The sequence below is a fragment of the Ictidomys tridecemlineatus genome, chromosome 5 (genome assembly GCF_052094955.1).
Source record: "Ictidomys tridecemlineatus isolate mIctTri1 chromosome 5, mIctTri1.hap1, whole genome shotgun sequence".
Lineage (NCBI taxonomy): Eukaryota > Metazoa > Chordata > Mammalia > Rodentia > Sciuridae > Ictidomys > Ictidomys tridecemlineatus.
In genome coordinates, this window is record NC_135481.1 from 122,602,779 (window position 1) to 122,886,647 (window position 283,869).

Below are 283,869 nucleotides of genomic sequence, written 5' to 3' on the forward strand. Positions count from 1 at the left end.
CCAGGCAGCTCGCCATCCCAGGGCCAAGGGCTGCACCTGGATCTGTGCCTTGAGATTCTTTGCACCTTTTGTGTGCATGGGGTGGGGTACTTGGGTGGAAACCCAGGGCCTCACACATGCCAGGCAAGGGTTCTATCACTGAGCTACATCCCCAGCTCTTTATTTTATTTTATTTTTTTATTTTGGGGTGTGGCTACTGAACTCAGGGGCACTTGACCACTGAGCCACATCCCCAGCCCTATTTTGTATTTTATTTAGAGACAGGGCCTCACTTAGTTCCCCACTGTTGCTGAGGATGGCTTTGAACTCAGGATCCTCCTACCTCAGCCTCCAGAGCTGCTGGGATTACAGGCATGGGCCGCACACCTGGCTATTTTTTTTTTTAAGAGAGAGAGAATAGAGAGAATTTTTTTTAATATTTATGTTTCAGTTTTCGGTGGACACAACATCTTTATTTTTTTATTTTTATGTGGTGCTGAGGATCGAACCCAGTGCCAGGCGAGCGCTTTACCGCTTGAGCCACATCTCCAGCCCCAAGCTATTTTTAATTTTATTTTTAGATAGAGTCTCACTAAGTTGCTGATGCTGACCTCAAATTTGTGATTTTCCTACCTAAGCCTCCCAAGTAGCTGTGATCACAAGTATGTGCCACCACACCTGGCACCCTTCACCTGCTAAGGTGACCCTGTCCCCATGACTAGACCCTGTCTGGAAGACCAGACCTTGGGAGGCTCATCCCAAGGTTCTGTCCCAATGATCCCCAAATCCTCTCCCTTGGGTCTCTATCCTGCCTCTTGCCACCCTGATCCCCTGGCCTGCTGCTGTGAGAGGAGCTGTGGACATAGTGACCAGTCCTTCCCAAATCCCTGCTGTTCACCGGGGGCAGCACCCTGGGGGCTCTGCCAGCTTCAGTATGTCCCTGCCCTGGGTTCTTCCAGGCCCTCCAGTGTGCTGGCCTGGCTCTTGGCCTTTGCATGGCAGCTACCCCAACTAGAAGGCCTCCCACCCTGCTGGCCTCTGTAGAGGGTCTGCCCCAGGAGGGGCCTTCTCTGACTCCTCTGGGCAGGTGGCCCCTTTGGAAGTCTGTGGCCCATTGCAAGGCACACCTTATCCTCTCCTCTGCACAGCACTTGCTGCACCTCCCTGTGTGGTCAGGACCATGCCTGCCTTGTGTCCAGGTCTGAGGCTGCCATTCCTGCTGGCCCCTGATATCTCCACAGTCTGTGGGGGTTTGCTGAATGAATGCAGGAGGCCTCTGGTGGTCACCCAGCTCCTGCCCCATCTCACAGCACTTCCTGTGTGCAGGCATGGGTTCATTCAACAGGTATTTGTTGAGTCAGGTGCTAGGGGTGCAGACAGAAACAAAGCAGTTTCATGTCCTCAGGGTCATGAGGTGACCTAGTCAGCAAAGCCCCACACTCCACCCCAGCTGCATCCTCAGCTTCAGTTAATGACTGGCTGAAGCGACTAGCTGAAGCCGAGGATGCAGTGGGGTGGAGTGCAGGGCTCTGCTATCTGAGGCCAGCTGCAGTGGCTTGCTTGGCCTCTGGGCTGTTACTCTGAAGCCCCAACACAGGAGCTGCCCCTTTCAGGGTGTGTCGGCCAGGACTAAGCACCAGCTGTGCCACTTTTCACCCTCCATTGGTGACCAGAGTGTCTGGATGCAGCAGTCATGAGAGTGGCCTCAGGGACCTTTGCTTGCCCTTCATACCAGCCTCTACCCAGTGAGCGAGAGCATGAGGCCCTCACAGTGCAGCCTGCAGAACTGGGGAAAGGCCATGCAAGGAGCAGTGGGGCAGGTGCCTCCCTGTCCTTGCTTTTAGCTGGCCCCAATTGGCCTCTGCCACTTGCCATCTAGACCACGGACACCTTGCTGGGCACTTCCCTACCTCGGGCTTGTCTGGAAAGAAGACGTGACAGAGAAGGTCATAGTGTGCATCCCAGGGCTCCTTCCCTTCTCAACTGGCCTGACCCCCCTGACCTTGCCTAGCCCCAGAGTCAGCTCCAGCTCTGCTGGCCTCTTTCCCCAGCACAGCCTCTGTGGGAACAGGGTTGACTGGAGCCTCCATCCTGCCAGACACAGGCCTCCTTAGCTCCTGCTCCCTCTGGAGACTTCCTGACCCCTCCTTGGTCCTGGTGGCTTGCACCTACCTGCATCTGCCTCGCCCCAGACCTATCTCCCCCTCCAGCTCAGCAGTGGCCTCCAGTGTGTCCCACCCACTTGTCCATCAAGCTCAACTGAGCAGGGTGTGGGTGCCCATGTGGCAGCAGCATGGAGTGAACCTGGCCTACCTCCAGCTGTGTTCCATGGGGAAGGAGATGGGAAGGCAGCCCTGAGCCAGGGCATGAAGCTCACACAGGGAATGGCAGGCCCAGGCCAGTTCTGCAGAAACAGAGCAAGGGGACCCGTGGGCTGGTGTCCTGCACTCCTGGAGGAGAGGATGGGCAGCTGGTGTCTCCAGCACCTAGAAAACTGACTACTCATTCAGCAGCCCTTGTGCACTGCCCCCACCTCCAGACAGGTGCGCTGGGTCCTACCAGCTACAAGGGGTGGAGGAACCAACAGGGGGTGGCAAAGAAGACAGCCCAGCCCCTTGTCCTCCTGTCTGGCCACAGTGAGACAAAGGCCTCTCTGTCTCACCCTGGCCACCTGGAGCCTCAGTAAGCACAGCTCTGAGGTGGTTCTAGAGTGGGCGCAGACAGCATGGTGGGGTATGCCAGATGCCCTGGAGACGCAGGGCTTCTCTGACAGGCACATGCTCACTGGGTGGGGGAAATGATGGAGGTGGATTTGGGAGCAGGGAGTCAGTCGAGCACATGGCAGGTACAGAGTGTGTAAACTTTTCATGAACTTAGTTATGAAAATGTCTTCTTTTCCTAAATTAAATAGAGATGGTTCCTTCTCTCACCAGGCTGGCTGGGAAAGTCAGCACCTAGGTGTTGCCAAAAGCTCGATCCTTGTCCCTGATGCAAATCCAATAATGAAGACATGGTTTTGAGAAAAAGGAAAAAAGTTTATTGCTTTATTAGTAAAGGAAAAACACAGGGGACTCCTGTCTCACAGGCTGCAATTCTGCCCATCAGCAGGAACAAGGGGTTTTAACAGATGTTTCATTCCATGTGCTCAGTCTGGAGTTGTGATTCGCTTGTTAATTTGGGAGAGTCATTTCAGAAATCTTTTGGTGCCATCCCCATAGTCAGTTCCTATGGTGGGTGTGTGTTCAGGGACAGATAGCTCTGCCTAGGATGGGAAAGAAAGGCAATATGTCTTTGGAAGAGAAGGAAACATGTCCACTTTAAAATAAGTTGCAGTGGCGGGGTGGGGGTGTGGCTCAAGCGATAGCGCGCTGGCTTAGCATGCGTGCGGCCCGGATTCAATCCTCAGCACCACATACAAACAAAGATATTGTGTCCGCCAAAAACTAAAAAATAAATATTAAAATTCTCTTTCTTTCTTTATTTTTTTTTTTAAAGAGAGAGTGAGAGATGGGGGGGGACAGAGAGAGAGAGAATTTTAACATTTATTTATTTTTTTCTTAGTTCTTGGCGGACACAACATCTTCGTTTGTATGTGGTGCTGAGGATCGAAGCCGGGCCGCACGCATGCTAAGCCAGCGCGCTATCACTTGAGCCACATCCCCAGCCCAAATTCTCTCTTTCTTTTAAAAAAAAAAAGTTGCAGTGGCAGAGGAGCAAGGGCTACCTTCAAAGCACAAGGTCACACTGCCACATAGGGATGGGCGGTCTCTGACTGTTATCACTGTCAAGCCACTGGACTCCTGAGACAGACACACTCCCTCCCTCCCTCCAGGCCTAGGGGGACACTGGTTTGTCTGACCCACAGAGCCACTACAGCCCCTCTGTCCAGTTCTCAGTCTGGAGTCCTCAGGCTGACACCAAAAGAGGAGACAGGCAGACCCTAGGCCTTCTAGGAGGAAAGTCCAGTGGCAGAGACAGTGTGAGGCCTGGTGGGCTCTGAGGGAAGGAGAAGGGCAGCAGTGGGTTCCAGAGGGTGGGGCCTGGGGGAGGGCACATGTCTGAGGCCACATCCTCATGCAGTAGGTGCTCAGCTTGCTGCTGGCTCTCTGCTCAGTCTGGGTTCTCAGGAGCCTGTCCACAGAGCTCACACCTTTCTCCCTCCCACTTGCAGGAGGGTTCTGGGTAAGTCATGTGCTCGCCCCTCCCAGTGGAAGCTCCACATCTGTGACTGCCACCTCCAGCCTCCCCCAAGGCAGCGCAGTAGGCGGCTGAGCTCAGCTCTCTGCAGTTGTGGGTGGAGTCGGGACTCCTGAGGACAAGAGCCCATCCACCTGGAGTGTCACACCAGGGCCAGGTGTCAGCCCCAGGCCTGTGGGACCAGCAGTGGGAGCAGTCCTTTGGGGGTTGGGGCTCCCGTGTCACCTGAAGCTGGCACCTGCAGCAAGGCTCAAGGGTTGGAGTGTCCCCTGCTGATCTGGCTGCTATCATTTGGGAGCAGTGGGTGGGGAGTGGGATGAGGCCAGTTGGGGGCGTTGTTGATGCTCTTTGGTCCCAAGGGCAGTGTGGCCCCTTCACTCCCTGGGCTAAACCCACTGATGGCTTCCCTGTCCTCACAGCTGGAGTTCAGCCCACTCTGTTCCCAGGCTCTCAAACCTATTCCTCACACCATCTTCCCTCCCTCCCCCCAGCCCAGTGAGGAACCTGCTTTCTGTCCTTCTGATCTCTGGGCCTGGCCTTCCCCCTGCCCTGGCAGCTCTTGGTGCTGGCTCCCCCTTCCTGGTCCCCAAGCACCCATACCACACAGCACTCTGATAGCAGCCTTACTGTACCACCCCTGCTGCCCCTGCTGGGTTGGGCCCTTGGTCACTGCCACAGCCGCCCCAGAGGCAGGAGGTGCCCTTATCAACACCGGGTGGTCACCTCAGGGATGTGTGTGAATTTCGTCTTGACTGCACTGCAATGGACTTGGGGACACCCTTCTGCAAGGAGTAGCCCTGCACTTTGCACAGTGGCCCACCGTCTGCCAGGAACCTCTCAGACTTCTCAATCAGATGTGGCCTGTGTGGTGGCCCTATGTGGGCATCGTTCGCTCCGTCCCTGCTACAGTGGGTGCGAGTGCTGGCTGTGCTCCCTCTGTGCCCGGCACCTGATGGGCAGACAGAAGGCATTTGTTTGAATGAGTGGAGTTGCCCCAAACTCGGCTGTGCTCCTGCGCTCTGCATTGTCATCTGCGCCACGTCCTGTGCTGGGAAGCGTCTGAGTCCAGCAGAGAAAAGGCTCTCTGCATCCTGAGAGCAAAGGCCCTGACTGGAGACTAGGCAAAGCTGTCGGAACACTGCAGATTCTTATTGTCATTATTGTTCTGGGGATTGAACCCAGGGGTGTTCTACCACAGAATCACATCTCCAGCCTTTTTTACTTTTGAGACAAGGTCTCACTAAGTTGCTTAGGGCCTCATTCAGCTGCCAAGGCTGGCCTTGAACTTGTGATCCTACCACTTCAGTGAGATTTTGCTGGCAGGGTGGCGCCTATCTGTAATCCCAGCAACTCTGGAGTCTGAGGCAGGAGGATCCCAAATCCAAGGTATGCCTCAGCAATTTACTGAGGCCCTCAGCAATTTAGCAAGAACCTGTCTCAAAAACAAACCAAAATGACAACTAAAGGATTGGAAATGGGACTTGGTGGTGAAGCGCCCCTGGGTTTAACCCCCAGAAACCACAAAAAGAGTTCAGATTTCCACCCATTTACTTGGCAATATCTTCTAAGTGCCTGTCACGTGCCAGGAGTGGAGGACACCATTTCTAAATGCAGTTCATCCACAGCCATGTGACTGCCCATTCCTGCAGGCCCTGAGGCTACAGGGCCTAGAGGTGAGCTTCTTGCCTTGAAAGGTAGAGAAAGGTGAAGCTCACAGAACACCTGGCCAAGGATGGGTGGGGGCCTGGGGAAAAGCAGTGGGACCCAGGCTATGAACAGGAAGGCAGCGGTGACCCTCCCCTCCGCTCACGCTTAGGACCACCAAGTTCCATGTCCTGAGACCGCCCCCCCCCCCCCCCCCAGGATTCAGAAGGAAAACCAGCAACATTCATTTGTAAAGAGGCTTCAGGAAACTACCAAGGAACTCACAGGATTTTTGCTTTTGGTCCCCCACTGCCCCCATACTGGGGTGCTCTGCCATTGAACTATATCCCCAGCCTTTTTATTTTTTTGAGACAGGGTCTTGCTAAGTTGCCCAGGCTGATCATAACTTGTGCTCCTTCTGCTTCAGCCTTCTGAGTTGCTAGGATTATAGGCAGTGCCTGATCTCATGGGAGTTTTCATATGCCTGACATCCAGGTTGTACCCCAAGCCAATGAAATCACCTCTCTGGGCGGGGGGTGTACCAAGCCTCCCTCAGCTGCTGCGTTAGCCTCTCCATAGCCGGGAGACCTCAGGCAGGCAGTCCCTAGGAACAACTGACCTCCTGTGTCTTGGAATAACCCAGGAACAGAGACAAGACCAGAAAGGCTCTGAGAACTCATGTCTGACACTTCACCAGACCTGGAAGACACTCAATGGACAAGAGCTTGAAAAGAGGTGTCTGACCACAACACAGGGATAAATATGGCTTCAGAGGCATCCTGACCACAAGGGAGACCTCAAGCCTACACCCAGGGGGCCTGGATTCAGGCCCACCAGGACCCCTCCTAGGCCATCCCCAACCAGCCTGTGGGAGCACTGATTTCTTGGAATTTTACCCACTCCCTTCTGTAACACCCAGAGCAGCCAGCTCCAAAGGACACTGCCATTTCTGTGGGGTATGACTCATGCTGTGGGAATCTCAGCACACTAGGCATAGCAGGTGCTATGACAGGAACCTGCCCTGCTCCACTCACCTGCATGGCACTTACCAGGAATTCCAACCCCCTACTGGGGATTGAACCCAGGGGTTCTAATCACTGGGCCCAACCCTTTTTATTTCATTTAGAGACAGGGCCTTGCTGAGTTGCTCAGGGCCACATTAGATTGCTAAGGCTGGCCTTGAATTCAAGATCCCCCTCCTGCCTCAGCCTCTACAGCTGCTTGCCACCACACAGGGGTGATGTGTGTGTGTGTGGGGGGGCAACATTCTTTTGTGCAACTTGCTTTTTAGTTTTGGTCTCTTAGCAATTGCAGGGACAGACAGGCTGCCTCTGTTGTCTGGACAAGGAGGAAGATTGAGGCAAGGAGACAGAGGCACTGGCAGGAAAATGCTGGATACAGGATGTTCACACTCTCAAGTGAAGGCCCCTGGGAATCAGGCCACCACACAGAGGCACCTGAAAGGTCCTCAGTTCAGGCATGCAGGCACCAGAGTCCAACACTTCCACTTGGGTTGATGTAAGTGCCTTTAAAAGCACAGCTTAAGGGCTGGGGATGTGGCTCAAGCGGTAGCGCGCTCGCCTGGCATGCGTGCGACCCGGGTTCGATCCTCAGCACCACATACCAACAAAGATGTTGTGTCCGCCGAGAACTAAAAAATAAATATTAAAAATTCTCTCTCTCTCTCTCTCTCTCCTCTCTCACTCTCTCTTTAAAAAAAAAAAAAAAAAAAAAAAAGCACAGCTTAAGACTCTTCTTAGGGAGAGGATCTTTCCAGAACCACACTACAGAGATGCTTTCTTCAAATACAGTTCACATTGTGCTAAGAATTTGGGCAGTGTTAGGGAACGGGGAGCAGAGTATGAACCACACCGGCCATACACACACTTCCTGGGCTGTTGAGGTGGGCACCCAGGGACTCTCACCTCTGCCCAGCAGTGCCACCAACTATATGAAAGAACCTACTACCCCCATGCCTCACCCACCCAGGCATTAGAATTCCTCCCCCAGGAGCAACAGAGGTGACATATACAAGGACACGAGGCCAACAGAGAACAGAACACACCTTGGACTCGCATCCTTTTTCCATCACCAAGAGAAGCTAAGAGATTTGTTTTATTTCAGTAATAATTAAGGGAATACTAATTTGTCTATGTCAAGATAATACTGAACTATTTTAGATATACCAATACAACAGTCATACACAGTAACAGGGGCAAGACAGGAACCAGTACACGGGGAGACACACCTGTATACACATCAAAACCATAGGCAAACGTTTCTCCAATTATTAAGAGAAGAATATCCAATAGACAAAAAGCTGCAAAACTGTTAAAAAATTTTTCATGTACAGAAGCCTAGACCTTCAAAAACCAGGTAGAAATCTGCAAAATAAAATGAGAAAAAGCGATTGAATTCCACTATAGCAAATATATAGGCATTTTAGCAAAATAAAGCATTAAACTGCACTTAGTAGACTCATTCATTACATTTATTGTAGTAACTGCTTTGTCATAGGGTTGACTTGAATCTATCTGGTCAAAGATAATCTGAAAGCAAAGCTCACTGAGTTGGGTAAAGAAAGCAAACATTCCCAGCCGTTTTTTGCATGAACATGGATGACACTGTTTAATGCAGACCCAAGGCCACACATTTTGGGAGAGTAAATTTTACTGGTAGTACAGAGTCTCTTCATGAAAGATCATAAAAATACAATACAATGTGATGAGTCCAAATTAAAAATGACATGGAGCAGCCCACATCAACACACATGCTCCTAAGAGGGACGAGAGAAGCTGTCTGGCATCTGCTAGGGCTTGTTATAGAAGATAATTGGGTATAAGGAACTAGAACAGAGTGAAACAAAACAAAACCATGCCCGACCATCACACAAGGTCAAATGATCATCTCCATGACCAAAAGAACCCACATGAAACCCTCAGCCAACCCAGGGAGGTGGTCAGCATCCTGTGCTCAGGCAGACTCCAACCTCAGTGGCAGGAAACATCTCTGCACCTTACAGAACACATCCAAGGGATGGGGAATCTGCTTTCATGGGACCCTTCTAAAGGCTGGCATTTTGACTCTTTAAAATAAAATTAAAAATTAAGCAGAACCTAGTGAAGGATATGCCTGAAGTGATTATAGTATAACCTTGGTTTCCCAGTGGGTATAATCTAAAAACTCAAGATTTAAGAGCATTCCAAAATTATAATACAGAAGAGCAATCCTAAAACAACTTGGCCTAAATGAGAATTCCAATGGCTTGCACTGAGAGCCTGCTGCTGCCTGGAGCTGGCCTGCTGTGGGTGGGGCTCACAGCCTGAAGACCCCCACTGCCCTTTGACCCCAGGCTCCAATGCTTCTAGAACACTTCCAGTAGGAAAGGTAAAGGGAGGGTTTCTAATGAGTCAAAGTGAAGATGACTGTTATGCTTCCATCACCTTCAAGGTATTCAAGGTCATTCCTTTTATCTGTCACACTTTAGCTATTTAAAGTGATAATTTCCCTACACAGTTACCCCATAGGGTTCAAGATGTGCCCTCACAGGATCATCTAGTGAAAGAAAAAGTGGTCTGTCAGTTATGGCTGGGACCCACATTGTCAAGTACTGCAGAATTTGGGGGGAATTATTTTGCTCACATTAGCAAGTGACTGTAAAACTGGATCCTCAGAAAGTATTTATGGAAATATATATTCCATTTGGCAAAAGAAAAAAACTTCATGCCTGACAGATTCTAATGGTTCTTTCAGGCAACAGAGAAATTCCCACACCAGTAACATGAGCTAAGGAGTCCAGCAGGTACCAGGGCAGCTGTTAAGTCCCACCAGGCGCAGGTGGCACTGAGTGTGCTCGTAGCAGCAGTTAACTTCCTCTGACTAGCTACACACACTGGTCCCACTGGGCTACTGAGTTTCTGCTCTGATGTTCCAAGATGACTGGGTGTTTACCAGATCTGTCTGCTTTACAGCCTCAACCAACAGAAGAAATCTCTCATGTTCTACAGTCAGATGCTTCTGCTCAGTTTCAGTGTAACCTGATGTTGGTAAACTACTCCAGTTTCATTCTCTACAGGTGCGGGGAGTTGCCTTTTATTTAAAGGCCCACTAGTTTTATTTGTATGTTCCCCTCCTTTCTAATCACTAAGGAAAATTTTAAGTTCAGATCTTACAAACAGAATGACTTGAAGGCCATATGATGCTTTGTCCCTTCTCTGGTGCAGCCTCCAAAGGTTTTTTGGCTTTCATAATTTCCTTGTGCTACACACAAAAATAAGACCCATTCCCTCTAAAATACAGAGTACGGAGGAAAGCAGAGACACTGTTCTTTCAACAAAAATGTTCGTGAAAGGACAGACAATCCAAATAAAAAACCCCACTCCATTAAACTGGGTAGGACCAATCGTGTATTAAAAAACAAAAACAAAACAAAACAACAACAACAACAACAAAAAACCCCTTTGGTTCATTTAGTATAATAAAAATTATTGTTGTACTGCTTTTGTCCTAGGACTTTACTCCCACTTAACGAATTCCCCCTTCTCATAATTTCCCTAGTATTATGTAAGGTTGCATCTATTCCTAGATTGTGAAATTTCTGCATTTTATGCTTGTACCACCCACCTAAAAACTCACAAATGCTGCCTCTATTTCATGTTCTGAGTGAAAACACACAAAACAAAATAAACACAAAAAACACAAACCAAACAAAACACACCACATCGTTTGGATAATGATCCAAATGGAAAAGTTAATGTGCTGTAATGACATTTGTTTTGCAACATCAAGAGCAGCAAAGATACTGAATATAATTTGCTTAAATCATAAATACTGAGATTGAGATATGCACGTATAAATCACATGTAGGCTCCATGAACTGAAAGCTCTCTATAAATACATAGAAGTCTATATAAAGTGCAAAACCAGCAAGATCAATGTGAGATCTCAGGAATTTTAGTACTCCCACTCATCAGATTTCAGGTCGAGATAGCTGAGGATGTTCTGGGCGAGCTTCACAGCTTGTTTCCTGGCAGCCTTACACTTCTCTTCTCCCTGCGGGTCCACAGCATCCAGGGCCAGCAACTGCTTGGTCAGCAGCTCCTCCAGCCTGATGTAGTTCTTATCGGATCGATTTCCATCAAAGGAGAGGACTTCCCCCTGGATCTCCGACAGGTTTCCAAGAACATTCCAGACCGCCTTATGTGATGGGTGCTCCTCACAAGCAAATAGCTTCCTTTTTTCAAGGGCTTCCTTTAGGTCAACATACGTAATCAGAGTTTGCACTTCAATCACCGCTCTTCTCCTGGCTTCCCGGATGCAGGGATTTTTTTCAAGACTCACCTCATCCAGCTGTCCAATCAAACCCTGCAGTTCTGTCTTGGAGCTCAGGTACAATTCAGGAGGACTCTGAGGTTGGAGAAGTTCATTTTTTATTTCTCTCATCCTCTTGAGGACCTTTTCTATTTTCAAAATGGAATGGTTCTGACCCAGGTCAAATGCATACGTAGTATCAGCTTCCTCTTCTAAATCCAAATACTTCAATAATTTGTTGATATCTTCGACTACCTCCCTCCGATAATTTCTGATTTCTGTACGCCCACACACATCTAAAGCATCCAGATCAGCAATCAAGCCTGAGAGCACACATGATAAGTGCCTGCAAGTCTCAGTACTGTCCACTCCCATCAGAAGTGCAATCAGAGTGCCTCTGGCCTTGTTCACTTCGCACATTACAGAGTTGATTTTGGCGACAGAAGGATGTGCATCCTCAGAAAGCGGCAGGGAAGGCTGCTTTTTCATGCAGTCTTCAATAATTTCTTGCACAGCACAGATTTTGGTTAGAGTATGATACCTTGCTTTCCGTAAAGAGATCTTCCCTCCAGTTTTAACATGTGTCAGCCTCAGAATGATATCCTGGAGGCCTTCCTCAAATTCATCAGTCACACAGTTGCCTCCGCTGTAAAAAGGCACGATCTTCTCTTTTACAAGGGCTTGGGCTTCCTTAAAGATGTTCTGTATTTCGATCCGGTGTGGGTGGTTTGCATTCTGCTCCAACTCTTTGAGAAGGCGTTCTGTCTCCTGTGCTGCCCTCTTCCTAGCCTGCTGAATGTCTCCTTTTCCTTCTGTATCCACAGAATCTATTTCAAAGAGTTGTTTTGTTAGAATCCTCTCCAGTTTCTTATAATTCTTGTCATCTGACAGACCACTGAAGCCGATTACTTGCTGTTCTATGCTTTTTACTTCCTTTTGGATTTCCTGAAGCCTAATAATAGAAGGATGTTGGTTTCCCATATCCATACTTTTGTTGTGTTCAGTTTCACAAGCACTAAAAGATAATAAGAAAAATAACATTATAGCACAAAGTCTCTGCAAAATGAAAATCATATTAATTCATTCCACAATTCTCATTTTTAAAGGACACACTTAAGGTGCCTGGTGTGGTGGCTCTTGCCTGTAAATTAAAAAAGGTCTTGTCACTACGATCCAATAGACACTCAAGTACAGAAGGGGAAATGACTTACCAAGTCCCTATCCTGAAAATACCTGGTGTGGTTTTGTTTTGGTACCAGGGATTGAACCCAGGGGTCCTTAACCACTGAGTCACCTCCTCAGTCTTTTTTTGTATTTTATTTAGAGACAGGGTCTCCTTAAGTTGCTAAGGCTGGCCTTGAGTTTGTTATCGGCAGGACATGATTTAAAGAACAGCAGTTACTCAGAGTCCAGTCTGAGCTGGGGCTCTGGGTCTGTGAATTTCGAGTTTCTTCAACCATAGAGGCTGCATTCGGACTTCATAAACTCAGATGTTGCCTTAGGACCAGCACAAAGTCTTCAGATCATAAGCTGTTTTGGGAATCGGCCGGGGCCTCCAAACCCCACAGAACCCACCCCGCCAGCCTGCAAACGTTTCGGGAGTCACCGGGCAGGAGCAGGCCCAGCCCTGCGCCCTTCCGCGAGTCCCTCCGCACGCCTTCCGCGTGTCCAGCCCTCCCTTGGGCTCCTCACGCACCTCCCGCAGAGTGCCGGGCTGCACGGAGGGGCGGCCACGCCGAGCGCAAGTCGCGGGCTCCCGGGCGGCCCTCCGGGCCGCGGCCACGCTCCTCCACCCGGCACTGCGTGCTACCGCCACTCGCCGCCCATCAAAAATCCGCAAAGGCCAGGCGCATCTACCCCGCTCTTGGTTTCGGCCAAACGACTCACTCGAGGAGGACGGGGAACCGAAGCCCGGCCCGGGGGCGCCGGGCCCGGGCAGCCCCCCCGCCCGTCCCCGCCGCGCTTTACCCCGAGGTCTGGGCGGCGGCGGTCTTGGCTGCCGCGGCGGGCGGCGAGGTGGCAGACGGCCCTTCACGGGGAGCGGCGCCGGAGCGCGGCCCCCAGCTGCATCCCCTCGCCCCTCCCGGCTAGGTCTGACCCGGGCGGCCGGTGAAGGGGCCGGCGGCGGCAGCTACTGGCCGCGGCGGCCGCTCCCCGCGTCTCGGCCGGGCCCGCCGCCCGCTGCCTGACCTCACAATAGGCACAGCGCGGGAGGCCCGCGCGCCGCCGTACGGCGCTCACCTGTGCCGCCGGCGCCATCGCGCTCCGTCGCCTCCACTTCCGCAGCGCCGCCGGGGCCCGCCCCTCCCCCGGCCGAGCAGCACTCAGCCCGAGGAAAGCCCGTGGCACCGCCCTTCAAGCTGCACCACCCTCGCAGCCGGTCTGTCCGCTGGGCGTGCGCATAGTCGGCCGCGCAGCTCCCTACCTAGAGCTCGGCTGACCTGCCGTAAGGCAGCCCCGCGCGCCGTCGCGACTCTGTCGTGCGGCGCGGGAGCCGGCAGGCACGCACCATGGCGGCCGCGCGACGCGCCGTGAGGGCCTTGGGCCCCCCTCTCTGCCGCGCTTTTGCGGGCCACGGCTGGCGGCTTGCCCCGGATCGCGGCGCCGAGCGCGGGGACGTGGCGCCGAGCCGGGTAAGCGGGGCGGGAGCGCGAACGGCGCCGCCCGAGGGAGCCCGCGTGGCCCCGGGCCTGAACCCGCAGCGTTTGTGAGGAGCGCCCCTTAGCGGGAGCCGGCCTGCAGGAGCCCGGTGCGCAGCGAACTAGGCCGGGCTCCTGCAGCTCGGTCACCCGCGACCCGGGAGGCCGGAAGGCGTGGCCAAACAGTAACTAAGGAAGAACAAAAAGCAATTTAAGGGTTGCAAAACGTGTCCGCCTGGTAAATGGGCGGGCTCTTAGCACGCCTTGAAGTTCCGCCCCGTCTGCAGTGGAACCTCGATCGCCAGGGCCACGCACCCCGGCCCTGCCCGGGCCTCTGGCTCCGTTCCCCCCACCGCGTCCAAAGTCGGCCGTCCTCAGGAGGCAGAACCCACCCACCCCTGCGCCGTGGCGCGGCCGGGTGCCCCAGCAGCCGGAGCGCGCGCTGGGAGCGCGCAGTGGATTCAGCCAAGAACCTGCCCAAGGTGAAGGTTTCCCTGGCGTCTGTGGTGAACCAGTGCTGGAAAAAACAGCACCCGGGCCAGCACTTGGCGCCCCGTAATCCCAGGAGTTCCGGAGGCCGCGGCAGGAGGACCATTTCCAGGCCACCCTTGCAATTTAGCGAGGCCCTGTCTCAAAATGAAAAATGTTTAAAAGGGCTGGGTGTGTAGCGCAGTGGTAAAGCGCCCCCGGGTTCATTCCCCAGTTTAAACAAATAGAAAGAGAAGAGCACCCTAACGAGGATTTCTGCATGATCAGAATGCCCCTTTTAAAGTAAAATAGGTCTTACCAGGGTCTGGTTCTCTGGTAGTCGGATGTGCTGCTCACCTGTTGGACTGCCTGTTCTGTGGAAGGTGAGGGATCACGATGACGCTGGCTGGGGGGCGTCTGGCTGAGTCAGAACTTGCCTGGTTCTACGGTGAAGACTGGAGCCTTGTTTATTTAGGATCTAAATGCTCCATTATGTTGGACGACACTTAAGGGAACAGTTTTTGCCTCAGGGCAGTTTGTATTTCCTCTGTTTGTTACCAGCTTTGTTGCTTCCTGAGTAATTAAATTTCTGCATTGCAGAGAGATTGTTGTCTTAGATACTTTGAGTATAAGTATCAAATCTTGAAAGTAACAGGTTGCAAACCTCGTTTTCTTTATCTAAGTAGATCTTATGTTTTAATCCCTATGTCTAGCTTACTCTGCATGGTTTTTAATTCTTTGCCCTCCACTGCAGTAAAGGAGACCGACTTTCAGTTCCTACATAATTTACTCCCATCTCTGATCTCTGGACACCAGTTTCTTTCTTTCTTTCTTTCTTTTTTTTAGAGAGAGAGAGAGAGAATTTTTAATATTTATTTTTCAGTTTTTCGGTGGACACAACATCTTTGTTTGTATGTGGTGCTGAGGATTCAACCGCTGGCCGCACGCATGCCAGGCGAGCGCATGCATGCCGGGAGAGCGCGCTATGGCTTGAGCCACATCCCCAGCCCCCAGTTTCTTTTTTTGATAGTAGGGATTGAACCCAGGGGTACTTAAACACCAAGCCACATCCCCTGCCCTTCTTAGATTTTGAGACAGGATCTCTAGAAGTTGCTTAGAGCCCTAGAGCCTAAGGCCTCTCTAATTTGCTGAGGCTGGCTTTGAACTTGTGATCCCGCTGCCTCAGCTTGTCGAACAAATGGGATTACAAGTGTATGCCACTGTGCCTGCCTTAGGTACCAGTTTAAAAAGACTATAGATCTTAAGGATTAGGCACCACTCTTCCTTTTTTTTTTTTTTTTTTTTTTTTTTAGAGTGAGAGAGGAGAGAGAGAGAGAGAGAGAATTTTTAATATTTATTTTTTAGTTCTCGGTGGACACAACATCTTTGTTGGTATGTGGTGCTGAGGATCGAACCTGGGCCTCATGCATGCCACGCGAGGGCGCTACCGCTTGAGCCACATCCCCAGCCCACCACTCTTCCTTTCAAACCCAACTTAAAAAACAGCTCTTAAATAAAGTGTTCTTTATTTACTCCGTGCCTGCTTATACTTTTATCCATGTAGTATCTATGTAGTAGTTCTTAAACTTGTCTGCACATTAAAATTAATCTGGAAGACTTTAAGAAGTACTCAGGGCTGCTGGGCAGGTGGTGCAAGCCTGCCATCCCAGAGACTCAGGAGGCTGAGGCAGGAGGATTGCATGTTCAAAGTCAAGTGCCCCTGGGTTTAATTTCCAGTACCCAAAAGTAAGTACTTAGGCCTGGGGAGGTGGCTTGGTATTAGAGCGCTTTCCTGGCATGCTTGAGGCTCTGAGTTCCAACTCTAGTACTAAAAAAAAAAAAGATACTGTAGTATTGGGGGCTTGATATGATGGCACACACCTGTGATCAGAGCCACTAGGCTGAAGGATCACAACTTCAAGGCCCTCTGGGCAACTTAATGAAATCCTGTCTTAAAATTTTAAAAAAGAATGAGTATGTGGCACATTGGTAGAGCATTCTAGTATTGGGGGGGGGGAAGTACTAGGGCCCACTCCCAGAAGATTCCGAGATGATTGTTCTGGAGTGTGGCCTGCTTATCAGCGTTCTTGAGGATGAGTCTTTTCAGTGATGCAAGTTTGAGCACCACTGGTTTCATTATGTGCATCAACTGCTTATAGTTCTGGGTTTTTTTTTTTTTTTCTGGGTTTTTTTTTAGACATTTTTTTTAGTTGTAGATGGGCACAATACCTTTATTTCATTTTTATGTGGTGCTGAGGATGGAACCTAGTGCCTCACACATGCCAGGAGAGTGCTCTACCACTGAGCGATAGCCACAGCCTAATATTCGACTGAGTGTTTTCATGCTCTGTTTTAAGTTAATATCCACAATTTTATGAAGTAGGTGTTTTTATCATCCTCATTTTATAGATGTGGAAATTCAGGCTCAATAAAGCAGATTGATGTCTTCAGGCCATAGGCCTGTGTGTAGAGAATGTGTGTATCCTATATGAGGAGGGTAATTTAAAATGTTCTTCTAGTAATTTTTGGTTGAAAATGAACAAAGAAATAGTCTTTTAGCATGGGGAGGCAGTATTTATAAACAACAGTAATGGAACCACAGTCTCACAAATTTGCTCATGTTTTCATTAAGGAGAATGTTTTTCAAACCCCTACATGCCAATTCAGAATAAGCATCATAGGAAGGAAATGGAACTCAGGATAAACTACTACAGAAATGGATTTTTTGTGTGTGTGTGTATGTGTGTGTGTATGTGAGGTGCTGGTGATTGAACCCAGGGCCTTGTGCATGAGAGGCAAGCACTTTGTCAACTTAGCTATATCCTCAGCTCCCTACAGGTATGGATATTCTGATGTTTAAAGACTTTTTTAGTAATAGAGAAAATAAAAGTGGAGTAGGACTTTAAGAAGCATGTAGTTCATAACTAAACTTCCCTCTTTGCCGTTTTCTGGCACCTTCTTTATTGTCATGTAAGCCAGGGTTCTTGCTGGTCCTGAGTCAATTCTTCCTCTCTCTGGAAACTCACTACCTCCTGCTCCGTATTTTTATTATTTTTTAAAATTAAGAGATAGAGTCTGACTATGTTGCCCAGGCTGGTCTCGAACTCCTGGGCTCAAGTGATTTTCCCATCTCAGAATCCTGAGTAGCTGGGAATACAGGTGCATACTACCATGTCTATTGATGTTTTATGGTACTGGAAATTGAACCTCATGAAGCAAACCCTGTACCACTGAGCTGCATTCTCAGCCCTATTGTTTGTTTTTAGTTGTAGTTGAACACACCAGTTTAACATCAGAAAGTTTTATTTATTTATTTTTATGTGGTGCTAAGGATTCAACCCAGGGCCTCGAAATGCTAGGCAAGTGCCCTACCTACCGTGGAACCACAACCAGCCCTTTTGTTTTATAGAAGAAGAAATTGAGGCTCAGAGGAGTAAAGTGACTTGTCTGGTATCACACAGCAGTATAAGCATCATAAAAAGTACTCTTAATCAACCTCCCAATAAATAGATTAAGCAAAGAGAGATGATATTTTTTTGGGGGAAGGGGTACCATGGATTGAATCAAAGGGCACTCAACCACTGAGCCACATCCCCAGCCCTATTTTGTATTTTATTTACAGGCAGGACTAAAACATAGGTTTTCACACTCCTGATCCAGTGTTCTGATGGGATCAAATATTATTTCTTCATTCATTGAATTAATTATATTGTATACCCTTTATTTTTGTTCATGGGGAGGAATACATTGATTTATTACAGCATTTTGTTTTTGTTGTTGTTGTTGTTTAACTTTTGGGACATTGAAGATATGTTAAAACACATAAATAGGGCTGCCCAGCTGTAGAGCACTTGCCTAGTATGTGTGAGGCTCTGGGTTCCATCCCCAGCACCTTCAAGAGCAGGTGATTTTCTGATGTTAAACTGGTATTTCCCTCCAGGATAAACCCTACTTGGGTCTGATAGATCCTCCTTTTTATGTATTTCTGGGTTTGGTTTGCTGATTTGTCTACCATCTGTAATTCATAAGTGACACTGCCTTTACTTTTCCTTTCTGGTGTGTCCCCCAACTTTTGCTATCAAATTCACTGTTAGCTTCAAAATGAGCTGCAGCCTGTGCTTTCTTCCTGTCCCAGGAGTTGTTCACTAAGGTTTCAGCTCTTCTGTGACTTGTGAAACCTTCTGGAGCCCTTTGGGCTTGAGCTTTTATAAGAATGGGCCATTTTTAGCCTCTTGATTTTGGATGGCGGTTTAGAATTACTAAACTGGCGAAGGTGAAGCTTTGCACACTGACTTAAGAAGTCTGAGGAAGGGGATTGGGGTTTTGGCTAAGTGGCAGAGTGCTTGCCTAGCATGTGTGAGGCACTGGGTTCAATTCTCAGCACCACATACAAATAAATAAAGGTTCATCAACAAAATATTTTTTAAAAAAATCTGTAGAAAACCACATCTGTAGTCTTTGGCTAAAACTTCATAGGAGACACTTGTCCAATGGTAACTGGTGTTTCCTGCACAAGTTGTTCTTGAGGTTCAGGGGTATAGTCGAAAAATAAATGCATGGTATCTCACAATTGGCTGTGCAGGCAGGACTGTCATCCTGCTGCCCCCCCCCCCCCCGCCCATAGATGGCAGGAGGGAAAAGCAGGCTGGCACACACTAAAGATATCTGAGCCTTTGTTGTGGTGCCAGGTACTACAACTCTGAGGATGCATTGGGAGCTCACTATGTCTGCAACTGAGACTGGGCCTCTAGCCTTGACCCCGCCCTGAGAAGAGTGGGATTTGGGCAAGCCCATAGGAATTGATGGAATGAAGTCATTGAACAGCTCTGGGGAGTGGGCCTTTAACTAGGACTTGGATCCAGAGCGGGTGGGAAAGAGACTGTTGAGTAGGTCCTTAAAGGTAATAAAAACAGTGAACTGAGTATCACCAGAGAGGACATGCTCCTGTTGTATAGGGTCATTGCCATGAAGAAGGGAGGTGTTCCTCTGGCCTAGGTGGCTTTCCTTTGCAATTATGAATTGCTAAATTTGGTTTGCTGATTTTTTTGCTGGAATAGGGAACTGAGGACCATCACCCCCACTGAGGGAAAAGCTTTGAGTTTCTGTCTCAGAGGAGTCTGGAATGATAGGGAGACATAAAGGAAGAAGAAGGTAATATGATTTTAATTCAGGAGTTCCACATGCTTTTCCAGACCTGTTTCTCCCAAGTTCCTGAGAAATCTGTAAATTTACCTGTGTACTGTTAATCAACCTTCCAATAAATAGATTAAGCAAAAAGAGATGACATGTTTTTGGGGAAGGGGTACCATGGATTGAATCAAAGGGCACTCAACCACTGAGCCACATCCTCAGCCCTATTTTGTATTTTATTTAGAGACAGGGTCTCACTGAAGGCTTAGCAGCCTTGCTTTTGCTGAGGCTGGCTTTGAACTTGTGATCCTTCTCCCTCAGCCTCCCTAGCTGCTGGGATTACAGGTGTGCATCACAGTGCCCGGTAAGAGATGATAGTTTAAGAAATCGTAATTTAGGGAGTTTTCCAGTGTTATCTACTCATCAGATAGTGAAGACCACATCAGCTTAAGGATCCTGAGAATGACCATAAACCATTGTGAGATCATGGACTTAGATCATCCCTATGTGCCATTCCATACTGTACCCCCCACCCCAACCAAGTTTCACGTAAAAGAAAATCTGGTAACCCTCAAAATGCGCCTCTCACTCCCTAGATGGCCTACAAGAATATGCTTTCTCTAAACTTCCCTCTTTGCTGTTTTCTGGCACCTTCTTTATTGTCATGTAAGCCAGGGTACCTGCTGGTCCTGAGTCATTTCTTCCTCTCTGAAAACTCACTACCTCCTGCTCCGAACCCTGGCTGGTAGAGGGAGAGATCCCTGGGTGGGAGTGCTCCTTGGTGGAGAGCCAGGCTGGGGCACAGAGGTGGGTCTGGGGAAGCCCATACCCAGTGTGTGTGGGTGGGAGGGCAATGTCCTGGGGTTGTCCAGCCCAGCAGGTCACTGGTAAAAAATCAAAATGATTCCAACATGGGCTGGGGTTGTGGCTAAGCCGGAGAGTGCTTACCTAGCATATGCAAGGCCCTGAGTTCAATCCTCAGCACCACATAAAAATAAATAAAATAAAGGTATTGTGTCCAACTACAACTAAAAAATAAATATTTTTTAAAAAAATGATTCCAACAACTGAAAGCTTAGTTTCCCTTCCCTCCCAGGGATGAAGTTCAGCCTGACAGGCGAGGACATGTAGGTTCCGCCTCCCCCAAAGGAGCAGGACTGCAAGGCTGCCTGTCCCTGAAGTGTCAGGTTCTAGCATGCCTCCCAGGGGCCCACCCACAGGGAGCCTGTCCTGCCCATGCACAGCCCTCCTGCCCAAGTTCCAAGACCAGGCATTGTGGCTTATACTGTGCGAGGTGTAAATTACAGTCATTATCTTTGCTACCAGGGAGTCAGCCTTTTACAAAAGCCTCTTGCCTCCCTAATAGCAGCTGCCTGGTGAACAAAGAGATGTACTTATTTATGGGGAAAAATGGAGAAAGAGCCTGCCATGCTTGAAGTCAAAATCTCTCAAAGTAAAATGGAAAAAAATGGAGACTGACTGGAAAAGTAAGAAGCAGTAGACAGATGTGACAAAACACTGCTTGCTTTGTTACTGCAGGCAGCCTGGAAAGGCCCTTCCTGGCAGGAGGAGGAGGAGAGGGAAGTAGTGGGAAGATGGGGGAACAGTCCTCTGTAGCGCCTGTTGAGGGAGGGCACTTGGTGACAGCACAGAGTGGGGCGCTGGCTTGCCTGTCTCTGCCAGTATCTACATACTATAGCTGCAGAGGCTTTGGGGAAGTCCAGAAGCCTTTTTTTAAAATATATTTTTTGATTCCAGAAACTTTTTTTTTTTTTTTTTTGCAATGCTGGGGATCAAACCCATTGAGCTGCATCCCAGTTTCAAAATTAATGAAGTAGTTTGTGGAAGTCAACTGACTACATGGAATTTATACAAAAGATGTCATGTTTTGTTATCATTTGTAAATTGTGTGCTATACATTATTTTTTTTTTAAAGAGAGAGTGAGAGAGGGGGGAGAGAGAGAGAGAGAGAATTTTTTTAATATTTATTTTTTAGTTCTCGGCGGACACAACATCTTTGTTGGTATGTGGTGCTGAGGATCGAACCCGGGCCGCACGCATGCCAGGCGAGCGCGCTACTGCTTGAGCCACATCCCCCGCCCCTGTACATTGTTATATGAAGAAAAGTTGTATAACATCATATATGCACCATGTACAACATTTCCTACCGCCTCGCTGCCAGAGGGGATCTTCATCATGGGCCACCAATGTCCCCATGATTTCTCTCTGTTCCTGTCCCTGTAGCTCCCATACCATCACCACCTGCCCATAGAGAATGGCTCATGCTCAGAGCCACAGCACACCTAGAGACCTCTCATCTGCCTACAGGGTTCTTCAGAGTGTAAGCTTCATGACTGCTCTGCAAATGCTGGTTAAATTTGATAGAACATTCCTGTTTGTAATAACAATTGACACAACATCAAAAACTCATCACTATATCGTATTCATGGTGATTGGGTTTTTCTTTTGCTTTTTTAAAAACAATCATAAAAGGTTTAACATGAAATCATACAAATAAAGCTTGTATAAACAAATGCCCATTGAGTCATAAAAGCAAAGGACAAAGTAAAAACAAAACTAATTGGTGGTGACATGCAATTGGACATACGTTGTGTCTTATACGTTAAATAGTTGTCTTAGATCAACAGAAGACCAATCTTTGGTGTGGTCCTCCAGGATGGATTTCTCCAGCATCCTCCTTTAGTAGGACTGGGAATTCTTGACAATTGCCAATCCTCAAGATTCCTTCAAGTGCTGGCTGACCACTAAGGTCTGCATATCCCATCCATGGTGCCTGCAGTTACACCCAGTTTCATCCTGTCTGCCACAGCCACTGTATTTCTGGGCACTGTGGAGTTTCTACATCCTTCATCCTATGATTACTAAACCCTTGGTCCTAGTGTGGCCCTGGATTGGGCCACCAGCTACGGCACCGCTTCTCCCTCTTTGTTTTTTTTTTTTTTTGGTGCTGGCGATTGAACCCAGAGCGTTGTGCATGTGAGGCAAGCACTCTACTAACTGAGCTATATCCCCAGCTGTCCCTCTTTGTTCTTGATGCCACCTGTGTACTTCTTTTTTTAATATTTTTTTAAATTGTAGATAGACACAGTATCTTTATTTTATTTATTTTTATGTGGTGCTGAGGATGGAACCCAATGCCTCATGCATGCAAGGCAACTCTACTAATGAGCTACAACCCCAGCCTACAACCCCAGCCCCTGTGTACCTCTTTTATGTGCAACTTAATTTCACAGTTCCCACAACCAGTTTGATATCTGCTTTCACACATTTTCTTTTCTGGTCTTCATCTGTAAATGTGTCAAAGCAAAATCCTCTTTTCCATTTGTTCTTGTATACACAGGAAGTTCAATGTTTTCAGTCTCTCCAAAGGCTCCAAAATATTCTTTTTGTTCTTCAGAAGTATCTGGATCCACAAAAGCCTGCTAGGGCGTTTGTTTCCTTTTAAAGCTTTGTCCTTTTGAGGACTATCAATTTGCTCTCCAGATTTTAATTCCAAGACCTTATCAACATTAGCATTTTTGAAAAGGACAAATCCAAATCCTCGTCCAGTGACTGCATCTGTTTTAATCGTGCACTACAACTTCCCCATATAGAGAGACATAGTCAGATCCTTCTTGCTTGTGTCCCAGCTGGAGCCTCCAATATTTTACTCTTCAATCCTCTTATGCGGGCTAGTATTATTCTGGCCCCCTCTGTGAATTCCTTTCTGTGGGTAAACTCTTTTCAGCTTCTCCAAGGTGTCCTTGCTGTGGGCACGGGGATCCGTCGGCAGAGGGCGCTGTGTGCACGGGGAGCTGTCAGTAGGGTGAGCTGTCGGTATGGTCCGCTGTTGGGGTGCGGGTGGGGCTGTGTCCTCCCGGGCATTGTTAGTCCCAGCAATAGAATATGGTGCCGTAGCTGGGTTGAAAATATAATTGTTTTGTTTGTTACTGAGGAATGAACCCAGGGGTGGTCTGCCACTGAGCCATACCCCCAGCCCTTTTTATTTTGAGGTAAGGTCTTGCTATATCATCCAGGCTGGCCTTGAACTTGATATTCTCTTACCTCATCCTTAGGAGGCACTGGGGTTACAGGTGCATACCATGCCCAGCTAAATTTTCCCATTTAAAAAATTTACTTTATAGATGGGCACAGTGGCACATGCCTGTATTCCCAGTGACTGGTGAGGCTGAGGCAGGAGGATCTCAAGTTCAAGACTCAGCAACCTAGAGGAGGCCCTAAACAACTTAGTGATACCCTGTCTCAAATACAAATAGGGCTGGGATGTGGTTCAGTGTTTAAGCCCCTCTGGGTTTAAACCCAAGTACCCACTCCTCAACTTTTTTTTTAACTTTATTGAGGTCTGATTATATATACTAAAATGAATACACTCATTTTTAGTGTATGGTTCACTGACTTTTGAATAAGGTTTTGATTTATTCAGTTATCTTCACAGAAAATTCCTAATGTTGTACAAGTGGAATCACACAATGTGTGTCTGTTGTGCAGTACATCCCTGTTGTATGCCCCAGTGGGTCACTCTTGTTGCTGAGTGGAGTTTAGTTGTTCATGGAGGAAGGGCTCGGAGTACTCTGTTGGAGGTGGAAGTCACATTGTTGGAGACCAGTGGCATGCATTTGTGTCAAGATGCAGAAGGCTGGGCTGGGGATGTGGCTCAAGCGGTAGCGCGCTCGCCTGGCATGCGTGTGGCCCGGGTTCGATCCTCAGCACCACATACAAACAAAGATGTTGTGTCCGCCAAAAACTAAAAAATAAATATTTAAAAAATTCTCTCTCTTTAAAAAAAAAAAAAAAGATGCAGAAGGTTGTTATCACCCACACTCCTTGTTGCCCCTCCTCTCCTGCCACCAGCACCTGTCTGTTCCAAAACAACATCAACAGGATGGTAGAGTGGCTTCTTCGGTTAGTATGCTGTGTTTGTTTGCGATTCATCCTGTGGCATGTTGAGTGGTGGCTCCTGTGTGGACCCACTGTACTGGCTTTTCTCTTCACTAGGGGAAGGGTGTTTATGCTGTTTCCAGATTCTGGTTGTTATAAACACAGCCTCTTCCAACAGTTGCATGAAGGTTTTGTATGAACATGTGTGTATCCATTCCTTGAGTGAACACCTGGAAGCAGAGTATGGGGTTGCATGCTATGTATGTCTGTCTTTGTGCTGGCCTTGTTTCGGAAGGGGTTGTCATTTTGTGTACCGAATAGCATGGGATGGGAGCTGAATTGTTTCTAGTCCTTGATGATACTGGTATCACAGTTGTTTTGTTTTAACTATTCTGATAGATACAGGGTATGGCATTTTGGTTTTGGTTTGTATTTCCTTAATGAGTAATGATATTGAGCTTATTTCTTTTTTTGAGAGAGAGAGAATTTTTAATATTTATTTTTTAGTTTTCGGTGGACACAACATCTTTGTTTGTAGGTGGTGCTGAGGATCGAACCCGGGCCGCATGCATGCCAGGCAAGCACGCTGCGGCTTGAGCCACATCCCCAGCCCTGAGCTTATTTTTATGTGTTTGTCACTTCCATATCTTCTTTGGTGAAATAATTGTTCAAAAAAAACTTTTTTTTTCCAATACTAGGGATTGGATCCTCTGAGCTATAGCATAGCCCCCACCCTTTTTATTTTGAGAGAGGGTCTCACTCAGTTGCCCAGGCTGGCCTCAAATTTGTGATGCTCCTGCCTCACCTCCTGAGTAGCTGGAATTATAGGTGTGTACCACCAAGCCCACCTTTACTCAAATATTTTGCCCACTTTAAAGTTGGGTTCTTTTTTTTCTTTTTTTTTAATATTCTTTTTTTGTAGTTGGACACAATGCCTTTATTTTATTTACTTATTTTTATGTGGTGCTGAGGATCAAACCGAGTGCTCTGTCACAACTCCAGCCCGGGTTCTTTTTTTCTTACTGAGTTTTGAGAGATATTTAGGTATTCTGGGGACAATCCCTATTTCAGATGTGCATGTGTTTTCATCCAGTTTATGGCTTATCTTCTCATTTTCTACACAGTGTTTTTAGAAATGCAAAATATCATTTAAAAAATTTGTAGTTGTAGATGGACACAATAATATTATTTATTTATCTATATGTGGTACTGAGGCCTGAACCCAATGCCTCACACATGCTATGCGAGCACTCTACTACTGAGCTACAACCCCAACCCCAGAGAAACAAATGTCTTAATATAATGAAGTCCAATTTTTGTTTTTTGGATTGTGTTTTTGGTATATCTAAGAAGTCTTTGCCTAATCTAAGATTGCAAAATTTTTTCCTATGATTTCTTTTAGAAGCTCTTATAATTTTAGATTTTACATCTAAGTCTATGAGTTAACTTTTTTCTTTCTTTTTTTTTATATATTTTTTAAATATTTACTTAGTTGTAGATGAACACACAGTGGTGCTGAGGATTGAACTTAGTGCCTCATACATGCGAGACAAGAACTTTACCACTGAGCTACAGTCTCAGTCCTCTTTCTTTTTTTGTGGTACTGGAGACTGAACTTGGAAGTATTCTGTCTCTGAGCTACATCCCTAGTCATTTTTAAATTATATTTTGAGACAGGGTCTTATTAAGTTGCTGAGGCTGACCTTGAACTTGTAGTCCTACTGCTTTAGTCGCCCAAATTGCTGAGATTATAGGTGTGCACCACCATGCCTGGGACTTGAGTTAATTTTTGTATATGGGGCAAGGTACAGGTTGAATAAGATTCTTCTCCTCCCTTCCCTCCCATTCCTCCACTTCTCTCTCTTCCTTTTTTGCACCGGAAGCAGAATTATTCCAGCACCATATGTTGAACATGGTGTAATGATGTTATTATTCATTTTAGTTATTTAAATTCCATCAGGTTGATCACGCACGTCCATAGTCTAAACTATTCCAGAGGCTGAGGCAGGAAGATCTCAATTTCAAGGCCAGCCTAGACAAGTTATAAAGTCTCAAAATAAAAAATAAAAAGGACTGGGGATGTAGCTCAGTGGTAAAGCACCCCTGGGTTCAATTCTTAGTATGTAAATAAATAAATAAAATTGGAAATTCTCTGGGCCTACTGTGGTTTTAAAACAAGAAAACCAGGGAGGGAGTTTAGTAAATATGGGTTGCTGATTTCATCATGTCTGGGGCTTGTCTGATTTTGTGTAATGCCATGCATTCTTTCAAGGTGTCAAGATTCTGCCCTCCAAGAAAATCTTGCCATGACTGGATAGGACCCCCAGATAAATATTCAAACCTTCGACCTGTTCACTTTTACGTCCCTGAAAACGAATCACCGTTGGAACAAAAGCTTAGAGAATTAAGACAAGAAACGCAGGAATGGAATCAGCAATTCTGGGCAAACCAGAATTTGACTTTTAGTAAGGTAAGTACAGCCACTGGAGGGTGCTGATTCTTTCATGTCTGTTTAGTGTGTCTTAGTCCTGCCCCCTCCCATTTACTGTGTGTGTGTGTGTGTGTGTGTGTGTGTGTGTGTATAGACCTTTTTATTTTAAATTTTACTTTTTACAATGCTGGGGGTCAAATCCAGGCCTCATACACACTAGGTGATACTCCACCCTGGGTAGACCTTTTAACTTGTAGGTGTACATGAGAAGCACTGGCCATTCATAGATCACAGATCTCAAGATTTTGAGGAAGGAAAGTGAGCAGTAAAGCCAGAATCAGAAGTACCTGTCTTACCTGTGTGTTCATGTTTATGAAAATTTAGTGTCTGTGACATATTATCATTATTCCTGATATTTCTTTTTTTTCTTTTTGCAGTACTAGGGATTGAATCCAGGGGTGCTCTACCTCTGAGCCACATCTCTAGCCCTTTTTATTTTATTTTATTTTATTTTTTGAGACAGGGTCTCCCTAAGTTGCTGAGACTGGACTTGAACTTATCATCTTCCTGCCTCAGCCTCTGAAGTAACTGGGATTATAAGTGTAGGCCACCACACCCAATGAGATTTCAAAATTCTTAACTGCTTACTCAGAAGTAAACTATATGAGAAAGAAGTATAAATATTCTAATTGAGAAGGAAAACATCTGAACTTCGTTTATCCATTTGGATGGACGAAGTCAAATGGAATCTATTCATCATGTTCTTTGGATTTATAAACAAGCTGCTTCCCAGAGTTTATTGAACATCTAGTTTTAAAATCCTGTTTCAAGCATGAAACTTTCAACCAAATTCAGGTGGTTTAAAACAGGCTTGAGGTGAGCCATTCTCAGCAAACCCACGTCAGACTGCTTCAGAATGTGCTGTGGCCTGAGAGAAGTGGAGACGGATGGCATTCTGATGGTGTCTTCTTTTAGGAAAAGGAGGAGTTCATTCATTCAAGACTGAAGGCCAAAGGCTTGGGCCTGTGCCCTGGATCAGGTCAGTACATCCGTGCTTCTGGCTGATGTGGTGGTGGTATGAGCTGGTGGAAAGCTGGGTGTGGAGGGCAGCCGGAGAATCCATGTTAAGCCTCCTACCCACCTCTGCAGCCTCAGGGTCATCTCCTCCCTTCTGTTGCCCCCCAGGGCTTCTTTCCCTTTGTTGCCTCTTACCACTGGGAGTTCCCTTCCAGACCATTGCTCCCTCTTCTCTCTTGGAGTACTGTGGGGCCCTCTCAGGGGACTTCCAGCCTGAGTTCCCAGGGCCTCTGCAACCCCCTCCCAACTCCAGCTCCTCCTCCTAGATTCTTGAGTCAGTTCATAAGTGGGAAAGCGAAAGGAAGAGAAGCTGTTCCTTGCCCTTCCTCTGGTTTCCAGGTTCACCTTTGGAGCATTTCTCAACATTTTTTGCTGCTTTCTGCCCTTGAAACATTGCTGAAGTTCAGGTCCTTGTTAATTCTTTGCCTGTTGGAGTAATTTCCTAGTTTTTTTGCCCAACGTCCAAGCTTTAAATCAGAGGCAAGGACACTTTTTCTGTAAAGACTAGACAGTGAATAGTTTACCTTTTGTGGGCTCTATGGGATATCCGCCGGAAATATTCCATGCTGCTGTTGAATGAAGTACTGTGTCCCAGTAAAACTTTATTCACACACACACACACACACACACACACACACACACACACAGTGTATGGGAGTGGACAGGACTAAGACACCCAGAATTTAGCCTGTAAGTGTTTCCCTTTAAGTCCATTTTATGCACCACAAGCAGACTTTCCACCCAATACAGGTATGACAGTTGCCTCCCAGCTTACGTTTCTGGTTTCTCTTCACCACAGCATGACAGCCCCATTTCTCTGAAGGAACCTGCCTAGCATGGCACCCTGTCCCTGCCTCTCTTACCTGTTTCCTGGCCTGTTGCCCCTAACCAGGCATTTTTTTGTGCCAGATTACCTCTGTTCCCTTTATCTACCAATACTGCCATTTTCTTTTTGGCCAAAAAGTCTAGTGCTCAAAATAAGCTTTGACATTTTCTCTAGGTTTTGATATCAGGCCTTAATAACATTTCGTACTGTTTTTTAAGTAGATGTCTACCATCAAGACATTATGCTCTTGTCAGGCCCAGTGGCAAATACCTGTAATCCCAGAGGCTTGGGAGGCTGAAGCATAAGGATTGTGAGTTCAAAGTCAGCCTTAGCAACTTAGCGAGGACTTAAACAATTTAGCGAGACCCTGTCACTAAAATATATATAGAAAAGGGCCGGGAGCCAGGTACGGTGGCCACACCTGCAATCTCAGAGGCTCGGGAGGCTGAGGCAGGAGGATCATGAGTTCAAAGTGAGACACTAAGCAACTCATTGAGAACCTGTCTCTAAATAAAATACAAAATAGGGCTGGCATGTGGTTTAGTGGTTGAGTGCCCCTGAGTTCAATCCCCAGTACCAAGGGGGGAAAAAGAGAGAGAGAGAGAAAGACATTATTCTCATGGAAAATCCAGAACCATTGACCCCAAAAGCCAAGTCTGTCCTTGGGCTGAAGTATCATTGCCTTCTTGTTTATTCCTAGTCGGGCCAGGATTCATGCAGAAGAATGTGCTGGGGGAGGCGGGGGCAACCTTTCTGTCTCTCTCTTTTGGGCAATGCTGGGGATTGAACCCAGGTCTCCTCCATGCCTGCTGGGCAGGGTCTCCATCACTGAACTGCACCTCAGCCCAGCATGAGAAACCTGGCTTCCACCTCACCTATCTTAGGTATACTGACAGGCCAGATCTGGGAGGGCAGCAGCAGGAAAGGGTACTGTGCCCTGTCAATAACACAAGAATGGCAGCTCAGACTTAATGGGGATCCTGGCTCTGCAGGCACTGTGCTAAGTCCTTGCATGTATCATCCACAAAGACCAAATGAAGGAGGTGCTGATGATTTTACCATTTTACAGTTGAGGAGCCTGAAGCTTACTGATGGCAGAATCCCCACCCTAGATCCCACAGTGAGGAGGTAGAACCTAGATTCTGCCTGAAGGAGTCAGGTATCCAGGGCCTGCTAGGTTTCAGCAGCCCTCAATTCATCTTCTTCTTTGTGTATTTGGTGTGTGTGTCGGGGTGGGGGTGGGGGGCGGCGGTGGTCTGTATCAGGTGGTAGCAAGCTGGCTCCTGCTGCAGAAGTGGGTTGGGAACTAGCTACTCTCCTAGCAGATGGGAGAGGTTGTTTTCAGTCTTATTAATAGCACAGCATCCTATTGATGTTCTGCTAAATGTTGAAAGGCTGGCCTTAAGTGAGATTTTAAAATTAATTTGGTAACAAAACAACAGCATGTATTAGGGAGAGGGAGCAGAGGGAGCATGAACCAAGGCATCCATTTTGGCAGCTGTTCAGTTGTGGGGAGGGAAGCTGCTTGTCAGAGGACAGGAAGTCCCAGCGAGAGGGGTGGGTTGAGTACATTCAGCAACCCATTGGACATCATGGTGATTGCAATTAGTAGTGTACTGTTCCTAAAGGGTGTTGAGAGTAGATGTAGTATTATTACCACAAAAACAACAGCTCTTTAGGGTGGTGTGTGTCAGCTAGTCATTCTGAAATGTATAATTAAAAGCATAATGTTGATGAACTGAGGGTGCAGCTGTGTTGAAGAGCACCAAAAAAAAAAAAAAAAAAAAAAACCAGAAGAGAGGGGGCCTGCTTGGCTCACGTTCTGCAGGTTCTAGCTCCAGATTGGGTGGACCTGTTGCTTCGGGCCTCTGTTTGTATGGTAGTGGCTGGAGCATGTGGCAGAGCACACTGCTCATTTCACGCCCAGGAAACAGGAATGAGAGGAAGTGGCCCTCAGTCCCCTCTGAGAGCATGCCTCTGTGACCCAATGACCTCCCATGGGCCCCACTTCCTAAAGGTTTCTCTGCCTCCTCTTGTGACACTCTGAGGACCATGTCTTCAACACATGGCCTTTGGGGACATTCTAGAGCCAAACTGTAGCAACATGGGAAGTGAAAACATCCTGTGTCCTTAGGACTCCTGTGATGTCTCCCGTGATGTTGCAGGAGGCTCAGCACCTAGGAGCTGGTGGAGCAGAGCCTCTGCCATGGCCTGTCTTTAGTGGAATCAGCAATGCTTGGATTCCTTCCTTTTTCCTTTTCATTTTTAAACTTTTGTCTCCTACTCTTTTACCCTTCTGTAAACTGGCTTCCCATGCCTCCCCCCACCCCGGTTTGTCCTCCCCACAGTCAGTGAAGCCAGCCTGAGGCTGGCCTTTCCCCAGGCAGACTTCCAGCTGCTGAGCCCTGTTAGCCAGGCAGAGGCGGGCTTGTGTTGAATGAGCCGGGCTGCTGCCATGGAAACGCAGGATGGAGGCAGCCTGGGGGGCTGGGCAGACAAAGGGGTCAGTGTCCAGACATGTACAGTTAGCCATGAACAGTAAATGGGTGAGCACTGGTGGCAGAGATGACACGGCCCATTTGGACTTTTGAAAAAGCTGCACCAAGTTTTTGTTAGTAACAAAGTGATTGTGAGGAGAAAAAGCTGTCAGACTCCAAACTTTGTAGTGTATCTGAAACAACAAGGCATGGTTTTGTGTTTTCTGCATTCACAGGATGGTTTTCCTGCTGAGAGATTGTGCTGGTGGAGTGAGCTTGATGGTTGGTGCAGCATGAAGTTCACATGAGGGTCTAGCTGCACATGTCACACACATACCAGAAAGTAGGAGAGTAAAGGCCAGAACTGTCTCGCCAACATCTGTCTCACTGTGGGGAATATGCAAGTTTAGCGGGGTGTCCCTTGCAGAATTATCTTTAATTGCAAAGGGCAGAAAGTGTCTCTGAATCCAAAAATATGGGATAGATAGGGCTTGGGTGGCCCATTCACTCACTGCATGTTTACTGGATGACTAGCCATGGGGGAAACTCTTGGTCTTCTCCAGGTATAGAAAGCAAAATACGTTGACTTCCATTCTGTTGTCCCTAAATTAAATGTCACTGTAAGGTGGGCAGCACAGTGGGTGAGAGGGTTCCTTCTTGTTTTTTTTATCACTTATGTACTTGTTCTTCAGGAGCTGGGTTCCCTATTAGCTGGTGTCTGAAGCACCCGGTCGGCGCCCCATCAGTGGTGATAGGATGGATTGCTTCCCCTTCCCCACTCCTACTTATGTTTAGTAACAAGCTGCAGTGCTGGCAGCTGTGGAGATGAGCCACTTGCAAAGATTCCTGGTACCCCTGCTTTCTACAGAGCATCTGCCTAGGGGTGTTGGCACTGAGGTGCCCGCAGGCCTATCCTGAGAGCCCCTTGGGAGTCCTTGGGCATGGCAGTGCTGCTTAGTCTGCGTTCAGTGTCCCTCCTGCCTCGATGACCAGTGCCAGGTCTCAGAGCTGCCTGTGAGGGTGTGCTTTTATGACCACATGCTGGAGATGAGGGAACAGGCACAGGAAGTCATCGTTCAAGGCCACACAGCTAGTTGGGGACAGAGACTGGCTCCGTCTATCCAGTGGAACAGTTCCACTGCTGCTGCTGGGAGGAGCTGCTTTTCCCACCTCTTCAGTTCCTCACGTGGCCATGGAAGGCTAAGAGAGGCCTCAGAAGCTGACTTGGGGGCCACAATTCATTGTCTCTCTTTTACTCTCTCTCTTTTGGTAATGAGGATTGAATCCAGGGGCACTTAACCACTGAGCCACATTCCAGCTCTTTTTTATTTTCCATTTTGAGATAAGGTCTTGCTAAATTGCTTAGGGTTTTGCTAAGTTGCTGAGGCTGGCCTCAAACTTGTGATCCTTGTGAGCTGCTGGGATTACAGGCATGTGCTACTACTGCACCCAACTATTGGGAGGCACATACCTCTAAGGACCATGAAGGCCACCTCCCTCAAAGCTGCTGCTGCTGCTTGCCCTCATCTACCCTGTGCCTACCTCTGGACTCCGCTCTGGTACTCTTCAGCCTGGCACCACTGTCCTTCATTCAGAGCGCCTCCTTGCACCTCCACCTGCCCTCCTGCCTGGCCTGGTCCTTGGCCTGGAGTGACACCCTCTACCCTGCAGGGCCCTGTTCATCTTTCATACAAGCCCACAAGTCATCTTTCCTGCAAGCCTTTGTCACCTCTTGCCCCTCAATTAACTACTTGCTCCCATCTTTGCTCAAGTAGCTTCCATCCTCCTAGTCAGTCATGGTCCTTGAGTCCCAGCATGGTCCTCCTCACTGGGGACAGGTTGGAGGGGGCAGAGCTGTGGACATGCCAGTGGGGCAGGAGGGAAGTCTGCAGACAGAGGGTACTGGGACACTGCACTGCCAGGTGTGTAGATCCGAGAAAACTAGCAGGAAAGTAGGGAGGAAGTAAGAGGAGAGGGTGCTGAGCAGGAGGGCAGCAGGGGAAGACAGGGTAATAGGAAGACTGGCCAGGAGAGGACTTGTGAATAAACTGCCTTGTGTGCATTGCATAGTAGGTAACTGCTGAGCCGTGACCAGAATCTGACACTCACCTTGCTCAGTGTCAGCAGTAGTGCATGGGACGCCGTGGCCGTTGCCTGCATTGTGCAATTGAGTAAACAGAGGCACAGATAGGAAGTCGCCTGCACTGCCTAGTGAGTGGCAGAGCCGAGGCTGGATACAGCAGTGCTGCGGAGCTGAGCCACCATCTGCACCAGCCACACACACTACTGCTTGGGCCTGGCGGGTGCCAGAGCAGTGTGGCTCCTGGCCTCTGTTGTGAGGGGACAGTGTGCTTGTTTCTGTCTTGGAACATGCACTTGGTCAGCTCCCGGCTGACTGACCTGAGCATCCCAGTGGGCTGTGGCCTCAGCATAGCCATGCTGCCAGGCCATGGCTCTGCTGGAGGTGGATGGCAGGGGATTAAAGCATAACACCCCTACAGGGTGGGAGCAGCAGGCCTGGCTGCTTCTCTGCCCCAGCCCTGAGTGTAGTGCCCAGGCTCTTACAGGAGATGGTAGTTCTTGTTCAGGACTTGGGCCTGGAAGCCAGGGTGCACTCTCTCACCCTTTCCCCACCACACAATCTCATTCTCTCACCCACCACACAATCTCATTCTCTCACCCACCACTGCTGGTGCAGGAGCCTGGGCCTGAGCTGCTCTGCAGATTTCCGCCAGGGCCTTCTTGGAACTCATGAATGGGTGATTCCGAGAGTGGCACCACCCAACCATGGGGATGGGCTGTGTCTGTCCCTGCACCAGCCCCCTGCCCAGCACCCTCACTCAGTGTTCTGAGCCCACTGAGCAGGCAGGCTCCTGCCTTCCCCGGGCTGGGAGGCTCCTCACTGCCCCGTCACAGCTCCTTGGTGAAGGTCTATGCACACTGGCCCAGCATGGCAAGGCAGGCACGTGCCATGGCCTGCATGGGGTGTGGAGTCTCCTGTAATTAGTAGGTCCGATGATACAGCATCTAACTTTTTGGCCCTTAGTCTTTTTTTCCTTTCTGAGTTATAATCCACATACCTTAAAATTGACCCTTTGAGAGTGTGTAATTCTGGGTTTTTAGGGTTCACAGATCATCCGCACATCACTGTCTAATCCCAGGACATTTTCATCTGCAAAGAGAGAAACCTCTACCTGTTAACAGTCAGTTTCAGTTCCCTCCAGACCCCGAAGGCACCAGTCTGCTGTCTGTTTCTGGAGTTACCTGTTCTGCACATGGCAGATGATGGATCATGCAGCGTGTATCTGCCTGCTGCCTCCACCTGGGCTTACCCTGCGTCCAGCTCTTCCATGTCACAGCATGCTTACCCTGCGTCCAGCTCATCCATGTTACAGTGCTTCCGAGACCCTTCCTTATGACCAAATGCTGTTCCATGCTATGGATGGAGTGCGTTTTCTCTGTCCTCAGTTGAAGGATGTTTGTTGTTCCTTCTTTGATTATGACTCATGCAGCTGTGAGCAGATGTGTGCTGTGTAGTATACCTACAGGTGAACTACTGGATCCACAGGTCTCTTCCTCCTGACACCAAGTTCATGGTATTGGTATTGTTTTGTTGTTGTTGTTTTGGTTGTTTCTTTTTCTTTCTTTCTTTCTTTCTTTCTTTTTTTTTTTTTTTTTTTTTGCCTTATAGGGGATGGAACCTGGGGCCTCCATACTAGATAAGTACCCTATCATTGAGCCACACTCCACACCCCAGCCCTTTTATTTTATTTTGATAAAGGATCTCACTGATCCCAGATTGATCTTAAACTTGTGATCCTCCTGCCTCAGCCTCACCAGTAGCTGAGATTACAGGCGTGCCCAGCTACATGGTTATATTTTTCAACCCTATTTGTCCAGTTCTCCATACCAACTGGGTGTCTAGCAATTCAATTCAATTCTGATACATTCTTTCTGGAGTTGCTGTCAAATCCCACAGGTTAAAGGGCTCAGTCCCCAAGACTGCTCCCACTTCAAAGGCCAGTCCCACCTCCCAGACTTGTGACTGATAAGCTATAAGTCAGGGTCTCCCTGACCCCCTTTGAAGGCTTTGTAATTTGCTGGAACAGAATTTTTAGAAGTGACTTACTTACTGCTACTGGTTTATTACAAAGAATACCAATCAGGAAAAGCTAGAAGAGAGACACTTGGGGGCTAGGTATGGGGCACAGACTACCATGCCTCTTCCTCATGCCACCTCCCAGCACCTGAAGAGTGTGCCAGCCTGGAAGCCCTCTGAACCCCAAGGTGTAGGGGCTTCCTGGAGATTTCATTAGGCAGGCATGGTGGATTAAATCATTGGGCATCTGTGATCAGCTCCATCTCCAGTCCTGCCCTGCCCTGGAGATTGAATTAGACTTCTAATCAAGGCTTGGTCTTTTTTTTTTTTTTCCTTAATTAGTTATACATGATGGTAGAATGCATCATCATACATAAATGGAATAAAACTTCTCATTCTTCTGATTATACATGATGTGTACATGTAATGTGGAATTATTATATTTTTAAGAGAGAGAGAGAGAGAACTTTTTAATATTTATTTTTTAGTTTTTGGCAGACACAACATCTTTCTTTGTATGTGGTGCTGAGGATCGAACCCGGGCCTCACGCATGCCAGGCAAGCGCGCTACCACTTGAGCCACATCCCCAGCCCCTGTAATGTGGAATTAAACCAGTCGAAAAATCATATATGCACGGGCTGGGGATGTGGCTCTAGCGGTAGCGCACTCGCCTGGCATGCGTGCGGCCTGGGTTCGATCCTCAGCACCACATTCCAACAAAGATGTTGTGTCCGCCGAGAACTAAAAAATAAATATTAAAAATTCTCTCTCTGTCTCTCACTCTCTCTCCTCTCTCACTCTCTCTTTAAAAAAAAATCATATATGCACATAGGGTAATAAATTTCATTCTACTAACCTTCCTACCTCCACACCCACTCCCCTCCCTTCACTCCCCTTTGTCTAATCTAAAGTACTTCTATTCTTCCCTAGCCCCTTCCCCTTATTGTGAATTAGCATCTGCATTTCAGAGATAACATTCGGCCTTTGGTTCTTTGCAATTGACTTATTTCACTTAGCCTGATATTCTCCAGCTCCATTCATTTACCAACAAACATGAAAATTTCATTCTTCTTAAAGGTTGGGTAATTTTCTGTTGTGTATATATACCATATTTTCTTTATCCACTCATCTGTTGAAGGGCATCTAGTTTGGTTCCATAGTTTAGGTATTGTGAGTTGAGCTGCTATAAACATTGATGTGGCTGCATCACTGTAGTATGCTGATTTTAAGTCCTTTGGATATAAACCACAGGACTGGGTCAAATAGTGGTTTTATTCCAAGTTTTCTGAAGAATTTTCACACTGTTTTCCACAATAGTTGCAGTCCCCTCAACAGTGTATGAGTGAACCTTTTTCCCCACATCCTCACCAAGACTTGGTACCCAGGCTCCATCCTAAAGTTGTCCAGGAGCCCACCAAGAGTTATCTCATCTGAGCAAAAGAAGCCACAGTTTGACCAAGATTGCGTTATTATGCATGCTTCTTGCCCCACTTCAGCTCTCCCTTAGTTTAAACCTAGAGCTTCTTGTCAGGGCCACAAAAGGCAGGGCTGTGGACCAGGGTCCCTTGCCTTCCAGTGTAGCTATACTGATTCAAATTTCTTTCCTGCCTTCACCATCACTCCTGTTTTCAGTTGGCATCTTGGTTTTCTTTCTTACCATTCTTTTTAACATTTATTTTTTAGTTTTCGGCGGACACAACATCTTTGTTTGTATGTAGTGCTGAGGATCGAACCCGGTTCCCAGTGCCAGGCGAGCACGCTACTGCTTGAGCCACATCCCCAGCCCAGTTTTCTTTCTTTCTTTCTTTCTTTCTTTCTTTCTTTTTCTTTTTCTTTCTTTCTTTCTTTTTCTTTCTTTTTCTTTCTTTCTTTCTTTCTTTCTTTCTTTCTTTCTTTCTTTCTTTTTTTTGTGTGTGTGTGTGGTGGTGCTGGGGATTGAACCCAGGGCCTTGTGTGTACAAGACAAGCACTCTACCAACTGAGCTACATCCTCGGCCCCAGTAGAGTGTATTTTGACATAGTATACATACATGGAGTATTACTTATTCCAATTTGGATCCCATTCTTGTGGTTGTACACGATGAGCAGTTTCACTGGTCGTGTATTCATATATGAGCAAAGCAAAGTTATGACTGATTCATTCTACTGTCTTTCCTATTTCCATCTCCCTTCCTTCCTTTCATTTCTCTTTGACTAATCTGGTGAACTTCTATTCTTCCCTCCCAACCCCCTCTTGTTGTGTGTTAGCATCTGCATATCGGAGAGAACCTTCAGCCTTTGGTTTTTTGGGATGGACTTATTTCACTTAGCATGATAGTCTCTAGCTTCATTCATGTCTGTCTTTGTGTGTGGTACTGGGGGTTGAACCCAGTGTGGTGTGCATGCTAGACAAGTGTTCTTACTCTCTGAACTGCCAAACTACATCCATAGTAATTTTTAAATTTTTACTTTTTGGTGGTACTGGAGATGGAAGCTAGGGGCACACTACCCCTGAGCCACATCTCCCAGCCTTTTTTGTTTTTAATTATTATCATGAGACAAGGTCTCACTAAGTTGCCCACTTTGGCCTTGAATTTGCAATCCTCCTGTTTCAGCTTCCTGAGTAGCAGGGATTACAGGTGTGACCTATTAAGTCTGGTTTTAAGTCTATTATTTTTGATGTTATAGTGAGTGGAGTTGTTTTCTTAATTTTATTTCAGATTATTCATTGCAGTCAGGTGAGTGGCATATGTCTATAATTCCAGCTACTCAGGAGGCTGAGGCAAGAGGATCACAGGTGAAGCCAGCCTGGGCAACTTAGTGAGACACTATGTTTAAGTGAAGTTTAAAAAAGGCTGGGAATGTAGCTCAGTGGTAGAATGCTTGCCTAGTGTGTGTGAGGCCTGGGTTTAATCCCAAATGCTACAAAAAACAAACAAAAGGAAATCAACACCAGATTGTTTATTGCTAGCTAGTGTGTAGAAATAAAATTGATATTTGTGTGTTGATCTTGTATCCTGTAAGCTTGCTGAATTTGTTTATTAGCTCTAATAGGTTTTTTGGATATCTCTTGTCCTGAAGTCTTTTTTTTTTTTTTTTTTTTGGGTGCTAGAGATTGAAGATAGGGGAACTTCCACTGAGCTATATCCCCAGCCTTTTTATTTTTTATTTTGAGGCAGAGTCTTATAAGTTGCTTAGGTCTTTGCTAAGTTGTTAAGGCTGGCTTTGAACTTGCGATCTTCCTGCCTCAGCCTTCCGAGTGACTGGTATTATAGGCAAGCACCACTGTGCCTGACTTGTCCTGAAGTCTTTTTTTTTTTTTTAATATTTATTTCTTACTTTTCAGTGGACATAACATCTTTGTTTGTATGTGGTGCTGAGGATCGAACCTGGGCCGCACGCATGCTAGGCGAGCGCGCTACTGCTTGAGCCACATCCCCAGCCCTGTCCTGAAGTCTTAATGTTGAATTTTACTTTCAGGTCAAAAAGCAACCTTGAATGCAGAAGAAATGGCTGACTTTTATAAGGAATTTTTAAGTAAAAATTTTCAGAAGCACATGTATTATAATAGGTAAGTATTTCTTTCCTTCCTAAAAGTTGGATTGGGCAAAATTATTTTCTGACCTGAATTTAGCAGTTTTGAGATTTATATCAGAGGTAGAAGTGCATGATTTTGTCCACTTCACTTGCACTTTAAAATAAAATGGCCAGTCACGGATTATTGGCATGATGCCATGGCAGTTCTTGTTCCCAGTCCTTGGACACTAGTTCATTGTGCTTCCTCGAGAAGCCTGTGCAGGGTAGGAAGGGTGCAGGCTGAGTGCAGACATTGACTAGCTGGAAGCAAGGAGGCTGTCAGCTTCCCAAAGGTGATGGCTGACAAGATGTCAGGCAGACGCATACCTTTGCATTCCAGATGACTGGTCGAAGCTTACAGGTCACCTCAGTATGGCCACACTACCAAGTCGTTAGTCTGGAAATTGATAAACAGAAGGAAAGATTCCAAAGAATGCCCCACTTTTCTGCCTTTCCTGCACCAGCAGTGTATCATGGTGACCACACAAAGCAGCACTGCCTCTGTAGGAGAAAGACAACCAGTACAGAGAAATGACTTAGCAAGTTCCCATTTTCCTAATGAAGTAACAGACCTACGCAACAGTTTCCCTGGCAGCCAACACCCCTGGCTAGAAGACTGGTGGGGATGGAATAATTAAGGGTCAGGATGACACACCTGCAGCCCCAGCACACACACCATGGAGCAGGGCAGCCTCTGTGACAGGACGGAAGCACAGACAATGCCCTGTGTAGGGTTCTTACAGAAGATGGAGTTACAATGTGGTTGGGCCTTCAAACAAAATGCTGGTTTGCAAGGAAATACTAAAGGGGCAACGTAGAAGACAGTGTTTGAGGTGAAGCTCGAAGATGCCCAACACTGAGGATTCTGCAAGCCAGTGAGTCAGGCTCTTCAACAAGTAGCCAGGAAAACAACAAAAAAAGGGGCTAGGGTGGTAGAGCATTCCAGCATACTCAAGGGCCTTAGTGTCATCTCTGGCACCAAAAAAGAGGCAGGGACAGGGGGCAGCTATTGTAGACTAAAAGAAGCTTCATGCAATGTCTAGGCTTGTTTGGGCCCTGATTGACACACAGCAGCTGTAAAGAAATGTTTGGATGAAAGAGAGATTTGGGCAGATGGAGGAGGTTGGGCAGGGACTATATATAGTTATGGATCATCTTAGATGCAGTGATGGTATGGTGATTATGTTTTTTTTAAAAATATTTTAGTGAGTTATAGATAACATGTAAAACAGGGACACAGTCATATCAATGTTTATAGCAGCATAATTCACAATAGCTAAATAGCTAATAATAACCAACCTAGATGCCCTTCAATAGATGAATGGTTAGGGAAACTGTGATATATATATACACAATGGAACATTACTCAGCATTAAGAGAATAAAATCATGGCATTTGCAGATGATGAAGTTGGAGAATATAAAGCTAAGAAAAGCAAGCCAATCTCAAAAAAACCAAAGGCCAAATATTTTCTTTGATATGAGGAAGCAGTCACATAATAGTGATTGGGAGGGATCATGGGAGGAATGGAAGAACTTTAGATAGGGCAAAGGGAAGGAGGGGAAAGGAGGGGACAAAGGGGTAGGAATGATGGTGGAATGAGTGAGATATCATTACCCTAAGGACATGTATAAGACACAAATACTTTGTATACATCAGTGACTTGAAAAATTGTGCTCTATGTGTGTAATATAAAGTGAATTGCAATTCTGCCATCATATATTACAAATCAGAATAAATTTTAAAAAAAGGAAAAAAAATACATGTACATTTAGAGAGGCTAAACACGCATACACCCCCCACACCCACACACACCCACACAAACCCCAAAAACCACAACAACAATCAGGTAGGGAGATTACAGAATGTCAAGACATGAGAATGTGTAACAATCTAATATGATCTCAACAGTTAATCCTAAGGACATTAAACAGAAAGAAGGAAACTGAGAAAACAAAGTAAATAAAGACAAAACAGTATATTAATAAATATCAAATCAAAATACTGACATGTATACCAAGATGGAATTAAAAAAAAAGATAACAGGGCTGGGGATGTGGCTCAAGCGGTAGCGCGCTCGCCTGGCATGCATGCGGCCCGGGTTCGATCCTCAGCACCACACACAAAGATGTTGTGTCCACCGAAAACTAAAAATAAATAAATATTAAAAAAAAAAAAAGATAACATGTAAAATACCAGTATATCCAGGTGAAATGATAGATTGGTAGTTTAGATTTGCTTTAAAATATAACAGTGACAGGGGCTGGGGCTGGGGCTCAGTGGTAGTGCATGTGCCTGGTATGTGTGAGGCACTGGGTTCAATTCTCAGCACCACATATTAAAAATAAATAAATAAAGATCTATCAGCAACTAAAAAAGTATTTTAAAAAATTTTAAAAGGGCTGGGGATGTGGCTCAAGCGGTAGCGCGCTTGCCTGGCATGCGTGCGGCCTGGGTTTGATCCTCAGCATCACATACAAACAAAGATGTTGTGTCCGCCAAAAACTAAAAAATAAATATTAAAATTCTCTCTCTCTTTAAAAAAAAAAAAAGGCTTTGTTTAAAAAAAAAAAATAAAACAGTGACAGAGTCAGATGGGCAAGTGAGGGATGACCAAGAGGACACTGATGATAGTTGAAGCTGAATGAGCTCCTGAAAGTAGCCTTGATCAAAGATTAGTCCTGAAACATCTGGGTCCTGCTCCTAAGACTGTGGAGCGTCTCTCTGTGCTGGTTAAGCTTTTAGCCGAGTGAGTGTGTGGGCCAAGAGCCTGTCTGCACCAGACCTGCTCCCCACGGGCTTGATGTGGATGGCACAGGGCACCCTTCCCACCCATACATCAGGCAGGTGTCTGCACTAGTGACAGGGGAGTCTGGCTTTTCCTGAACCCCAGACCTTGGTCCTCATGGAACTCCGGTTTTGCCTTCCCCGAGCCATTTGTCTTAGGCACTGCTCCTCACTGCAGCCTCACATCAGCAGGTGGAAACAGATGTCCTCGGTCAGGGAGTGTGGAGGTGGCTCACCTCTTGTGGCTGCCTTAGCACCCTGGGTTGTTCTCCTTCCTTCACACAGAGGTCCTGAAATCACTTGTGTTAACTCTGAAATACAAGCTGCACAGACATGTGTCGTCTTTGCGGCATCCCCAGCTTGACCCAAGCTTTTGTTGTGCACCTGCCCTCACTTGAGCTCTCCATGCTCCTCCCATGTATAGGCTTCTGTCAGCTTCTGTCCAGTAACTGGCAGGCAGTGCAGACTCCCCCAGCACAGTATGAACTATTTCCTTAGAATCAGCTTACGCAGAAGCACAGGTCCCCCACAAGAGGAGCACATGGAACATCACGATGTCAGGCTCGCCAGGAGTTAGCTTTTCACACTGCAGTGCTTCTGCTGTGTGCTGTCATGTAAATAAGAGCCACATCAAGACTGACCCACGTTTCCTGCAGAGCCTGCTGGCTGTGGCTCTTTGGTCCTCTTGCATCCCTCCTCAGTTATCTCTCCAAGAAGGCCACTAGACAGAGGGCAGGCTCTTAGGAGTCCTTTAGCAAGACCAGAGGATGGGGGCAGATGCTTCACCTGCACCTGTCCTGATGGGAGGGCAGGAAAGATGCCTTCTGTGGAGATACAGCTTGGGGCAGGGGAAGACCTGGGGAGGAGGGCAGAGCAAAATTCACCTCTGCTGGAGCTGCTTGCTTGTCAGGCCCCATCCCTGGGGCTCATCCTGGATGCCTCCTGTTTCCCTGCAGAGACTGGTACAAGCGTAATTTTGTCATCACCTTCTTCATGGGGAAGGTGGCCCTGGAGAGGATTTGGAACAGGCTGAGATGGAAACAAGAGAAGAGGAGCAGTTAGGAACCCATCCTGATGCTGGCCCACCAGAGCCTGGGTTCCACTTACGATAGCCCTGGGCCTCCGTCTCCTGGCAGGACCACCTGCTCCCTCCTGACCTTGGTCCCAAGCTGGCTTGTCATCACAGACGCATTGTTAAATAAAGCCTAGCACAGCATGTCTGTTTTCTGAGTCTTGAATTTCACCAATTTAGGATAGAACAGTGTACAAATGTTAATAAAACTCATTTGAAAAAAGTGACTCAGTGATGGGAATATATTTGGAAGCTGGTGGCTGCCAAGTGAAGTGTCCACTGGCTGCAGTGTTACTACCTAAAACCTGTGAGTTAGTAGCGCATCATTGAGTGTGCAGGGCCTAGGCCCTGTCTATAGCATGGTTATCTTGAGCAGGTGAGGCAATCTCTGTCCAAGAGACTAGCGATGACAGAGAAATGCCCTCAAGCTCTCCTGCCCTGTCTTAGGGAGGTAGGACCTCAGCTTCCATCCTCATAGTCTGGTGAGGAGAATTGCTGGGTACCTGTAAGGGTAGAGGGGGACACAGTGTTTGTTGTGACTGTGGGACTCTTGGATGACGTATGTTAAGGTTTGGGTCTGGAGTGACCCCCAGCTGATGGTGCTGTTGAGAGAAGGTAGGTCACTGGAGGTGTGCTCTTCAAGGGGCTCTTGGGGCCCACCCCTTCCTCTCTGCTACCTGGCCAGCATAGGGTAAGCAGCTTTGCTCCACCACGTGCTCCTTGCCCTGATGCTTTGCCTGACCACAGGTAAAGGAAATAGAGCCCAGCCGGCCATGGATGAAGCCTTGAAGCCAAAATAAACCTTCCTTCCTCAGGTGGTTCCTGTTGTCACAGCAATAGGAAGCTGGCTAGCACACTCCTGGGGAGTGCTTCTGCTGAGGGTCCTCTCAGACCCTGAGTGGTCTTCCTGGTGCAAAGACAGTATAGTCATGAGCAAATGGGCTGTGCCCTTCAGCTCAGCTGGTGGCTGGAGGCTGGTGGCCAGGGAAAATGTTCATATGGTGCAAGGACTGTTGTAACATAGCTTATCTCATCGCCAGCTCGCCTCCCTAAGGTCCTCAGGGATTGTGGGTCTTTCTTCCTGGGGTTTCCAGAAAGAAAGTTCAAAGAGCTCTGGTCAGAGGTGGGCAGGGAGTGTCAGGACTAGAGTTCTCTGGGGTTTGAACCAAGGCTTGGTGGCTGCTGGGCAAGCACTGTACCACTGAGTTACACTCCCAACATGAATTGCCCGTCCTCACAGTGAGCAAAGCCCCAAAATAGTGTCAATCCCAGGGACCACCTGCAGAGACACTGGCTTCCAGCCAATGGGTGACTGGTGGGTAGAGCCAGTCCCCATCTAGTAGCAGTGGCTGCAAGCACAGAGTGGGAAGCAGAGCTGTGGGCCAAGCAGAACTCTCACTTGTGCCCTCTGGAGCCCCTCAGATCTCAGGCCAAGAGTGCTGTATTCAAGGGTGGCTCACAAGTGAGCCAGAGACAAGCACAGCTGTATGAAGACAAAGCTGAATTGCTAAGTGCCTCGTTAAGTTGCTGAGGCTAGCATTGAACTTGCATTTTTCTTGCCTCAGCCTCCTGAGCCACAGGGATTAGAGGTGTGTGCCACCGCACCCAGCTCAGAAGTATCCATTCTGTACAGACCCTGTGCATCTCCTGCACTTGTCATCTGACATGAGTCATGTGGTAAATTGGGGTCCAGCATTGGCAGAATAGTTCCGGCTGAAGACCTGCGAGTAGTAGTTGAGTGGTGTTCTGTCTTTGGTGCCAAGAGGTTCGACTTGATTCTTGGTGTTCAGTGTGCTGCTGGATTTTAAGTGCTGTATGCAGAGTGTCAAGAAATGCTTCACTGTGCTACCTTTTTGGATTCTTCAACCTTTTTTATTATTTATTTATTTTTTTATGGTACTTCAGATAGAAGCCAGGGCCTTGGGCTTGCTGGGCTGGTGCAGAACCACCAAGCTGCCCCCAGCCCTTCAGTGGGATTTTATCGTCACTTTACATGTTTGCGCTTGAGATCATGAGGACAAAATTTAACCAGTAATTTACCGTGGCAGTGCTTTTTAAAAAATAAAAAGTACAGTCTTTTTTTTTTTTTTTTTTCTGTCAGTACTGGGGATTGAACCCAGGGTTTGATGCTACTAGGCAAACACTGTACCACTGAGATATATTCCCAACCTGGACTTTTAAACATTTAAGATTAAATGGCACACCTGTAATCCCAGCAGCTCAGGAGGCTGAGGCAGGAGGATCACAAATTAAAAGCCAGCTTCAGCAACAGTGAGGCACTAAGCAACTCAATGAGACCCTGTCTCTAAAGTAAAAGTCCAAAATAGGACTGGGGATGTGGCTCAGTGATTGAGTGCCCCTGAGTTCAATTCCCAGTACAAAAAAAAAAAAAAAAAGAATAAAAGAAAAGAAAAGAAAGAAAGAAAGAAAAAGGATTAAATGAAGACAGGGGGATAGTAGAGTGGTTGGTGGTGTTTGCCTGTACACATAAGACCCTGGGTTTAATCCCTAGTACCAAAAAAAAAAAAAAAAAAAAAGTTAATGACTTCAGGTCATAAATAAATGTAGCTAAATTGTAGTTGAGGTTACTTTGATTCTAAAATTTTTACTCTTTTATTTATTTATTTATTTTTTGGTTAAGATTATTTGTCCACAGCCAGAATAGTTCAAATAAAGTGTTTCTGAGAATTTTTTCACTTTGGTACTGGGGATTGAACCCAGAGGCTCTTCACCACTGAGCCATATATCCCTAGCCCTTTTTATTTATTTAAAAAATATTTTTATTTATTTACTTATTATTTATTTTTTAAAAAATATTTTTAGGGGCCAGAGATGTGGCTCAAGCAGTAGTGCATGTGTGGGGCACTGGGTTTGATCCTCAGCACCACATAAAAATAAAATAAAGATGTTGTATCCACCAAAAACTAAACAAATAAATATTGAAAAAATTATCTCTCTCTCTCTTCATGGACTTTTTAATTTATTTTTATGCACTGCTGAGAATCAAACCCAGTGCCTTACACATGCTAGGCAAGTGCTCTACCACTGAGCTACAACCCCAGCCCTTTATTTTTTATTTTGAGACAGGGTCTCGCTAAGTCACATAGGGCCTCACTAAATTGCTAAAGGCTGGCTTTGAACTTGTGATTCTCCTACCTCAGCCTCCTAGGTTGCTCTGTGAGCTTTTAAAAATATCTACAAAATAAAGGCTATCTCAGTAATGTATTTTATACTGACTTTTCCACAAAATGTTTGCTTGATAAAATATTTTTTTGATATTTATTTATTTTTAAAAATTTTATTTATTGTTGGTTGTTCAAAACATTACATAGTTCTTGATATATCATATTTCACACTTTGATTCAAGTGGGTATGAACTCCCATTTTTACCCCGTATACAGATTGCAGAATCACATCAGTTACACTTCCATTGATTTACATATTGCCATACTCGTGTCTGTTGTATTCTGCTGCCTTTCCTATCCTCTACTATCCCCCCTCCCCTCCCCTCCCCTCCCCTCCCCTCTTCTCTCTCTACATTTTTTGATATTTAGACTATGACTAAAAATGTCTTAAAATGTGGGGCTGAGGCTGTGACTCAGTGGCAGAGCACTTGCAAGTGTGAGGCACTGGGTTCGATCCTTAGCATCGCATAAAAATAAATAAATAAATAAAGGCATGCTGCCTACAACTACCAAAAAAAAAAAAAAGAAAATTAAAAAGGTCTTAAAATTGGCTCTTTGCCCCCTTCTGTGTTGGGTGCTGTCTGTGGACAGTGTCATTCATTTATAGTGTGGCCCTCCGAAGCACCAAGGTCAATAGCAGTAGGGCGTGTGGTCTCTGACTGCAAGTCTCCCCCTTGTCCTGATGCTGGGGCTGGAGCCAGTCTGCCCCAGGCCTTGGTATTAACAATGCCCAGTGGAGATAAGACTTCCTGCTTCCTGCTTCTGGCAGCAGGGATCCTGCTCAGAACACCCCCAATGTTTTTCCCTTAGGCCTGGTAAGATTCCTTTTTATACCTATATTTATTTTACACCTATATTTTATTTCTAAGTAATTGCTTTTTCACATATATCTTCTGAATTTGTGCTGGAATGCCTGGATTTCTCTTCAGAGACTTTTTTTATTTTTTATTTTTTTAGAGAGAGAGAGAGAGAGAGAGAATTTTAATATTTATTATTTTTTTTTTTAGCTTTCGGCAGACACAACGTTTTTGTTTGTATGTGGTACTGAGGATGGAACCCAGGCGGCATGCATGCCAGGCAAGTGCGCTACCGCTTGAGCCACATCCCCAGCCCTCTTCAGAGACTTTTCATGGTGAGATTCCATGTTTTCTGAGGGTCATTATGTCTACCTTCAACTTTGAACAGCTGGGCTGTCTGGCTGCATAGACCTGCTCTTGACTGCCACTCTGGCATCTCCCAGGATCCATCCAGGCTCCAGCATTGAAGAGATAGGAGAGGGAACATCTAGAAGCTTGTCCCTTGATCCAGCAAGCACCCAGCCCTGTTCTGTGCTGGGTGAGGCTCTGCACCACATCAGTTTATTGCTGCTCCCTGACACACTCAGACCAACAGAGTCTTGGTCGAAAGAAGAGTGTGATGATGGGGAAACTGTGTGGGGGTGGGGGTTGGAGTACATGGGAGCTCTCTATCTTCCGCTCAGTCTTGCTGGGAGCTGAAAACTTCTCTAAAACAGAAAGTTTGTTTAAGAAACAAAACCAGTCATGCTCACTGCCAAGCAATTCCTCCACCAGGACTACCCTGCCCGGCACCCCTACTTTCAGCCTCCCCTCCCTGCACAGACCTCCCTTGATCCCGTCCTGCACAGCAGAACCCTTCTTCCCTGTTGCCCTCTCCCTGTCCACTAACTTTCAGAGGATGAGCTGCTGCCACTGCTGCTGCAGTCCCTATGCCACACAGCTGGTTCCCATTCTCTTCAGGGACTGTCCTCTCCCTACTCCACCCACTGCCATCTGGGTCGTCTCTTCTTGTCCTTTTCTTTCTGCTATTGCTAATTACAAATGAAGAAATCTGGACTTTTCCCCTAATGTTTTTTTTTTTTTTAAGAGAGAGTGAGAGAGGGGGAGAGAGAGAGAGAGAATTTTTAATATTTATTTTTTAGTTATCGTTGGAGCCACATCCCCAGCCCTCCCTAATGGTTTTAACAAGTGTTTCACAAGTGCCAGGTCCCATACTCAACACCATGCTACATAACACTATGGAGGGTGCAGCTGAGGCTCATAGCAGGTCACAGCCAGGAGGGCCTGGCCTAAACTACCCCTGTCAGCCACCAACCTTATCAAGAGCCAGATGGCAGCAGTTCCTGTCTCCATCCCTGCTGGACCATTAGCCACTTGTGCCTTCCCTCCTCCTGCCCCAAATTGGGACCTGTTCTGCCTCCAAGTCACACTTGGGGGTGAAGTAACCTGTAAAGGAGTCACCAGTTACCTCCAGGGCCAGCTCCTGCACCTTTCCAGCTGCTGAAATCAGCCCCAGTGCCATACTTAAGCTGTATAGGGCAGTCCTGGGGTTTTTGGTGCCCAGATGACCCCTTTTCCTGGAGGTTCTCTGTTCCCCGCTCAGGACCCTGCAGTCTGCCTCCTGTGCAAAGTCCTCCTCAGGACCTTGGGCAGCTCAACTGGCCCTACAACTAGGAGAACCCCAGTGGACATCAGGACCAGCACCTTGAAGGCAGGATCCAGCTGGCTGGAGGTGTCTGCTGAAGCCTCCAGAGGCCTGGAGGGTGCCTGGAGGGTGCCTGGAGGAGTGGCCAAAGCTCCTAGTCCAGAGCGGCAGCCTAACCCTTGGAGAGAGCAGAGGAGAGCAGGTGCTGTGCCCAGCACACCTTGCTGGGAGGTGGGGTGCATCCCTCTTAGGAATCCCTTCCTGACCCTCCTGGGAGGTGTCCCTTCCTCTGAGCCTCCCTTCCTGCCCTCACTGCAGAAAGGCCAAATGAAGACAGCGTCTTTTGGGCAGAGAAACATCACTCTAGCCATCCTCAGCAGCGTGAGGCATGCGCACACTGGTGCAGCCATTGCTGCCCTTTGCAGAACTCTCTCATCTTCCCCAAAGGAAACTCTTCCCATTGAATCTGGACTCCCATCCCCCATCCCCTAGTGCCCCACTCTACCTCCTACCTCTATGAATGTGACTGCTGTGGGGACCTCACCTAAGTGGAATCCTACAGGACTTGTCTCTGTGACTGGCTGACGTCATGCAGCACAGCGTCTTCAAGGCCACTCTGTTGTAGCCAGGGAATATGTGTTTGCAGCCAGCCACTACACAGAAGAGTGGTAGGTCCTCACAGCAGGGTGTGCCTGAAGGCTCTATCAGAATGTGCTTACCCAGCAGGTGCTCAGCAGCACTGATGCCTGCCCCACCTGTCACTGCCCTGGGAATCCAGCTGTGCACTTGACCACCTGGCTCTCAAAGGCCCCTCCCTTCTGGCCCTTTGCCCACCCACTGGATGGCACCCTCCTCATAGGGCAGACACTGCTCACCAGGCTGCCAGGAAAGTCATCTCTTCGCTTTTATACTGTTGAAAATGAATTGATCCATCTCCCAGAAATGTTCCAGCTGCTTCCAGCTGCATTCTGAGCCACTTGCTATTGATCGTCATAATTGTTTCCACTTTGTCCTGAGTCAACCCATTGGTGGAAAAGTACAGGGGGAGGAGGGTGAGTTGGGGGAAGGAGGTGAATGGCTGGCCAGAGCAGCTTCCATCCCTGGTTGACTGCACTACTGCCCCAAGCCCCAACTCATCCCCAAGGACAAGTTTGTCATTGAGTGAGGCCCAAGGCTTGGTGCTGGTGGAAAGCCACAGTGGTAGGCAAAGAGCCCCAGAGAGGATTGAAGGTTCCTTTGCTTTTGCCCCCAGCCCTAGCCATATCTAGCAGAGCAGCACAGCGGCCCAGGCCCTGCTGGCTGTGAAAGACAGGCAGCAGCTTGGGAATAGTACTGGGCCAACAAACATCTGATTTTAAAAAGCAGTGTCCAGAATGGAGTTGGAAGCTCCTCAAGCGTGGCCTCGTGGTCAGGAAATCCAGCAGCCCTGGCCTGGCTTGGTGTCCCAGGTGGAAGAGGAATGTGGCACGCTACCTGCAAAGACCCAGCCCCATTTGGGAAGATGAAAGAGTTCTCTGGTGATGATTTGAGAGTTGCACAAAAGTATGACTGTACATAATGTCACCAACTGCCCAATTAAAGTGGCCAAAGTGAAGTGAAAATGTTATGTTATTTTGCCACAATTAAATTTTTATTAATTAATTTTGGTACTGGGGATTAAACCCAGGGCACTTAACCACTGAGCCGTATCCCCAGATCTTTTTATTTTTTTATTTTGAGACAGGGTCTCATTAAGTTGCTTAGGGCCTCATTAAGTTGCTGAGGCTGGCCTTGAACTTGTGATCCTCTTGCCTCAGCCTACCAAGCTGCTGAGATTACACGCATGTGCCATTACACCTGGATTGATATTTGTTTTTATTTTTGGTGCTAGGGATGGAACTCAGGGCCTTGTGCATGCAAGACACACACACTACACTGAGCTACACTCCCAGTCTAATTTTGGGAGTATAATACTTATAAAATTAAAATTTCTAATACTTATAAAATTTTCTGATGAACGATATATGTGGGTATGCATATCCATATGATTATATGTACATATATGCATATTAAAGTTAATGACACCTGCTTTTTTTCTTTATTGTTTTTCTTTCTTGCTGTGTGTGATACTGGGGATGGAACCCAGGACTTTGCAGGTTAGGCAAGCACTCTAACACTGAGCCACATCCCCCAATCCCTTTTTAAAATTTTTTCAATTTTGAGTCAGTTGCTTAGGCTGGTCTCAAACTTGCCATCCTCCTGCCTCAGCTTCCCAAGTCCGAGTGGCTGGGATTAGGGGTGTGTGCCATAGTGCCTATCTTGTTTTTTTTTTTTTTTTAATTGTGGCTTTCAGGAAATTTCCAGTGACACTAGGGTTCACAGTGTGACTTCCTTAGGCAGTGCTGCTGTAGTGATAGGCCGAGAGCATTCCAGCTTGCAGAGAGCCCTCACAGAGGCCAGGACTTGCTGACAGATAAGCTTGTTTCACTGAGGGCTGATGGTCAAGCTGGGCCTCAGTGGGAAAGTTCATTGGTCTGTTAGATATTCAGGTCAAGGAGCATTTTCTGCCCAGGGCACCTGCCAGCACAAGAGGTGGCCCATGGCCCCAAAAAGCATCTGCCAGGACAAGCTGAAAACAATTGTCTTCCTCCTCCTTCTCCTTGAAGAGGCTTTGTGCTCACATGTATAGAAACAGCTCATGACACCTTATAAATACATACAATTTTTACGTTGCTATATATCAACTGAAAATTAATTTAATGCAAGTCAGTGGTAAAGTGCCTCTGGGTTCAATCCTCAGTACCAAATAAAAAATAAATAGATTTAATTAAAAGCAAAAAAAGAACAGGCCCTGGGATGGAGCTACACTGAGAACAGATCAGCAGTCGACCCTCAGGAGATGTACTTGCCTCCTCCATCTAGGAGGACTGTGGCCTCCCGACCAGCTTGCCTGTGGAGAGGCCTCTGACCGCTGAGAGGGCCTCCAAAACTTGCATCCACATCTTATCCCTCTCCTGAGTGTAACCTCACTTGGAATCAGGTCCTTGTGGGTGTCAAGGATCTCAGGAGGTCACCCAGGATTTAGGGAAGCCCTACATCCAAAGGACAGTGTCCTTGAAGAGGAGGAGAAATTTTACACATGGAGACACAAAAAAGAAGAGCATGTTGCCACAAAGACGGAGACCAGAGAGGTGTGTCTGCAGACCAAGCAGCATCAAGGGCCATGAGGAGCCTCCAGGAGCAAGACAGGGGTATGGAACAGGATCCCTGAGCCTCCAGAGAACCAGCCTGTCCACTGGTTGATGCTGGGCCTTTGCCTCCAGAACTGTGAGGATGGATTCCTGTTGTTCTTGGCTCCCAGGTCATGGTAATTTGTCACGACAGCCACAGGACCACACTTCCAGAATCAGAGCTGAGGAGGGGACCAGCAGGACTCCACAGCATTTGAAAGAGACCTGGCTGATGTGTGGTCCTGGGAAAGGAGAGGAGCTTCCTGTGTGCCAGGGACTTGGCCTCCTGCGCAGCAGCTTCTAGAGTATTGATTGAGGATGCTGCCAAGGCATGGCTAATGGTCTCCCTGAGGAGCCAGCTCCCAAAGTGTGCCACATTAAATGCTTCAGACTTACTTCCTGCAGCCTACAGTGGGTCCGATGGCCAGACTGGAGTCAAGCCCCTGCCACCAGTTCTCCCCACTCTGATAGCCTCAGTTTCTCCATCTGTACAAGGAAGGTGCTCTCTGCCCTGGGTGGTATTCATGAGAAATAGGAGAAATGGTGTTCTGGACCTGCAGTGGGGGACATAAGCCATACCTGGTTAATGAAGTTCTGTAGATAAGGAAGTCATGGGGACTGGATGCAATGGACCTCCCCTGAACCCAGTGGCTCACCACCAGGTCTCCCTCTGAAGCCTAGTGTGTCCTCTTCAGTATCTTCCAGCTTATCCCACAGTAGAGCCACCTCCTTTGCTTGGTTTCTTGCTCAGTGTCTGCTATATTCTCCCAGGCCCAGGCCCCATCAGGATCTGTCCTGCAGGCCTAAGCAGATGGCGCCATTAGGGCTTATTCACAGAACTTGACTGCAACCCACCCCCTGTGGGTGGGGACTGGTTCTGTCCCCGCTGTGGATGCTAGCATTCCCTCTGTGTGGTAGCTGCAGCTGCATGCGCTGCTGCTGAGCCTCAGCCCCACTGTGGCCAGTGTCCCATCCCAACCTCTGGCTTTTGATGCTGCCAGAGGCCTGTGGTCCCTGCTGGGCCCACTTGTGAGTCCAGCAGGAAGAGATGCATGGCTCTCTTCTGCCAACATGGCTGTTAATCCACCAGTTTACACTCACCCCAGAGCTTATCCCAGGAAGCTCTGCTAGAAGCCTGACTGGGTAAGCTGGACCATCCTAAGAGCTGACTGCCTGAGGGCAGGGGTGCTGCCTAGGGAACAGGACTCCTGGACTCAGAGATAGAGGCAGCCCTGCTGCATTTCCTGTTTCCATCCTGCACAGCCTGTCCCCAAGGTGGGTCCTCCTAGGCCTAAGACCGACTGTAGAGATGGCTCTAGGGTGGCCTGTGACCTGAGGACCAAGGGAAGCCTGGGAAATTTCTTTTTTCTTTTGTTTATTTTTTGGGGGGGGGCATACCAGGGATTGAACTCAGGGGTCCTTGATCACTGAGCCACATTCCCCAGCCCTATTTTGTATTTGATTTAGAGATAGGGTCTCACTGAGTTGCTTAGTGCCTCGCTGTTGCTGAGGCTAGCTTTGAACTTGTGATCCTCCTGCCTCAGCCTCCTGAGCCACTGGGATTACAGCGAATTTCTTTCTTTTTTTTCTTTCTTTCTTTTATTTTTTTTTTAATTACTTTAAAAAGTTTTCCTTGGTGCTGGCAATGCTCCCCCGCTGAGCTACAAACAGCCCCTGAAGTTCCAGTGTTTAAAGCCTGGTCCCCAGGGTGATGCTGTAGGGAGGTGGTGGAGTCTTTGAGAGGTGGTTGGGGGCATGCCTTTAAAGGGGATTGTGAGGGCTAGGGTTGTGGCTCAGTGATAGAGCACACACCTAGCACGGGTGAGGCACTGGGTTCGGTCCTCAACATCACATAAAGATAAATAAATAAAGGTATTATGTCCATCTACAACTAAAAAAAATTTTAAAAGGTGAGATTGTGGAACCCTAATCTCTTCCTCTCTTTTTTGCTTCCTGATTATGAGGTGAGTGGCTTTGCTGTGCCATGTGCTACTGCCATGATGTACCACTACAGGCCCCCAAAACTGGGTCCGCCAATCATGGACTGAAACCTGCAAAATTGTGAGCCAAAATAAACCTCCTTTCTTTTAAGTTGTCATCTCAAGCATTTAGTTATAGTGATGAGAAGATGGCTGACAGAGGAAGAGGATTTGGGAACCAACCAGGGATGTCAGGTGGGTGAGGAAGCTCCTGGGCCTGCCTGGTGACAGCAGCAGGCTGAAGGGACAGATACCCACCTCTCTTGGAGATGTAGCACCTAGGGGAGTAGAGAAGAGGGCAGGAGGAGAGGAATGGGGTAACTGGGGAACTGTGCTGGCCACCCTATGCTCTGCCCTGACCCCTGCTGTGTTTCTTTAGGGCTGAGCTGTGTCCCCCCAAATCTATTTATTGAAATCCTATCTCGGGGCTGGAGTTGTGGCTTGGTGGTAGAGCACTTGCCTAGCATGTGTGAGGCCCTGGGTTCAATTCTCAGCACCACATATAAATAAATGAATAAAATAAAGGTCCATCAATATCTAAAAAAAAAAATAAAAAAAAAAAGAAATCCTATCTCCATGACTCAGAACATGATCATACTTGGAACAGTTACACTACAGATGAAATTGATTGAGATGAGGTCATACTGGAGGAGGGGGGCTTCTCATCTGCAGGCTCTGAACTGTGGTGGAAATGTCCCATTGCTTGGTAGGGTTTCCAATACACAGATGAATGTTTTCTCAAAACTCTTCAGATCACTGTGCATGTGTCAAAACCTACAGAATTCACAATACAATGTGCAGTACAGAGTGAGCCTCAGGTCAACTCTGGAGCTTGGTTAATGTATCAGTATGGATCTATTTCAATGTTAACAAATACACTACACTAGTAGTGTGATAATGGGAAGGGGAAGTATGGGGGAACTCTTTGTACTTTTTGCTCAAATTTTCTGAGAAAGTATGAATGGCTCTATGGCTGGGATTGGTATAGTTTAGTGATAGAGTCCTTGCCTAGCACATGCAAGGCCTTGGGTTTAATTCCCAGCATCACAAAAAATAAAAAACAATAAAATGACTTTAAAAAAGAAACTAACCGAGTGTGACAGCACACACCTGTAATCCCAGCCATATGGGAAGCTTTAGCAGGAGGATTGTCAGTTTGAGGCCAACTTGAGAAATGCAGCAAGATCCTTTCTCAAAATTAAAGGACTGGGATGTAGCTCAATGATAGAGCACTTGCCTAGCATTCATGAGGCCTGGGTTCCATTCCAAATGCTGAAAGAAGAAAGAAAGAAAAAAAAAAAAGCTCTTCAGTTTCTGAAATAAAGGCACATATAATGTAAAACAAAATTCTTTGAATGGCATCCTTAAGGTGTGGGTATTCCATCATATGTAAATGTTCTCTGAAATTACAAATATTGAACTTAAGGATATGAATTGCTGAAGAAATTAGAGGTGAAGTGTACTGATGTTTGTTTGCAAATTAATTTGAAATTCACATGTAAAGGAAGAGCTGATGGACACAGATAGGAAGAGAGACCCTTGATAAGCAAATAGGGCAAAATGGTAGACTCTCCGTGATAAGTAAGTGGGGGTTTGCTGCACACATTTCAACGCTTCTGTCCATGTGTATTATGGTAACATGTCACAGAGAATGCTGATGCAGAATCTCAGTTCCCAGAACCTGGGCCCAGCACCAGCTCCAGTGTTTGTCTATTATGGTGTTTGTCAAGCCATGTTGGAACTGTTGGGATCACCTTGACGCCTGACTCTCTCCCAGCTTTTAGCAGGGCCCTTTCTAGATACCCACATATAGTGGTCAAGTTTCCATGCCAGAGGAACACAAGGCTCAGCACTTCCCAAGCACATCTCATGATTCAGAAGTGAAGTAGGATAAATATTCTCCTGGCCACTTGAAGGGTGAGCCTTCCAGCACCCAGCTCAGGTCCAGAGACATATTTGGGTTCAGTAAGTGTGAGGTGACTCTACAAATGTGCATGCAGCCAGGACCACCTTTGTGTGGCAGAGAAGTCCTTCTTGTCCACCTTTAGCATCTGTCCTCATTTATAGACCTCTGTGCTCAGGGTACTGTATGTGGCTGGGCATGTACCCTCTTTTTTTTTTTTTTTTTTGATACTGGGAACTGAATCCAGGGTACATAACCACTGAGTTACAATCCCAGTCCTTTTTATTTTTTATTTTGAGACAGGATCTTGCTAAGTTGCTTAAGGCCTCAGTTGCTGAGGCTGGCTTTGAACTCATGATCCTCCTGCCTCAGCCTCCCAAGCTGCTGGGATTACAGGTGTGTGCCACTGCACCTGGTTTGCGCAGCCATCCTTTTTGTTTTTTTCTTCCTCTTTTCTTTGCATATAGTCATATCATGACTAAGATACATCCCAGCCCTGGGCAGCGGCCCTCTTGAGGCTGAGGTTTCCTCCTCCAGGTGTACAGTCTGTCCAGCATGTGAGTGTGCATTCAAGGCATGACTGCAGGGACCTGGGCTCTAGTACACTGAAGAACCCAGCTGCCACCAACCTGGGCTTCAAAATATGGAGGAATGGCCATGGTGGCCTGCCAGTGTCTGGAGAACCTCAGGCCCCATTCCCTCAGAAGACCTGGGCTCTCCATCGGGACCCAGGCCTCAACCCCCAGCCTTCCAGAGGAACAGGTTGGGGCAGGGACAGTGAGGGCTGGTGGGAGCCCCTTCCTCATCCATGTGCTGCTACTGATTTTTGCTTTGTTCTGAAGGAAGCCGTCCCTGGAGCTTTGTATTGGGCAACTCTAGCTCTGTGAAGAAAAAAAATGTGGAAACCACACAAGTTCCATTTTTAGAATTGAAGCCTGAGACCAGAAAGGGTGTGACCTGCTGGCAGCAAGGCAGGACTGAGCCCAGATTAGTCAAGGTCCGGATGCCAAGCCGGCACACCCTGTGATTCGTCCTCATCCCCAAGCCTCCTGCTAGGCCAGGAGGGGCCATGGAAGGGGAAGGTGGAGAAACAGGCAGGACAGAGGTGGCAGTGCCCACCACACAGACTGCCTTTGTCAAATGGGAGAGTAATTTCAAGGGAGCAAGGGGAGAGCTTGCTTCTCTCTCTCTGTCTGCTGGAGGAACCCTTACTCCTGCTTTGTGGGGTGGGTGCAGGGCCAGGGTCCCTTGCTGCTTCCTTAGGGCACAGCCTTTTCTGCAACCCTCCAGTCATTTGCTTGCCCCAGAGATGATCAGAGGTACCAGCATCTGCATAAATAAGGGTTTAGGCTTCATCCTGGTAACCCCCAGTTTTTGTCCTCAGGGCCCTGTTCCTCTAGGCTTACTGGGAGGGGCAGATTAATGGGTTTGCTGCCTTGCAGTAGCCCTGCTGAGCTCCCACTGGACACCAACTTCTTGGCCCTTCGGGTACTTGCATGGGAAGCATGGAGGGTTTTGTCTTCATTCTGAAATGTGGATGCCTCCAGAGGACAACAAGCAAATGCTGGAACTTGCAGGCCCCTGCAGCATCTGTAATATGGGGACAGTGGGCCGTGCATTGTGGCACATGCCTGCAATCCTAGTGGTTTGGGAGGCTGAGGCAGGAGGGTCACGAGTTCAAAGCTAGCCTCAACAACAGTGAGGCACTAAGCAAATCAGTGAGATACTGTTTCTAAACCAAATACAAAATAGGGCTGGGGATGTGGCTCAGTAGTCCAGTGCCCGCAAGTTCAATCCCCAGTGCCAAAAAAAAAAAAAAAACCCAAACCCCAAAAAACAAAAAATGGGGACAGTGGTGTGATGCCCTGCTGAGTTGCTGTGAGGGTCAAAGCACAGGTAGGTGGTTCAGTGAGTGGGGTGCTCCTCATCTCAGAGAGGGACCCCAGTTGAGGTTGAGTTGGAAACTCATGCGCTTCAGCCCCCTGCTGGGCAGACATCCTGAGAGGCTCCATTAGAACTGCTGGATATTCAGGAGAGTAGAGCAGAATGTCCATGTCTTTTGGTCCTAGACAGTACTTGGGGAGGGAAGGGGGGACTTCAGACATTAATGGCTCCAAGGACTGGCAGGAACTCTTGAGGACCACCGCAGAGCTCAGGGACTCAAAAGGATCTTTCATGTCTATTTCATCAGAGGAGGCTGGGCCAGGCAAAGAAGACCTGGAGAAGGGACTGTCTGATCTTCCCGTCTTACATTTGCCTTCATAGCCTCTGTGTAGTCTGTGGCAGGAGCTGGGCAGGGCTTGGGGTTGATGAGGACACAGGTGCTTCCTGTTCTACTGCCTGTAGGCTGAAGGGGAGGCGGTCCTGTAAACTGACCACAGTACACTTCAGGGGAAGGGACAGGTAGGAACTCAGAGGAAGGATTGTTCAGGCTGGCATGGGCAGGGAAGGCTTCTTGAAAGAAGTGACTCTTGGCTGAGTCCTAGAGTACCTGGGGGAACATTCTAGACAGAGAGGACATCACCGTAGGGGTGACATGTTGGGGAAGGGCAGGGTGAACTCAGGGACAGGTGAGGGTGTCCAGGGGACAGGGGAACAGAAGTTGGCAGCATTAGCTTTTGTGGGCCCTGTAGACCAAGCTAAGGAGTTTGGACTTGGTGCTGAGAGCAGCATGGCAGGACTGGTGTATGTGTTGGATGACTTGGCCTCTTCTTCTTCCCCAACACTCCAGGCTCTTCCTGCCCAAAGACGTGCTGGAGTGCTCTATGCCGGCCTTGTGGGGGCTTCTTTCTATCCTCTGGGTCTCAGATCTCAGAAAGGTCAGATATTTCCCTGTCTTTACCACCTGTCTCTCCCCACTAGAACTGAACTCCTATAGAGCAGGGATTTTATCTGCCTGGTTCATCGGTGCATCCTGTTCTACTTCCCAGAAGGACCACAGAAAATGAACAGACACTGGTTGAGGGGACAGAGGAACAAGAAAAATAAAATGGTGGCAATGGGGATAGAAGGAAACAAATGTCAAAGAGATAGAGTCTTGGCTACCCATACAGAGTGCAATCAGAGAGAAGACATGTCATCAAGGGATCTTGCTGGGGTGACAGGAAGCAAGGGACCCAGAGGCCCAGAAAAATAAAGAGCTCCTATTCAGCTGGCTCTTCTCTTTCCAGGGGAACTTGGCCATGAACCGGTGGATGCTTTGCAGGTGCCATTTATGGCGACTATTGTGCATTGTCCAACCGGCCCTATGGCAATGGTTGAGGAGCAGGTGACATCTAACCTGCAGCTTATCTGGAATCACTGAGGGCAATGTGGAGAGGGTTTGATACTGGCTCTATCTATGCCTTTCCCTCCTCCGATCCGAGCTTCTCTGCTACCCATAGGAGCTCCCACTCTTGTTCGCCCATCTTTGCATTTATAAAACAGACCAAAGTAATGGGGCTCCCTGGGAAAACCCAGGAGCCTCTGTCTCCTTATTGCTGCAGGCGTAACTGCAGGATGACCAGGGCTGCAGGAGCTGCTGGTACTATCTAGGAGGGCAGCAGTTCCCACGGTGGGGCGGGGGCTGGAACCTGCACCCCTCCGGGTGAAAAGCGCCTGGAAGGTTTTCCAGCCCCGGCAGGCAAGCAGAGCCTTGCAGCTGACTCAGCCCTCCAGCCGGCTGCTGAGTCAGGCCTGCAGCTGGGGTGCCTGCGGCAGTGGGAGCGCAGGGGCTTCCTGGCCAGCGGGCACGCCCTGCAGGCCGGGCGGAGGCCGAGCGCTCGGCCAGGCCCCGAGCCTCCTCCCTTCCCTTAGGAGGCGCGGACCGAGTGCCGGGTGACCACGGGAGCTCGACCCCTAGCGTCTCGTGGCCCCGGGCGGGGTCCCGCGGAAGACCGGCGTCGTTGCGGACTCGCAGGCTTGGCTCCCCAGCAGGAGCCCAGCGCGCTGCCCCGCGCAACCCGCCGCGACCAGCCGCCGCCCAGCCCCGAACGCGCCTCAGTTTCCCGGGCCGCGCCCCGCCCGGCGGCGCGAGGGCGGGTGACGTCACGGCGCGCGGCATTGTGGGCGGGCGGCGCCGGGACGCCATTTTCGGCGGCGGAGCGGGCGCTGGGAGTGTACGGGGTGCGCGGGCCGGCGGCCGGGGATGCAGCGGGGCGGCCGCGGAGGCGCTCCTCGCTGGTGACCGCGGCGCCGCTTCTCGGGCGGCCGCTCCCAGCCGACAGCGCGAGCGAGCGCGGCCCTCCGAACGGACGGTGAGTGCGCGGCACGGACACGGGCCCGGCCCTGCCCACCGCGGCCCTGGAGGCCTGCTCCCGTCCCTTCCTCACCGCGTCCCTCCGGCCTCGGTCTCGTGACCTCGTCACCCGCGCCCCTCCAGGCTCGGGTACCTGTCCCCTTCTCGTCCGCGCCCCTCCGGCCTCAGGTCCCGTCACCTCGTCACCCGCGCCCTTCCAGGCTCGGGTCTATGTCCCCTCCTCGTCCGCGCCCCTCCGGCCTTGGGTCCCTGTCTCCTCCTCCTCCGCGTCCTTCCTGCCGCAGGTTCCAGTTGCCTCCTCGTCCGCACCCTTCTGGGCGCGGGTCCCTGTCCCCTCTCCGCCCGCGTCGGTGCAGGCTCGGGTGCCTGTCCATCTTCATTTTCTCCGGTCAAGGCTCGGTTTCTGCCTGACCCCTCCCCATTCGCGTGCCTCAGGTCCCTCTCCCCTCTCCATCCGAGTTCCTCGGGACTGGGGTTCCCGGCGGGCGCTGCCGCGACAGCTGTGGGCCAGGAGCCGCGCGGCTGGGCTGCTGCCGCCCGGGGAGGCGGCGAGGGGCGGCGGGCGGCTTTGTCCATGGTTCCCTTCCTGCCGTCCCCGCCTTTCCGCGGCACCGCCCTGGGCGACACTGTCATCCGCGCTGTCAGGCGGGCCTTTTCTTTCACTGACCGGGTTCAGAACGTCCCGGGCCATCGTGGCCTCTGAATGTGCAGCAGCCCCAGTCCTGGAGTGCTTTTCTGTGTCGCACGTGGCGTTCCCTTTTCCTTAAAACATTAAAGCATTAAAAAAATAAAATTAACGTGTAATGGAGTGGTTGGTTTTATAACAAGGGTTTTAGACCATTCCAGGTCTATTGTGTTAGAATTATTTCAGCCTGCTATTTTATTTAAGTGTGTTAATAATATGCATATTAAGTGACAACAAGGAGCACCTGCGAAAATGGTATCTTTAAAAAGTGTGAGAACAAAGTACTTGAGATATACCGTTTAAAACTACTGTGTAAAAGGCTGGTTGCATCTTTAATTCTTTTTGTTAAATTCCAAGGCTGTTTGTTTGTTTGTTTTTCCCCTGGCAGCATGACTAAGCCTTTGATCAGAATCAACTCTGAATACATTGTAATAGGTCAGTGAAGAACCCATTAGGAAATTGGTACGACCTTAAGTCTTCTTAATCATATTACAGCTAAGGATTTGCTTCTTTGGTGGACTGATTGTAAGCTTCAGTTATGGTGGGACATTTGACTCATTGCTGTTTCTTAAACATTTGTAAGGGTAAAGTGGCACTAAATATTTAAAATTTCACATTATATGTGTGAAGACAGGCACTCTGCAAACCATCAAAGAATGCAGCATCATCTTGCAGTTGAGCCTGGCAGCCCTGTGATGGTCCCCATTGGTGTGAGACTAGGCAGTAGCTTCACTGCAGCTCCTGTTACTCTCCTGTCTTGGCAGTGTCTCCTGAAAGCACAGTGCATGAGAAGAGTATAAAGGATGGGGATTTTCTTTAGCAAGGAGGGAGGAAACTTTCCTGGGGAGAGGGACATAGTATCCTAAGTATTTCACAATTAGCACTTACTTTAGTTATCTAAATGTTTTCATTTTTTTTAAAATGGATAGCATGACTTTATTTGTTTCATTTTATGTGGTGCTCAGGATGGAACTCAGGACCTCACACACTCTAGGCAAGTGCCCTACCACTGAGCTGCTGCCCCAGCCCCATGTTTTTATTTTTAAAAAGATACATTCTTAAGCATGTTCATCATGTTGCAAAAAAGTGTATAACTTTCTAAAAGGTATAAAGAATTTTGAAATGTGAAGGTTTAAACAGAAAATGAGAAATAGAAATTTGAAAGTTGAGTTAATGTAGGATTAATTTTCCCCCCCTGATACTGGGGATTGAACCCAGGGACACTCTGCCACTGAGTTATACCCCCAATTTTTTTAAAAAAGAATTTTAAAATTTCAAGGCAGGGTCTTTAGCAAGCTAGCTTTCTTTCTTCTCTCTCTCTTTCTCTGTATCACTGGGGATTGACCCATTGAACACTCTACTGCTGAGCTGTAACCCCAGTATTCCTCTTTTTTTTTTTTTAATATGTTTTTAAATTTTAGTTGTAAATGGATCTTTTTTTTTTTTTTTTTTTTTTTTTTAAATACAGTGCTGGTGCTGAGGATCGAACCCAGGGCCTCACACAGGCAAGTGTGCTACCACTAAGCCACAACTCCAGCCCCAGTATTTCTCTTTTTTTCAAAAAATTTATTTCTAGACTGGGAATCACTACTAAGTTGCCAAGACTTGAACTTGCGGTCTGGAGCTGATAGGGTTATAGGTGTGGTACCATTCTTGGCTAGGAGCTCAAATACTCCTGCCTCAGCCTTCTAAGTCACTGAGATTACAGGAGTGGGCCATTACACGTAGCTAAGATTAGTTCTTAGTAGATGAGTGAAATATCAGAAACCAAGATTTTATGTTACAAAGATAGGATTATTAAAAGCCTGAGCAATAGGACCTGGTGAATTTAAAAAATTTTTTTATTTAAATTTTTTTTTCTCTTAGTTGTAGTTGGACACAATACCTTTATTTTATTTATTAAAAATTGTTTTGTTTTTTTGTAGTTGTAGATGGACAGCACACTTTTATTTTATTTGTTTATTTTTATATGGTGCTGAGGATCGAACACGTTCTAGGCAAGCGCTCTGCCACTGAGCTACAGCCCCAGCCCTTATTTATTTATTTTTATGTGGTGCTGAGGATCAAACCCAGCGCCTTGCACATGCTAGGCGAGTGCTCTACCACTGAACCATAACCTCAGCGCCCCCTGGTAAGTTTTTGATAGGTTACAGGGAAGGCATGGCTTTAAATGACTTGAGAATGCCCTGAATGTCAGGCACTGCTAAGTGGCCAGAGATTTGGAGAAGAAAGCTGACAGTCAATCTGGCAGGGCAGAGCCATAGAGGTTAGAGACAATTGATAGGCAGCTATTCCTCAGAGACACTAGAAGGAAAGTGTCAATTGTCAGGGTGGCCTGGAGCTATAGGCTGAGTGGAGGAAACAGGCTCAAGGGCAATCTGCTGTGGAGGACCTCAGAGGCTGCTCTTCTCCTGGGGCTACAAGGAGGATTGGAGGACTAAGGAGCTAGGTGGCATTTAGAAAGGACAGGGCCTGGGTCTGTGGCTTAACGTGTGAGGCAGGTGGTGTGGCTGGGGCTGATGGCTGGGATGAGCAAGTGAGGCAGCTATTCACCTGAAGTGAGGCCTTGAGTCTGGAATTAGGGCAGTGGCAGGAAGTGCAGAGGAGCAGTTTCATCCAGGGAAATGATTTAGGGTACTGTGGGCTGCCTTGGTTCCGGGGAGAGGCTGCAGGTCGAGGTAGAGGGATGGCAAGGATGCCCCATCCTTGTATCAGAGCAGGCCTGTGCAAGCACCAGTGGGCCATGTCACTTCTCTGCTAAGATTCTCAACAGTGCCCTCTTGGACCTGGTATTGTCTGGCCTCCCTCTGGCCGCTCTGGCCTCACTCAGGTACCATACCCAGCTGTGGAGTTTTGAGCAACATGCTCCACTCTGTAGTCTCTGCTTTGCCTGACTTTTCTTCTCCTCCTCACTACCTAAATGCTGCATTGTTTTGCTCTATTGTTTTCTTGTTTTGTTTACTGTCTTGTGCAGTCCTCATCTCAGGAAGGGGCAGAGCTTGGCACCCAGTAGGCACTTCATAGGTGTTTGCTGAAGGAATGCATCTACAATGACTTCTTCATCTCTAACTTGGTGACTCATTGGTTGGTGACACCCATCACAATAGGGAAAGTGAGAGGAGGACAAGATTGTCTGACTTCTGGATATGATAAATCTGGGGTGCTTGTGGGGGCCCCAGTGGGCAGCTGGACATGCAGTTCTGGAATTAGACAAGGGTTGAGGCTGGTGGTCTAGATTACTCCATGTTGAGGGCCAGGTGAAGTGACCTTCTGGTATATAGACAGTGGAACAGCCCTAAGGAGAAGAACACTTTGGGACACTGGGGAAAGAGGTCACCATTCAGTAGCTGAGAGGTTGAGGAGGAGTAGGACTGAAAACATCTGTTGGGTCTGGCCTCTAGACAAGTTACCAGCAATCTTCCAGGTTTCCCTGGAAGTAGGAGCCCAAGCCAGAGCCCTATGTCCTAACCAGGGTATCCTTATGTCTTTCCACCCAGGTAGCAAACTTGTGAGTCAGAAATGAATTATTGTTTTGTTTTGGTTTTAACATATGTTTGGAAGCAGATGAAAGCAATTTGGATCTGTACTTTTTAAATATTCTTGATGTGCTAACCACACTTATACAAAATGGATAAATGAATATTAATACAACAAAAATTTTTTTCCCCTACTACTGGGGATTGAGCCCAGGGATATCCTACCATTCAGCTATACCTCCAGCCCTGTTTTAAATTTTACTTTGGGACAGGGTTTTACTAAGTTGACCAGGCTGACCTGGAACTTGCTATCCTCCTATCTTGGCCTACTGACTTGCTGGGGTTACAGGTGTGTGCCACCACATCTGGCAGCAAAACCAACATTTTAGGCAGAGCTGCGCACGTGGATAAAGTAGAAGTCACTTCTTGGTTCTAAAATATCCCAGTTAGCCCAGCTGAGATTGCGGGCTGTTCTTGACTTCCACTGCACATCATGGGTGTTTGTGTCCAGGCACCTCTGGAGATCACTGCACTACTATCACTAAAATGTCTCAGTGATGCCAGCACTGTTCCAGTAAGATCAGAGCTGTGGCTACCTCCATCTTCCTGGTGAGGAATGGGAGGTGAGAGGGCATGTTAGTGCTGCGAGGTTAGGATGCTAACCCATGCATCTGCTCAACCAGGGACATTTGGATCATTAGGACTCACTCATTCGTGTTTTAGGAAGAAACATGTTCTATATTTTCATATAGTCCTTCTCCCTATAGAGTGTTGTGTTTAAAATTTGCTCCTAGGTGATGGACCTGTGGTCTAGCAGATCAGTGATCTTGCTTCAGGAGTCCCTCTGGCTGCAGGGGGGTCAGCACCTGACAGCTGGGCTAGAGATGCAAACATCTTTTCACCCATGTGCAGCCACAGTTCTAGACAGTCCTCTGTGAATTTCTAAAAGAGCAAGTAAGCTCTTGCAGGGTTATGTGCACACCTTGAAACTGGTGGTGCGTCTGGGTTATTGCAGAGCTGGAAGGTCTAGCACAGAGGTGGTGACAACCCCCCTGGCTCTGTGAGCAGGCTCAGGGGAAGTGCCTCATTTTCCTGGTTCTGAAAGTCTGTCTACAACAAAATCCCCCAAAGGCAAACAAATGATTAATTTGTATCAAGATACAGCCCAGAAATTTTTTTATGTTTTTTTTCTTATTATTTTTTTTTTTTTCAGAAATTTTTTTATGATTCTTTGTCAGCCACCAGGCATTCCCCTTCCAAGTAGCACCCACTGGATTCTATCACCATAGGTTAGTTTTCTTACGCTCCAGTTTAATATACATAAGGCTATATATTATATGTTTTCCCATCCAGCCCCTTACCTCCCTCCTTCTCTCCCCTTCTTTTTCATGGTACTGTGATTAAACTCGGGATATGGCTCTACCACTGAGCCACATCCCCAGCCCTTTATATTTTTTGTCTTGAGGCAGGGTCTCACTAAGATGGTGAGGGCCTACTATTTTTGAAATTCATTCATGTTGGGGCATGTGTCTCTGTGGTATTTCTTTCTACTCCTGAGTACTGTTCTATTGTTTGACTAGGCCATGGTAGTTGTCTTGGTGTGCATCTGGGGGGCTATTCCTCTTTGTACAGACTGTGAAACATATATTTTAATTTATTTTGGGTAAATACCCAGGGATGCAATTGCTCCACGGTAGATGTATGATTAACTTTTAGAGCTGCTTCCTATTTTCCGAAGTGGCTGTGTCTCTTTGTGCTCTATCCAGCTGTGTGTGGTTCTGGTGGTTTCCATCCTCTCCAGCATTTGATACCACCTGTCTGTCAAATCTTAGGTACTCTAGAGGTGTGTGGCAGGTCCTGATGGCGGCTTCTGTGTGGTCTTGGCCTTTTGTAACCTGATTTTGTCAAGTGCCTACTCAAGGCTTTTGCTTCTCTAAAAAGCTGGGCTGGCTGAGTGGCACTGTCTGCATATTAGGGTGTAGCATGAAGCCACATCAGATGAGGCTGCCCACACTGGAGTTCTTCAGCTGCAAAATCACGACCAAAATAAATCTCTTAGGACTGGGGGTGTAGCTCAGCGGTAAAGCACAAGCCTAATGTTCTTGATGCGCTGGGTTCAATCTCCATCACCACAGAGAAAATAGACAAAACATAGAACAAGATAAATCTCTGTAAAGTGAAAGAGAGAAAAATAAAAAATATAAATTGGATTTTTAAAATATTATTGAGTGTAGAAGTTCTTTACATATTTTGAATAGAGGTCCTTTGCCAGATACATGTGCTGCAAATATTTTTGCCCACTCTGTCACTTAACTAGTTGTGCCTTTTAATAAATCAATAGTGTTTTTTTTTTTTTTTTTTGGAGGGTACTGGGAATTGAACTGCTGAGCTATATGAGCTGTGAATTGGCCTGGAACTTGTAATCCTCCTGCCTCAGCCACCCAAGTGGTTGGGATTAAACTCACTGTGTGCAGAAAGAAATATTTTTTCTTTGCCTGTTCTTTTTTTTTTTTTCTTTTTGGTACTAGAGATTGAACTCGGGGGTCTTTTTACCACTGAGCCACAGGGTCTCAAAATTACTAGTTGTTTAGAGTTTGCTAAATTGGTGAGGCTGGCCTCAAACTTAGATTCTCCTTCCTTATCCTCCTGAGTTGCTGGGATTACATCACCGTGCCTGGTAAGAACTGCTTTTTAAAAACATTTTCTGGGGCTGGGGTTGTAGCTCAGTGTAGAGTGCTTGCCTAGCATGTGTGAGGCACTGGGTTCAATCCTCAACACCACATAAAAATAAATAAAAACATAAAGGTATTGTGTCCATTTATAACTAAAAATTAAAAAAAATCAAATAACTTCATAATTTCTTTTAGAACATGGAAAATAAAGAAAACATTTTGAGAAATGTTTTCTGTATTTTTCTTTAGAAAAGAAAATTATTCCATTCATTAGCACTTAAATGCATAAACTAGTTTTGTGGCATTAGGTTAATCTGCTGACATTTTTCCTGTTCAATCAAGAACTGCTTTCCCTGCCTAGAATTAAAACTGCCCACACTAGTGTCTTCTTTCCAGATTCCTATGACACCCTGCTCTTCATCCTCTTAGTCATATAGTTAGTTGAAGCTGTTCATTCTTTCCTGCTTGCTCAACCAGGGACATTTGGATCATTAGGACTCACTCATCCGTGTTTTAGGAAGAAACATATATTTTCATATAGTCCTTCTCCCTATAGAGTGTTGTGTTTAAAATTTGCTCCTAGGTGATGGACCTGTGGTCTAGCAGATCAGTGATCTTGCTTCAGGAGTCCCTCTGGCTGCAGGGGGGTCAGCACCTGACAGCTGGGCTAGAGATGCAAACATCTTTTCACCCTGTGCAGCCACAGTTCTAGACAGTCCTCTGTGAATTTCTAAAAGAGCAAGTAAGCTCTTGCAGGGTTATGTGCACACCTTGAAACTGGTGGTGCGTCTGGGTTATTGCAGAGCTGGAGGGTCTAGCACAGAGGTGGCGACAACCCCCCTGGCTCTGTGAGCAGGCTCAGGGGAAGTGCCTCATTTTCCTGGTTCTGAAAGTCTGTCTACAATAAAATCCCCCAAAGGCAAACAATTTTTTTTTTCCTCTATACAGTAGTACGAGGTGTTTCAGAATTGCTGCACGTATTGTTGTTTGTCTTTTGAATATGTTTTACTTTCTCTGGTTACTTGGCCATCATGGATACCTCTATTTGGTTCATTCTTGTGATTCAAGTTTGAAGAGGGGATAAAAGGGTTAGGTTAAGTTAGATTAGAGGAAAGGAGTAGCAGAGGACAAGTAGGAAACCATGAGTCAAAACACTTTCAGGTGTAGGGGCTCTTTTGGGAAGCTCTGGAGATGAGCTTCCTCCCTAGGAAGTGGTGCTGGAGGAGCCCTGCCCTCAGGCAGAATGTGTACATCCATTTCCTTCCTGCTTCCCTTTCTCTGCTGAGGAAGGGACCTAGGGCCTGGCAGGTTAAGCAAGTGCTCTACCACTGGCCACACCCCCAGCACTACAGTGATTTTTCATTGGGAAAGGGTAGGTCATGGGAAAATGGGTCGCTATATAGAACTTATTTATTGTTCTGTCTTTTTTTTTTTTTTTTTTTTTGGTGTGTGTGCTGGGGATTGAACCCAGGGCCTTGTGCATGTAAGGCTAGCACTCTACCAACTGAGTTATATCCCCAGCCCTTTTATATACATTTTTTTTCCATTTAGAAAAATACAGACTACAGAGGAGTGCCTTATTGTATGGGTTTTTTTTTTTTTTTTTTTTTTTTTGGTGCTGGGGATCGAACCTAGGGCCTTGTGCATGCAAGGCAAGCACTCTGTGCTATATCCTCAGCCCCATATTTTCATGTTTATCTAAAGATATCGTGGTTTGAAAAAGGTTGAGACTCTCCAGAAGACCTTTTGGGGTTTTGCTGGAAAATGAACCTTGACTTTAATGTTTAAACTGTTAGATCTTCCTCACTCATCCCCTCTCCTCTACCTCCACTGGACCTACAATATGAATATGTTTCACTACTTTCAAGTCGTATTCCCCCTTTGACTCTTTTTTTTTTGAGAGAGAGAGAGAGAGAGAGAGAGAGAATTTTTAATATTTATTTTTTAGTTTTCGTTGGACACAACATCTTTGTTTGTATGTGGTGCTGAGGATTGAACTCGGGCCGCACGCATGCCAGGCGAGCGTGCTACCGCTTGAGCCACATCCCCAGCCCCCCCTTTGACTCTTTACTATATAATTTTTGTTCTGAAATTTTAGAACAATATATATGTAATTTTTACTACTGGTATTATCATTGCTTTGGCTCAGTGATGATGGTAGTATATTTGGAAATTTCTAAATATATTAAAGACAACATAATATATTTTGTTGATGTTCTTTATTTAAATGGGATCGTAGAATAAACTAAGGATTTGAGAAGTGAAGCTTTCTTCATCTTCTTGACAAACCTAAAAAAGATTAGATCACAAAATGGGTTGTTTTATTTGATCTTCATTTAATTGAAGTTCTGGAGTTAGAGTGCTTGCCTAGCATGCAGGAGGCCTTGGGTTTGATTCCCAGCACTGCAGAAATAAAAACAAACAGAACCTGTACATGTTTTTATTGTGGTATAAATCAGGTATGATAAAATTCATAGAGCTTTGCAACCATCAGCACTAATTTAAGAATGTTTTCATTATCTCCCCCCAAACCCTGTATCTTTTAGCAGTCACTCACCATCCCCCTTGGAAACTACTAGCCCATTTTCTGTCTTCATGGACATTTCATACAAGTGGAATTATATAATATGTGGCCATTTGTATCTGGTTCTTCCAGGTGGCATACTATCCTTATTGATGCGTGTGTCAGTACTTTGTTCTCTGTGTGTTTGTATGCATATGTGTGGTGTGGTGTGTTAGGGTAGAATCCAGGGCTCTCCCAGGCTGGGCAAGCATTCTATCATTGAGCCACATTCCTAGCCCTTTTTATTTTTATTTTTTATTTTGAGACAGCATTTCATTAAATTGTCCAGGCTGGCCTTGAACCTGTGATCCTCCTGCCTCACCTAGTTGCCGGCATTACAGGCATGTGTTACCTTGTCTGGTCAGTTCAGTGATTTTTAGTATGTTCTCTGTTTCATGCTGCCACCCACCTCCATCTAATCCCACACATTCCTTGGGAGCACTTGGTTTTTCTAACTTATTTTTACCATGGGAGTTTCACCTACTGGCTGAATGGCACTTGATAAAACCAGAGTTGGTTCCCTTTTCCTTCTCTGACCTTTTATTTATTTTCACTCATTTTTGAGAAAGGGGGAAGGTTGTGGTAAAATTTACCAGACTATTGAAAATATGTGTTGCCTGAGGATGAGCAGAGTGAGATGTGGTGTGCGCTCATTGGGCCTGGTTTGAAAGGAGTCTAAGTAGATCAGTGTCCAGGCTCTGGAGATGGGAAATGTCATCGAATGAAATGATGGCCTCTAGGCTCCGCTGCTCAGCTGTGACAGATTAAGCCTTTATAGATATGGAGTAGTTTTTGAAGATTCTGTCCAGCTGTAGATTCCAGTTTTTAGAGTCCAGCCAGTTCTGCTTTCATCTTTCTGTTTGATAAAGAATTCAGTGCATTCAGCAGTTCTGTTCTTGGCTCTGTGTTGGGTTGTTTTATTTATTGTGGCAGAATGTCAAGTCCTTTCTGAATTTGAGGGTTTAAGAAAAGCCCACGGGCCTAGACTGGCAGTTAGGTGCTTTTCCATCATGGAAAACTTCAGAATTGTGGAGCGTGTGCACATACACATGAGAGCAGTGTGTTCCTGAAGTGGAGGGATGCGCTATTCCTAGTCTGGCAGTGTGAGTGCCAATCATTGCATTGGTCAGTTTCCTCAGTGTAAGTGGGAATTATGGTGCCAGTTGACTGAACCACCTGCAAACTTTGTTGTTGTTCAGTAAAATAATACCCATATGACGATGTATAAAAATGAAAATGCTGGACAGATGTGAATTCTTTATTTTTAAATTTTTTGGTACTCTACCACTGTGCTACTCCCCCACCCACTTTTTAGATTTTATTTAAAGTTTATTTTATTTAAGTTGCTCAGGCTGGCCTTGAACTTGGGATCCTCTTGCTTCAGTCTCCTGAGTTGCTGGGATTATAGTTATGTGCCACCATGCCTACTATGAATTTTTTTCTTTGTTTCTGTCTGTCTAACAATCATCTTTTTGTTACTTTGCAGTACTGGGGATTGAACCCAAGGATGCTTTACTACTGAGTTATTTCCCAAGCCCTTTTTATTTTTTATTACACTAAATTGCTCAGGTAGGCCTTAAACTTGTGATCCTCCTGCCTCAGACTCCCAAATTGCTGGGATTACAGGTATGTGCCACCACATGTGGGCCTGGCATGATTTTTTTTTTTTTTTTTGTACGAGGCATTGAACCCAGGGCTGCTTAGCCACTGGCCTTTTTTATATTGTATTTAGAGAAAGTCTCACTGAGTTGCTTAGGGTCTTGCTTAGTTGCTGACGCTGGCTTTGAATACTTGATCCTCCTGCCTTAGCCTCTCGAGCTGCTGGGATTACAGGTGTGTGCCACCATGCCTAGCATGAATTCTTAATATACGTACTACATATACACTTTTCAGTTTTACTTTTATCAAATTATGCATTCTTTGGTTTTCTCTTTGTTTTAGAATGGCATTAGATTTGGGGGAGATTTTTAAGATTGAGTTTCTGTATGCCTTTTACCCAGCTTCCCAAGTGCTGATGCCTTGCATCGATGAGTGCATTTGTGGCAATAGTGCAATAAACATGAGGATGTTATTAACTAAATCTACTTTATTTGTGGTCACTAGGTCTTCCCTCACGTCCTCGCTCTGTCTTGGGATCCCATCCAGGACACGTATCCACTTGGTCATCTTAACTTCAGATCCTTAGACTTAGACCTCCCTTGTTTTTGATGACTCTCTTAGTTTGTTAGGGCTTTTATGATAAAATACCCAAGACTGAGTGCTTATGAACAACAGAAATGTGTCTCTTACAGTTCTGTATGCTGGGAGTCCATGAGGTCAGGTGCCCAGCATGGTTTTGGCAAGAGCCCTCTTCCAGGTTGTGGGTAGCCACTGCCTCCTTGTGTCCTTATAGGGTGGAAAGGAGGTGGGAGAGCTCTCTGATCCCTTTTATAAGAGTACTAATTCTATCATGAAGATTCTTCTCGTCATCCATTCACCTCCCAAAGGCCCTAGCTCCTAACACTATCACATTGGAAGTTAAAAATGTCAACATGAATTTGAGGTTGTGTTAGCTTTCTGTTACTGTAACAAATACCCATGATAATTAACTTATAGATAGAAATGGTTTATTTTAGCTCACAGCTTTGGAGGTTTCAGACCATGGTCTGTTGATTTTTAGGCCTATGACAAGGCAGCATGTGTGTTGTAGAGCAAAGCCATTAACCTTTTGGCCAGGACTGGGGCGGTGGTAGAAAAGAGGGGAAGAGACTAGGATCCCAAAGTCTTTTCAAGGACATGCCCCCCCCCCCACTGTCATTCTTTCCCCTCCCCTCTCTATTGCCCAGGCTGGCCTTAAACTCCTGTGCTCAAGTAATCTTCCCACCTCAGCCTCCTGATTAGCTGGGATTACATGTGTGTGCCCCTGTGCCCAGATTAGGCCTCATCTCTTAAATTTTCTATCACCTCCCAGTAGTGCCAAGTCTTTCACACATGAACCTTTGGGGGACATTTAAGTTCCAAACTATAGTAGGGGGATCACACATTCAGTCTGAGGTGGTGACATTGACAGTTTTGAGGAGTGCTGGTCAGGCATTTGGTACAATGTCTTTCAGGTTTGGTTTGCCTTTTTCTCATCACTAGACCAGTGCTATAGTCTGCCAGAACTCCTTGGTGAAGTGAGTGATTCTGGGCTGGGGCAGGGGAGATATAAGATGATACAAGATGAGCCTGAACCTTGTAGCATCAGGAAGTAAGTAGCACTCAAGACCCACAGGGGATAGGCGTGAGTCGAAGGACACAGACTGGGGTACCCCATACTTAAGAGGCTGAGCACTTACCTAGCATGCACAAGGCCCTGGGATCATTCCTGCAGCAACAACAACAACAAAAGAAAAAAGAAAAGAAAGAAAAAAGATACTGGAGCCAGTTTGAGAGCTCCCAGTGGCTAGAGCCAGAACAGTTTGAGCAACGCACTAAGTAATGTGGTTTCCTTTCCTTCCCTTCCCTTCCCTTCCCTTCCCTTCCCTTCCCTTCCCTTCCTTCCCTCTTCCCTTCCCTTCCCTTCCCTTCCCTTCCCTTCCCTTCCCCTTCCCTTCCCTCCCCTTCCCTCCCCTTCCCTCCCCTTCCCTCCCCTTCCCTCCCCTTCCCTCCCCTTCCCTCCCCTTCCCCCCCTTCCCCCCTCTTCCCCCCTTCCCCCCCTTCCCCCCTTCCCCCTTCCCCCCTTCCCCCCTTCCCCCCTTCCTTCCTTCTACTGGGGATTAAACCCAGGGATGCCTTAACCACTGAGTGGCCTCCCTAGCCTTTTTTATTTTTTATTTTGAGACAGGGTCTCACTAAGTTGTTTAGGACTTTGCTAAGTTGCCCAGGCTGGCCTTGAATTTGCAGTTCTCAAATTACTGGGATTACCACTTTGTGTAACTGTGCCTGACTTAAATAATGTATTTTTAATAATTGGCAGATGAGTATAACCTAAACTAAAATAATATCCTTAAGTCCATACTGATATAAATGATGAAATAGATCGCCAGGACAGAGGCAGTAGACAGACAGATCTGCCCTAGACACTTCTCATGAATTGTAGCTGCTCCACTCTCCTATAGCAATAGAGCCCAGTTGAACTTCATTCCTGCCCTTGCTTCTTGACTGCGCTGAGTAGCCTTCCTCAGTAAGGTGCAGGTATGACAGTCCTTCAGGGGCAGTCTGCATGCACCACTTGAGCCAGTTGCCAAGGCGAGAACAGCACATGCGCCTTGTTTGGGGCAATTTGCCTTCTTTTCTATTTCCCAGAAGTGGTTGCTCACTAGAAGTGAGCTTTGATTTTTGCATGCTTGCCACTGTTTCTAAATATCACATGTATCTTACTTCCTGAGTCTTTCTCATTAGTGACCTCTCATGTTGACCCTTGGAGCCTGCCTCTTTCTCTGCTCCTCCTCTCCACACCTGATTTCTGTGGGCTTGTCCACAGCCTCCCGAAGATCAGTTTGTTGTTTGGTCGGCTCAGCCTTAACATTTCTAAGTCAATGGTGATTCCTTTTCCTCTTCACCTTTCTGCCTTCTTTGGAGCTCCTTCTTTTGTAGAGTTGGCACTCATTCAGCCCTAGGTATAGCCTTGTATCCTTCCTCCCCTGCTGAGGATCTTTTGTGTAGGATGCCTGTGTCCTCTGTTCCCTCTCTTGATTCATCCCTTTGTTCTGCTTGAGCACACTTCAGTAGCCTGAGAAGAGTGCTCTGGAGGTAAAAGTTTTTGAGCTTTGGTTTGTCTGAACATGTTCTTTTACAGTTATAGTTGATTGAAAGTGTGGTCCTAGGATTTTAATTTAGAAACAGTTTCTCTTCAGAAATTTGGAGGCATTTGTTTAATTGCCTTTGGCATCCAGTGTTGCTCTCAAAAAGTGCGAACCAAGCCAGGTGCAGTGAGTGCACATGCCTGTGATCCCAGCAACTTGGGAGGCTGAGGATTGAATGTTCAAGGCCATCCTCAGCAACTTAGAAAGGCCCTTAGCAACTTAGTATGACCCTGTCTCAAAATTAAAAGGGCTGGGATGTAGCTCAGTGGTTAAACGCCCCTGGGTTCAATGTTCAATTCCCAATTCTCCCCCCCCCCCCAAAAAAAAAAGTGAACCCTTTTTTTTTGAATTGAATTTTTTTGGGGATTGGTTGTTCTTTCTTTCTTTCTTTTTTTGGTGCTGGGGTTTGAACCCAAGGCTTTGTACATGCAAGATAGCACTCTACCAACTGGCTGTATCCCCAGCCCTTTTTGGGGATTGAATCCATTGTTTCAGACATGCTAGACAAATTCTCTACCATTGAGTTACATTCCCCAGCCTTTTATTTTTTGTTTTGAAATAGGGTCTTGCTAAGTTGCCCAGACTGGCCTTGAACTTCACTCCTCCTACCTTAGCTTCCTCAGTCACTGGGGTCCCAGGCATGTGCCACTTTGCCTTACATTTGTCAGTTTAATTAAGCATAGCTTGATGCTGGATATGGGTTCACCCCAAACTTGTCAATTCTCATTGTTCCTTTTGGGAAGAAAGGCAGCTGTCAGTCAAGGCTTTCTCTTCTAGTCACCAGAAGAAGGAGTTTAAAAAAAAAAAAAATTGCTCGTCTCAAGTCAGAAGGACAGTTTTAGTACATGTAAGAGCTATTTTCTGTTTTGTATATTATCTCTGCTTGGATTACTTCAAAGTAGAAGTAAATCAATTGAATGTGCAAATTAATATTTATGTCTGTTGCTTTTTGTTGAAATAGAATTGTGGCACATTAGTTGTGGGTCTGGATATTGGATGTTATTCCTTTTTGTTTGCTCTAAAGGTACACATCAACATCACACTGTCAAGTAAGATATTGAATTCCTAATGCAAAGATGGTACAATTAATTCGTTACCTTGTCTGCCTGAACTGTTAGATCTTATCATAAGTGCAGGCACTGGTTTATTGTTTTTGTTTTTTGGTACCAGGAATGGAACCCAAGGGTGATTTACCAACGAGACACATCCCCAGCCCTTTTTTTTATTTTGAGACAAGGTCTCATTAGATTGCTTATAGCTTCACTAAGATGCTGAAGCTGGCTTTGAAACTGCAATCCTCCTGCCTCAGCCTCCTGAGCCCCAGGGATTACAGGCATGTGCCACCATGTCCGGCGCAGACATGGGTTTTAATTATTATTTTTTATGAAGGTTTTCTAAAAATTTGTTTCCTATGATTTCAAAGGACAAGTGAGCCCTTTGAAAGAAGAACATTGGACTTTCCCATTGGATTAGTGTTTAAAGACTGTTTATTTTTATTTTTCAAGTGGTATTTAGAAGAGTCAAATTGTTTTATTTTTAGGTTTTAGACTGCTACAGGTGGGATTTAATTAGAGGGCTGAATGTGGAGCCAGGCAAGATAGGTTTTTGTCATTCCCAGTCCACATCCTTATAGTGTGGGTGGTGAGGTGAGTCCATGGACAGGAAAACCATGTACATTAAAATAAACCTTCCAGGCATGTGGTGCAGGCCTATGGTCCTAGCTGCTTAGGAAGCTGAGGCTTGAGGATGGCTTGAGGATCACTTGAGCCCAGGAGTTCGAGGCCACTCTGGGAAATTCAGTGAGATCCTGTCTCAAAAAAAAAAACAAAACAAAAACAAGGGCTGGGCTTGTGGCTTAGTGGTAGAGTGCTTGCCTAGCATGTGCAAGGCACCGGGTTCGATCCTCAGCACCACATATCAATAAATAAAGTAAAGGCATTGTGTCCAACTATAACTAAAAAAATATTAAAAAACAAAAACAGGCCTGATGTGTTTCAGTGGTAGATTGCTTGCCTATGCAAGGGGCCCTGGCTTCAGTTCCAGTTCTGCAAAAATCAGTTGCAGTAAACATTGCAGAGATTGAGTCACTGTTCAAATAATGAAGACAAATGAGTTCTAAAATGAGATAAAAGGGGCTGGGGATGTGGCTCAAGCAGTAACGTGCTCACCTGGCATGCGTGAGGCGCTGGGTTCGATCTTCACCTCAATATACAAATAAAATAAAGATGTTGTGTCCACCAAAAACTGAAAAATAAATATTGAAAAAATTCTCTTTCTCTCTCTTAAAAAAATAAAATGAGATAAAAGTAATGATTGTCTCAGGTGTATTTTCACCTTCATTATTTTAAGTGTGATCTACTGACACTGTATGCAATTCCTTGACTTCATGGAGCCAGGGCTTTAATTTGTCCCAGATCTTAGCCTGTTGAACAATGACTTTTAGAGATTTGATTCATATAGTTTCTCAGATTCTACACTGGACATTTTGCATTAAATTCTTTTGCTCTCACAGAGCAAATAATTGACTTTAAGGAGTTTGTTTATCTTTGGGAATAAAAACACAATAAAAAAATTCACCATGGTGGGCTAGGGTTGTGGCTCAGTGGTAGAGCGCTTGCCTAGAACAGGTGAGGCCCTGGGTCTGATCCCTAGCACCACATAAAAATAATCAGAGGGAGGGCTGGGGTTGTGGCTCAGAGGTAGAGTGCTCGCCTAGTATGTGCAAGATGCTGGGTTTGATCCTCAGCATCACATAAAAATAAATAAAATAAAGGTATTATATCCAACTATAGCTAAAAAAATATTAAAAAAATAAATCAGAGGGATAAAGATATTGTGCCCAACTACAACTAAAAATAAATATTAAAAAAAATTCACCATGGTTAATTAATAACTCGGGACTAGATATTTTGTACTTTACTTGGAGAAGAGGGCGTGGGAATATTTTAAGCCTATAGTATATTGCAGATCAGGGGGAGCATCAATGCCACCTAATATCCAGGAGGTGAAAGCTCTGCAGTCATGTGGGAGGTGGACACATAGCCTCTGAAGCAGCTTCCCTCGTTCACTAAACATATCTTTATGGCATGGCTCTGGTTGCTTCTTTGTCTTACCGAATCGTCTGGAGGCATACACATCAGAAGTTGAAAACAGGTACAGGATTGTGTGGTTTGTAGATCAGGAAAGCAGGCAGGCTATGTGAGTGTGACGAAGGCTTCTGGGGAGCTTTCAGAGGTCAGCCAGCTGTGCCTTAGCCTTGAGTCACAGTCTGTGCAGTTTTGGACTCTTCACTGTGATGGGCTGCAAAATAGTGTTCTCTCAGAAACAGGTTTCGTTTCTATATTAAATTTGAGTAGACTCTTATCAGTCTTTCAGTTTTTTGCAGTTGCTTTTATTCACAGAATGTGCTTTACTTTTTTTTTTTTTTGTATCAAGGATTGAACCCAGGAGCGCTTAAGCACTGAGCTATATCCCCAGCCCTTTTTTACATTTTATTTAGAGACAGGGTCTCGATAAGTTGCAGCTGCTGGTATTATAGCATGTGCCACCATGCCTGGCAAATGTGATGTACTTTGACCTATGTGCATATAGACCTTTGCCTGTATTTTCTTCTAGTTTCTTGTGTGTTTTTAGAAAAAGCACATTTAGGGCTGGGAGTATAGCTCAGTGGTAGAGTGCTTGCCTAGCATGTATAAGGCCTTGGGTCAGTCTGTACTGCAAACAAACTCCCACATTTAATTTTTTTTAATCAAAAATTTAGAGTTTAATTTAGTGTATAGGGAGGGTAAAATATTTTTTTTCTCTTTTTTTTATTAAAAAAATTTTTGTATATGTGATTGTAGATGGACACAATACCTTTATTTATTTTTATGTGGTGCTGAGGATTGAACCCAGTGCCCCATGCATGCTAGACGAGCGCTTTGCCACAGAGCTATAGCTTCAGCCCTTTTTTCTTTCTTTCTTTTTATATAGTTTTTAGTTGTTGATGGATGAATCTATCTATCGCTGAGAATTGAACCCAGTGCCTCACACAAGCTAGGCAAGCACTCTACCACCGAGCCACAACCCCAAACCTCTTTCTTTATTCTTAAGATGGGGTCTTGCTATATTGTTTTGCTGGCCTCATACTGGTGAGCTGAAGCAGTCTTCCCTTCTCAGCCTCTCATGGCTGGGACTACAGCTGCATGCCCAGCTCCCTTAATTTTATTCTAATAGCTAATTGCCTTAGTATTATTTATCATTGTTATGGGTTGGATATGGACGTCTCTCACAATCTCTTGGGTTGAAGACTTAGTCCCTAGTATGATAGTGTCCAGAGTAGGACTTTTAGGAAATAATTGGATTGTAAGGGCTTTGATTTCTTCAGTGAATTAATTCATTTAATGGGTGGTTAAATGTTGTTGTTGTTATTTTGCAGTACTGGGCATTGTGCCCAGGGGTATTTATACCACTGAACTATACCTCCAACCCTTTTCTAATATATTAATTTTGAGACAGGGTCTTGTTAAGTTGCTTATGTTTGCCTAGAATTTGTAATCAGCGTCCTGAGTTGCTGGGATTACAGGGGTGCACTATAGTCCCCAGCTGGATTAATAATTTGAATGGATAACTGGGAGGAGGTGAAAACTGGGTAGGTGGGACATGGTTGGAGGAAGTAGGTCACTGGGGGCATACCTTTGGGGACTATATCTTGTTCGTGTTCCCTTCTTCAGTGTCTGTCTAGCTTTCTGTCTCTGCTTTGTGTCTGCCATGAACTGAGCAGCTTTCTTCTGCCATGCCCTTCTGTCTGGATGTTTTTGCCTTGGAGCCAGCTGACCATGGACTAAAACTTCTGAAACCCTGAGCCAAAATAAATCTTTTCTAAGTTGTTTTTCTTAGATACTTGTCACAGTCACAAAAAGCTGATTAACAATCATGTGACCTACCTTTGGTTATAATGGCTCAGAAACAAGAGATATCAAGCAGTATAAATGTATATGCCACTGTCTTCCTCCCATAAACGTAGCATGAATGTACGTTTACATCATGGTGACTTGGATGAAAGATATGGAAATGGTTCTGACCTGAGGGCGGTAAGAGGTGTGAGCTTGGGAGATGAAAGTCTTGGTAATATCTGTTTCTGCAATGTAATACTTGAAATGTTATATGGATGAGGCAGAAAATGTTTTGTGTTTATTTTAGAGGGAAGAAGTTGGCTCAATGGACAGAAGTTACAAGGAGGGATATTGTAATTCAGGAAAAGGAATAATTTTGTAACTAAATATTGGATCAGTTCAACAAGCTCAGTTGTAGCAAGTATGTCTACAGAAATCCAGCTGTTTTTCACCAGGGATGTGCTGCCAAGGATAGAAAAAGGCGGAGAAGGCGGACTTGATTTTTATTTTTCTTCTTCATGGACATGAATCCTGGAGACCCCTTCCTTTCAATATAAGGAACCTTAGAGATGTCAGATAAGCATTTTATTAATCTAGTGCAGTGTGATTTCATTGAAAACTGATCCTAACTGGGTGCTATGGCACTTGCTTGTGATCCCAGAGATTTGGAAGGCCGAGGCAGGAGGATCACAAGTTCAAGGCCAGCCTGGGCAATTTAGTAAAATTTTAAAAAGGGCCAGAGATGTAGCTCAGTGGTAGGGTGCCCCTGGGTTTAATCCCCAGCACCCAAACCAAACCAAACCAAAATAAACAAAAAGCCCAACAATTCTAAACTGTCTCCTGCAGTCATTTAGCACAGGCATGCCATGTGGTAGGCTGGTAATGTACATTGCACAGGACAGACAGGCCCCTGTTCCTGGGAGCTGTAACACTGCCCAGCAGGGTGCTATAGTCCAGCCTGGTACTTGGCTACAGTGAAGTAGGAAAACCATATGCTGAGTAGCTATACACTAAAAATAATAACAGATGATGCGCTGCTAGGGAGAAGGCTTGCCCTTGTTCCTTCATTGTTCTGTGGGCTCTTGTTACTGTGGAGGAAATAGATTTCTGAATAGTCCTGCAGGTAGCCTCCCAGTGTCAAAAGGAATTGTCTTATTAATTAAAAAAAAATCATTTTTCCAGTGTGAAATAAATTGGTGATGCAGAGGCTCACATGGTCCTGTTCTCAAACACCTTCAGCTTGCACCCCAAACTTGTGCATGTGTGGTCTGCACCCACTACTTCCCCTTCTTTCCTTCACTCAACTTACGTCTGTCCATTTTTCTGATGATGCCTGGGCCAGGAGCTGTCCTAGGTGCTGTGCATTCTGTAGGGTATAAGGTTCACATCCAGCAAGCATTGTTCCCTGAGCCAAACCCCGGCCTCCTCCTCTCATTTGTAACAGTGTCTGTTCTGGGGCTGTAAGATAGTTTGTGAAGACACTGACATCTCAGAAAGTGGCAGGTGGCACAAAGGACCTGTTTTGGATGGATAACCTGACCTCTGTGCCCCTTGCTACTGTGCAGAAATGGTCTTAATGTGACCCAGTTTTTAAGCTTTATTATGAGATTGAAGACAGAACTAGAGAAGACTGTAAAAGGCACTGTTGCTTAGTGCTAGTAGTTACCAGCACTTGGCTGATTCCATTTCAGTGCCCTTTCCTTCCTTCCTTCCTTCTTTCTTTCTCACAGTGGTGGTGTCATGGCAGCCCTAACATGGAGTCACTTTAGCCCCTGGACTTTGTCCTCCTTGGTCATGGCCACATGGACTATTCTGCTGCATCACTGGGTCTTAGGCCTCATGGTCTAGTCCTCTCCAGCCCCTCTAACTCCCCCTTGTGCCTCTACTGGGTTTTCTTCTTGGACTACATTTCATTGAGAAAATAAAGCTTGCAAATATTCAGATAAAATGTTCACTGAAATTGTATGTTTTGGAAATGACCTTTGGATGTTTTGCTGCTTTTAATCTTTGGTGTTAATTTTAGTTACTTATCCATAAAAAAGAACTCGGGCATTAAACCAGAAAAGTAATTTAATGGGCCTGCAAAGGCAAAACAGAAACAATATAGAACATAGTATTCAAAATCATAAATTGCACAGGTATTATTTACCTATGAAATGTAATTTAAAAGTTTTCACAAGTGTTTCTGTTTAATGCTATCACAGGAGGGAAGCCTATAACAAGGTATTTGATTCTCCTGTTTTCCTCTAGAATGTATGACAACATGTCCACAATGGTGTACATAAAGGAAGACAAGTTGGAGAAGCTTACACAGGATGAGATCATCTCCAAGACCAAGCAAGTAATTCAGGGCCTGGAGGCTTTGAAGAATGAGCACAACTCCATTTTGCAGAGTTTGCTGGAAACACTGAAGTGTTTGAAGAAAGATGATGAGAGCAACCTGGTGGAGGAGAAATCCAACATGATACGGAAATCACTGGAGATGCTAGAGCTCGGCCTGAGTGAGGCGCAGGTAAGTGGAAGAGCCATTTGTCGTGAAAGTGGGCTTGATGGTTTGGAAAAGTGGAGTCTTGAAATAGGCAGTTTAACTCAAGTAGAGAGAAGATGCCTATAGAATATTAGAGATCTACTTGTGTCGAGGTGTGTCTATCATATAAATGAAAACTCACTTTAGCATACTTGAATTTTACATGGCGGTATCTCTGTGTATCATTTAGGGTTTGATTTGGTATCCTGTGTCAAACAACAAAAACAATAGCTTAAGCAACAAAGACATGGATGAAATGAGCACCAGGTAGGCTGTCCTAGGTGGTCTTTGCCGCTGCCCTGTCATCAGGGATGCTCAGGCTGCTGCCACCTGCTTCACTACAAGTTGGCAGCCATCTCAGGGACTAGGTGGAACTCCAGTGGCAGCCACATGATCTTGTTCGAAGACAGCAGAAGTGAGAGGGACGTGCTACCTCCTTCAAGGCTGTCCCTTAAAGCATGTGCAATACTGCTCACGGTGCATTGGCCAGATCCTCTCTCTGTGGCTGCCCTGGCTGTGAGGGACTGGGGAATGTTGTCTTACAGTTCCAGGTGCATGAGCCCAAGAAGCTGGGGGAGAGTGGATGCTGGTCAACAGCCAGTAGGCTCTGCAGTAGCCAGGCCAGATTGCTTTATGTATCTGATTAAAGGTCTGTTTCTGTCATGTGCCACACAGACATGAAAACACTGGAAATGTCTTGGTCGCTTCCCCACCCCTGACAGCTTCTGGCTTTGTCAGCAGATCTGAGGTTAAAGTCAGTACACTGAAACTTGGCTCTCTCTCGGCTTTTTGTGTGCATAATGAAGGAATGGTGCACAAGAGTAGCTGCTGAGCCACCGGTTCTTCAGTGACCATCTAGGCCCCAATTTTAGAGTTCTTCATTCCCACCCTGTACAAATGCTGGTTGTAGATCATGAACTTTGGATTTTGTGACCCTGTTATTTCCCAAGTTCTGTTGTTGAAAGATAGTGTGAACATGAGCTTCCTTTTTTTTAGTTTGGCAGATGGTAGGTTTAAAAAAATAGGAAGAAGCTAGGCACAGTGGCTCACACCTGTAATCCCAGCAATTCAGGAGGCTGAGGGGGAGAGATCACAATTTTGAGGCCAGACTCAGCAACTTAGTGAGATCCTGTCTCAAAAAATAAAAAGGGCTGGGGATGTGGCTCATTGATAGAGTGCCGCTGGGTTCAGTCCTCAGTACTAGGATGGCTGGAAGGAGAGGAACTAAAAGCCCACCTCCTGGAGTTTTGAGTGGATGAATGAATTTACTGGGAATTGAATTCGGGGTACTTTACTACTAAGCTGCATCCCCAGTCCTTTTTACTTATTTTTAAATTTTGGGATAGGGTCTCACCAATTGCTGAGGCTCACTTCACACTTGGGATACTCCCACCTCAGCTTCCCCCTTTGAGTTTCAAGTTGTAGACATAGAAGTAATGTAGTTTCTGTGCTGGCACAGGAGAGGGGCACGATCTGCAGAGGGACTAGGCTGAGGCCAGTTGACTTCCTGCTTTTTTTTTTCTTTCTTTCTTTTCCCTTGGTACTGGGGATTGAACCCAGGGGTGCTCTACCATTGGGCTATATTCCCAGCCCTTTTAGTTTTTGAGATGGGGTCTTGCTGAGTTGCCCAGGCTGGCCTTGAACTTGCAATCCTTCTGTCTCAGCCTCCCATGTGACTGGGATCATGGGTATGCACTGCTGTGCCTGGCTTCTCACCCCTTTTTTGCCTTTATGTTCCTTGCAGCTTGCTCAGAACAGCTTTAGGTAGGTCTGCTCCCAGGTGCCAGTGAGTACACAGCTGGCAGAGATCTGGAGCAGCCAGCAGATTGTGCAGCAAACATAAGCTAGTGAACATGCTGGTGCCTTCTGATGCTCTGTGGTGGCTAGAAACTCCTCCCATATGTGGAAGGAGGTCTAATGCCCCCCTTCCTGATTCTACCACCAGCCCCTCACTTACCTGTGCTTGGGACACCCGCTTTCATGTGGAAAGTGCCCATGTGGAGGTAGATTGCAGCTGTGTCAAGAGAGTAGATGTGTGCCTATTGATAATCACCTTGAGGTGCTCTCACGTAAAAAGAATTGGTGTATTTTGTAAATGTGAGCACGTGATAACTTTCCATAGACTCCGGAGTGTTGTCTGTGGCTGAATTGCATGTGAATTGAAGGAGATACCTGCAGGTGTCAGTTAGAGCTGCTCTCAGGTGCTCAAGTGGATAGGAGGGGCTCTTGTTGGCTGTTGTCCGATAGTATTTCTTCTGTCCAGGTTATGATGGCCTTGTCAAATCACCTAAATGCTGTTGAGTCAGAGAAACAGAAACTACGTGCGCAGGTTCGTCGCCTGTGCCAGGAGAATCAGTGGCTGCGGGATGAGCTGGCCAACACACAACAGAAGTTACAGAAGAGTGAGCAGTCCGTGGCTCAGCTGGAGGAAGAAAAGAAACACCTGGAATTTATGAACCAGCTCAAAAAGTATGACGATGACATTTCCCCCTCGGTGAGTGAGTGGCTCCATCATGAGATGGTGCTGATGTGCAGTATAGCTGGGGGCTGCGAATGGAGGCTCAGCACGGGGAGGCTCAGCAAGGGGAGGCTCAGCAAGGGGTAGATGTCCTATCATGTCTTTCTTGTGTGTTTTTAGAACAATGATCAGAAGGTGTAAAGGACGTTTTGTCAATACCAGGCCTCTCATCACCAAGTTCTGCTCCACTGCTCCTGACATTCCCTGCCCTCATGGGCTGGCTTCCATACCCACTGGCTGCTGGGGCAGCAGGGCCAGTACCACCATCTGAAGTCCAACTCTGGGCTTGTCCTTGACCTCGTCTTTGACCTCATCCTTGATGCCTGCCTAGGACACTGCCAGGTCTTCCTGCTGCCTCTCTTGTGCCTCCTAGGCCTCCCTAGCCAGCTCACCTTTCCCTTCCTGGAATGTCAGGGTGCCTCAGAGGTCTTGTTGTTTCTTTTTATGTTGGCTCTCTTTGAGAATTCATCCGACTCTCAATTATTTTTCTTCCACCATTTATTAAATCTGATTCAGTTAGCTTCTTTTTTATTTTAGAATAATATGTTAGATTGGGAGAAAAGTTGAAGACAGTGAAGAGAATTCCCAAATCCCCTTTACTTAGTTCTCTCCAACCTTGACATCTTACATCAGCATACATTTTCTTTTTCTTTTTTTTTTAAAAAAATATTTATCTAGTTGTAGATGAATATATAATAGCTTTATTTATTTTTATTTGGTGCTGAGGGTCGAATCCAGTGCCTCATAGATGTGAGGCAAGCGCTTTATCACTGAGCTCCAACTCCAGCCCCAGCATTTGTTTTTCAAAACCAAGAAATTAACATTGATATGCTACTTTTGACTAAACTGTAGACTTTATTGGAATGTTGTCAGTCCTTCCAGTAGTGGACCCTCTCTGTTCTAGGATCCAACCTCTAGGACTTTACAGAGTATTTGGAAATGGATTTTATTTTATGCCTCTCTGGGTGCCAGACATAGTCACATGCATGATCAGTGTACAGTGAGTTCCACATTGGTGTCCCTAGTTGGAACCTTGTCCTAAGACCCCTGGGGCATCCTTGTGTGGAACACCAGCAAACCTGCACTTGCCTTCTACTTGGGTCACCATGACAAAATACCACAGGAGGTGGGAATCTGAGATCAGGGCTCTCTTCCTGGCTTGCAGTTACCTTCTTGCTTGCCCTTGCATGGTGGGGTGGAAAGAATACATATAAACCAACTCACTGGGTCCTTTTCTCATGAGGACACGCGTTGTATCACGAGCCTCACACTTTGGCTCATCTAGCTCTAGTCCCCAGGAGAAATTGTTGAGGTGATATCATTCTGATTTGTTAGACTTACTCTATCCCCCTTAGACTGCTATGGGAATAAGAGTTCATGGTGTCAGCCAGTGATTTACCTGCAACACTGCAGAGTGTTAAGAAGGGGGCTTCTCAAAGATTTTTAAGCTCTTTATTTTGAAAAAAATTCAGACTTGGAGAAGACAAGTTTAGAGCTGACTCTCATGAGCTATTGTTCCTTCTGAACCTTTGGGGTAGGAGGCAGGCACCTCATGTGCTGCCCCTTGCTGCTTCTGGGTGCAGTTCCCTAGTGAGGCTATTCTCCCGTAGAAGCCCAGGGACAGGGCTGGTTCAGGCACTCGAACATGACTGGGCACTTTTTCTCCTCTGCAGCCTGGATTCCTCTCTGCTAACTGTCTCAGCAGTGTCCTTCCCGGCGTATTGTCACTGCATCCTGGATCCAGTTTGGGACTGTGTGTTGCACACTGTTATCCCCACTTTTTAGCCCTCTTTCATTTGCAGCAGCCCTTAGTCATTTTTTGTCTCTAGTGACCTTGGTGTCTTAGTGCGGCCCAGCCACTTTAGCCAGTTTGGGTCTGTGTCATGTTTGTATTCTGTACTCCCAGAGGTACACTCTAAAAGTACGTGAATTTACCAGGTTTCACCTCCCAGCAGCAGTGTCTGCTGCCCCATGACTGCTAACACCTTTCCTGGGCCAGCTGTATCTGTTCCCTCATCCAGGATGCACTACCAGCAGTCTGTGGGGAGGCGGGATCACAGAGCAGAGACCAATAGCTCCCACCTGCTCTCTGGGCTCTTGCAGTGGTGGGTAAAAACAGAGTTCAAGCTGTGGCGATCAGAGGTGCTCCATAGTAGTCTGTTTGCAAATAAAACTTTATTTCAAATAAGCCTTGCTCTGCTTTGCTGGAGCCTTCTTAGAGCACAGGTGAAGAATTGGAGGCAGAGAAGTGTAGCCGTCTGTCTTATCAAACCCTGGCCTGTATTTACGTGTTCTGGTGTCTGCTCTCTCGAGCACTTCATTGTTCTGTTGAACTGATAGGTGGGCCACATGGCTGGTGTGGCCTGCAGGTCTATGTGAGCTTAAACACTGCCAATCTTTCCTAAGATTTTTAGTTAAATGAATTTTATGTTATAGATTTTCAGGCAGGATGTGTACTGCTATAGAATAAGAGATGCTTTGGGTCTCTTTTGTAGGAGGACAAGGACACCGATTCTGCCAAAGAGCCCCTAGATGATCTCTTCCCAAATGATGAGGACGAGCCAGGCCAAGGAAGTGAGTGGCAAGTAGTGTGGTTCATCATGTAGTCTACTGGAGTCCACTTTCTCTCTGAGGATGCTCCTGACAGTCAGTGGGAGCCGTAGCACAAAAGCCTCAGCACACACGATTGTCTTTGTCCCCTAAAGGTGTTTGGGGCTATGGTGGTGCGTAGGCTGGACCTAAGAACCAAATGTACACTCATGGTGCAGGTGTGGCCTGCAGGTCTTGCAGGTAGAAGAGGTTGGAGTTACTTCTTCCCATCAGTTTTACAGCCAGGAAGTCTGATGCAATTAGCAGCGGACAGGGCACCGTCCCTGTCAGGCTGAGGTTCTTTCCCATCTTGCCCAGGGGATATTTGCAGGTTGAATTGGCATAGAGCTAACTTGAATCAGAGGTAGTGGAAAAATGTCAAACTAACTGCCTTCTGTGTAGCTGTCCTGCCAGCCCTCTGAACTGTGCTTTCTCTGTGCAGTCCAGCAGCAGCATAGCAGTGCTGCCGCTGCTGCCCAGCAAGGTGGCTACGAGATCCCGGCGCGGCTACGCACACTCCACAACCTGGTGATCCAGTATGCTTCGCAGGGGCGCTATGAGGTGGCTGTGCCGCTCTGCAAACAGGCCCTGGAGGATCTGGAGAAGACTTCAGGCCATGACCACCCTGATGTGGCCACCATGCTCAACATCCTGGCCCTGGTGTACAGGCTAGTCCTTAGGTTTCTATGCTGAATTGTACCTGGAGATGACTTTTTTTGGTACTGGAGATTGAACCCAGAGGCATTTAACCACTGAGTCACATCCCTAGCCCTTTCTATTTTTCATTTTGAGACAAGGTCTAAGTTGCTTAGGGCCTCACTAAGTTGCTGAGGCTGATCTCAAACATGTGATCCTCCTGCCTTAGCCTCCCAAGCTGCAGGGATTATAGACATGTGCCTCCCTGCCTATCTGGAGATAACATTTTAATCAGCTTGCCCCTTAAAATATGTTTTATAAATTTGTGTGAGCTACTTTCCAATCTTTTCATCTGCTTCTCTTCAAATAGCCAGGGGTTACATACAAAATATTTAGCGAACTCTGTGGCAAGGGTCTCACTAAGCTGGAGTAGACATTGCCAGTATCTATCCACCTGGGTCAGCCTTGGTGTTTTTTGTTTTTTTTTTTTGGTGGTGCTGAGGATGGAACCCAGGGACTGGTGCATGGTGTGTGCTGGGCCACACACCATGCAACCACTGTGCCACACCCCAGTTCTTTTTTTTTTTTTTTTTAATATTTCTTTTAATTGTAGATGGACACAATATTTTTATTTGTTCATTTATTTTTTTGTGGTGTTGAGGATCGAATCCAGGGCCTCACACCTGCAAGGCAAGCGCTCTACCACTGAACTACAGCCCCAGCCCAATCCCAGCCCTTTTTAAATTTTTATTTTGAGACAGGTCTCACTAAACTTCCCAGCTTGGCCTTGAATATAACGATCCCCCTGTTTTTTGCCTCCCTGAGTAGCTGGGATTGCATTGGGATGCCCCTGTGATTTTAGAGTGAATTCCTAAGATGGGCCAGCGTGTAAATCATACTGCTGAACTACTTTTCAGGGGACAGTGCTGTTTGTCCTCCTGCTGCAGTATCTCCTATCTGGGTGGTGTTAGTCGACTATCTTTTTGTTTTAATTGGTATTTCTTTGAGTCATGCATACTCTCCTGTGAATTTCTGTGTGACTTGCCCATTTCTTCTCTTAGAATTTTAATGCTTATAGTTCTGCCTTTGTTTTCATTTTGCATCTGAATTTCTGGTGGGCTCTTCAAGTCCCACTATGCTGGGCCCTGCTCCTATAGCTCCTGGCCAGGTGGGTCTGGGTGGGTCTGGCCTTTGGACAAGCAAGCTCCAGCTGTGTTGATGCTGCTGGCTGGCCTGGCTTGGATGTTGAAGTCCATTCCTACTCATGCCAAATGTGGGCTCCACCCTTTTTAGACTGCCTCCGGTATTCTGTGTGGAGCTGCTGGCCCATGTAGTGCAGGTAGCAGTGTTGTCTCCATGGTCTAGAGGAGAGGCCAAGTTCAGAAACTGGTCAGGTGTGACCCAGAGCTTACCTTGCCCCAGTGCATGAACTTTTCTCTTTTTCTGTCACAACTAGATTAAAAACAACAATAACAACAAAACACACACACACACACACACACACACACATATATCTATATCTATCCATCTATATATACACACACACACACACACACACACCTGCACACACACACACCTGCACACACATACATACACATATACATATATATTTTTCTATATATTGAATTATATATTTGGAGCTTAACTTTAATTTCTGTAGTTCTAAAATTACATTTAAAAGGAGTTAGGAGACCGGCTGTAGCTAGTGTTAGAACATGTACATGTGTGGCATGCACCAGGCCCTGGGTCTAGTGCCAGCACCATTAGGTAGGTAGGTAGATGGGTGGATGGGTAGATAGGTGGGTAAGGATGTTGGTAGGTAGGTGGGTGGGTTTAGTAACCCACATCAGGACACTTATGATGTGTTTTTGATTCAGGGATCAGAACAAATACAAAGATGCAGCGAATCTGCTGAATGATGCCTTGGCCATCCGTGAGAAGACGCTGGGCAAGGATCACCCTGCGGTTTGTATACCTGGTTCTTTTGATCTTTTTACACTTTGTTTTTTGCCCAGTGTGATTTTTGTCCGGCTCACCCAGTGTCACACTCAACATCGAGGGCTGAGAGCCGCTTCCCAGGTGCACAGGTAGGGCTCTGCCTGGCAGCAGGCAAGCTCTGGTGCTCATGTACCAGTCACTCCTGATTTGTGGATCACTACCCCTCACCTGGCTCACCAGACATACTCTCTGACCCTAAATCAAATTGCATGTCCTCTTCTAGATTTGTTTCTCAAGAATCTGTGTGTTTTTTTTTTTTTTTTTTAATTAAAATCTGGTCAGATTTGCAGAGATCTATTTGTGGCTTTTGGAGAAATTGAAAAAAATCAAGGTTAAGTTGATGTTGATTTATTTAATCTTAGAACTGTGTTCTGCTGTGCTGTGTGTTAGTGGTGTGAGCAAATCACTGTTCTGTGGTCCTGAAATCACATTCCCATCAGTGATGAGTGCTTTGCTGCTGTGTGGAGCATGCCTGGGTCTGCTGGGTGTGTGGCTGCTGCTCCTGACGTCTCTTACCTACGGTCCTTGTGTCCTCCTCCTATGTTGGCAGGTGGCTGCGACCCTGAATAACCTAGCTGTCCTGTATGGTAAACGAGGGAAGTACAAAGAGGCCGAGCCATTGTGTAAGAGGGCCCTGGAGATCAGAGAAAAGGTGCGGAACAATGAAGAACTCGTGTTCTCTGAGATTCAGTTTTTTTGTGTTTTGAAAAGATTTTTGTTTTAAATTTTGAGAAATGAGCACTGTGATGAGTCATTGCTGATCATTTACTGAAAATAACTCATTTATAAAGGTTGATAAGCTGGGCATGGTGGGCATGGTGGTTCAGATATTTACTCTATAGTCCAACACTTGGGAGGCTGGGGCAGGAGGATCCCTTGAACCCAGGATTTCAAGACCTGCCTGGGCAATATAGCGAGTCCCCCTCTGAAAAAAATAAAAAGATAGCTTCCCAACAGAGCCTAGTTGGCCCAGTCAGAATGTGAGGCCCATTTATGGGAGTGTTCAGGATGGCACACTCCCAAGTGGCCCAGAGACAAGGGGCTCCTGAGCTGTACTGAACAGTGTTTGTGCTTCTCAGTAAGTTCACTCCATGTTCCTCTTACAGCTTAAAAAGTGGAGTGAGTCATTGAGGCCAAGTCATTGCCAGGTCATTGCCATGGGTATTTATTAGTGGCTGCTCCAGTTCATAGTGCTTGATATTGAACTGTGCTGGGTGTGATGGTGCACACTATAATCCCAGCAACTCAGGAGGCTGAGGCAGGAGGTTTTCAAGTTCGAGTCCATCCTGGGCAAGTCCTTTTCTCAAAATAAAAAGGACTGGCAGTGTAGCTCAGTGGTAGCATGCCCCTGGCTTCAGTCTCTACCACGACACACACATAAAAAAACCCCAAAACTAAAAACAAACAAACAAATAGAAACTAAAACTAGAAACTACTGTGGTGGTCTCTGCAGCACTGTATGAGTGCATCCAGATGGCGTTGAACCTGGTGTCAGTCCTGTCCTGGGTGCCTAAGAGTAAGTAATAGCTTAACTTGGCATTTTTTGTGATTGTTTATCAGTCATGCTGAAAGATTACTCACTTAATTTTGAGTCATGGCAAGGACTTTGGGGAGAAAGTGAAAGGGAGCTCATGGCTTGTGTAGGTAATATTTTGTCTTCAACACATGATACCTTATAAAAGAAAATGGACAGTTGAGTTGGCTGAGGTCCAGATCAGAGCACACAAAGGTAGCAAGGATCAGGAGCTCTATAAGATCATCTGCCAGTTGAGCTGGGTGTGGCGATGCACACCCATAGTCTCAGCTGCACAGGAGGCTAAGATGGGAGGCTCTGGGCAACACAGTGAGACCCTGTCTCAAAGAAGAAATAAAAGTTCTTCCAAGTTTATTCAGATATTTACTCTTCAATTTTTTCAGAGCCCCTTGCTTGGTTAGAGTCCCTGCCTTGTTGCACCGTCCACTAGTCAGACCTGGGGACCAGGGGCCCATCATCTGTAGATCAAGCAGTGAGAGAGGAGTGGGCAGGCTTAGGGCATGGCTGGGCACCGGGCATGGCTTTCCAGAGGAGGTCAGTGTTTGAACTGCATTTTGGATAGTTGAGTTCAGTTTCCTGAGCAGGGAGAAGTGGGGGTGTGAAGGGTGCAGGGTTGTGTGCTGTCTGGGGACTGTGTGCGAGAGGCACAGAGCTGAGGACTATGCTGTCAAGGTTCAGAGAGCCTCAGGGCATGTCTTCACTCTTCTGCACCTGGCACCTCTCTAGCCAGGGTCCTGTGATAGGATTGATGGACAGGGTGGAGGGTATGGTGGGCTGTCTCTTCCTGGGTGGGTCTGGCAGTAAAGGATGAGGAGAGGGTTTGGGTCATGAGACTCCCCAGAGAGAAGAGAACAGCCAGGTGACGTGCTCCCGAGGCAGTGGGGATGAGGCAGTGGGGATGAGGCGAAGGCTCCCTGGCCTTGGGGCTGAAGAGGGCCCTGTAGGATGAGTCTTGGGAGCAGGGAGACTAGAGAAGAGGGCCCAAGCAGCTGGGAGAGCATTTGGGCTCAGGTAAAGCAAGCCTTTGTGAAGCCCAGCTCTCTGTTTTCACAGTGTAGTGGGCAGTAATTTGCCTGCGGGAGGCTTGTCACAGGATGTGAGCACTTAACAGTAGCCAAGGAAAATCAGTACAGTCCTTCCTGCCCTCTGGTTATTTTTGTTTTGTAGCATGGGAGCCATTTAAGGATTTTTAAGTCTGGATGTGGAACTCGGCCATGTTTATGATTTAGAAGGATCCTTCCTACAGGAGGGTGGTGACACGGCTAATGTTTCCATTTTACCATTCTCTATTCCCAGGTTCTAGGAAAGGATCACCCTGATGTTGCTAAGCAGTTAAATAATCTGGCCTTACTGTGCCAGAACCAGGGCAAATATGAAGAAGTAGAATATTATTACCAGAGAGCCCTGGAGATCTACCAGACAAAATTGGGACCCGACGACCCCAATGTGGCCAAGACGAAAAACAACCTGGTATGTTACAGATGTGGTTGGGCATGTTCTGCACACCTGCAATCCCAGCTGCTTGGAGGCTGAGGCAAGAGGATTGCAAATTCAAGGCCAGCCTGGGGAATTTAGCAAAACCCTGTCTCAAATAAGGATAAATTAAAATTAAAAAAAAAAAAAAAAGGAAAAGAAAAGAAAAAAAAATGGGCTGGGGTATAGGTCAGTGGTGGAATTCTTGCTTAGCATGCTCAGAGACCTTGGTTCAATCCCAGAACTGAAAATAAAACAATACAAATGTTTTGTTATTTCACCTGTAGATGAAAATGTTTGTTTTATTTACATGTGAAAGACACTAAATATTTTATTTTAAGGCATCCTGCTACCTGAAACAAGGAAAATTCAAGCAAGCAGAAACATTGTACAAAGAGATTCTCACTCGTGCACATGAGCGAGAGTTTGGTTCTGTGGATGGTAAGAAAGCTTTCATGTATTAAAAAGTGTGATTTCCAACTATGCAATACCCAGTTCTCACAGTGTTTTCTAGATAGAAGTTGCTTTGAATCTCATGGTTTTCTAAATGAGAAGAGAGCATGGTCAATCAAGTGTCCATTCACGTGTTTGCTTGTTCAAGTGTCCATTGCTCAGTAAGTGTGGTGAGAGCCGTGCGTGTGCTTTGCTGGGTTTCCTTGGTAGCTCTGAGAAGACCTTCCTTGCTGAGGAACTTAGGGCCACCTACTTCTTAAGTCTTTCCTTGCTGCTGCTTAAGTTTGCTTTCTTTATCCACAGCCTGTACATATTAGCTTAGAGCACCTAGCTGCAGCCTCCACTCTGCCTAGGGCACTTCTGTGACCCCAGCAGCCCAGCCTATTGGCAATGTAACCTGCCATTTGTCTGTCTCAAAGAGCCAGGCCATATCCCCTTTAGATCCGTCAAGTGTTGCAAGTGCTTAAGACACAGTTGTGGATTAAATATTTCACTGAATTTAAACTGCTCAGTTAAATAATTGTGTTAGTTTTCCCTCACTGGGTGTTACCCAGGCTTCAGGATAGGGCCAGTTGGTGGTCTGGCATGCAGGGACCACAGAATGTGGGTCATTGATGCACATGAAGTGTTTTGTTTTTTTTACTGCTAAGGCACTTTTTATATAAATGTGTTGCATCCTAGAAAAAGAATTTCAGTATTTTCCTTCTTCACGGCATGGAAACAGGTGGTTCTGCCATTTCCTGGGTCTCTGTGTCACATCTGGAACTGGTCATTCCATGGTGTAACTTGGACTTCCCTAGCAGTTCCCCAGCTCTACTGGTGTCTTGTGTGAGACTTGTGAGTGTAACCTGCCTCTTGGCCACAGTGAGACGTGGGCTGATGGTGCTAGAGTGTGGGCCTGAGCGCTGCTCTAGGTGCATCAGCAGCACGTGTCTGTGCTTCATCAAAGCTGTGTGGGACAGCTGCCAGAAGCCTGTTACTTTTTCCTTTTACAGATTTTCTAGAAACCACTTTGGAAACATTTTTCAAGAATGTACTTTGTAGCCAAGTGCCATGGTGCAGGCCTGTAATCCCAGAGGCTCCAGTGGCTGAGGCAGGAGGAGCAAGAGTTCAAAGCCAGCCTCAGCAAAACTCAGTGAGACTGTCTCTAAATACAAAATAGGGCTGGGAATTCGGCTCAGTGGTTGAGTACTCCTGAGTTCAATCCCCAGTCCCCCCCCCCCCCAAAAAAAAAAAGAAGGAAAAAACCCCCACAAAAAATGTACTTTGTTTCTCTGCTAGTGAGTGGAGTGGTCAGTCCGCTGCCAAGGCTGCAGTAGGCCCTGGATTTGCCAGGCCAGGTGGTCTGGTGTAGCCATGTGGCAGGGTTGACTGTCCCGCTTGCTTGGAGTGTCACAGTTCACAGGGAGTATTCTGACTTACCAGCCACAGAGGTGCCAGGTCATCTCTCCTGATGCTCCTTTTCAAAAGTTCCCCTGGAGTTAAGTGATTTCTTGGATTTGCTGTCTGCTGCTGCTCAGGGTAGTAATGGGCAGTTTAGTTAGTCGGGCTCAAGTTTAAAGCAGTTTTCTTTACCGAATTTATTCTCCGTGCAAATCCTAAAACACAGGACAGAAAGGCCTTTTCATAAGCCTCATTTTTAAGATTCTTTTTTCTTTTGTGGCATGGGTTCATTGTCTAGTGGGAGGTATTCATGTTCTGAGCAGTTGAGACTTCGAAGGAATATTGATTTATATCTTTTCTGCTTTTGCTCCCCAAATCTTCTACTTTTTCTCAGACTTAGGTTTAATGTGAGGTGCTCAACTTCTGAGTGCTTCCAGTATGACATGAGCCTGCATCTGTTGGGTTGTTTGGCCAGGCACTTGCCTGGAATGCTTCTGCATCTCCTCCAGCATGAACTTGATCTGTCCAAGTTGTAAGGAGTAATACTGAAGAAGTGTTGTCCACAAACCTTGCAGTCACTGAGACCTAACAATTTCTGCTCACTGGGCTCTTGCTCTTCGGCTTACCGAATGTTGTTATTCTTCCCCAGATGAAAACAAGCCCATCTGGATGCACGCTGAGGAAAGGGAAGAGTGCAAAGTAAGGCTGGTTGAGTGGAGGGGTGTGGGTGCTCGGCCCTCACAGCCTTCATGTTAACTCTCTGTTATGGTTTAGGGAAAGCAGAAGGACGGGTCGTCTTTTGGAGAGTACGGAGGCTGGTACAAAGCCTGCAAAGTTGACAGGTGGGTCTGGTCAGCCAAAGACCTGTACTACAGAGAGGTGCTGCAGGGCTGTAGGAGCAGTTTGGGAAGGTCAGATGTGGGGATGTCCCCAGTGTTGGGTAGTCCCAGATTTCCCCCAGTTCCATTTATGAAATCCCACCATCTCTGCTAGTGGATTATTTGTATGCACACAGCCCACTATGGAAGAGTGGGTCTGCCCACTGCTGCTCTGTCAAAGAAAACCACCCAGTGGAAGGAAGTGTGGGACTTAAATGAGGAGAACAGCACTGAGGCAGCCTTGCAGCTCCCAGGGCGGATGTGCAGCAGATCTCAGAAGGCCAGCATTTGGAAAGCCTTCCCCAGCTGCTCGGGGCATGCTTTGCCCTTGTGGCTCTGGGGGTGAGTCTCCCAAGCCTGTGGTCACCTGCACTCACATGCAGCAGGGCTGCCAAGGCCCATCAGAGCAGTGCCCCTCGTCTGCTTCTATCTCCCTGTCTCAACTTCCTCCTTCTCGAAGACTTGGCTCCCCTCTTGTCTATTTCAGGAAAATAGACAGTACATGACAAGCACATCTCTTCTTCCTACCCCCTGAGTACTGGTCTTACAGATATGGGAGTGTACTGGAAAGGCCCGACATTGATGAGGGAAAACAGCTCTCACAGTACTCATCCGTACTGCAATGCTGCGGGGTTTGCTGACATAATAGACCTTCCTGTTAGGAGTTCAACTTGTCTGCAGTCTCCTCTTGCTTCTTCAACTCACACCTGTCATTAGCTGATGAGCCTCTAATGAGACAGGAGGTTATGACTGCAACATGGCAACCTTCCCTCAATCCTGCCCAGCACAGGCTGAGCTCTGTTTCCAGGGGCATGTGCTGACCCCTGAGTAGGCCAGCTACATGCCTCTGTGGTGGCCAGGGGACCATCAGCAGCCAGGCCCTGGATGGCTTCAGTGTCTGCCTGCTGTGAGCTTTGCTGGAAGCAGCAGGGTCTGACGGCGTTGGCAGTAGGCCTATTTGGGCTGGGAGTGCTCTTCAGAACGTTGCAGTTGAAGGAAGAACATGTCCCATGGCGTCCCCTGCCAGCAGACTGTGGGTGACTCCTGCTTGCCCTCTGTGCCCAGGGCACTGACAGTGAAGCAGGCTGTACAGCGCAAAGGGAAGCAAGGGCCTGGTATATGGCAGTACTCATCCGTACTGCAATGCTGCAGGGTTTTTCTAAGTTGCCTACCTGTGATGGTGGCCACCTAAGCCATGTCCCTAACAGTGCTGCATGTTGTATGCTTTTTTTTACAGCCCGACTGTTACAACTACTTTGAAAAACCTTGGAGCACTTTACCGACGTCAAGGGAAATTTGAAGCTGCAGAGACATTAGAAGAAGCTGCCATGAGGTCTCGTAAACAGGTGGGTCATCCTGCGATCAAAAAAAATGGAGTACTGACAGCTGTGGCAGTGAGCCGTGAGACCTTCAGCCCTGAAGGACAGATGTAGGGTTCTGTCCAGGTGAAGCGAGGCATTCAGAGCAGGCAAATACTCAGAGGCAGAAAGCAGAGCTGGGGAGAGGAGTGGAGCAGTTGCAGTGGTAAAAGGCCCCTTTTGGGGTGGGGAAAGTTCCTGAATGAGATAGCACAAAGCTGACAGTCACTGGCACTTGCCTACCTCTGGGTTACATACATTGCGTCTCTTTTTAAAGGAGTTAGATGAAAAAGATGTCTGCTTCATAGTTTTCTTTTTTAACCTGTCATGAAATCTCCTAACTGTGCACACTAGAGATGCCTATGGAGAGCAGCCCCTGTGTGTGCCCTGCATGGATTGGGCCATACACAGACTCCAGGGAGGGCATCCCTTCAAACTGCCTGCTCTGTGGCATGGCTGCTGTGGAGGCTGGCTGTCCTCCAGTGGCAGCTGGCCATTGTCAGAAGGCTAATAGCTTGGTTGGACCTTTTGCTACCTGATTAGTGGGGATTCTGTAAAGAAGCCCTTTTTTCCTCATCTAGGGATAAAACAACAGTGCTGAGACAGGAAAGATGCTGGTTCGTGCCTTTGAGCCACCAGTTCAGGAGTAAGGAGTTATTTTTATGCAGAGGTGTGTGTGTATACGTATGACCGTGGCAGTTTCTGTTTTGTATTTTTAGGGTTGGGGGACAGGTGTAGGTATTTTTTCTCTGACTGGAATACCTGTAGGCTATTTTTATAGTTGTGGGTTTACAGCCACTATTTTGCTGAGTGACGTGTCCTATAGAGTAGTCTCACAGGTGAGGAGAGAGGACAACATACTTGAGTGTGGGCAGAAGCCTTTCTTCCCTGCCCTGCCCTAACCATGCTCCTCCTCCTGGGCCCTCTCCATTTGCAGCTGGTGTGCAGAACGCTTCCCTGTGTGAAGAGAGGTCCCAAGTGGGGCCTGGGGCAGGGTTGATATTAGTCCTGTGATAGGTGGTGGCACTGGGGTTAGGCGACATGTGGTGTGTTTGGAGTGTGGAGCTGGGGGCTGAAGCAGTGCAGAGAAAGGACCTAGGAATGCTTCAAGTCCCTGTCTCTTCTGGGCTTGTGCCTCAGAGGGAAGAAGCCACAGAAGGCAGGGAAGGGGCAATGTCCACAGCAGGATGTCAGACTTGCTCACTGTGACCCAGGCTGCAGGGGGGGCCCATAGGGGTCTCCTGCTGGGACTCCGTGCACTGGGCCTCATGCAGACACCAAGGAGGGGCCATGGACAGGAGAGGATGCGTGTTCGTTCCGCTGGTGACTCCCTTTTCTTATTTTGGTACTGGGGCTGGAGCCCAGTGCACCACCACTGATCTGTGCCCCCAGCCCTTCCTATTTTGTATTTGAAGACAGTGTCTTGCCGCATTCCCCAGCTTGGCCTCCAACTTGGAATCCTCTTGGCTCAACCTCCTGAGTTGCTCATCACTTCCTAAGCTGTGAAAAAGTGCTTGTAAAATATACCTTTTGAGAGTGGCTGGTTGAAAAACATTTCTATCAAGAATAAATTTAGGGGCTGGGTATGTGGCTTAAACGGTAGCGCGCTCGCCTGGTATGCGTGCGGCCTGGGTTCGATCCTCAACACCACATACAAACAAAGATGTTGTGTCCGCTGAAAAACTAAAAAAAATAAATATTAAAATTCTCTCTCTCTCTCTCTCTCTCTCTCTCTCTCTCTTAAAAAAAAAAAAGAATAAATTTAGGGGGAGGGGCTGGGATTGTGGTTTAGTGGTAGAGCGCTTGCCTAGCATGTGTGAGGCACTGGGTTCGATTCTCCGCACCACATATAAATAAATAAAATAAAATTCATCAACAACTAAAAGAAAAATAAAAGTAGGGGCTAGGGTTGTAGCCCAGTGGTAGAGTGCATGCTTAGCATGTGAAAGTCATTGGGCTCCATCTTCAGTACCACATATGAATAAATAAAATAAAGGTATTGTGTCATCTACAACTGAAAAAAAAAAAAAAAGAATAGAAGTAAAGCCAGGCACAATGGCACACACCTATGACACCAAGGACTCTGGAGGTTGAGGCAGAAGGGTCACAAGTTCCAGGCCAGCCTCAGCAACTTAGTGAGACCCTGTCTCAAAATAAAAAATAAAAAGGGTTGGGATAGAGCTCAGTGGTAAAGTTCTCCTGGGTTCAATCCCTGGTTTTTTAAAAAAACACTTATTAGTTTTCAAGCATGTACCTGAGACACCAGGTGTCTCCTAGCATCCCGTGAAACTCCTTACACCTGAGGAAGTATAGGGCTCGCCCTAGTTCTCCACCTGGATTGTGTCATGTTTCAGACACTTGACCCCATCTCTCTCAGCCATCCTTCCATCCTTCTGAAGCATTTCAGATAATTTGTAGGTATCCATACACTTCCTACTGAATATTTCAGTATAAATCATTACCTAGAGCTCAGGATCTGTTTATAGCTTTCTGCCTCTTTTTTTTTTTTTTCCTTTTGTACCAGGGATTGAATCCAGGGTGCTCTACCACTGAGCCACATCCCCAGCCCTTTTTATTTTGTATTTTGAGACGGAGTCCCCCTAAATTGCTGAGGGTGGCTTTGAATTCACAATCTTCCTGCCTCAGCCTCCTGAGCTGCTGGGATTACAGGTGTGTGCCACCACACCCAGCCTCTTTACAGCTTTTAATTTGAAGTGGACACTCAGAGAGTGTGCCGCAGTCCTGAGTTGTGGCATTGTGGACACTGTGTAATCCCGACCTGTCATTATCATTAGGAAGCCCTCCCCTGTGCCCTTTCCTGATTTTTTTTTTTTCCTCCTGATAATTTACCAACTGGTCTTTTCTTGAAGTATCTGAGAAACCCCTGCTCAGACTTGCCTGCTAATGGGTCCCACGTTTCCCCTGCCTGGCTCACAGGGTCTTGACACTGTTCACAAACAGAGAGTGGCTGAAGTGCTAAATGACCCTGAGAACATGGAGAAGCGGAGGAGCCGGGAGAGTCTCAATGTGGACGTGGTCAAGTACGAGAGTGGCCCTGACGGAGGGGAGGAAGTGAGTATGAGCGTAGAGTGGAACGGGGTAAGTACAGCGCACAGCCAGCTGCACGGAGCTGGCGGGCGTGCTCGCGGCCCTCGTCCTTTTCCTCTCCTAAATCAAGTGCCTGCAGCGACCCACAGCCTCACTGCTGCTCATACTCCAGGCTCCCGCTTGCTTGCAGTGTAGCCTTTTCTTGGGAGCCCATGAGAGCTGCTTGGCTTACCCCTGAGCTCTCCATGCTGACTGAGTGTCCTGGCGACTCAAAGCATTGACCATACTCAGGTCTCGTGTCACCCCAGGAGTCGGTGTGGCAGACGACTAACTGGCTTCTCTAACTTGCCTGTTTCACTGCTAACTCAGGGCTCCCGACTTCACTGAGCTGGCTGCTCTGGATGTGTTAGAATTAACCAGGTCATCTTCAGAGAGATGCTGGAACTTGTTTTTAGAGAAGAACAAAAGTATCAGGACAAAAGCATCAGGGTGGCCACTCCTCCCACTGACCCACCTTAGTCCTGCCTGCCAAGTCTTCACTCTTGGGGCATCTGGTGATCCCACTCTTCACTGTTGCCTGTCCAGCTTCTCAGGTGGAGACTGCTTATGTTTGAAACAAGCAGAACCCCAAAAGCTGCACTGGCTGGCTCTGGGAACGTCCTCTGCCCAGTCTACCCAGTGTTGCAGGGAGCATGTGACCCCAGCTGCTTTTCTGTACATGGAACTGGTGTCCTCATCAGCAAGGATTTGCCATCCATGTACACCATCGAGTTTTTGAAGCTGCAGCAGTGGTTTGATTAGCTGCCATTGTGCAGTTTTGTTAAACTGCAGTTTGGGGCTTCTTATGTCTGTCTTATAAAGAATCCATTTGTTCTTCAGGATTTTCTTTAGCTATAGCAGATTGGTAGGAGCTTGCATCCCAACTGAGCAGTCTGGAAAGTGGAGCAGCCAGAGTTTCAGGGAGAATATTCTCTCCATTGTCCTAACCTGGCAGCTTCCTTGCTTTGGATCTTTCTGTGCCAAGACAACCAATCAGCATCTGCTTTGACTGCTGAAGCCCAGCTGGGCAGTGGTCCCAAACTGCAGTGAGAACAGGGAGTCCTCCTGCCTATGCCTGCCCTGTTGGAGCTGTGTACTGTACTCTTCTCGGCTGCTCTGTGCCTGCATGCTTTTCCAAAGAGGGGCCTGCCTGCTTGGTCTTCAACGTCTGCGTGCAGAGTTTGACTCTCTTGTATGAAGTTCTGGAGGAGTTTCTCTTGAGACAGTATTTCTAGGTCCATGTCTATATGACTCTTGTGGCAGTGAGACTGTGACAGCCCAGGGCTCCACCATGTCTTCAGGACGTGCTGGGGAAGGAAGGGGGGCTTCTCTTGTCCACCTGGGAAGGGGCTTGGGCACCTTCCCAGCTGGATGTGGCTGGAGGTGGCCACGTGGTGGGCAGCAGCGCCCCTACTCTCTCTTGTCCTGTTTCCTTTCTTACTTTGGATACATTATCACATAGGACATACCTGTGTGGTGACTTGGGGCTTTACTTTCTAAGTAGCACACTTGACTTCCAGACAGTGGTGCCTCAGGGTGCCTTGGCTGCAGTGTTGAGTTATTGAAACCATCTGTGAACCATAGGTCACCCAGTTCAGAGGTTCCTGAATGCGGCAGGGTGCCCTTCTTCCTATGGAGTGGCCAAGGCCTTCAGACTGCTCTTTGCAGCATTGAGCTCCCCTCCCCGGGCTTTTGATTTGCATTTTATTTTCAAATTGTACTTCCATTATTTTAAAGAGACAGTGGAGGCCATGTGCACACTCAGGCATTTCTTTTGACAGCTGTGAGAGGTGTGGTTACACGAGGAAGGGAGTTGACTTGGTTCAGACGTGAGCATGCTGCAGCCCAGTGTGTTCGTCTGACTGCACCAATGATCAAATGGTCTCTCCTGCCGACTGTAAGTGAAGGCTTCCTGGAGGTCACACAGCAGGCCATTTGAAAATCTGGCAACCACTGTGTGTCTCAAGATTTTTTTCAGGATTATGCATTTGAGATAAAACAAACTGGGTGTTGAGGCAGATGTCAAGAGTGCACCTATCATCTCTTACCTCAGATTTCAAGACTGCACTAGTCACCTCTAACCTCAGATTTCAAGTTTTTATTTTAAATTGTGGTTTTGCATAAATTTTTTTAATTTTTAGAAAAAGAATTTCTGTATCTGATAATGGGTGGGGTTGCTGGGGAGGGAACCCAGGCTTGGCCAGTGCCCCAACACTGAGCTTCACCCAGCTCCTCAGTGCTCTTCAAAACCTCGGAACCTGCCACGTGGGGGAAACCATCTGTCACTCTCTTGGGTTGTGGCAGCTTCAGCAGAGCCAGTGCAAGGCCTTTTGCTTAAGTGACAGTGGCCATTTCCACAGGACGTTAGTTTTTCTCAGTATTCAGAAGTGGCATAGAACAAAGGGTGCCATGGCCAGAGACAAGGCAGACGGTCCTGGTCATTGCCCCTGCGCTCCTGTCTGTGAGTCCCCTTTAGCGGGGTCATGTGAACAAAGGAGAAGGCTAGCAAGGTCACTGGCATGCTGAGGACTTGGGGAACATGGGTGTCAGGTCTGAACACTGGGGTCACTTGCTGAGGAGGCACAGCTCTCTTCTCTTGCCTGTGCCCTGCCAAGGCTGCGACTCCCTGGGGCTCCGCAGGCAGCTGGGGCTCCTGAGCCCCCTGGATTGAGCATAGCTGCTCCTGTCTGGGAACCCTTTTCTGGGTGAAACTGAGCTTCCTTGGCCTCTGTCCAGGGGCTTTGTGTCCTGTGAAGTGGGTGCTTCAGTCACAGGCACCACGGGGCCCTTCTGGGCTGTCCTGGGTTGAGGTCTACTAAGCCAGTGTCAGGATGCGCTTCCAGCCCCCTGTGCCCAGGGAGCCTCCATCCCCGGCCTGTGCTGGTTCTGCTGCCAGCTCAGAAGCTGCCCTGGTTGTCTCCTGTCTCCCAGGCTGCTCTTTGCTGAGATTTCACTAAGTTTGTAATATACTGAATTCCTCTTACCCAGGATTATTGGGGAAGGTGATAATGGTTAACTAGAAGTAGATTTTTATTTTTGAAAAATTACACTAGGAAGACAACTAGATTATGCCAAAAGGGAAATTTAAAAATTTCAGCACCTGCAGCCTCCCTGCTCAGAGGCCCTCTGTGCGACACGAATGTCTTCATGGCATGTAAAGAAGTGTCAGGATGCAGGGGCCCCCTTGTTCCCAGTCCGTCTGGTGGAGTTCTGTCCAGTCTCTGGGTGGTCACGTCCTTAGTTGGCACATGCAGGGTGGGGACCAACCCTAAGGGGGCAGATGTGCCCACCTCTGGCCCAGCCCAGCCCTGAGTACCAGCTGCAGACCTGGTTGCAGGGCTCATAGGAAGTGGTGGCAGGCCTGCACGAGTATCACCTCCCTCCCCAGCAGCTGCAAGCGTGTGTGTGTGTGTGTGTGTGTGTGTGCATGTGAGTGCGTACCCATACCCTTAGATCCTTCTGGACCCTGTGGTTAGCCTAGGGTCAAGCTTGGGGAAGGTGAGCACCTGCTGTGGGCACAGTGGATGGCAGGCACAGAGCACCAGCCTCCTTTCTGTGAAGAGCAGCGGGAACTTCTGATTTATTTCCTCCCAGCATTCTTGAGGCTTTGGTAACAAGTTTTATTTTTCCATTTTAAAGATGAGAAAGATGAAGCTCGGGCTGGTTAAGTGACTTGCTCAGCGTGAGCCCCATGGTGAGTCAAGTGGCTGGGGACAGGCCTGCATCTGGGCTCCCGTCAGATGCGGTTGTCCTCGGGCCAGACCCAGGAGGCCTTGCTGCCCGTCGAAACTCATTTTATTTAGGATGTCAACTGCATGTTTAAAATGTGCTGTCGACTTTTAAAATCAGTGGTTCTTAAGTTCTGAAATGTCTAAGATGTTAGTGTTTTTAAGAGAGTGGGAGTCCTGCCTGACTTGGGGAGCAGTCACAGTGTGGGGTACCAGGAGAGACTTAAGAGGGAGAAATTCCCAGGAGAGGTCCAGGTGGCCAACGTTTTGGTCCCAGCAGATGCCTTCCAGTGCCAAGTCTGCTCGACGTAGTTACTTGTGAGAAATTTCACAGTGGGCCTCAAGGAGATTTATGACTTTACAGCCCACACTCCCAGAATGCTCCCTTTACTCTGATGACCATCAGGAGTACCCACCGATATTCTGTAGGGTGCCCTGGGGCTGGGCACCTGCTCTCTGCAGGGCTGGTAGAAGCAGGTGGCAGAGGCAGTGCCCATTGCTGAGGGTGCACAGTGCTGTGAGAGCCGTGACCTAGAAGTACTGTAACCAAGCTGTGCGGAGCGTGATCTGCTGCCCTGTCCTTACCGCGGGTTCACGTGGCTCTCTCTCCTTTCTGTCTGACAGGCCTAGCCGCCCGTGTGCCTCTCACACTGCTCCTGCATGACGGGTGGCGCCTTCTCCGGCTTCCCTCTCTCTTCAGTGCTGCCCGCTGTGTCTAGCAGCCCCTAGGAGCTTGTCAGAGCTGCACCTCTGTGACTGGCCATTCCTCTCGGTGCTGCTGTCCTCTTGGGGGCTCCTGATTTCTGTATACATGTAGCTTTGCCAGATATGTATTTAGTAATAAGAACTGTATTAATAAAATCCATTTACTGTGTAATACACAAGTTCAAAAATTAAGAGCGATTAGCTGTTCACTCTGATTCCAGGTAGTTAGAAGTGTCGCACAGGAGTTACCATGGTGGCATGACGGTGACCTGTGGACAGTGGCGAGCTGTAGGAGTAGGGCATGTGCTGCACGTCCCCCTTGTGCTAGAGGCCTGGCGGGGCCCTGCAGGGCCTCCAGGACACGCTGCAGTAGTTTGCTGTGTAGTCTTGTGTGAAGTTTAGCGATTCTGCTCTGCTCTACTAATCCTCAAGTGCTCAGTAACGTGTGTATTTGTGTCTTTCTAACTTCTAATAAACTCACTCCGGCTGACCTGTGTCCTGCGTCTGTCTGCTGGGTCCATGAGCGCCGTGCTGCAGAGCCCCTGAGCCACGGGTCCCTTGGGTCCCACCGAGGGGCTGTTCTCAGAATAAACGTCGCTGATCACACACATTTCCTTCTGTGTCTGATTTCTGTTGGGTTCTGTCAGGAGTTCATTCCTAGTGTCTGAGCCGGTCACGGTGTCAGGTGGTCCCTCTTTACTTGCTTTCTTCAGGGTGTCTGAGGATGTTTAGTTATTTGTAGAAAATGAACATTGCACCTAATTTTCTCACTACATTGATACCAACATTGAAGGAGACCCTTCTGTTTGCTGGGTGCTGCCTGTAGCTGGAAGGGTCCAGAGGATTCACTGTCTAGACCAGATGTTCACCTGTTTATTGAACACGGGATTTGATTTTGGTGACATTCCTCGAAGCTGCCCTAGTTTCCTAAAGTGTGTGTTGTCCTTGTCTCAGGGCAGCAATCTAATTGACTTGCCTTGGGGAATGTGATGGCTTGGTTTCTGTGAGCTGCTCCGCACTCAAGGGGTCTCACTACCATTGGCTCATCTGTAATGAAACTGCACGTGGATGGATTTCTGTGCCCACGGCCAGTTGGTGGCTTCTCAGGACTAGAATGGCTGGGCTGAGCTGGGTGGGCTGGGCGGGCTGGGCGTCCTGGTCTGCCCCCAGCTGGGCCTGGGGGGGGGTCCTCCTGCAGCTTCACATTTGTTCACATTTTTTTCAGGATGGCACTGGATCTTTAAAACGCAGTGGTTCCTTTAGCAAACTCCGGGCCTCCATTAGACGCAGCAGTGAGAAGCTGGTTAGGAAGCTGAAGGGAGGAAGTTCACGAGAGAGTGAGCCGAGGAACCCCGGGTAACTATCTCCCCAGCCCTCCTGCCCACCCAGGCCCTTGCTCCTCACTAGGCCCCCTGAGGCACCTCCTGCATGGGCCCAGATTTAGCAACGGGGAGGGGTTTAGTAGGTTCCATCTTTGTCCAAGATGGAAATAATTGTAAAACTTCCTGTTAGAGGCCCAAAGGATTGATGCCTTCAAAAGAAATTTGTGGACTTCGATTTTGTTACATGTTCAAAGAAAGCCTTTGCTGGGAAAAGTGGGTATTGAATACTACAACACTGCGAGTTTGGAACTTGTTTACCCTTGATAGGCATTACTTTTTTTTTTTTTTTAAATTAGCATTAGTTCAAATCCTTTAAAATTTTAATCTTTCAAAATCACGTTAGCTATGACTACTTTAACTCTCATGCAGATATCATTATCAGGAGCAAAAAGGGTTTTGAAAGAAGGGCTGTAGTTTTATGGCTTTTATAAAAAGAGTTTGTATTTTCATACTTTCAGTTTCTATGTGTTTGAAGAAAGGCCTAAGTCATGGGTCTTGGAGTCTTCTCTACAGTCACATCCACACTGCCAGTTTTCAGCGGGGTGTAGCGACATACACCTGTAATCCCAGGAGCTCAGGAGGCTGAGGCAGGAGGATCGCAAGTTGGAGGCACTTAGCAAGATCCTGTCTTAAAATAATAAAATATAAAAAGGGCTGGGCATATGCTCAGTGGTAGAGCACCCTGGGTTCAATGCCCACCACTGTGGGGGGGAGGCGATCCCATGTGAAACCTTCTGTGGTCGAAATTCTGGTCAGCTCAGGGCTGTCAGTCCACCAGGGACCTGTGAGAAATGCCAAGTCCTGTCCTTTTCAGCTGTTTGTTATTTTGCCCTTTAAAACCATGTCCAGTCTGATCCCCTCAGTGGCATTTAGGACCTGTGCCCGAGACCCTGCCATCACCCATACTTGGTGCCTCCGTAGCCAGTAGAGGGTCTGGCCAGAGGGTCCACAGTGGCCACCACTCTGTGCTTGGCCTTCTTGGCCACTCTGTCCCTCTAGGAGTCACTCCACTTGAGGGTGAAAACTTCTGGTGGCTTTTGGGAGCTGGGTGTCCCTGGCGGAAGCAATGCTATGCTGCTGTGGGCCCCTCAGGAACACCTGTGGCGGAGGTCAGGGTCCCTGCAGCTGGTGGAAACCGCCTGGGCCCTGGCACAATGCCCCCGGCTGGCCAGGTGCAGTGCTGCCGTGCTATCTCACTTGGAAGGTGGCCCTGGACTGCCTTGGGGTGTGGTGTCTGATTGTTCCCAGACCTGGAGTGACAGGTCACACAGAGTGACAGGTAGGTACACTGAGTGACTCTGGAACGGATGGATGTTTGCCTTTTTACGACGTTGGGAGGGGCCAACAGTGCCCCACCGCTGCTGGGTCTGCCCCTGTAGGGGGACCTTTCTGAGCAGAACAATTTGTGCATCAGAACACCCTATCCAGGGTTTTAGTTCCTCAGAGGGAGGCACCCTGGCGGCTTGAGGCTGTGGACAGTTTGAAGGCCTTGGTGTGCACACCCTAGTTCTGACTCTGAGCCCTGGGACATGGCCACACTTCCCATGTGAGAGCAGTCAGCATCTTTCTGTTGTTTCCAAGACCTGGCTTCTGACATGCTGAGTGCGGCCTCCCTGCACTGTGTCCAGTGCTGCTGCAGGGTCAGCCTGAGGATGGCAGTGGTGTCTGTGCTCACACAGCCCAGTGCGTCCTCAGTGGCCTTGGGGCTCCCATCCCATGAGACCACAAGGCCAGTGTTGTTGGGTACTCCCATGGGCTGCCTGGCCCTCCCTGGTGTCCTGCTGTTGGCTTCTGGGGGCCCCAGCACCTGCTTTTCTAGCCAGTGCTTGGGTGGGGCTGAGCCTATTGGCCTGGGGCTGCCACAGGAGTTGCTGACTGGACGTTCCAGGAGCAGGCTTTGGTGGCCCACTGCTGAGCTGGACTTGCGTGCCATCGTCCTGATGCCCCAGAGTGAAAGAGTCACTGTGAGGGGTCCTGCCGCTGTTTTCATCCTGCAGAGTTGAGGGAGAAGGCTGCATTGCCTTCTTAGAAGAAACCAGCTGGCTGCAGGGAGAAGAGAGCAGTCGAGCCATGGACAGGGCTGAGTTGATGTGGCTGCACTTGGTCTGGAGTGGCCTAGGTAGAGGAGAACTAGTGGGGGCCTCTGGCAGCATCCGGGCGGCTGCTGGACAGTCTCCTGTTGGACACCCTGGTGGGTTCTGCTTGGGGAAAGGTAAGCTGTGGTCTCTGTGTCAGCAAGAGCTGGCCCACAGCTGTTGGCTGGGCACCCTTGTCCTGTGTCCCCGTGCTCACTGGTGTGCAGCCACATTTAGAACCAGGGTCCCATGGGAGCACTCCAGTGACCTCAGCACCGCGTCACTGTGTGAAAGTGGAAGTGGCTTTGTGTCCAGAGGTGTCCGTGAAGGAGGTGAACAGTGCAGTGATTTTTGTAGCCTCTGTGATCTAAACCCAGGCTACAGGTCATTCCTAGGCCAGCTCAAGTACTGTAGTCATCAAATGGTGGGGAAAAGTGAATGTATATATAAATGGCTGTGTTTTTTTTACACGTAAAGCCATAAAATTTGTTTTAAATGTTGGTTTTCTAAAGTAAGAAATACTGCCTTCAGAGTTTTTTCTTACTGATGATAAAATTGCTTTTCCTATATATAAAAAGTATGAAATACAGAACATACTCATGTGTCTCATGGATGTTCACAGTGAGCTCCGTGTCTGGCCTGGGTGGGTTGAGCCCTGCATGAGGCCCCCCAGGCCTCCAGAGCCCCAGGACAGGCATGGCAGAGGGACTTGGTGTGTCCGGGAACCATGGGCTCTTTGTTGGGAGATGCAGGAAACTGGGCTTTTGTCTGGGGCATAAAACAGCAGGGACTTCCAGGGAAGGCCCAGTCCCCAGGGACCCCAGTGTCCTGCTGGCTGGTTGACATGCTGATCCATTTGTCCTTGCATGTCCGCGTCGGTGTCGCAGCATGAAGCATGCCAGTTCTCTGAATGCTCTTAACGTGGGTGGTGAGGCTGCAGAAGATCATTCCCAAGTAAGGAGCCTTCCCTGTCCTGTCCTGCCCTGGCCACTCAACGCCGAGCCGTTCTGCCCATGCGGCAGGGATGTGAGTCGGATGGCCGGCTGTGCCAGCCCGCCCTTCCTGCTCGCCACGTTGGTTGTGTGAGCCAGGGATGCTCAAGCTGCGAACACCCATGGGAGAGGGGTTAACCCAGTGATCTTGCACGTGGCTTGACCTAGTTCAAGCGATTTGTTCTGATAGAGTAATGTCAAAGCTCGACCGATTCTCACGTGAGGAATCGTGATTTCAGTCTCTAATTGGTCCTTTGCCTAGTTGAGCTGTAACCCAGTCCTCTAGATGGCCAGCACCAGGTGGCACATGGCTGGTGTGCGTTTGGACACTAAGATGTCAGTGCCTGGCTGCAGTCTATACTGCACACGCGCAGTGCACTTTGTTTTCATCTTGGCCTCTGTCTGCATCAGAAGTGGCCTTTTTTGTTTTGTTTTTTATTTCTTTAGAACATCTGGTGTGGCCATCCCTTGGGGGCTTCAGAAACTGGCCCTGTTGCTCAGGTCCCAAAGTAGACCTGGCAGCCCCAGTGGCCTTGACTACCTCTGCTCAGAGCTCACCCACAGTTGCTGGTTCCCAGATACCACACCTGGAGAGCTGGCAGCCCTTCAGTGGTCACTGACAGGAGGGCCTGGCAGCACGTGGGAGGCACTGCCCAGAGCTTCCCCAGGGCTCCAGGCAGCCACTGGAGGACACTGAGCACTCCTGGCAGTGAGATGGAGAGGTCTCAGTGCTGGGGACCACCCCACAACTGCACACTGCTGTGGCCCAGCCCAAAGGCTGTGGTTGATGCAGACCTCTAGCCTCCAGGTCTGAGCACTGGAGCTGAAGACCCAAGGAGTAGGCCAGGCCTGGGACCCCACGGAGCTGGCGCCATTGGGGTTGCTGGTTAAGCATGACGTTTTGTTTTCTTCATGCAGGAAAGAAGTAACTGTTTGGCAGACTCGAGAGCTCTGAGTGCCAGCCACACTGACCTGGCCACTGAGGGTCAGGACAGAGCTAAATAGAATCCCCGAGACTAACAGAGCACTGAGACCCTCGCAGCCCTGGTGGTGGCCGAGCTTTCTTTCCTAGATAGTGACAGCCAACCTCAGGGGCTGCCTTTAGAAAAGAGTGGGCAGCCATGCCCCGGAATTCTGCATCTGGCGCCCGAGAGCCACCAACATGAGAGCCGGACACGCCTGCATCTGTCTCCCTCTTGCCCTGATCCCAGGCCTCTTTTAGACTTTGATACTGTGACAAGTCTGTAATGAACCAGAGACACAGAGAATGTCCTCTCGGAAGGGAGCTCAAGGTGTCTGTTGGAGAAACCAGTGCAGGAGAGAGGCGTGGCAGGGAGGAGGCTCCTCAGGCTCTGCCTCGAGGTGTTCCCTCAGGGCCTCTGCAGGGCCAGCGTGGTGACTGACAGGGTATGGTCCCAGCCCTTGCCTGCTGGCCCCTTCAGCTAAGCACCTTGACACGTGTCTTTCATTTTTTGAAAAGCTTTTGATGGGTGGATTTTTCACGAGAACCATTCAGATCCACCTCAGAAGCTTGCTGCTTCAGGCAGCGTGTGAGCCACAGGAGGCTGTGAACCCACGGCAGGTTCAGGGAGCTGGGTGCCGGGTGCATCCTAGGCTGTGCAGCCTTTGCCGGGACGTGGGGTTTCAGTGCTCACCTTGCAGCAGCCGTGGCCCTGCCTTGAAGCCTCCCTTTGCATGCTGCTGGGGAGGGGCTGGTATGCTGGATGTGGGCTGCTGGGACCCACGTGCTGTTCTTGAGCCAAGGGCCAGAGGTGACAGCAATGGGGGTTTTTGCAGCAGCTGGACTTGAGATGTCTTCATGTGCCCTGTGACTGGGTATCAGTTCTGGTTGCCAACTGTGGCACTGGGAAGGGTTTCTGCTCCTGGCAGGCCTGCGTGTGCCCCAGGGCTTTGGCCAGAACTTCCTTCTGTACTGCCGCTTGGAGGCTGTTGTCTAGGCTTGCACTGCAGCTTCTGAGGGGTCGGGAACTAAATGCTGTCTAGTGAGGTTTAGGACATTCCACAGTGTGACAAGCTGCTCCCTACACAGCTACCCGAGAAAAAGGGAAGCCGCAGGCCCAGCTCCCTCCACTCCAGGCTTGAGCACCCAGAGCACAGAGCTAGGCCTTGGGCTGTCTCTGTGGGAATGCAGGTGGGGGGCAAAACCTGTGGCACCCAAGGAGCCACACTTCAGTCACAGGGGGAGCTGCATGGGACCTGGGGCAGCAGGTAGCCTGTCTCCAGTGTGGTCGTCTGCATCTTAATGCTCTTAGGAAAGAAGTGGCCACGTCCCCACTCCTCAGTGTCCTCGTTGGTGGAGAGAGGACCCTAAGTGAGAGTGGCACTTGTCTCTTCAGTCTTTGTCAGTCCCAAGTTAAAAGCCAATCTAAGCCAGATGGTGCACACTGGGGACGCTGTGGCAGGAGGATCACAAGTTCAAGGCAGTTTAGTGGGACTGTGCCTCACAAAGGCTGGGTGTTGCTCAGTGGTAGAGCACTTGCCTTGCCCGCCCTGGGTTCTACCCTCACCACCACCCAACAGTGGCAGGAAGGTGGAGCAGCTGCTGCCCAGGGCCAAGTGTGCTAGTCAATGCAGGGACCATCCATAGATGTCACAGGAGAGTTCCCAGGTGGGCACAACAGGGAGGCAGAAGCCAGACCTGGGGCTGGGCTGGGCACTGCATGGACTTCCGCCCAAGTGGTCCTGGTGTTGACAGGATTGGAGGAGTTTAAACCTGTACCTTACTTTTTTCTTAAAAGAATTAAAAAAATAAACCCCTGCATCTGGTGTGAAAGCTGTGAGGGGTACCATGCCACCAGGAACTCTTGAGTTCACGGAACACAGGCAGCTGCAGAGGCTGTCTGTGCCTCGGGGTCCAGGCGTCCTGGGTTCTGGGGCTCACGTTTGCATTCTGCAGCAGCACAGTGATTAGACTTCTGAGAGCGGGGTGTCGCACACCCCAGCCCCTGCTGTGCTGGCCAGCAGACGCGGCATGTGCAGGGTGGTTCCGTGGTGCTGGGGGCAGGAACTCAGGCGTTCTAAGGGAGACAGGCAGAGGAGCCTGCAGGGCAGACCCTGTGTAGACCACAAGCCAGGCAGGTGCATTCGTCCTCTGCTGAGTGGACGAGAGCTGTAGTTTATTTTCTAATTGATAGATTTTGCCTCGAAAATCACTTGGAATTCTCTGGTTACACAAAAACAGTGTTTGACTTGCTGCCGTGGAGCCCCTGCACTTCTGCAGGAAGGCCGTTCGGGGAAAGTCCAGCCTCAGAACAGCTTGGTGATAGTGAGTCTTGGCCTGTTGGGGCCATGGTGCTCTGGGGAGCAGGTGATGTGACACCCACACCTGGAGGAACACATAGCCTCCCATCTTTAGTGGGGGCTCTCCCTGCAGGGGCCCTGGGGTCTGGCTTAGGGCTGCAGGACCTCCCAGCCACTTGGCTGGCCTGTGCCTCAGTCTCCCCACTGGAGAGCAGCGGCAGCTCAGGTCACAGGCGCAGTACCTAGCAGACAGCAGCTTCTTAATGAGAAGCCCACTGTTAACTCGCAGCCCTGCCTGTGAAGAGGCCATGTCCCTCAGGTCATGGCCAGGTGGTCAGATTCCAGGGTCCACAGTCAGATGAGCTGCCGGGAGGCTCCACCCTTCTAGCCAGAAGGGAGGCTAGGCTGGCCTGTGCAGGTGGTCCTGGCAAACATCTGGCTGCATCCCCCAAGGTGCATGTTGCTGGTTCCTTGTGTCCTTTCATCAGCTTCCCCAAAGTTGCCTACACCACAGGGGGTGGTTGAGGTGACCAGAGGTCCAGGGCAGTGTGTGAGGGTAGCTTTAGCAGGGTTGAGGACCACCCTGCAGGACACAGGCTCCCAGGTCGAGGGGAGGCTGGCAACTCTGACCAGCAGGGTGTGGGTGGGGCAAACTGAGGACAGGCCCAGAGCAGCCCCTGTGAGTCTCTGTAGAGCCCCCAGCCCCTGTGAGTCTCCTGTCCGCCAAGGGCCAGCAAGCTGGTGGGTGAGGTGGGAGAGGGGGTGCAGCCTCAGCTCGCTGTTCACCTCTGTCTGAGGAGGACTGATCGTGTGCTGACCCTGGTGGACTGCAGTGCTGTGCGTCTGTACTGGCCGCTTCCAGGGCTCAGCCAGGCTCTGGGCTTCTTGGGACCTGGTCCACGTTAGCAGGACTCGGCCCTCAGTGCCCCTCGCACCCCTTCCACTTCAATTGTGTAGAAGCAGGAGGAGGGGGGCAGGTGAGGGGCGGAGAGTACCCGCAGGATCCGGGCCGGGTGGCCAGGGGGGCCCTGGGCAGACTCCTCCTCGCGGAGCCGGTGGGCCATCAGCCTCACGAGGAGCTGGTTAGCCCAGGTTATGCCAAGGGCTGGGGAAATGTGCTCGTCCCAGGGCCTGCAACACGGAGAACAGGCCGTTGCTGCTGTGGAAACAGTGTCCCCCTCCTGCGCTCAGTGCCAGGAGGTACCAGCACTTACCCTGGTGGCCCAAGTGCTACGCGCTGCTCCTCCACAGCCTCTGTCACCTGGAAAAGCCCAGTGGGGTCAGCTGTGGTGGCTGAAGGTCTCTGGGAAGTTTCTGTGTCAACACAGAAAGGTGCACGGCCACTCCCGCGCCACTGCCCCACTCCTGGTGTGCTGCCCACCCTGCCTTCCCTGGCTCATGGCAAGTAGCTCTGGCCTTGGCCCACCTGGTTGATGCATAGCACAGGGCTCCGGAAGGTGCTGCTCAGCCGGCGCAGCGTGGCCCCTAGGGACTGCAGGTGCCTGGCCCGGGTGGCTGAGGCCTGACCATCAAATTCACAGCGGAAGGGGCCTGCCACGGAGTCTACCACCACCAGGCGGGCCATGCCCCGTGACAGGAGGATGGGGACCTTGGTGCTCACACACTCCAGCAAGGTGTCCTGTGGGAGTTAGGGACGGCATCATGGCCCCTCCAGGTGCCCAGGTCCCCTGGCACTGCCCTATTGTCTGTGTCCTCCCCAGACACTGCACCAGAGCCTTGCATTCCACCTCTGCGTCTCTCCGGAGGCTCCTGTTTGATAAGCTCAAGGCCTACCCAGCTCTCCCCTGGCACTGTGCCCTCCGAGCAGGGGTGCTCTGCAGCATCATCCCACCCCCGCGCACAGCTTTCCCTGAACTGCCTGTGCTCATACCAGCCCTTCTCTGCCCTGGGGCTGTCATCTCACCTCCCATCAGAGACCAGCCCACCTCCTTCAAAGGCTCCAGACCACCTGGTCCCAGACGCATCTGCAAAGGCCAGAGCTGGTGGCCACCTGATCACCAGGTGTGCCCATCAAGCAGGTCTGAGCAGGGGTCCCAGAGTCTATCCTTCTTAAGGCAGGCGCTGCCCCAAATTTAACTGTGTCAAGTGCCAGGACCATATGCAGGGGCTGCACCCTGGGAGACCATGCAGGTGGGGGCCAGCCCTTCCACCACCCTGTGCTCACACAGCCCTGGCCAGGGGTGGATATGAGCCCCTTCCAAGGCAGACCCTCCTCAGGGCTCCGTTTGGGGACCTTTCTGGCCCCAGGGCTAGGTGGGCTGTGATGCAGTAGATGGCTAACGATGGCAGAGGTCTGCATGGTGGAGGGGACGAGGCAGGAACACATGCGTGAGCAGGCCCGAGGACACAGGCACCAGTTCCAGGTCTGCAGATCATCCCAGCCAGCTGTGCCGTGCCACACAGGTTGTGGTACCTGCAGCTCCAAAGAGCTGCGAGGGCCTGGAGTCCAGCCCAGCGTGATACCAGGTCTGTGCTTCTCCCCAGGGCATCCCCAGCGGAGCCTCTTTGTGTGGAGAATGACAGCAGCAGCCTGGAGGATGCCAACTCTAACGTGAGTTCCATACACTGGCCTACGCCAAGGCCACAGAGGAGGTGGAGGGGGACAGGCATGGCCTAAGGCCCTGCTTCTGCAAAAGGGGGCTCCTTTTACAGAGATGAACACACAGGTCCCCTACGTCCCCCAGCCCTAAGCCACCTGTTTCCAAGCAAGAGTGAGGAGTCCCTGAGCTGTCTCCAGAATAGGGCCTGGCCTGACCTGCTGCCTTCTCTTGCAGTGATACTGGCCTGCTCTGCTCTAGGGTACCAGGACGCTGCCCTGTGCAGCCCCGGAGCTGGCCCTGGGACCGGCAGGCTGAGGCTGGGAGGGCCCTTGGCTGGGGCTGCAGCGCTAACTTAGTTATCCTGACCACGACCGCGGAGCGCCATACTAATAATGAACCACCCCACTGGCAAGGCCTTGGAGAGGCAATCGGCTGGCTGGGCAGGTGCCACCCAGGCAGCCCTGAGGGGACGGCAGGCAGGTACAGTCTGCCCCTCCCTGGAAGGCTCTCAGGGACAGGGTATCCATGTCCTGTGCCTGCCTGACCTCCCTGTGCTCTTTGCTAGCTCCTGCACTGTGTGATAATGTATTTTATTGTAAATTTTAAAAATTAAAAGTCTATACACCTCATCCTTTACTTGAAAGCGTCTTTCCATAGCAATTCTCAAAGGTGGGCTCTGCCTTCCGTGTTCATGTCTGGTGCAGCCCTGCTGGCCGGGAGGGGCAGTGCCACACTCACCAGGACAGACACCATCAGAAGCAGAAGGGGATGGCAGAGGGTCCCTGCACCAGGGGTCCTGGGCCCAGAGGATGCCCTGGTCCCACCTGGGCTTCTCTCCCACTCTTTCCTCCTAGAGGCGCTGGCAAATGAACATCCAGCCCAGTTAAGTATGGGCCAGATGGTACAGTGCTGCTCAAAGAATGCACAGAGGGCAGTGCCCTGCCTGCGGGGCCACAGGCATATTCAGGCCCAGACCCTCTGCTTGGCCCAAGTCACCAGGTTCCTGAGTCCTCTCCAGCCCCACCTGGGCTCATGCAGGTGAAACCTGGTGTCAACGAGGCTCCTGCTCAGTCAGTGCAGTGACAATCCCACTCTCCACATCCAGTCCCCACGTCCCACCAGGCTCCTCATCCTCCATCACCCAGGTGGGGGCTGGTCCCCTGACCACTGACATCTCCTCTTGGTAACTTTCTACCCTCTGACCCCACCTGGCCACGCGTCCCCACCTGTCCCCTACTGTCCTGGCTGCTGCAGCACCAGACACACTCACCGCGTCGGCCGCGTGCTCCACGAAGATCTGGCTGCCGAAGCGGATGCTCTGGACCACATCCTGCGGCACGTCTGCCCGCAGGCGCTGCTGCTGCTGCATGAGCTGCTGCAGCCGGCGGCTGGGGAAGGCGTCCTCCGTGCAGATGTAAACGGCCCCTGGGAAGCCATGCGCCAGGCTTCAGAGGACCCGCGGCTTCAGAGGGCCACACCACAGACATCTTCCTGCTCCCACCTCTGCTGCTCCGCATCCTCGCCTCCAGCCTGAGCTGGCAGACCAGGGCCAATTCCGGTCCCACCTGCAGCCACCTCCCTTGGGAACGCGGCTGGACTTCAGCTCTGATACCCAGGTGCATACACCTGCTGCCCTGAGCCAGAATGGCTACAGGTGGGCTCCTGTTCTGCCCATTCCTGCTCCCTCCACCCCCTGGCTGGGCAGGGGAACAAGTGGATGGGCAGGGCCAAGGGGCTTTTGAAGATGTCCCTCCCTTGGACCTACAGAGACCCTCTGCTCCACTCTCTGGGCTCCTGACACTGCACCTCAGTGGTGATTGGAACAAGTGGTGAGAACAGGGTCATTGGCCCTGCACAGCCCCTGGCAGCCACCTGGGCCTAGACTCTGTGCTCAGGGCATGCTGAGAGCCTGCACTGAGAGCCAGGGCCGTCCAGGCAAACCCTGTGTTGGTGGGCATCTCACTTTGATCAGAGAGGCCAGAGGGCTCAGGGGGAAGAAGAACCTCTGCACAGATGGCGCCAGGATGACCGAATGACGTACACCTGCAAAGGACCGAAGCTGGACTTCACACTAGGTGCAAGAATGCACTCAGAATGGCCCACACGTGGGTGCCAAGACTCTTAGGAGAAAACCCGAATAAATCTTCATGACCTTAACTGACACCAAGCACAAGCAACCAAAGAGGACCCACAGGAGAACACGTGGTCAGGCTGTGTGCCCAGGGCACAGAGTTCTTAAAACTCGATAAGAAGGCAGTTCCAATATGGCAAGGACCCCAAGAGATGTGTCTGCAAGGCCATCAGGCACAGGAAATGCCCAACATCCCTGTGGACCAGGGGATAGGAGCCCAGACCACAAAGGTCGCTGCCCCGTGCCTCTAGAGATGGAGAGGACCAGGGAGCATGGACCTGGTGTGTGACTGCTGGGGACATGCGTGATGCTGGGGGGCAGTCAGGTGTGGGACTGAAGGGACACCAGCCCAGCTCTGGGAATTGGTCATGTCGGCCACTCATGGTGCAGGTTACTGCGCGTGCGCACAGTGTGGCAGCTGGTGTCTCGGTTGTCCTGGGCTCCTGACCACCCCTCCAGAGGCTCCAGACACTGACTGTCACCCAGGGGTAGATGTGTCACGTGCCCTGGCCCTGCACTCTGGCTGTGGCCACATACTCTGCAGGGGACATTGGCAGGTGGGTGTGATATGTTGCAGGGCTCACACTGGGTGGCAACCTCGAGGGCTGGCCAGTGACCCTGGCGACCAGATGCTGGAGGGTTCAGGTCCGTGGAGGCTGCCTCTGAAGGTAGCCGGGCCCCAGCTCTCCTTCCCCTTATTCTTCTGCAAGAGGAAGATGGGAATCCTGGGAAACGCCTGAGGCGGCCACTAGCCCACTTACTGGGAAGCAGCTGAAAGTAGAGCCAGGACCCCAGAGTCACCAGATCAGGACCCTCCCGGCCCCAGGAGGAGGATGGACACTCACCAGCCTCCAGGCCTCCATGCTGTGGTGGGAACTGCACAGCCAGGCAGAGCTGCAGTGCCAGCTGGGTCTTCCCAGCTGAGCTGCGGCCAGCCAGTTCTGTGATGCCCTCCAGGGGCAGGCCGCCGCCCAGGAGCCCATCCAGGATGGGGCAGCCCAGGCTCAGGCGCTGGTGCTGCGCGGGGAAGCGCTCCCTCTGCTGGTACAGGTGCAGCGCTGCAGGGAGGGGTGGGGTCACACGGCTTCCTGCCCAGTGCCCCACCCCTGTCCAGACCACAGGTGTAAGAAGACTGGCAAGGGGGTCACATTGGGTGGGCAGAGGGGAGGTGGCCTGGCCACGTGGCTGTGTGCCAGATAGAACCCAGGAGAACCTGCCCCTGCTAGACTTCCCAGTTCTTGGCCAAACAACGCAGCTAGACATTCTCAGAGAGACTGCTGCCCCCAGTGACAGGGCACGAGGCTGAAGCCGACCCTGGGCCCAGAGCTGAGTGGTGCTGGATACCACAGCTGGCTGTTGCCAGAGATCTCGTGAAATTAAGATGTGCCTCAAACCCTGACAGTCCTCAGGGGTTGCACAGAGATCTGATTAGGCTTGAAGTCAGCTAAAAACCAACGAGGCACAACTAACAATCATTCTGAAGCATGTCCCATAGCAGGTTTCGTGCAGCATCCCACAATGGTCTCAGCAGCCAAGGCCACTCAGACCCCAGGATCGTCCTCCTTGCGAGGGCAGCTCTGTGGGAGGGGCTGTGCAGTCCCTGGCCTGAACCCTCTCTGGGACCCACTGGGACCACAGGTGTGTTCGCATAAGCACGCACACGTACACACACGTGGCAGCCATCTGCTGGTCACGCTGACACCCTGGGGTGAGGTGAGGACCCAGGGAAAGGTCCAGAGCCAGTGGGGCCAGGAGCAGCAGCCCCCTGTGCCCAGCCTGGGCAGGTCAGCACTGAGACAGGCTCCAGTCTCAGCCGCAGCAGTGTGCTGAGTGGGTGCCAGGACCACTGAGTGTCTGCAAGGGAGGGCACAGTGGACCCCTGCCTGGCGAGGCACCAGATCAACGGGGGGGTTGCAGGCCTGCACACTGATAATAGGAGCCTGGCTCTGGGCACTTGGTTCCCACTCTTGTGGCGGTGGCCCTGGGCAGGTCCCTCTGCCACCCCAGTTGGGCACTGCTGCACCATCTGCTCCACCCCCACCCTACCCCACACCTGCAGCCTCAGCTCTTCTCTGACCCAAGAAAGCAGCCCCAGGTGCCCCTCCCTCCCCCAGCGCAGGACGTCTTGTGGCAGGTCCTGGCCCTGGGACCCCTTGGCTCTGGGGATCCCCATGGCTCCTGGCACGGACCCCAGGTATCTGCCACAGACACTCTCCACCCACCTGTGAGGATGGGGCCCCCACGCAGGTGTGAGGAGGCCGCTGTCAGCAGGTGCTGGACGTCAGGGCTGGACAGGCCGGTCAGTCTCTGCAGGTCAGCTCCAGAGAAGTGCAGGACCTCCTTCACGGCCTTCAGCCTGGCTGACACCAGGAAAGACCAGGAGTCAGACGGTGCTCACGGGAGGCAAGGCAAGGCGGCACCGCCTGGCAGGGCCCTGCCTCAGGTCAGGGACCACGTGCAGCCAGCCCTGGGCAGTCGGGTGGAGTGGGCAGGGCAGTGGGGGAGGAGGCTCAGGGACAGTGTCCTCACTGCACCTTCCTGTGCCCCCAGTGCAGTTGGAGACAGGTGGGCAAGTTCTGGGTGCTGTGAGGTGGCCTCCATCACAAATGTCCACCCCCTAGAAATGTCTCCAGAGGGCAGTGCTGCTCGGCAAGTCAGCTCCTAAGAGGCTGCAGCAGGGGCTCTAGGTGACACAGCGAGACTCAAACATTTGTCAGTGGATGGTCACCTGCCTAGGTGTGCAAGGCCCTGGGGTCAAAACCAGAAAGGGGAGGAGGGGAGGCGGGAGGGGCCACTGGCAGGTGGGCTGCAGGGCGGCCTTCTCCGTGGCTCTGGGCTGGGCGGGCATGGCTCTCCACTTCTGCACTAGTGGGAAGAAAAACAATGTTGCACACATGCCCAGGCGATGGGGGAGTGGACAGAACACCAGAGAGGAGGACGAAGGGCTCACAGGGAGAGGGGGATGGAGCCACCACCAGCCACTGACAGGAGGCTCCAGTCCCGACAGGTGGAACTCCTGAGGCATGCTCTGAAGGAGATCTGCAGAGGACAGGAAGGGCCAGGGGAAGATGGCTTCCCAGCAAGCAATGCTGCCTGAGGGAGGCTCTGGGGACAGCCGGCAGATGGTAGATGTCCCAGACTGCAAGTGTGGTGTCTGCAGCCACCCTACGATCATGAGGCCACCACCAGCAGGACAAGAAGCCAACAGGCAGCGGAGCAAGGCCCTGAGTGTGCCAAGTGTCCTGAGGCTCCAGGGGACAGGAACAGTGCCTGGAGACAGCTTGTGCAGACTGCAGAGCAGCTGAGGAGCCACAGCGAACAGGTGACCCGCTCCCCTTCCTAGGCCACACCCACGTGTGCAGTGATGGGAAGGACCTCAAAAGTCCCTTCCATCAGTGCACATGGAGGAGCCACAGCATGTCCCAATGCTGAGGCCACAGTCGGGGTCGGGGTCTCAGGGGAACACCGTGGAAAGTCGATGTTCTGTGACCTTGTTCTACATCAAGTTGCTCACACACCCACGTATCCATGTGACACTTCAGTCTTAGGCAAGTTAAAATACCTTTCTTTTTTTTTAAAATACCTTTCTTAACTGCAGCAATAATCCTGGGGTTCAGGTCCAGCTGATCCAAATCCATGTCCTCAATGGCTGGCCACCAGGATGAACACTTCTGGGGGCCGCAGATTGGAGATGCTGACTCCCAGTCCAGGTAGTCTGTGGGAATGAGTGTGAGAGGGTGTGCTCAACATCTGTGCAGCCAGAGGGAATGTCGCTGTCCTGGACACTGTCCAGTTAAGTCCAGAGCATCTACCTCCAGGAGTGATGTGGCAGTAGGAAGCCTGGGGTGCTGAGGACACCTGGCCCAAGAGAAGCATGTCCTTGCCAGCACCCTGCTCTCCTCAGCTCAGCTCTCTTGGTGTTGGGGACCAGATAGAGAAGCAGGGTAGGGACACAAGGTGAGAGAGGGACTCTGTGGATCACCCAGGGTGCTGACCCCCACGGGCTTTCTTTTCCAAGAAGCCATTTACCTGCATCCCGGCCTGGTCTGTTGACAGACTAAGTCACATTCCTCAGCAAACTACCTGTTAACTGCAGGAGAATTGCAGACCTGAGATACTGTCCAGGGATGAACCCAGGGGACATTTGTGACCAGCTCCTGAAACTAAGGGAGACAAGAACATTTCCTCCTAACCATAAAATCTGCAAGAATATACAGTGAAGAATCCAGTTAGATGGGCTGGGGATGTGGCTCAAGCAGTAGCGCGCTCCCCTGGCATGCGTGCGGCCTGGGTTTGATCCTCAGCACCACATACAAACAATGATGTTGTGTGCACTGTAACCTAGAAAATAAATATTAAAAAATTCTCTCTCTTTAAAAAACAAGAATCCAGTTAGAACTGGTCAGCATGGGCCAGGTGACCTAGAGTGGCCATGGCAGTGGAGACTTCAAAGTCTGATGTCATCCTGCTGTCAGTCAAAAGTCAAGAGGGGGACCTAGGCAGGACTCTGGAAACTTCCCTGGGATCCCCAGTAAAGCTGGAGTGCAAGAAAGGCACGTTGTCCCTCTCCTTCCTGAGGACCCCCTCTCTCCCTTGGGACTGTCCTTTTCCCCCTTCCCCATCCCTTCAATAAATCATTCCTCTTGCTCTGAGTGACTGAAATCTTTGGCCTGGTCGCAAAAATCGAGGTTAAGAGAGGGTCTTCATGCTGCCTCAGTTTCCAGCCCCCAGATCCCCTTTTATGGGGATCACATGACTTCAGAGTCTTTGGCAATCTCTGGCTTAATTTCCCTCAAATGTGTCTCCCTCCCCATTCAGAAAGTGTAGAGGAAGTGCGCTTAGGATCTTGCAGGAGCCTGAGGACCTCGGCAGAGTCAAGGAAGCCTGGCCAGGCCGAGGTAAGGGGCCGCAGGGCAAGGCTGCTGCCCACCTCACCCATCAACACGTGGGTGCCCTCCAAAGAAGGAGCACCAGTGGCGGCCACAGAAGGCTTTCCTGCCCTCCGGTGTGGGACGGCTGTGCAGGGACTCAGCCCTTTCCAACAAGCTGCTGTCCTCCCTGGTGGCCTCCCCACAGCAAGGTCAGGAATGTACATGGGGTGCTGGGAAGTGTTTGGTCTTACAGACTTGAGGCCAGTGACCTGGACGAGCCCAGCATTTGGGGGTTAGGTCTACCAGGGGAAGTGGGCAGCAGTGGATGAGGCTTCCCTCATGGACTCAGGGTGTGACCTTCTGCATCCTCCCAGGCTGGAGCAGGACCGAGAAGCCAAGAACAGTCACAGTTCAGACTCAGCTCCAGCCTGGGTGAAGACCCAGGCACAACTGCTCCTCGCCCACCACAGCACCCGGGAGGCAGCTGCTGGGCAGCAGGAAGCAGTGGCTGGAGGACACACTTCCTGATGGGGTCACAAGGCTCCTGGGGCCCAGAACCTGTGGGCCTTCCAAGTCAGCTCCTGACCGTTCCCTCCTGTGGCCTGGGGCAACACACGGGGAGGCTCTTGGCGCTGGGCTGATAGTACTGCCCAGCTGGACAGCAGACACACAGAGCTCCCAGGCCCACTCAGGGTGGTCAAGAGACAACGGACGTGGATCTGAGCTGAAGCTGGCTTAGCAGCTACAGAGAACCACAGCATTAATACTGGGATATAGGGCTGGGGATGTGGCTCAAGCCGTAGCGCGCTCGCCTGGCATGCGTGCGGCCCGGGTTCGATCCTCAGCACCACATACCAACAAAGATGTTGTGTCCGCCGAGAACTAAGAAAAAATAAATGTTAAAAATTCTCTCTCTGTCTCCCTCTCTCTTAAAAAAAAAAAATACTGGGATACATGTTCTAAAGGAAGCAGCCGAGAAGCGGGTGATGGGGATTCAAAGCAGCTCAAGGGCTGCTGACAGAGCTGGTAGCTGGCATGGGGGAGTTAGACTCCGAAGCAGAGAAAAGTGGAGGAGGGACATCTCCAGAAGGCACCTGGTGATCAGAAACCTGGCTGGGCCTCATGTGGCAAGGCAGGAGCATCCCTTTGAGAATATGGGAATTTGAGAGCCCTGAAGTTGGGTAGAGGGTTAGGGTGTGAACCAAAGTGGGGTGCGAACTGGCAGGGACCCCAGGGCATACACCAGAGGTAAAGACAGCCTCCAGAACAACAGCCAATCTGTCTTACTGCCAGAGCTCCGAGGGTCTATGTGTGGAAAGCTCCTGGGACACCGGCCTGGGGTTGGCAGGAGGCTGCTGCCTCAGGCTGGGCTGGACACCAGGCAGCACAGAAAGGCCCACAGAGGACCCTGCACCTGGAGCCTTCAAGGGGGCAGGGCATCTGGAAGCAGGCTGGTTATTCATCAAGACCCTCCACTTGGTCTTTTTTCTTTGCTGTGCCTGGATATCAAACCCAGGGCCACTAGCATTCGAGGCAACCAAGTCACACCTGGCCCCACTTGGCTAATCTTTCCAGGATCCTGAGTCCTCTCCAGCCCCACCTGGACTCATGCTGGTGAAACCAGGTGTCAGTGAGGTCCCTGCTCAGTGCAGTGGGAACCCCACTCTCCACATCCAGTCCCCACGGCCACCAGGCTCCTCATCCTCCACCACCCAGGTGGGGGCTCCCGGGTCCCCTGACACCTCCTCTTGGTAACTTTCCACCCTCTGACCCCACCTGCCCATGTGTTCCAGGTGAGCCTTGTCTGTCTCTCTCACTACAAACCCACTACTCTGGTTCCTGGATAGACAGTGATGGTCCTTGGGCTTTAACAAGTGCCATTGAAAAACATTTTTAATGCCGAACATCTGCTGTGTCTGACAGCCCCACTTTTGTCTTCCAGAGTGTCCAGCTGAGCTTTAATCTCCAGGGTAAGTACTGCACAGGAGGTACTGTTACCCAAAGAAACCAGAGAGTGTGCATGGAGGGGTGCCACCATGCTCGGTCACACTTGCCGGGGCAGCACGACCTTCAAGACTGGAACTGTTATTTTTCTTTCTATTGTTTAAGTTCAGAGCTAAATTCAGTCAAGTCCACTGACATCTCCATAAAACCCACCAAGGGTAACAAAGCTGAGCGCTCACATTTATCCAACACTTGGGATGTTCCCAGGGCTGCTGGAAGCCCCAGGCCCGGGTCAACTTACACAAGCCTCACAACAAGGATGGAGGCTCTCCGTTTCGATGAAGAAGAAACGAGAGCGCAGAGGGGTCCAGTCATACGGTTAGCTCACACGGCCACAGTCACGCTGCGGCTGGCCTGGGAGTCAGGCTCCCGGGTCCGTTCCGAGCGCGGGAGCTGCAGCAACCCGGGCCTGGCCTCCGGCTCCTGCGATCTCCGCGCGTCCGTAACACACCCGGCCGCGGACACCCTCCCCCCGGCAGGTCCTGGGAACCGCGGAGCGGGCCCCGGGGCCCCTTCTCTCCTCAGCCCCAGGACTCCGCGCGCCCACTCGCCAACCAACTCCGGAAACCGCGGAGGCCTGCCCGGCACCTCTCAGGTCACCTCGGCCGCGGGGCAGCGATCGCAGCCCACTGCCCCGGCTCTCACCAATCCCGCGCTCCTCACGCCTCTTCGCGCCGGTCCGCCCCCTCAGCCTTCTCTTTCAATGAGCGCAGAGCTCTTTGAGCCGGCCACACCAATCAGACACGAAGACGCGCCTATGTGACCGACCAGTCAAAAGTCTCAATCGCCCGGAAAGGGGCGGAGCGATCCAGGGTCGGCCCTCGTCGCCGATTGGTGGCCGCCCGCAGGGTGGCAGAGGTGGGGCCCCTGCGCGGACTGGAGAGAATTGCTATGGGCGGATCCCTGACTCCGATTGGCCTGCGCTCTGGGCCAGGCTTAGCGATTGGGCGCCAGCGTTGTCAGCCCGCGCGGGCGGGGCGGTGCTGTCCAGCTCTGCCCAGCTGGTGCGGGGCCGAGCGCAAGCAGCGGCGTTAGGATCCGAGTTGGAGACATGTCCTCCGGGGTGGCCGCGCGCCACGACGCCAAGAAGCTGGTGCGCTCCCCAAGCGGCCTGCGCATGGTGCCCGAGCACCGCGCCTTCGGAAGCCCCTTCGGCCTGGAGGAACCGCAGTGGGTCCCAGACAAGGAGGTGCGTCCCCGCCCGGCCTGGTCCTGGCCCCTCGGACCTGCCCGCGCGCGACAATCCCCCCGCCCCCCTTCCTCCCGGCCACTGCCCTGACACGCTTGGCCTCGCGCCCGCGGCTCCCTTTCCGGGATTCCCGCACTCTCGAAGTCCGCTTCCTCTCGCCTGCGATTCCGCGGCGGTCCTGGGCCGAGCCGCTGCCCCCACACCGCTGCGGGAGCGGACGGCGAGGACTAGAGACGCGCCTGCCGCGTGCACTTCGGCGAGTGGCAGGGGCGAGTCTCAGTCTCCAGGAAGCGAGGCCGGCCCGCACTTGTGCCGGCGGGAGGACGGGGGCGCCATGAGGTCTCCTGCCTGGCTGGGGTGGGTGCGGCCCTCTGGAGACCTCGGAGTTTGCACTCTCAGAAGTTCTGGAGTCTGCAAAGCCAGGCCACTTCTAAGAAAACGGAGGCATTCCAGGCATTTATTATAATTTCTTATTCCAGAGAAAATAAAAAAATGCCTAAAAAAGTCAAAGTACTGGTGACTTTTGGAAATGCTCTAAGTTACAAGCCCTGAACAAATTCTGATAACTGATTTTCCTCCCTCCCATTGGGGGGAATCTGCTACAGACCGCAGAGGAGTGAAATCGGGTGTTCTTAGTGCAGCCAGCTGGCAGGCCCCTTGCGAAGCCACCTGTGCGCCCAGAAGCTGGGGAAGATAGCCACCTTCCACCTCTGAAGTTAGATCAGAGCCCTTTAGAAAGATGGCGCAGATCAGCACTCTGCTCCCAGAAGCCCAGAGAGGGTGCCCAGGCCACTCCTGGATGTGTTGGGTGGGGTCACACCCTTGACCCTCTGAGCAGGTCCCTGTGTACCTGGGGTTCCTGCCCTTCCCCTTCTGCACTTTACCCTTGGTGCTTCTCCATCCCCCACTCCTCCAGAGCTCACAGCGCCTCTTTGCTCACTGGCCGCCTGGCTAGTGCCCTAAAGCTGATTAAGCAGTAATACAGAGTGCATCCCTGAAGTGTGTGTGCAGAAATGAGGCAGGTGGCAAGTTTATTATGTGTGTTGTATCACAATAAAAAAAATGAGGAAAAAGATGATTTTTAAAGGTAATGTGACTCTCCTGTGGATAGAAGTAAACAAGTGCTTTGGCTCATTGGTTCACTCAGGAACCCTGCAGGCCTTACAACCTGTTCAATGGCAGGCTGGTAGCATAAACTGACAGTCAAATAGGGAAGAGCTGGGACCAGAACTCCGAAGTGGGTGGTGAAGTGCTGCCCTTAGCATGGCTAGACCAGCAAGTCTAGACTGGAATTTTTCACCTTTGTCCTGTTGCCCCTGAAGAATTTAACTTTTTAGACTGTTCTTTCCCTAACTAGCCCCCAATGAAACATTTGCACATGACCTTAAGCCAAAGGCTAAGAAGCAATCCCTGATGAAATCTTTTTTTTTTTTTTTTTTGGGTGGTGCTGGGGATTGAACAGAGGGTCTCGTGTATATAAGGCAAGCAATCTACCAACTGAGCTATATCCCCTGCCCTCCTGATGATATCTTTGAATAATAAGAGTTTTTAAGATGACAAGTGAAACTATATATTTGTGGTGTGCTCCTATAATACACAATGCTCACATTCATGTGGACCTTGTGGACGGTGTGAGAACATGTGGCCTGGACAAGGTGTTTTCTACCGAAGCATATTTTCCTGATTTTAGTTTCCACAGTTATGCCTGTGAGCCCTTCTGGAATTACCTGTGATAACTCTTTCACCTCTTCCTCTAAGCAAGGTGCCTTTCTTTGCAGCTGGCCTCTTATAAAGGTGCTGGGTGGTGAGGTGGGACTGGGCTCTGCCCAGGCTGTCTTAGGAATGCTGGCATGGCTAACAAGCTGGGTTGAAATGCTGATGGTGTGGTGTCTCTCATAATAAGCTTGGTTCCCACCCTGGAGGGCAGGCGGGGTTTCCCAGGACCATCCTCACCCCAGTGCATCTGAATTACGACTCACCAATCTGAGTAGCCCAAGAAGCCCCAAGAATCTGAGGGACCTAAAGCTCTGACTTTCAGAAAGTGTATTTCAAGGGCTGGGATGTAGCTCAGTGATAGAGCGCTCACCTAGCATGCATGAGGCTCTGGGCTCTAGCCCTAGCACTGAAATGAAAAATCTCTTCAATTTTATTGGAGCATGGTCCTGGAGTCTAGAACCTGCCAGAGTTTTCTGGAGGAGCCTTGAAGAAGAGCAGGTTGGACTGGTTGGGATAGTCCCCAGGTCACTTCCTGTACTGGTTGCTGGCCCTTGGCGGAACAGGATGCACCCACCTTGCTCTGAAGGTCACGTGCTGTACTTACCTTGCTGGGAGGTGACCCAAGCACAGAGGTAGCCAGCTGTGGAGAACTGGCTTTTTGGTGGTTTGGAATGAGTGGAGAATGCAGTAGGACAGAGTAGCAGGGTCACTCCTGCCACTTATCTCCTCCCCTACCTCCTATCACCCGCACCTGGAGACTGCACCTACATCGCTGACTGTTCTCTCTGGCCTTTCTTCAGCTGGGTCAATCTAAGTCCAGCCCACCCCGCATCTGCTGGGTTCCTGCCAGGTGATCACTGTGGCCCACAAAGGTTATGGCTTAGAGATGCTGCAAATTGAGGGGAGTATGCATGTGTCCTTCCAGAGGGGGGCTTGAATCTCTCTGGCTCTCAGTGAGATCATGACCCAGAGCTGAGAGTTTTCTCTGGGTAAAGAAGGCTGTGCTCCCAGGAGCCTGTGGGGCCTCATGCCACGCAAGTTTGGAAGGTGCTTTGGGAGCTGGAGGCTAGGCTGGGGCCGGGCTGCTGGGCATGCTGCCATAAAGACTTGAGTTTGATCTTTGAAACCCATCCTGCCCTTCCTTCCCATCTGTGGCACTGCCTACAGCTGTGGCTGCCCATGCTGTCATTTCCACACACGGGTCCTATAGATGAAGAACCAGTGGGGATCCTGGTACTGGGCTTGGGAGGGGTTGTATTCAATAGGACAGCAGCCCGAGAGGAACTGAGTAGTGTGATGGGACAGCTGGACCGGGAGTTCTGCAAGTGTCTCACAGGTCAGGCCAGAAAGGCTTTTCTCTTGTGAGCAGTGGCTCAGGATGGAAGTGTGGCAGCTCCACAGTAAATCAATAGGTCGAAGGCCTGACCCAGAAGCCAGGCAGGCCGGGGCTGCTGGTAGAGAAGCTTCTCTCCAGTCAATCATGTATCTGGGCCTCTGCCCCACTTGGTCAGTAGTGACCCAAGTTAAGCCAGTGCTTTGTGGGCAGAGAGTAGGGATTTGGATGGCCTGCCAAGCGTGGCCCAGTGGAGGGGGGTCAAGGACACTGGTAACCTTCGGTAGGTCGGGCAGGGAAGGGGAGTGCTTGGCTTGCTGAAGGCAGGGATTTCATAATTGTTTTCCAGGACCACAGGTAAGGTTCACCCTGTGAGGTGCCAAGGGCTGCCACAGCCTCCCCAGCTGTGGCAGGATGCTGCCTGGGGCACAGAGCTTCCTGAAGCCCTGTGGCTGGCTGAGCTTTTGATAATGTTAGGAGAAGCTGGCTGACACTTTGAGGTAGGGGATCCTGGATGTGTCCTCCTCCTGGGACAGTCCCCACCTTTCACTGGCTGAGTTGCCTGACAACCCTGTAAACTGAAAACCGGAGAGCAAGGCAGAAGGTTCTAGTGCACGAGGTGTGGATGATGCCTGCCCCTTCTGCAGTGTCCTCTCAGCTTCACAGCTTCATCACATGCACTTCTTCACGGGTGGTCAGGTGTGGGCCTGCTCTTCAGAATTTCACATCTGGTTGGTTCTCGTGCTAAGCAAGGAGTTAGTTAGGTCTTTGATATGGGCTCATTTTAAGCTGGTAGCAGCTGTGCTCTCGCCCTGAAGAGTGGTCTTTAACTGATGGCGCATTGAAACTCATAAAACACTCATTATTAACTGAATTTTGAAGAACCCCTGAGTGCTGTTCGAGAGCCCAGCTGATGGTGTTTTCACAGTGGCCCAAAAAAGAACAGTGGGGAAGAGGGCAGACCTGCCCTGTGTCTCTCCAGCCTCCAAGGGAGGGAGGTATGTGTCCTAAAGCTTGTCCTTTTTATAGGAACTTTCTCTGAACATCCATTTAAGCCCTCCACACGACATTTTCAGATTATGTCCACCTTTTGGTCTCCCACCTGCTGTCAGGTGGACTCTGGCTAGTCCTGAAGAGCCACTCGTGAGCCTTGCCTTTGGGGACTGCCCCTTACTTCGTGAGGGTGTGGCCCCAGGAGCCTCTGGTTGTTAGAAAGGCAGAGTACTGACTCATCAGCACTCTATCTGGCCTGAGTTTGACCACAGCCTCTGCGGTTACTTCTTTTGTGCCCAAGGCCATCTCACTTTTCAGCAGGACACTTAGTGTAGGTACTGACCAGGTGGCAGGAGTCAGTGTCAGTGACTGGATCAGCAAAGAGCTGGCAGGTGCCTTCAGGGGCCTGGCTGCGGGAAGTGGGTTCTGAGGTGGGGATTTTACTGGGAGCCCCACCTCCTCCTCCCTTTTTCATCTGGTGGCCCTCTGGGCAGCTCCTCATAGCTCATCCTGCCCAGTCTTTGCTGGGCTTCTAAAGAAGGTGACAGTGGGCTCCCTGCTCTCCCTCTGCTGTTGGTGGGCAGTCTGTCCTGGGTGGGTTGTCTGTTTATCCCTGTCCAGAGGATCAAATCGCAGATGAGTCTCATCAGGCCACTGCCCACGTTGACTTTCTGCCCCTCTTTTCCTCCTGGGCTTCCCCGTCCCTGAGCACTTGTTACAATCTGTACCTCGTACCTGGTGTCCTCCTGCTGGGACATGTGATTGTGTGGGCTGACAGGCTGGTGTTGCCAATACCCTTTGCTGCACTTGGTGGAGGCAGATGAGTCAGGCAGGTTTCTGGGCTTTGGTGTGTCCTCTCGGCTTCCTGAAGTAGCTGTGTTGCCCCTTGCAGAGCCCACAAGCCTAGCTCTGGAAGCGGCAGGCAAGAGCTGGCAGCCTCTGGCATGTTGCCCTTTTTCCCTTCTGGAGAAGTTTGTTACTGACTGGGGTTGGTATCTGGCAGGATTTCATTATTACTATTATCATTGTTAATTTTTTTGTCTGGGTACTGAGTACTGGGGATCAAACCCAGGGCCTCACATGTGCTAGGCAAGCACTCTACCACTGAGCCACATCCCTAGTCCTTTCTATTTTATTTTGAGGCAGCGTTTCCCCAAGTTTCCCAGGCTGACCTTGACCTTGATATCCTCCTGCCTCAGCCTCTGGAGTCTGGTGGGCATGTGTTGCTGCATCTGGCTTTTGGCAGGAATTTTGTTCTCATAGCTTCACCTGCTTTATTTCCTTGTTTTCTTTTCATATAAATTGCTCTGTTTGAAATTTAAAAATTTTATTTTAACTAATGAAATCAACTTGTTTAAAAATCTGGTTTTTTTTTTTTTTGGCTGTGATCGCAGTGTCTTAGGAGGCTGAAGTAGGAAGATTTCAAGTTCAAGGTCAGCCCCAGCAACTTAGTGAGACTGTTACGAAAAATTAAAAAACCAAAGGGCTGGAAATGTAGGTCAGTGGTTGTCTAGCTTTGCAAGGCCCTGAGTTGGATCCCTAGTACCAAAAAGAACCCCAGCCCTCAAAAGAAACCACTGTTCATTTTCTGAATAAGTTCATCGTTATTTAGAGTAATAAGAACCTGTGAATCATTTTATATTTTTAAGGGAGCAGATTTAAGACCTAGATGGGGTCTCGAGTAGCACAGCTCAGCAAAGTGCTGTGGTCCTGGAGGCCCTTAGGTCGGCCGTGGAGAGGTGGGAACAGAGCTGCTCTCACCACAGCTGGTGGGGTCACGGCTGCCTCATTTAACTCTAGGCACACACTGTAAGACCTCCTCCAGGGTATGCTAGTAGTTTCTGTGATTGACAGACAATTGGGGTTGAGGAGGAAGCCAAGAGGACTGTGCCTAGCACACAGAGCCTTCTGGAACCTACAGGCATTTGAGGGTGAAGGCAGCCCACGGCAGAGCTGCTGACTGGCCTCTGCTGTGCTCAGAAGCTGTGGTGGGTCAGGCCTGGTCTCCAAGTCCAGATGCCAGCTTGGCAGTAGAGGGAAAGAGCATTAGTCATGGAGGCTCAGAGTTGGAAGCCGTGTACAGTGCCATGTGGAATGTGGCAGAGTGGAGTTGTGATACGCCTGTCTTTGCAGTGTAGCGATGTCCTAAAAGGCTCCTGACATTCCAAATGAGGACACATTTGCAGCTATGGGTCTCCGAGGATTTCCTCCTGAGGCGTGCAGAGTCCCAGCACCACTGGCTTCTGCACTGGACCAGTACTACAGCAGGCCCTCAGGACCTGATGGAACTTCCTCAAGGCTGCCTGTTCACATGCATAGCTTTTGCAGAGTACCTGTGCACCAGCCTGGTGCTGGAAACACCATCTACAGGGGTCCATGGACTGGAGGGAAGCCCCTGCCTTTGGGAAACATGCAGAGCTCATGGAGTTGAGGCAGGGCAGTAGGTGATGGTAGTTCTATGTCCTTGACAGTGCTCCTTGCCATTGTCTTCCAGGTCTGCATGTGAAGAGGCTGAGGCCTGGAGGGGCGTGCAGAGCAGGGGGAGTGTTCATGAGCCTGCTAGTTAGGGCAGCAGAGAGGACAGTGAAGAGCCTCTGGGACTTGTAGTGGCAGCCAGTGTATGATTTATTGTGTTTCTGACTGACCAGAGTGAAAATGGCTGGTGACAATTGAGGCAGATATCTGGGACAAGTGGTCCCTGCACTGTGCAGACCTGATGTCGCCGGTTATAGAAGATGCCCAGTGTCCATAGTGAGCCCGTGTTCCTCCTCTGGACTGAGGCAAGGGCAGATGGGCCACGCCACATTTGTCAGTTTTACAGCCCCAGGTGCAGGCTGTCAGAGCTGCAGATCTGTGTTGAGGAGCTGACATCTCAACTGGATGCTGAGCGCCAGGATGACCGTGTAACATTGCCCTTTGTCCTTAGTTGTAAGATGTGGAGCCACTCATGTTAGATAGTCAGTGTGAGATAGAGTCAGCTCTTTTTTTTTTTTTTTTTTTTTTAGCTCTGTTATAATGTGGCCATTTCCAATCCTGCCTCCTCTTTGAGTTCTTCAAGCCATCTCTGGTCTTCCTGGCCACTGGAATGGGAAAGGAGACTCTCCGTGGAGGAGTCTCTGCTTACGTCTTGAATGCGGAAAATTCCGGATGAATATTCAACCGAGTCCTTAGTCTCTGAGGGCAAAGTGGCCTTCATCTCTCTCTTGGGTTCCTCTTGGGATCTACTGCTGAGGAACCTGTTCATTGTGCACTTGTGTCCAGGTTGCCACTGGCTGCCCAGGCCCATGTCCTGACCTGGGGTCTCTGGCAAGTCTAATCACAGGAACGCATCTATCACACCAAGAGGCCACCCCTGTCCACCTTCCAGCCTTCCTGGCACATTTTTAATTAGGTCCACACAGAGGCTGTGAGGCTTCCAGGGCTATAGGTCCTGGCCTGGGGAGCCCAGCGAGCGGGACATGGGGAAAAGTAAGTACAGCTCGTGGCATGAGAGTCTCCATTTTCATGGTGATAGTTTCCTTTGCTTTGTTAGAAGGATGTGTGATGGAACTCCTTACTAGCCAGGGTCCTAGTGTCTGCCACCTGGGTGTCAGGCAGGGAATTAATGGGAACAGCTCTGTATTGGCTTAGCCAACGTGTCTCCTACCAGCAGGAGGCCATTGCAGGACAGAACCTTCCCAGTTGGGGATGAACAAATTCCCAGAAACCACCCTGTGGCCACAGGGGTTTGTGCCAGGACACCTACCTGAATTTGAGTGTGTCCTGGTTGTGTTCTGAGTGGGAACTGTACACAAAGCTAGGACCTCTGGTTCCAGAAGCAACCGAGGGCTGTATGTGCATAAGTGGAAGCTTGAGGCAGCGCTGTCACCTAGGTGGTGACATGAGGACTGGGTTGTGACTTGTTCCAAGGTTTCTGTTGCTTGCAAGGAGACCTTGCAGACTTGGCTAGCCTTCTAGCTGAGGCTACACACAGTGCAACATGACCTTGGGCTTGCGGGCTGTCCAGTGAGGGCTACGAGCTCAGTGCTGGCAGGGGTCCAGCAGCAGGAATTGGACAGGCCTCAGTCCACAGGGTCTTGGGTAGAGGGCTACCACCACCACCCATGAATGACTGTGGGGTGTTGGGTCAACATGCTGGGCATTGTAGTGAGCCTTTTAATTTGCTTTCTAAATGGATTGATCCATTTCAGTTCTGACTGCTGAAGACCAGATGGTCTGAAACAAGCTTGGAAGCAGGTTTCTGTGGTTTATAGCCTCTCAGCCTCCCTTCCTGCAGTGCTTCCTCAGTGTCAGGACATCCCTGTCCCATGTCTGTGAAGGCTCAGGCCTCCCCTGGGTGCCCGCGTCCCATCTGCCCCAGCTGGGGTCATGCACTGTGTGTGCAAGGCTATCCAGGGCATGGGGTTCTTTTAGATAATTCAGAAAGAAGGTGATGATCAAGCCCTGTTGGGAGTGAGCAGACTCCCCATGGTCAGGAGCCACAGAGCCTCCAGTGCTGTGCTCTGTTCTGGAATAGTGAAGAGAATGTACTTCCTCAGGGTCATAGTGACCCTGGTGGTGCCCAGCCACAGAACCTGAGGTCCTAGAGTACTGGGAGACATTCTTGTTCTCTGGATTTCACTGGCACCAGGCCACCTAGAGAGAACATTTGTTTTCTGCTCTGGGCGTTGCTATGAAACGGCTTCTCTGAACTGGGGCTATTTAATTTGATTCTGAGGTTCTGCCTTGAAGAAAATTCAAGTGTGAGCCAAACGCAGCACACACAGCGCTCTGGCTACTGCTGTGGGAGGGACTGCAGCAGAGGTGGGAGAGAGTGCAGCAGAGGAGGCAAGCACTGCGAGGAGTTCTGTCCAGCCCTGTTCACCATGTGGCCTGGCCCTGTATGCTAACCACGTGGCAGGTGCGCATCCAATCCCATGACCAGCCATTCTGTCTGCATGTGCAAATGCTGAATGCATAGAAGAAGTCTAATTGCCACAAGGTGTAGCCTCTAGAGTCCTGGGCTGTGGGCAACAGTCCCCTCGTTGTGCCTGTTCGAGGAAGCAGTGTCAGAGCATCTCCAGGCCAGGCACCTATCCACATTGAAACCCCTTGTCCCAGATATTCCCTAACAGGCCCTGGTTAGGTCCCAAACCCAGAATCCACTCTCGAGTGTGTAGACTTTCATCACTTGGAGTTCCGCTGCTCGAGCAGGTTCCCTGGGCTTTCTTCCTTTGTAAATCAGAGTGGTAACATTTCCTTTCCTGGTCCAGGTTAATCCTTGCTGTGAAGTGTCATGGTCATTTCATCATGCCAGCCTTTGGCTGTAACAGCACGAGGGCTGGACAGAAGCCACTAGCATGTGCTGCCATTGGATCTGGGGTCAAAATGACCCAAGGCACTGTGATGCAGACAGCTAGTCCCATGCCCTGGGGACCCTGCAAGACTCTGGCCACTAGGCATTCAGGCCAAGTCCCAGCTGGTGCTCTTGGAATCATCTGTCTCATCTGAGGCCTTGGGGCTGGGCCCACTGAACCTGGCTTCTGAGCTGGGTCCTGAGTTACGGCAAGCTGCCCTGCTGCTGGCTGTCTCCAGGTGCAGGACGGGAGACTAGCTTTCTGGACAGTCTTGGTCCCTCTTGCCCCTGCCTCAGCAGATTAGCTAAGTAACAGCTGGATTTTAATACTCTGTTGCATTCTCTCCTAGTGTCCGAGATGTATGCAATGTGATGCCAAGTTTGACTTTATCACAAGAAAGGTGAGCTGAGGCCATCCAGTGGGTGGTGGTAGGTGCATTGACCAGGCAGGGACCCAGTGTGGGACAGTAAGCCTCTTTCTGGGAGGGGATGATACTGTAGGATCCTTTGGATTCAAGTGATGCCTTGTTCTGGTGGGTCCTGATGCGTCACATGCTGCTTCTGCACTGGTGGGGCTCCTGCAGGGATAGGCCCCACAGGCTGCCCTCAGGAGCACCCTTCCTGCCTCGGCAGCACACAGAAGGGTGTCCTGGGCAGCAAGATTTGAAAGTTGAAAAAAGTTGGAAAGTGGCCTTTTTGATTAGTTTTACAAAAGACCCAAGCCAAGCAGAGCCCAGCCTGTGAGGAAGACCCTTGTTGGGCTCCCACAGAAGTGGCACAGAGCCTCAGGTGCAGGGCAGGCTCAGGACATGTGCTCACTGCCTGCCTCTGCCGCTAGCACCACTGCCGCCGCTGCGGGAAGTGCTTCTGTGACAGGTGCTGCAGCCAGAAGGTGCCGCTGCGACGCATGTGCTTTGTGGACCCCGTGCGGCAGTGCGCGGAGTGCGCCCTAGTGTCCCACCGCGAGGCAGAGTTCTATGACAGGCAGCTCAAGGTGCTCCTGAGTGGTAAGCACAGCGGGCAGGCGCCCCTCACTCCACCTCTGTCTCGCCCTCTGGATTCATTTAGGAGCAGTCCTAGAGCCTGCTCTGCTCTTTAGAGGTGGAAGTGTCTACAGTGTGGTTCTGACTTCCCTGGGCATAGCCTTCAGGTGGCTGTCATTTGTGACTGTGGCCCTCAGAGAAGTGGTCCAGAGACAGCAGCCCTGGCTCTGAGGCTGTCCTGGGATAGGGTGGAAGAACCCCAGGGGCCATGTCTGCCTCAGAGCCTCTGGGGCATGAATAGCCCCCCTGGCCACAGGCCTACTGCTGCTCTGGTCTGGGCTTTGTGTCCTTTCCTTAAAGGATGTTAAGAAAAAAATAAATAAATAAATCCCAGGTGCTCTAAAGGCAGCAAGACTGATTCCCTGTTTGATTTCTTGGCCTCCACTCACTGCTGCCTTTTGCTCCATGGGGCTTACCCTGCCTCCGCTTGTCTCTGTGGGAGGCGAGGGTGAGTATGCACAGCCTGGGGAGGGCAAGTGGAAACAGCACATGGAATTTGCTCATTTGGTTTTTGTCTCCCAAGGAGCCACCTTCACTGTGACTTTTGGAAACTCAGAAAAATCTGAAACCATGGTTTGTCGTCTTTCCAACAACCAGAGGTAAGAGCCAGAACCCCACTTGGTGCTGGATGGTGCTGTCACGTGTTGTGGGCCTCAGTCATGTAGTTGGAACCCTTTTGTTTGGGTAGATGCTTGATTCTGGACGGGGACAGCCATTGTGAAATTGAGGTCGCACACATCTCCACTGTGCAGGTTCTCACGGAAGGCTTTGCTCCTGGAGGTATGTGCTTGGTGGCCTTCCTGAGCAGGAGGGTATGGTCACATGAGGGGGACAACAGGCATGAGCATTTGGGCCCAAGAGGCCTGCCTTTCTCTTCTGTGAGCTTGTCTTCAGTCAGTGGATTTAGAATGTGCCAGGTGAGCGGGGACTTAAAACCTTAAGCTTAAGGAGGAAGCTCTGCATGCCTGTTGCGATGATGTCCCACTGTCACTATTGGACAGTGCTCCTAGTGCTATAACTGGTGGAGTGGCGGCTGGCAGAAAAGCGGCACTTGCATGCTCCCACTGCCGCCTCCTGAGGTGGCTGACCTGCATGTGTCCCTGTTCCAAACCTGAAGATGGTGCTGAAGAAAACACCTGACCTAACCTCTTGCTCTCCGTTTTCTGAGTGGCTCTTGATTGTTCTTCTCTCCACTGCCTGCCTACCTTCTTGACGTAGAAAAAGACATACACACTTACAGCGTCCTGGAGAGCCAGCCCGCCTCCAAAGGTCAGCCTCGTTTTCTGTTGGCCACTCCCTCCAGCATGCAGTGGGCCCTGTTTCTCCTCTGGCCACTTTGCTTCTGTCTGGGGTGGATGGTTCATGCCAAGGTTCCTTGTAAAACTCACTTCTTTTGGCCGATTTGTGTAAACAGTGGGCCCAGTACATGGGTCTACAGAGTATAAATGAAAATGTCCCAGAAAAAAATATATTTGCTTAGTTCTTCTATCTCAGGGAAGAAGCATTACCACATAGTTGCTGGCTTTTTGTCAGTGTCTGCCAGCCCTGAGCAGCTGAGGCCAGGGCTGTGGGTAGCCATGGAAGCCCAGAGGCACTGGGCCTGTGGAGAGGGCAGCAGCTTGCTGCCCTGTGGCCTGGCTAGCTGTGCCCACTGTGACTTCCTGGCTCCTAGCACCTTAGTGCTGCTTCAGGGGCTGAGACCAGGCCTATGCTGTGCTACCCGTGTTCCCTGAATGTAGGGACACACATGGGGCAATGAGCTGGCTGAAGAAACCCTGGTGCCAAGGGTAGTATTTGGATAAGTTAGGGTCAGCCCCCATGACCCTGCTGCCTGCTTCACCTAGGGAGCCCAAGGCCAGGAATACAATTCACCACAACCCCTCCCAAGGCCAAGGGGAAGGTGGCCAGGACAGGGATGGCCTCTGGCAGGTCCTGTGAGTGTAGGTAGACCTTCCTCAGATCCTGTGAGTATAGGTAGACTTTCTGCTGGGCAGGTCATAGGACTACTGGCACTACATGTCCTCAGAAGGTTTTGGGAGTAGTTACCCCTGTACTGCCCAGCATTTTCTTAGAACCCTTAAAGTCCCATAACCCTTCTTCCTGTGGAGGGTGGGAGTAGGGATAGTGTGAACCACTTCCTGAGCTGTAGCAGCCCAGGCTATTAGAGCAGGATGACACTTGTTGCCAGAAAGGAAGGGTTTTCTGGTCAAAGGGCAAAAACCCTCATAGACAACAGGGGCACATGGCCATGTTCCAGTATTTACAGGTGGTGGGCAGAGCTAAGGTCTGCCTGCTGCAGAGTCTCGGGGAGCAGCTCAGCCTGAGATCTTCGGCAGGAGCCCTGGGCTTGTGCAGGAGCAGCTCAGGAAGCTCTGGACACAGTTCTGCAGCGGACACAGTGCTCTTGTGTTGGTCAGGCCCCTTCCTAAAGACCACCGGCCTTATAGTCAGTGCACTCACCTGCTAACCAGTGGGAATCAGCTATGACTGATCTCCATGGTGACTCATCGTGAATGTGGGGCTTCCTCCTGTCACCAGGTAGGCGGCTACAGGTGCAGCTGCACAGGGGCCCTTTGAGACCTGTGGTCCTTTCTCCAGTGCTTTGTTTGTTGAGCAGGTGCTAGAGTCAAATCACAGTGTCTGGGGCAGCTGATCACAGCCCAGGAACGGGAGACTGGGTCTTTGCCACCCAGCTCCCAAACCAGACCTTAATGGCATCCCATCAGGTCTGAGGGAGCAGCACGTGATAGGATGGTGTGGCGTCTCTCTGACATCAACAGTCTGCTCAGCTGAGGTCCTGGTCTCAGTAGAGGATGGCTGTAGCCTCTGACCTCTAGGTATGAAACCAGCTATGAAGTGATTGTCCAGTTGGCCTGTCTGATGACCAGTGTTCTTGAGGTGGCTTCAGCACTCCTGCAGCCCTGGCTGTGGACAGGTATTATCTGGGAGTTCTCTGGAGGCAGGAACGGGCTCCATGGGACTCAGGAGGTGCAGCAGTTTCTGGATTTTCCCAAGAACAGTTTTCTTGGTGATGCAGCTCCACGAGTTTTTCCCTGGAGGCACCAGACCAGGTTGAACTTGTGTTCTCCAGAGACAGGGGCTCTCATCACCTCATGGTCCCAACAGGGCTGCTTCCTAGGTAGCACAGGTGGGTCAGCACTGGCCACCACTTCATCAGGGCCCCTTTTGGCCACCTCATGTCGTCCCCTTCTTCCAGGAGGTAATGCTCGGGCCACAGGCATGTTCCTGCAGTACACGGTGCCAGGGACAGAGGGCGAGGCCCAGCTGAAGCTGACCGCAGGGGAGGATGCAAATACTAGCAGGAGGCAGGCAACAGCATGGCTGGTAGCCATGCATAAGGTACCATGGGTGTGGGCGGACAGCTTGTGGGCTCAGGGGAGAGCCCGCTTTTCCCAGAGAAGGACCTGCCAAAGCAGTGCCTTTGGAAGGCACAGGGCTTGGCTTGGTGCAGTTGGGTGAGGGGCTGGTGTGCTTCCTGATGTTTATTTTTGGTCACCCTGCAGGCCGCCAAGCTCCTCTATGAATCTCGGGACCAGTGACCGTGAGCTGAAGGAGTGCAACTGTCGCCAGGGCTAAGCCACCTGCCCCTGGCCAGGCACCACAGGGTCTCATCCTGCTATGTTGAGAAATACAATCCACCTATTTAGAGCAGCAAAGTGTTCACTTACCTAGTGCCGTATGCACGCAGCTTCAGAGTCTTGGAGGCTGAGCTACTACTGCTGAGCTAATTTTACCATAACCTGTATGACGTGTCCAGGCCCACCAGTGCTCACTTCACTAGTTCTCCCACAGAAACAAAGTGAGTGGTGGTAACTAGGGCCTCTGGTTTGCACTGGAGCCTGCCCGTTTCCAGTAGCCAATTTACAATGTTGCCTTAGCCTGTTTATAGACTCTCCATTGACCTTGTCACTAATTTGGGGCAATGAACAATCCTTTGATACTTCATAAAGCAGACAGCATCAGCCTTGTTTTCTACTTTTCACTTACTCTTTCATCTTATTAAAATGACTGTACAGCAATCTGTATATAAAGCATATGATTAAAACCTATTTTGGAAGTACAGAGCAGTCTCTGGTCTTACTGTGTCCCTCTAACCTGAGTGTGTGGCCTAGCTCAATCCTGCCTCCAGAACACAAGACACAGCTGGGTGTGAGACAGCAGTTTATTGTGCACATTTACACAGCATCAGCAGTGTCGGGGACAGCAGAGCTGCTCCCAGTGGTGTCACTCAGTGCCACACCCCGTGCAGTCAGCCATCAACTGCAGCTCTGCCTCTGAGTCCTTACACATATTTACACACAGATCATACACAAGATGCACATGGAAAATAAAGCCTAAGGGCCTGTGTGTTAATGAGAAAGAACATTTCCAACATAGTTCTGGTAGTTTTGAATGATCTAGTTGAAAAATAATCTTGGTGTATAAAAAGCCTGTCCACACAATTCAGGGTCTGCCTTGTGTGAAACCAGGGATCAGGGCCAGCACTGCTGCCTTCCAGCTGGCTTTGTCTGGACTGGTCCCTGCCCTGCTGCTGCTGCCTCAGAGGCCTTGACCTGTCCTTGCCCAGACTTGTGTCTGAATATACTCAGAACAAAAACAGATTCAAGGTGTGCAGCCAGAGGCTGTAGGAATCCGAACCATGTGTGCCCAGAAATGGAAGTCCAGCCCCAGCACAGGGCCAGCAAGAAGCTGGACACTCCACTCTTCTGTGCAGAAAGATCCCTGGGGATATCCACAGGGGCAACCATAGGACAGTATGCCCACAGCAGCTCCTTTGGTAGTAAAAGGAACAACTGTGGGGAGGTAAGGAAGGGTGGGTTCTGGGGCTCTCAGAGGTGGGCTGCAGTGGGGGCATCTGGCAGCAGCTTGGCTTCACGGTGGGGGTACAAGAAGTGGCCTCAGGGTCAGGTCAGAGCTCAGTCTTCACTGGCAACCAACAGGGGTCCTAATAATTACAGGGCTTCTTATTGGCAACAGGGGTGGGAGTTCTGAAAGCTGGGTGTTTATTTGGATTTACAGTAATTGGCAAAACTCGGTCCTCTTGGAAGCAAAAGTACCTCTCCCAGCTGCGGTGGACTGGAGAAGGCCTCACCTGGGAAGTGCAGGAATTCACATTGTGGGTGGTGTCTGCTAAAGTGAGCACCATGAAGCCATCCTAGCGTCAGCTTTCGCCGGACAGCTGATCCTCTCCAGCAGCTCCTGGGAGCCAGCAAGACCGTGGTGCTCCAGGGGGAAGCTTAGGCAAGTGTTCGCTGCCGGGGCTTGATCCGTGGATACAACTGGAAAGAAATGGACACAGCTGGGGTGACCAGGAACTGGCCTCCAGGGGCCTTTCACATCTGCCTCTGCATGCCCCAGGAAGGCTTGTCCTCCTTGGCCCAAACACAGCTGCCCCTCTCCTCTGAGACTCCCAAACTACTATTTCAAAGGATCCCACCCCAGAGTGATCTGTTCCTATCTTTCTGGCAGCACTTCATGCCACCCTAAAATGCATCACTGTCCACTAGGCCGCTGACAGCATAAGCTCCCTCAGGGCAGGCACCTGCCAGTGGATGAGGAACACCTGACAGTCCTGTTGCAGCACATGGGAGAAGCAAGCAGGGTGGCCCTCTGCCATGAAGGAGACAGCTGGCAACCTACAGAATTTGCCCCAGCCCGCCACCTGTCAAGATGGGGAAGGTCTAGGTGGGTGGCCTAGCTGCTTGCCAAAGTGTGCCATGAGCAGAGCACACTGGGCAGCAGCTGGCCAGTGCTCCTGGCCTCCACATGGCCCAGCTGCTCCAGGGGTGGGTGCAGGCCAGTCATCTCCAAGAGCTCTGCCTGAATCCCAGCACCTCAACTCTGCAGAGCAGGGGCTTGCCCATGTGCAGAACAGGTTGCTGAGGCTTTAAGAAAGGTGCCCCCTGCCCTGGTCCCCAATAGAACCAGAACCCATGCCAAGAGGGGGATCCTGTGACTTTGGCCAAGTACACAAAACCAGCTGACTTTCCAACATAACCTTCTAGCATACCACGTGCTTACCCCCAGCAGGTTTTTGGGCACATAGCCCTCCCGGTCCCCGAGCCGAGCCCACCACCAGTCAGTCTCGCTTTCATCCTTGCGCCTCACGATGGTGATGGCATCGCCTTCGTGGAAGGACAGCTCATCGCTATTCTGGGCCTCGTAGTCCCACAGGGCGTAGACTGCACCTTTGTTCATCACTCCCAGCTTCTCCTGTACCCCTGGGACCAGAAAGTCACAGTAAGGCCTCAGCAAGGGCAGTCCAGAGAAAGCAGCCCACCAAGGAACAAGGCGACACTCTGCTGCTCAAGGTGGCTCACATGGGCTGCAGGCCAGTGAGGTTAGAAACCAGGGTCATTCCACCTGACACTTCCCAGGCCTAGCTGAGCCCTTCAGCTTACTGCACACAACCCTCTCTCCATCCCTGCAAGATAGTACACTTTCCCTCTATATCCATGAGGTGTGGTTCCAGAAACCCTGCAGATACCAAGATCCTCAGGTGCTCGAGTCCTCTTTGCCAAAATGGCAGTGGTGTCCACATATAACCTACATGTGTCCTTGTGTACATCATCTCTAGATTACTTACTATACCTGAGGCAAGGTAAGTGGGTTTAGAGAATAATGACAAGAAAAGGGAATTTATACATTTAGTGCAGATGTCACTGTTTTTCAGATATTTTCTTTCTCTTTTTTGTACTGAGGACTGAACCCAGGAGCACTTTGTCACTGAACTACTTCCCCAGTCCTTTTTATTTTAAAATTTTGAGATAGGACCTTGCTAATTTGCTATCCTCCTGTCTCAGTCTTCTGAGCTGCTGGGATTACAAGCATGTGCCACCATGCCTGGCTTTTCGGATTTCGATCCATGGTATAGGTTGAATCCAGATGTGGAACCCCTAGATATAAAGTTCTACTGAAATGCTGGTTCCAGAGGTACAGGTACGTTGTTCTAAAGGGCATTTTTTAAGATAAAACTTAAAACTTAGAACAAACTTTCAGAAGTTGGTGGCTAAGCAGCAGCAACTGCTCATGACCCTGTGCTGTGGCTGCAGAATGAATGCATGCCCAAGCACTACATGGAGTGCCCCGAGAAAGGAGAAAGGATCTTCTATGGGACATTTCATTTCTAGAGGCAGAAGAGTCACACCGGGGAGCCATCTTCCCTCAGTAGGTGCTGCTGTGATGGCAGCCTCTGTGCTTGCTGAGTCCCACTACAATGCAGGAACCTGTCAGCTGGCTCTATGTCACTCTCCCAGAGCCTACCACAGAGCTTGGCATATATAGAATGAATGCCTGTGACTGCCTAACCCTTGGAACAGAGAAAACATCCAAGCTCTGGGGAAACCTGACCCTGGCTACAACAGCTTGATCAGGGGAAGAGCTTCACCCATCAAATGGTTCAGGGGATACGTGGCCAACCCCAGGCCAGCACAGGGATGGAGTGGCCCCACTGCAAGTGCTGGTGCGCCACAGCAGCCAGTGAACAGATGAGTGCTGCCCAGCCATCCACACACCCAGCCCCTGTGCCCCAATGGGAACCTCTGTGCAAAGCACAGTGAGGTCACTTTTACTTTTTAGCAACAGCACAGAATCCTTCTGACAATGTGGATATTCAAATGTGTTTGCAGGAGTGAGTGGGCAGCGTACCCAGTTTCAAAAACCAGGAGCACTCAAGCACACTCTCTGGCCATTGGGATTACTGTGGCAGCACCTCTGCACACGATGCTGCCCTGCCTGGGTGAAGAAGCCAAGATGCACCAGACACCCTACATACCATACAGAAACTGGGAACACTGGATGTAGCCTTCCTCCATCTCCTCACATTTGTCCGCGGCAGTCTCGATGTCACTGATGGTTGAGGCAAAGATGGCAGCTCCACTCTCCACCAGCTGCTTGCAGAGGTGCACGCTGTTGCAAGAGGCTGCGCAGTGTAGTGGTGTCCTAGAACCAGAGGGGCAAGGCTGTGGGTCTGGTGCTGTCCAGGGCTACCTGGCTCCTGTGTGATGCTACCTTCAAAGGAATCCTTACAAAGGTGCCATGCCTTCGTACTGGGCAAGTTTCTCCATGTGTTTTTAAAGGTCTGACCTCCACTGATGGATTGTGGACCATATATCAATTTTATTTTTTGATTTTTTTCTTTTTTTTTTTTTGGTACCAGGGATTGAACTCAGGGGCACTTAGCCACTGACCCCCATCCTCAGCCCTTTTTTGTATTTTATTTAGAGACAGAGTCGCATTGAATTGCTTAGCGCTTCGCTACTGTTGAGGTTGGCTTTGAATTCATGATCCTCCTGCTTCAGCCTCCCAAGCTGTTGGGATTATAGGCGTGTGCCACCGTGCCTGGCCACATATCAGTTTTTGAGAAGGGGACAGGCAGAGAACAGTTTAAGGAATGGCTTATAAATATGCTCACTGCACAGAAATGTCAATGCACTTAACATGCTGAGTGGACCTTTACAAACAGCTAAGATGGCAAATCTTATGTGTATTTTATAATAATTTTTTTTTAAAAAGACAAACAACACAGTGAGAGCTATAAGTTCAAAATACCCCCAATGAGACCACAGGCCCTGCACAGCAGCCGAGTCCTGATCCTGAAGGCAAATGGAAACAAGAACACATACACCTAAACCAATAACAAAGGGAGCTTTCTGGATTTACTGTTCACATATTCATACATGTGAATTCGTATTTCATACAAAATGTCTAAATAAAGGAAGAGTGAATAATTAGAAGAAAGATATGCAACAAAATGCTGGCAACAGCTGTCTTTTGGGGAATGAACTGATGAGTATTCTTGCCAAACATACTTGCCAATTTTCTTTTTTTTATTATTTAAAAAATTTTTTTTTAATATTTATTTTTAGTTTTCGGTGGACACAACATCTTTATTTTTTTAATGGGTGCTGAGGATCGAACCCAGCGCCCCCAGCACCCCACGCATGCCAGGCGAGCACGCTACCGTTTGAGCCACATCCCCAGCCCCCCAATTTTCTTGACCATGTGCTTTTTCCTTTTGTAAGGTAGGAGAAAGTGAGCCTCAACCTAACCCGCTGGGGGCCCTCACCATCCGTCACTATCAGCAGCATTCACATTGACCCCGAAGTCCAGCAGGAACTTCACAATATGATGATGGCCGGCACAGACCGCGTTGTGTAGTGGGGTGATCCCTTCATCATTGGGCTTGCTGGGGTCCTCCACCTAGGACAAGGACATGGGACACATTAGAGCCAGTCCTCCATCCGCTGCAGCACCCATGGGGTGGGTGTGGCTCACCTCATAGATTATCCTCTGCACCAGATCAAACTCTCCTTCCAGAGAAGCATCTAGCAGCAGTGCCAGGGGGTTGAAGCGTACTCTCAGCCCATGCCCTGTCCGCTCGGAGTTGGGCTTCTTCAGGTTGGTCCGCTTGCTCTGTGGAAAGGAAGCATGCTTCAATGTCCAGCTGACCTACGAAGTGAGGGCTAGTCCAAGACCTAAACCCATAGGAAGGAACAGCAGGAACTAAATCCTAAGGCAGTGGCTCTCCAAGAGCAGCCCAGGGGCTACCTGAGGAGGGCAGTGGCATGGGCCTGAGCTCCTGACTATTCTCACAGAGGGCAATGGCTGGTGTGAGTTGCTAGCCTACTTTTTTGGAAGACCCTGTGGGAAGGAATGGTGTCTATCACAGCTAACTGCTAGGCAGATGCAGCTCCCAGGGAGCTGGCAGTTCATCCTTAGGGATACCTAACATAGCTGTCAGCAGTAGCACTGAGATTGCAGGTGAAAGGACTACTGGATCCTGAGAGGACACCCAGCTGCTCTCTGGTCCACCAAAATTGACTCACCCAGGGGCCTCTGTCCAGAAGGTTCTTCCCTCCTTCTGCCCACTTCCCAGGTCCCAAAGGCAGCCTCCAAGGGGCACTGTGCACCCCTCCTTTGGGCCCCTTGGTCTCTCCTTACCCTGACAGCCCTCTCAGACCTAATTGTGGGTGGCAGGGACACGCCTGGCCCCTAACAAGGTGAGTGCTGAGGGGAGTCCTGCTTTCGTCTCACAAGGACACCCACCACTGAGGCTGCCAGTGGGTGGATGGCAGGGGGAAGAGGTGCTGGAGGGACTTGTTCTTCTCCTGGAGATGGGGCTTCAGCCACGGGGCTTGGGATCTGTTCTGTGGAGGGGACTGGGGCCACATTGTTGTTGTTATCCTCTGCGGGCTCAGCAGTTTGGTGGGTGGTTTGGGGACGGATGAGTTCCTCAGGTTCAGGGGAAGGTAGCTCATTATCATTGGCATCTGAGGATGGGGCAGGCTCCTCAGGGAGTGGGGCTGTGGGCTGGGCAGAAGTAGACTCATCCAGGTTGCCATTGGTGTTGGTGTTTCCATTGTCCACGTCAGCCAAGGTGCCCACAAAGTCCTGCGAGGGGCTGGGCTGGTAGAAAGGGGTGCCCTCCATGCCACCAGCCAGGGTGTTGAAGCGCTGGTACAGCAGCTTTTGGATATTGGGTCCACTGGGGCCCTCTGGCTCTGTGATGGAGCTGCGCTTCTTCAGGGGCCGGGGTGCATTGGCCAGCTTCCTGCGCAGGGCCTCCAGGTCCGCATCACTCTGGTAGCGCAGCGGTGAGTGCACGATGGGTGTGAGCTTGGTGGGGCTGAGTGGCCGCGGCAGGCTCTCAACCGAGCTGCCCTCTCCAGGTGCAGCAGGGCCCTCCTGCTCTGGCTCTTTCTCAGCACATTCTGAAGATGGCTGAGGCTGTGAGGTGCTTATGCCCAGTGACCCATGAAGGAAGGGTAAGGGTGATGGAGATGTTGACCCGGATGGTAGGACAGGCTTGCCATACACTGGAAGAGAGACAGAGGAGAGGGCACAATTTCAACTTGGCTGCTGGGTCTTGGGGCTAGTCCCTAAGCACCTACTCCATCAGAGATGGGTTCCTACTGCTGTTGAGGATTCTGATTTTAAACCTCGTGGAAATCTTCTCTTACAAGAACCTCCTCTGGCTCCTTCTGCAAGGTGAATCTCTCTCCAGTGTAGTGGCTTTTATATTGAGGTTCCTAGAAGTGGGTTTTTTCAAAGGCAAAAAAGGCTGCTGATCTGACTTGCTGCCTTCAATAAGCCTGCTTTGTTTTCCAGCCAAGGGAAAGAATAAAGTTGCTACACTCATGTGTGAGCCTTAGACAAGACAACATGAGGACACTGGCTCCGGGAAGGAAGGTGGGACCTGATAGCCTAGGAGCTTCCCCAGGAGCCAGAATCCTGCCCACTGATAACAATGTATGCCACCTGGGAGGTCCTGGGCACACCTGGGAACCCAAGAACTATGAGTGTGCACACTGCAGTCAGAGCCTGAGAACACCTGAGGCAGCCCAACCCAGATCTGGCCCAAAGGACCCTCTTGTGAGGGCCAGAGGCACTTTCAGCTCAGGGTGTATGGCACTGAACTACATTCTTTCATTTGCTTTCCTAGAAGGGCCTCATCCACCCCCAGAGCTTTTCTCCCCTATGGGCTGGGGGGGCTCCAAAGAAGTAACACCCTCCTCAACTCACCCACACCCAGGTCTGGCTTAGTCACAGAGAGGAAGCCCAGAAGGCATTGGTCAAGGCTTACCCCTGGCCTCTGCTCACCAGATAGCTTCTAGCACAAGTTTCCACAAAGCAGGAGGAAAAACAAAATTCCTAGAATCTCACCCTTCTAGAAGCTGGATTTCCACGTAGTGTGGGACGGTAGTCAGAAAGGTAGTCAGAGCAGCAAAGCGCCCACTCATCCACCCGACACCCACGGAGAGATGTATGTAAGAAATGTAAGCTTTTGCTTTAACCTAAACAGCAAGTGGCTCCAATGTCAGGATGTGAATCTGTACTTTCTTAATTAGAGAATAACTTCCAAGCCCCCCGAGGAAGGGATAAACTCATCATACCTGCTTTAACTGACTTGTTTAAGGTACCATGCACTGCTGGTTGGTAATTCTTAGGTGGTGTGGCTTGCTGGAGGTACACAGAGTATATGGAACTTGAATTCACGGTCTGGGGTCCTTTCCTGGGAGATTGTGGCCTTGATCCTTTATCAGCCAGGAAGGGCCTAATGGCCACCGTCAGTGGGAGTTCGGGTTTACCATCTCCAGCTGGAAAGGCAGGGGGCCCTGTTGGCGGGTATGTGGGACTTGGAGGCACAGAAATCCTCTGCTGGATCTGCTGTGAGGAGCCTGGCTGTGGGACACTGGCTGTAGGGGGCAGCGGGGCAGGCTTTGGCCGGCTGGGTGGGCCTGCACTGGGTCTGGGTGAGCTGCCTTCTTTCCTCCTCTCCAGGGAACTTGCTGATCCTGGGCCCAGGGGTGCAGGACTTGGGTATGTTCCATAGCTTGGAGGCAGCGGCTTGCCTGCACCAGGGATGGGAGGTGGTCCTTTACCAATATCCACACCCTAAATTTAGGTGTTGAGAAGAAAAACAAAGTCACCCTTTGAAAAGTGAAGCACATTTATACCCATACTTGAAAAAGAATACACAGTAAGATCTGAAATCCTTCAAATCAGCTTGTGATTATGACACAGGGAACACTGTTCTGTCTGCACAGGCCCTAAAGGTGTAGCAACTCTAGGATTCTGGGGGTAATGTGGATTAATTTCCCTCAAATTCTGAGTATGACTAAGGCAGAAGGGGCTGGTCCTTAAACTCCTAGTACAGATGGCCTACCATCTTCTCTGTGGCTCCCAGTGCAGACAAGGGCAGAGGCTGGCTTGAGATCGCACCCTGCTTTAGAGCCCCCTCCACGCCTGGGTCCTTCCAATCCACATTGGCCATCTGCGCCGGCTTCATCGAAGAGCCAGAATTCTGCTTTAATGTTGGCCAGCTTCCATCATTAGCTTGAAAAGAGCACAGAATTTAAGTCAAATTTTTCTTGATATTAGTTGAACCAACCTAAAAGTACACCCTGCCAGAAATAAAAATAGCACTGGGACTTCACATTCTGAGGGAGCTCTGTTAACCAAGTGGACAACCACCATCTGGCACATGGAGCTATCGATCCACACAGACCCCCACAGGCCTGTGAATAAGCCCAGGGGCATCCTCTGTGGGTAACTCCTGGCCAGTGTGGCCAGCAAGGCTAGCAACTCAAAGACCATGCTAAGGTTGGTGTAGGACAGGCTACACCCACTGTAGTACAGGTCAAGTCCATTAAACCCACAGAATAAAGCAAGCACCAGCACTTAGCTTTTGAACACTGTTTATAAATACAATTGCATTCAGCAATAAAAAAAATCTTTTTTTTTAATTCTTAAAGATTTATCTTTTGATTTCCTAACAAGTTTGACCTATACTAGTAGCATGATCAATCAAGTTTCTCCTTTAGTGAGGAAGTCTTTTCTGCTAAAATAATTTGCAATCACAAGAGGCCAGCATAGTTCCCACTCAGTGCTGCAGTGATTAGAAAGCCGTCATCATCCCCAAGTTTCCAGGAAAGCCACTGAAAAGATTTATGTTTTTATAGAGCATTTTCCAAACTGAAAAAGGGTACAGAGGTGCTCTCTAGTCATGTGGGGCCACACACCATGACCTGTGTGTGTCATGGCATCTATGGATCACAGATGTGTACCCTGAGTGGACACCTACTTCGCTTCAACAGGCAAGGTGCTGAACTGCTCTGACGCAGAGACTGCTCTAGCCACCAGCAGTTTGGGATGGGCAGAAATCAGCATAAGCAGGAGGGGTAACTAAGAAGCACAGGCTACTATTTGTCTTCATGCCAAAAATGAGCCAAAACATGAAGAGTAAGCTTCCCAAATGTGCTCTGGCACAGTCTGAGTGCAGCAAGCCACACACAGGCTGCTCTGGAGCCAGCCTGACCCACAGTGGTGCTGCTGAATGATTCCTACAGGGCTGAGGACACCAGCCAAGCACCAGGCCTCAGCCAGCATCTGGGCCAGCACAAGCTGTCAGCCTCCTGCAGACCACACATGCGTGTGCCTCCATCCTCTCAGTGTCCTCTGAGAGGAGCATTCTGTGCTGGTGGAGAAAAGCAGAGCCCACTTGAGACCCTGTGAGACAAGCAAAAGGGGCAGGTGCCAGCCAAGGGACCTGGATTTCTATCCTTTCAGAGTCAGAGGGCACGTGGATGTTCAGTGGCTTCTGAAAGAAAAACAGCAATGGAAGTTTTTATGAAATTATGAAGTAATCTCCTTTCCTGAGGACAGAGCTGGAGGTACAAAAGGCCAGATGCTGCTTCTTATTACTGTAATACTTTTCATTGTGATGGGAGATTCTTGCACTGAACATAAAACTGAAAGCCTCATCATGAACTCAAAATCATGTTAACTTTTTTTTTTTTTTGGGTGGTGCTGGGTACTGAACCCAGGGCCTTGTGCACACTCCACCAAATCAGTGATATCCCCTGTCCTCATATTAACTTTTGAAAAAGAAGCAAACAAACACTCCCCATAACCAAAATCCTGTGTGGCAGGGCCTATAACTTGGTGTCCAACTCTCCCGGCCAGTGATTGGGCCTGGAGCCTAACTCCACACCTGCCTGGGAAGAGACACCTATTTGCACAGTGCTGTTTCCATGTCCAGATGTGATGAACATGGAGCCAGCTTGACCCATAGAAGTGCCCGTTGTCAGTTTGGAAAAACAAATGATTGTTGATTCAGTCTGTGTGAAAGGAGATCAAAAGCACCCCGCTAAGCCCGTCAGCCCACATACGCTTTACGAGTGGGCTTGCAGAGTGCCCCAAGGAGCTGCAGTCAAGCCTGACGTCCAGGTCTGACACTGTCCACGCGCTGGTCACTCTGGATCTACTGTGGCCATCTGTGTGACACAGAACCAGGACAGCCAACAGCAAGGGGTTAGAGTCCCCACACGGAGATTTCATGTCCCAGCTCCATGTGTGAAGTTCTGCCCCCAGCTTGGGTGGACTCAGGTTTCCTGGGTCCAGTCGCTTTACACCACAGTGGAAGGACTGAGGCCAGGGCTCTATAAGGCCATCTTCTTCCAGCAAGCTGGTAAGGCAGCACAACACAGAGAGGGGAGGGCACGGGAGCCTTTCTCAGCTGGAAGGAGCTAGCTGTGCTCATTACCTGCACTGACACAGACAGCCACTCCTCCCACAGACAGGGTGGCTCAAACCATAAGCAACAGCTCATCAAAGAACACGACTGTGATTAGGGCTTCGGAGGGATTTGAGCAGGGGCTGTGGCACCCAAGGACTTGCTGGTTCAGATGGAGCCCTGAGCTCCCAGTGGGAGCAGATGTATCACTGTATCACTATTAGGTGCCAGGTAGGAGCAAGTGTCACAAACAAAAGACCAGCACATATCAGTCACCAATCCTGAAAACAGGACACAACAGCAAACAAGCAGCAGCACTGCTTTCATAAATGAAGAGATGTCCCAGTGTGTCAGGACTTGCTCTCCTGACATTGTGTTATAGGAAGACGAGTCAACCTGAGTCATAAAGAAAGTTCTACTATAAAAGAGCCCCAACTTCTTTCTCTTATTTTTGTATTGGGGACTGAGCCAAGAGTGTTCTACTGCTTAGCTACATCCCCAGCCACCACCACCCTTTTCTAATACTGGGATTTGAACCCAGGGGCACTTAACCACTGAGCTATATTTCCAGACCTTTTTTATATTTTAAAGACAGGGTCTCGCTAAGTTGCTTTGGATCTAAGCTGCTGAGGCTGGCTTTGAAATTGTGATCCTCCTGCCTCAGCCTCCTGAGCTGCTGAAATTAAGGTATGTATCATGTGGTTCATTTTTAGCCCTTTTAATTTTGAGACAGGGTTTCATAGAGTTGCTGAGGCTGGTATTCAACATGTATTCTTCCTACCTTACCCTCCTGAGTTGCCAGAATTATAGGTGTGCACCATGGCGCCTGGCTAGAAGCTCCAAATTTTTTTTTTTTTTTTTTTTTTAAAGAGAGAGAGGTAGAGAGAGGTAGAGAGAGAGAGAGAATTTTAATATTTATTGTTTAGTTATCGGTGGGTACAACATCTTTGTTTGTATGTGGTGCTGAGGATCGAACCCGGACCGCACGCATGCCAGGCAAGCGCGCTACAGCTTGAGCCACATCCTCAGCCCAAATTTTTAATGTGGTGGGTTTAAAAGACAGACTATCAATGCAGAACCCACCTGGTGCCCAGCTATGCTGCATGGTGCTCTCTACACAAGCCTGCCTGGGCTCATCACACAGCACTACCGGGCCAAGATGAGAGTAACGGCTTGTGGACTTTCTGATCAAGGAAGACCTATTAGCTGAGTAGGGAAAGTAAAGACAAGCTAAAACACTGTCTAAAGGGCAGTGGTCTCTACCTGGCCACAGCTGTGCTTGAAGCCCTCAGGGCACACAAAGCAGTGTTTTATTCAACCATTTGTTTTGAAATGTCAATGAAGACCTCAGATGAATAGGAGTAATTCACTTTTGTTTTGGGAGCATCATTATCACAGTGACACACAACTAACTGCTCAAACACTGTCCAGAAGACCAAGCCCCTCAGGGGACAGCCTGAGGTCTGGTGTGGAGGCAGGGCTTCAGGGCCCTTACCCTACTCCAGCACTTCCCCCAAGAGAGGGCCTGGGCCACTCACCAGATTTAGATCTCCCATGGGCAGCACTTGAGGCAATAGAGAGAGATTGGGGCTTTATAGGGTCCCCCTGGACAGGATAGCTTCCAGCACTTGGAACTTGGATGTAAGGCCCCACAGCGGCAACCCTGCCAGATGTGCTCAGGGGAGACTGCGGTGATGATGTGCCATTCACACGGTTCAACTGTAAATCAGGAGGAAATGGAAGAGTTAAGATACTGCAAAATAAAAAAACACTAATCCTTCAGTTCACTGGACCCAAGTGTGGGAGTCATTCTTTCCAGTAATAGCCACCCTGGAGAGCTACAAAAGCAGGGATGAATGTGATGACAGCATAGCTTCCAAGGACCACAATGACCTCCCTTGTCCTGGGGACACGTTCTCTCCCCTGGGTGGGCAGAGGCACTTGTCAAAACCTATGCTCCAAGCATTGTTTCAAATCCTGCTCCCCACTTACTGTGCTGCCCTGGGCTAGTGACTGAGCCTCTGCCTGTAAATTCAGAATGAGAGGTGCCCTAGGACAAGAGGCAAGGTGCCCAGGTGAGGCTCTGAATCCTGATGGTGAGTCTGGTTCTCTGAGGGCAGCTGTGCCTTTCTAAGCAAGGACACAGACAGAGGATACTGGCTACAAAATACTGCACAAGAACAAAAAGGCCTGATTCCTTAGGGTCCCTAGGTACACCTTCTGTGGAGGTCCACAACCTCCTACAACCATCTGCATGTGTCACTATGGTGAGAGGATTCAAGACTCTCATAACTGCTCAGAATACTTAGGACCTTCAGGGGGAGGCACATCTCTGCAGAAGCACTGACTGGCTTCTCAGAGATCCGCTGGAGCAGCAGAAAAAGGACTAAGGACATTTTTGGTTTTTTGGTTTTTTTAAAATATTTATTTTTTAGTTGTAGATGGACACAATGTCTTTTATTTATTTACTTATTCTTACATGGTGCTGAGGACCAAACTCAGGACCTTGCTCATGCTAGGTGAGCACTCTACCCTGAACCACAACCCCAGCCCAGATAAGGACATTTTGATGGTTAATTTTATGCTTTAACTTGGTTGGCTCCGGTGCCCAGAGACTTGGCTAAATAGGAGTCTGGATGTTATCAGAGTTTTGGTTTTTAGAGGAGATTAACATTCATATAAATGCACTCTGAGTAACGTAGATGATTCTCCATGGGAAGGTGGACCACACCCAGTCAGTGGAAGGCCTTAAAAGAAGATTGAGGATCCCCCAGAAGAAGGGGGTGCCTTGAACGTGAGCTGCAACACCAACTCCCCCTGGGCCTGCAGGCTGTAGGCCTGCCATGCAGATTTTGGAATTGCTAGACTCCATGTTCACATGACCAACTCCTGGAGATAAATCCCTCTCTCTACACACACGCACACAGTCACACACACATGCAGGCACACTATGGATTCTACTTCTCTGAGAAACCCTGAACATCACACCATTACTAAAGTTCTGCCATGTAACTCAGTGTGGAGCAGATGCATGAATCCTCTCACCTATGGCCTGTGCTATTGGTAAGAGAGAAAAAGGAAAACTATCATCTGAAATCATAGTTACACAAACTACTGACTTTCAAGCTTGAGTTGAAAGAAGGGTAGATGTATAAGTAAAAGATGAATTCTGCTGTGGAACGGCAGCTCCCCTCTTCCTCACCCATCCCCCCGGGGAAGGCCCTGACATCCATGCCTGCCTCCTCACAGCATCCTTCAGTATAGCAGAGGCTGACAAGAAGACACTGCCACCACACCACAAAAGCACAATCACTTAGTATGTGTATGGGAACTCTAGGAAGACATCCTTGCTATCAGCACCTGCTCTGCTCTCATGGGCTTATAGCCAGTTTTGTCTGATCAGCTGTGGCAAGTAAGGGGAGGGAGCATGGTTCATTTAGTGAGATTAGCATTTGTAGATGAGCTACTTTTTGAGGTTTATCTCACAGACATTTTCTCTTTCACATGCCTGGATTTTTTTGCCATAAAGACGTTCACGCAATTCATTGATTCGCTTGTCCATCATGGCCACCTCCATGTTGCGCTTATTTAAGAGTTCCTTCTGCTGCTGGAGTTTTGAATTCTGTTCCTGGTTAAGCTGGTTACGAATCTGCAAAACAGAAAGAACAACTTTTAAGACCTGTATTAATGAAGAGGTCAAATTCTCACTGCAGGGAGAAAAAGAAAAGAAAGAAAAAAGAAAAAGAAGAATTAAATTTGGATGTGTTTAGACAAATGTACTGCCATCCATGTGCTACATGTTCTGTAAATCAGCACAGGCAAAGCCAGAACAGAGTTCTTATGGAACAAAAAGAGACCAAATGCATGGAACTACAAGTTCTCTTCAAAGTAGACACAGGGAGTAGGGCCAAAAGGAACTCTAGGAGACCATCCTGGAGCCTTGGGGACAACCACCTAGGGCTCCATTTAGGAGTAAATCACATACATTCATCATATCTCACCAAAACCCTAAAAAGTGTGCATGCTTAGCAATTGCTTCAAACATAAAAGAATGTTAAAGAACTTAACAGCAAGCACGAGTCATTTTATTTCTCAACACCTTCATTTCATAAAATGATATAGTACTTTTCTTAGCAAGTGCTAATAAAATCACAAAACTTGTTTCCGCTTGAAAATTCACCTGAATGATAACTTATGAGAAACAGAAATCTAGAGGTTATGGACTGAATGTTGGTGCCCTCCTAACCTCATACCTTGAAGCCCTCAATGTGATGCTGTTTGGAGGTGAGGCCTGTGGGTGGTGATGAGGTTTGGAGGAGGTCAGAGGGCAAGCCTGAAAAATGTGTTGATTATGTGTCCTTCTAAGAAGAGAGCCAGGCACAGTGATGTACATCTGTCATCAGTTGTAAATCACTGGGGAGGCTGAGGCAGGATTCCAAGTTCTAGGCAAGCCCAAGCAACTTAGAACCTCAGCAACTCAGTGAGAGCCTGTTTCAAAGTAAAAAAAAAAAAAAAGTGCTGGGTTCACTTGCAAAAAAAAGTGCAGCAGCCAGTGATATATGTCTACGGAGATGTATATCACACAAAGTATGTATGTCACACAGAGAATGAGCAGAATTCAGGGATCCAATCATATGCAGAGCCTGTGGACAAGAACAGAACCAAAAGCTTGGTGGGTTTTGATGTGATGGAATGTAGGAATTAGAGGAGTGGTACTTGGATTCATTTGTGGTTGAATTTAACCCGTGAATGTTCCTTACTGCTGTGTGATTTTTGGTTTAATACACGTATCTTATGACTACAACCATACACTCATGATTCCATTTTTACTTCATTTTAGAAACCAGATTATATTTAGGTATCTATTATTACTTTGTACAAAAAGATTTTGTTTAAGTATATGACTTTTAATTTACTTTTATTGTATTATATAATCTGACACAAAATGAAGGTTAAAATTTCTTCCCCAGATCCTACTTTTAATCAAAGTCTTGTTAAAAATGCAAGTTTCTAAAGTCCTCTACATGTCTTATTGAAGAAGTTCTTTGGAAACCAAATATATATATTTATACCACACCTGCTTTTTACTTTTTTGGGGGGGGCAGTTACTGGAAGTTGAACCCAGGTGTGCTCTACTGCTGCACTACATCCTCAGCCCTTTTTATTTTTATTTTGATTCAGGACCTCACTAAGTTGCTTAGGGCCTTGCTGAAGTTATATCCATCCTCTACTCAGGAGAAAGCCAGAAAGAGGAGAAAGTTTTATATAAATATTCCCCAGACCCAGGTGTATCACCTGCAGTTCTTGGTAAAGTCTCTTCAATTCCACCGCTGCTGGTCCTGTCAGCTTGCCGTTATGAGACTGGAACCCATTCAGTTTTCCTTTCTTTAAATCTTCCAATTGCTGACTAAGCTGATCAACTCTTAAAATTGCAGTCTGTACTTCCTGTTTCTTTTCCTGGAACATGGCGCTGAACCTTTCTATTTCAGCAGCTATAATTGCCCACCAAAAAAGAAAAAAATTCATTTAAACTGACATCCTGTCTTTTTAATATCTATATGCTGCACTCAACTCTGGTATTATTTAGTGCCAGACCATGGATTAAGTGTTGCGTCATCAAGTCTTTGGAACACGTGACATGCCACGATTTACAGAGCAAACCATTTTCTCTGTAACTACTGAATGTTCCTGAAGGCAACTGATTCAGAAGCTAGCTTGGCCACACTACTCAGGAGTTTCAGGTACCAACAGAACAAAGGCCTGGTGAAGGTCTTGCTAATCACTGTAACCTAATGTATGCAATCACTGAAAAAACCACAGAGCCCACACAGAAACAAAAAAAAACTGCAATCTCGTGGTGAAGCTTAAAATTTCAGCCATTTCATGACAACGGATACTAATAATGAGTGAGTCCTGGAGCAGCCCTGGCCAACCAAAGGACTCCAGTCACCAGTGTACAAGAGGTGACTGCATCATCAGGGATGGACTAAAATAGACCGTTCCCATGAATATGCACAATTGCTACTGTTAATAAAAATTTTCAAAGAAGAAATTACCTTGATTTGATCAATACACAATGTATACCTGTATCAAATTATCTCACTGTATCCCCAAAATATGTATAATTAAAATTATATTTAAAAAACCAAATCCAGAAAATTGATGTTAACACTACATTATGAATTCAAATACAACCTAATTTGGATTTCACTAGTTTTATATTTACTTCTTTGTGGGCTGGGGGAATGTATAGTTAAAAAAAAAAAAATCACTTAACCTAACCAACCCAGTTTTCTTAGGTGTAGAAAACAGTAAAGCTTTAGTGCACTTGCTATAGCAAAATTCCACATGAATTCATGCCTGAACCATCAGCATGATGATAAGCCTCTGACTTATCTAGGTCTGGAGCATATGAACACAGTGGGCCGCAGGAACCTACATAGATTGCCGTTCATGATTTTGCTATAATCAACTTGTCCTCTCATGGCACGAATTTTCTTCAACTTGTTTTCCTGGGCTTCAACTCGTTCTTTCAGTTTCTGAAGCTTTTCGTTTTCAGAAATAGACTGCTGCTGGCGGCGTTCCTGTTGCTTTAGAAAATGTAAACGTTGTTCCTGACAAAGAAGGGAAAAAATCTTAACTTTGCAAATTAAAACTTACAATTACATGTATATACTTTTTAACTGAGTGTATTCCATTCCTACTTTAACAAAAATTTAAGAAACACTAAAAGAATTTTTTTTTAATTCTTTAAAAAAAATCTTTAAAAAAAATTCTTTAAAAAAATTCTTTAAGGTGCACTTAACCACTGAGCCACATCCCCAGGCCCCCTTTTGTATTTTGTTAGAATGGGTCTTCGCAGAGTAGATAAATTGCTGAAGCTGGCTTTGAACTCACGATCTTCCTGCCTTAGCCTTCTGAGCCATTGGGATTACAAATGAGTGCCACCACACCCAGCACTAAAGGAATCTTATACAGAGTAGTTCACAAAAGCCTGAAATTACTGGGTATTAATGTGAGATGAGTCTGGGGATTTTCAAGAGGATCTGACTAAGTGCACTGCTCTGCATCACTTGATCGATATCAGCACCACTATGGAAGGTGCAGATAGGCTCTCTGCAGAGAGCATGTGCCCAATGCCAAATCTCCTCTGCACTCCACCACACCTGTCAAGTCTCTGTCAAACTTGTTTCCACCAGAGTATAGGCTTTCTGCTGCTACAACACTTTAACCACTCCTTAACTTCCCAAAGGAAAAGAGCGTGAGCAGCAGAGTTTTACATGAAAACAGAAAAGACCATCAGTCAGGAGATGAGCCTCCAATTTCCAGGGACACTGAACAATCAAGGAAGTGTTTGCTTTTTTAAGTATTAATGATAAAACATTTTTAAAATAAAAATATATGTAATGCTTTTCAGTAGTTTTTCCCTTTTTAATGTGAAAACATACCTTAAGGATAACAGTCAAAATTAAATATTCATGCCCACATGTATGCATGAAATATACCCAAACAAAGAGAGGCTTAGGTAAGATTTTGCAGGCATTACATGACACTTTCTGAAGGAAAGGAAAGATGTTAGGGTTACAGTATTTAAGATCTGGCATTCACTGTGGTCTGCATCACTGAATAAATATATCTATAATTTTTTTTTTTGTGGTACTCGGGATTTAACCAAGCGTCTCGCATGTGCTAGCCAAGCTATCTATTACTGAGCTACACCCCAGCCCTTATTTTATGTATTATTATTACTTCTTGTGGTTCTGGAGTTGAACCCAAGATATCACACATGCAAGGCAAGTACTCTGCCACTGAGGTATATATCCAGCCCTTTTTATTTATTATTATTTTTTTTAACTTTGAGACAAGGTCTTGTTAAGTTGCCCAGGCTGGCCTGGAACTTGTGATCCTCTTACTTCAACCTCCTGAATAGCTGGGATTTTAGGCACTTGATAATACATCTGGCTATAAAATTGATTTTGTTTTACCCAGTACTGGAAATTGGGGCACTTTATCACTAAGCTCTACTCAACCCCAATCCTTTCCATTATTTTTTAAATTTTGAGACAGGGTCCTGCTAAGTGACCCAGGCTATCCTCAAACTTCCTGCTTCAGCCTCTCTAGTAGCCAGAATTCCAGGTATGTGTCACCTCACCTAGCCTATTTATTGTTCTTTTTGCTGTTTTTTAATAGCAATATTCTTGGATCAATATATTGAAAGGAAATATGCAGAATTAGAAAATTTATAATTACATAATACTATGTATATTTCATCTTAGAAATTATCAAGAGGGTAAAATAATTTCTAATTTTAATTGTTTTTATTCTTATAAATCCAATAAAATTTATGAGACAATGTTTTAAACAAATCCAACAAATTATTATTTACATAAAAGTAGACAGATAGTACAATGAACTGTATATCCAATGCATGAAAAAAATGAATTGGTCATTTCCTGGGGGCCATCTGTGAATTGTATGTGAACTAAAGTGCTATTGAAGCCATTAGGCAGGAAAGCCTGGTGGTATCAGGAACTCCCAGCAGCAACCCCAGTGGTTTGAGAATGCCTGGTTCATGTGGCTTCCTACCCAGCTCCATCCCAAGTTCAGCACAGCACCAGAGAGGAGGTGACCCACTGGAGCCACACTGCCTGTTGGAGATGGGTCTGGCTTGCTAAAATGCCAATCAACCTGTTTACTGCAAGACTCCTGCCACACCAAGAAGCAAGCACCAACCAAGACCCCTCCAGCTGAAACTTTATTTCTGCCTTTTATGTACTCCTCCTTAAATAAAGAATCTGAGCCCTTTTTCAGTTGTTCAGTTCCAGCTCCTACCAGGACTGGAAGACCTATCAGATGCTCCCCCTTTTATAACCAATTTCTGGCTCTGTCTCTATTTCTTACTAATTATTTCAGACTTTTTGTTTCCCAGGCAGCTCACACCTCCTGAGCAGGAACCTATCCTGGTAGGGTGCTGGTCACCCTGCAATAGTCATTTATTCAACTAAGTAAATCTCTCTACAGAAGAAGGCAATAAGAACTTAACTGGTAAGGTTTAAAGGTTCTCCCTAGAGCAGTTTCAGAGCATTTTAAGGCCATTTACAACATGAGTCAGTTCCAAGAGGCATGGGCAACAGGTCTGATTTTTTTAGTCTATCAAGTATGACTAAAATATGATTTAGAAAAATTCCAAATCCAGCTTTACAGAATCCCAATCACAATTGCAGAACGCAGTGAATAGACTAAGTCCGCATGCCATCAACCAGATAGGTCCAGCACAGAGCAGCACACCAGGCAGCCTTTCACCAGCTGTCTACCTCCAGGGCCCAGCCAGACCTTCCAGCACAGACTGTGGGGCTCCTCTACAATACCAACACTAACCCCTAGCAGAAAACATGCCAGAGGAAAGCAGAGGTAACAGCAGAAAGCATCCTTTCCAAATTCTATCCTTCATTTGAAAAGGGCCAACTATCTCCTGTTTAGAGTGCCTGCATGGCAAGGGTCAGGGACTCTTGCTGGGATGCCTCCCCACCATCACGATGCTAAGGAGCATCCATTAACACAGAAGGGGTCACACAGAGAAAAAGACACTGTGCTAACACTTGCGGGGTGGGGGGGGGGCGCGGCCCATCTGGCAAGTGTGACTAGTGCAAAATAGATGAATTCTAATCTGAAAGACTGTTGAGGCACACACATTTTGAATAATGCTTCCATAACTCTGTATTTGTAACTTACCTTGGCAACCAACATTTGCTGCTGATTTTCAATTTGCTGCTGTTGCCTAGCTGCCATATCTTGGAGCTCTGAGAGGGTAAGTTCAACACGTGGATTCCCAACCTGCCAAGAATGAAAGGTATTCATTGATATCTATGTTCACCTGCAAAATCATTTTTCTGTGGTACCAGAATTCACACAAATCCAGATTTTAGATAGAAGTTAAGAGGATGCAAATTATTTTCTCTTAAGACTTTTTCCTAATTGTTGACTATTTTTATTAACTATGAATAACAGGTTTGAATTTTTTTTTCCCCGAAATAACAGCTTTCCTAATGCATAAAAACCAGACACTATAATACAGGGATAAACATTAGGAAAATGTGTTTTGGGGCTGGGGATATAGCTCAGTTGGTAGAGTGCTTGCCTCACATGCACAAGGCCCTGGATTCAATCCCCAGCAAAACACACACACACACACACACACACACACACACACACACCTGTAAAAAAAAATATTTTATAAGTAAATTATTTAGTATGGACTGGAGGTTTAATAAATGTATTTGAACATTGAACAGATGGGGCTGTCAAAATATTTAAGGACATATAACCACAATTGTATGGATGATACTCAAGGGCATCAACTTACTGTCATCTGCTTTTTTAAATTTATTTATTTTTTAGTTGTAGTTGGATACAATACCTTTATTTTTATTTATTGTTATGTGGTGCTGAGGATCAAACCCAGTGTCTCGAACATGCTAAGTGAGCGCTCTACCACTGAACCACAGCCTCAACCCCTGTCATCTGCTTTTGAGAAAATGAAATACATAACAGTTTCTAAAATACAAGTGCTTCAATAAGGATTAGAATGGCCTACAGGAAAAAGTGACACATGATCTGACAGAATCAAGTATGTGAGATGAATACAAAAAGGTGATACCTTAGAGTGGCAGCTGGCCACACACCTTCTTCTGTAGCAATGCCCTATAAGCCAGGGGACTCCAGAGGCAGGTGCTATAAAATCCCCGTTTCACAGAAAAGGAAAGAAGCAGAGGCAGGCGCTCTTCATCCAGCACTCTCCCTACATCCCACTGTGTGCACTGCACTGTGCCCAGTTTTTCGGGCACCATGCCACACATTCTCCAAGACAAGCCTCTCTGCAAGGCATGAGACCACTCAGTGAAGGGCACGCCAGAGGAGGCAGCCTACAAAACAGCAGAGCCTTGCTCTGATCAAACTGCCTTCCTGCACCCCTTCAGTTCCAACCATGGTGGCCACATCAACTCTCAAGACCCTTTGCCTTCTACCACCCTTAAATCTCTCATGATTCTTTTTTTTAAAAAAAAAATATTTATTTATTTTAGTTTTCGGTGGACACAACATCTTTGTTTGTATGTGGTGCTGAGGATCGAACCCGGGCCGCACGCATGCCAGGCGAGCACGCTACCGCTTGAGCCACCTCCCCAGCCCCGCTCATGATTCCTAAGTCAGTTCCAATCCCTGTCCCTCTGGCTCCATGTCTTCCCAAATTTTTATGGTATTAGAGCACATTCTTTACTCCAGAAGAATGGAATAGGTATTAGTCCAGTGGTCTTACCTGGAGCTCCCATTCTATGTATCTAAATTAGCTCCTAAGGAGTAATGTGAAGCTCACCTCTCTTAAACTAAGTTTTTGTTTTGTTTTGTTTTTGTTTTTTGTGGTGCTGGGGATTGAACTCATGGCCTTGTGCATGTAAGGCAAGCACTCTACCAACTGAGCTATATTCCCAGCCCCAAAATTAGGTGTTTTTTTTTTAACTTCCATTATTTTGAGACAGGGTCCCGCTAAGTGACCCAGGCTGGCCTCAAACTTGTAATCTTCCTTCTTCCATCAATGCTTAGAATATCAATCAAAAGGACAGAAGTGAAACTTTTAACTGTTTGTATTCTGGCGCTTAACATAAAAAAATGTAGAGCTTATAAAATATTTTATTTTTGTTTAAACTGAAACATTTTATTCACCATCATAAACATTTATATTCTTTGCAGAGGTTGCATGTGTTTTTTCTAATGACAAAATTAAATTATACCATGTTGTCAGAGAGCATTCCGGTGTTGTGTATATACACTAATATAAAGCATTAATATTTTAGTGAAGTAGATCTTATGTGCAGAAAAGTGTGGTAAACCATAATATACAACTGAATCAATTATTTCAAAGTGAATAATTCACTTTGTGTTATTCAATTGTACTTAAATGGGTTATAAAAACATACAGCCAACCAACATGAAGCAATTTATATTTTAGTATATATTCCCTTAACTATTCACTGTGAACATTTAGCAACACAAAGCACTTTTTCAGTTTTTTAAAAATATTTTTTAGTGTTGATGGACCTTTATTTTATTCATTTATTTATATGTGGTACTGAGAATTGAACCCAGTGCCTCACACATGTGAGGCAAGCACTCTACCATTGAGCCACAACCCTAGCCCCACTTTTTCAGTTTTTTAAGAAAACAAAAATGCTTCAGTGAAAATTTGATCCTTTTATAACAGGGATATATCACTGTACTACATTAAACAATCCCAGCTTACAATTTTAAAATTCCCCTTTGATCTCAACTTCTTCAAACAAACTTATGCCCTAACTTGTTCTTATTTGTCTTTACTGCAGGATGAGATTAGATCTTGCACCAGGCCCTTCAGGGACCCTGGTGATGGCAGAATCACTCAATGAATATGGCCCCAGTGCAGACCAGGACAGCCACCTCCATCACTGAGTGAAATGGCTAGAAAGTCCACTCAGCCAGCCAGGCAAGCATGGCAACATGGCCAGAACCCAAAGGAAAGGGCTGGCAGCCTTCTGTCTGCTTCTGGGATCCTCCTTGAGAACAGCTGCCTGCACCCAGGGCTCAGGGACCTCTGGATTCTGGGAAAGCAGTTATGTTCCTAATGAACCTGGTTAATTCTCCAGCTAATGCGGGAATCCTCACTCCCCATCGTCAATGCAGCTTAGCCCACTCAGGTGTGACTACACACACATACCGTAGCACCGGCAGAGTGGCCAAAGACAGTTTTTCTGATTGCTCATCTGATCACCCTTTTCTCCTAACTCTCATAAATCTATTGTGGAAATGGGAACTCAAGAGACTAACTTCTGCTGTGCAACATTTTTACATACACAGTATTAGCTAATGGAAGGCTTGTACCAAGAGCCTATTAGCTAACATGAAGCTTCATGAAGCTATAAGCTATAGGAGCAATAAGTCCTGTCCTGGCCCTGGCCACAGTCATCAGGGACCAGAATTTTCTAAGTGACTCAATCCTTTTTCTCCTTCCACCAGATCCCTGTCATAGTCTGCCATGAATGACCTATTTTCAAACTCAAACACCCAGACTTCTTTCATTCCATCCTCCTTGAAGAGTCTGCATCCTCCTGTCATTATGGTTTCCCTACAGATCTCTCCCAATCCCTCATTAACCCAAATGGCTTCGGGCCCTTATCACCTCCTTCTGACCATGTCCCCCAATCCCTGCCTGTCCACAATGGCCATATGCTGTGGTGCCATGGCAGTTCATAAACAAAAAAGCTAAACGATGTGCTTGAGACTTAGTACCCAAAGAAGCACTGGTTGCAGTCCCCCCACTCCACACACAAGGCTGAGAAGGCACGAGCAATGCTTGTTTCCTGGTCCTAAACTATCCACGCACAGCACAATACTGTAATAATCCATTTATTTCCCATGTGCCAGACACACAATCTTAGACCCTGAGGACCACACAAAGGTAAAATTGCTCTCCTGTTATTTTCCATGACACTCTCTTCTGATGAAAGAAAAGAGAATCTCATGTGGGAAGCAACTAGATTACTCCATCATATTCAACTATGACCATGAGAAACTGACCTCAGGTTTTCTTTTGTATTTCTACTGCAAAATAAAAGTAGCATTTCCCAGGTAACAGTGAGAACCTAGATCATCACCATGCACTCTGGGAGAAGTGCACTGCTCAAGCTAAGCAGCCATCCCAAAAAGCTCATGAGAAGCACATAAAAGCAGACATTCCACCGAGTGCAGTGCATACACCTGGAATCCCAGTAGCTCGGGAGGCTGAGGCAGGAGGATAGTGAGTTCAAAGCCAGTCTCAGCAAAAGTGTTCATTTATTTAGATGGAAGTTATCAGTGATTTATTCCTTTGTATTGTTGACTAGTTTCCCAACACATGGACACATCCTGTTTTGTTCACCCATTCTTCTATAGATGGATAGCAGAGGACTATTTTCATTTTGTGGCTATGATAAATAAAAGGTGCGACGAGCAATCATGCATTGATATTTACATGGACAAAGGCTTCTACTTCTCTTGGGTGACCAATATCAAGAGGTGGACCAGGCGTGTGGTATGGCAGGTACATGTCTAATTGCAGTAACTGTTAGATTGTTTTTGACAAAGAAGGGATTACAAATAAATGGTATTTAAGGATCAGACTTTCAACAAAGAAGCTAGCCTGCGATTTGCCAAAAGTTAGATAAGAAAAGGAGGCTTATTTTCCATGTTAATTTCTCATCTTTGTTAATGTGAGTGTAAATCATAACTTGAGAAGCTACCAAAATAAATAATGTTTGAAAACTAGGCTACCAGAATGAGATTTTTATAGATACTAAAAACAGCTACAACTCACTTAATAACTATAGTTGTGGCTTTTGATCACAGGTCAGTTGGTGACATGGCTTTAATCAAGCACATTTTTTTGTCTCTCCAGGCAATGTTTTAAATGTTACTTTAAATTGGTAGTACAACAACACAGGTATTAAAGATATATTGCCATGATCAACAATTATGCAATATAAAATACACATCTTCCACCATAATAACATGTTTTTGTAGATTTTTTAGTCTCTCCAAACATTATAAAGAAGACAGTTTACATTCTGTTTAACAGAAAAACAATCTGCCAATATGTACCAAAAGTAATAGCTTTATCAAAGACTGTAATTTCATCCAGAAAACAGAAGGGTCGTCACATTATGGACTTTAACTCTTAACACTGCAGACTTTTTTTTTTAAACTACACCATTCTTCATATATTTTTTGGGGGTGGACATAAGGACTCTTTCATCCAAAAATGCACTAACTAAATACTGTATAAGAAGTGATACTTGCAGGGCTGGGGTTGTGGCTTAGTGGTAGAGCGCTTGCCTAGCATGTATGAGGCACTGGGTTCAATTGGGGTTAGCACCGCATATAAATAAAGGTCCATCAACAATTAATAAAAAAATTTTTTTTTAAAAAAAGAAATGATACTTGGATATTACAGTTTCAGGCAAACAGACACACTCACCATCTTACTCAACCCATCCTTCTACTCACAGACCATGGTACAACTTGAAATTGTACAGCACAGATGAATCCAACAGGCAGCTTCTGCACTCTCCATGCTTCTCTATTTATATGCACGTGTGGCTCTCAAGTGCTCCTGTTCATGCTACCCTAAAGGTGCTTTCTTGTCCTGTTGACTATTCAGCCAGTGCAATCTTCCAAAAGTTGGAAATTTGGTGAAGAATAAGATGCAGAAGGGAATCACACTTTGAAGTCATTCCAAAGAGTGGTTCCCTTGTATCCTGCCTCCACTAATCACACCTATGTGAAACACTCCGTCCTTCCTCTGGGAGGCACCGCACTTTCATTACACAGCACTTTATGTGCCGCCTGAATCTGTATGTTATTTAGGTTTGGGAAAATTACTAGTGTATCAAGAGGCTTTTTTTTTTTCTTTCTTTTTTTTTTTTTTTTTTTGAGATGGGGTCTTGCTATGTGCTATGCTGCCTAGGCTGGCCTAGAACTTCTGGGAGGACTCAAGTGCTTCTCCTGTCTCAGCCTATGAAATAGCTGGGACTACAGGTGTGTGCCACCACATCTGACAACAATCCATCTTTCTTCATGCCTTCATTGGTCATACATTTTTGTATTTGTGGAAATAATTTGGGAATCAACAGTCCATCTTTACCCATTCCACACATACCATGTATTAACTGTTTACTGCTGAGGAACAGGTCACCCCAAAACTTAGTGGCCTAAAACAACAAAAAATATTCTTAAGGCTTAATGTCTGTAGGCAAGGGATTTGGAAGCAGCTTGGCAGGGTGATTAAGGTTTCTCCCAAGGTTGAGTCCCATGTCAGCCAGGGCTGCAGTCATTTCAAGGCTTGATTGGGGATCAAGGATCTGATTCCAAGAGGGCTCACATGCATGGCTAGTGAGTTGGTACTGGCTGCTATTGGAGGCCATGGTTTGTTCCCTAAGTGGGCCTCTTCATAGAACTGCTTGAGCATCCTCTTGACATGATGGCTGGTTTACCCCAGAGCAAGCAATCAAGAAGGAGCACCAGGAGGAAATTATCTTTTTGAGTTTTTTGTAAATGAACTAGCCTCAGAAGGAGAAGCAAGTCACCAAGTCTGTGAGAGGAGGGAAATTAAACTCCTTTGAAAGGAGGTATGTCAAAAAATCTGCAGATGTTCTTAAAAAACACCTCAGCCATTTACTGTAAACTCCTACAATAACTCTATGTACCTAAACTTATTTCTTAATTATTCCCCACTTACAGGAGTTCAGATGTTATTCCAAACAGCACTATCACAATCCAGAGAAAGAGTATGCCTATCTTTTTTCCCTTTCTGTACCCAATGTCTTAATGTACCTATCTTCAAGGGAGCTACTACCACCAACAGAGGTTTTAAACATTAATGGTACTTTTATCCCTCAAAGCCCATCATAGAGTCCTTGGCAATCAGTTGATAGAAAAGACCAGTAGATTTTGTTAGCAATTAAACACCTACTAGTAAATGGGTCACTTCAGATTTCTCTAATTTTAATACTCAACAAACCTACCTCCCCTTTGGTTATAATAAATAAGAAATTCACTGTTATATTATTTGGAAAAAAAAGATGAATTCAGTGAGATGCCACAGAACACCTCCACATCTGTCCTGCCTGCTGCAGCACTCGGGTCATACTGGAAAGCACACTTCCACTACAGTCCAGCCTCTCTCCAGCCAAACTCCTCTCATTCTTCCCAGGGCTGGCTTCCTCCCTAAATTCCCTATTGTGACCCCAGCATGGCCACTGATTTGAACCTCCCTTGCCTGACATTCAAACTGTTGCTTAAGTGCTCTTTACCCTCTCATGCCTGGGCTTGCCTCTTCCCGTTCCTCCCCACATGGGTATTTGTTTCATTCTTCCTGATGTCTATAATTCCCATGCCCCTAATTTCTAAACTTTGCCTATCCTTAAAGAAAGACCTAGCGGCAAGACCATCTGCTTCCTGAAATTGTTCCTGATTCACAAAGGAACTGCCCATACAATTGTTCTGAATTCAGGATGTTTATTCACTTTCAGAGACGGGAAGAACTCAGTACTTCTAAATTAATTATGAATTCTAGAGAGTCCACAATTAATGCATAATGAGGGTCTACTGCATGTCAGCACATATGCAGATTGTATAAACATTTTTATATACCTTAATTAAGCTTACAGAAGTCCTAGGTAAACAGTTTTAAGCTTATTTTAGGGATAAGAAAGCTATAGCTCTGGGCAGCTGGTGACTGGCTGCTCTGACCTTCTGGGGTGGGTCTATAGCAGACCAGGACCCTAGCTAAACCCCTGAGAGCTGGCAGATGATCTTTCCATCACACAGAGGACACTGCCACTGTCTATGTGCCAGGCTGCAGCACAGGCACTCTTGACTGCTCCTGACCAAGAGCATTTATCACATCAGAGGGTAAACACTCTAAACACCATGGAAAGTTACTACCTTAATCACATGAAAATATTGTTTTTATATGGCCATATACATCAACAATTTCATACAGTTCAACCTAACAGGAAAGGATTAATCCTCCCCCTTGAAAATTAGGAATGCTAAAGATAACTTGATTGAGAATAAAATAAAGAGAGAATGATGAGTGTGTTGGAAATGAAGTTCAATGGTAGAACATTTGCCCACCACTCATGAGGCCCTGGGCTCCATCCTCAGCAAAGCAAAAAAAAAAGAGTGTGAGTGAGATAAGAGGAAAGAGTAATGAAATAAGAGTGACAGTTTTTGGAAGATTTTGAGAAATAACAAAATAGATTAAATGTCTCCTGCCTAGAGGCATTGAAGGGCTTTGGAGGGTAGTAATGGCTGGGGTAACATTGCCAGGGCACTCCAGAGGAAGCCTAACCTCATCCTCATCTTTCTAAGGGTAACTTCACTGAAGCAGTCATGAATCGATTTTAAGAGCTAATGAACTGACTTTTTTTTTTTTTGTACTGGGGATTGAACCTAGGGGTACGTTATCATGAGCCCATCTCCTGCCCCTTTTACTTTTTTATTTTAGATAGGGTCTGGCTAAGTTGCTGAAGCTGGCCTCAAACTCCCCATCCTCTTGCCTCAGGACTAGCTAGGTTTATAGGTGTGCACTACATCATGCCCAGCAGAAATACAGGCTCGAGCCAGCCTGGGCAATTTGGTGGGATTCTGTCTCAAAACAAAAAATAAAAAAGGACTGGGCACAGCTCAGTGGGAGAGCAGTACTGGGTTCAATCCCCCATGTGCAAAAACACAGACAAAAAGATTTCTATAATGATCATTTTGTTAGCTGATAATGTTTCTGGTTTAAGATATCATCTTAAGACATATTTTTTCTAAATTGTAATTTGTAGATAGCTGTACACCTTTTGTGATTATATCACCATCGCTTTGTAAATTTTACTTTCCAATATTTTTCTTTGAAAATGATTCTCTCCCCAGGATTCAAGTAGTGATGACTGCTCTTGGAGCACCACAGACCAGGGCCTCCTGCGGCTGGGCCTCCTGGCAGCTTCCTATCCCCAGCTCCCTGTCCATCCTTCACTGCTACAGACTGTACCAGGACCCCTCTGAAACAGCTCACTTAAAATCTGTAGAATTTAGTTGAAGCATTTAGTAAATGAAGACCCAGCACCTCCCAGGTAGTACTCTGTTTGCCCCCTCTTTCAGGGTTTCCTTCCTTCCTGACCCACCCAGTTTACAGCTACTACCAAAAAATCTCCCGCTTCTTCTCTGCCTCTGCAGAAGCCTCTGATTGCTCTCTCTGGGACATCTTTCCGGATAGCCTCCTCGATGCAGCTGATCAAACATGCCTTACTACTGTGGTGCTTGTTCTACTTTCTCTACACTTTTCAGACAATTTATTTTTTTACAAACCTATCTCCAGGGCCAGGTTGTGGCTCAGTGGTAGAGTGCATGTCTAGCATGTGTGAGGCATTAGATTCGATACTCAGCACCACATATAAATAAAAAAATAAATAAAAATCCCATCAACAACTTAAATATATTTACACACACACACACACTCACACATGTGTATATATATACATATATACATATCTCTAAAAACAGCTTTTCTTTATCAAATCAGAGAAGGGACTCCAATTGGCCTCTACCACACATCTTTTATAATTTCTTTGGTCTCTCTGAAATTAAAATAAATTGGATAGAACAGCTTAAAAAAAAATAAAAGAGAAATTCTAAGCCTGGGTTTAATCCCCTAAGTAACCCTTAGTAATTCTTTATACTGACATGTTTTATAGGTTCTTCTTCTATGTGAATCTCTTACTATAAAAAAGAATTAGATAGAATGTCCAGTATCCTATATTATTTGTAATTACACTGTAATTTAATTGTCATAATATTTTTTAAAACGCTATAATTATTTTTTTAAAGTATATGTGGCTTCTCAAGCATAATGTCATTTCAAAACTAACAAACATTCTTAAAACACAACTCATGCAAAATCATTAGGATAAAATCTACTTATGCTCATGAAATATTCTAAAATATTAAGTCATTCCTCTTTTTCCCTACCTTTTCAAGGTTATAAATTTTCAGGTTTGAAGAGTATTTTTACTTGTCTGTTAAGCAAATAAAAAAGTGATAATAACATCAATATATAAGAAATGTTTAGTAAAACTAAGGCTCTTGCTTCTTTAACATATCACTGTATTCTGGAAATTGAATATTTCATATTCCAATAAGCACTAAACCTCGCAAATTAGAAAGAGCCCATTGGGGCTGAGGTCATGGCTCATGGTACAGCACATACTTAGCATGTGCAAGGCCCTGGGTTCCACCCCCAGCACTAAGAAACAAACAAAAACCCCCAGGACCCAATTAGATATCTAAAACATATATATCTTATATAACCCTACCCCATGCAGTACTACTACAAAATGTCATTTTGTTTTGTAAGTGTAAACTATATATACTATAAGTGTAAATTAGGGGCTGGGGATGTGGCTCAAGCGGTAGCGCGCTCGCCTGGCATGCGTGCGGCCCGGGTTCCATCCTCAGCACCACATACCAACAAAGATGTTGTATCCGCCGAGAACTAAAAAATAAATATTAAAAATTCTCTCTCTCTCTCCCCCCTCTCTCACTCTCTCTTTAAAAAAAAAAAAGTGTAAATTATATATATGTGGGTGATCAAAACTCACCCACATCAATTCAGTTCAGTTCAACACACATTTATACCTAAGGCAAGATGCTAGGAACAGCCAGGGCTAAGGGATCAGTAGGAAAATAGAGCTATCAACAGAATAAGAAAAACACCATACCCCACTGCTAGACAACTGCAAGCAAGACAGCGGGGGGGACTATTTCCAGCAGCATGGTGGACAGGACACTCTAAATTGCACCTGCAATAACAGCATCTAAAACACAACATAAGCCTAGGTGGTACACGCCTGGAATCCCAGTGCCTTGGGAGGCTAAGGCAAGAGGATCTCAAGTTTGAGGCCAACCTTAGCAACTTAGCAAGATCCTGTCTCAAAAAAAAAAAAAAAAGAATCTGTGGAGAAGTTCACTGGTAAGCGCTACCCAGAGCCAAAAAATAAATAAAAGACAGGGACTGGGGTTGTAGCTCAGTAGTAGACTGCTTGCCTCTCATGTGGAGGGCCCTAGATTCGAGTCTCAGCACCACATAAAAAATAAAATAAAGGCATTGTGTCCATCTACAACTAAAAAAAAACTCCACATAAATAAATAAATAAAAGACAAAAACACATAAGAAAGATATTTTTAAAAGCATTACCAAGTTGACACAATAATAAACAATTAGGGTTGTGGCTCAGTGGTAGAGTGCTCACCTAGTATGTGTGAGGCGCTGGGTTCAATCCTCAGTATCACATAAACATAAATAAATATGTAAAGGTATTGTGTCCATCTACAACTAAAATATTAATATTTTTTTAAAAAATAAGAAAGCAGATACTCTGAGCACTGAAGGAACACCAAAGCTGGCTCTGCCCTGAGGCCTCTGCCCACGTGGACACTCGAACTCCAAAAGCTGGAGTGAACATTTGATGCACAAGTTGGCACAGACATCTACTTTCATTTCACTCCAGCAGATGTTTAGGAGGAGAATTTCTGGGTTGTATAACTGATTAAATCTAGCGAAACAGCCAAACTGTTTTGTAGATCATGGAGTCTTACCTTCCTAGCAGCGATGCCCAAGAGTTCCCACTCTCTCCTTCCTCACCAGCACTTGCTATGATCAGTCTTTTAACGTCAGACATCCTAGTGCTTCGTGCTTTCCCAAAGGCAAGGGATGATGTTGAATGCCTTCCCATGAGCTTGACACTCATATATCCTCTTTAGTCAAGGGAATGTTGAATCTCTCGTCCATCTCTTTTTAAAATCAGGATGTGTATTTTCTGGTTGAATTTTAAGAGTTCCTTATATATTATAGATAACATTCATCAAGTATAAGATTTGTAAGTACAGGAGGAACTCTCTTGTCTTTTTATTTTTATTTATTTATTTTTAAAAGATTTATTTAATTTTTTTAGCTATAGTTAGACACAATACCTTTATTCCATTCATTTATTTTTATGGGTGCAGAGGATTGAACCTGGGGCCCCACGCATGCCAGGCAAGCTTTCTACTGCTGTGCCACAATCCCAGCCCCTGTCTTGTCTTTTTACAATAAATATTAAAAAGCACTTTATGTGAACTAAACAGCCAAATGGACATGGCTGAGGACAAAGGTAATCACCTTTGATATATTTACAAATATCCTGAATACAACAGAAAATGAAAATATTAAAAAGAAATTCAGAGAGATTAAAAGAAATCTGTACCTAGTTTTGCTCCAAGTGGAGGATTATTTGATCCTAATTTAATTAGTTCCCCAAACCAAGAAGTAGGACTCTAGGAGCACAGACAACATCCAGGCCGGAAGCAGCAGCGTAGGATGAGCTGTGCCCTAGTACATCTGAGACAACCCTTGGCCAGAAGTGAAACTGGATTAGCAGTCCAGTCATATCACAGATGGTCATGGCCACAGAAATTGGCAACACCTCTGTAAAGGCGAATAAAATGGAGAGCACTGAGGTAAGGCAGACTGAGTAAAAGACAGCAGGCAAACCCCTAGATCTCCTCCCCTTCTAGACTTCCTACCCTGGCAGAAGTCTATAAGTTTTTTTCTAGACAATTAAAATGTTATCTGACAGGTATGGCTAAGTCCTGGATACCATAATGTAAAAGGGGGGCTTCCAAAAATAACAGACATTTAGGTCAATTGATTTGACAAAGGTGTTAAGAAAATTCAGTGAGATAAAGAACAGTCTTTTCACCAAATGGTGCTGGAATAATGAGATATTTACATGCAAAAGAATGAATACAGATCCCTACCTCATACCATACACAAAAGTTAACTCAAAACAGATGACAGAAATGCAAGAGATAAAACTATAAAACTCTCTTAGAAGAAAACATGGAAGGCAAGATTAACTGGTCCTGGGAACTTGCATAGTATATAGGAATAAAGCAGAAACCAATTTATTTTAAGCTAGATTGGTTAAGAAAACAGGACAGTATTTCCAGGACACTAAGCAGAAAGTGTTTTCTCCTTTGTTGATTGGGTTATGTCCTTTTGCTATAGTACATCATCCTATGAGTCCTCCTAGCAAATTGGAATTTGGGGGTATTCTTGGGAACCCCAATACAGGAACATACAATGAGAATAAAGCAGTGTGCCTTTATAAGGAAAAAAAAAAAAAAAAGCCGCCACACAGATTAGCCTGCAATTTTCAGAGACTAGAACTTCCCAGCCTCTTGCCTCAGCAGCTGCTAATGGCCATGAATCATACTAACTCAGCATCCTGCCTTTTGCTTCCAACCCACCCTTTCCTCATAGCTGCCACTTGATCTGCTCTGAGTTGCCTCAGCCCCAAGTGCTGAAGCAATTTAGTAGTACCATTATTCTATACCAAGGATATAGAATATATATATATATACTCACACACACACACCAAAAAAAAAAACAAAACTTTTTTGGGAAAGATGTTTTTAACATAGTATTAATTTAAAAATGCATGTAAAAGTGCTTTGTAGACAAGGAAGTATTTTACAAGGGAATGTGTTACTAGGCTTAAAAGGTAGGTGTGTGTACTAAAAAAGACAGCAACATCTTTGATGTGATGCTTCCAGCACAAGATTATTCCTCTAGACCAGGTCTCATATCTTCCTCTATTATAAACTCACATAAAGTGTATATACATATTTCAATTTTTGATTTCAGGTTTCAGTTTTGTTGCTCTTAAAATGTATACATTATTTCGAAATTAACAAATCAATTTCATCAAGTAAGAAAAGATCATAGACCCATCACATCAAAATCGGCCTTCGTATTTTATTGTACCACTGGAATCCTTTCCTTCTGAGTCCCCTCAATGTATCATATAAACACAGTCACTCCACCTTAACACACTGCCTACCCAATGTATTTTGTCACCATCTCAAATTCAGGTCATGATAAATTTTGAGACTCAAAAAGATCTTCAAACCTCTGCTAGACAAGTAAATTTTGAATGCTTACAATAGTATGTACCTGTGACCTGGAGGTTCTCAAACCTGGCAGGACAACACAGTCACATGGGAGTGTTCTAGACTCCATCCAATTTACTGAAACATAATTTCCATCAATGCCTCTACTCTTTAAGACTCCTCAAGTAGAGAAGGTTGGCAGACTGATACAGGGCTGTAGAGCTGGGCTGCACAAATAAGTCAGATGGCACGAGTAAGAGGAGGAACTTGTGCAATGATTTTTATATTCTGGAATGTAGGAAAGGAGAATCCACCACAATCTTGATATCAAGGATGTTTCTTCCTTGACCACAAAAGGACTATGACATTCAAACCAAAAAGAAATTAAAATATAATCTAGTATAACACATGGCTCTGCAGTACATATCTGCAAAATGTATAATAACAAAACTACTAAACAACTTGTAAAAGTTATTACTAAAATTTCCTACTTGCTCTTTCTTTCAATGCACATCCTTAAAAAGGCTCTCATTTCTTGTTCTTTTTTTCCTTTCTTGTTCTTGTATAGTACTGGGAATTGAACCCAGGGGTGGTCTATCCCCAGGGCTATGCCCCCACCACTTTTTTTTTTTTTTATTTTGAAACGGTCTCATTAAATTGCATAAGATGACCAGGAATTTAAGATCCTCCTTGCCTCAGTCTTCTGAGTAGCTAGGGTTATAGGCAAGCACCACCAAGCCTGGCTAACTCTCCATTTTCTTCCTCACCAATAACCAACATTTACCCTGCTCATCACCTCTGCACCAGAGTGACAAAGGAAGACACCTCTCTCTGAGCCAGCTGTTCAGAAGACTTCACTCACTACCCATCTTATCAACATTGAAGACATGAAGTAAGAATGCCACTTAACAACTAATTCAGAAACCCCTCTGCTCCTCTATATACATCAGGCACATGTCTACTGCTCTAAGATGGGGAGTGGGTAGCATGTGGAAGGAAGACAGAGGGTTCTGCTCTGGTGGAGACTCTGTCTATGAACCAGTGTAGACAGGCAAAAATCACTTAGGGACTGCTTCTTTATAATTTCATAAAATATTTTTAAATCATTAATAATGGAAATGAGAATTTCTATTCCCTCAAATAATTCTTTAAAAATAAATGATAGGGGCTGGGGTTGTGGTTCAGAGGCAGAGCACTTGCCTAGCACACGTAAGGCACTGAGTTCGATCCTCAGTACCACATAAAAATGAAATAAAGATATTGTGTCCACCTACAACTAAAAAATAAATATTAAAAAATAAAATAAAATAATAAAAATCAATTACAACCTAAATTCATTAGTTGCTGGGGTTAGGAATACAGTAAGTGGTAGACAGCTTGTCTAGACATGTGAGGCCCTGAGTTTCATCCCAGAACCCTCCAAAAGGAAAAAAAAATCCATTAGTTTCTATAATAGCCACTTTAAAAAAATTCAATTCAGTGGGGTGCATTGGGATATAAATATAATTCCAGTGGCTTGGGAGGCTGAGGCAGAAGAATTGCAAGTTTAAAGCCAGCCTCAGCAAATTAGTGAGATCCTAAGCAACTCAGTGAGTAACCCTATCTTGAAATAAAATACAAAAGGGTTGGGGTTGTAGCTCAGTGGTAGAGCACTTGCCTAGCATGTGTGAGGCCCTGGGTTCGAGCCTCAGCACCACATAAAAATAAAAAAACAAAATAAAGGCATTGTGTCGATTTATAGCTAAAAATATTTTAAAAAAAGAAATAAAATACAAAAAAGGGCTGGGATGTGGCTTGGTAGTTGAGTGCCCATGGGTCAATCCCCAGTACCAAAAAAAAAAAAAAAACAGTTCACCATGACTTACCCCATTTTCAGTGCGTTTTTCTCCAGGTACATTTATTACATTTCTCTGAGTTCTTTGCTCTTGGGTCTGACGGCTACCTAAAAGAAATGAAAGAACCAGATTTACTAACATGCATATAAGGAAAAAAAACAATATTCTCCCATTTCTCTATTTAAATACTTATTGACCACAAATCTAAAATGCCAAGTTGAGAAAGTCAAGACTTAGTTCAGTTGAGCCAGGCACAGTGGTGCATGCCTGTAATCCAGGCCACTCTGGAGGCTGAGGCAGGAGAATCGCAAATTCAAAGCCTATCTCAGCAACTTAAGGAGCCCCTATCTCAAAATAAAAATAAATAAACAAAAAGCACTAGTGATATAGCTCAGTGGTAAAACAATCTGGGTTCAATGCCCAGTACCCATCCCCAAAAAAAGCACAGCTAAAAACTGTTCCACATTCATCTTTCATAAAATTGTTTAGCTAGGTACAATGGTGCATGCCTATAATCTTGGCAACTCCGGAGGCCAAGGCAGGAGAATCTTGAGTTCAAGGTAAGCCTCAGCAACTTATTGAGACCCTAATAAACAACTCAGTAAAACCTTGTCTCAAAATAAAAAATAAAAAGGGCTAAGGATGTGGCTCAGTGGTTAAGTCCTCAGTACCAAACAAAAACAACAATAACAACAACAAAAAACCAACATAAAATTGTTAAATGGAATCCTTTCTTTTTACATTTTATCTCAATCTTGAAACTGACTTGTCAAAAGGTTTCTAACACTTAAAATGGCAAAGATGGTAAATTTGGGGTTAAGTATATTTTACCACAGTATAAAATAAATTTTCAAAAAAGGCTTTTATATTTCAGAAGACACTAAAACAGAATTTATTATCCACTAATGAAAAAATGGATGTAAAAAAACTCACCTACACTTATTGGGTTAAAACTGAGATGGTATACCCTCGCCAATCTGACAATGTCATGAATCTCCCTTTGTTCTGTAAAAATTAAATTTTTTGTCTAAAAAAAGTCATCAATTTAAACTGGAAAAATTCCCTATTTGTTCTGGCACCTTCTTGAAAAAGGTAAAGCATAGTGAGGATGCAGCAGTATGTGGCTCTGCAGAGCAGGTCCTGGGTCTCTGAGGTGCTGCAGGGCTGCTCCTGCCTGACCACCTGGTTTGCAGTTGGTGCCATAAAGAAGAGACAAGCCCAGAGCTATTTTAATACCCAAGAACACATGACCTAAGGGTCATGCCTAATGTTTAAAAATGTTTTCCTTTTATTCCTTGCCTACTTTGAAAATGTAAACAAAATTCACATTTTGGATGTATGGTTTCATTAAACCATGTATTCTCAAAATGGTGGTGACAGTGCCCCACAGGGCAGAAGCTGGTGCTTAAGGGGTTAAGAAAAAACCTCACTCTTTATGTACAAAGTAAAGATATATAGTACATAAATGTATAAACAGTATAGCTAATGGAAGGAGAAGGAAGGACAAGTAAGAACCCAACATCCACATATCTAATCATAGAAATGTTCACATGTGGAGAGTCACACAGGAGAACTGGAATCTTATGGATTCCAAATATTAGAGGATTCCTTATGTTTATCAGATGTTTTTATTTTAAATGACTCCTTAATTTCGTATCTCTGAACAAATTATAAAAATGATTAAAAAAAGAATATAATATCCAAAAAATCTTCCTTGGGGGACAATAATGATAAGCGATTACAAAAGCTACGGTGTTTATCAGTTTACACTTTAAATTTTTATTTTTCTTAGTATTTTTAAGGAACAAGAAATTCAGGGTAATTTAATACTATTCCTCTTCCAAAGAGTAAACTAACAAGAAATTAGAACACTATAAATATACAGCATTAAACTATACCAAGTGCCACTTAATCTTTGATGGTAAAGCAGAAACTTAATATAATCTTACATTTCAGAGTCAGAAAATAATAACAAGCTGACATTTAGTGAGTGCTTCACCATGCTCCCAGCCCTCTATGCACTCACAGTACCTCTCTTAACCTATGCACTCTACAGATGAGGAAACTGAGGCACAGGGGTGAGAAATCATCTGTCAAGGTCCCACCAGGAGGCCCAGGCGGAAACCCACGTGCTCTCGATCCTACCTCCATCACACACCTCCTGGCTCTGGTTGGCTAGACAGGTGGCCCTCACTTCACCGCTCTGTGCTTCTGCTTCCCAAGTGTAAAGGGGACTTGAAGTAAAGTCCTCTACATTCTTCTCTGACTTCTAAACAGAGAGTCCCCAACCTTCAAGTTAAGAGTTGTCTCTTACTTCTTTTGATTCCTATAGTTCTATGCAACATTCACTTGAGATTTTTCTTAATTGACACCAATCAGAGACAACTGCCTTGCCCTCAGCAGGAAGCACAAGTCTTGAGTCCCACATGTGGTTTTAGAACATAAGCTGGGGAGACAAGTCATGAGCACAGCAGAGTGGGCCAGGGCAGAGGCAACATGGTGTGTGAGCTATTCTCCCTGCCAGATGCTCCTCAGCTGAGGGGTGGAACACATCTTGGCACCGGCACAGGAACAAGGCCTAGGGTGGAGCCTGGCAGGGTCAGGTGGTCGGGACTCTGCGTCAGGGTACACAAGACAATGAATGAGCAAGACAGCCTGACTGGAGGAGAGAAAGGGACAGCGAGGGTGGGTATCTGGGTAGGTAACATTAGAAATGCTAGTGAAGCCGATTTGAAGGGCACTGACAAAGGGACAGGCACTCTACTGAATGATCCAGGTAGTGCAGTGTGAAGGATAAGTACTGAATTCAGTTTTTCCAGTGCTGACCAAACTCCTGATCTAGCCTGGATGGAGAAGGGGTGCTCCCCACCACCCAAGCTTGCTTGGCCCCTCAGGGGCCCTCCACATAATCCCTGCCTGGCATGCAATAGCCTTTGCTCTGCCCTCATGCCCCATTCTTCCTCAAGGCCCACATCCTTCTCAATGCTCTGTCTGACTCGATGGCACACGGATCTCAGCACCTTGGGGCCCAGTCCCCGCACATATAGGTATGTGCGCATACCTATAATCAAATTAAGTTGTCTAGCAGCAGTTTGAAGATCTTTTTGAGTCTCAAGATTTATCATGACCTGAACTTGAGATGGTGACAAAATACATTGGGTAGGGCCCTTCTCTAGAGTGTACTATCATCTCCACACCTAGACTGAGCAGCAGAGGGAGTGAAAAAATAACCCTTTTCCGGGGCACTAAGGTTTACATACAGAAATTACACATCAATAAAAGTGAGAAATAAAACTTTTTATTTAAGTATAGCTAAGGAAGGGAGGGTACAGGCTTTTGCGAAAATGGCGATGTTATGTGTGTCCGGCATTGCTAGAAGAGGCTTGACGTGGATAGCCTTAGGGACGACGCGCAGAGAATTTTGGTCTCGACCCAGAGCGAGTGCCGGGCACCGAGTGTGGTGTCAGAAAACTAATGGCTCATTTGGAATATCCACTTCCACACGAATGTGAAAGTCGAAAAGAAAAAGAACCAGTGGAGACTGTGACGATAGAAGAAGTAAAAAAAGAGCCTATTCTGGTGTGTCCTCCCTTACGAAGCCGAACATACATACCTCCTGAAGAACTTCAGAGTCGTTTGGAATCTCATATGAAAGAAGTTTTGGGTTCATCCCTTCCTAGTAATTGGCAGGATATCTCCCTGGAAGATTGTCATATGAAGTTTAATCTCTTGGCACATTTGGCTGATGACTTGGGCCATGCAGTGCCTAACTCCATGCTTTACCAGATGTGCAGGGTCAGAGATGTTCTTGACTTCTATAATGTCCCTGTTCAAGATCGATCTAAATTTGATGAACTTAATGCCAATGATTTGCCTCCCAATTTGAAAATCACTTGGAGTTACTGAGCAGTTCAGAAGATAAACACATGGAAGTCACTTTTGTTGCCCTGAGCAAAGGGGCTGTTTTAGACTTTTTGATACTTTTCCTCTCAGAACACTGCTCCAAATCTATTTTTTCCATAGAGGAATGCAATATCTCTTTTTTTCCTCTTATATCATGAATTGACAAAGAAATAGCAGGATTTTCTATTTTCACATTTGCTGAAACCATTCTCTCTTTTTTTTTTAAATGGAATCAGGTCATTAAGAATTTACGGACAGTTTCTTCAGAGGACACTATAATGAGTTTAAGATTGGAGGTCATTACAAGTTCAGATGTGGTCTTTACCCTTCTTAGGCATAAAGCAATAGTTGCAAGAAGATGTTCTAATCCTATTAGGACTCTTAAATCTATGCTGTAATGATCATATGTAGAATACATAAGTAAGGAAACTTTTATTACTTATAGAAAGTTGTTACTTTCACTCTTTCACTTCATGAGTAGAAACAAAATATACAGTGCATTCTGGATTAATCTTTTTTGGAATTAAAGTAGATTTCTTAAAGTGGAAAAAAAAAAAGGAAGGGAGGGTACAGATACCTAGAAAGCTCAAGTAGAATTAAAATAAACCCTTAGTGCTAGAGCAGTCCTTCCACTGTGAGCTAGCAATGCTTCTCAGGGCAACTTTCCCACAGAGGAAGGCCCTTGTCCAGAGCCTTGGGGGCCTGACTCCAGATGACCAGAAGCAGTGAAGGAAAATACAGATGTGACAGTGTTCTGTAAAGTCAGCAATGCTTACAGCCACAGGGAGATGATTTTAAAGCAGAGATCAGCTAGACCGAGGGGCACAATTTTCTTTTATATAGATATAGAAAAGGCACTTTATACATCCACACGCAATCACAAAGCTGTTCTTTTCAAGGTCACAGAAAAGGCAGCACGGGTTTTGCACCATACTCTGGTCCCTGAGCACATCTCCAGGGGGGCCCAAGCCAGGGCACAGGGTTTCTCTGTATGCAGTGCTGCAGAGCATTGCTATGCCCCAGCACTGCTGAACAGGGCCTGTTTCTCAGCACCATCAACAGGTGCTAGCTAGCAACCGTGCTGAGCCTTGCCACCATGACAAGTAAAAAAAGAGCATCTCAGTACAGCTGTCCCTGCATTTTTAAATTAGGAGTATGGCATCTTTTCACACATTCTAGGGCAATGTGTATTTCCTTTTCTGTGAACTTTATGTGTATTTTCCCCATTCTTTTCAGTTTTTTTCTCCCTTGATTCTTGGGATTGAACTCAGGGCCTTACACATGTTAGGCAAGTGCTCTACCACAGAGCCATATATTCCCACTTGCTGAGAGCCACAGCCAGTCTGTATGGCCCCTGGGCATTTTGCCAACAGTATTGATTGACAGGCAAGGCATAAATATCCGCCTCTGCCGCTGCTTTTGAGTTCTCCCTATTTTGGAGTTCTCCCGCTATTTTGGAGTTCTCATGGGGATTTCCGGGGATTCCCCGAGAGTTCCCATTGGTTGGGGAAGTGCAGGAGGAGGGATTTCCCAGGGAGCTATTTCCGGCTGGGGGTTCCTGCAGGAGCCGCGTGGCTTTTGGGAGGATTCCCCAGGAGCGTGTGTGAGGCTTTTTCTTGCAGTTCAAAAATAAAGTTTGTTCCTGCTTCAGTGGTTCGTGATTTGTGCCCAGCCAGACTGCGGCATTTGGCGGCTTGTGCGGGGAACGTCTGAAGCTTCGGGGTAAGTGAAATTGCTTGCCCCTAAGGGAAGGCGAGAGAATGGGTGACCATTTTAAAAAACAATATGTTCTTGTTTTGATTTGTTTTTGTTTCAAGCTGCCTATCCCTAGAATTTTCTCAGGCAGACTGGGAAAAATGGTTGGCTCAAGGTTTGAAGTTGTTTGCCCCTGAGGAAGAGATAGAAATAGACCACAAATGTACATGTCAAGAAAATAGGAAAACTGATACAACGATTTTTTGTTCCGTTTTTGTTTCATTCTGTTTCGGTTTTGTTTTGTGTTATCTTATTGGATTGTGTTATCTTTATAACAGATTAGAAATTAGTAAAAAACAAACTGAAAGAGTGTTAAATAAATTGTTAGAGGTTCCAATCATGGAGAAAGACATTTTAGATCGAGCAAAAGAGAAGGTCTCTCAAGCTAGTCAGACAGAGGAAGAAAATTTAAAGGAAGAAAGCTTAGAAGAGAAACATCTATTAGGGAAAAAGCTACAAGAGGAGGCTGCTACTAACACCGTTCTATCACCAGAGGGCGTAATTCAACCAACAGCTCCACCTATGGAGATAGCTGAGTGGCCCTCAACCCCCTCAACCCTCATAGTTGATAGATGGGTTCCTGAGACAGGACCTCAAAGATTTACATGCCCTGTACTTGAGCACCCAGGAGGGCAGCGAATTCACCATGCGTTAGAGTTCAAAACAGTGAAGCAGTTAAAGGAGGCTGTAACAACCTATGGTCCTCAAGCATCCTTCACTGTAAGCATGGTCGAATCCATTACTAACTTGGACATGACTCCAGTAGATTGGGCTAGCATGTGTAAATCTGTGCTAAATGGAGGACAATATTTGTTATGGAAGGTTGCCAATGAGGAATTTTGCAGGGAGACAGGTAGGCGAAATGCAGCAGCCAGTTACCCTCAAAGAAATCTAGATATGTTGTTAGGAAAAGGACCTTATGAGGGTCAACGGCAACAAATTGAATATGTTCCTGGCATATACGCACAAATTGCTGTAGATGCGGTTAGGGCATGGAAAACTTTACAGGGGCATGGAGATTTACAAGGTCAATTATCTAAGGTAATACAAGGAACTAATGAACCTTATGCTGAATTTGTAGATAGGCTTATTCAAGCAGCTTCCAGAATTTTGGGGGATACAGAACAAGCAATGCCATTTATAAAACAACTGGCTTATGACCAAGCAAATCGTTGCTGCAGAGAAGTCATTATACCATGGAGACATGAAGATTTAAACACATATATTAAATTATGTAGAGACATTAATGAACAAGGACAAGTCTTGGCAGCAGTACAACAGGCTTTAGATGCCAGGCCAAAAACATGCTACAATTGTGAACAAACAGGACATTTTAAAAGGAGTTGCCCCATAGGAGGAGGGTTTAACAAAGCTAGGTATCAAAGGAATAGAACACCGGGTATTTGCCCATAATGCCGTAGAGGGAGACATTGGGCTAATGAATGCCATTCTCAAACCACCATAGAGGGTACTCCGTTATCAAAAAATGGACAAGGACCAGGTGTTTACCCACGATATCGTGGAGAAAGGCATCGGGCTCCATTGCCAAAAAACGGACAGGGGGGCCCAATGCTCCGGGGCCCATGACCACAAATGTACGGGGCACTGGAGGAACCCAGAAACACCATGGAGGAACCTAGCAACACCATCAGGGTAGTGCCCGGGACACATTATCCATCAGATCTCTCATCAGACGAACCAGAGGGAGCGCAGAGTTGGACATCTGGGCCTCCGCCAGAGCAGTACTAACTCCAGAGATGGGAGTTCAAATCATTCCCACAGGAGTAAAAGGACCTCTTCCCCAAGGAACAGTAGGCTTATTGTTAGGACACAGTTCTTCTACACTAAAAGAACTTATGATAAGTCCCGGGGTAATTGATCCCGATTATGAAGGTGAAATAAAAATTATAGCTAGTTCTCCAAAGGGTATATCAGTAATTTCACCAGGAGATAGAATAGCACAGTTATTAATAATATCCAGCCTACATGATAAATTTTCCAGTAGTACTATGGAAAGAGGTTCCAGGGGTTTAGGCTCCACAGGTGTAGATTGGGCTATGCTGTCTTTGAATTTAGATTCTCGCCCAATGCTAAAACTAAATATTCAAGGACATGAATTTAATGGGCTACTGGATACAGGTGCAGACCTTAGCATCATATCTCATCAAGAATGGCCAAAACATTGGCCATTACAACAAGCCACTCAAACGCTTCGAGGCCTAGGAGTGGCAACTAATCCCCATAGAAGTGCAATGGTATTAAATTGGAAGGATCCTGAAGGATGTGAAGGAACTATACAGCCATATGTACTGGATCATCTTCCTACAAATTTATGGGGACGAGATGTCCTAGATCAATTAGGTTTGACATTAACAAATAACATCAATCCAAATGCGCCCACTATTAGGGGCTAAACAAGGTTTCAGGGAAGAAAAAAGATTAGGAGAACAAGGTATAGCAGCACCAATTCAAATAGATCAAGGAATAAATAGACATAGACTGGGTTTTCAGAAGGGGTCACTGAGATAATTAAAATTACTTGGAAATCAGATAGACCAGTATGGGTTCCTCAGTGGCCCCTGACTAAAGAAAAGATACAAGCAGCCCATGACCTGGTCAAACAACAATTAGCGGAGGGATATATACAACCTTCCGTATCTCCCTATAATACTCCCATTTTTGTCATTAAAAAGAAATCTGGTAAATGGAGATTATTATGAGATTTAAGAGCCATTAATAATGAGATGGTTATTATGGGACCTGCTCAATCAGGGATTCCCCAATTGTCTGCTTTACCAAAAACCTGGTATGTTTTAGCAATAGATATTAAAGATTGTTTCTTTTCAATTCCAATTTATCCTGAGGATAGTCCACATTTTGCATTTACTATCCCTGCACTGAATCATGAAGGTCCTGATCAGAGATATGAATGGAAAGTGCTCCCTCAAGGGATGGCTAACAGCCCAACTATGTGTCAAATTTATGTTGATAAAGCAATCCAGCCACGTAGAAATCAAAATCCTGAACTACAAATATTTCACTATATGGATGATGTATTGTTAGCACACAAAGATAAAAACACATTTCTGGAATGTTATGCCACACTTAGAAATTTATTAAAAAATTATAATCTAGAGATAGCAATAGATAAAGTACAATTAAATTTTCCAATTAATTATTTAGGAGTTCTATTATCCTCAACCATGGTCTGTCCACCAAAAGTTCAAATACGAGTAGATCAACTCAGATCACTTAACGACTTTCAAAAGTTATTAGGAGACATAAATTGGATAAGGCCTTATCTAGGCATACCAACAGGAGAGTTGGGACCTTTATTTGATATCCTAAAAGGTCCATCAGATCCAAATTCACCCCGCATGTTAACTCCTGAAGCAAGAAAGGCATTATTGAAACATATATGGAAAATATGCATTTGGATAGAATTGATATAAGTTTGCCTTTATTATTTATTGTAATACCAACAAAAAATATTCCTACAGGAGTATTTTGGCAAGATGGTCCATTATTGTGGATACATTTATCTTATTCTCCTAACACTATTCTTACTAGGTATCCTGAGGCTGTAGGACAATTAATACTCAAAGGAATAAAAGCAGCAAAGGGAGTGTTTGGCATTTCTCCCAATAAAATTATTACTCCATATACTATGGATCAAATTGATGAGTTAGCTAATGAGTTAAATACTTGGGCAATAATCATGTGTAAATCTAATGTTTCATTTGATAATCACTTACCATCTAATCCTTTGTTGTCTTTTTGGTCTAAGCATCCTGTAGTTTTTCCAAAAATGACAAGAAAAACCCCTATCATGAATGCTCCAAATATATTCACTGATGGGTCAAATAATGGTACAGCAGCAGTAGTTACCCCTGATCAAACTTTTACATTTTTAGTACCCAAACAATCAGCTCAAAAGGTAGAGCTTAATGCAGTTTTACAAGCTTTTGTGATGTTTAAAGATTCTGTATTTAATTTATTTTCTGATAGTCAGTATATAGTTAATGCTGTAGTATCCCTTGAAGATGCTGGTAGGATTTCCCCTTCCTCTACTGTTTTCTCTTTGTTTTCTGCTATACAAAGTCTAATCTGGGACAGAAAAGATCCATTCTTTATAGGACATATTAGGGCACATACAGGATTGCCTGGAGCCCTTAGTTTGGGCAATGATTTAGCAGACAAAACTACACATGACGTACATATTTTCTCTACACTAGAAGAAGCTACACATTTTCATAAAAGGTTCCATGTCAATGCTAATACTTTACAAGAGCGTTTTAAAATAACTAAGGAACAAGCTAGACAAATAATAAAACAATGTCAAAATTGTGTGAGCTTTTTACCACAAGTTAATCTTGGAGTCAATCCTAGAGGACGGATACCTAACCATATTTGGCAGATGGACATCACACACTTGCCAGAATTTGGAAAATTAAAATATTTGCATGTTACAGTTGATACTTCTTCCGGATGTTTGATGGGCTCCCTTCATTCCAGAGAAAAAACTAAAGATGTTATAGCTCATTGCTTACAAAATTTTGCCACTGTGGGCGTTCCAAAACAGTTAAAAACAGATAATGGTCCTGGTTATACTTCTACCTCTTTTAAACAATTTTGCTCATCATTTGGCATTACTCATATAACAGGAATCCCATACAATCCTCAGGGACAAGGCATAGTTGAAAGAGCTCATCAAACTATTAAAATGTACTTATTAAAGCAAAAAGAGGGAATTGGAAAGGGGTATATATCCCCCAAAGATAAACTTAAAATAACCCTTTTTACTCTAAACTTTTAAAAATTCATCAGGGCTTAGTGCAACGGAAAGGCATATGTGCCAAAAAATGTACATAAGCCTAAGGTACTTTGGAAGGATATTCTAACAGGACAATGGAAAGGTCCTGACCCAGTGATTGTCTGGAGTCGGGGGTCTGTTTGTGTATTTCCACAGGAAGAACAGCAGCCGATTTGGATTCCAGAGAGATTAACTAAGGTCCTGACCCAGTGATTGTCTGGAGTCGGGGTTCTGTTTGTGTGTTTCCACAGGGAAAACAACAGCCAATTTGGATTCCAGAGAAAATAACCAAATCGAATTCTATGGACCAAAACAAAAACAAAAACAAGAAAAGGTGATTTGACTCAAATCCATAACAGCTGATATCCAGAGCTCCAGTTTGGCTATTCTTACAAATGCGACAGTGATTAACCAGGATGCTTTTTTCAATATTTATTTTATTATTGCCTTTTCCCACATCATAAAGTTCTATTTTATTTTTGAGCTCATACAGACATAGGTTAATGTTTTTCTGATCAGTTTTATTTTTTGGAGTTTTTAAACATTGCAATGGAGATTTCACCTAGGTAAAGCTACAAGGCCTTTACTATTGTCTTATATGTTGTATGTTATGTGCGCACACTTCTGTTTTGTGTTGTATGTCTGTATGTGTGTATGTCCATATATCTTATATGAGGAGCGCTCATGAATAAATGGATCCAAATTTTTTTTTTATTCACGTGATTTTTATGGTTTAATTTAGATTGGATAAACAGCTGTTGAAAATTGTTTTAATATGTGAACAAATAAGGAGGTTAACAGATCTGTTTGTTTACTTTCACCTTTCCTTCTCATTACATTTAATAATTCTGTTCAGAATAATGTAAATTGTTCAAAAAAAATTTTTTTTTCTTAGTGCCTGTTGGAATGTTACATAATTTTTTCTTAGCATCATTGCCAGAATTCCTATCTTCATCCCAGTGCCGGTGAAGACAAAGATAAAACCAAACTAAGCTTCTTCAATAGTTATCACAACAAACTGTATAAACTGATGCATCAATGAATAATAACTCAACAAGTAATGCTCAATCAAGGAGTCGATTTACTTTGGGAGGAAATGGATGTATTGACAGATTCCTCTGCTTTGAACTACTTACAGAACTTGCCTGAACTATGTATCACTTGTATGAATTGTGAACTATCTGTTGGTGCAGTGCATTGTGGTAGTGCTGGAGTATTTTTGCTGATGGTGTCACCGGTGGTATAATTTTTCAAAGGAGCCCTCAATTGGCTTGGTGTCATGGCATTTTTCATCCTCCTCCCTTCTACTAGTGATGGTCTAAAATTTGGGGGCCAACAGAGGTGAGGCAAAGAACCTCACCCCCCCACTGGCACCAAGGCCAAATTTGGGGGCCAACAGAAGTGAGGCAAAGAACCTCACCCCCCCCACTGGTGCAAAGGCCTATCCACAAGTATGGCTGTATGCTGGACCGGTAGTCAGTGACGGGTATGATCCGATTGCAGTGGTACCAACTTAAGACAGGAGGCTGATGCCTAGAGGTCAGTTCATCAGATAACGGGTAAGGACCATATGTTGAATTGGACCTAACAGGCACGGTCCCTAAGCCACATTACTTGTTGTTTAATTAAACAGAAGGGGGGAGATGCTGAGAGCCACAGCCAGTCTGTATGGCCCCTGGGCATTTTGCCAACAGTATTGATGGACAGGCGAGGCATAAATATCCGCCTCTGTCACTACTTTTGAGTTCTCCCGCTATTTTGGAGTTCTCATGGGGATTTCCGGGGATTCCCCGAGAGTTCCCATTGGTTGGGGAAGTGCAGGAGGAGGGATTTCCCGGGGAGCTATTTCCGGCTGGGGGTTCATGCAGGAGCCGCCAGTGGCTTTCGGGAGGATTCCCCAGGAGCGTGTGTGAGGTTTTTTCTTGCAGTTCAAAAATAAAGTTTGTTCCTGCTTCAGTGGCTCGTGATTTGTGCCCAGCCAGACTGCGGCACCCACTCCTTTTTATTTTGAGACAATCACGCTAAATTGCCCAGGCTGGCCTGGAATTTGGGATCATCCTGCCTGAGTCTCCCCAGTAACTGGGGATTTAGGCATGTTATCAACTTTTAGGAACTCTTTTTTTTTTAAATAAATTTTAGTTGTAGATGGACATAATACCTTTATTTTTTTAAAAAAAATTGTTTTAATTAGTTATATATAACACCAGAATGCATTTATGCACTTTGATATATCATACAGAGATGAAATATAATTTCTCATTTTTCTGAGTGCACATGTAGCAGGATCATATTGGTCATTGCAGTCACATACATACACAGAGTAATAATGTTTGTTTCAGTCTACTATCTTTCCTATCACCACATCCTCTCCTTTCCCCTCGCATCACTTCTCTCTACCTAATCTAAGATAACACTATTCCTCCCTAGTGCCCCCCCACACTTTATTGTGAATTAGCATCCACATATTAGAGAAAACATTCAGCCTTTGGTTCTGTGGGATTGGTTTATTTCACTTAGCATGATATTCTCCAACTCCAAACATTTACTGGCAAATGCCATAATTTCACTCTTCTTTAAAGCCAGTAATATTCCATTGAGTACATATACCACGTTTTCTTTATCAATTCATCTATTAAGGGACACCTAGGTTGGTTTCATAGTCTAGCTATTGTGAATTGAGCTGCTATAAACATTGATGTGGCTGTGTCACTATATTATGCTGATTTTAAGTCCTTTGGGTATAAATCAAGGAGTGGGACAGCTAAGTCAAATGGTGGTTCCATTCCCAGTTTTCTGAGGAATCTCCATACTGCTTTCCAGAGTGGTTGTACCAATTTACAGTCCCACCAGCAATGTAGGACTGTAATTTTTTCTCCACATCTTTGCCAACATTTATTGTTGCCTGTATTCTTGATGATTACCATTCTAACAAAAGTAAGATGAAATCTTAGAGTAGTTTTAGTTTGCATTTCTCTAATTACTAGAGAGATTGAACAGTTTTTCATATATTTGTTGATCAATTGACAATACCTTTATTTTATGTATTATTTTATGTGGTGCTGAACACAGTGCCTCACATGTTCTAGGTGAGAGCATTACCACTAAGCCACAACCCTAGCCCCCTATTTTTAGGAAGTCTTTACAAGGAAAGGAAAGCAGACCTCTGCAATATGAGGTATACATGCTGTTTCCCAGCTCATAAATTGTCTTCTGACTTTGCTCAGGATGGTTATGGTTGGGTAGTCTTTTTTGTTTTGTTTTAAATAATTCATTTCTCGGTCTTGTCTTTATGGTTTAATGCTACACTTAGGCTTAATTCAATCTAAAAATAAAACTTTTCCTCAGAACTTTTTCTACTCATTTCATGGCTTTATTTTTTTTTAAATATTTATTTTTTAGTTTTTAGGTGGACCCAATATCTTTATTTTATTTTTATGTGGTGCTGAGAATCGAACCCAGTGCCTCACGCATGCTAGGTGTGCGCACTACCACTTGAGCCACATCCCCAGCCCTCATGGCTTTATTTTAAAATCTAGATATTTTGGCCCATTTGGTACTTATTTAAAATAATTCCATTACACACTACGTCCTTTTATATATTTGAGTGCATTATCTGACCAATTTAGAGTCCTGAGAAGGAAATCGGTTTTAACCTGCAATAACAGAATTTTTAAAAACATGAAATACTAACTCTCCCTCTCACCACCCTTGTAAGTGAAAGGGTCAAAAAAAAGTGTGAATGACTTACTTTAGCATTTATTCCAATTTTTCTGAAATTAACTTATATGGCAAAAGTTAGCAAATGAGGAAGAAAGTATTTATCTACCTTGTTCACTGTTCTCGGCTGGGGAGTCCTCATGTCGAAGAAAAAATTTCACTTCTTCCCTGCGAGGACCCCACTTCTGCAAGTGCTCGTACATCATGTGGTCAAAAGGTATAGGACGCTCTAGGAGAGAGACCACATTTTACTCACTCCAGAAACACCACTCTAGCCAAAAGTAAAAAGAAACTTAAACAGAGGTATACATGTACACACATATACATATATGATAGAATCCAGGACATTCTAAGCACTGAACTTTAATGAGTAACAACAGGAGTGTGAATGGGAAAGTAGTAGTAACATGTATACATAAGAAGGATACATAAAAGTAATTTTGCAACATTAAATAGTGAACAATGAAAACAGGCTTCTCAGCATATTTACTTATCATAAAGCAAGTGTGCCTCTCATTCTTCAAAGAAATGCAACAAATTGCCTTCACCATGGTGTTCATTAAAATGTTACACAGAGCAGTTATACAAAGGCTGACCAGGGCATTTCCTGGCAACATTATTGTGAATGTTTGCCAGTACTTGTAGAGTCTAAAATTTACCAAGTTAATAATAAAAATCAAATTCTACAGAACTTCAAAGTATTTCAAACATTTCTTTTAAAAAAGGAAGGCTCGTACCCAGTGTGGTAGCACATGCCTGTAATTCCAGCTACACAGCAGGCTGAGGCAAGAGGCTCTCAATCTTGAGGCTAGTCTCAGCAACTTAGCAAGACTCTGTCTCAAAATAAAATTTAAAAGGGCCTGGGGTTGTAGCTCAGTTTTTCCCTAGGATGTGTGAGGCCCTGGTTTCTGTGTTCAATTCCCAATACTGTTCACAGAATCACTCTCTATGTTAAAGACTCAAGAAGAGCACACACATAGCTGTTAAATTTTAAAGTACCACTTTCATGTTTACAATGCATTCCACTGTTCTCTGTGAACTGTCTCAGGTACTCTGAGTTAGTTAAAAAAAATCTGGGTGGTCTGCCTCTTTCTTAGCCATTTGAAGTACTTCTTTATGTTCTGGAAACTAATCCTGGGCTTGTTACACATATTGACAATAAACTTTCATTTTGATTTTGTTGAGATGTGTGTGTGTGTGTGTGTGTGTGTGTGTGTGTGCGTGCGTGTGTGTGTGTGTGTGTGTATACCAAGGATTGAACTCAGGGATTAAACTCACTGAGCCACATCCCACATCCCCAACCTTATTTTCTTTCTTTCTTTTTTTTTTTTTTTTTAGAGAAAGCGTCTCACTGAGTTGCTTAGTGCCTCACTTTTACTGAGGCTGGCTTTGAACTCATGATCCTCCTGCCTTAGCCCCATGAGACACTGGGATTGTAGGTGTGCATCACTACACCTGGCCCTTTCTTTCTTTTATTTTCTTTTAGCAGTGCTGGGATTAAAACCTATGTTCTCTCTTATTTTGGACTTCCCAGCCTCCAGAATTTTGAGCAAAAAATTTGCTGTTTATAAATTACCCAATCTCAGGCATTTTGCTATAGCAGCCTAAAAGGACTGATACAATCAAAATACCCAGTAACTTATGAATGGATAAACAAAGTACAACAAACAATGGAATATGATTCAGCCATAAAAAGAATGAAGTACTGATATATGCTACCACATGGATGAACCTTGAAAACTTGCTAAGTTAAAGAAGCCAGACCAAAAAGGCCACATATTATATGATTCCACTTATATTCAGTACCCGAAATGGTCAAACACATACTGTTAGTACAGGACAGTGTTGCCAGAGAGTGGGGGAGGAGAATGTGGAGGCACAGAGTTTGATGATGTTTGTACAACATAGTGACTGCACTGAAAACTGCTAAATTATATATGTTCACACAGTCATGTTCACATATGTGACTTTTATCTTAAAGATATAAAAAGGAATTCAAGGCACATCACCACTTATGCTTATGCTTAAAAGTGAGGAAGCACTTTAAAGCTCAGCAGCCCTGAGGCTTAGGAAACCACCTGGGAGAGCTTAAGCACAAAGGACAGTGCTTCCTTCCTTTTAACACAAGTGTGTGGTTGAGCAAGAGACCCTTCCTCTAAATCTTTGGGTCATTCTGAGAACTTGATGTGTAGAGAAGAGAAATAACTTATCAGCTGCAATCTACTCACACATTCAAGGTGTGACTTCCTGCTCTATTCCTAGGTCCAGTCTAATTCCCATAAGGAAAGCCTTGCCATTTGCAGACACGTAACACGCACTGTGAATATGGCTGCTGCTGTGGTCTTACAAATGTAGGCAGGCTGTGTCGCTAAAACAACAGTCTGGCTGAACCCATGTGTGCTCAGCTCAAGTTCAACTCAGAATTGAGTATTTGTACAGAAAACAAAAATAAAAACAAAACAAGCATGAGATGAAATATTCAGGAGGTGAATTTCATTCTATATATTTAGTTTCAAAAGTAATACAATTCATATATATAGGCCTATAAAATGATTTTTAAAATACATGTGTATTTACCTTTTTCAACAGCATGGCCTGTATTTAATCTAACCATGTCCCTTAGTTTAGCATAAAATTGTGTCTGAGGCCATATTTTTATTATTATTGCTTTGAATTATGGTTTTAGGTTTATTTTTGGTTGCTTTACTAATTGACATTATCAATAGGGGCTGGGGAATATAGCTTAGTCCATAGAGTGTTTGCCTCGCATACACAAGTCCCTGGGTTCAATCCCCACACACACACACACACACACACAAAATCTATATACAAGTGTTATTTAAATCCACCAAGTTGAACATAACTTTTTTTTTTTTTTTTAAGAGAGAGTGAGAGAGGGGGACAGAGAGAGAGAGAGAATTTTAACATTTACTTATTTTTTCTTAGTTCTCGGCGGACACAACATCTTTGTTGGTATGTGGTGCTGCTGAGGATCGAACCCAGGCCGCACGCATGCTAGGCGAGCGCGCTACCGCTTGAGCCACATCCCAGCCCTTGAACATAACTTAATAAAAATTAAATTCCATTTTGTCTTAACCCAGTTATTTAAGAGAAATTTATTGTCTCACTTTATGAATTTATAAAATTTTTAGACGGAAAGATTAATTTCTTAAAAGTAAACTAAGCTTCACTACTTTTTAAATTATAAGAATGGTAGAACACTTGCCTAGCCCTTGTGAGGCACCAGGTTTGGTCCTCAGCACTACATAAATATAAATAAATAAAATAAAGGTATTGTGCCTATCTATAGCTAAACATATTTTTAAAAAATGGTTGTCTAAGGGCTGGGATTGTGGCTCAGCGGTAGAGCACTCGCCTAGCATGGGCGGGACCCAGGTTCGATTCTCAGCACCACATAAAAATAAAGGCATTGTGTTGTGTCCATCTACACCTAAAAAATAAATATTAAAAAAGGTTGTCTAATTAATTAACATTATTTTCATTTTAAAGTGAAAAAATCTACCTTATACATACCATAATATATAAAATATTCTTCATTAACATCTTGTAAAGTGGGAATCTATGATAAAATTTTTAGGCATTCTTGTATAAGGTGAAAAAAAATCAAGGAGGAAATGTAACAAATGAGAAGACAAAAGGTTCTATCACATCACAGATCTGCATTGGGGTTGACACCTGTGTAGGGCAGGGAACCACAGAAAGAGTAGGATGATAAACTGGCCAAATAACACTGTTACAGGCTAAGCTGTATCCCTCCTAAATCCAGATGTTGAGGTCCTACCCTCCAGTACCTCAGAATGTGACTGCATTTACTGATAAGGTCTTTATAAGAGGTAATAAGTTAAATAAGGTCATTTGGGTGAACCCTAATCCAATCTAACCCAACATCACTAGTGTCCTTTAGAGTTGAAAAGAAACCACTTGAGGATATAGGGAGGAGGAGACACACCTACAAGTCAAGGAGAAAAGCCTCAGAAGAAACTAAGCCTGCTAAAACCTTGATTTCAGACTCCTAGCCTCTGAAATTGTAAAAAAAAAAAAAAAAAAAAAAAACTTGTTGTGTAAGCTATGCAGCCTATGGTACTTTGATATGGCAGGCTTAGTAAACAAACACAAGATTTAAGAGAAATGTTCTCTACTCAAAAGAAGCAGTGATGGGCTAGACATGGGGTGCATGACTATAATCCCAGTGGTTTAGGAGACTAGACAAGAGGATCACAAGTTCAGTGCAAGCCTTGGCAACTTAGTAAGCTCCTGTCTCAAAATAAAACAAATAAAAAGGACTGGGAATATGGCTCAGTAGTAAAGTACCCCTGGATTCAATTCCCAATACTCAAGAAAACCACGGATGGGGACTGGGGTTGTGGCTCAATGGTAGAGCACTTGCCTAGCATGTAGGGGGCCCTGAGTTCAATCCTCAGCACCACATAAGAATAAATAAACAAAATAAAGGTATTTGTCCATCTACAACTAAAAAAAATATTAAAAAAACAAAAACAAAAACACCACCAATGGGCTGGGGATATAGCTCAGTGGTAGAGGACTTGCCTAGCATGCATGAGGTCCAGGGTTCAACCCCCAGCACCAAAAAAAAAAAAAAGACAAGTACACAGGTGCACTGTTTCTCACTACATGATGCCCTGCACTGTCTCAGGTCTCTCCATCAAGTTACAGTCCCTAGATCTTGGACTTCCAGAATCATGAGCCAAGACAAAGCTCTTAAAAAAAAAAATACTGGACTACTATATCTAGGACATATTGATCATATGAAGCCTAAAAATTACTTTTAGGGTTCCTCCAAGTTAAAATTGAGAAAGGCTGGTAGAGCTTTCCCCTCCCTTTGAATTGAACTCATTAGAAAATCTTTTTCTTCCTCATTTCACTCAATGACTCAAGTATTTCCTAATGCCTATTATGAGCACTAGGCTGGGCCCTGGGGATATGATGGTGAACAGAGAAGTTCCTGCCTTCAAAAATTTTAGTTCAACAAAAGATGAGGTTTAATTTATAAATAATTGCTTAATAAATACCATGACAATATTGGAGCACAGGGAGAGATAACTAACATCCTCTGAAAGTCAAAGAAGAGATGAGAAGCAAAGAATGAACAGAAGTTAGTCAAGCTCCTAGGAAATGTTATACACAATGTAAAGAGCATAGCCAATAGATGTGCAGTGGCCCTTGGTACTTCAGATAGCAGTCCTTATCCCTGCTGCAGTAAAACCAAGGGTTTGAGATAGGCTTGGAGATAAGAATGGCACCAATCAAAGGGTTTGCATCAGGGAGATGAGCATTCCTGGGTAGCCATGGACCACTGGAGGCTATGATACCTTTGCAAAATTTTACTTCTTTTCAAGCTAAGTAAGAGAGAAGAGGGAGATAGATAAAAAGAATCAGAAGTGACAGAGTGTTAAGAGTCCAGAGGACGGAATAATCAGGTTCTAACACTGGTCTCCTAGAAAACACTATTTCTACTTACTATCTCCCTTCCTGTGGCTATCATCAGGTTGACAATTGAGGACCTGTCCTCTTCCTTATATAATGGACATTTATCCTTATAGTTAAGTAAGAATCCAATGTTTACTGAAGTCAAGTTTCACTCAATCTATCCTTGAAGATTTTACTCCGATTTCTAAGGATAACATTAAAAGCATAGGACTTTGGGAGAAAATAGTTCCATGTCATATTCCTTATAAGGGACTGGTATCTAGAATATATAAAAAGCTCATACAATTTAATAACAAAAAACCAAATACCCTGCCTGTAATCCTAGCTACTTGGGAGGCTAGGTCAGGAGGATCCAAGTTCCAGGCCAGCCTTGGCAACTTAGCAAGAATCTATCTCAAAATTAAAACTAAAAAGGGTTGGGAATATAACACAGTGATAGAGCATCCCTGGGTTCAATACCCAATACCACAAAAAGTAAGTAAGTATGTAAATAAGAAAAAAGAAAAGGAAAAAAGGATAAATACACCTCAACTTAAAAAGAGACAAAAGTTTCCAGGTGTGATGAGCAGCTACTTGGAATACTGAGACCAGAGAACAGCAAATAAGGGGCCAGCTTAGTGAGACTCTTTCTCAAAATAATAAAAAATTAAAAGGTTGGGCTGGGGCTGTGACTCAGTGGTAGAGCACTTGCCTCACATGTATGAGTCACTGGGTTCAATACTCAGCACCACACAAAAATAATAAAGGCATTTTGTCCATCTACACACACACACACACACACACACCCTAGCACACACGCACACATGCACGCAAAAGGTATGAATGGACATTTATCTAGAGAAGATGTGGAATGACCAATACAACATGAAAGATGTTCAACATCATTCATCATTAAGGAAATGCAAACCAAAACCACAAGGATACCACTTCTTTTTTTAAAAATTTTCTTTTTTAAAAAATATTTATTTATTTTTTAGGTGTAGATGGACACAACACAATGCCTTTATTTTTAATGTGGTGCTGAGGATCGAACCCAGGTCCCATCCATGCAAGGTGAGCACTCTACCGCTGAGCCACAATCTCAACCCATGATACCACTTCTTATCCAGTCAGATGGCTAAAATCTAACAGAAAATATGAAGTGTTGACAAAAATGTGGAAAAATTAGAATCCTCATACACTGATGCTGGAATAAAATAGTACAGTTGCTTTGGAAAACAGTTTGTCAGTTCCTGAAAAGGTTAAACACTGAATTACCGTAAGCCCTAGCAAGGTGACTTAGGCCTAGGTATGTACTTAAGAGATGTGATAAATATCCACACAAAAACTTGCGTTTTGTCACAGAGCAGCCAGGCATGGTGGCACATGGCTGTAATCCCAGAGGCTGAGACACTAGGATCGTGAGTTCTAAACCAAGCAACTCAGTGAGACCCTATCTCTAAATAAAATACAAAATAGGGCTGAGGATGTGGGTAAGTGGTTGAATGCCCCTGAATATTCAATTCCCAGTACCAAAAAAAAAAAAGTTCACAGAGCATCGTTCATAGAACACGCCCATGAAAAGGAAATAACTCCAATGTCTATCAACCGAATAAGTAACTCTCCATCCGATCGATAAGGAAAATGTAATATATCCATATAGTGGAACATTCAGCCACAAGAAGAAATGAATTACTGATATGTGCTTCAACATGAATGAACCTCAAAAACACTAAGCTGAGTAAATAGCCAATCTAAAAAGGATTGTATTACATGATTCTTTTTGTATGAAAGGTCTAGAATAGGCAAATCTACAGAAAGTACATTAGTGTTTACCGACAGATGAGAGGGTCAAAAGGAAAGGGAGTCAGTCACTGCTAATGGGTAAGGAGTTTCTTTTTTTCTTTTGGTGGCAAGGATAATAATCTAGAAATAACTGTGATGATGGTTGCACACTCTGTAAATATAATAAAACCTCTGAACTGTATGCTTTAAATGGGTGAACTGTATGGTAGGTGAATTACATCTCAAAAAGGCTGTTGAAAAAAATGCTAAGACTTCATTATCTCTAAGTGTCCTTTAGACACTTTCATTTTATACATCTCTCAACACCTCAAACTCAGCATGTTCCAGTTGATCATTCTCTCGCTGTCTAACACAGACCCATGTGCATGGTACTTTTTTCAGGCTCATTGTTTATTGACCAACATTATTTTTAGAATGTCATTCCTTAATTAAAATCCATACGAATTCCTTCTGCTGAGAAAAAGCCACACCACTCTGCAGTGCTGAAGGTCTGGTATAACGAGCTGCTCCAGCCTCTGCCTGCTGCCAACCTTCCTGGTCTTAGCTGTCTTGGCAGCACACCATATTCTGTTCCCCTCTTTTCTTCATTTGCATTACTTCTGCTATCTGGGATAGACTATCCTATACAAATTCAACCCCTTCTTTACAGTGCAAACTATTTTGCAGAATTTCTGGTGCTTGCTAATCATATTACCTACATGGATCTTCTCTGCCCTGCTTGTTGACAATTTCTTTCAACATGAATCAGGATTTTACTTTCTCAATTTAGTAATATTTATGGAAGACACACCATTTACAAAGTTCCTCAAGTGAGGGAACACAAAGCTAGTGCCTCCATGACATTACCAGAAGAGAAAAGAAGAGTCATTGACCAACCTGACATATGTTATGACAATGAAGGCTCAAGAGGACCAGGGTCTTCTCATTTGGTTGATGGGGAAAGGAAAAGACATCTTACAAAAAGCTAGATCTACCCTCCCTGCTTATCTTAAATGGTTATGGTAAGAGTCAATTCACACCTTGCTTTTTAACAAATACCATTTTATAAAACCCTACCCTCGTGTAATATAACTGTTTTTATATTAATTACTCAACTCCTTATCACCTCATACAACCAAGTGACAACATTCTCATTCTTATAAAACATAATACATACCATTTCCCCTCCACACTTCAGCTAAATGACAACTGCCTTCTCCAGGCTCCTTGCAAAATTCTACAACATCTCGACAGGTTGTTTCTGGTGTTACAGGAACTTCTGTTAAAATCTGTTCATTGTTGCTCAAGAACACGGTTAATATCATCTGTAAGAAAAGAGATCAAAACTCCAATTTAGCTTACTTGTTATGAAGAGATTAAGTAAATTTAAAATGATCCCTCTAACACCTCCCTTACCAAATGCCTGAAGGATTACTTTCTGGAAATAAATAAATTGACTTTAAAGTTCATGTAAAAAATTTAAGAAAGTAAGATAAATCAGGAAAATGCCAAAAAAAAAAAAATAACATTAGCAAAGAACTAGTATTGCCAGGTGTTATACAGCCTCAAAGCCATATCACAGTAGTACACAAATAGATCAATGGGACAAACTGATGTCCCACAGACACAATTCCATATGGAAAAAAATGACAAAAGATGAAGGAGGTGCCTTAAAATCAAGGGGAAAAGATGATACAATGAATGATGTTTGAACAACTAAAATATCCACATGGGAAAAAAATGAATTCATACTATACTTCATACACTAACATAAGTTCCTGCTTGCTCAAGTACTTAGATATAATCACAAAATCATAAAAATTCCATAATGAAACCGAAGTAAATCCCTTTTTGTAACTTCAGAGTATAGACACTCTTCCTAGCCAGGTGCAGTGATGCATGCCTGTAATCTGAGCCACTTAAGCTGAGGCAGAAGGATCTTAAGTTTAATGCCAGGCTCAGCAACTCAGAGACTGCCTCAAAATAAACACTTTTTTAGAAAGAGGGCTGGGGACGTGGCTCAAGCGGTAGCGCGCTCGCCTGGCATGCATGCGGCCCGGGTTCGATCCTCAGCACCACATACCAACAAAAATGTTGTGTCCGCCGAGAACTAAAAAATAAATAAATAAATAAATATTGAAAATTCTCCCTCCCCTCTCTCACTCTCTCTTTAAAAAATAAATAAATAAAAGAGGATTTAAAAAAAAAAAAAAAAAAGAAGAGCTGAGAATGTAGTTCAGTGGTAGAGTGAGTGCCCCTGGGTTCAATCCCTAATATAGGGGGGAAAAGAAACCCTTTAAATATAAAGTCCAATACCACAGATAAATATTGATATATTCAAATATATTAAAAAAAGAGTCTGATAAAGAGATAAACTAGGGAAGAAAATATTGTAAATAAGTGGCTCATATTACAAATAAGTGGCTAATCTCAATAAATAAAGAGCTCCTAAAAATTGATAAAAAGACTAAAAATCCAATCCATTAAAAATTTTCCAAAGATATAAATTAATACAGTAAAGGAAAAATAAATGGTCTCAAACATAAAAATAAATTACAATGCATTTTAAAAAATTAAAAAATAAAAATTGCCAGGTCAATTTTATAAAAATCTCAAAATTCTACTACTTTGATCTAAGACCTCAAGATATCATATTGGAAGGGATTTTTTAAAAACAATATCTTAGATGCTCAATTTAAACCAAAATTTTCTTTAAAAGAAAATCAGAAAGTATTGCAGAGTATTTGTATTTATTCTTTGACCAAAGATCAGGTGTCCCAAAACTCTCCTCCCTTAAAATATATGTCAACTAAATGTAATTTCAGTTCATTGTTAAATTTTTTTTCTTAGAAATGCTCCAATGTTTTGGAGCATTTTAGATTAAACATGTTTGTATCAATGGTGGGATTTTATGTAACAGTTCTAAGCTGGTTTCCTTGACACCGGTTTCTGGGACCCCAGCCCATCCTCCATCACCAAAGGGCCATTTTTTTTACTTTGGTTTTTATTAATTGTTCATTTTAGTTATACATGACAGTATAATGTTTTTTGACATATCATACATCCATGGAGTATAACTACCCATTCTTGTGGTTGTACATGTTGTGGTGTTACAATGGTCGTGTATTCGTATATGGACACAGGAAGGTTATGTCCAATTCATTCTACTATCTATTCTATTCCCCTCCCCACTCCCTTCCCTTCATTCCCCAGTCCAATTCAGTGAACCTTCACTCCTTGTTCCCAGATGCTCCATGCCTATTGTGAGTCCACATCCACATATCAGAGAGAACATTTTGGCCTTTGGTTTTTGGAGATTGGCTTATTTCACTTAGCACATTAGTCTCCAGTTCCATCCATTTTTCCAGCAAATGCGATAATTTTGTTCTTCTTTTAGCTGAGTAATATTCCATTGTGTATATGTGCCACATTTTCTTCATTCATTCATCTGTTGAAGTGTGCCTGGGTTGCTTGCATAGCTTAGCTACTGTGAACTGAGCTGCTATAAACATTACTGTGGCTGCATCAAAGGGTCATTTTCTAAATGTAAAAATCAGCAATGTTATTCACTTGCACTCAGGTCTTCTGTTCCCAAAACATTTGGTATATAAACAGGAAATGGTATATAAACAGGAAACAGGTTTTTTTTCTTCTTGAGTCTAATGTGATATTTGTGTGAATCTCTAACTTCCCCTCAGAGAATCCCATAGGGCTCAAGATATTCACTCTGAGAAAACCCAGAGGATAGGACAAACTGCAGAGTCCTAGCCTTCCAGGTCTTACTCCTCTCAGCATGCAACTTCACTCTTAGCTCCAAAGGAGTGAGTCAGGTTTCACTGGTCATGGTCCCTCTACCCATTTCCCTTTTGCTGTAAACTCCTATTCACTCTTCAAAACTCAGGTCACAGCAACCAACTGCAAAACTTCATGTATCTCCTCTTCTCTCCAGGGAAGCCACAAGCTCCTTACTCTGTGATCTGTAACTCTTCCCAATCATTCTTCACTTCAGTGAGCATTACCGTGTCTCCCTTCCCTCTCTAGAACATGCCTTCCTGACAATTTACTGTCTCATCTTTAGTTTCCTGTTGCTTAGTCAGTACCTGACACATGATACGCACACTAAAATCTAGCTAATTTCATGAATGACACAAAAGTCAGAACCCCACCATGCCTGAGAAATTCATATACACTAGCAGAGCATGATATACCCAGTCTACTCAATAAACCTGCATTATCCATCCTCCTTAAATATGTTTTCTTGCTGTGTGCTGGGGCTCTCTACCTTAGTGAACTAAAGAATCTTCAATACAAATGTCGTACTGTGCAAATTCTAGAAGCATCCTTTGTTCATATTTAAACATCTTTGAAATCACAATGAACTTCACAATTGATGACATGTCACAATTTAATGGGTAAATGTAACTTTTTCTTTAATAATATGAACAGAACAGAGAAGAAACACAATAGGATTAGGGAACTGAGAAAAACAATTAAAGGAAAAAAGAAGTTAATATGTTATCCTTCCTAAAAGATTAATATGTTATAAATAGAGATTTGGTTAGCTACAGCAGGAAAGCAGAGCTGAGCGACCACGTTATAAGGAACACAGCATGCTGAAGGGGTGCTCTTTACTCTTTTTGGAAATCATGCCTCTGCCCACATCACATGAACACACCTGCTCACGACCACCACTGTCCACCCACCTGACCCAACCTGGGAAGGAGCCTCCTCTGTGGTACAGCACTATTACATTACATAACCAGCACTTTTCTCGACTACATCCTCTACTCAGTGTTTTGAGACTCCCAAGAGTGAGTTGTGACCCATTACCTCATGTTGAAATCACCTAAGTATGTCTCATCCTGTGTATTCCCCTCCTACCCCGTTTTTTTTTTTTAAAGAGAGAGTGAGAGGAGAGAGAGAGAGAGAGAGAGAGAGAGAGAGAGAGAGAGAGAGAGAGAGAATTTTTAATATTTATTTTTTAGTTCTCGGCAGACACAACATCTTTGTTGGTATGTGGTGCTGAGGATCAAACCGGGGCCACACGCATGCCAGGCGAGCGCGCTACTGCTTGAGCCACAACCCCAGCCCCCGTTTGTTTTTTTTTAATTGAAAAAAAAAAGCTTGAAAAACTCAGAACTAGATCCTAAGCCTATAGAGGACAGGCCTTCTATTCTCTAACTTGGCACCTGAGTAGAACACTAGACACACAGAGATTCTCAGAAATGACGGACAGGAGCCTGTTGTCAACCCTAACTTCAAAACATACCCAGAATCTGCTACATGTACCCACTGCTGCCACCCTAGCTCAAGCCTCTACCACCTCTCAGACAGGATGTGTGCAAGAGTTTCTGTTTTGATGCTTGCCCTTTAGATACATCACTTCCTTGGAAACCTTCCTGTGGTTTGCTCTCGTCTGAGAAAATTCCCAAGTCCTAAGTGCTGTCTATAAGGCCCGCATGACCTGCAACACATACATTCACACTTCTTGGACACCTCCAGTTGCCACTCTTCATTTCCAGCCACCTAACCTTTTCGCACCTCCTCCAACAGAACAAGCCAATGCCCACTTCAGGGCCCGTGCACCCGCTGTTCTGTTGGATAGCTGCTCACATGGCTAGATTACCTCTTCCTTCAACACCTGGTCAAGGAAGTGTTCCCTAACAATCCATCTAAAATGGCAGTGTTCCACCTCTCAGTCCTTTTAGCCTCCATACTCACCACCATATACTCATCTGCTTACCCCTGTCTCCTGCCACTACAGCATAATCTCCCCAAGATCAGAAATTCTAGTTAATCCACCACTGTATCATTAATGCCAAGCACATAGTGTGCACTCAATCAACTCCCCTAATTATATACAAAATACCTTTTCATATTATGTTTTTTGAATTATGAAACATAGAGGCTTGTCTGCCTTTTCATACACAAAAAACTAGTCAATATTTTACCCCTTTGATTACTTAGTCCACATCAGAGAGAAAGAAAAATCCTGAAAAAAAAAAAACTGTCAGTGTGAAAGTCAGGTGCCCTGAACAAATCAAGGACATGATATTCAGCAGATTTCACTCATACCTAGATATTCCTTCCCAAAGCCTTTCCTCTTTCCACAAGGTGGCACTGCAGGGTAACGGGGTGGGGTGTGATTCCCACCTGCTACAAACTCTGAAGACCCTAAACCCTAAAATATAACCCTAACCTTCACACTATACCTCATACTTCATACCGTAACCCCTCACATATAACCTCACCATAATCCTTTACCCTAATCCATAATCCTAACCCTTACTGTATATCCTAACCATATACCCTTATAAATCTTAATTATTCTATCCCCATTGCTACCCATCTCATCCTGCCCCTCACTCCTCCCCAAGCCTCATCCAAACCATGTGCCCCTAAACACATACACACATACACACACACACACTCCTACCCCGCCCCCTCTCTCTCAGAGGTAGGATCAAATTAAATACAAATTACAATCATGGAATTCTTTTTTGGAAAAAAAGCAGAACTGATCTTAGGAAAGTGATGAAAAAAAATTTTTAAATAGTACCTATTTTTTAAATGTGTCTTTTTATTTATTTTAAAATATTTACCCTTTAATTATAGTTGGATATAATACCTTTATTTCACTTATTTATTTTTATGTGGTGCTGAGGATTGAACCCAGGGTCTCGCACATGGGAGGTGAGCACTCTACCGCTGAGCCACAATCCCAGCCCCTAAATTTATTTTTTAGTTATAGGTGGACACAGTATATTTATTTTATTTTTAATGTGGTGTGGAGGATTGAACCCAGTGCCTCATGCATGCTAGGCAAGCACTCTACCTCTGAGCCACAACCTTAGCCCTGAAAAAACCTTTTTTTTAAAAAAATGAGAAGCATAAGACTGCAGAGGTACATATTTAACCCTCTTAAGAGGACATGTGTACTTTAAATATTTCAGAAGTATCTAGTAAGTTAAATGGCCATTAAATTAAACCCCCAATAACCATATCAGTTTAGTTCAAGTCACTCTTTACTTTAGTAATTTAACATTTAACATAAATTCATTCCATCATATAAAAATTTCCTCTCGCCAATTTGAACTGGCACTATTGCTGAGAATAGAAAGACATCTCGGTTTCCCTTTATCTTATTCACATAATTCTACCATTATCTAAAAAACGTATTTTGAGTCCAGGCACAGTGGCACACACCTGTAATCCCTGTGGCTCATGAGAGGAAGCAGGAGTAGTACACATGCAAGGCCAGCCTCAGAAACTTAGCAAGGCCCTAAGAAACTTGGCAAGACCCTGTCTCAAAATAAAAAATAAAAAGGGCTGGGGATGTGGCTCAGTGGTTAAGTGACCCTGGGTTCAATCTTTGGTATGTATGTATGTATGTATGCATGCATGTATGAATAAATAAACAAATAAAAAAGAGCAGCCTCTATTCTGACACCAAGGCTCTGCAGTACTGGAAATCTCTGCTTGCGGTGACACTTGCTTTACTGGCATCCCTACAAATGTTACAGAAGCAGAACAAGCACTGAACTTCCAATTGCAGCAATGACCCACCAGTGGACTGCAAAATCAATCGTGGATCAGCACCAGTTTGCTGAGAGAAAATATTTGGAAAATATACATTTAGTAAAGGACTTGTATCATAAATAAACAAGAAAAAAACCTCTTAAAACTCGGAAACACCCTAAGCCAATTTTTGAAATGGGAGTGATCTGAACAGACATGTAACTAAAGATGACATACAAATATGCATATGTAAAGATGCCCAATATCACAGGCCACCAGGAACTACTATCAGAACAAAGAGACACCATGCTCAGTATTAGAAGGGCCAAAGTCCTCAACACTGCCACGCCAAAGGTGAGAGTAGCGCAGAGCAAAAGGACACATGGGCATGGATATAAACTGCCATGGCCACTTTGGAAGACAGTTTGATGGTTTCTTGCAAAACAAAAAGGACTTTTACCATGTGATCCAGCAATAGTGCTCCCTAGTGTTTACCCAAAGAAGCTGAAAACTTATGTCTACACAAAAACCTGCACACTAGGGTTGGGCTGGCTGTAGCTCAGTGGTAGAGCGCTTGCCTAGCATGATGACATACTGGGTTCGATTCTCAGCATCATAAATAGATAGATAGATAGATAGATAGATAGATAGATAGATAGATCGGAAGCAGCCAAGATATCTTCCAGTAGGTGCATAACAAACTGGAACATGCAGACAACAGGATAATATTCAGCAGTAAAAAAGAAATGAACTGTCAAACCACAAAAGACACAAGGACCCTTAAATATATATTGCTTAAAGGAATTAAGCTGAAAAAGTACTGTAGGATTCCAACTATAAGACTCTAGAAAAGCAAAACTATGGAGGCAGTAAAAGGATCACTGGCTTCCAGGGTTAGGAGGGAGGGACAGCAGCACAGGTAGACCTTAAGAAACTGTTAGGGCAGTGATACTATTCTGTATGACACTACAATGGCAACTACATCTCCTTACACATCTGTCAAAATCCACAGAATTCTACAACACCAAAAGTGAACCATGGTATGAGCTATAGACTTCAGTCAACAAAAATGTACCAATATTGGTCCATCAACTGTAATAAATATCTCACACTAATTCAACATTAGTAATAGGGGGCTGGGGTTGTGGCTCAGGGGTAGAACGCTTGCCTCACATATGCGAGGCATTGGGTTTGAGCCTCAGCACCACATAAAAATAAAATAAATAAAATAAAGGTATTGTGTCCAACTAATATATATATATATATACACACACACATATATATACATACATATATTTAATAGGGAAAGCTGTGGGAGGAGGCAGTAGTTGGAAAACTGTACTTTTATCCCATTTTTCTGTATGTAGCTGGGGGGAGGAATGTAAGTACAGAGTCACCTTGCCAAACATGTCTCTTAGTGGGGGTCATGGTCCAACACGTTTGAAAAAAAACCACGAAGTTCTCACGAAACCTAATAAAACTTTCACAAAAACAAAACACTAATGAAAAGTCACTGAATTTTTAAAAAGTCCATTCCCATCATTATTTTTTGGTGCTCATTTTTGGGCACTGAGGTATATGTACCTTACATATTCTCAATTTCCATACCAACTTTGTGAGATAAGGTATTACTGTTCATTTTATAGATCAGGGAAACAGGCTTGGAGAGTTTAAATAACTTGTCCAAGGTCAGTCACTGAGCTAATACATATCAGAGCCAGGATATAACACAGTCTATGACTCCGAAGCTTAGGCTCTGAACTACTACTCTGAACTGCTTCAAAATAAAATAAGAGCCAGATGTTCTGGTACATGCTTATAATCCCAGTTACTGGGGATGTTGAGGCAGAGGATCAAAGTTTGAGGCCAGCCTGGGCAACTTAGCCAAGTCCTGTTTTAAAATAATAAGAGCTGGGATGTAGCTCAGTGGTAGAGCACTTATCTAGCAACAGGAAAGGCCCTGAGTTCAATCACCAGAACCACAAAATGAAGAAGTTAATTTAATAAAAGGTTGGGGGTATAGTTCAAAGCACATGCCTGGTATGTCTGGGTTCAATCCCCAGCACTACAAGAAAAGAAAAGGAAAAAAGTTTCAACAAATGCCTTCCAAATATACTCCCCCATAATTTAATAACTTCTGTACTAATCAAGTTTTACCTAGTGTTTACATGTAAAACTATCAAATACAAGGTGAGAACTTTTAAAATATAATCATTACAAGGGAACCAGAACAAAGAATCATGGCATTTTTTCTAATTAATCAACTATAAAATTAACTAAAACTACATTAATACTCTAATCAAATCTTCTTGATTTTTCCAAAAATTTATATCAGGTACATCAACAATTCTCAGAATAAGAATTCCTCTTTCTTCCATTGCTTTGTAAAATATAATTCTGTTCTGGGGAGGAAGGAGATTGAGATGGGGCTTTGCAATGTTGCCCATGCTGTTTCAAACTCTTTGACTCAGTAATCCTCACCCAACTAGCTGAAACTACAAATGTGCACAACCAGGCCCAGCCCTATATGTATTTTTTAAATATATGTAAATATCCACTCCTGCTTATATACCCAAGAGAGTTAAAAACATGTTCACACAAAATCTTGTACACAAATTTTTACAGTAACATTATTCATAATAGCCATTCAATCCAAACTGCTGAATGGCTGAACAAAATATGGTATACCCATAACAATGGAATATTACTTGCCCATAAAACGAAAGGAGGGCTGGGGTTGTAGCTCATCAGTAGAATGCTCACCTTGAATATGTGAGACCCTGGGTTTGATCCTCAGCACGACATAAAAATAAACAAACAAAATAAAGATATTTTAAAAAGAAAAAAAAAAGAAAGGGGGGCTGGGATTGTGGCTCAGTGGTAGAACACTTGCCTGGCACATGTGAGGCACAGGGTTCGATCCTCAGTACCACATAAAAATAAGTAAATAAAAATAAAGGAATTGTGTCCATTTACAACTAAAAATTTTTTAAAAAAGGAAGAAAATGAAAGTTGCAACACAGATGAACCTTGGAAACATTATACCAAATGGAAGAAGTCAGGCACAAAAATACTGTGCAGAACAGGAAGCTTAGTGGTTATCAAGAGCTGGAGGGGATGAGAGAGAGGAAGTGAAAGCCCATGGGACAGGATTTCTTTCTGGGGTAATAATACTTTACAATTAGATAGTCGTGATGGTTACAACTCTGTGAATATACAAAAAACACCAAATTGTACACTTTGAAAAGGGGTTAAATTTATGACATATAAATTACGTATCAAAAAACATATCTAGCTATGCCAGTTATTCAAATATATAATCAGTATTTTTTCCTCACTGAAAACAACTTTAAATAAAACATTGTATTATTTCCTTCTGTACAACTGTCAATGTTTACTTCTCTAGTAGTAAACATTTACAGTTGTACAAATCTCATTTTTTCATGATGCAAATGCCACAAATTCACTAATAATCCTTTTGTCAGCAAGAAAATGGGGCTTAAAACAAATTAGCAAAATAATATCCTCAAAGAGCGCTTTTATATAATCATGTGTACAGATACACCAAAATCAGAATACAATTTCCAAGAGCAGCCCCTTGTCTTTTTATAAATGTCTTTATCCACTTTCTCTTTCAGATGGTAGTAAGCTTTTAAAAGTGATGATGCTACTTTGAATTTGCTCCATAGAGCTTCAAGCTACTGTTCTCAAAATGTTTCTCATCTTTAGAAAACTAAGCAAAAGTGAAATGGGGAAAATAAAGGGCCAATGCCTGGAGATTCTCTATGCCATTTACAAAGAGAAAATACTTACACGGATGTCCCTAGGCCTTGTGGAATCTCTACTCAGGCACCAGTGACAGGAGCCATGATAAGGCGCCTAATAGAACAAGAAAGATCCCCACTGTTACAGCAGAGCAACCTGGGGGTTAAGTCACACCTAATGAGGTGAGTTCCAGGAGAGAAAGGGCTCAGAGTCTGCACTGTTCAAAAACTGCAAGCAGGACCTAGAAATCACTATCAAAATGAAGACTATAATTTGCTAATTTCTATATCAAGTATTATATTAAAAAGTCTGTCTAAACTTGCTTTTCAACTTTAAAGTAAAGCCTAAAAGTTGTAAAATAAGTCTCTACAATGAATATTTTATAATCATTAAAATTATTTGAGTGTTTGGAGTAAGGTATATACATAACTAAAAATTCCATTTTTCTAAATTCTGCTAGAATTGACATTTTAGGTGCTTAAAGTCAGAATGAAACTTATAAGATACATAATGTCAAAAGACTTTCACCAATCATTAATTTATATAAATAAATAAAAGGTCCCCATCCCCTGTGTGTGTGTGTGTGTGTGTGTGTGTGTGTGTGTGTGGTGCTAGGGATTGAATCCAGGGCTTGTACATGTGAAACAGGTCCCCTTTTATATCCAAACTATATCATTTAATTCTCCCAACAGACCTATGGTTCAGATACTGGGATGATCCCAGCCTGAGGACAGAACAGACTGTCCAAGGTCACAAGAACCTAACCCAAGAGTATCTGCTCCAGACTCACATTTCGGCTTCAAGTAGAGTTCAGGAACAAAACATGAACACTAGCTCATGGATACCAACTAGCCTCATTCTTCATCTTGACAAAACTGCAGAAAATACACTTTATCCAGAAGTGACCAGATAGAAACACAAAAATCAAACCATGAACTCACTTCATAACATATAATATACATGTACCTGTGGAAATCAAAACATATGACAACAAGAGAGTAAACTGGTAGATATTATTAAAATCGAAAGATAATGTACTCGGCAGCACAGACTGTTTCCAGGCAAGAAACTTCCTAGGAAGAAAAGAGCTGCATGGTGAGTAACACCTGTTTTCCCAATAACTCACGGGGCTGAGACAAGAGAGCCACAGTTGAGGCTAGCCTCAGCAACTCAGCAAGACTCTGTTTCAAAATAGAAATAAAATAAAATAAAAGGATGGGGATGAAGTGCAGTGGTGGAGTGCCCCTGGGTTCAATCTCCAGTAACAACAACAAAAAAAAAAAAAGAAGAAGAAGAAGAGAGGGAGGAGGAAGGGGAAGAGGAGGAGGAAGAAACAAGAAATAAAAACTTCAGTGTCTTCCCCCTTTATACACTCACCTCTTTATAAACATGGCCTGAGTGCTGAGGTTTGGGTCTACTTTGGTATCAAAGGGCCCTTATAAAAACTCATATATAGGACTGGGGTTGTAGCTCAGTAGTTGAGCTCTTGCTTAGCATGTGTAAGGCACTGGGTTTAATCCTAAGCACCACATGAAAAAACAAAATAAAGTTTAAAAAAAAAAACTCAAGTATAATCTGCAGAATTTTATCACTATTCTTTTTGAAGAAAAAATTACGTATTCCACAACTTAGTAAAATATGAGGCTGAAAATTAGGTTTCATATATCACACAGCTATAATTTCTAATCTTCCACACAAGCTGTCTTGTGAATGGTTGAATTTCTGAATGCTAACAGGTGTGATTTCCACAGAGGGAGAATAATGAGCATTTTTCCACACCTATGAGACCATCATACACCACTGATTCAATCCTCACAGCAACATCAACCAGGACAGCCTTCACATGACGACTCTCCTCCCTCACTGGGACTCAGTTCCCAGGGGTCATTCTTATTTTACTTGCCTTGTCTCCCTTACCACTGCTGACTCAACTAAGACACAATGAAAAACACTCATCAGGGGCTGGGGATGTGGCTCAAGCGGTAGCACGCTCGCCTGGCATGCGTGTGGCCCGGGTTCGATGCTCAGCACCACATATAAACAAAGATGTTGTGTCTGCCGAAAACTAAAAATTAAAATAAATATTAAAATTTAAAAAAAAAAAAGAAAAAGAAAAACACTCATCATTCCTCAAGTATTCTGAGTGCCTACCATGTGCTGGAGAAACTGCACAGACAAAGCAGATAAAGTTTCCTGTCCTTTTAGAGTTTTTATTACAGACCGGGGAAAGCCACAAAGCAAATAAAACATATAGTATAGTGGATGATGATACAGACTGTGAAGAGGACGCAGGCAAAGACAGCAAGTGCAAAGGCCCTGAGGCAGAATGAATGCCTGACAAAACGGGTGAGCCCAGTTTTGCCCAGGGAGAGGAAAAAAGGGAAGGAGGACAAGAGATGAGATAAGCAACCAGTTAGGCTTTTTCCTGGAAGGAAATTAGAAGACCATGGCCTATTTTGACATGAGGATTTTCAGGATCACTTTGGCTGCTCTGCTGAGAACAGACTGAGGGGGAACAAGCACAAATTATGAAGATACCTCAGTAGCTAAGAATTCAGGACAGAGAGAGTCTTAGGAGACTCTGAAGGTAGCTCGGACAAGGCCCACTGATGGCACAGATGTGAACTACAAGAGAAAAGAGCCATGTCTTAGCCCTACAACCCTGCTGACAAGGTCCCCAGAACTGCCTATTCCTGCCCCCATCTGAAGGTCTAGTTGTCCAGCTCTCCCTCCGGTATCTTTCTAATGAATCTCTCTTTTCTAAGGTTATAAAATAAGAGCTGGTTTCTGTCACTTGGAACCAAGATGAACTTCATCACAATTATCACTTTATGAAAAGAAACATCAGGTGAGAAAGGCCCAGTCCTCACCCCAGGCACCTCAGACACTCAGGAAGGTGTTGAGATGTGGACAGCATGACCAGCTCCAAAGCTGTGCTCGGGGCATTAGGGCAGCTGCCCTAGAGACCTTGATTGGTCCTCTACCTGCCCACAGGTACGGAGCTTAACAACGAGGGGCAGGGCAAGCAGACATCCCACAGCCCCCAGAGCTCCCGGGAAGGCCTGGGAAGTGAGTACATCCTGTCATGGAGAATGCCCTTCCTTCCTGGCCACCATGCCAGGCTCAGGCCTCAGCTCCTCTGCTCAGCAAACACAGGGAAGCCCAGCTCCACCCAGTTTAAGGCTTTGGTTGTTTCTATACAAAGAGGAAAAAATGGGGCAGATAGCCTTTGCTTATATGATCATCTTCCCACACATTACAGTTTTCTCTCCTCTATGGTCTCAAAATAACCCATGTTAGTATTGGCTCAGCACATAAAATGTTCTCGCAAGAATCCATATTTTAACTCAAAACAAAATGTTTTGTCCACCAAGGTAACATTCATACCAGGCCTATTAAAAGAAAAACATACACATTAAACTGAAAATTTGAGACAACTGTTTATAGTTGCCTCAATTCTTTTTTTTTTTAATTTTTTTTTTAAAGAGAGGGAGAGAAGGAGGGAGGGAGGGAGGGAGAGAGGGAGGGAGAGAGAGAGAGAGAGAGAGAGAGAGAGAGAGAGAGAGAGAGAGAGAATTTTTAATATTTATTTTTTCAGTTTTCGGTGGACACAACATCTTTGGTTGTGTGTGGTGCTGAGGATCGAACCCCGGCCACACGCATGCCAGGTGAGCGCGCTACCGCTTGAGCCACATCCCCAGCCCCAGAGCCTCAATTCTTTTCAAACTAAAGTTTTTTGGGAAAGAAGTGATAAAAAATACTTTTTGGAATTTTGAGTTAGTGATCAGATGAGTGGCACTTGCTTCTTAATGCTCTGTAAAGCATTCAATTCAGTTCAATTCAAAGGGCTAACTGAGAATTTCAAACAAGCTATCAAAAAGATCAGTCATAAAATCTTGAAGCCAGACTAGAACCCAATCCAACACCCTTTCCCCATTTTACAGAGGATTCAGCTGAAGCACAGAGATACAAGCTGTCAAGATTAATAAACCTCATCAGCAACAGAACCAAGAATGGAAGCAGGGTCTCTGGACTCAGCAGAGCAGGCTCCCTACCATGGGTGCTAGCTATGCTTCTTATCACATCAGACAGTCTCTGAAGCCTAGCACAACCTGGCCTGTGATGTTCTCTCAAATCTCATTCTCTCTCCCTTTTTTTATTTCAGTATCTGACAATAATTTGGGGCACTAAAAAATAGGGAAAACCCATCAATACTTTATAAATTGTAAATTAAGAAATTAAGTCACCAGAGAACCATAAAACAAAATTAACATAAGAAACATGATCAAATACAAATTACAAAGAAAGGGTAACCAGTCACAAAAATATCTAAGATATGCATTGAAAATATAAGAGGGTTCCATAAATACCAGTGGGATTCTAGAAAACACAAGCTAAGTGACAATAATTTGTTAAATGAATAAGTCAAAGGCACCTGATTTAGGGGCATAATTGAAGTGACCATATAATTAAGAACCAAATATGCCACTTTTGAGTGAGGAAAAAAAGAGCTAACAGGACAGCTTTCCAGGACAACTGGTCAAACCAAGACTTTCCCTTGTACATCTGGAGGGAGGGCCACCCGATATGAATCATGCCTATGGATATCTGCCTTATTTCCCTATTAAATCCCCCCTCACACACACACACACACTCTTAAGAGATGAGTATCACAAAGCAACACATATTTAATAAGCCAATGCTAAGAAAAAAACACCAAAAACCCACAGAATAAATTTACCTTTTCATGATATTTCATTCCAATTATCTACTTCACCAGCAGATAAAAGGCCAAGGCTAACCTTATAAAAAGATTCATCAATTCCTCCTGAAAAAAAAAACAAAAAACTCTCCTTATCTTGCCTTAATTGACAAGAACAAGAAACAGAACCACTGATGACCTGGGAGCAGATGCAGCAGCAGCATGCCCATCTCACTGATGAAGAAGTGGGTTCAAGAAAAGCTGAAGCCCTGGCTCCACACTAGGATCCAACCAGAGATGACTCAACAGTGTGCCTGCAAAAGCACATTGCTACAAGGGTCCCTAGGCCTCTTTTAGGACAGCACAATTTGGCAAGCCACTCTCCCCCTCTTCAAGGAGAGATGGACGGTGATGTTCTCTCAAAAAAGAGCCAGGGGTGGGTGGACAGAGAGGAAGAAAAGAGCAGTGTCCACATGTGCTTGGCACACTCATCCTCTCTGGTCTTGGTTGGCTTCTTCTCAAGAGGCCAGCCAAACTCATGGACTCTGGTCTGCACCTGACAACCAAGATCCTATACCTGGGAAATCAACTGACCTTGGAGATTCAAATCCCCAGAACCCAATTTCAACCATCAAGGGCTGCGCAGTCTAGCAGTCTTCCTCCTCAGCTGCCCCCTCTGACAACCGTAGCCCTGTACCAGCACCCATCTGCTGACACCATGCACGAGACCTCGTACTGAGCACTTTCTATATATGACATCTCTCAGTTCCACCAGAAATCCTGGGAAGTAGGCTTTTGTTTCTTTTAAGTATCTTTATTACTTTTTATGTGACAATACACATTTTTTAAAAGTGTCAACAATAGAGGAAATAAAAAAGAGACAGTCTCCCGTGACCCATACTACAAAGCTAGTATATATCCTTTCACACCTTCTTCTACACCACAAAAAACTTTTCTTCTTTCTTACAAGCCACAGAAGGTAGAATACTTGTTTTTTTAACTAACAATATATTTTGGGCATTTTCTCATGAGCATTTACATAGTTCTACTTTGTCCTTTTATAGGCTATATGCGAGGCAATTCTAGTTTTGATAATTTATAGCACCACACTTCTTTTAAGTAATGGCCAATACCTCATAAACTTTTAGAAACAGGTTCTTATATTGTGTCATTAACCATAAAGCTCAGACACTTAATAACAGCTGTCACATGGTAAAACATGCAGGCAAAACACAAAAGTTCACTTTTCCATTAAGTTTAGTCTTAGAATTTAACTACTTTTGACTTTATCATCAAAAGCATGAGCATCTACTATTGCTATTATTAAAAAATCCCATTCTCCCTCTCCACACAAGTATCTAATTACTAGCAACTCTCAAAAAGAGTTGATCCTCACTGAATTTGGAGCAAAGAGAGGAGAGATACCAGAAACCCACAGTGCAGAGCACCATGAGATCACACATGGTGTGATCTGCTCCAGACTTCAGGGTCAAGAAAGATTTCCCAAAAGAAGCAACATGCAGGCTGGTTCAGAAAAGGAGTTAGCCTTGGATGGAACAGGGTTGGGAGGTGAGCAGACGTGCTGTAGCAGCCAGAAAAAGAGAAAAAACTGGAGAGCAGGGCCCAACTCGATGGCCCTATTAGGGGGCTATCTTCTGTGGCAAACACTGGACAGTGGAGCAACCACAGGACCCTGTGGCCAGACATCTAGCCTGTGTCACTCTGCATGGTGATACAGGACCCGCTCACAGCTTCATCCAGTGCTAAACAGTAACCTTTTTACCCACTGATTTTATTTTTGCTATGCTTTTCTAGTCTACTTACAAAAAACAGAAGAAGGCGAAACTCAAAATAATCCAGTGTGCTAGAATATACTGATGGCAAAATTAAGTTAGAACTAAAGTCTCCCTAGACATAGTGAGACTAATAAAGTATTTCAGAGAAAAAGAGTAGCTTAATTATAACAGTACTAGCAATTAAATGTTGATTAAAATCACCTCTTCAAAATTTTCCTATTTTTAATTATAATCTTAAATCTTTAATTATTAGTTGCACTATTTCTGTTGTTGTCAGGCAGAATCAAATGTTATAGCAAACAATTAGTTACCCAAAGACAATTTGAATGCATTCTCACAAAATGACAATTTAACATTTTTCTTCACCTGTGAAAATTTGTTTTATAAATGCTTATCTGAAATTAATCAGTCTTCAAACCAAGAATAGCTTTGAAATGTACTGAATCGAAACCATTTAACACTCTGAGGAAAAACATTGGGTTAACACACTAGGTCTTGCTGTAAATCCCTTCCACAATGACAACTCATTTAATCTTCACAAAACTCAATGAGAGAGGAAACTGAAACAAAAGAAAAGTAAGTCACTTACCCAAGAAATAACAAGAATTGGGATTCAAACCCTACACCACCGGCTCCAAAATCTGTACTCCTTGACTATATTGTCTCTTAATAGTTTTACAAACTTAAAAGTAAAGATTAGCAAGTGAGGACTACTATATTAAAGCCCCAGCCATTTATAATCCTCATGGAATTAATTCTTAGGACAAACAGCATTCTCTGCACAGCTGGGGGTTTAACCCCCTTCTCTGAGCCAAACTCTGAAACTGCACTGGCCATCTGATGGCCACTAGCCACATGTGGCTACTGAGAACCTGAAATACAGTCAACACAAATTGAGATGGAAGATGTATAAAATGTTCCAGAATATAAGAGACTTAATACAAGAAAAAAAATGCAAAATACACCAATGATAGTTTAGTATTAAGTATATGTTGAAATATCTTAGATAAAATAGGTTTAAACATATATGTACGTATATGTTTAAGATATAGATAGATTTTTTTTTTAGTTATAGACAGACCTTTATTTATTTATATGTGGTGCTGAGAATCGAACCCAGTGCCTCACACATGCTAGGCAAGCAGTCTACCACTGAGCTACAATCCCAGCCTAGTTTATATACATGTTAAAACTAATTTCACCTATATCTTTTTTTCTTACTTTTCAGTTGTAGGTGAACACAATAGCTTTATTTTATTTTATTTTATGTGGTGTTGAGGATTGAATCCAGTGCCTCACACATGCTAGGCACCCCAGCCCTCACCTACATCTTTTTACTTTTCTATGTAACTCCTAGAATTTATTTATTTATTTATTTTGCACTAAGGATTGAACCCATGGGCACTTTACTGCTGATGTACATTCCTAGCACACACACACCTTTTTGAGAAAAAGATTAAGTTGCTTGGGGCCTCGCCAAGTTGCTGAGGCTGGCCTTGAACTTGAGATCCTTCTGCATCAGCCTTCTGAGTCGCTGGGATTACAGGTGTGTGCCAATGTGCCCAGAAACTCCTAGAAATTTTTGACTTGCATCTGTGGCCAGTTATGATTCCACTGAGTACAGCTCATCTACAATGCACCGAGCAGCTGTCTATGTCACCGATATTATTTACTCCTTTCTGATGACTCAGGCATCACAGAAACTTAAACTACACCCTGTGTGTGATCTCTAATTGTGATGCCTCAGGTGCTGACAGGTCAGGCTCCCCTACCACAGTCTCTGGGCATGCTTGAAGCTGTGTCTCTGTATGACTTCCAGCCCACAGCTACGCTCTCCAGCATCCGTCTGCTATAGCTACCGCCCTTCAGCACTCTCACATGTAGCAGCCAGGCAACTAGAACTTCATGACATGGAATAATCAAGGTTCTGTGAAGGTGGAGGAGTCTGCGGCAAGCTCAACTCTGCTTCAGTGCTCAGTTCCTTGACAACTATTTTGACTGCTGAGAAACTCTGCTCTGCCCTACCAGCCAGGGGGACTCTTCCACTCCACATGCTAACCCCAGCTACATCTCTAACCCCAGCAATGTAAAACTCAATTTAAACTTATCAATGGTGTTTTCAACTTGAGAAGATGATGAAAGATGGAGATGGCTGCTGAACAACGAATGAACCCAATGTCACTGAATCACACACTTGAATGTAACATTTTATGTCATGTATATTTTGCGAATATTTAAAACAAAAACAAACAAACAAAACAAACCTCACCAGTTTCACTCTCCTAGGGATCACAACCACACTCTTATGCAGATCACTTGTGACCCCCCGATTCTGACCTCCACTGATTTTTCTAACATCATCCTTCCCTCAGGCCTCATGCCAGCCACCATCCCCCCACACTGAGACGGCAGTGCTCTGCCAGCCCTTCCCCATCCTCTCTACCCCCAGCTTCCTCCTCAAACACACTCCATGTCACTTCTGAAATTTTCTCTACTTTTCAAGGTTGTGAACACCATTCTCACCACTGTGCTTTGCTGCACCCGGTACTCTATCACTTTGATCTTTGGCATTTTTTGTTTACATCCCACATGTGAGATCACTGAGAGTTGGGACAGACACAGTGTGTAATTAATGCATCCTAAATGCCTGTTGAGCTCATTCAGTAAACAAGCACTTACTGAATGCCAACCAGGGGCATGATATCCTCAGCACCAGGATTCATTGGGAGAATAAAACAAAACTGCTTTCAAGGGGCAGCCACAGACAACTGTCAGGCAGACATAGCACTATATAGAGAAAAAAAAAAAATCACTGAGAGGGGAGGGGTGTTTCCTACAAGGTGGCCTGGGAGGAGCCATCTAGGTATTAATCAGAAAAATGAAGTGAGCTTCAGATTTCAGTTCATGGGGAGTGAACACTGGGTGAAGTGCATCATATTCTGCTTCTAACTGGATCTGAATAACACAAGTACTGGACAGGGAAGGTAAACTCTAATTTCTAAGAAAAACAAACCATCTCTCTCTGTCCTATCAACTTGATATATTTTGCAATTACACTCATGTTTTCCTCACAAGGAAGGGCATAAACATGCATCCAAAGATCTTTTCTGACTGAATGCTGTCTGCCATGAAGCCCTACTGTCAATGGAGAAAATATACGAGAAGCCAAGTTTACCAAAAGCTCGTTAGGCAGGTTAACACTCTTAAGCACCTGACAACCTCACAACCTTACCAAAGACATTGCCACTAAACCCATTTTAAAGAAGACAAGACATAAAAAAGCTAAATAATTTGTCCACAGCCTCACAGAGCTCTAAGTGCAAAGCCAGAAGCAGATACCCGCCTTGGTCTGGGGCTGTGCTGGTGAGCGTATGCGTGCATATTCTCGTCTGTCTTTCCATCATAAGGCACTTTGCTCCAATTGTTATTTTTCCCCTTATTAATCCTAAAGTTGCCAAATTTTACTTCATCTTTCTTTACATTATAATGAAACTTTATTTTTTACTTCTAGTTCTATCCCAAAAATCTCTGTCTATACTTTGGCCACTTGTGATGTGAACTATTGTTTACCAATACTATTTTTAGGTTGTCATTAGATAAAAATGTAAATATGCAATAGAGCAAAAGGAAGAACACAAACTACCCTGCAGACACAAATTACACCTCTATAAAAAAGTACACAGGAAACTCTGCCAGGTTCTTGCAGCACCAAGATGGAAGAGCCTGTCAAGCCACTTCCTGGGAAGCCTGCTGGGTCAGTGGGTCTGGGAGTTGGCTGACCAGGTAAACTAGTCCAAGGTGATGTTGTGTGGTGTGCTGCAGATGCCCAGACAGCAACCTATCATGTCCAAAACACATATAAATCCACTTAGTGTAAGGCAAAGATTTTTTAAAACTTGGTATATTGTAGCTTAAGATTTAAGAGCAATACTTTTCGGGATATAGCCAGTATCTCAAGCTCCCACACAGCCAAAACAAAGCTCATTCTTCCCATAGCTCTTTAAACCTATTCCTTCTCAATTATTCTCTAACACAAGCCTAGACACTGAAGCAATAAACTTGTTATCCTCAGCTCCAGCCCCTCTACTTCCTTCCTTCCTCTCTTCCACACACACTCACAGGCACTCATGTTCACTTCAACAGACCTATCAACTGGAATTTCCACCTCGCCTCAGATCCTCTAGTCAGGCCTGTACCAACTGGTCTCCCAACTGCTCTTCCCTGTTTCTTTTAATCTCCCTTTCTCCACAGACCCTCTATCCTCCACTGGCTCCAGAATTACCTTCCTTCTATACAAATTTGACTGAAGCACTTCATTTTCTAAAATCATTGGTGGTTTATGATCACTCACAGGACAAATTCCAAATCCTGTATAGTAGGCATGCACACACATACCTACACACCCCTTTACAACAGGGCCAATTCTACTTTGCATGTCATTTCTCCCTTCATTCAAATATTTATTGAGCACCAACTATGTGCCAGTAATTAGGTTTGGTGAAGGGGGTAGAATGATAAATAAAAAGACAGAACTCCTGTTCTCATGACATTTATAGGCAAGAAAAGAAACAGAAATTTATCAGTCCACACACACAAATGTTTAAGATTGCAACTACAACTACAGGCTGAACATCCCTAGCCCAAAAATCTGAAATGCAAAATGCTCCAAAACCCAAAACTCTGAGCATTCACACAAGGTCACAAGTGAAAAATTCCACTTGATTCATGTGATGGGAGTAGTCAAAATGCAGTACATTGCAAATATTGTACAGAACTATCTCCAGGGTATGTTTATAAGGTATATATGAAATAATAAATGAATTCTACATTTAGATTTGAGAACCACCACCAAAATATCTTCTCTCTGCCTCTCTCTATATATATGCAAATATTCTAAAATCAAAAATAGTCTGAAATCATACTTTCAAATGTCACTTTTGGTCACAAGCAATTCAGATGAGGGACAGGGTTAGGTTATGAGGGATAGGGTTATTGCAAAGATATACCAGGGAAAATATTCTCAAGTTAAATAGTGGCAATAGTTGTACAACCTTGTATAAACACTAAAACCACTAAACTCGTACACGTTAAAAGGTGAGTTTGGGGCTGGGACATAGCTCAGTAGTAGAGCACTTGCCCTAGTGTGTGCGAGGCCTAGGTTCCACCCCCAGCACCAAAAAAAAGATGAATTTCTATCATATGTAAATTATTTTCCTTCTCACCTTGCCACTGGGCCTTTGCATCTGCCTGAGCTATGATGATGATGACAATCACAACATATGGTACAAATCATTATTGCCCAAACTTCAGTTAAAGTTTTCTCTAAGCATACCAACAATGCCACCAACAAGATCCTGCTCTGAACTGCACACTAATATTTCAAATGCCACATTAATTTTAATGAAACCTGCCTCATCTTTCCAGGCCTTTTACTGTTCTGCATAATATCACCATGCAAAGGTTTATATTTTCTAAAATAAGCACCAGCAGCTGTTGCTTTCCAGTTAGTATGAACAACAATTGTAAAGCCATCTTTGCAGTAAAATAAAGCAAAGCTATTAAGCCAAGAAAGTGTCGCAATAGACTCAGTTTAGCCCTAGAGCCACTGTTTGTGAAATAACTATGGCAACAGCACTTCAAGGCCCCCAAATCCCACCATACTTTAGCTGAGAAACTATTCCCCAGCTGGGCAAACACACACAAAGATGCACACTGACAATCCCTTATATAAGTTCAACACAATGACCTGGTGGTTTCTGAGTTCTTATGATGCTAAAAATCCTGTTAATCACTTATATTGTCATGCAGTGTTCAAAGCATGATGCTAAAAAAGGAAAGAAGACTTATTTAAATGTAAACACAAGATGAAGAAAGCTATCACTTCTGGGGTTCACCCTGGGATTCTTTTAAATATTAAGCTCCATTTAACATAAATAAAGGGAAAAACTTCTAGCAAATTCAATATACCAGCATCTCTAGCAATGTAACTACAGCTGACTCTCCCAGTGACTAGTACAAAGCCTAGGAGCAAGGCATCTGAATCAGACTGCTTGTTTTCCAATCTTGTCTTGCCACTCACTAGCTAGGAGATAATGGTCAAGTTTCTTTACCTTTTCAGCATCAGCTCTCCATGCAGAGGCATCACAACAAAGTCTATGACCACAGTACCTTAGCACACAAGGACAAATGCCATTTACTAAGCACTCACTGCTACCAAACGGAACTGTAACAAGTAGCTACAAAACTTTTTCGTTGAGAAAAAAAGAAAAAATAAATTAAAAAAAAATTCTGATTGAACTATAGTTTTATGGAGAGTTATGCATTTAGATATTTTAAGTTGAGAAGCACTGTAATAAAGGCTTTTTTAACCCATCTTTGAATCATTGAGACTTTGCCTCATTTTAGAAATCTCTGGGTATTCCAAGGACAGAAACAGATTATCTTAAATGGTAATATATATAATTTTTATTTTAAAGAAATCCGATTTTTGGTATGTATGAAGTACTAGGGATCAAATCCAGGACCTCATGCATACTAGGCAAGCATTCTATCACTGAGATACATCCATAACCCCCCTCCCCCAAAAACTGGAAATTGAAAAAAAAAAAAATCTTGTCCAGTCTTCAGTGTCTGTTTACTTAATTAAGTTGATAAGTCAAGTTCATTAAGTGGCTGAATTATTAATTAACAATAATAGCCAACATTTCTTGAGTTCTTACTATCTTCCACACCATACAAAGATCCTTAGGCAGTGGGTTTACCAAAAGACTGCCAAAACAAGAATCAGGTAAGCCTCAACTTGTATGAAGCCAATATGAATGTTGGAGTTATGAAAATATCCACTATAAATCAACCGACCCAGCCACAGACACTTGGAAATCGCCAGGTCCACATCTTTTGGAGCTGAGAAACTGAGGCCCAAAGAGATAAAATCCAAAGGTTACCAACAAGTCTCACTAATTCCCATTAAGTGTTGTCAACTATATGACAGATCGTTTAAAAAGAGAAAGGCCCAGTATGTAGAACATGTCAAAATACGTTCTACAGTCATGATGTATGTCTAAAAAGAACAAATAAAAAAGAAAATTCAGGAAGGAGAGAGAGAGAGAGAGAGAGAGAGAGAGAGACAGACAGACAGACAGACATGTACACCTCAAAATGTTTCTACATTGTTGGGGGGAAAAAATATCCATTCAGTTATCTGGGTGCAGTCGTGCATTCTTATAATCCCAGCCACTCAAGAAGGTTGAGACAGAAGGATCAAAAGCACAAGGCCAACTGGCAACTTAGGAAAACCCATCTCCAAATCAAAAATAAAAGGCTAGGGGTATAGCTCAGTGGTAAAGCACCCCAGGATTTAATCCACAGCACCACCAAAAAAGAAAAGATCATTCATTTAAATACCTGAAATAAGTATTTCCTTAGTATTAAGTAAGTATTTAGAAAGTTAAATATCAATCACAAATGAATGTTATCTATACCCCACAGTAAAAAAAGCTGAAAGGGCTCCTAGGACAGAAGTGAGTGGAACCAGGAAGTCACATGGCATGGTGTGTCTGTCCACCAGAATCCTTCATTGGGAATAAAACACTTCAGAAATACTGGACTTCCCCCATTCAAATCAACTCCTTTGGAATGGAGTAAAGTATCCTTAGACCCATCCTATCGACAACCCTACCTCCTCTGAACATCTTTCAAAAAGAATGATGCTGAATCTAGGAAGTTTTCATCCTTTCCAACTTTATGTAAAAGTTTTTTAAGTTTTTTTGGTGGTACTAGGTATTGTACCCCATGATGCTAGGTAGCACTCTATATCCCCAGACCTTTTTATTTTGTTTAGAGAGTCTCATTAAATTGTCCAGGCTGCCCTCAAACGTGCAATCCTTCTGCTTCAACCTCCTGAGAAGCTGGGATTACCAGTGTGCCACCAAGACTGGCTAAGTAAACATTTTTAAAATGTTTAGTAGTCCTCTGACAGAAAGGGGACTACAGATAGCAGAATGCAATACTATTTTCATAAAGGAAAATTCTAAAATATAATTTTGCTTAAAAGAAGACAGGGAACTTTGTATAACAAGCAAATAAACTTTTACAAAGACTTTATTGTGGCAGACGAGAACTTAGCCAGATATACTCATTTATTTCCAGTAGCTGAGACTGGGTGCTGTACTGAACTAACTGATCAATTAAAAGTTAACATAGATATTACACATGAATTACCAATTTTCAAATAAAATACATTCTAAATCTATAACCCAATATGGTAGCCACCAACTAACTATTGAGCACTTAAGATGTGCCAGTCTGAATGGAAACAAGATGTAAATATAAAATTTCACTGAAGTTCGCAAAAGCTTTCAAAGACTTAGTTAAAAAAAAAAAAGTGAAATAGCACATTAGTGATTTTTTTCATATCAGTAACATGTTAAAATAATAAGTTTGGATATACTGAGTTAATAAAGACACAAAGATTCATATCTTAATCTTTTACTTTAATGTAATTACTAAAAATTTTAATTGAATTGTTAGCTTGCATTACATTTCTATCAAACAGAGCTGCTTTATACAAACCACAAAATATGACCCAATTTTCCTTTTATGATTCATCATAATGATGAATACCAAATATATAATAAAGCAAGAAAAATCTTATTTACACTTTGGATACATTCTTTAAGATATTCTCAAGTAAAAATGGCATGTTCTTGAAACTTCTATTAAATTTACAACCATCTCTACCTATGTTAATAAAGGAAAGATTCAATCCTACAAGTAGTATTTTTAGGGATCAAGAAGGAAATACAAAAGTAAAAGCCTCAAAGTGGGATTAAGAGAAATACCATCTGTTTTGAAAAGGCATTTTAAAACAAAAGCAGTGCTTTTAATAGCTGATAATAGACATTTTTTTAAAAAATACTATTTGATTATTTTGAATAGTGGGATGAAATTTTCCAACTGCCAGCTAAACAAACTTGTTAAAAAGGAAACCTGTTAAAGTAGACTGGAAACTGATCATGTTGAAGAGAGGGATAATGCCTGAATGTACCATATGGAAAATACAAGTCAAGCTTCTTGTCAGGGCATTACTAAGTAAACACTACGATAAAACCAGCCAAACTTTTGATATCCTTCAATATTACTATAGCAGTGCATCAATCAACTATTATAGGATCTAACTAAAACTGCTTTTCAAAATTCCAAAACACCACAATGTTTTTTCAAAATCTAGCCAGCAAGAATTACAGAGAGCATAGTTTCCAAATGCCTAGTCTCTAGAGGTTGAAATTAGAAATTGAAAATTCAAAGCCATATTTGCATGGCATTCTGCTTTACAAACACTTTTGGACACATCAACCTATCTGATCCTTAAGCTAGCCCTTACATATTGGTGTGCTTTTATTTCTACTTTAGAGGTAATCCCAAGTTCAGAGACTTTGACTTATTCAAGGTCACACAGCTAAAAAGTAGCAGAACCAGCATTTGACCCCAGATCTTCTGATGCTAGTTGATTCCCTTTCTAAAACAATCATTCATTTAAAACCATGTTTTGAATCCCAACAAACTTATGCCAAAGAAGGATCAAAGGAGGATCGACTAGGTCAAATCTTAAGACTTTGAAAAACACCAGGCATTTTAATCAATTCAAAAAAGGGAAAAGAAATTACTAAGAGTCAGGCAATGACTTGAAAGATCAGGTGGGAAAATATACAATCTAAATGTCCTTGGGTGCAGACCAATAGTATTCTAGTAGAAAATGTACCTTCCCCTGAAATGTGATTTTTCAATGTAATAGCTGTAGATTTAAAAAAAAATGTATTGTTACTTTACTTTATATTGTTTGAGAATTTTACTTAATTTATAGGCACTCCAAACCCCAATACATACTGGGTACAACCGGTCCCATAATTTTTCATAAGTCATGATGCTTAACAAAAAGCAAATTGTAAAAATGAGAATTCAGTGACCACTACTATTCAGATCGTAGGTAAAGGAAAAGGCTGGGTAGGAGGATGGCAACTCCAAAGGCCAGCATCTTTCTCGCCGAAGGCATCCCAGAGAGCTGGACAAAGGCGCTAGCAGCACCAAGGACCCTACTCAACCTTCAGGACACAGGGACAGCACACCAGTTTGAGCACAACGTGCCCATGGGGAAGACCGGGGAAAGGGGACTCCTAAGATGGCTCTCCGATTCCGTGCACTAAGCGCATTCCTCATTAGAACCGAATTCCAAAATCCGGAAGGGGAAATGTAGATTCCGAGCACAGAGCAGCACCCACGGTGCCCACGCTGGGATGCCCACGCTGCCGGCTCCCGGGCGCCCCGAGGAAATCGAGGTCGGGGTTGCAGATACTCCGCGAGACCAACACCTGGTCTGACCGCTCGCCAGGACACACTGGACCCCGCGCTACCTCCCATTTGGTCTCCGCGGCCCCAGAGAGGCCGCCCCGGCCCCGGCGACCAGCCTCGAGCCCCCGGCCGCCGACCCCCGGGACCCCGGCGCCCGCCCGGCCCGCTGACAGCCCGGCGCCGCCCCCACCTGCCCGCCCTGGGGCCGTGAGGCCGGGCGCTCCAGCCAGGCCACTTCCTTCCCGGCTCGGCCCGCCTGGCGCGGGCCCGCGGGGGCGGGGAGCCGCGGGGAAAGGAGGCGCGGCCGTGGAGGAAGCGCCGTCGCCGCCCGCACCCACCGGCATCATCGCGGCGCGGTCCGCGGCGCCCTCCGCCGCCTGACAGGACGCTGGCGCCGCGCCGCGCCCGCCGCTCTAGCCGCTCTCACAGGCCGCGCGCCCGCCGCGACGTCCTCCAGCTGGGCCGCGGCGAGGCGGCGGCTGCGGCGGGCTGCGGAGCCCTCGCCCGCACTGTCGCGCCGCTCGCGTGCTGCGCAGCCGTCCCGGACCGGCTGCCGCCGCCGCCGCCTCCGCCGAAGCCGGCCGCCTCCCGCCGCCCGCCGGGCTCGCCCAGCAGCAGGCCGCGCAGGCCCCGCCCCGCGCGTCGCCCCCGCGGACCTACGCCGCTCTTGATTGGCCGTGCCTCCACGGGGGCGGGGAGGGGAGGGGCTTCCCCGGCGGCGGCCAGGTGCGAGCGCGCCCGTGCGCGTCCGCGCTCTCGCGGCGGGGGAGGGGCGCGCTGCGGCTGCCGGGCTCCCGCCCCTCCTGCGTGGGGGCGGGTGACAGAGGGGCAGTGCTAGGGCTCTGTGCCGGGCTCCGGGAGACTTCGGGCATCCTGGACCAAGGGAATATGGGCCGGAAAGGGAAGGCCAGCCCTAGTCCCGCAGCGAGCCCCAGCAGGCGGGGACTCGAACCGCAGGCCCCCAGGCCGGCGGGTGGGCGGGGCGCATTTCTGCTCTGACCGCAGCCTGACCCCCGGGTGCTAGCGCCCCGCAGGTCTGCAGACTGGAGCCTGGGGGATGAATGCGGAGTGCCCCCTACGGTCCGCGTGACCGGCTCCGCATTGCTCAGGACGAACTCGGAATCCCTCCTGGCGCAGTCGGCCCAAGACACCTGATCCCGCCGCGCGACTCACGAGGGCCACGCTGGCCTTGCTGGACTCTTGTCGACTCTCAGCGTAGGCCAGCGAACCCCCGCCTAAAATGCCTGTGCCCACCTGTACCAGCATCCTTCGAGGTCCGCCTTCAAAGTCCCAGGGAAAGGTCCAGTCCCCATCTCCAGTGTCCAGGTCTCTCTTTACAGTCCTGCCTCCTGTGTCACCTCGCGGTCTGGCCTCGGAGCCTGAGTGACACAGGTCAGACCAGGACCCAGAGCATATCCTCAGTAAAGGCTGCCGAACTGGCAGGCACCCTTTCTGTACGTTCCACATTGTGCCATAACCCTGAACCTTCACAGACGAGGAAGCCAAGTGGCTAATGGACTTCCCTCTGCAGCACTTAAAACTTCCATGAGCACCCAGAACACGAAGGCCTACGGATAGCTGCAAACACCGAAGCTGGAAACCACCTTGGGAAGCGCCCCGCTCCCTGTAGAGAGCAGCTTGTGTTGACCAGAGGCGGTCTGTAGTTTGTCTGGTCCTCTGAGAGGCTGCTGCCAAGTTAGGGGCAGAGAGGGAGGAGGCCAGGGAGTTACCACCAGCCCCCTTGGTGAGAGCCAGGCCTGTGCTTGGGAGGCCACGGGGGTTAGTGGTTGAGAGCGTGGACTTTCCAGTTGGACAGATTTGGTTCAGCACCACCTCTGCCACGCCCTTGCTGTGTGATCTTAGGCAAGCCGCATCTTTCTGCATCTCAGGTGACTCTGCAATAGGAGATTGTAGGGATAATCCTGCTCAGATTTGATGCTTGAAAAGCAACTACCACAATCTGCCACACAGGGTAGCTACCCTCTAACTTGAATTCCTATAGTTATGTTTATCATTAGCAAGCCAGGCTTAGAGTACAGATGTTGCTGGGATTTTTAAACTTACACGGGGACATAAATGGCTAGTGACACAACTTTTCTGGGAGCAGTGTTTGGAGATAAGAGGAAGCTCTGGGCAATGAGTGATCCTAGGTTGGATGGCAGAGGCCAAAGCTCCAATTCCAGCTCTGCTTCTGACTCCCTGTGGAGAGCCTCAATCTACCCATCTGTAACAGGAGAAGGGTTAGATCTTTGAGTGCCTTCCAACTCAGACATACTAATGTCCATGAGTTGTGAATGGATTGGTGCTGGCCCACTAAGCCAAAGGCCAGGCTCTGCTAGGGCATTGCAGAGAGGTGCCACCTGAAGTAAGGTGATCCAAATGAGCCCATTCTCTTAAGATGGAGACCCTTGACCACAAGGGTCCTACTCTTGACTGCAGGACCCCAGAGCACAGATGGTGGCAGCTGCCTGGCCCTCAAACCAAGGTTGGATGGCAGAGGCCAAAGCTCCAATTCCAGCTTCCAGGATAGCCTACAGGCAGGTGTCCATTCAAGGCAGGCATCCAATGGCTCCTCTTCAGCTAGTCCTCCTCCTGTCCATCCTGCCAGACACAGCAGGCATCAGGCCCCATCAGCTTGAACTCATCTCTCCCTGCTGTAAACTCCTCCAGCCCCAGCCACCTCCTACATACTCCTGCACTCAACCTTCCTGGAGCACAGACAGAATTTGCGCGAGCGCGCGCGCACACACACACACACACACACACACACACACACACACACCATAAAACCCTAGGTGTCTCCCTGGCCCAGGCCAAAGTTCACAAGAGGCCTGTCAGGAAGCACCTGTAATGGTACATGCAGGTATTAGGGTTACATAAAATTTCCATATTGTTCAGAGATGCATCTTAGTATATGTGAAAGGTCTGGAATTTGTTTAAAACCAGCTCAACAGAGGGAAAGACAGCAAGACAGTCAGGAATAGCTGAGGCCTAAGTGGCAAATTCTCCATAATTGTTGAACCTGGGCAACAGTTCTATGGGGTGCGTTGCACCTTTCTCTCTACTTTGCATGTTTGAAGTATATTAAAAATGACTAAATATTCTTCAAAACAAAGAAAAAGGACCTTTGGAGAGAAAATCAGTATATATTCATATTTGCCTTATGAAATTCTGAAAGGATCCACAGAACACTGATAAAGTAATGATTTCAGGTGAAAGTGGGAACTGTGTAGATAAGGAACAGAAATGAGAGTGAGGCTTTTCAGTATTACTTTTTTTAAAAAAATGAACTTCATTTTAAAAATGGCTTTAGATTTATAGAATAATGCAAAGATAACAGAATTACCATAAGCAGATCACTTTGACTTATGATGGGGTTTTTTCCAATAAACCCATCATAGATGAAAATACCTTAAGCCCTAACCTACCCAACGCCCTACCCTGGCAGCACAACACATTGCAGAATACCCCTGGTGGTCTCCCCTGGTGAGGGCCTGGCTGCCTGGAAGCTCTGGCTCACTGCCACTGCCCAGCATCACAACAGAGTGTCAGGCTGAATGGAGCTAGCCTGGGAAAAGATCAGAACTCAATATCTGAGAAAGTTTTCTGCTAAATGTGTATCACTTTCACACCATTGTAAAGTAAAAAAATCTGAAGTAGAGACGTAAGTTGGGGACCTTCTGTATAGCTTTCCCTATTAACATCTTATATAAGTATGGCACATAAGCCACAATTAATGAACCAATATCAAAACACTGCTATTAACTAAAGCCCATACTTCTTTCAGATTTCTAGTTTTTACCCAATGACCTTTGTTCCAGGACCCCACCTCATATTTGGTCGGCAGGTTTCCTTAGACTCCTCTTAGCTGTGACAGTTTATCACACTTTGCTTGTTATTTATAACTTTGGCAGTTTTGAGGAGTGCTGGTCGGGTATTTTGTAGAATATCCCTCAACTGAGATTTATGTCTGTGGTACTCATGACTGCACTGAGGTTAGAGGGTTCTGGGAAGAAGATTACAGAGGTGAACGCCATTCTTATCACATCATGTCAAGGGCATGTGCTATCAATGCGAATCTCACTGTTAAAGCCAACTTTTATCCTATCACTATTGCATTTTATGCTTGGCATTTTAATCAGGTGAATATTACCACTGTATTAAAATAAAATGTAAAAAGCTTAAGACCTATGTTAGTTTACCAGGCCTATGATAGCAACATGTGGCAAACCGAGGGGCTCAGACAACCAAAATGTGTTTTTTTCACAGTTCTGGAGGCTGGAGGTCCCTGGTCGAGGGGCTGGCAGGGGGTCTTCTGCAGCCCCTCTCCTCAGCTTGAAGGTGGCTGCCTGGCTCTCCACATAGTTTTCTTCCAGCGGGGCGCACATCCTGGTGTCTCTTTTTTCATAGGGCCCCAGTCATGCTGGGTTAGGACCCAGTCATGCTGGGTTAGGACCCAGCCACAGGACCTCCTTGGGCCTTCATTTCCTCTCTAAAGGCCCTGTCTGCAAGTGTATTCACACTCTGAGTTGTACAGAAGTTAGATTCCAACATATAAATTTTGGTGGACACAATACCGTCCAAAACAGGACCTTTCACAGTATGACTCTTCCCTCCCTTTTCAAGTTCATCTCCCATTCCCCAGCAGCCCACACCTTATCCTTGCCCTAGCCACAGAGAACCCTACCACTCTCTCCTTAAAGTCTTTGCTTATCCACCTCCTGTGTGTGAGAAAGTGTTCACCCATGTCCCTGTTGTGATCACAATTCAAATCCTCCTTCTGCAACATTTCCCCTGACCCCTCAGGAGAACCTCCCCGCCACCTTCTCCTGGTCTGTTCAGTCCTGGGGCCCCTGTCACGACATGCAGCTTTAGAGCTGTCAGTGTTTGTGTCTCCCCAAGGGCCAGTGAGCCCTCAGTTAACAAGTGTCCACTGGGTTTCCCCTATGTGCTAGGCCCTAGTGACACAATCTCAAGCAAGACAGAAGCTGCCTGTCCTCATGGGGTTTGTATTCTGGTCAAGGCAGAAGATGAGAAATAAGAACATAATGCTGACATTAAAAATGATATTGTGGTGCACGCCTGTAATCCCAGCAGCTCTGCAGGCGGAGGCAGGAGGATTGTGAGTTTGAGACCAGCTTTAGCAACTTAGTGGCTCAGTAGTAAAGCGCCTCTCGGTTCTATCCCCAGTACAAAAAAAGAAGAAGAAAAAGAAAGAAATGGACAGATAATGTGACAGAAATAGAAGCTGTTACCAGTAGAAGGTGGCATTTGAGTTGGGACCTGAATTCTGAGGAGGGTCTGTGGGGGCTACGGAGGAGGAGGAAGGGCAGGTGAGAGAGATGCATTGTAGGGGTCTGTCCGGTGTTAGAGGCTTGATGGGGTGGGGTGGGGGTGGGGAAATGAGGTTAAGTTCAGCTTATATACTATGGCCAGTCTACATTTTGTCCTGGAGGGCTTCCAAAAGATTAAAGAGGTCTCACTGATGTTTTTCAGTGGCCAGTGTGGGAAGGCTGGCTGGCCTGCAGAGAGTGGAGAAGGGAGGCCCTTTAGGAAGACTAAGGCCGAGGCATGGAAATGGGGAGTCCTATTTGTGGTATGGCTTGAACCATGGACTTGGGAGGTGCAAAGAAAGGACTCCGATGGCTCCTGCCTACTGCTGGAACCGAATTCAGTTTACCAGGTGGGTGACAGTAGGTTCAGGGCTGAAGTCAGTACTGCCTGCTGTCCCGGGAAGCCTGTATTTCAGCACTCCTCTTCTTATTCAGCCCGGACCTCACCCCACCCCAGGCTGTCCACCTGCAGCCACAAACCAGTACGGCACTGCCCCACCCCCACCCCCTCCCCTAACTGCTTCCTACCCGCACTCTTTCTCCAGCCCCGTCCCCCACGCCGTGTGCTCACCTCGCAGCTTTATCTCTGGCCCCCAATCTAGCCTCCCAGAGGCGAGAAGGGGGTTTCTAAAGCGGAAACAGACCCAGCACTCCCAGATGGGCCCCCTGGGGGGCCTCCCACCGCCCACCCGCGCAGGGCGTAGTTAAGCCCCACCCCCACCGCACCTAGGTCACCGGCTCTCCAGCTTCAGCCCCTCCCTCTGCCGACCCCCACCCCACTCGCACCCAGCCAACTCCTACACCTCCCACGTCTGGCAGCCCCTCCCTCGGTGTGGGGGTGGGGCAAAAGGACAATGGGGACGTTCCGCCCCACGGCTCCCGGGAGACCTGTTTCTACAACTGCCGGCCGTGAGGCCGCGCGGTTCCATCCCTCCTCTGAGGCATTAAGGGATTCCTTTCGTCACCGAGGCTGGAAGTGCCGGCACTGCACGCCCAGCGAGGGGCCCGAGCGGCGCGTTTTGTGCAGGGCTGCGCCGGTGTCCGCGCCGATTCCAAAGCCGGCTTGGGGCAGGCGCCCGGTGACCTAGCGGAGCGCACTGCCGCGGGCACCCGGGGTAACACGACGGCGGCCCACGACCCCAGGCTGCGGGGTTAGCAGGGCGTGATCCCGTGGGAGCTGCCGCTCGAGTCCTGGGCCTCGGGGACAGTCCGGGAGCCGGCCCGCCCGTCTCGGTGCCTACAAGCAAGCCTCCTGGGGTGGGCGGGGGACGGATCGCCGGTGTCGTCCCCGGGAGGTCACCCTTCGCCAGGCCCGGAGCTGAGGTCTACTGGGAAGTGGGCTCGAACCCACGGTCAGATCGCGGGTCCGGCCTGGCCCCAGCTTCCCGGGCTCCCGCAGCTCCGCCCCGGGGCGGGGCCTCCAGCCTTTTTGCGGTAGCTGGGAGTCTCCATCCCGCACGCACAGAGGTCAGTCCTCTCCGGGCTGAACCCCATTCTCCCCTCCTCTTGGGAAACGGGGAATTGTATGAAGGAAAGGGGCCCATGGTGGACTCGGACACTACATCCATTCATTCGTTCCTTCCTGACCTTTCCTGTGTCCCATGCTAGACTGGAGGACCCAGGGTGTCGCAGTCCCCACCCCACAGACAGCTTTCCATTGGGAGGTTGTGAGTGCACAGTTTGGTCTCCCTTCTTTCTTTCTTTTTATTTTTTGTAGTTGTAACCGCCAGAATGCCTTTATTTATTTATTTTATGTGGTGCTGAGGATCGAACCCAGTGCCCCACACATGCCAGGCAAGGGCTCTACCACTGAGCCACAGCCTCAACCATGCCCTAGTCTCCCGCCTTTTACTTTTCACGAGGCATCCCCCCTCCGCCCCAATTTCGCGGGGTTTTTTTTTAATATTTTTTTTCAGTTGTAGTTGGACACATCCCCTTATTTTATTTATTTTTATATGGTGCTGAGGATGGAACCCAGGGCTTCACACATGGTAGGTGAGCACTCAACCACTGAGCCACAATCCCAGCCCTATTTGGCGTTTTTGATGACATTCTTTTCACCTTCCACCCAACAACTAACTGTGGAGTCTCCCCTCGCTGTCAGCCGCCTCAGGTGCTTCCAGTATCCGCTGTTATTCTCCACGATGTCACATCAGTCAGGGTCCCCTGGGAAACAGATGGCTTCCGCAAATTAGGGAAATTCCAGGATGGTTATTTACAAAGGGCAACTGCTTACAGAAGTGGGGGACCACAGGGAGGGTGTGGGGCTCTGAAGCCAGCATTATGGGGACTATTTTCACCCCCTGGGTTGGAGTGAGAGGGAGGAGACATTTCCAACCAGTGGCAGAGGAGTGTTATCCAGAAGAGGCCTGACCTTGAAGCAAGTACATTTGCTCCAATGAAACAGCCTGTCAGAGGTGACCCCACAGGGAGAAGTCAGATTGATTTTTACTGACCTCCTGCTGGGGTAACTCTTTGGGCCTGGGTTTGAAGGTCGAACTGTCATGGAGAACAGGGAGAAGGGGGGAGTTGGAATCTGTGGGGAGGAGAGCCAGACCCCCAGCATAGGGGTTGCAGGAGTTACCTGTGCAAGTTTTTTTGTTTTTAGGGGATTTCTGTAGGATAAGCTCCCACAAATGAATTCCCAAGCCAGAACCATCTTCGGCCATAAAAGCAACTGCATTTTAACAAGACTCAAAAATATGGCTTTGCTCCTTTGTTAAGACCCTACCATGGTCCCATCAGTGCCCACTATGGAGCAGCCATACCTGGTTGCCTTATCTGCCACACCCTACAATTGGCTCCACTGTGCCCCACACCTGGCAAGCTGGACTGCTATGCTCTATCTGTCTGCCCTGGGCTGTGGTTTTCAGTGGCCCCTCTCTTCCCTTCTAGGTGTATCTACTGAACCCCAGCCTATCCATCAGACCCTGTTCTGAAGCTCAAATACATTTAACATCACCGTTTGTCATGAACTGAATGTGTCTCCAAAATTCATGTGTTGAAATCCTAACCTGTGGGGCTGGGGTTATGGCTCAGCAGTAGAGGGCTTGCCTCGCATGGCAAGGCCCTGAGGTCGATCGTCAGCACCAAATACAAATAAATAAAGTTATTGTGTCCAACTACAACTCCAAAAAGAAAGTATTAAAAAAGAAAGAGAGAGAAAGAAAGAAAGAAAGAAAGAAATCCTAACCCGTAAGGTGATGGTACTTTAGGTGGGCCCTTGGGAGGTGAGTAGGTCATGGGACCTCATATGTGGCCTTTGTGGGTTGTTGTTGGGGTGTTTTTTTTTTTGGTGGGGGGGGTACCAGGGATTGAACTCAGGGGTACTTAACCTCTGAGCCACATCCCCAGACTTATTTTGATTTTTATTTAGAGACATGGTCTCATTGAGTTGCTTAGTGCCTCTCTTTTCCTGAGGCTGGCTTTGAACTTGTGATCCTCCTGCCTCAGCCTCCGAGCCACTGTAGGTTTACATGTGTGTGTCTCCACACCTGGCAGCTTACTGACTTTGTAAGAGGTTGGAAAGAAAATTCTCCTCCCTTCTGTCAAAAGAGGACGTCTGTGAGACACAAAGCAGGCTCTCATGGACCCAGTTCTGCTGGGGTCTCATGTTTAGACTTCCTGGACTCGAGAACAGGAAGTGAGAAATTCCTGTTGCGTCACCCAGTTTATGGTATTTTGTTATAGCCACTTCCCACCCCACACTATAACATCCCAAAACCTACACAGTAGGCACGAGTGGTACCTCTTTACCCCAAAAGCCAATGCTTCTCCATCTGCAGAATTCAGAAGTACTGGGAGGCAGAGTGCCAGCACCTGTGGCTAATTCAAGAGGGCCCAGCCTGAGGCTCTGCATTTCTCACTAAGCCCAGGTGACCCAGGGACTGTACTTTAGGAAACACTGTCATCACCCCATCCATCTGGTAGCCCCTGAGGGCGGAGAGAGGCCACTTGCACAGGATGCAGAGGCCCAGGTATAGTCCTCACAGTGACTTCTGGATCCCCGGATACTGACTCTACTTTTTGTTTTTCCATAACACTTGATACTTTCTAATACAACATTTTGCTTAAGAGTTCGATGAGTTTCTTGTCTCTTGCTCCTCTCAGAATGTTAAGTCCCAGGGGGGCATGGATGTCTGTATCCCAAGCATCTGGAACGGCCCTGGGCACAGGGAAGGCCCTCAGTGAATGACTCACTTTTTAAAATTTTTTTTGTTATACCTGTACACAGTACCTTTATTTTGATTATTTTTATGTGGTGCTGAGGATCAAACCCAGTGCCCCACATGTGCGAGGCAAGCGCTCTACCACGGAGCCACAGCTTGGCGGAACCTTGGTGGTTTTTTTGTGAATGCTGGGGAGGGGTCAGTTGGGAGGGTGGACAACATGTGAATGGAAAAATGTGTGGTGGGAGGAGACCCAAGGGGGGAGGACACCTCTGAAGCTGACCAACCACCTCCCTGGGGACCCGCCCCTTGGCATTGATCCTGGCTCCCTCACATGTAACCACGTGGCAGAGAGGAGTGGCCACCACTGCCCCATTAAACTACTGGTGAACTGTTTCTGGTGCTCAGCCCACCTGCTGCTTGTTCCCCTGCCAGGTCCCAGGCTCTACCCCACCTGATCCAGTGCTGGCCCCCTGTAATGCCCTGAGTGGGCACCCAAGGGTCTATTTGGACCCAACTCTGCCGAAGCTCCCTGTTCTTCCCCGTCACAGGTGCTCACAGCTGGGAAGAAGTTGAGGCCTGTGGACAAGGGCCTGGGCCTGCACGCTGGCTCCCAGCCATTGCCCTGTGCCCTCCAGCTGGCCAACTGCCGTCCACATCAAGGTTGGCTCGTACTCCCAAGGACAGCGCCTCTCCGCCATCCCAAGCTGCAGTGCCGAGTCCATCCTCTGCCTCATAAAACAAACCACTTTCCTTGGAGCTTCTGTGACCTTCCTCCATTCCCTGCGCTGGGGATCTCTCGCCTGGTCTGTCTGGGGTGTGCTTTCCAGACATGGAATTCAGGCCACCTCTGAGGGACTCTTAATTTCTTATGTTGAAATTTAACCTTGAGTTTAAAAATTGTCATTGTACTGTTCCCAGGTGTTTGGACAGATTTTATCTTATTCGCCAGTTTCTCCACCCCTGGGAAGGAGATGACATTTCCCCTTTGTTACAGCAAGGAGGAGGCAGCTCTGGAGTCTCAGCCAGAGTGGGAGGCCAAGGTTTTGATCCCCTTCTTCTATGAATCCTGAACCCTACCAGGTGCCCTGTCTCATTTTTGAGCTCAGGATCCATTTTGCAATAACAATGTGGATAATTTGTAACAAGAATTATCAAGATGTAGCTGCCCATGGTGATGCACACCTGTAATCCCAGATACTCAGGAGGCTGAGGCAAGAGGATCCTAGGCAACTTAGTGAGACCCTGTCCCAAAATAAAATATAAAAAGTGCTGGGGATGTTGCTCAGTGGTAGAGAGCTTGCCTGGAATGTGGGAATCCCTGGATTCAATCCCTAGTACAGAAGAAGAAAGGAAGGAAGGAAGGAAGGAAGGAAGGAAGGAAGGAAGGAAGGAAGGAAGGAAGGAAGGAAGGAAGGAAAAGCTATCAAAATGTGCTTTCACATAGTACCTGTGATCTCGGACTGGGAAGCCAGAGCACCTGCTATATCGTTTGGGCTGTGCTGCTCTGGGCAGGTTAAATAATGTTTCTGTGCTTCAGTTTGCTCATCTGAAAAATGGGGAAAATCGGGCCAGGGCTGTAGCTAGCTCAGTGGTAGAGCGCTTGCCTAGCATATGTGAGGCGCTAAGCTTGATCCTCAGCACCATATAAAAATAAATAAAGGTATTGTGTTCATCTGCAACTAAAATAAATAAATAAAGAAAGAAAAATGGGGAAAATCATCATCATCATCATCATCATCATCATCATCATCATCATCATCATCATGCCTACCTTGAGAACTTTTATCATACTCACATAAAATGATGGCATGCTCCACAGCAAAAGCCACATTGGTATTTCCTGGGTGGGATGTTGCCACCTGGCCAGGAGGGTCCTAGGTCTCCAATCAACGCATGTATCCATCGACCTATAGCCTTGGGCGCTCTGGCACCCCAGCCTGACCTTGAGACACCCCCACCAGCTGAACAACAGCATCTTCTTCCCTTGATCGCCTACACTGGCCTCCCCCACACAAATGAGCACTATTGGGAACAGGGTGATCTGTGCTCTGTGCCAACACTGAAGAAGGCAGCTGGCGGCCGGTTGGCTCTCTTGGCATTTAGAGCTAATGAAACGGGTGCTGCAATTTGTACCAAGGTGCCTGAGACAATACTGGAAAAGCTCAGCAAACTCCTCTGAAGTGAACACTGAGGGCGCTGTGTGTGTGGCTCCTAGTCACTGGAGGGGAACTGCCAAGCCCTTAGCCTGCAGGGCTGTTTAGATGAAGGAGGGGTGGACACAGTCAAGTTCACTGGGGGCTTTGCTGGAAAGCATTGGTCTTGGACGTGGGCCAGAGTTCGTCCCCTCACCCCTCTCCTTCTTACTCGCTCTGTATGTGCATGCGCGCGCACACACACACACACACACACACACACACACACACACAAAGGTTCGTTATAGCATATAATTGCTCTCTGTCGCCTCCAAACTGGCTTCTAATGCTCTTTACTGGCAACATAGTAATTGGAGTCAGAAAGATCTGAATTCAGATTTCAGTTCAAATATCAAAACACAAAAATTGTTGCTTGGATGAAATATCCACCTTTTTTATGTTTAAAAGTAATTCACAGGCTGGGTTGTGGCTCAGTGCACTTAGAGCACTTGCCTGGCATGTGTGAAGCACTGGGTTTGATTCTCAATACCACATGTAAATAAATAAATAAAATAAAGGTCCATCAAAAACTAAAAAAAAAAATTAAAGTAATTTATTAATTCATATTTTTATCAAAATAATCTGTGTTCTTCATTTTTTAAAAATACTCTCATAGATTACTTTTTAGAGCAGTTTCATGCTTACAGCAAAATCTAGGGGCAGGTACAGAGATTTCCCATGCATCCCACCTCCCCGTCTCCAACAGGCCTCATAGGGGACCTTTGTTACAGTTGGTGAGCCCACATGGAACACATCATGGTCACCCAGAGTCCTTGGCTTGCCTGAGGAGTCACTCTTGGTGCTGTGCATTCTGTGGGTTTGGATAAATGTGCACCGACATGAACCCACCGCTGCGGCCTCATACAGAGTAGCTTCATTGCCAAAATGTCCTTTGTGCTCTCCTGTGCAGCTGTCCCCTTCACCAGCCCTACCACCCCGGGGTTCCTTTAATTTCTCATGGTTTCCCCTTTTCCAGCATGTCAAATTGCTGAAATCACAGCCTAGAGTCTTTGCAGACTGGCTTCGTTCAGAGAGGAATCTGCATTGAAGTTTCCTCCGCGTATTTCCATGGCTTAGTAGCTCATTTCTTTTTAGCACTGAATATATTTCCCTTCTCTGAAGATCGAAGGACAACTCAATTGCATCCAAGTTTTGCCATTTTGAATAAAGCTTTATAAGGGCCAAAGTGCAGGTTTTAGAGTAGACATAAGTTTTCTATGCACTTGGGAAATACCAAGGGGGGACATTGCTGGATTATATGGCAGTTATATTTTGTTGTTTCTACCTATTTCATTTTAAGCAGACAATGAGTGTATGGGCTTGCAGTGAGAAACAGCAGACTCAGACCCATCCCTGAGTCACACACCCCAGGGGCAACTGCTTCCAGTTCTGTTAGGTTTTGTTTGTTTGTTTTATATTTGTATTTCTAAATATGGTGCTTACACTGTGAATTCTTATTTTTCCCACTGAAGTATACCAATGGCTCCTGCTACAGCAGGTGAGGGTAGCCCTCTTACTCACCCTCTTCTAAACTCATGTTTGGCCTTTTCACAGAACAGTTACATCATATGTTTGGTAAAATGACATTCAGGATTCCAGCGTTGTGCCCAGCAAATACTGTTCACAGCTGATGCCGACTGTATCCAGATCCTCTTGCTGTAGCAAGGGTTTTTGTTCACACAAATTAGCTCACAGATGATTGGCAAGCAGGGGGCAAGGTCAATGTCACTGGGAAGTCAAGTTGCTCATGTGCAGTTTCTCCCAGCATGTTTTAAGCCAGGAGAAGCAAGTATCCTGACAATTAAAACACTTAATTCCATAATAAATGAAGAGTCTTTTAAAAAGGCAAGCTGAAAACCCTGTGGAAAATCCCTTCCCTAGCTTGAGAGTGCAGGGCAGAACCATGTCCCTCCCACCCTTCACTCTGGAGAAGCTGAGTGTGCAGGTGAGGAAGGACACAAGGGACCTTTCCAAGAACACAGGAGACCCCTCCACCCATGCTAAAACATCGTATGGATTTAAAAAAAATTTTTTTTTTATGTTGATAGACCTTACTTTTATTCATTTATTTGTATGTGGTGCTGAGAATGGAACCCAGGGCCTCACACATGCTAGGCAAGCTCTCTACCACTGAGCCACAGCCGCAGCCCTGGTGTATGTTTTTAATGTTGAAACTGGTCTTCAAGGATCTACATGTCCCAGGAGGAGGTACAACCAGTTGCAATATTAGGTAATAAAGCAGAGAAGAAATGACTATGTTAGTGTTTTTATTGGTATCATTGTTGCTTTAATGAGGGCTCTGGTTACAAAGTTCCAAGATGCAAAACACAAACCTAATAAAGAATTTGTATCCAGAACATGTAAGAGACTCTCATAACTCAATAGTAAGACAAACAACCCAATAAAAATAAGCAAAAGAACTTGAACAGATGCTTCAGCAGAGATGTGGATGACATATGAGCACATGAGAAGCTCACTACTGGCTCATCACTCCTGCTATAAAGTCTGAAATGAATAAGACCACAATTCACCTGCGATGTCACGTGTCTGTAACTCCCAGTCACCGAGAAAGCAGAGGGAGTTCAGCTCCTTTGGAAAGCAGTTTCAAATTTTCTTATGAAATTGTGTGTGTGTGTGTGTGTGTGTGTGTGTGTGTGTGTGTGTGCACGAATGTGCATGTAGTCCACTCCAGCCATTTGCCTTTGAGAAATGAAAACATGTTCATACGCAGACCTGAAGGTGGATGTGCAGAGCAGGGTCAGCCATAACATCCCCCGGTTGGAGATATTGCCAGGTCCCTTCAGTGGGTGAGTGTGGAACGTCTGGATAATGGGATGCGACAGCATAACAAGGAACAAACCAACAAATGCAGAAAAATGGGCATCCAAGAACATCAGGCCAAGTGAAAAGAGCCAGACACAGAAGCCACGTGGGTGCCCTTCCTGGGACACTGGAGCCATTGCCACAGGGCCACAGTTGCGGAGGGTGAGAGATGGCTACAGGGGGTGCGAGGAAAGTCTTGTGGGGTAAGGAGATGGTTCCTGTTCCTGATGGTGCTTGGGGGCTCTGTATGCTGCTCAGAACTCACCAAATTGTACACTTCATAAGAGGGGAGTTTTATTATATGTAAATTACATGTCAATATCCCTTTAGAAAATGTTCCCTAAGTTCTGAGCAGTCTGTTCCTAAGCCACTTTTTCTCATAAGCCCTGCATTTTTAGCGAATGGTTTGTAGAAGGCGAGGTTTTTTTTTTTTTTTTTATTGTTGGTCGTTCAAAACATTACATAGTTCTTAATACATCATATTTCACAGTTTGATTCAAGCGGGTTATGAACTCCCAACTTTACCCCGTATACAGATTGCTGTATCCCATCAGTTACCCTTCCATTAATTGACATATTGCCTTTCTAGTGTCTGATGTATTCTGCTGTCTGTCCTATTCTCTACTATCCCCCCTCCCCTCCCCTCCCCTTTTCTCTCTCTACCCCTTCTACTATAAATCATTTCTTCCATTTATATTATCTTGTCTTACCCCTCCTTTCCTCTTATATATCATTTTGTATAACCCTGAGGATCGCCTTCCATTTCCATGCGATTTCCCTTCTCACTCCCTTTCCCTCCCACCTTTCATCCCTGTTTAATGTAAATCTTCTTCTCAAGCTCTTCGTCCCTACCCTGTCCTTGTTTACTCCCCTTATATCAAAGGGGTCATTTGGTATTTGTTTTTTAAAGATTGACTAGCTTCACTTAGCATAATCTGCTCTAATGCCATCCATTTCCCTCCAAATTCTATGATTTTGTCATTTTTTAATGCAGAGTAATACTCCATTGTGTATAAATGCCACATTTTTTTTTATCCATTCATCTATTGAAGGGCATCTAGGCTGATTCCATAATCTTGCTATAGTGAATTGTGCTGCTATGAACATCATTGTAGCAGTGTCTCTGTAACATGCTCTTATTAGGTCTTTAGGAAATAGACCGAGAAGGGGAATAGCTGGGTCATATGGTGGTTCCATTCCCAGCTTTCCAAGAAATCTCCATACTGCTTTCCAAATTGGCTGCACCAATTTGCAGTCCCACCAGCAATGAACAAGAGTTAGAAGGCGAGTTTTAAGGGACATTTATTTAATTATTGTAAAATGTCCTTGTTACAATGACACCTTCTTTCCTCTCTACTCTGTTCTTCTGGGAGTTAATACCTGCTGCAACCTGACAGATCTTCCCCAGTCTGCTGTGTGCTGGGATTTTCCTTGATCCTTGCTTGTAAGGCAGTGCTATTTCTTAGAATTTTTTTTTCTTTCTGGGACTGGAGATAGATCCCAGGAGTGATTTATCACACAGCTATATCCCCAACCCTTTTTGTATTTTTGTAGCCCTGGGGCTTGAACCCGGCCTCCTGCCTCGGCCTCTTGAGGTTGGAATTACAGTCTTTGCTAACATGCCTGGCTTATTTGATGATTTCTGCCGTAGTCCGGCTGCAGCAAAATAACGGGGTGGGGTGGGGTGTGACCACGAACAACTTGTGTACATTGATACAGCAGGAGTGGGAGCCGTTTATTGTAGGACAACAGAGGTATTTATACATTCCACACAGCTTATCTTAATTAACATAAACTAGATACAGCAGTCAACCAATAAGAAATCTCCACACTTAATGGCTCGCTGGCACCACCTCACAAACCACTCCCCCTGGCAAAATGCCAGGCGCCATCCTGACTTGTTTACAGACTCTAACAGATTTCATTTTTTCTGTTTTCTTTATGTAATCTGATATGAAGATTTTAGTTCTACCAGTTAGTTCTTCCAATTTTATCTTTTCTCCCCCCGGTTCTTATCTCTTTGTCTTTTGGTTCCACTTTTTGGGAGATTTCTCCAACTGGATGGAATGACAATATTGAAAAAATCGTGTCCAGCTTCCCGGCTCTAAATGCTGTTATATACTCATGACTCCCAAATGCACGTGTCCACCTGACCTCTCCAGGAAACTCCGGATTCCTTCATCAAACTGCCTTCTTGACATCTCTACTTGTGTGTCCAAAAGGCATTTGGATTAATATGTCCAAACCTAAATTCCTATTTCTCACCCCTGTGGTCAGCTGAAAAGATCAGCACATCCTCATCCCTGGAATCTCTGGCTGCAACTTTATATGGCAAAAGAAGACTTACGGATGTGGATAAGCCAAGGATCTTGAGATGGAGGAGGATCCTGAATCATTCAAGTGGGGGCTACCTGCCATCTTGTGCATTCTCATAAGAGGAGGGTGAGAAGGTCACAGGAGGAAGCGTGGCAACCGGAAGGAAGTGGCTGGAGGGATGAGAGGAAGGGGTCAAAAGTCACAGGATGCAGGGGGCCTCCAGGAGCTGGAAAAGATGAGGAAGGAACTGGCCCCGTGACTCCTTGGCTTTAGACCAGTGAGATGATGTGCGATTTCTGTCCTCCAGAACTGTATGAGATCTACTGAGCATATTTCTAAGTCCCCATGGTTGGAGCCACTTGTTACAGCAGCAATCAGATCTACTCCTCACCCATGCTTCTCCCACAACCTTCCTCACATCAGTTGGGGCACTCGCATCTTTCCTTGTGCTTAGGCCAAAACCTGGGACTCACCCTATATCCAGTCTACCTGGAAAGTCCTTCAGTTTACCTTTAATGTCTCCATTGTCACCAATTCCAGAGCTACCACCATGGGTGTCATCCCCACTGTGGTTTGATGTGGTTTGAGTTGTCCCAGGGTTTCTGGAAGCTTGGTCTCAGTGTGGTGGTGGTGAGTGGGTAGGACTTTGAGAGGTGTCCTGGTGCGAGGTGGTTAGGTTATGGGGACACTGTCCTCAGAGGGCATTGATGAACTTCCACAGGACCAGGCGGGTTCTCCAGAGAGGGTTGTTACAGAGGAAGGCTCCCCCTGCCCTTGGTCTTTCAATTTCGGCTTCTTTGGCATGTTGTGCAGCCCAGCCTCAGGGCAAGGAAGCCTCCTCTTCTGTCTGCGCTCAACCCCCAAGTTGAGCAGTAGTTGGACAGGAGGTGGGCTAGACACTCAGGCCACCAACTCATCCACCCGCCACACTGTGGCTCTGTCACCTGGGGCGGGACAGCCAAACAGCCAGTGGAAAGTGGCCACTCAGGATCTGAGGCTCCAACCTGTGGGGCATGCTGCAGGGTCCCGCTGGATTTGCTTACAAAACATGGATTCCAAACTCCAGTGATCCAGGGTGTGAGGTGGGCCTGCCCGCACAGGCCCAAGGTGGGCCCTCCGTAGCATGGGTCCTGTCACCATGCTGTCCTTGAAGCCAGCCTGGCACAGACTCCTCCTTCCCCTCTGTCAGATCTCTGTGCAAATACCAGCTCAGGGGGAAAGCCCCCTTGATCAGGGGCACGTCCTCAGCCTTTGCCCTTTCCTGGCATAACCCTCCTTGGGGGCACTTGGGTGGCCTCCTATGTGTGGCCTAACATCTGCCTCTTGCACCTGGAAGCTGCTCCTCCAGGCAGAACCCTCCAGCCTGCGGGCAGCACACTCAGTGCCCTGCGAATGTGCTGCAGGAACAGGTGGGCGGGTGAGCAGGAGCTGGTGGGCTCCCTTCCCACAGGGCCTTTGCAGCCACAGGGGGCCTGGGTCACTCCAGCTGCCATGTGCCTTTGAAAAGTGCTCTGATTTCTCCTCCCTGTCTCTGCCCTGTGGACCTCCCAGATCTCACTGATGTGGCGTTCTGGAAGGCAGTAGGCCCCTGTCTACTGTAACCAGGTCCCTAGCCCTTTTTCAATCCTGTCTCCCTCCTCTGAAAGGCAGTTGTTACCCTCCCTGTGGACCAGGCTCCTTTCCAGTCCCTTGCCAACTTGGTTAACCCTCATAACCATGCCCAGAAGAAGATACTACAATTGTCACCCCCACTTTTTAGATGAGTGGACAAAATCAGAGAGGTTGAGCAGTTTGCCTGGGGCCACACAGCTGCTAAGTGGTGGGGTGGGGACTTGAATGTTGCCACTGACCACAGAGCCTCTGGCTCTAACCGTTCACATGCCCCTGGCTGGGTTTTTCTGGATTTGAGATGGTGGTGGTAAGTGCCTGCCCTGGCAAGCCTTCTGCTGGAAGGGCCTGGTATAGTGCTTCTGTAATTAGGTCTCTGGTGTGAGGCTGAACTGCCTGCCAAGTGCTTTTTGGGCTGCTGAGGGGAACTTGGAACTTGCTCCTCTTTCCTGGAGTCTCCCAGAGCCAATGTCTGCCTCCCTCAAGCCAAAGAAGCAGCCTAGGGCAGCACTGCAGGAAGGATGGGGCATCTTACGGCTCCATGCTGAGCACAGGGTGAAGAGGGCTCACTGGGTACCCTGGCAAATGGCACAGGCCCCAGGACAGGATGGTGCAGGCAACCTGCCCTGGGCTCACAGGCCACATATATAGCACCAGTGCCACTGTGGGTCCTATGGTGGTTCCAGTCTCCAGAGCCCAGGGATGTGCTGCAGGGTCCGAGGGGGCCAGGAGACTCACACCGGGCGCTGCTGGAGAGGGAGGAGTCAGGGCTGTACCTGGAGGAGGGGTGAGGAGGTCACTGTTGGAGGGACACTGAGGGGTTCAAGCATGGCCTGTGTTCCAGAACTCGCCCACTGGGTGCCTTCTGGGCAGGCACCCTCGCCGCCTGGTGGCCTCCTGGAAGCTGGTGGGCTTGCAGGTGACCCTTTGTGCAGCTGAATGCTTCCTACGTGTCTCCCTATCTGCTGGCTCCCTGGGGCACTTTTACACACATGACCTCCTTCCCTCTCTGTGGCCTCTGAGTGGGCACTGCTGCCATCCCACCCCACAGATGAGGGCACCCATGCAGAGATGCCTGAGGTCACATGGCGGCAGTGCGCCTGGAGCCCTGCAGCCTGGCTCAGGTGCTTCCTGATCTGTGGGTGGCCGCCGCCTGCCTGCAGTTCCACCGGCAAAGCAGCCTGGCCTGGGGCCTGGTGGAGCCGTGCGCCAGGCAGTGCCAGGTGGGAGGCGGGCTGAGGACACAGTCCCACTGGGGCTGCAGGCTTGGGCTTGGGGCCTGCTGCCTGGGAAGAGCAATCCACCTGTGAGCGATCAGACGTGGCTGTCAAGGGTGCATATCTCCTTCACTGGCCTCTATGAGGAGAGGCCAGGGGACAGGGCTCCTCTGGGGCACCCTGGAGCACCCTTAGACCCTAACTCCCTGCCTCTTGGCGGCCACCAGGCTTGGTGCACCCCAGGAGGGCTGGTCCTATAGGAGGTCATGACCCTGCCAAGGTCTCCCCAGAGTCTGCTTCAGAGTCCCCACAAACATGATCTCCAGGATCCCAAGGGCCACATGCTAGAGGGCTGGTGGCTCCTACTCCCATTGGCCCTCCACTCCAGCTCCTGGGCCCTGCACACCTCTAGCCTCTGGATTATCACTCCCTCTTCAGCCCCGGAGCCTCCCGGCCCCCTTACTCCTGCTGTGGCTGGCCCGCAATGCCCTGGCCTCTGTCTCCTCTAGTTAGGATCATGTTGGCCCCCAAGGCTCAGCTCAGGTCCTCTCCTCTCCAAGAAGCTGTCTCTGACCCACTGGGCTTGGGGATCTCAGCCTGGCCCATGCTTCCTGCTCCAAGCAGGTCAGGTTAGATGGAGGGGGGCTGGCCCTGAGGATCAGCCATCCTGGGGGTCACCAGGGGCTCCTCCCTCAGGGGTCTCCAGGACTGGGCTATCCCAAGGCTCTGGATCAGATCCCTCGCTGGACCCCTGTAACCAGTCCTGCCACCTTACTCTGCAAGGCTTCTCACTGACAGGGACTTATACCATTCTGACCCTCAGTCTCCTCATTGGTAAACTGGAAATAATGAGATATACCTCCAAGCCAGGTGCAGGTTCTAGCACGACAGGTCTCTGTAACTCACACATATTGATAGTCACGTACTAGCAGCTGCCACAATGACAATTTAATCCATTCAGCAACATGCCTATGGGCAAGAGCCAGTGCTAGGTGCTCACGCCTGGGGGAGAGAAGGAGCAGTAACTCCAGTCTTGCCTCACCCCAGGCTTCGAGCACCAACTCTGTGTCCCTGCTCTGACCTCCCCCTCCTTCTCTGTCCCCTGGTCACATAAGCTACCTTCTCTGCACATGTCTGTCCTTCCCTTCTGATCTCTCTGTGACACCAGCACTCTGCAAGGGCCTGGCACTTGGAAGTTCAGGGGGTAAGGGTGAAGTAGCAGAGACCTTTCAGCCCCGCTTACTTTGCACATGGGGAAGCCGAGGCCGCGGAGGCCAGGAGGCCAGGAGGCTAGCCCAGCTGTACAGTGAGGTGGGCAGCATGGGAAGCAGCAAGCCAGGCAAGGGAGCTTGGCCATGCCCTTGTGGGGATCACAGTTGGACTCTGGGCTCTGGAAGCCACCAAGAGCTTCAGTTACAGGTTGGGTTTCAGGCCAGTGTGTGGGGCAACCTGGGGACATGGTTGCCCAGCCTGCCTGCCAGAGCTCCAGTATCTGGAGGACTATAGCAGTCTGAGAAGCAGGGAGCGCAGCAGGTGGGGCACTCCCCACAAAGGATGCTGGGATGTCAAGTGGCACCCCTCTGGGGGTCTCCCAGGAGAGGAAGGGGACCCCAAGACCCAGGGTGGCACATTGTGTCCCCAGATGTCCCGCTAGTCACCCTGGGGTGCGTGCCAGAGGCCTTAGCCTCCTTGGATTCCAGCAGCTCCCTGTCTAGCCCTGGCCCCTGTGCCCCTCTCTCTGGACACCAGTGCCATCCTCTGAGCTTCCTCTCTCTGGACACCAGTGCCATCCTCTGAGCTTCCTCTCTCTGGACACCAGTGCCATCCTCTGAGCTTCCTGTCCCCATTATACTCTTCCTGAGTGTCCACACAGTGGCCTGCCCACAGATCTGATCAGGCCATCCTGTAAGGCTCCGGCTCCTGATTGCCCGCAGGATAAAGTCTGAGCTCCTTCTCTTGCATCCAGGCTCTCTAACTCCTCGCCCTTCACGGGCAGGAGGTTCCTCAGGTAGGAGACAGTGTGGCACCTGCTCCAGGTGTTTGGCCCCTGAGGCTCCACCTCTGCCTTCCCCCGAGACCTGGGCTCAGAGGCCCTCACTGGCAAGGTCTGGCCTTGGTCAGAAGAGCCAGCAGGTTGCCAGAGGAGGGTACATTGGGGCCCCAAGTCAGGCCTCTGACCACTGTGGGTGCAGTCTCAGGCCTGTCCTGGCTCCCTGCTCCAGGTCACTGGGGCCACATGGCTGACCCTTCTCTCAGGCCTCCTGCTTGGCTCCTGCCAACCCCAGGGGTGTCACCAGATTTGAGGTGGGAGGGGTTGAGCAGTGGGTCCCTGTCCTGCAGCTCAGCACAAATCCTCTCGAAGGCCCTCCAAGCTGGTGCCTCCAGAACCCTGACTAGTCCAACCACCAGACCCTGCTGGGCCCTCAGGGCTGTGGCCTCATTCTGGGTGCCTTTCTCGGTCACCTTCGTCCTGTGGCTGCGCTCCCTGTGACCCAGGGCCATCTAGCAGGACTTCTGAGCACACCCACCCTATGCTCTTGGCTGGCCCTGATCACCTGCTGGGTGGGCTCTGGGACCATCTTTCCCAGCCATGGCCCCCTGGGATCACTGTTGATAATCTAGGTGAGCGGGCAACGGGGGCAGTCACCAGGACAGCTGGGGCTGGTGTTCGCATCCTGTTGGCCATTGTCCTGCTCCTGTTCAGTGCTTCCTGTCCAGAGGGGTTCGGGGAAGGGCCCTGAGCAGCTCACCCTCTAAGAGAGAGCCTCTGCTAGTAGAAAGTGCCTCTCAGGTGCAGGCCATGGTCAGGACCTGGCCTTCTTCATTCCTGAACCCTTTCCTATTGTCCTGGTGGCCACAGCCTGACACCACACTCAGGCACAGTCCAGCCGGGCAGGCCCCTTCTTGGGATGTGAATGTCCAAGGCAGGGAGTATCATGTGGTGAGACAGCGTCTCCTCTGTGCAGGGGACAGGATGAGGGTGAGGGCACACTGGATGGGGGTGGGGTGGAAAGTTCCAACCAAAGGCCCCTGGACACACCATTCTGCAGGTCACACAGGGCCCACAGGACGCAGGCCTGGTTTTTGCAGCAGGTGTCCAGGGGCTGCAGGGGTGCCCATGAGGTCATGCCTCCAGGTGGTTCTGGGGCCATCCTGCTCAGGTTCCTCCTGCCCACCACCTTCCTTCCCCCTGGGGGCTTCTGTCTGGCTCAGGGGTCCTGCTGTGCTTTCCCTGGGGCCCCTCCCCTGCCTGCAGCCACCCTTTCTCCTCCAGTCCTGTGTCCTTGACGGGGTGACCATGGCGACATGGGCATAAGGAAAGCCTGGGCTTCTCGGGCAGCACTGCCCCCTTTCCCAGCCTCCCACCCTGGAGGGAGACGTCCTTCATCAGTTGTCCCTCCATCCCCCCCCAACTTCTGCCTGCACCCAGACGTCTTACCCAACTGCTGACCCCTCGGCTCAGGCTTCTCCTTGCCCCTGTTCTCCTACAGTTTAATCTCTTTACCCCCAAAGAGTCCCACTCCTCCACCTTCCCAAACAGCCTGTGACATGGTGACAGATGGATGTGAGAGCAAATGGCATCACTAATGGCCATCCACAGGTCACCTCCACAATGGCCACCTCTGCTGTGGCCCATCTCAGCCACAGGATCTTCTCCTACTAGACTCAAGGTGTCAGGAGGCTGAAGCAGGAGAATTTCAAGTTCAAAGCCAGCCTTAACAACTTAGGGAGACCCTGTCTCAAAATTAAAATAGAAAGGGCTGAGGGTGTAGCCCAGTGGTAAAGATCCCTGGGTTCAATCCCCCTAGTGGTGGCCTTCATTCTCCTTGAGCTGGAAGAGATTGAAGAGAATGGGCAGGTCAGGGCTGCAGGTGGCGAGGCCACATCTCATCCATGTCCCTTTCCACAAACCTGGGAGGTCCCTAGTTGTTTTTTCCCCACTCCTGGGGATTAAACTGGGGACATTGCACACGCTAGGCAAGCACTCTACCACCAAGCTACAACGCCTGCCTGGTCCCAACTACTTTTAAGGGGGAAAGGAGGTTTCCAGAACCACCGCCAGTCATTGGGGAGTCTTCCCTGGGAGAGCCTGCAGGCACAGGCTAGAAAGGGGGCGCTGGAGGGACTCCTAGCACCCTGTGCAGGTGAGGTGCAGGGCCTTGTGTGTCTGCTCTGCACTGAGTTCTGCTGTGCCCTGGGCTCTTAGATGCACACTGACTCGAGAGTTTTAGTTGACTCCTGTTGCCCTGTAACCTTTAACATTTATACATACTTTCCTCTATTTCTTCTACTTTTTTTTTTTGGTAACTGATATTCTTTCTACCATGTGACCCTGCAATTCCACTCCAGGGTGTATAATGAAGGCAAATGAAAACACACATTCATACCCAAACTTGAACGTGTGTTTGTTAGTAGCATTATTCACCATTGACCCAAAAGAAAACAAGCCGAGCATCCATCAGCTGATGAATGAAGAACAACATGTGGAATATTATTCAGTCATAAAAAGGGATAAAGTTCTGGTACAGGCCACAACATGGAGGAACTTTGATGACTTGCTAAGTGGGAAAATACAGTTTTTTTAAAAAACTCTGCATTTTGTCTAACTCCATTTCTGTGAGTTGTCCAGAATGGGCAAACCCACCAAGGCAGAAAGTAGATCTGTGATGCCAAGGGCCGTGGGACAGGGGAGGCGCACAGCTAACAGGTATGAGGTGAAAACGACGGAATTGGGTAGTGGCTGTGAGCCTCGGGATTGTGCTACAAACCACCCGACTGTACACTTTCTTTTTTAAAAAATATTTATTTATTTAGTTAGTTAGTTTTTAGCGGACATAACATCTTTATTTGTATGTGGTGCTGAGGATCCAACCCAGGCCGCACATATGCCAGGCGAGCGCACTACCGCTTGAGCCACATCCCCAGCCCCCCCGACTGTACACTTTCAAAGGGTACACATTTTGGGGCTGGGGCAGCTGAGTGGTAGAACATGTGTTTAGCATGCTTGAGGCTCTGGGTTCAATCCCATTAATTACATGAAAGTGTCCATTTGATGTATATGTGCTAGAGCAATAAACCTGTTGCATATAAAATATGCATAGTTTTACCCTGGCCCTGACCTCCTCTGGGGACGTCCAGATTCCTGGTGCCCCCCCAGACTCCCCTGTCAGCCCCAAGCGCTGGATGTGAATGCCATCCAATATCGACCTGCAAATATACCCCCCCACCCCACCCCCGCCAGGGGCTGAGGCTGGAAAAGGATCTGGCAAGGACCGGAGCCTCGGGATCAAACTATAGCAGGAATGACCTCTGTATGCTGGAAAGCCAGCTAGGTGTTGGTATGCCCAGCCTCAAGGAGCCCTGTCTCGGGTTACAGAAGAGGAAGCTGAGGCTACGAGACATGATGGGAGGGGCCTTTCACAGCGGAGGAGCAGCAGAGCTGGGTGGAGCCCAGACCTCTCTGTCCAGGAGCTCTTGATCTCCTGGGAGGACAGGACCCCAGGGGCCTGCCTCTGCTTCTGTTGCTGAGCTGGGTTCCTCAGGCTTGTGCTCAATACTCCTGATTTTGTACATGGTTCAAGTCCTTTCTCCATCCAAGAATTTCCCAGAGAACAGCTCTTGGTGCAGAGAGAAACTGGGGGTGGGGGAAGGCCTAGCCCCTCTGCTCCAAGCTCCCTGGGCCTTCGTCCTGACCTCAGGCAGGTGGCACCTGGGCAGTGACCGTGACCTGCTCTGGGACACACAAAGGGAAGCCTGTTTGCCCTGCGGGTGCTGGAATCAGACAATATTTAGTTTTCCCCTGTGGAGAAGCTTCCACCCTCACGGCCCCCACTGGGCAGGAATCAGTTCCTGTTGGGCAGGGCTGGGCTGGCCTCCCGCCAGGAACTTGTGGGGTGGGGGGGGTCTCCTCTCTGACAACTCCCTGTGCTCCGTCCCTTGGGACTGGCTCCAGAGGCTGAATCATTAATGGACACATTTAGCCTTTGGTTGCAGGCTGGAATTTGGGATCTGTGCCCAGGAGCAATTACCTCTGACACATTATTTTGTGTAAAATCACTTTTAGCTGATAAAGCTGAAATAAAGAGGGGTTCATTAACCGGCCCTGGCCTCTCAGCATCTGGGGCTGCCTGGGAGGTGGCCTTTTGGGGTTGTGAAAACTCACTAGCGGATGCGCTTAAACACGTGCCCAGGGCTGCTGCAGGGCCCTTGCTTCCAGACCTTCTGCACGTGTTGCCTGTGGTTTACAGCCTGTCAGGGTGCCCTGGAGAGGTGCCCCCTCTGCAGATCCACTGGGGCTGGGGAAGAGTTGGTGCCCACTCTGCCCCCTGCTCTTGGGCTCCTGAAGGAGGGCCCTGTGCCCCCCAACTCCCAGTCAGGCCAGGGGTCTGGTTGTGAGCCCCTCCATGGGCACCCAGCAGACGGGGATGCCCCAATTGCCTCCCTCATCCTAGTGCAGGAGCCCAGAGCTCGGGCTCTCCTTCCTTCCCCTGACCCTAGTGGCAGCTGGCCCACTGCCCACCCCGTCCCCAGGGCAGTCCTACCAAGCATGGGGCCAACAGGCGCAGCGGCCGCGGTAGTTCTGCTGCTCCAGCATTCTGTGAACAGCTAGCTGGAGGGGTGGGGGTGACGTAGGGAGGCCTGCACGGGAGGAGGGGTGGTGGTCCAGTCTCCTCCACAGTGTCCTGCCCTCCCGCCTGGGCTTTGTTCTCAAGGGTCCTAGGTCCCTCTCTCTCTACATCCTCTTAGTCAGCCCCCCAGTGCCCTAGCACATCTATGTTCAGATTCAGCCCTTCGAGATCTGCCTGCTCCCCACGGCCCAGCCTGAAATCCCAAGCACCCAGCATCATGAGGGGACCCCATCAGGCCCCCACTGAGGCATCTAGAGCCATCTGGCATCTCCCCAACTTTCTGTCCTACCATATTTCTGCCTCCTGAGCCCAGCACTGCACCCCTAACCTGAGACTGAAGCCTCAGAACCTGTTTCATCCTCCTGCGGGCTGCTCAGCCTCTCCAGGGCCTGGCCGTCCTGGTCAGCATGGCCTGGCTCCGGGGTGACTGCACAGTCAGCTTGGCATAGCCCAGGACACTCTGGAGTTGGTCAGCTGGAAGACCAGCCTTGGGGGATGGTCAGTCAAAAGCTCTAAGATGGGAGGGCTAGAGGCCTATGGTGCACAGACAGGGCGAGTGCTTGTGCCCAGTCACAGCCACTGCCTGCTCTCCCCAGTAGCACTAGGCCCTCCCTGTGTGGCTCTGGCTGTGACTGCGGGCCATCCCTGGGCTTCATTTCCTGCTGTTCTGTGAAGCTTGGGCCTGTGTGACCTTTAGGGCCTTTCTCTGGCCAGCCCCTGACTCCAGATGGCCGGACAACCTCCCAGAAACTCCACCCAGCTTCGTGTGGTCAGTCTTCACAGGAAGGGCTAGCCAGAGCTGCCGGATGGGCACACCCCTGTTAGGGGCTTGATCAGTGCCCTTCCACCCCACCCCCCAGAGGCTTCCCAGAATCCAGGAAATTGAGGCGGACTCAGACAGGAGACCCGGGCCTCTGACAGCACCACCTGTGCCCTCCTACAGGACTCTGGGCCTGTTTTGGACCCTGACTGGGAAGCCAGACCCATTTCTCTAGAGCAGACCCTGCCCACAGGGTGCTCCCAGGAGGAAAGAACAGGCCTTCTGAGTGTCCTTGGCCCTGCTGCCTCTACACCCGCCACAGATGACCAGCTGGCCTCTCAGGTTAGCTCTTGCTTATACCTGTCCACTGTCAGGCCCTGGCTCTTGGGATTAGGATCAATCCTAAAATCGACTCTGCAAATCAGAGGAGAAAGGGTAGATTATTCTCTAAAAAGTCTGGGTGATTCTCAAGAGATGTGAGCTGGTGATTCCAGAGCTTTATTCCACACCATTCTCAGAGACACATTCCAGAGCAAACTCAAAACTCTGAAGCCTCTAGGATAAGCTAGATGGATGTGGGAAACTCCCAGGGAGGGACGTTCAGCTTCCAAGGGGCACAGGCACCAGCGCCTGCTCCCCAGGACTCATCACCAAGAACAGTTTGGATACAAAGACCGTGGGCTTGGACTTGGGCGTGGGCGGGGTGCGCGTCTCCCCAGCAAACAGGCTGTGCTATCTGCAGGGAGATGATGCTTTCCAGATGTGTCGGGAGCCGCCTCCCACCCCCAGCCCTACCCAGGCTGAGCTCCTGCGGAATACTTTGTGTGTGAGCCAAGTAGTGACTCTTGGCCCTGCAGCAGCATGGGCGGCCTGGGCGGGGGTCCCCTGTCTGGCAAACACTCAGTATGGGCCTGTGTGGATCAGCATTGGGGGCCCAACCTGCCCTCAGGCACTCCCCACCCAGCTGGGACAGCCCCAGGGCAGCCTACTCTAGTTCGCTGCCAAGTAGAGCTGGCTCCTGAGGTGAGATGGCGGGGCAGGAAGCTGGCTGGGGACTCCTGCACACCTGACTGGGTGCCACTGGGGAGAGCCCCAGTCTCCTGAGATCCAGCAAGATGGGCGTGAAGGCCGCTCTTCATCAGCTGCCACGGTCCACAGATCGAGGTGATGGATTTGTAGAGGGAGCACAGCTAGCCCCCTGCCCTACCCTGCCAAATGGGGGTGAGAATCAGGGCACCTCCCCATGAGCATGGTGAGGATGAGGTGGCACAGCCTGGGTGCTGACACTCTGGTTGAGATCCTGGGTATGCCCAGGTGTGCAGCAAGCCAGACAAGGGGCAGGGGGCTCTGCTGTATCAGGCAGGACTCCCGTGTCTGTATGGAGTAGACTGGGCTAAATGCGTGGACAAGGGCACCTTGGTACAGGATACAGACTTAGGCAGACTCTGAGGCCCCAGAAAATGTGTTCAAGGACTAGAGCGTGGGGCTGAGCTTAGGAGGGTGGCCAGGGCCCAGCTGGCTGGAGGGTCTCAAGAGCCAGCTGCAGGCCAGGAGGCCTGCCTGCCCGAACACCCTCAGGTGTCTCCCTGGCTCCTGCTACCCTTGGGACCTCTGGACCCCAGGAGGCCTGGGCTAGTTCATTTCCATTTGAGAGTCTCAGGATGCCCCTGAAGGAGTCAGCCTGGGCCCCATATTAAGGGATCAGTAGCTGTTAGCTTGAGAATCTATTGTGCCACAAGGTTTGCCAGGCACTCTCTCTCTGCCACCCAGGAATGCCACCCAGTTGGCTCCCTACAGTTGGTGTCTTTCAGAAGAGAGAGTCACAGCTCAGAGAAGAAAGAGCTCCCCAGAGCCTCCCAGTTGACCTCAGGCGTCATCCTTTGGGGGTGGCCCTAGTTCTGCCATAACTGGTGTGTCCCTCAGTTAGCCGATCCCCACTCTGTGGACCTGGTTTCCTTATCGACACAATGATGGTGCCTTAGACCCTGTGTATTGGACAGCTGCACAAGTCCCAGAGATAACCGCTGGGCTTTCCCCAGTGGGTCCCCTGCCCTGAATCCTCAGGGTTTCTAAGGAGCCTTCCCGGGTCCAAGGGATGCTGTTTGCTCCAGGGAGGGACACGCCGACCCCAGGCTATCTCCACATACCTCAGTCACTGACCCCCGTAAACCTGCATTTTCACACCTCTTTTTCCAGGCCCTGGAAACTGGCATTCTGAAAAACTGATCTAGGACACCCAGGAGGTGTTGTATGGGGCCACTTGTCACCCACTCTGGACTCTGATTTGGCCTGAGGAGGTTTTATTACAGGGACCCAAAGTGAACCAAAGAAGGGACTGATCTTGGCTCTATCCATGGCCAGAAAGGATGGGTCTGTCTTATATCATACCTCAAATTTCTTTGGCCCAAAGAACCCCCATGCCACTCCCATAGCTACCAGGGAAGCCTGGTGGAGACCTCTCCCTGGGGTCCATGCTCAGGGGCATCCTTGAGGCATGAGCAAGGCTGTGGTCGGCAATGCTGATCTTGAAAGTGGTCATAGCCATTACTGGGCTTCCTTGAAGGCAGCAGAGCTGACGCTGTGGGGAGAACCTCACGCTGCCTGCAGCCCTGGGTGTGCACCTGGGGAGGCCAGGTGAATCTGCTGTAGCTGCTCACTGCACGAGGGGCAAACAGAGGGCGGTACCTGGTCTGGAGATGGGAGGTTCTAAGGGCAACATCCCATTGTCCAAGGACACCCCTTACCTGGGTTGGCCCACAGCCACATCTGGGCATGTCAGCCTGCCTTAGCAGCTTCAGGCTATGGGTGCCTGTGTGGGCCCTGGAGCCCTGAGGGCCGCAGCCCAGAGGCAGGACGGTAACTAGACCAGCAGTGTCAAAGCCCCAAATTTGACCCTCCCTCCCTCCCTCCCTCCCTCCCTCCCTCTTTCTTTCCTTCTTTCTTTCTTTCTTTCTTTCTTTCTTTCTTTCTTTCTTTCTTTCTTTCTTTCTTTCTTTCTTTCTTTCTTTCTTTCTTTCTTTCTTTCTTTCTTTCTTTCTTTCTTTCTTTCTTTCTTTCTTGTTTTCCTGAGGAGATCATGCACCCCCACACCCTGCCTGGCACTCATGGAGCTTTAGGACAACCAGGTCTGTCAACTGCTGGTCGGCCATGCACCGCTCCCTGTCCTAAACACAGGTTGACTGGACCCCTAACTACCAGCTGCTGCACTGTCCCACACACACGGCTTAAGGCTTGATTTTCAATTCTAGAATCGGACAATGCCTTGTTCCATAAAAACACATAAGAGTTCCGGCAGCTCGAGCCAAGGTGATTGGCTTACAGACAGGAAAACTGCAACAAAAAAATCAGGTTGGTCATTTTGAAGTCACTTCTTTTGTAATGAAGGGGACCAGCAGAGACAACAACAGAGAAATAACTAGCTGGTTGACATCAGATGGCTTTATTTGGTAAGGAATGAAGCACCATCATCATGCGGGTTAAGACTGGTCTGTTTGGGAAACCTGCTTGTTATCTCGTCCACTTTCTGGGGAGGCCAGATAACAAGGTGGCTCAGTCTGGAGATGTGGGACTTCATGAAGCGCCTCCATTTGGAGTTTTAGCTGGCTCTGGTGGGCCCGGTGTGCTCTCCTATTTTTATGTAGCAGTATGAAGATGCATACATCAACATTATACACTGAAGCAATTTTCTCAGTCTGAAAGCCTGATTTCTTCTGGTTTTGGAGAAATTGAGATGTTTCTGGGGTGCTGCCACTGAGCCTGCTGTGCCTCACAGGGAGTGGGCTTCTTGGAAGCGGCCCATCTCCAGGAGGCAGTATCAGAGGCTGGAGGCCCCTCAGATCCTCCCGGTAGTCCCCCTGAGGACTGCCCAGAGCTGACGTCAGTGCTGGTGGCTTCCCCTTGGCTTGACCTGTGCAGGAGGCTGTGTCTCTCATCACCACCACACCCAGCGCCCCATCCATAGATGAAGACACAGGGTGCATTTGCTGCTCAGGGCTGGAGCAGCGCACTGGGTGCCAGGACGAGTCCTGCAGATCCAAGGCTGGGTGCCTGAGAATTAATACTCAGAATGCTCTTTGTAAAGAAAGCGAGCAGCTTCCTCCCCATTCCTCAGGGCCACCCTTTCCTTCCTCTCTGTTCCTCTAAGCCAGTCAGGGTGGGAGAGAATGAGTCTGGGATAAGAGGAGAGCAGGGACAGGGCAGATGGGATAAGTGGGCAGTGGCTGCTCCAGAGCTCCTGGTCCCCCAGCACCCTGGATCTGACCCCCGTTCAAACTGGCAAACAGAGGTATCCCAAGGCCACCATGTAGCAGAAGGATTCCCTTTGGGGACAGGCACAACCATATATTTCCTGGCTCTGTCCAGAGTGGAATCAGGTTTGGGTGAGAAACCAGTGGTGCTGCCTCTGGCTCCTCAGAGAAAGGCTCTGGGGAGTTCCACCAGGTTTATCTGGAACTGGGAAAAGGTGGAGGTGGGGATGAAACAGAAGCTCTGGTCCCCCAGGCCTGGACTTGCCCACAACACTTCTTCCCTTCCTCTGCCCAGAGGTGGGGCTCAGGCACCCATTGCCACTCCAGGTGCCACTGAGCCTCCTCACTCTGCTCCTTGGGTCCCTTCTGGGCCACTGAGGCCTTCCCAGCTGGATACTTGGTGGGGTGCTGATTCACGAGGATGGCCAGCCAGCCCCAGACCAAAGGGCCAGTTCAGAACGTGGGTCCAGGACATGTGCCCTCCCCCTGTGCTTGCCAGGCCTGTGGGTCCCTCCAGGTCAGCCCTGTGGAAGCACAGGAAGCAGCCTTGGAAGGAGCAGGTAGGAGAGAGACCCTGTCACCGTGGACCTCTAACAGGAAAATTTAAGCAAATGGCTATACACCAGGACCTTCACCCTGGGGCTGCTGCCCTGCTGCGGACAAGGCATGCAGTGTTAGTGTAGGCCCCTCTGCCCTTCCTGTCCACTCCAGCACAGCTGGGTATGCCCTTCAGCCTCTTTGTGAAGGCTTGGCAGGGCTGGGGACTCATGGACACTGTGCCAGCACCATACTTGCTGGTCCTGTCCCCGCTGCTGCCACATTCATCTTGCTGTCCAGCAGGGACTTGAGGCTCCCTGCTCTAGCCTTGGCCTGGTTTACCCAGAAGGGCACTAGGTTTAGGACCAGGAGGCCAGGACTCCATTCTGACTATACCCTGACCAGACAGTTGGGACCCCTGGAACCTCTGTAACCCACTGGAAATCCCAGCCCCTGCCTTGATTCAGTGCAGGATGGAGCTGGGCACAGGCAGAGCGCCCCGCCCACAGGAAGAAGGGCTCCCTCTGAGCAGCAGCAGACCCTGCCCCAGCTCCTGCTGGGCCGGCCACTGGGCACAGCACCTCCTGCTCCCAGGTCCCCATGGAGTCCATCCTCTCCCAGGCCACACTCCACTGGGGCTGAAGGTGAGTCAGACACAATGATGATCCCAAGAGTGGAAGGAGCAGGTGAGTCACCTGGGCCAGGAGAAGGAAGTGGGTTTTTACCAGAACTGTCATTGCTGAGGCCCAGAGAGTGAGAGCGTGACATCACAGCAGTGACTTCATCAGCAGGGACAGGAAGCACCTGCCTGGCTCCCCAGGGGCCTGTGCTCCACTGTCCCCTGTCAACCCACTATGCCCTGGGCCTGCATTGAACCCTGGGCTGAGAGGACCATGATGGAGGACCGTGTCCAGGCCAATGCAGGTGGGCAGGAGGTGGGGAGATGCAGCAGCCACCCTCACGAGGGCCCCAACTGTGGGCTGGCAGCACCATCTCCAGGCTGCGTGGGGGCTGCGGCAGGGAGAGGTTGCGCTATGAAATGGAAGCTTTGGGGAAAGTTGCAGGTTTCTAACTCTGGTTTGAAATTTTTCCCTTTGTTTTCCTTTGTTGTTGTTGTAAGTTTCTGCTTTGGGTTTGTTTTACCCAACTATGATGGAAGTGGCTCTGGCCTCAGAGGCCCATGGGAAGACCCTCAGAGGGTCCAGGCTCCCAGAGCTGGAGCAGCCAGAAAGCCCCAGATGGCCCAAAGGAGAGCCAAGCCACAGCTTGGGGTGACCAGTGACCCCGGGTGGACCACTCCCCACACCCTGGCCCCAGGCTTGCCGGCTCCTCTGCGTGACATGGGGGAAACAGAGGCCACCAATACCAGAAGTCTGGGACAGAGGGGTCAGGAGTGCTACTCAGTGGGACCTGGTCGTGACCCACTCATACTGCCCCAGGGCCCCAACCCACCCACACTTGGCTGGACGCTAGCCGCACAGGAAGCAGAGTCTGTTTTCCTTCCTGGCAGGAGGCAGCCTGGTGGGAAGGAGGGCACCCATTACAGGTAGTGCCCAGGGCAGAGTCATTCACAGCATCTGGGTGCAGCCTCAGGTGCCCCGAGCCCAGCTCTCCAGCCTGGGAAGACCAGGGCAATGGGGCAGCTCTGAGCTCCGCTCAGTGGCAAGGGAAACCCAGCCCTCACCCCACCCCAGGCCTGGCAGCAGGAAGCATCTGGGGAAACAAGATAGGCAGCATGCTGGACAGTCAGGGCGGCCTGGGGACTGGGGTCCTGTCCCGCCTCACCACTCTGAGCCTTCTACCCGCCCAGCCCACACAGTGTTAAGAAAATACTGAATTGTGAGTCAGTGTCAAGTGGGAAGGGCCAGGGTTCACCGGGCCTCTCTGCTAGGGGCCTTACGGGCCCCCAAAGGACACTGATGCCAACACTGGCAAATTATGATTGGGCGAGTCACCTCCTCCTGCCATAGCTGAAAACACCACCCACTCAGTGCTTCAAGGTCTTTATCAGGAGCACCATCACCTCTGTAGTCACAGGGCACTTCAAAACAACCAAGTAATAACCCCTAGCCCAGCGCAGGAGGGCCAGCCCTTAAGCTGGTGTGGGGGCAGGGCTTCTCAGATGCCTGAGGCCACCAGCCTGACCACCCCAATGCCAGCATTGGCACAGTGACCTCGGCTGGCCCCTGAGGGTGGCTGCGGGATTACTCAGCCTTCTTTGTGCCCCTGTAGTAGGTGCCCTTGTTCTACACTGAGGCTGTACAAGGCCACCACCTGTGGGAAGGTTCGACCTCTCCAGGCCGCAGCCCCCATGCAGCCTGGAGATGGTGCTGCCAGCCCACAGTTGGGGCCCTCGTGAGGGTGGCTGCTGCATCTCCCCACCTCCTGCCCACCTGCATTGGCCTGGACACGGTCCTCCATCATGGTCCTCTCAGCCCAGGGGCTCAAGGCAGGCCCAGGGCATAGTGGGTTGATAGGGGACAGTGGAGCACAGGCCCCTGGGGAGCCAGGCAGGTGCTTCCTGTCCCTGCTGATGAAGTCACTGCTGTGATGTCACGCTCTCACTCTCTGGGCCTCAGCAATGACAGTTCTGGTAAAAACCCACTTCCTTCTCCTGGCCCAGGTGACTCACCTGCTCCTTCCACTCTTGGGATCATCATTGTGTCTGACTCACCTTCAGCCCCAGTGGAGCGTGGCCTGGGAGAGGATGGACTCCATGGGGACCTGGGAGCAGGAGGTGCTGTGCCCAGTGGCCGGCCCAGCAGGAGCTGGGGGAGGGTCTGCTGCTGCTCAGAGGGAGCCCTTCTTCCTGTGGGCGGGGCGCTCTGCCTGTGCCCAGCTCAGTCCCCCATTTTCTCCTCCTCAGCTGGGGGGCCAGGAGTCCTGCGGGGGAGTTCTACACTGGGACTGCTTCTCTGGCCCCATCCTAGGGCTGACTTCCACCCCTGCTCTCTAGCCCACCTCAGGCAGTTGTGCCCTGAAGGACACAGGTCATCTCAGTTCCTTGAGTGGGCTCTCACCATGACCTGCTGACATGACCTTTCAACCCCACCTGCAGGGAAGGACACTGAAGCTTGGGGGAAGTGAAGTTCAAGTGCTCAGTTTGCGCATCACTAGACTGAGTTTGACCAGAGGCCGATAAGGTGTCACAGCTGCCCGTTCATCTTACTGAGGCACAGATGACAGGTCCAGAGAGGCAAGGGCCCATCACTGGAAAGTGGGATGTGATCAGTGGGTCAGCAGCCTGGGCCAGGGCCAAGACCACCTATTCTGACGCTGCTTTGGTGGAGCAGCATGTTTTTTCTTTGGGCCCGCCTGGTGCTAAGAGCTGGAATTTTGGTCTGCCAAGGTCTGAAGCTTGGTTCTGCTGATATAAGCTCTGTGCCTTTGGACAGGTTACTCAGTGTCTCTGGGCTTCAGTTCCTTATCTAGAGTGTGAGGATGATGACCTCATCTATCTCCTGAGCTGTGTAAGCATTAGCTGAGGGGCTATGCTTGTGTGGGAGTGTGGCCAACAAAGCAGTAGGTGGACCAAGATGGACCAGGGATGAGTGCACTGGGGGACAAGGCCAACTGGAAGTGACCAATACATCCTGGCAAGAGTCATGAGGAAGGCAGGCCTGGCCTTCGTGCTTGGCACAGAGGCTACCCTGAAGCAGCAGTAGGCTGGATGGTAGTGGGCTGCTGTCTTTCTTAACTTGGCTGTCTACAAGCCAAACCTCCCACAGGTGTACCAGAGGGGCCCTTGGGTGCCCACTATCCGATCCGTCATGTCTCTGGGGAGCATCTGGCCAGAAGAGGCCCATGAATGCTACATCTTGTGACCCCCAACCTAGTCCCAGCACTCTCCTGGCCAGGCCTCAGCCAGCGCCTGTTTCTGAGCTCCAACCCCCCACATGGGCACTGGGTCCCTACTTCCTGCCAGGGAAAATCCCTGGCCCTGAGCTCCCCCTGCCACTGCCGGCATCCTACCTGCCTGCCCAGGCAGCCTCCTCCTCCACCCTCTCCTAGGGCATTTCCAAGCCCTGGACAGGCTTCATGCTCCCTCCCAGCTCCCTGCCCCAGCTCTGTTCTCCAGGGTCTGACCCTCTGGGCACAATTCTGCTGCCTGTTTACAGGGAACAAAGTCTCCCAGGATGCTCCCAGGAGCCCAGTGGTCACTGGGCAGCAGGCAGGGTCTTTTGGGAGGTTGTCCCTGGAACTTATTTTCCTGGTACCCTCCTGGCAGTATGTTCTACGAGTTGACACATTTCTTCCAGGCCTTGGTCTGATCCTTCAGGCCAAGGTGATAGATCTAAGGAACTCATCAGCCCATGTGGAGCCCAGGAGCCTGGGCTGTGCTGCATCCCGGAGTCTGGCCCAGGGCAGGTCTTCCAGGAGTGTTTGCTGAATGTGCTCATAGGGAAGGTATAGATTTGGACACCCTCATCTGGGAGTTTGGGTCCTGAGGAAGATTTGGAGGAAAGACCTTGGGCAGGGCCTGGATGTCCATCTGGGAGAGACCAATGGCAGAACTCATGGGCACTGTGGTTAATGAGGTGCCTCTGAAGGACACTCAGCAGAGCCTCAAGTTCTGGGTTGCAGCCCTAGGAGCATGGTACTAGGCATTTCGAGAGGCCCGTGGTCTTACCTGCTTCCTCTTCTTTCTTTATTCTTTCTGGCATTGAGGATTGAACCCAGGGGCGTTCTATCATCGAGTCATATCCCCAGCTCCCTACATTTTATTTTTGAGTCAGGTTCTCACTAAGTTGTTTGTTTAGGACCTTGCTAAGTTGCTGAGTCTCTGGGATTACAACAACCATGCCTGTTGTTATTTCTTGGTTGCTGGAATACTTCTTCACTGGCCTCTTTTTGGTTTTGGTGTACATTTTACTGTCTGATTAGTTAGGTTTTTTTTTTTGGTTCCAGGGATTGAACCCAGGGGCACTCGACCACTGAGCCCCTGATCCCCAGCCCTATTTTTTTAATATTTATTTTTTAGTTTTAGGTGGACACAATATCTTTATTTTATTTTTATGTGGTGCTGAGAATTGAACTCAGTGCCTCACGCATGCTAGGCGAGCCCTCTACCACTTGAGCTACATCCCCAGCCCCAGCCCCAGCCCTATTTTGTATTTTATTTTAGAGACAGGGTCTCACTAAGTTGCTTAGCACCTCACTTTTGCTGAGGCTGGCTTTGAACTTGCAATCCTCCTGACTCAGTCTCTGGAGCCACTGGGATTACAGGTATGTGCCACCATACCTGGCTGATTAATTATTTTTTATATTAATTTTTTAGTTGTAGTTGGACACAATACCTTTATTTGTATGTGGTGTTGAGGATTGAACCCAGAGTCTCGCAGTGCTAGGCAAGCACTCTACCGCTTGAGCCACAACCCCAGCCCTGATTAGTTAATTTTTTAAAAAATATTTTTAGTTGTAGATGGACATGATACCTTTATTTTGTTTAATTTTTTTTATGTGATACTGGAGACTGAACCAGTGCCTCACATATGCTAAGCAAGAGTTCTACCACTGAGCCACAGTCCCAGCCTCTGATTAGTTCCTTTTGATCTGACACATTTTCTCTTTTGTAGGAAATATTCACGGTGTTTGGCATGAAAGATCTGATGGCTGGGTTTTCTTTCTTTCTTTTAATATTTTTTAGTTGTCTATGGACCTTTGTTTTATTTATTTATTTGTTTGCGGTGCTACTATAATGGGAATGCTGTTTATATTTGTATGCTGTGCTGCTACACGTGCTAGGCAAGTGCTCTGCCACTGAGCCACAACCCCAGCCCGGAGAGCTGGGCTTTCCAGTTTCTCCACACCTTTTCTGGAGCTAGTCACCAGTGGCCAGGGCTGTGTTTCCAGGACTTCCTGCAACTTCAGACAGGGCTAGGGCCCCTCCAGGCCAGGCCACTTGGAATTTTCTCTGATCTGGAGCCCAGCCTGAGGGCACCATAGAGGAGGGGGCAGCCCATTCTTGTTAAGTGAATAAATGATCTCGACTGACAGTCAAGGAAGATGAGAGGAGCCAGGACAGGAGGGGTGGGAGCCTCATTAGACTCATGGGGTGTCATTCTCCCCACACTCTTGCAAGAAGCTGCTACTTAAATTTTTATTTATTTAAAATCAGACAGAAATTTTTAAACACAGTCTCAAAAAAATTAAAGCATTACCAATAAAATTCTGGTCTATCTTGGTCAATTCCCTTTATCTTGCCCCTTTCCTTGTTGTTTTGGTGTCTGTTTTGCTAGACTTTGTCCCAAGAATTGCTTATCTGTATGCATACACCTGTGGAAGTTTGCAGCTTTAGGGGTGTGTGTGTGTGTGTATGTGTGTGTGTGTGTGTGTGTGTGTGTTAGATCAAGTGTACTGCTGTGTGTCTGGGCATGTGAATAGCCTTTCCTCTCTACAGACTGCATCTTGGGGCTCTTGGGGCATGTAGAGCTCCACTCTACCACCTGCCCCTGCCACAGAGGATCCAGTCTACGACAGTTGTCCTCCACAGGAATGGGGACCCCATTTTATGGATAGGGAAGTTGAGGCTCTGAGAGATTATTGACTTGCTCAAGGTTGCCACCCACCAGAGCAAGGGTCAGAAGTGTCAAGCAAAGGGGGCCAGAGCCTGTGGGAGGGGATGGAGGCCTTGAGTATGCTGTTGACTCCTGCTGTCACTGGGGCAGGGTGCTGTGTGCTCTGGAGGACCCTGGCGAGTCATGCAGACACTGTCCAGCCACATTCTCTCTCTCCTCTGGGCACTAGGCTGCCCTGAGCCACCTCTGCTGGCCTGGGAGATAAGTGATGACTCAGAGAGCCCTACCTTCCAGGATGGGAGGCCTTGCCCACTTCTGTGCCAGTTGAGCACACGGCACTCCCATGGGAGAATGCCAATCCTCCCACCACACCAGCTTAGTGTGGCCTCTGTGCTGGGTATCTATCTCCTAGGACTTGGGTCAGGGCCTGGCACATGCTGGAATGGACAGGGTGCTGGGTGGGCCAAGGGTGTGACCTGCAGAGCTTCCCATGAAGGTCCAGCTGGCCAAGGTGCTAATTAGGGCAGGCATTCGAGGAGGAGGAAGAGGAATGCAGGGAAGTGGCCTCCAATCTCCCAAGCGTGGCCTCCTTCTGACACAGGGCTGGCCTACAGACGTGGGGGTACCTGCCAGGTCTTGGATGTTCCCCCATTGTCACTAAATGGTTCTCAGCTGAACTCCTCCATTCCTGGTGTGTGGCTGACTGAGGCCAGGGCCATCCCCTAGAAAGGGGTGGGGACATACTTAGGTGAGGCGAGGGTGTGTCTGTAGTACTAGGCCTGGTGCGGTGTCCTTGACCTGGTTTCCCAGGCTGAGCCCCACCTGACTGCCTGGTTTTCAGCTCCTTGGAGGCCATTGGCTCATTCACGAAGCCACGGGTGCTCAGTGGCTGAAGGGCACTGCTCCCAGCCGGTGATTCCCCTCCACAGAGGGCAGGTTCCTGGGCAGAGGCACTGGGCACCTCAGAGCCTTGAGCTGGGTCTGAGTGTCCCAGTAACCCCTGTGAAGCCCTTCCAGCCCAGTTCTTGCCACTCCAAGTCTCCTGTTCAGTAGGACATGTGACTAGCCAGGCTACCTGCATGCCCAAGACTTCTTTATAAAATGCAGACCCTGAGTTCCGCTTCCCAGGGCCCTGCTTGGGTTCCAAAGGAATGACAGCAAGTCCTGGCCTGGGGTACAAGACGTCCTCTTGCTGCCTGAGCCTGCATCCCTGCCCCTAGCCTGTCCTGTCAAATCCCACTCACTGTGTAGTCTCAATCTGCACAGTAGGACCTCTTGGGAAGCATTGATAAAACTTCCATTATGGAATATTGAACACTGATAAAATTCCCAGCATCACTGGTGTTGAAGAGCAAGCTTTTTGGGGATGTAGGCAGAACCTGCAAGAAACTGCCAGGAACTCATCAGTGATCCGCTTGTGATCAGCCTGTTTTACTTCTCCTCCATCCAGTTCCCTTCTCATATTATTTTGAAGACGCCTGAGGAGTTTTTTGTTAAAAATGCACAAGAGCCAGACTCCCACTCACAGGAATATGACCCAGCCATCCAGGTGGGGCCCAGGAAAGGAGTGCTTCAGCAGAGCGCCCTGGGAGATTGAGGACGAGCCAGGGCTGAGTGATCAGGGATGTGGCAAGACCCCAGGGGAAGGGGGAGGAACAAGGATCTGCCAGGGCCCCACTTGGAGTGACTAGCACCTTCCCTCCAGACAAGCAAAGAAATCACAGACCAGCTGCTGCCAAGTGGGGACAGAGGCCCCTGCTGCCACCTCCTCTTCCGTGGGGGTCTGGGAGGGAGAGGCTGACCCCTCTGGCCTTGTGGGGGTGCTGCCTGAACTGTCAACCCTTCACTTCGGGTGGGCAACAGCCTGCAGGATAAGCCTGACCTGCACTGGTTAACTGGGCGCCTGTGAGGCTCGCGTTCCCCTGGGGCCGCACTGGCCAGTTCCTGTCTACCAAAGCCTAGAGCTGACAGAACATGGACAAAGGATGCTTTGTTCACCCCTTAGAACAAACACTTCCCCTGCATATTTACTCCTGGACTCGAATGTAATATGGGGTGTAAGTTACTCTTTAACAGGCAACTGGATCCTGGCCACAGAGCTTTCCTGAACCAATTTCCTGGAGGAAAGGTATCACATTGCCAGCCTGGATGTTGATTAGCCACCCCCTCAGCAGCCCAGGAGCAGCTGGGGTGGCTGTCACCAGGACCCTGAGAACCAGAGCACCATAGCCACCCTAGGGACCTTCCTCAAGGACTGGTGGGAGGACAAGTGAAATAGAGGCCCAACAAAGGTCTCCTTCTTGCCAGACACTTGGGAGGGAACAGTTTGTATGGGCTCCTGATCCCAGGTGTAGCACAGCCATTGTCCCCATTCTAGCTCAGAACTTCTAGATTGGGGTTGTTAGTTGACCCATTGTAGGAGCCTGAGGCTAACTGGGCCTCCCTCCAGGCCCACCAGAGATGGAGCTCAGGACACAATCCATGGAGCCCCCTGGCACGGTGATGTTCCTAGCATAGATAGGACAGGTGAGGCAGGCAGGGCAAGCACCCAGGTGCCCAGAGCTTGGACATTTGGAAGCCCAGGCCAGAGGGGCTTCTCTTCTGAGGGGAGGGCCCCCTGTGTTAGGAAAACCCGCTACTGACATCTGCTTCACCCACCACAGAACTGCAGGTGGGGACGGCTTTGCTGAAGGCTTGTTCCCAGACTTTCCTCCTGGCTTTCTCCAGAGGCAGGCTCTTTTAGGCCAATGGGTCCTGAACTTGAATGTGCATCAGAACTTTCCCAGGGGCTCCTCAAAATGCAGATGCTGGGCCCTCCCCAGGGCCTTAGGCAGCAGGTCTACATTTCTCACAGGTTCCCAGATGCTGCTGCAGCTTCCACCCCAGAATCCCACTTTGAGGACTATTGTTAGGGGCTGCAGGCCACTGCAGAGAGAAGTGGATTGCAGATATTCACCGCCTTTAGACTCTCTTCACAGGGAACACAGGAGCTCTCCCACAGCCTGGCTTCCCATGCTTGGGCCTGAGGGGAGGGAGCAGTGCATGAGGGCAGAGCCCCTTCGTAAAGTGCCCATGGCTCAGGCCGGCTGTTCAGGGGGCCTGGGGAGCCCATGTGGGTGAGGAAACACAGCTTGCCCAGGTACCGAGGCCAGCAGTGCCTCTGCAAACGGCGAGCTTTGGAACTGCTCAGCCTCTCTGGGTGGGTGCATGGGAGGCCATAGTGCCAGGTTCACTGGAAAAGACATTTGATTTTAAGGCCAGAGTGGGGACAAGAAATACAGGCTCCCTTTCTATCCTTTTTCAAGTGAAAGAAAGGCTGCACTCTATAGCAGAATGTCTTCATTGAACCCATGAGAACTTGAGCCCGCCAGGACAGGCAGCTCCTCTGTGGCTCCTTGCTGTCCCCACAGCAGTCCCTTTGTGAAGTAGGGGAGGTGGTGGGCCTCCTGCCAGTGTCTCAGATACCTGAGGACACTGGTAGGCCTGTGGTGATGTTCCCAAGCCTCATTTTAGAGCTATTGGGTCACCCACAGGCAGAGGACAGGAAGAGCAGAAGAGAAGGCTGTGGTGACTACATGCTCACGGGTCCTCCCTAAAAGCCCTATTTCTGGGTACATTCATTCAAAATGTTTTTGGATGGCTGTCAGAAGGCCACTCCCAGATGAAGATTCATGTGCAGGTGACTGGTGGGGAGCAGGTTTCTATATGGAAGCAGAAGGAGTTAATCTGGGCCCTGGGTAGGGGACACTTTGTTCAGGGGAATGGCAGGAGGCCTGATCCCAGCATGGGCCTGGGCAACCAGTAGTCACAGGCCACCCTGGGGGCATGATCTCCTAGCACTCTGGCTCTATTTTCGGGAAGTTAGCCAAGTTGAAAGGGTGCTTGGGGACCGAGAGTAGTCCCACACATCTAAATCAGGACACTGTTCACTCTATCTGGGTCTTTTCTAGACCCTTCAAGCTTGGTGGACATCATCCTTGAAACTCTTCTTTCAATCAAAGAAGGTGTGTGTAATGAGTTCTGTGTCACAGGAAGACATATGCAAAGCACATGGCTGACAACGGAAGCCGTGGGTTCTGTCTTGGGGCTCCTGGGGCAGATCCTGGGCTTCAAGGGAAAGGGTTGGCTAAAGAGGAGCTGTTCAATATGGGGTGTGAGTTCAGGAAGAGCCACGACTCCTGAGCTTGGAACACTGCATTCCAGAGTGTGCTCCCGGCAGAGGGGGTGCAAGGTGACATTCACTGGGGATGCTACAGGTGGAATCTTATTTGGCTTCCTATAGGATTGAGAACCTCTCACGTGCTATGTGTGCTTGCACTGTCTCTGCATGATGGGTGCCATCCTGAAACCCCTCCTTACTTCCTGCAGATCCAGCAATATTCTGGAAGGCACTTTGGCAGAGCTGAATCCAGAGTCCCTGTCTTTCCATATGTGACTCCTGTAGACTTCTCTGTTGTGCTCCAAGTAGATTATGTTTCCAAATCAATCCTAAGTGAGTGCTGTTTTGAATTCAACCAGTGAATATAATGAAATCTTTCATTGAACTGAAGAGAAAGTAAGTTTGAGTTCTATAACACTGAGTAATGAATTATTTAAAAATAGCTGTTGACAACTCACTTAATCCTTAGGAAGAAGGCCGCTTTGTGCCTCTGCGGCTTTCAAGTTCACGTAGTCTATCCAGCTAGATAAGAATGGTATGTAGGGCTGGGGTTGTGGCTCAGTGGTAGAGTGCTCACCTTGCACGTGGGAGACCCTGGGTTCCATCCTCAGCACCACATAGAAAAAATAAATAAGTGAAATAAAGGTATTGTGTCCAACTACAACTAAAAAACAAATATTTATTAAAAAAAAGAATGGAGTGTAATTAATTACCTCCTCACACATTTACTTGTGAGTACTTCAGCATTTAAAAAAAATTTTTGTAGTTGTATATGGACAGAATGCCTTTATTTTATTTGTATATGTTGCTAAGAATCGAACCCAGTGCCTCGCACATGCTAGGCAAGCTCTCCTTCACTGAGCTACAGTTCCAGCCTCAGCATTTTTTTTTAAAAAAAATTTATTTTTTTAATTCTAATTTGTTATATATGACAGCAGAATACATTGGAATTCATATTACACATATAGAGCACAATTTTTCATATCTCTGGTTGTACACAAAATAGAGTCACACCTTTCATGTCTTCATACATGGACTTAGGGTAATGATGTCCATCTCATTCCACCTTCTTCCCTACCCCCTGATCCCCCTTCCCCTTCCTCCCCTCTGTCCTATCTAGAGTCCGTCTAATCTTCCCATGCGCCCCCCCCCACTATGAATCAGCCTCCTCATATCAGAGAAGAGGTTCCAGCCCCAGTTCCTTGCTTCCCTCCCACCACACTATGAATCAGCCTCTTCATATCAGAGAAGATGTTCAAGCCCTAGAACTTTTATTTGGGACAGAATCTGAGTTGCTGAGGCTGGTCTTGGACCTACCATCTTCCTTCCTTGGTCTTCCCAGTCAGTAGGATTACTGGCATTTGCCACTGCACCTGGCTCTAAATGGGTACTTCTGAATGCTTGTGGATACTTCTATTTAGGAGCCCTTAAACATCTTAATGCTACTGCTGCATTTTTATTTAAATAACACTACTAAGAAACAATTTGCTGAAATAAATGTAATTTGCAGCTCAGGCATTCTTAGGATTATCATTGGTTTTAACAGATTGGATGCTGAATTGATAAGATCTAATGTCTCACATCAGGTCCTCTTCAATTCCTTCACTGAACAAGCAGGTCTCCATATTTTGAGTTTGTCTATCATTTAAAAAAGATTTTTTATAGCCTTATTAGGGTATAATAATATATTTACATATTAATATTGGGTCCGTGTGATATTGAGGTTATTGATATGTAATATTTATTACATATAATTGCACAATTTGATGTATGTGCACCTTAGTCACACCATTGCCACAATCAAGAAAAGGAACAGATTCATCACCCCAGTTTCTCCCTGTGTCTTTATAATACATCCTTCTCCCTTTCTGTCTCTAGGTAACCACTGGTATTTATGTCATTACAGATTAATGTTCCTTTTCTAGAATTTCATACAAATGGAATATCAGCATGCATCCATCTTAGTCTGGCTTCTTTCACTGAGTATGATGGTTTTGAGATACACTCATGTTGTATGCATTTTGAAAGTAGAGTAGTACTCCACGTGTGGCTATACCACAGTTTGCTTGTCTACATACCTGCTGATAGACATTTGGGTGGTTAGGCTCTTGGCAATTACAAACAGGGTTCTATAAACACTTGTGTACAATTTTTCTTGTGGTCATATACTTCTATTTCTTTTGAGTAAATATTTAAGAGTCCATACTGCTTTCCATATTGGCTGCATCAATTTGCAGTCTCACCAGCAATGTATGAGTATGTCTTTTCCCCCACATCCTCGCCAACACTTATTGTTGTTGGTATTCTTAATAGCTGCCATTCTGACTGGAGAGAGATGAAATCTTAGATTTGATTTGCATTTCTCTAATGGCTAGAGATGTTGAATATTTTTTCATATATTTGTTGATTGACTGTATATCTTCTTCTGAGAAGTGTCTGTTCATGTCCTTGGCCCATTTATTGATTGAGAATGGAGGGGGAATGGGGGTAGGAAAGACAGTGGAATGAGATGGATGGAAATCATAACTCTAAGTATATGTATGAAGACACGAATGGTGTGACTCTTCATTGTGTACAACCAGAAATATAAAAAATTGTGTTCTATACGTGTAATATGAATTGTAATGCATTCTGCTGTCCATATAACAAATTAAAATAAAAAATAAAAAATTATCAGATTGAACTATAAAAAATTTAAGAGTCCAATGAGCAGGGTCATACAGTAGGTGTACAAGTAACTTAAAAAAATTTTTTAATGTTTTAATTAATTATACATGACAGTAGGATGCATTTATGCAGTTTGATATATCATACATAGATGAGATATAATTTCTTATTTTTCTGAGTGTAAATGTTGCAGAATCATATTAGTCATATAGTCACATATATCACATATAATGTCTGTTTTACTCTACTATCTTTCCTATCCCCATATCCCCACCCCTCCCCTCCTATCACTTCCCTCTACCTAATCTAAGGTAATGCTATTCTTTCCTAGCATCCCCCACCTTATTGTGAATTAGCATCCACATATTAGAGAGAACATTTGGCCTTTGGTTTTGTGGGATTGGCTTATTTTGCTTAGCATGATATTCTCCAACTCCAACCATTTACTGGCAAATGCCATAATTTCACTCTTCTTTAAAGCTGAGTAATATTCCATTGAGTATATATACCACATTTTCTTTATCCATTCATCTATTGAGGGACACGTAGGTTGGTTCCATAGTCTAGCTATTGTGAATTGAGCTGCTATAAACATTGATGTGGCTATGTCACTATAGTATGCTGATTTTAAGTTCTTTGGGTATAAACCAAGGAGTGGGACAGCTGGGTCAAATGGTTCCATTCCCAGTTTTTTGAGGAATCTCCATACTGCTTTCCATTGTAGTTGCACCAATTTGTATTCCTATCAGCAATGAATGAGTGAACCTTTTATACCACATCCTAGCCAACATTTATTGTTGCTTGTATTCTTTTTTTAATATTTATTTTTTAGTCATAGTTGGACACAATACCTTTTTTTAAATTTACTTATTTTTATGTGGTGTTGAGGATCGAACCCAGGGCCTTGCATGCGAGGCAAGCACTCTACCGCTGAGCCACAATCCCAGCCCCTGTTGCCTGTATTCTTGATGATTGCTATTCTGATAGGAGTGAGATTGAAATCTTAGAGTAGTTTTGATTTGCATTTCTCTGATTGCTAGAGATTTTGAAAACTTTTTCATATATTTGTTGATCAGTTGTATTTCTTCTTCTGTGAAGTGTCTGTTCTGTTCCTTAGCCATTTATTGATTGAGTTATTTGTTTTTTTGGTGTTAAGTTTTTTGAGTTCTTTATATATCCCAGAGATTAATGATTTATTGGAGGTGGTAAAGATTTTCTCCCAATCTGTAGGCTCTCTCCTCATGTTATTAATTGTTTTTTTTTTGCTGAGAAGAATATTTTTTAAAAACTATTTTATTTTTTAGTTTTTTTAGGGGGACACAATATCTTTATTTTTTAAAATTTTTATGTGGTGCTGAGAATCGAACCCATTGCCTCATGCATGCTAGGCAAGCATGCTACCACTTGAGCCACTTCCCCAGCCCTGAGAAGAATCTTTTAAATTTGAATCCACCCCATTTATTGATTCTTGATTTTACTTCTTGTGCTTTAGGAGTCTTGTTAAGGAAGTCAGATCCTAGGTTGACATGGTGAAGATTTGAGCCTATTTTTTCCTATTAGGTGCAGGGTCTCTGTTCTAGTGCCTAAGTCTTTGATCCACTTTGAGTTGATTTTTGTGCAGGGTAAGAGAAGTGAGAGAGAGAGATAGAGGTTTAATTTCGTTTTGTTGCATATGGATTTCCAGTTTTGCCAGCACCATTTATTGAATAGGTTATCTTTTCTCCAGTGAATGTTTTTGTCTAGTATGAGATAACTGTATTTATGTGGGTTAGTCTCTGTGTCCTCTATTCTGTACCATTGGTCTACAAGTCTATTTTGGTGCCAATATCATGCTGTTTTTGTTACTATAGCTCTGTAGTATAATTTAAGATCTGGTATTGTGATGCCTCCTGCTTCACTTTTCTTGCTAAGGATTGTTTTAGCTATTCTGAGTTGCTTATTTTTCCAAATAAATTTCATGATTGCTTTTTCTATTTCTTTGAAGAATGTCATTGGGATTTTAATAGGAATTGCATTTAATCTGTTGCTTTTGGTAGTATGGCCATTTTGACAATGTTAATTCTGCCTATCCAGGTGCATGGGAGATCTTTCTATCTTCTGAGGTTTTCTTCAATTTCTTTTCTTAGTGTTCTGTAGTTTTCATTGTAGAGGTCTTTCACCTTTTTTGTTAGATTGATTTCCAGTTTTTTTTTTTTTGAGGCTATTGTGAATGGAGTAGTTTTCCTAATTTCTCTTTCAGTGAATTCAACGCTGATGTATAGAAATGCATTTGGGTGTTGATTTTATATCCTGCTGCTTTGCTGAATTCATTTATTAGTTCTAGAAGTTTTCTGGTGGAATTTTTTGGATCTTCTAGATATAGAATCATGTCATCAGTAAATAGTGATAGTTTGAGTTCTTCTTTACCTATTTGTATCCCTTTAATTTCTTTCTTTTGTCTAATTGCTCTCATTAGAGTTTCAAGGATGATGTTGAATAGAAGTGGTGAAAGAGGACATCCTTGTCTTATTCCAGTTTTTAGCGGGAATGCTTTCCCCAGTTCTTCTACACCACTTTCAAAGAAGAATTAACACCAATACTCCTCAAAGTATTTCATGAAATAGAAAAGGAGGGAACCCTTCCAAACTCATTCTATGAGGTGAGTATCACCCTGATACCAAAATCAGACAAAGACACATCAAGGAAGGAAAACTTCAGCCCAATATCCCTAATGAACATAGATGTAAAAATTCTCAATAAAATTCTGGCAAATTGCATACAAAAACATAATTAAAAGATAGTACACCATGATCAAGTGGGATTCATCTCAGGGATGCAGGGGTTGTTTCAACATACCAAATCAATAAACATAATTCATCATATTAATAGACTTAAAAATAAGAAGAATCATATGATCATCTCATTCAATGCAGAAAAAGCATTTGACAAAATACAATACACCTTCATGTTCAAAACATTAGAAAACTAGGGATAGTAGGAACATACCTCAACATTGTAAAAGCTATACATGCTAAATACAAATAACTTTTAAAGAGATGACTAAACTGCTTCCAAAGTGGTTGTACCACCTCATAGTCTCACCAGCAGTGCATGGAAGTGTTGGTCCACTTTCTCATCAATGTTTGGTGTAATCAGTATTTTTATGCTAGGCATGCCAATGGGTGCTTATGGTTTTAACTAGTATTTCTGTAACGACTAATGATAGTCAGCAATTTTTTGGTGCTTATTTGCCCCCCCCTTTTTGTGAAATATCTATTCAAATTTTTTACCTGTTTTTTCAATTAGTTACTGAATTTCTTTCATTGTAAGTGCTTGTTGTTTACTTTTTAAGACATCTTGGGGCTGGGGATGTGGCTCAAGTGGTAGCATGCTCGCCTTGCATGAATGAGGCACTAGGTTTGATTCTCAGCACCACATAAAAATAAAATAAAGATATTGTGTCCACTTAAAACTAAAAAATAATTTTTTTAAAAAAAATACATCTTTATCTAACCTGAGCGTTCTAAATTTTTCTTCTGGAAAGTTTATAATCTCAGCTCTTGCTTTTATTTCTGTGATCTGTTTCCAGACACAGCTCTTTTTGGTCTCATTTGGATAGCTCACAATCGTGAACCATTTATTGAGATAGGAAAGATGATTCTACCCTAATTAATCTAATCATAAATCAATCAGCATGTAAGGATGAGTTTACTTCTGGACCCTCTAGTCCATTCCACTGGTCTTTTCACTACTTGCTTCCTGTTTTGATTGTAGTAGCTTTATAATAAGTCTTGAAATCAGGTAGTCTTCCAAACTTGTACTTTTTCAAAAATGTTTTGGTGCTGGGTACAGTGGTGCACACCTGTAATCCCAGCAGCTCCTCCAGCAGGAGGATTGCAAGTTTAAAGCCAGTTTCAGGAATTTAGTGAGACCCTAAGCAACTTAGCAAGACCCTGTCTCAAAATAAAATATAAAAAAGGCTGGGGATGTGGCTCAGTGGTTAAGCACCCCTGGGTTCAATCCCCTGTACCGAAACCAAAACCAAAAACCCAAGACACCCCCCATAAAACAAAAACAAAAAAATAAACATTTGGTTACTTTGGACCCTTTGCATTTATGTATTACTTTCAGAATCAACTTGACACTTTTTATAAAGCCTATTTAGATTTTCACTGGGATTGTCTTGAAGAAGCTTGACATATGAACAAGACTGATTCATCAACACTGTATATCTCTCCACTGATTTAGGTCTTTAATTCCTTTTAATGATGTTGTGTGGTTTTCAGTAGTCAAGTTTTGCACATCTTTTGCCAAATTTATCTGAAATGTATCATATTTCTATAGTAATAATTTTGTGAATAGAACTTCTGAAAGTTCAGTTTTCATTTGTTGTCATTATATAGAAATACAACTGATTTTTGTATATTGATTTTTGATTCTGTAATCTTGCTAAAAACACATAACAGGTCTTATAGCCACAGGGTAGCGTCCCCAAGATTTTGTACAAAGATGATCAAGACACTGTTAATAAATTTCTACTTTTTTACAATATTTGAGCCTTTTTTATATTTTTCTTGCTTTGTTGCAATGGTTTGAACTTCTAGTATAATGTTGCGTGGTCTGAGTACCTATCGTTGCCTTGTTCCTGTTCATAAGAAGAAACTATTTAGTCTTTCACTGTTAAGAATATTGTTAGTTTTTCATAGATGCACCAGTAGTGTGAAAGTTCTCTCTATTCTTCATTTGCTGAGAGTATTCATCATGAATGAATATTTAATTTTTCCCAAGGCTTAATTTTTCCATCTACTGAGATGATTATAAGATTTTTCTTCTTATTAATATGGTGATACCGGACTGTAACTCAGTAGTTCAGCATGTCCAAGGCCCTAGGTTCCATCTCCAGCATAGCATTAGTGGAGGAAAGGCAATTTACACAGATTGATTTTTTAATTTACAAAAACAACTCTGCATTTCTTGGATAAAGTCCACTTGATCATAATGTATTATCCTTGATATATGTTGTTGTTAAGATTCTTTTACATCTGTGTTCATATAATTTTCTTTTTTTAAAACAAATTTCACATTTTATTTAGATTGAAATAAACTATATAAAATTGATTTTATTCACCAAAAATAACAGCAATATTTTCTGTATTATTTCTAGATACACCACAAAACATTTGTTTTGTAGGTTTTCAGGTTTTGCTTATAAATCAAGACAAGGCAGTAGATATAGTCATGGAAAAAGAAAATAGACAAGTTGCCCATATCAATGGCTTCTGATTCTGTCTTGACCGTGAAGCAGAAGTATTCAACATTTACTTGCTAAAATGAAGGTGTAGGCTTATGAAGAGGTAGGCTAAACAAAGGAATGTAAACAGCAACAACCAGAAGTGGAACAACCACAGCCGGCTCTTCCACTCAAACTTTAACTGTAACTTGTTCTTTCAGTTCATTTGATAAAGACAAATTGTATACTTAAATCTGTGTGATAGCTCACAACTCTGGTTAATTCCCTTAATTGTAGATTACAGATTCTAACACACTTAAAACTCCCAGTAGTCAAAGGTCAATAGTAGGCTTCACTGTAACATTTCATAAGATGCATTCCTTTCTTATGCCTCCTCAAAATTTATTTCTTCAAAATTGATAATAATACCTGACAACTGAATCCATAGTAATAAAATGTTTTATATTCTAAAAGACTCAACTAAAACAATTCCAGAGTGCTAGTCGCAGAGGTCATGCAGAGGTGAAACTGGTGCTTCCAATAGGGTCTTCTGGAAGAACAGATAAGTTTTTACAGCATGAGAGCTCAAACAGGTGCCATGTACATTGGCAGATTACCAATGGCTAATGTGTTCATGAGAGGCCTGTAGGCAATGATATTTAGTGATTAAGTGACCTACATACACCTTATGGTTTTTCTTCCAAATATAAAATGCTGCAGTCTGGCTGGGCACAAAATCACGAGCCACTCAAGCAGGAACAAACTTTATTTTTGAAACTGCTGCCAATCTGCCAATGCCCCGTACACTGGTGGGGGGGGGGACACGACTGTCCACCGACACATGCTGCATTCTCCCTGATGCCAACAGGAAGTCCCTCCTCCGGAATTCCCTCCTACCGCACTTCCCCAACCAATGGGAACTCTCCAGGAGTTCCTTAGCAGGCCGGGGTGGACAACAGGGGTCTAATATCCATAAGAATGCAAATCTTAACATAATCATATCATCTCAATGGCTTGCTGGCGTCACCTTTCAACCAAAAATACTACTTGGCTATAGCTCTTAGCAATAAAATATAAGAGAAAGCCCATTTTAAAAAGTTTTTTAGGTCTTTTCAACAGTTTCTGAATTATCTGTAGGAAGCTCTGACTTAGTTATATATAGTTTGGTATATATATCTACCAATAAATTCAGATCATGTTTTATATCAAAATTTATGTTAAGCAAAGCCAAGTTACTTGACCTTTGATCTGTCAAAGTGTTCCTCAAAGATGCTTTGAGACACTTTTGTCCATTTTCATAGTGTTCATTCTCAACACTTATTACAGGAAGAATACACATGATCTTTAGCAAGACATATATATTAGAAAAAAATTAATGTCAGTCAGATGGAGGGCTTCATAAATGGTGGTGAAGCTCTATATCTTTGCCTCCATGTTTCCATTTGATTCTCCAACAGTGAAGCTCAGCTGAAAGCAGGTCCGGATTAGGCAAGTCACTTCTGTACATGTCAGCATGGTGCTCCTCTGATATATTGAATTTGAGCTTTCCAATGATTGAGGGTATCAGAGATAAGCATTTAAGAGCTTTGAGATGCTGTTCTGAAAATATATCTTTAAGTTCCTGAATGATGTGTTCCACTGTTGGAACACTTAGGTTTTCTTTATAGTAACTTTCAGTGGTTAGTTGAGATTCCAGGTTACCTTGCTGAGACCTAGGAAATTTCCAAATTTGTTGCTTCCTCAAACCAAAACTCATGATAAATTTCAATATTTTCCATTACTTCACTGAGTGACTGCAGTACTGCAGTTAAGCTACTGGTGGCAAAGAAGACATCAGAAATTTGTCCCTGGAGATTTTTCCCAAAGGCTCTTGTAAAAGACAAGACGTTTTTAAGAACAACAATGGAAACAATGAAATCAAAATCTGTTGCTGCACTACAGAGTACAAATGTTCAACCAGTTATACAAGTATTCCATCTAATATTTGTGTCACTGTTTATACCATTTAAACATAAAACAAGTACTTACAGGAGATCCACCAAAATTTCAAAAGCATCATGCCTGCCTGTCCACTGAGAATGGCAAATTTCTTTCAGTTCTTTACGCCTTTCTTCACTGTTCGGAAAAAGAACAGAAATTACACTGTCAAGTTCTAATAGCAGTTGTGGTGATGGATGGAAAAAAGAACAAACTTCTTTAATTGTTCCTCAACAGACACCCTCATCACAGGCACTGATTTTGCCAACTACATGTTAAAGGCACAGGAAGGGCAGTGTAGAGAGCTTGGGGATATTTCTCTAAAATTCTAGAAGCAACAACTCATTTTGGAAGAGAATCCTCTAGACACAATGTAAGCCTGGCCACAGCAATACTCCAAATTTAGTCCCTACTTTTCAGGTACAGTAGTGTGAAACTTCACAGCCAAAATTTCTGCATCAGCTTCTTAAGGCAGGAAGCCCACTAATTCCTCTCTCAGGTTAGATTCATCCACAAGCTTCACCAACACCGTGAAGGTGCTCTTCCCCTGCTATGTCCACCACATCGTCAGTGATAATGGAAAAGAAGCGTGAGTCTCTCGCTTCCCTGAGGGTTTCTTCCCGAATGCAGCTCTCACAGATCTCCATCATGGCTTCTACAGTGTTTTTGAACAGAACAATGTGTTATCTGCTGTGGTCTCAAAAGTTTTCTCAGGACCTCTTCACCAGAATTTAGCCTGCACTCCAACAGGGCCTGAAAGTTGTCAGGTGTGAGGAGAACTTCTGGGATTTCATCAGCCTCTTGCCCATCCAGAGGTATATTTTGGTTTCCCATAAGAATCAAAATTTCAAATAAAGACTTTTAGTATTCTTTGTTTTCCTTCTCTTCAAGGATTAAAGGCAAAATATCTTCATTGTGTTCATCATTCTTTTCTTCTGCACTGGGGTTCTGAGCATTGCTAATGTTTGTTTCTTTATGTTTTTGTTTCTGTTCAGAAGTTTATTCAATTTTTTTTCTGTTTCAGTGTCTTCATTTCATCTTCACTCAAATTTTTTGTTTTTGGTGTCTACACAGATTGGTCAAATGACTGGTAAGGTCAGATATTGTTGGTACTGCATTAACTTGAAGAACTGTCCTACAAGTTCTACAGATTACAGAGGTCTGGCACATAATCGATAATGTTTACTTAGTTGATCAGGTGTTTTATCTTCTAAGTCAGCTCTCCCACAATTCTCCACCCACTTCTGGCATCTGGCTGGATCCCCCAGGAACCTCAGGGAGGCCAGGTCGGACTGCGTGCTCATCCTAGGCAGTCAGGGGCAGTGCAGAAGTCCGCTGGGGTCGTGGTTGCCTGCCTGCAGGCCCTGCGCCCTGCTCCCCGCCTGCTCAGGCAGCCACCCCCGTCGGGCAGAGGAGGGCAGCCAGGCCAGCCGGGCTCGGCGGGGCCAGCGTGAGAAGCCCCACATTTTCTTTACTAACTTCTTATCTATTTTATATCAGAATAATCCTGGCCTCATGGATTGAGTTGGGGGTGTTGCCTCCTATTCAGGAAGAATCTTTGTACAGTTGGTTTGTTTTGCTCTTAAATGTCTGGTACAACTTGCCAGTGAAGCCGTTTTGGCTTGGAGCTTTATTTGTGAGAAAAAGTTTTAAACTACAAGTCAATGCCTTTAAAGGTACAGGGTTATTGGGTTCTAGTACCTCTTGAGTGAGCTTTGGCAGTTTGTGTCATACTAGAAACTAACCATTTCTTATGCACTGTAGAATTTATCCGTGTAAAGCTGCTCATGATACTCCCTTATTACCCTTTTAAATTGATTTTTTGCAGTGTTGGGGATGGAACCAGGGCCTTGACACAGGAGGCAAGTGCCCACCAGAGCTGGCCCAGCCCTCCCTGTCTTCCTCTGAGGATCTGTAGAATCTGCAGTAACACCCCTCTTATTCCTGAGAGCAAGTGTGTCTTCTTTATTTTTTTCTTGATCAATCTGGCTATTTTATTGATCTATTTTATTGATCTTTTCAAAGAACCATTTTTGGGTTCATTGACCTTCCTTCATTGTTTTTCTGTGTTCTGTTTCATTAAAGTGTTTCATGTCTTTACTTACTTTTTTAAAAAAATGAGTAGTATTTTTTAAAATTCTTTTTTTAGTTGTAGATGGAAACAATACATTTTATTTATTTATTTTTATGTGGTGCTAAGGATTGAATCCAGTGCCTCAAGCATTCTAGGTGAGTGCTCTACCACTGAGCCACAACCTCAGCCCTTTCTTTTCTTTTCTTTTTTTTTTTTTTTTAATTATTGGCCATTATTTCCTATCCTTTGCTTGCTTTGGGCATAGTTTGCTTTTTTCTTTGTAGTTTCTTAAGTCTCAATCTCTGGTCTGCTGAGCAGTTTTATTTGATTTTTGTCAATTGATCCAGTAGAGTCTAGATTGAGCAGCAATGTCTTGAGAGTTCAGTTCTGTGAGATTCATTGCCTTCAGGCTGATTAGCTCTGGAAGACAAACTAAATCAAATTTCTGCTCTGGTAATGGAAAGAATCAGATCACTGGACTGAACCTGATCTTCCTATCTGGCCTGGCTAGTGAAGTCAGAAACCACTCTCATTTCACTGTCATTAGTATTAGTAGAGTAGTAGACAGGAGAATCATGAGTTCAAAACCAGCCTCAGCAACTGCGAGGCACTAGAACTAGGAAACTTTAAAATTAAACACTTAAAAAAAAAAAAAAGACACAAGCTCTTGCTTTGTTGCCCAGGCTGATCTCACATTTTTGGTCCTCCTGGCTCAGCCTCCTGATTACTGGGACATAGGTGTGCACCACTTGCCTGGCTGGGAAATTATTTTTTAACTGGCATACCTATTCAATTAAATTAATTTAAAAATCAGAATGCCTACTATAAATGCCTAGTCTGATGTTAGATATCAGGTATAAAGAGATGAATTCATGACCTGTGCTAAATCTGAATGTCCTACAGTTGCTTCACAGCTCAGTTTATTTTTGGATAATGGAGTTCAAGTTCATTACAAATCCATTAGCTATAGCAGCATAGAGCTGAGAGGGACTCTGGAGGTCATCCAATTCAAATCCCTATATTAGAAACAGGAAAGGTGAGAGGCCCAGAGAGGTTGAGGAGTTTGTCTGAAGCCACACAAGCAGTAAGTGGCAGCTGTACCCAAAACCTGGACCCAACTTATTGGAATCATCTCAGGTACAGGGGGACATAAGCTATATATGAATAAGGCATTTGCAGACATCTCCTTTTAAGATAAATGGTTGCAAATACATGCAGAATTTCCTGGAGGCAGGATTCCTGGTGAGAGGAGTGGCAGGTGCAGGCAGAAATGAGGAGCTCATTAAAACATGGGTTGATGGTAGCCTCAGTTTATGAGGTTGCTTCTATAAATACAGATCATTAAACTTTTGTTAAATAAACTGGGGTTGGGCTGGGGTTGTGGCTTAGTGGTAGAGTGCTTGCCTAGCATGTGTGAGACACTGGGTTCGATTCTCAGCACCACATATTGTTCCATTGACAACTGAAAAAAAAAGAAAAACAACAACGGGGGTGTAGCTCAGCACTTGCCTAACCCTGGTTTGATCCCCAGCACTGCACAAAATCACACATGCAAAAAGCCATGTTAAAAATAATTTTGTCACATACTTTGCCAGTGAGGAAAAATTGCCATGAGATCAAACCCATAATAAAACTACTCCCAAAGTAACAGGAAAAAAAACCTTATATTGTATAAGACCAGAAAATTCTTACAACAGACATGAGTATGTCAATATGTAAATCAATGGAAGTGTAACTGATGTGATTCTGCAATCTGTATACGGGGTGAAAATGGGAGTTCATAACCCACTTGAATCAAAGCGTGAAATATGATATATCAAGAACTATGTAATGTTTTGAACAACCAATAAAAAAAGAAAAAAAAAGATACTCTAACCTATAAAATTAAAAAAAAAACATACAATGTGTTCGGGGCGGGGGGGGGGAGGTATGGACAAAAATATAGTGTTCTTGCATGTGATTAAAGTGAAGTTCTTACAAGCTTAAAAAAAAAAAAAAGACCAGAAAATTCTGCATGCCACATAGGATGTTATCATACATTAAGATACCTCAGTACTGCCTTGTTCTTTTACCATTTCTAATTTTTATCAGTTCTTCAAACACTTGTAATATTCCAACTCCAGCATTGTGACCTAATTTGCAGTTTTGGCTGAGGTAGAGATAGCATCTTCTATTTGCTCTCAGGGCCATTGTCTCTGCCAGAGTGTGCACCCTGCTGGGGGTTCAGGAAGCATGGCTAAGGACAAAGAGCACAGATTCTTTGGGCCACACCATGTCTGTGGTGATGCAGCAGTGGCAGATGCAGTGCTAGAGGCCAGCGCCTGCCTCCTGCTTTCTTCTGGGGAGGGAGGGTGAGAACCATTGCCAGTTTGCTGCTGGTGGGGCCTGGTTAACTGTCTCGGGTGCCTGAGCTGCTGGGGTTATGGAAATGAACAGCTGACTGCCACCTCCACATGATACACTTTTTCCACTGGGTGAAACCTGCTTCCTTTGGATGCTGGAGTGAGGAGGTGGTTCTCATAGGATGCCCCAGCCATGTCTGCCTGCCACCCACCTCCTGACCTGCCCTGGAATCCAGGGATCTACCAATGCAGCGTGTGTGGCTGAGGAGATGGCGTGATGCTTGCTCCCAGCTGCTGGGAGCTCTGGCAGCCTTTTTTTAAAGAAATGAATGTCATTTATTGGATGTGCATTTTTTTTTTTTTTTGGTACTAGGGATTGAGCTCAATCTCTGAGCTACACCCCCAGCCTTATTTTGTATTTTATTTAGAGACAGGGTCTCACTGAGTTGTTAAGTGCCTTGCCATTGCTGAGGCTGGCTTTGAACTTGCAATCCTCCTGCCTCAGCCTCCCAAGCTGCTGGGATTACAGATGTGTGCCACCATGACTGACCTTTGCCTCCACTTTAATGGGTTCTAATATACCCACCTATCAAAAAATATTTTTTAGTTGTAGATGGACATATTATTATTTTATTATTTATTTTTGAGCAATGCTGGGGATCAAACCCAGTGCCTCACACATGCTAGATGAGTGCTCTACCACTGAGCCACAACTTTAGCCCCTGCTCAAAATTTTTAATTATTTGGATTAATTTTCCTTTAAAATAACACATAAATTTGATTTTTTCTCCAACGGTACTCATCTGACAAGTTATATGGGAAGTTCTCAAAGCTGTAATACTTGACTTTTTTATTATTGAGTAGAATATATTTTCAAATGAAAAGCCCCAAAGTGTTATTATATTCTAAGGGAAGAAAGAATAAGACGACAGTATAGAAACAATCACTGTCACAACCATTTCAGTTTTGAGTTGTAAATTTAATTTAAAAGATAGACTAGAAGCTGGGTATGGTGGTGCACGCCTTTAATCCCAGTGGCTCAGGAGGCTGAGATAGGAGGATTGTGAGTTCAAAGCCAACCCCAGCAATTTAGTTGCACTAAGCAACTCAGGGAGACCCTGTCTCTAATAAAATATAAAATAGGGCTAGGAATGTGGCTCAGTGGTCAAGTGCCCCTGAGTTTAATCCCAGGTACTCGCCCATCCCCCAATATAGTTTTCAACATTTTCTTCCCCATAGGCTTAAGAATTTATACTAGCTCAGGCCTGTATTAGATCACTATTAAAGAAGGAAACACATTCTACAAGCTGACTCTTCCATCATTTTGATAATAGATCCTGAGTGTCTGACATAAGTCCAAAATAACTGACTGCAAGTTCACTGAGATGCTACCTTGCATTTCCAGGGTTGCAGTGCTGGCTTCTCAAATAGGTATTATAATACCAACAAAGGTTTTGACTGCACACACACACACACACAGACACACAATTTGTAGATGGACAGAATATCTTTATTTATGTATTTTTATGTGGTGCTGAGGATTGAACTCAGTGCCTCACATGTGGGAGGCAAGCGCTCCACCACTGAGCTATAACCCCAGCCCTTTCCTTAGGTATTTAAAAAAAACTTTTGAGGGAAGTTAAACATATATCCATATGTCAAGGCAGAGATAGTGTAGTACATCCCCATACATCTGTCCCCCAACTTCTACACATCACAGCCAATTTCATTTCCTCCATCACTCATTCCTCTCAAAAATCCCCCCCCCCCCCAGTGCTTGGGAAATCTTGCCTGTGTTAGGCAAGTGCTCTACCATTAAGCTACTTCCCCAATCTATTTTGATTGGTTAATATTTCCTGATGTATTTTAAAGTAATTCCTAGATATCACCTCACACCCTCATAATTACATCTGCATTGCTGATATCAAAGACATTTTCTTCAATTACCCTATCATTATCGTGGTAATTAAGAAGCAATTCTTTGGTATCCTTAATTCTCAGTCCATGTACAAATTTCACTAATTACAACAGAAATACCTGTTTTTTTAAAAAAATATTTTTTTTGTTGTGGATGGACACAATACCTTATTTATTTATTTTTATGTGGTGTTGAGGATTGAACCTTGGGCCTCACATGTGCTAGGCAAACCACTGAGCTACAACCCCAGCCCTAGAAATGTGTTTTTCTGTGTCTGAATGGGGATCCACACCAGGTCCATGTCTGACTTGGCTGTTGGGCAGATGCTGGGCTACTGAGCCTGATATGACTCATAGCCAGGCCTGATGCTCCCACCACCACGAAAGACCACTGAAACCAAACATCCACTGCAGTGAGTATTTCCACACATCATCAGTGCCTGTTCACACATCTGTTCTCTAGACTCCAAACCCCATCAGTCATGCATGAGCTGGTGCAGATAAAGACCTGGAAGTGAGACTGTACTCCAAGTCCTAATTCTAAGTCAAACGGTCAGATTTTGAATCCTGGTTCTACTAGTTAACTAGTTGCTTTACCAACTAGGTAAGTATCTTTTAATGGAAGCTTACTATCTTGTCTAGGCCTCCATTTCTTCATCAGTGAAACTAGGCAACTTTACAAGCTCAAAGGGCACAGAGCAGATTCATGAGTTCAATGCAAAGTAGCCAGACTGGGGTTTGCAACTGGGTCATCAGGATCTGTTGGCTCTAGAGGTGCAACCCCATTGACGGCTGCAGGAGCTGCACATCCCACTGGGATATTTAGTGACAAGCAAGAACAGGGTGCTTTCTCCAAAGGATCACTTTGAGGCTAG

The 283,869-nt window shown here is 46.7% G+C and overlaps 8 protein-coding genes, 1 long non-coding RNA gene, 1 other non-coding gene and 1 pseudogene across 47 annotated transcripts in view; 4 read left to right on the forward strand and 7 right to left on the reverse strand.

Moving 5' to 3' along the window:
* Positions 1–7,899: 7,899 nt before the first annotated feature.
* Bag5 (BAG cochaperone 5) lies at positions 7,900–14,696 on the reverse strand. Of its 5 annotated transcripts, none has more exons than XM_040274050.2 (2): positions 14,557–14,696; positions 7,900–12,145 (listed from the first exon to the last, which is right to left on the reverse strand). In XM_040274050.2, the coding sequence occupies exon 2, from the start codon at positions 12,115–12,117 to the stop codon at positions 10,774–10,776; it is 1,344 nt and encodes a 447-aa protein (XP_040129984.1). In that variant the 5' UTR covers positions 12,118–12,145; positions 14,557–14,696; the 3' UTR covers positions 7,900–10,773. The 5 variants fall into 5 exon arrangements, with proteins under 5 accessions (XP_040129984.1, XP_077907129.1, XP_077907127.1 ...); XM_078051003.1 differs by lacking the exon at positions 14,557–14,696 and adding an exon at positions 13,556–13,699; XM_078051001.1 differs by lacking the exon at positions 14,557–14,696 and adding an exon at positions 13,372–13,549.
* Coa8 (cytochrome c oxidase assembly factor 8) lies at positions 13,630–42,735 on the forward strand. Of its 2 annotated transcripts, none has more exons than XM_078051010.1 (5): positions 13,630–13,763; positions 26,539–26,736; positions 27,673–27,736; positions 38,637–38,727; positions 42,476–42,735. In XM_078051010.1, the coding sequence occupies exons 1-5, from the start codon at positions 13,641–13,643 to the stop codon at positions 42,579–42,581; spliced, it is 582 nt and encodes a 193-aa protein (XP_077907136.1). In that variant the 5' UTR covers positions 13,630–13,640; the 3' UTR covers positions 42,582–42,735. The 2 variants fall into 2 exon arrangements, with proteins under 2 accessions (XP_077907136.1, XP_077907135.1); XM_078051009.1 differs by lacking the exon at positions 13,630–13,763 and adding an exon at positions 13,901–14,251.
* Trnat-ugu (transfer RNA threonine (anticodon UGU)) lies at positions 37,098–37,168 on the reverse strand. The gene has a single exon. It is a non-coding gene; the product is annotated as a tRNA-Thr (tRNA).
* Positions 42,736–46,124: 3,389 nt separating the features above from the next.
* On the reverse strand, positions 46,125–57,119 carry LOC120886169 (uncharacterized). Its single transcript, XR_013439318.1, has 2 exons — positions 52,084–57,119; positions 46,125–51,981 (listed from the first exon to the last, which is right to left on the reverse strand). It is a non-coding gene; the product is annotated as an uncharacterized LOC120886169 (long non-coding RNA).
* Positions 57,120–59,355: 2,236 nt separating this feature from the next.
* On the forward strand, positions 59,356–114,349 carry Klc1 (kinesin light chain 1). Of its 23 annotated transcripts, none has more exons than XM_078050983.1 (17): positions 59,360–59,544; positions 80,833–81,094; positions 83,373–83,603; positions 86,123–86,201; positions 86,659–86,884; positions 88,730–88,817; positions 89,401–89,502; positions 91,681–91,854; positions 92,199–92,298; positions 94,343–94,392; positions 94,468–94,535; positions 95,809–95,917; positions 98,867–99,028; positions 104,675–104,805; positions 107,794–107,860; positions 113,665–113,731; positions 113,955–114,349. In XM_078050983.1, exons 2-16 carry the CDS (start codon positions 80,834–80,836, stop codon positions 113,698–113,700), a joined length of 1,884 nt encoding a protein of 627 aa, XP_077907109.1. In that variant the 5' UTR covers positions 59,360–59,544; position 80,833; the 3' UTR covers positions 113,701–113,731; positions 113,955–114,349. The 23 variants fall into 23 exon arrangements, with proteins under 23 accessions (XP_077907126.1, XP_077907111.1, XP_077907114.1 ...); XM_078050984.1 differs by having other exon boundaries at positions 113,979–114,349; XM_078050985.1 differs by lacking the exons at positions 113,665–113,731; positions 113,955–114,349 and adding an exon at positions 108,817–110,680 and having other exon boundaries at positions 59,358–59,544; positions 98,891–99,001.
* On the reverse strand, positions 110,999–123,515 carry Xrcc3 (X-ray repair cross complementing 3). Of its 7 annotated transcripts, none has more exons than XM_021732766.3 (8): positions 123,372–123,515; positions 119,435–119,566; positions 118,074–118,211; positions 116,697–116,909; positions 114,991–115,145; positions 112,586–112,798; positions 112,374–112,420; positions 110,999–112,290 (listed from the first exon to the last, which is right to left on the reverse strand). In XM_021732766.3, exons 2-8 carry the CDS (start codon positions 119,487–119,489, stop codon positions 112,062–112,064), a joined length of 1,050 nt encoding a protein of 349 aa, XP_021588441.2. In that variant the 5' UTR covers positions 119,490–119,566; positions 123,372–123,515; the 3' UTR covers positions 110,999–112,061. The 7 variants fall into 7 exon arrangements, with proteins under 7 accessions (XP_021588441.2, XP_005334721.2, XP_040129986.2 ...); XM_005334664.4 differs by having other exon boundaries at positions 122,968–123,421; XM_040274052.2 differs by having other exon boundaries at positions 122,906–123,421.
* A 185-nt stretch (positions 123,516–123,700) lies between these two features.
* On the forward strand, positions 123,701–138,418 carry Zfyve21 (zinc finger FYVE-type containing 21). Of its 2 annotated transcripts, XM_005334656.4 has the most exons (8): positions 123,701–123,915; positions 133,643–133,693; positions 134,131–134,299; positions 134,859–134,934; positions 135,024–135,115; positions 135,554–135,604; positions 137,553–137,695; positions 137,860–138,418. In XM_005334656.4, exons 1-8 carry the CDS (start codon positions 123,778–123,780, stop codon positions 137,893–137,895), a joined length of 756 nt encoding a protein of 251 aa, XP_005334713.1. In that variant the 5' UTR covers positions 123,701–123,777; the 3' UTR covers positions 137,896–138,418. The 2 variants fall into 2 exon arrangements, with proteins under 2 accessions (XP_005334713.1, XP_005334714.1); XM_005334657.5 differs by lacking the exon at positions 135,554–135,604 and having other exon boundaries at positions 123,706–123,915.
* An 86-nt stretch (positions 138,419–138,504) lies between these two features.
* On the reverse strand, positions 138,505–224,881 carry Ppp1r13b (protein phosphatase 1 regulatory subunit 13B). Of its 3 annotated transcripts, none has more exons than XM_078050975.1 (18): positions 224,636–224,881; positions 197,347–197,494; positions 189,046–189,165; positions 174,779–174,855; positions 159,105–159,206; positions 155,812–155,986; positions 154,668–154,864; positions 152,881–153,021; positions 150,911–151,091; positions 149,029–149,133; positions 147,024–147,193; positions 146,251–146,752; positions 144,404–145,173; positions 143,633–143,770; positions 143,424–143,557; positions 142,131–142,297; positions 140,378–140,577; positions 138,505–139,635 (listed from the first exon to the last, which is right to left on the reverse strand). In XM_078050975.1, exons 1-18 carry the CDS (start codon positions 224,642–224,644, stop codon positions 139,594–139,596), a joined length of 3,378 nt encoding a protein of 1,125 aa, XP_077907101.1. In that variant the 5' UTR covers positions 224,645–224,881; the 3' UTR covers positions 138,505–139,593. The 3 variants fall into 3 exon arrangements, with proteins under 3 accessions (XP_077907101.1, XP_077907102.1, XP_077907103.1); XM_078050976.1 differs by lacking the exon at positions 224,636–224,881 and adding an exon at positions 224,488–224,626; XM_078050977.1 differs by lacking the exon at positions 149,029–149,133 and having other exon boundaries at positions 224,636–224,880.
* On the forward strand, positions 178,090–179,193 carry LOC101974227 (large ribosomal subunit protein mL50). Its single transcript, XM_005334654.5, has 2 exons — positions 178,090–178,189; positions 178,272–179,193. The coding sequence occupies exons 1-2, from the start codon at positions 178,093–178,095 to the stop codon at positions 178,652–178,654; spliced, it is 480 nt and encodes a 159-aa protein (XP_005334711.2). The 5' UTR covers positions 178,090–178,092; the 3' UTR covers positions 178,655–179,193.
* A 50,244-nt stretch (positions 224,882–275,125) lies between the features above and the next one.
* Atp5mj (ATP synthase membrane subunit j) overlaps positions 275,126–283,869 on the reverse strand; it is a 14,470-nt gene continuing 5,726 nt past the window's right edge. Inside the window, exons 4-5 of one of the 2 annotated variants that reach the window (XR_013439319.1) lie at positions 276,713–276,799; positions 275,126–275,234 (exon numbers count right to left, since the gene is read on the reverse strand). Coding sequence is in view for 1 of the 2 variants with exons in the window: in XM_078051014.1 (XP_077907140.1) it covers positions 276,777–276,799 (23 nt within the window). In the remaining variant the exon portion in view is untranslated. Of the gene's footprint in view, positions 276,800–283,869 lie in introns of both variants that reach the window. The other variant, XM_078051014.1, reaches the window with a different exon arrangement.
* LOC144377967 (52 kDa repressor of the inhibitor of the protein kinase pseudogene) overlaps positions 275,126–283,869 on the reverse strand; it is a 10,556-nt pseudogene continuing 1,812 nt past the window's right edge.

What these genes read in the sequence shown, in the direction of transcription:
- Bag5 (XM_040274050.2), bottom strand. Translation starts at nt 12,117, where the DNA reads ATGGATATGGGAAACCAACATCCTTCTATTATTAGGCTTCAGGAAATC.
- Coa8 (XM_078051009.1), top strand. Translation starts at nt 14,012, where the DNA reads ATGGGCGGGCTCTTAGCACGCCTTGAAGTTCCGCCCCGTCTGCAGTGG. An exon ending in CAGCCAAGAACCTGCCCAAG is followed by an intron (nt 14,252 to 26,538) that starts GTGAAGGTTTCC and finishes CATTCTTTCAAG; the next exon opens with GTGTCAAGATTCTGCCCTCC. An exon ending in AAGCACATGTATTATAATAG is followed by an intron (nt 38,728 to 42,475) that starts GTAAGTATTTCT and finishes GTTTCCCTGCAG; the next exon opens with AGACTGGTACAAGCGTAATT.
- Klc1 (XM_078050978.1), top strand. Translation starts at nt 80,834, where the DNA reads ATGTATGACAACATGTCCACAATGGTGTACATAAAGGAAGACAAGTTG. An exon ending in CCCTGGAGATCAGAGAAAAG is followed by an intron (nt 89,503 to 91,680) that starts GTGCGGAACAAT and finishes CTCTATTCCCAG; the next exon opens with GTTCTAGGAAAGGATCACCC. An exon ending in AGAGTTTGGTTCTGTGGATG is followed by an intron (nt 92,299 to 94,342) that starts GTAAGAAAGCTT and finishes ATTCTTCCCCAG; the next exon opens with ATGAAAACAAGCCCATCTGG.
- Xrcc3 (XM_078051005.1), bottom strand. Translation starts at nt 117,114, where the DNA reads ATGTCTAGCTGCGTTGTTTGGCCAAGAACTGGGAAGTCTAGCAGGGGC. An exon ending in GCATGGAGGCCTGGAGGCTG is followed by an intron (nt 115,146 to 116,696) that starts GTGAGTGTCCAT and finishes ATGGCTTCCCAG; the next exon opens with GGGCCGTTTACATCTGCACG. An exon ending in GTAGCACTTGGGCCACCAGG is followed by an intron (nt 112,291 to 112,373) that starts GTAAGTGCTGGT and finishes TCCGTGTTGCAG; the next exon opens with GCCCTGGGACGAGCACATTT.
- Zfyve21 (XM_005334656.4), top strand. Translation starts at nt 123,778, where the DNA reads ATGTCCTCCGGGGTGGCCGCGCGCCACGACGCCAAGAAGCTGGTGCGC. An exon ending in TTGACTTTATCACAAGAAAG is followed by an intron (nt 133,694 to 134,130) that starts GTGAGCTGAGGC and finishes CTCTGCCGCTAG; the next exon opens with CACCACTGCCGCCGCTGCGG. An exon ending in GGCTGGTAGCCATGCATAAG is followed by an intron (nt 137,696 to 137,859) that starts GTACCATGGGTG and finishes GTCACCCTGCAG; the next exon opens with GCCGCCAAGCTCCTCTATGA.
- LOC101974227 (XM_005334654.5), top strand. Translation starts at nt 178,093, where the DNA reads ATGGCGATGTTATGTGTGTCCGGCATTGCTAGAAGAGGCTTGACGTGG. An exon ending in TTGGTCTCGACCCAGAGCGA is followed by an intron (nt 178,190 to 178,271) that starts GTGCCGGGCACC and finishes AAAGTCGAAAAG; the next exon opens with AAAAAGAACCAGTGGAGACT.
- Ppp1r13b (XM_078050975.1), bottom strand. An exon ending in GACTTTACCAAGAACTGCAG is followed by an intron (nt 153,022 to 154,667) that starts GTGATACACCTG and finishes TCTGTTTTGCAG; the next exon opens with ATTCGTAACCAGCTTAACCA. An exon ending in GCTGCTGATAGTGACGGATG is followed by an intron (nt 142,298 to 143,423) that starts GTGAGGGCCCCC and finishes CTCTGGTTCTAG; the next exon opens with GACACCACTACACTGCGCAG.